The following is a 252,712-nucleotide window of genomic DNA, read 5'->3' on the forward strand; positions in this document are numbered from 1 at the left end:
TAAAAAGCTACTGCTGTCCCTCATGGGTAGCATGCAGTCCACTGACCAGCCAAGAGGCCCAGAGGAAGTGAGGTTGCTGTTTCCTTTAGCCATACTCCAAATAAGTCAGATTTACTGAAGCTGAAGGGTTTGCTTCTCCACAGTAGAAACAATTCCACCTTGTGCTCACAGCAGTCTTGACATGAGACCTTAAGGTGAGTATGATCATTGCTGTCTTGCAGAGACAAAAGCAGAGGCCAAAAGAAGTTGAGTAATTTTCCTGTAAGCCAAGTGGCCAAGATTTGAACCAAGTGTTCTGCTTTCAATTCTTCCAATGCCATCATCTACCATGGCATGAAGCCAACATATTAAGTACTGAAGAGAATATTCTGAAAAGCAATCCAGTTTGCCACAAATTGTTGCAAGAATTCTTACACAATCATGAGAACTATGTTACAGGGTGGCATTTGTAGACCCATGAAGACCCCCACGGAGAAATAATGCTCCCTGGAAGTCAGCTCACACAATGTACTTCCTGGGAGGCTCAGAACTTCTCGAGTGAACAATAAAAAATTCTCCTTTGTCTCCCACTTCCTTCCTTTCATTTAAACCAGACAGGCTCTTTGTCTCCTCTAAAGTCCCATGCACGTATTTATAATTCTTCTTCTTCTGAGAAAGTGAGTTCCCTCTCGGGAGAGTTAAGAACTGCTAAACAAGTGCAAGAAACAGGCACAACAGGGATAGTGTTGAGGGGGGTCTATGCCCCTGGAAAAACCACGGTGATATTCAGAGCTGGAAGGGGCTGCTGAGAGCAGCTGATAACTGTCCAAATTCTCTTTTGGCAGAAGACATTGAGACCCACCAGTCAAGTGACTTCCCAAGATCATGTGAAGTGAGTGGCAGAGCCGGTCAGAATCCCAGTCCCACTGACTCCTACCTGAAGGCACTTTTCAATTAATCGTCGTTTAGGAGACTATGTCTTGTTTCTAAATAAAATCCAGCTAGCAATCCAGCTCTCCAGCACTACCTCTAAAAAGACTCTTTGGGGAAACTGTTGACATTCCCCATCTTGAGCTGTCCTAGATAGGGAAAGGAAGGGAAGAGTAAAGAAATAAAGGGGAAAAAAGGAGCTTTCCATCTGAGTCCCCATAACAATAACTAACAGCAGCCAAAATTTACTGGGCACTGTGCTTAGTATTTTTTATGTATTAGCTCATCTAATCTTCTCAACAACCATTATCAAGTATGATTATTTCCACTTTACAGATAAGGAGAATGCAGCCCAAAGGACCTAAGGAAGCTGCTTAAGCTCCCACAACTGGTAAGAGTAAGGACTGGAGGGTCGTAGTCCAGCTCTGTTCTGTATTAAAGCCAGTGCTCTGAACCACTGACTTTTAAAACCATATGATAAGGCAGGGCCCAGGGAGACCCAAATTAAATTTTGGCTAACCACAGAGAATCCTGATGCATTGGCCAACTATATCCCTGCCAAAAACTGCAGCCCCCGCCTAGCTAAAAGGGGGGACTTCCACCCCAGTGGCAGATTTGGGACTTGAGTTTCTTCCTTTTTCTGCCCAGGCTCTTTAACTGGGAGGCGGGGGAAGAGTAAGATGGGCAGTGAGGAAGGACACATTCAAGACTGGAGGTTTTTTAGTAGCTCCGGAAAGAAAACAGACAGGTTTGTTTTCTAAACCAAAGGTATTCTAAAGGCCACACCCTGCCTTCAAGAGCTACAGAAGCAATTGGATGCCATTCTGAAAGTCTCCCACCTCCCTCAGCCACATTTCACTAACAAGTCTGTCTAGCATCCTCTAGAACTGAAGACACAAGGACTTCATGTCAAAAGAAACCAGTCACCTCTCAACTGGATTTCTCTTTTTTTTTTTTTTTTTTAAAGATTTTATTTATTTATTGGACAGACAGAGATCACAAGTAGGCAGAGAGGCAGGCAGAGAGAGAGAGAGAGGGGAAAAGGCTCCCCGCTAAGCAGAGAGCCAGATGTGGGGCTTGATCCCAGGACCCTGGAATCATGACCTGAGCAGAAGGCAGAGGCTTTAACCCACTGAGCCACCCAGGCGCCCCTAGAGTTCCTCTTTATAAAACACCTTTCCCTGAGTGAAGAAAGTAACGTTCCCCGCCAGCTCTCAGGGCTTCTCTAAATGGAGGCTGCCCAAAGAAAGGAGCACTGAGACTTTCCTCGGGGTAGATCAGGAGGTACTCTGCACACTTCTTACTTCACTGGGTATTAGTCTTTCGAGCTCAAGGGACCTTTAGGAAAAGTACACCTTTGGCAGGTGAGACAGGCAAGTAAGGTCTACAAAAGGTGTGAGAAAATGCCGGTGCTTGAGGTGGAGTGGGCCCAGGAGGTAAAACTCCCGCCAACGTGATGCATCATTTTTTCTCCAAATCTGCTATTTATTGCGATTTTTGTGCTTCTCCAAAATTCTCAGCACCACACACTTGAATCTTAACCTTAAAAGTTCCTTTTCAGTGAAAGCGTATCAGTGTGGTCCCCGAGCCACCCCTAGGTTACAGGTATAAAGAACAGGGCCCTGGAAGCAGTAGGAATTTACTGTTTGACAACAGTGTTTCTTCTCTGCATGGTTTCTGGCATAGAGCATATACTCATGCACTTGTCTCTGGAGCTCACCCAGAAGTATAAATAATTCAGGCTAGCCTCCATCACGGCCGACCTTAACCACATGCCTATTGTTTTTGAGACAGAGGAATTCGCATCGACTTTGATGGCGCGTTTAAAAGGTACACAAAATTAAACTACTTGATACAGCATATAACTCTGGTTTCTTCTTGGGAGAAAAGAATAAAATAGGAGCTTAAAGGCACTTACTTTTGAATGCTCCAAACAGCCTGCTTCTTTGTTCCCAGATGCACTCAACTTGAGGGTACGTTGTAAACATGAGCAGCTTCTGGCGCTCTGGCAAACATGGCTCAGAGCTGCTGTTGGTGAGGCTCACGACGTGCGTGCCGGGCGTGGGAACTACAGTCTTGCCGGTCAGGGTTCGTCAGTTTCATCTCCAGTTTCTCTACAGGGCTTTTCAGGCTAGAAAGCACCAACTGGGGCGGAAGACAACGTGGCTCAGTATACAGAACACGGGCTTTGGAGTACGTGGCTGCAAGCAAATCACATAGCCTGTGTTCTAAGAAAATTCTGCCAACCTGGCTTGGTTACTGGAAGTCTGTGTTCGTCTGTTCGGGCTGTCATAACACAATACCACAGATGGGGTGGCTTACACAACAGCTCTTTGCACAGTTCTAGAGGCTTGAAGTCCACGATCAATATACCAGCAGGCTTGATTACTTCAGAACTCTCCCCTGTTGGCCGGCAGAGGACTGCCTTCTTGCTGTGTCCTCACATGGGCTTTCCTTTGTGAACATGCGTGTCTGCTGATTAAATTTCATCTTATAAGGACACCAGTCATATTGGATTAGGGCCCACCCTGGAGATCTCATTTTAACATCATTACCTCCCTAAGACATTATCCAGTCACATTCTGAGGTACTGGAGATTAGGGCTGCAACTTCTGAATTCAGGGGACACCCAATTCAGGCTGTAACAAAGACTAAGGGACAAAGGTGATAAAAGTTCACATTCTTCCTGTCTTTGGCCTAAGGAAAAAACTTGTGCTTGGAAATCATAAAGCATTACTTTTGGGCATCTTGGTGGCTTAGTCAGTTAAGAGTCTGCCTTCTGCTCAGGTCATGACCTTGGGGTCCTGGGATCTAGTCCCCCATTGGGCTCCTGGCTTAATGGGGAGCTTGCTTCTCCCTCTACCCTTCCCCCTGCTCATGCTCTGTCTCTCAAATAAATAAATATGTTTTAAAAAAATAATAAAGCATTACTTCCAGCTCCTGGTTCTATTGCTTGCTAATTATACAAATTTGGGCAAGCTGGTTTCAGCATCTGTACAATGGGTATAAGAGTATTTTCCTCAAAGGGATTGTTGTGAAGATCAAATGCTGAAGTGCTTAACATACTGGAAGGAGTAGGCAGAATATATCTGTTCTTACTGCATTACTTCATCCTAGCAATAATTGTGTACTAATGCTTCCTATTTGCCTCTTTTTGTCAAAGTGCTTTCGCAGCTAGCCTTGGTAATGACCGGTGAACCAAATAAACAAAGTGAGAAATTTCTTCCCTAGGGATTTCAAGAACCGTGTCTTGGTTGGCTGAATAAAGACAACAGCGGTGGTGGCAGCTGACATTTCCCCAAGGGAGCCTTACTACAGCGATTACACAAGTCCACATCAGCCCCCAGCATCAGACTGTGTCCCTCCCAGTATGCTGACCCATGCCCTTCCTCTTCCCTTCCCCTTGTGATGACACATGCGCTTTCTCTCCCCCTCAACCTAGCTCGTGACAATTTCCCTCGTAACAAATGTCATAGAGCTCTGGCCAGAAAGACAGCAGGACTAGAAAACAAGCCACATGCTACCAAAAACTCCATCGTGCAAGCAAGGAGCTTCAGGGCAGAGGTGGGTGGCTAAGCTAAAACGGTGCTTTAAATCATTGCTTCCAGTCAGGATGGCCTCAAGGGACAGAAGCCCGGTTCTCCAAACCAGCAAGAGTAAAAGGAACCTCCAGAAATGAGTAAGTCGATTCCCATCATGACACACAACCAGGTCATACATGGTTACCACTCTTGCAGTATGCATATCTGTGCCTATCCATAAACTGCTGCTGGCCCATGACAAAGCACAGAAATCAAGAGTAACATTTAGAAACTGTAAGAGCAGTTGGACAGTAATTTTGTGTCTGTCAAATCTAAAATAAAAATTTTATGGTTGTATTTTGCCTTTTTATTTCATTTTTCTGGAAATTTATTCTCACTGTCCTTTACAAAAGCATTGCCAGGGGTGGGGGTGGGCAGTCGGGGAAGCATTGGTCCACGGCCACTAGTCCGGCAGCAGACAGCTTCAGTGCTGGGTTACAAGCGTCTAAATAGTTGAGTGGGTGCAAATCTCTCTCCTCATTCAGCAGGATGTAGCTACTTGGGCTGTATCCCCCTCCAGATCAAAAACACAGTAAAACCATAGCATTTTTCTTCATTCCACCCATAAGAAAAGAAAATGATAGTCTGTTTTATCAGGACTATAATAAAAATCAGTTTCCAATATACAATCCAGTCCAAACTTCACCACAATGGAAGTCATCAATGTCCAGAGGGCTTTTTCTTCAAGCATTTCTGAAGACCACAGACACAATACTGTGTTCGGAACTAGAAGATATCAGTGGGGGAAATTCTGAATGTGAGACAGAAAATCTGGGTTCAAGTCCTGGCTTTACTGCCCAAAGGCTTTTTAACATTGTGTTAAGTGATCATCTCACTGAGCAGTTTCCTGAAGTACAAAAAAAAAAATGGAGATTAAAATCATCTACCCAATCTATATCTTAGGAGACTCAAATAGATAATGTCTGTGGAATGCGCCCCATAAAGTACATGATAGGAATGGGATCGCGGGCCGAGCCAGAATAAAACAGGAGCTTCTGACAGTCTCAAAAGAAATAGTTCCAGGGGAACTAGATGGCTCAGTCGGTTAAGGGTCTACCTTTGGCTCAGGCCATGATCCCGGGGTCCTAGGATCAAGCCCTGAGTCAGGCTCCCTGCTCAGTGGGCAGTCTGCTTCTCCCTCTCTCTCTGTTGCTCTCCCTGTTTGTGCTCTCATGCTCTGTCAAATAAAACCTTAAAAAAAACAAGTTGCTAATACAGTAGAGTGAGAAAGTTGATCAGAGTATTAACATTCTTCGAGTATTTTCTTAATTTTGAATTAGAAAATGATGCCTTCAAATCTTTCCCTATTTAGAAAGCACTCTTATTTTCTAATGAACTGTTAAGTGTATTTGTTTCCATCCACACTACCAGGCATCTAACATCACAGCAGACACGATGACAGGCAAAGGGCACACGGCGCAGGCCCTTGGGAAGCACAGGGCTGTAAGGTGTTCCGATGGCAGACTCCAGACACTATGTGACTCAAACACAGCAGGAACGAGAGGTGCCATAACTTGTACAACTCTTTGGTGACCCTCTCAAAGGACCACAAACTTAAAAATATACCACTTCACTCCTATATGTCAGGCGACAGAAAACCAGAAAATCATAATGTATTTTAGCTTTATTGGAGACATATTACAGTAGACAAACAAGTAGACAAACACATGCCTTATAAAATATACATTCTCATGTGTGAGAAAATATAAATAGATACTAGGAAAGGACCACACTGAAAAACAACTTGGCTTAGAACTCTCTTTCAATACATCTGGTATCAGGGCTACTCAGATTGACATCCTCTGTGGGAAGAAGAGGGAACAGGAGAGGGTAGAAATAGTCTCTCTATGGATCAAGAGGCCACTTTAAGTAGCCAAGAGATATACTCCAAGAGCACTTGACCACCTGATGATCGATTTCTTTTTCAAGACGGTTTAGTTGATAAAGGATCACTTTACTCTTTCTAATCTAAAAACAGGTTCAAATCAAGTTGTTTTTTCACCCTCACCCCACTCATTGGTGGAGATAATTGGGACCACTAAGAAACACTCAACACACAACCTGAAGGGAGCAGGTCCAAATATTACTCTTCACACACACACACACACACACACACACACACACACACACACCAACACATGCACACATGTGCATACAGACACACACACATGTCCCTACCTCTTATTACCCACAACATCTTCAGATGATTCATGGGCTTGCAGGTGTTGTTTTGTAAAGAGCAGCTTGTAATATATCTCTTAATTCAGAGCTTGTTATTTTCATCAACAAACCAGGCAGTTGTCCGGAAAAGGAAAAAAAAAAATTAAGGCTAACTGATGTTGGTTGAGACAGCACTCTAAACAAAAAAGTTCTAAGTTAGAAGCAGAAGGGAAAAACATCTGCCAGACTGAACTGGGAAAGAGGACACGTCAGAGAAGAATGAGACATTCCTTGCAGGTTGCCAAAAATCTCAGCTCAACCTTGGAAGGCCCAACTACTTCACATTACCTCTGCAATCGGCATTAAGAAGCAAACTCAAAAATGGAGCACACAGCATGAAATGGCAGTAAATTTACCTCTGTTGCTCCATTACCTCCTAGTATTCCGGTGAATATTAAAATGATTGGAAAGGCTCCAACACCCTTGGGTAAAATACTGGGTGCAAAGCTGAACACCACAATTCCAACCCCATTCCAACTGGAGTCCTACTGATAAGAAGAAACAGGCATAAAAATTAAAGAGTAAAAAGGAGGGTCATAATACATTATATAGGCTCTTAAAGTTTTTAGTATGCTAATGCCATTTCTGTTACTAACTAGTTATAGATTTCTTCAGAAGCGTAAGCCCAGACTTTGATGTTTTTAGCCATTAACAGGAAAGTCTCCTTTTGTCAACCAAAAACCAAAACTCTTGAACTGAAAAAAATTTAAGTGCTCTATACTTACTGTATATAAAGAATTTTGAAAGGAAATGTTTTAAGACTGTTAGATTGCTTCTGGAAATTTCCAGTGGTAAAACTGAAAGAGACCTGAAAGTCATCTTGCCCATATTCCATTCTAAGTGCAGAAATTTCTTCAACGCTATTAACAGCGTTAATATCAGCATTAATTATCTGGCTTCCACTGTGACTTTTCCCACAAAACACTGATTATTCCAATTATTGGGCAAACCTAATTGTGGAGAATTAGTTTATACAGAATTACTAGCAAGTGTTTACTGTACCTCCCTGTTACCTTGTGCCTCACAGAATGGGAGCAGACATGACCTCTGTCCTCAAGAATAAAAACAGTGAATTTAATCCTAATTCATGGCAACACTTCAAGGTATTAAAGACTTTTATTGTATCTCCCATCTCTTAGGAAAATGGATAAGAGTCTAAGTTGCTAGATAACTTAATGTTGCTTTTACAACCCCACAATGGGCAGTGTGAAGGCAACTATTTTTAAATAGGAAAGTTACCTTTCAGAAAAATACACATAAAACTCTCAGAGTGGCACATTAGAGGGTTCCTGATACTTCGTATCCCCCAGAGTAACTTGCACAACTAGGGAGAGCAATTTAGAAGCTGCTGAATGACAGAAAGCCAATGGCTTATATAGAGACCACGTGCCAGTGCAGACTTAAAGGAAGATGCTATTTCTTCTTCCAAGTAAGACTTGAAGATCAATGTAAAAGGGGCACAACTTAAGAGAACTTATATATCTCTACTGATACAAGGTGGTAACTGGATGAGGAGCAGAGAGTATTTCTCCTGGCATTTTAGTTTGCCTTGCTTAACAACAATCCTGATTAAAAGAGGCATTAGGGAGACATCACATTGCAGGGAAGGAACACTGATGAGCTTCTAACCCTGTGTACGGTAGATGGATAAATCACTGCTTGATCAAAAACATATGCAGTAACAAAAAATTCCAGGAAGCCCTTCTCCTAAGATTAGAATTTATTAAATTTATTATTTTTTTAAGACTAGTTTTGTTAAACTTCACGTTTAAACAAATTCTTGACTAGTTCCTTAGGTACTTTGGCAAGCTAGGAGCATGTGGGAAGGCATCTCACCATTGGTGCTAACGGAAGGGAGAACCTGGCCATTCAGGAGACCTGACTCTGACAGTCCTAAGAGGAAGAGGACCACCATATCCTAAGTTTTCTAGAACACTGGTTCGCACCCTGGTTTTCAGTCCTGTCACCCATAAGAGCTGATACTCACCTGCAGCCTCGCTCTAACTACCCCTTTTCACTCAAGAGAAGTCTGTCAGAATTTGAGTGAGAGTATCAGATAGTTACAGATCACCTGCATGAATGAAGACATCTGAAAGATAAGGGACTCACAGACTAGCTACAGATCAGCTGCAGCGCACCTCTCAACTGATTCCATGCTCTGGTGCGCGGCAGCACTGGCATTCAGACCCGCTGCCCCAGATGGCATCTGGTAGCTTCCATTGAGTCAACAGTCTTCCTTTACTGAGCCGGTTTCAAAGCAGAAGAGCTCTTCTCACAAATACATCTTACACTGTCCCTCCTGCTAAGGAGGAAGTGAATCTGGCTCAAGTCAGAGTAAGCAGCATCACTCTTGTTACACTAACAAATGTTTCATGAAAGCAGCTTTGTATTAGAGTAGCATAATCCTCCCTGGTCCTTGGAGGGATCACAAATTCACAGAACGTTACAGCTGGAAAGGGCTCTGGAGCATCTAGGAGAATGACCTTATTTCAGAAATGAGAAAATCTGGCTGCGAAGCAGACTCCTGCCCCTGACTACACAGCCAATATGGGGCAGAGCTAGGAATAAAATCAGGTCTCCTGATTCTACATCAGCCCTGTACAGATTAAAGTACAACCTAGTAAGGAAGAAGAGGAATCACAAATTGAAAGGATGGGAAAATAGTGATATTTAAGAAGTTTGAAGTAAAAATGAACAGAAGCTGACAGTTCAAAAAAGGAAAGAGAGAATAGCTTGGTGGTACAAAACCGTTAGAGACGGTTTGGGGAGAAAAAAACTAGGACTGACAACTACATGTAATTCAACTTTCTGGCAAAATATGAGTTTAGAACCCTTGAAATGCACAATAACTTAGAAATAGATATTTTCATTTAAGTGATGGAAGTTATCCAGCACGTAACTAGTACTCACTAGACTGAGTGGACAGAATCTGACAGCCTAGGGTAAGGAAATCTGAAAGCACAAAGCAAAAAAGAACTTTAGTTCATTACATTCCATTATAAAGTCCTTTGTTCACATAAAGCTTTTCGCAATCAAAAATTCAAGAGAACTTTTTGGCTTAAATAATCACTTGTATAGAACAAGGAAAACACTCTAAAGCTTTGTAAGAATTTGTGCACATTCAACTTATTCCCCAAAGCACTCTTCCCTTAAGATACACTGTGCATTGGCAGAAGAGATATTAAAAACAAAACAAAAAAAAACCCCAAAAAACAGAAAAGAAGCAATCTTTGGTTTCCTCATCACCTAAATACTTTGCTGAAAGAAGGTATTCCCAAAAGAAATTTTCCTTTGTCTCTGTGCACATGACTATGATAAGACAGACTGCTAGTCTTTTGAGTCTTTTTATGCTAGAAAGGTAATACTACCTGGCACTTGTAAACAGATGGCAAACGATTAGACATATGAACTTTTAGGTCTGAGTAAAGAAGCTAATTAGACCAAGACTGTGTTTGTGTGTATGCAATCACTAGGTTCCCTGCCTCTATACATATACTTCTTACCAAACATATTTTTAAAACTTCAAACAAAGTCTTTAGGTTCACTAAACCAAGTCATACAAAATCTGTGGTCTGAGACGCTGCTGTCAATATTATTAACTGGGTATTATATATAATTCTGGCATATCAAAAATATTTACAATGCAGCCAACACATATGGTCAATGAATACAAAAATTATTTATAAATGCACATATATTTACAATGAGATCCCTGGGTGATAAGGACCAAAAAAAAAAAAAGATTCACAAGAATACAAAACCCTTTGATGTGGTAACAATTGGTCAAGCCTGGGATTCTTGTCAAAGACCTTGAATATCAAAGCCCTGGTCTCAACTAGATGCTTAAAACCACTGAAGAATCCCAGACACACTTCCCAGAGGGCTCCAAAGTTATTCTGTTCCTGGAAGACACACCAGAACAGTGATGTTTTCTCAGAATCATTCTGCAGGTTGAGACAATCCAGCATGTTAAGCAGCAATGAGACTCCCTAACAGTGCACAGCTGGGCACATCCCCGTGGAACCATCAGCAAGAACGTTTTGTCCTGTATTTTCCTCTGCCCATGTTGCACAGGTTTTATTAGATGTACCCATTTCTGTCAGCCATTTTCCCTTCTTCATCAGGAATAAGCCCAAATAAATGCCTGGCGTACCTCAGTGGGGTCAGATGTAATTGCAGATGGGGTAAAGCAAATGCTGACTTTGGGGTTTCTTCTGAACTCTGAGGTAGTAAATACAAAATGAAGTAACTTGAGTCTCTGCCCACATCTCTTTCTGGAGTGAGTTTCATGTGCCCTCACTACCATCCTGAATGTTCCGAGTCCTACTAAAATCAAAAGCATGGTCGTGCAACCTGTGACAAGGCGTGGGGGAGGCGGAACAGTCTGGGCCACTCTCTGCCAGACCCTCATTTTGATGGACTTGTGGTGGCTCAAGGACTGGCTGCTGGGAAAAGGGAGGATGAGGCAAGCCTAGCTCTTTGCTTATGTTCCACAGAGGCCGCGGCAACGTTTCTGAAAATGAAAGATAACAATCAGTGGCGAATGGAAATTCAAAATTAATGGTTTAAAACTTCATTTTCTTTTATCCAAATTCTCCCAGAAATAAAGATACCCAGTATTCCTGAATAAGGACATTGAGAGTAAATGTACACTTCTCATCTTCTTAGCAACAGCTAATAAAAGAAAACAAAATAGAAACTAGAACCATGGTCTTTCAACAAGCTTAACCAATTATTTACTGAAACCATATAATATGTCCTCTGCTTTCATCTACGATTAGTGCTTCTGCTGCTGCAAAATTTAAAAATACAATCTTTAGACACATGGAAACAGATTAAAATAGTATCCCTACTGTAGTGAAAGTTGCATTATACAAAAATCACCGATTTAACACAGCCATTACATCTTTAAATAACAAATGAGCGTTTTAAAAATAAACTATTTCCCTCCAGCTTCTAGCATGCCAGTAATCCTAACAATAAAGTAATAATGAAAAGCAACAATTTTAAATCCAATTATTATACTTTGAGACTCTGGTCTCAAAGATAATACATCTCTCATTCACCTTACTTACTGCAGTGGTGAGCTCTTTCCCCAATGAATATTTGCTGAAAGCTATATTAACTTCATGGGGATACATTTTGGAAAAAGTCAGGCAAACATTCTGGAAACAAACACTCAGAAATAAAAACAAAACCCATGTGTTAAAGTAAGCTAAGGCAGGGTTTCTTAAGCTCTGACGTGCATACAAATAACCTAGGGATCTTGTTAAAAAAAAAGACTCTGGTTCACTGGGTCCAGGGTGGGAACCTTGGTCTGCATTTCTAGGTAATGCTGAAGCTGAGACCACTCTGTGAATAGCAAGGAGTGAGAGCGCCCCAGGTAGGAATGAGCAATGCACCAAAGCACTCATTTGCTGATCTCCTCACTTACACACCAAGGCAACAATTGAGACCTCTCCGAAATGAAGAAAAAGGTACACTGCATTTTTTGTTCTACTTAAAGCCTTTTTAGGTGTGTAACTCTTTTAGGACATGGGAACACGGAATTAGTGTTGGTGCCCTTCTTTCACGGACAATGAACTTTAAAGCCAAGAGACTAGCTTCAGTGAGTGACAGTACACTTTTCTCTGACTTGTACCGTCTTTGGAAATCTTTGGAGTTGGTCTCTGAATTAAGAACAACAGAACACATCTTAAAAGTCCCAAGTCAGATCATTCCCTCCTACCAAAAGCACCCCTGGAAGCACCTGCAGGCCTCAGCTCTACCCAATTTCCTGTGCTCTTCCATTTTAGGCTGACAAGAGGGTGACAGCTGATGAAAAACCTGGACGGCCAGAGGACATGCTCAGCAGAGCCCCTCATGGTCTAGAAAGAGTTCCGTTTTACTGACCAAGTTGTTACCAAATGCCTTCTCTGCACAATGTGACTTGTGTTTCTTCTCCTGGGTCATCCCACAACTGCTTCCCCGCTTTGGGACCTGATCATAAGGCCTCACAGACGAAATCAAACACTGGCTAAGTGATACTGTCATTCAGTATTTACCCTCTAGAACAGCAACCAAATCATTTTTAAATCTTCTCAGGAAAAATCTCCACCAAATTATATCCTCAGCATTTCCAATCACCATTATTTAAATAAAGATGGAAAAAAATTAAACCTATATGAAACTTTTTTAAAGCTTTTTCTATATGGCTTCTGAATTTTTAGAAGTGTGATCTTGATACTCCCACAGAAGCTGTTTCCATCCTACTGATGCAGATGTCTCTAATTCTAATCTCTGAAAATCTCTGGCCCTAGTTTATACCAGCTAGCTGTAGCTAATTACTCTATTATCCCAATTTGTTTGCTTCCTGTCAAATCAGAATGCTACTTAGATGACGGAAAAATCAAGTAGGTAAGAGTAAAAACAAAGTAAAAAGACTGTGTCCTTTACCACTATTCATCTGTGTGGACGTAAGTTTCTTCTCATTTATCCTCTCATGGTTGGTGGGAAAGGCAGCCATCTCTTTGTCTGCTGATGACACCAGGCTCTCCAGGGTAGGGGCATCTGGGGGAGGATGTGCCAAATATGTCTCTTTGGGCATCTGGACCATGAGGCTGGACAGTGTCTGATCTAGAACATCCTCCTCAGCAATATACGTGTACGGGCAGTATTCTCGGGTCCTGGAGTAGATGTTGGCATTGTCATAACAATCTGAGCAAATAACCCGGGTACCAGGACCACCTGATGACGACACAGGAAAGAATCCTTCAGTTAAGGAGTCAGCTTTGCCAATCACCAGTTTTCTGCACCAGCCATCCCCATTTTCACCGCAGCTGGCACTGACTGAGCACTTACTTGATAAATCAGGTAAAATCTCAAGGTCCTTCTGTGCATTAACTAATTTAATCCTCACGGCATCCCTATGAGGTGGGTACTATTATTACCCCCATTTTACAGACGGGGTAACTACAACACAGAGACATGAGAGAACTTGCTCCAAAACACTGCTATAACACACGGCTGAAAACTTGGGCTCTCTGGCTCCGGGGCCCATGCCCTTAAACGCTACGGTAAACCACTTCTGTCCAGCCTGGATAAGGTGATGCCCAATTCAAGGGAACGAAGATGCAGCTGCACTGTGCTGTAAGACACAGGTCTGGCTGAAGCGAACTAAAGCAGAGAACAAGGACTAAGGAGGACTTCACTTCATAAAGCCAGCATTACTTTCATGAGTCAAGGAATTAAGCAACACTCATGGCTTAAAGTACCCCTAGAGAAAGCCTCTGATGGTCAAGAGTCCTGTCTGACACATGTGTGTGTCTGGCAGAGGTAAAGTTTAATAACGAGCTCCCCAGACTGTTATGTGCTTTGAAAACTGTTCAAAGAGAAAAAAGTGAGTGAGAAATAAAGAGCAAGTAACTTCCTGATCAAGCAACAGTGTTACAACTGGAAGTTAGTTTGGCCCAGAAAGCAGTGTTATTTCCCACCAATTTCAAAGAGCAGAGGCATTTAAAGATTCTTTTAAATGCTAGAAGTAACCCCTCTTTCCATGGAAAGCCAAAATAAAATCCAATTTAGCGATGAAACCGATAAATTCTGTTAGCTCAGCCTAAAAAAAATCTCCATATGAATAGAAAAGGCCTTTCATTTGTACAGTGCTGGAAGGACTACACCTATTTGTTGAAAGGATCTATGAGAATCCTGAGGGAAGTGCTTTACTTTACCGCTTCTTTACTTTAAATGAGAAAGTTAAAGCTCAGATTTCAGTAACTTGTTCATGGTCCCAGAGCCGAAAAAAGGAACTAGGAATCAAACCCAATTCTTTTATCCCTTAATTCACCTCCCTGAGTTCTGTCACTCCCTGAAGGAAGGGGGGAGTGGGGAAGAGAAGTAGTACTGAGAAGCCAAGTTAATTAGGGAACATCTTGTATCTCTCTGATTTCTCCAACATATGCTGAGAATCATCACTGCCCTTTAAACTTCAGCGACTATCAACCAGTCAGCAGGAGACACAAACCACCCCTGGTTATGGTCTAAAGAATGCTCATGCCTTAAAAAGACAAGACCCCTCAAAAAAGTTTCAAGAGCACCTCCTTCTCATAATAATACTTTGGTTTGGGAGACTTTGCTGGGTACACCAATCCCTTGTTTTGGGATGTGTTTCTTCTGTCAGATGATTTTCTTCTCTGGTACGATTTCAGTCGATTTCCATCCATCCTATTTCTCAGGCAGTCCAATGTTTTCACGGAGTATCTTACTTTAAAATGTTGTATCAGGTTAATGGGAAAACTACACGCTGACAAATAAATTCAACAAAATAGGCCAAAATTATAAGCATATACAACAAAGAGTCAGTACCATCAGCGCCTTTGTGTAAATATCCATTGGCAGGAGGCATAAGTTGCTGATGACTGCCTGCCTCAGAGTTGCTGTAGCCTTCTTGTGGCTCTGACAGTGTTCCTTGGGAAGACAAGTAGCTGGGAATGTCTGCAGGCAGATTAAGCTCCTCTGTAAAAGAGACATCTGTAACTTTCAAATTACATTAGGCAACACTCAGAAGACTACAGTGCAAATGTGCTCCCCTTTGATATACCCACTGGCCAGGAAAATGTTATCTAACTAGGAACAGGTCTTAGGATCTTCCCCCCAAACTCTTTCTTGCTAAAATTCTTTTCAAAGATTCATTTAAAAAGTATTACTAAAAGAGGCAAATCCTAAAGTCTAAAATCTAGTCCACAGGCATACTTTCACTGTCTGACTGAGCCTCTTCTCTTTCAGGATTTCAGGGAAGAGGTGTGAAAGGCCAATCCCAGTCAGAAGGGCTCCACTCTTTGCCCACAGAGAAGCTTTGACGGAAATGAGCCTTAGGCATTAAAGAAAGAAGGTGCACCTGTACCATGTTTATAAGAGCAAAGTTTGGGGGAACTATCTAAAAATTCTTAAAATTATTCATCGGATGGGTGCCTGGGTGGCTCAGTGGGTTAAGCCTCTGCCTTCAGCTCAGGTCATGATCCCAGGACCCTGGGATTGAGCCCCACATTGGGCTCTCTGCTCAGCAGGGAGCCTCCTTCCCAAACACCCACCCCCCACCCCAGCCTGCCTCTCTGCCTACTTGTGATATGTCAAATAAATACATAAAATCTTAAAAAAAAAAAAAAAGATTCATTGGAGACATTCCATTATTTCAATGAAGTTGGACATTTTAACAAAAAAAACTCTTCCTTCTACCATATATAAAGGAACAAAGCTCCATAGCTTTTTCTATTTTATAATAAATTGTATACTACATTCCTGACTCAAGTACAAGCTGTAGGTATCAACTGAGTACAACTCACCTGTGTTTGTGATACTGTAGTCTTCATTCTTCCTTCTCATGTGGTAAATAACAATAACCCAGATCAAAGAGGTGCCCACAACACAGCAGACCACAACAATGATGACAATGCCAACTGTGGTCCAGCCATCATCTTCATGCCCAATGCTACTCTGGGAAGAGTCACAATTGGGAGATGAAATGACATTTAGGTAAATGTGACCACGTTCTGTCCCAAGGGTGTTAGACATAATGCAGGTGTATTTCCCAGCATCTTCCAGGCCAGCATCGACAATGATGAGAAGCTGGTTGGCTGCCGCAAAGAAGTGCCGTTCTGTCACCAGCAGTGGCCCGTCATCTTTGGTCCAGTTGAGACGAGGGGCAGGGCTCCCTCCAGCTATGCACTGTAATACTGCAGTCTCACCTCGGGTTACTGTCTTATCTTCCAGGGGTCTGATAAATGAGGGTGTCTCTAACAGAAAGAGTGTATAAAAAATCATGTTAAAACAATTTTATTTCTTAAATCCCACTGAATTAGATGAATGAGGTAATGATGCAATAAGTAGGCAATTTCAGGGGTGCCTGGGTGGCTCAGTGGGTTAATAAGCAGCCAACTCTTGATTTTAGCTCAGGTCATAATCTATAGATCCTGGGATCGATGCTCAGCATGCAGTCTGCTTGAGATTCTCTCTCTCCCTCTCCCTCCCCCTAGGATAAATAAATAAATCTTTAAAAATAATAATAATAATAATAAGTTGGGGCATCTGGGTGGCTCCATGGGTTAAAGCCTCTGCCTTCGGCTCAGGTCATGATCCCAGGGTCCTGGGACTGAGCCCCACTTCAAGCTCTCTGCTCAGCAGGGAGTCTGCTTCCCTTCCTCTCTCTCTCTGTGTGCCTCTCTGCCTATTGTGATCTCTATCAAATGAATAAATTAAAAAATCTTAAAAAAAAAAAAAAGTAAGCACTTTCATATACTCATGGAAAGATTAGAAGTTAGTGTTCAGAAAAGCAAAAGCCTCAAAAATCTTATCTTACTAATTCTACCTTAGGCAAGCTATCCTAAGCAAGGAAGTCAAAAAGATTTATACATGAACAGGTTTATTATGAAATTAGTTGTAATTTTTAAAAATAAAGGAAAAGATCTTTAAATCTAACAGGAAAGGTTGTTAAATAAACCATAGTACAAATACATGATATTTTTTGAAGACTTAATGATAGAGTAACCCTTATGATACAGTATTTAAGAGGGAAAAAGTAGGTACATAACTTCATGAAAATGTGTTTTTTAAAAAGTCCAGCATATGCCAAAATCTTTAACAGTGTTTTAGTGACTTTCCCTTTTTCTAATTTTCTATATATCCTACATTTTTAAAACGATATACTTATTTTTCTGATTACACAAGGAAATAACACAAACTAACAAACTTTTAAAAAACCTAACATAAGGGGCGCCTGGTGGCTCAGCAGGTTAAAGCCTCTGCCTTAGGCCCAGGTTATGATCCCAGGGTCTTGGGATAGAGTCCCGCATCAGGCTCTCTGCTCACCAGGGAGCCTGCTTCCTCCTCTCTCTCTGCCTGCCTCTCGGCCTACTTGTGATCTCTGTCTGTCAAATAAATAAATAAAGTCCATTAAAAAAAATAAATAAAAAATAAAAAACCTAACATCAAGGGAAAACAGAGAACTAGAAAGCAGAATCTGCCTTTGGGTTGAGTATGAAGAAAAGTATTCTCATAAGAAAAAAAAAATAGGCTTGTCAGAGGAACTTAGGGAAAAGACATTTTATTTTACCATAACACAGAATCAAGAGGCATACACTGGAAGAGAACAGGAAATCTAACCAAAGTTGGTAATTTTTATGCATTAATTTTTTTTTCAAAAATGAGTTAGAGGAGAAACAAATTGTCTTGAGTGGTCTGTGAAGCAGTATAAAACAACTGCAAACCCACTGGTGAATACTAGAAAAAAACATGTTTGAATTAGAAACCTCCAAGGGGGCAAGGTAACAGGATAAGGGGATTTGAATTTTCAAATTCATGTGATGAAGATCTCTAATTCTGCCCTCACTGCTTTTGCAGATTTCAGTTTTCTGATCCACTAACATGGTGACCAAGATATAAGGATCACTATTAAAATCTCAAAGTTGGATCTTCTCTGCCATTAAGACGAGAGTAGACCCTTAAATATAAAGGCTCCATCCAAACCAAGGACCCATGGGGCAGTACACATACCTAATACTGTGAGAGAGGCATTTGCTGAAAGGCCTCCGGCTATATTTTGTGCCATGCAGCTATAGACTCCCATGTCTTCTATTTTCACGTTGGCAATGAAGAAGACATCATCCTCAGGCATGACATGCATGCGTCTTTCTCGAGCTGCAGGAAAGTCGGTGCCACCATCTTTCTGCCAAGAAATCTGAGGTGCAGGGTGCCCCTCTGCAGCACACTCTAATCTGGCCATGGCACCAGTGCGGATAGTGAGATCCATTGGAGTTTTCAGGAAAGATGGCATCTCTGTTTCAAGAAAGATTACCGAAACAAAGTGGGTGGAGTGGTGGTGGTGGGAACATGAATACACACACACACACAAACACACACACACAAAGTACCAACTTGTAATATTCTATTTCTTTCAGAAGGCATGCTCTCTAGATTGACAGAAGCCATCTTTTCTCTTTGAACCTCAGAATACTTAGAGTACAGTGATGAATAAATTCTTCTAGAATGCAGACACACCTACTACCTGATCTCTCTGATGGGGACAGGAAAGGCAGAAGGCCACAAACCTTTCAGAACTCCGTACATTTATTATGACTCCCTTACTTAAGAGACTAAACAGTGCTCTCCAAGCTAACATCTACAAAGCTGACACGGCAAATGCATGTTAAAAAAAAATTTATACCAAAAAATAAAGAATACAAAAAATGTATGCCTTCAAAAATTTCATAAAACAACACTGAATTAAGACACAAGTATGTCCTTTGGTTGCACAAAACCTAACCTGTTTTAGTGATCCAATCCGATAGGTGACGATTAATCAAACTGTTCTGGAGAAGTTCTTTTTTTACAGCCACAGTGAAGAAGAGCATTAATTTAAAAAATGATTCTGTATGACTACATTTAGACAATGATAACAATCACTGCACCCAGAAATGTCCTAAATACTTCATTATTATAAAGCCCTGCGAACAGTGGCAGGAATACATTTCAGTTTTCAGAACAGAATTATGGTTCTAGAAAGAACAGAGAATTTCAAAAGAATTTTTTCAAAAGCAGAAACAACAAAAAAAGCAGCCTATCTCCTGGGGCCGTGAAACTTCCCCCCTCGCTTCCAACCAAGGACCAATTAGGGACATAACTGGACAAAACGGTAACCCAGTCTACATATTAGCACAACCTTAATTAATACAAAACACTAAAATCTCCCCTTCAAATGCCAGGCTTAGTCTCATTTTCTTATCCAAGTGGTTCAAAAATTGAACATGAAAAATCCTTCTAACCATCAGGGACCAGAACTCCTTACCATTCACAGTCAGTTTGGCTTTTTGAGAATAATTAGATCCAAAGTGATTAGTAACGATACACTGATATCTTCCTTCATCTGTGAAATTCACATTGAAAAGATGTAAGACACTCGTATATTCTAGAGCTTCTCCAGCTTGCTGCTGATAACGAACAAAATTCTCAACATCGATGTCATTCAGGATTTCACTGTCTTTGCGCCACACGGTAGACATGGGTGAGTCGCTGCTGCTCACTGCGGTGCACGTCAGAGTCACATTCATGCCTCTTAGAGCAACTGTATTTTCAGGATGCATTTTTATCTGTGGCTTGAGAAAATCATCTAAGAGAAAAAAATGGAGCAGGAGCCAAGTCACTCAATTTTAATTCTACACATTTTGAAACAAATAACGTAAAATTACTTGTTCTCTTTACAAAATGGCATATTAAGATTGACAAGCAACTACAGGGCTAGAATCCAATTCCTTTCTGTTCAAAAATGTGGGAAATGAGGCCCAGAGGGTCAAACAACGTGTTCAGAGACAAAGGGTGGATAGGGAACTCAGGTTTTCAAACTTCAGGGTTTAGCATATTTTCTTTTAAAAAAAAAAAAGATTTTATTTATTTATTTGACAGAGATCACAAGTAGGCAGAGAGGCAGGCAGAGAGGAGGGGGAATCAGGCTCCCTGCTGAGCAGAGAGCCCGATGCGGGGTCAATCACAGGACCCCAAGATCATGACCTGAGCCGAAGGCAGAGGCTTTAACCCACTGAGCCACCCAGGCGCCCCTAGCATACTTTCTACTATCACTCATGATCACTTACACTTAGAATGTATTTCTTAAGTACTACCAATTACTAGGAAAAAAGCAAAACCTAAATCCAAATCTCAAGACAAGTTCTAATCCTGTTAGCTCTCGTGAATATGTAGAGGCTACATATATAAACATATATATGATAAGACCCATTATCTTTTCCTTGCCAATAATGAAAATGGGGATTACATATTACATGTTACAATACTTACCTATTAATAAAACATTTGTGAGCACGTGGATGGTTCAGCTGGTTAAGTGTCGGACTCTTGATTTCAGCTCAGGTCATGATCCCGGGGTCCTGAGATCAGGCCCCACATTAAGGGCTACGCTCATAACAGAGTCTGCCTGTCTCTTTCCCTCTGCTCCTTCCCCTACACACACTCTCTCTCTGAATAAAATCTTTTTTAAAAAAAATTAAGCATTATTGGAACATACATCATATATGCATAACTCTCCCTTCAAACAGTGAGAAATTCCAAATAGGCTTAGGAATAGCTAATATACTACAGATTCATAAGTAATAGTATATTGTTAATATGTAAAAAACAATGTAAGTATTTTGTGGGCCTGAGCTTCCAAGTGTTCTAAGTATCTTTTAAGTAGATTATAAAAATAGATCTGGCAATATATGGGTATCTAAATAATCAGATACTAGTGACATGCAAGACAACTACGCTGATGTAAAAGTTCTAGTGACTAAAGCTAGTAATCAGTTACTCTACTTAAAAGGAAATTTAAGGGGCGCCTGGGTGGCTCAGTGGGTTAAAGCCTCTGCCTTCAGCTCAGGTCATGATCTCAGGGTCCTGGGATCAAGCCCTGCATCAGGCTCTCTGCTCAGCGGGGAGCCTGTTTCCTCCTCCCTCTCTCTCTCTCTCTCTGCCTGCCTCTCTGCCTACTTGTGATCCCTGTCTGTCAAATAAATAAATAAAATCTTAAAAAATAATAATAAAATAAAATAAAGGAAATTCAAGTGTAAAGGATAAATGCCCAAGTTGAGAAAGAATGATATAGATACATACTTCAAATTATGAGTACTGGAATTATGACAATGTTTTTTTTTTAAGATTTTATTTATTTATTTGACAGAGATCACAAGTAGTCAGAGAGGCAGGCAGAGAGAGTACAGGGAAGCAGGCTCTCTGCCAAGCAGAGAGCCTGATGCGGGGCTTGATCCCAGGACCCTGAGATCATGACTAGAGCTGAAGGCAGAGGCTTTAACCCACTGAACCACCCAGGCGCCCCTGGAATCAAGACAACTTTTACATGGTTGTCCTTCTACCCCCCAAAAAACTCTAAAACCCTGCCACCACTTTAGTCTTAAGAAACTGCATCAAAAATAGAAACTACATTCACACATTACTGGTGACAACATAAACAAGTGCTATCTTTCTGGAAAACAGCTGGTAGTACTTTTTAAGATCTACTTTAAAAAAAATCATTTTTGATTCAGGAATCTTACTACTGGATATTTATATTAAAGGTTAATAACCCGGGGCATCTGGGTGGCTCAGTGGGTTAAAGCCTCTGCCTTCGGCTCAGGTCATGATCCCGGGGTCCTGGGATCGAGCCCTGCATCAGGCTCTCTGTTCAGCAGGGAGCCTGCTTCCCCCCACCCATGCCTGCCTCTCTGCCTACTTGTGAACTCTGTCAAATAAATAAAATCTTAAAAAAATAAAAAATAAAGGTAACAACCCCCTAAAAGGGAAAGGCCTACATTCATAAAGATGCTGTTATACTATACTGACACTGAAAATGATCAATGAAGAACACACAGGAAAAAACTTGCTTATGATATATTAAGTCAAAGAGTACAAAATTAAATCTACGATTACAAAATATAAAAATTTCACAGAAGAACACAGAGAAATGGAAATAGATATGCTAGTTAGAAAGCATTCTGGTTGGGGTGCCTGGGTGACTCAGTTGTTTGGGTGTCTGCCTTCAGCTCAGGCATGACCCCAGGGTCCCAGAATTGAGCCCCGAATTGGGCTCCCGGCTCAGCGGAGAGCCCACTTCTCTCCCACTACTTGCCGCTCTGCCAACTTGTGCTCTGTCAAGTAAGTAAAAAAATAAACTAAAAAAATAAAAACTTTAAAAAAGTGAAAGCATCCTGGCTTAATTTTTTTCCATTCTGTTGTTAAGACAGTAAGTGTATGCCATGCATCTTTTCTGACAACAATGCTATGAAACTAGGAATCAACCACAAGGGGCATCCTGGGATCAAGCCCCACACTGGGCTCCCTGCTCTGTGGGATGCTGGCTTCTCCCTCTAGACCACTCCCCGGACTTGTGTTCCTTCTCTTCTTGTCTCTCTCTCTCTCTCTAATAAATAAATAAATAAATCTTTTTTTTAAAAAGAGAAAGAAAGAAAAAGAAAAAAAAAGAAATCAACCACAGTAAAAAATATAGAAAAGAGCACAATATATGGAGGTTAAATAACATGTTATTATACCACTGAATGGGATGGGCAGCCTGGCTGGCTTAGTTGATAGAGTGAGCATGTGGCTCTTGATCTCAGAGTTCTAAGTTCAAGCCCCATGTTATGTATAGAGATTACCTAAAAATAATTTTTTTTTGTTTTTAAGATTAGATTTATTTATTTATTTATTTGAGAGAAGAGAGTACATGGCAGGGCGGGGGTGTGGGACAGAGAAAGAGAGAGAATCTTTAAGCAGACTCTGCAGAGAGTAAAGCCCAATGTGGAACTTGATGCCATGACTCTGAGATCATGACCTGAGCTGAAACCAAGAGTCAGATACCTAACCAACTGTGACATCCAGATGTGCCCCCCAAATAATTTTTTTAATAAATAAACAAATAAAACAATGAGTTTGGGGCGGGGGGGGGGGGCCTGGGTGGCTCAGTGGGTTAAAACCTCTGCCTCAGGTCACGATCCCAGGTCATGATCCCAGGGTCCTGAGATCAAGCCCCGCATCGGGCTGTCTGCTCAGCAGGGAGGCTGCTTCCTCCTCTCTCTCTCTCTCTGTCCTGCTTCTCTGCCTACTTGTGATCTCTGTCAAATAAATAAATAAAATCTTTAAAAAAAAAAAAAAGAATGGGTCAACCAAGAAATCAAAGAAGAAATAAAGAATTACATGAAAACAAATGAAAATGAAAACAGAGTCCATAATCTGTGGGATACGACAAAAGTAGTTCTAAGAGGGAAGTTTACAACAATACAGACTTACCTCAAGAAGCAAGAAAAACCTTTAATAAACAACCTAACCTTACACCTAAAGAAACTAGAAAAAGAAAACCCAGTCCCAGCAAAAGATAGGAAATAATAAATTTAAGAGCAGAAATAAATGACATAGAAACTAAAAAAAAAAAATAACATCAATGAAACTAGGAGCTGGTTCTCTGAAAAGATAAAAAAAAAACTGATAAACCTCTAGGCAAGATTCACTTAAAAAGAGAGAGAGAGAGAAAGAGAGAAAGGACCCAGATAAATAAGATTACTAATGAAAGAAGAGAAACACCAATACAATATAAATATAAATAATTTTAACAAAGTATTATGAAAACCTAAGTATCAACAAATTCAACAACTTAGAAGAAATAGTTAAATTTCTAGAAAATATAACCCCCCAAAACTAAAGCAGGAAGAAATTTTTAAAAAGCTTTAACAGACCAATTACCAGCAATGAAACTGAATCAATAATCAAAAAATTCTCAAAAAACACCAGTCCAGGACCAGATGAATTCATAGTTGAATTCTACCAAACATTTAAAGAAGAATACCCATTCTTCTCAAACTATTCCAAAGAACACAAGAGGAAGGAAACTTCCAAATTCATTCTACGAAGCCATTATTACCCCAATACCAAAACCAGATAAAGACCTTACAAAAAGAGAACAGACCAATATCTCTTATGAATCTAGATGCAAAATCCTCAACAAAATATTACCAAATCAAATCCAATAAAATATTTTTAAAAATCATATACTGCAATCAAGAGGGATTTATTCCTGTAATGCAAGGATGATTTAATATGCACAAAACAATCAATGTGAGGCATCACATCAGTAAGAGAAAGGATAACAACCATATGATCATTTCAACAGATGCAGAAAAAGCATCTGACAAAAGTACAACATCCACTCATGATAAAAACCCTCTACTAAGTAGGTCTAAAGGGAACATATTTCAACATACTAAAGGTCTTAGATGAAAAACCCACAGCCAACATCATACTCAATGGTGAAAAACTGAGAGCTTTCCCCCTAAGGTCAAGAAAAAGACAAGATGTCCACTCTCAACATTGTTATCAACAGAGTACTATAAGTCCTAGCCACAGCAACCAGACAACATAAAGAAATAAAAAGTATCTGAATCAGTAAGGAGGAAGTAAAACTTCCACTATTTGCAGATGACATGATATTATATATAGAAAACCTTAAGACTCTACCAAAAAATACCCACTAGAACTGATAAATTCGGTAAGGTTGAAAAACACAAAATCAATGTACAGATATCTGTTGCATTCCTATACACTAATAATGAAGCAGCAGAAAGTGAAATGAAAAAAACAATCTCATTCACAATTAAACCAAAACCAATAAAATGTCTAGGAATAAATTTAACCAAAGAGGTGAAAGCCCTGTACTCTAAAACTATAGAACACCGATGAAAGAAGTTAAAGATGATGCAAAGAAATGGAAAGACATTCCACATTCGTGGATTAGAAGAGCAATACTGTTAAAACATTTGCCCTACCCTAAGCAAACTACACATTAAATGCAATCCGAATCAAAATATCACCAGCATTCTCAAAGAACTAGAACAATCCTAAAATTTGTATGGAACCACAAAAGACCTTGAGTAGGCAAAGCCATCTTGACACAGAAAAACATAAATGGAGATACCACAATTCCAGATTGCAAGTTATACTACAAAGTGACAGTAGTTAATATGGCATAAAAACAGACACACAGATCAACGGAATAGAACAGAAAACCCCAAAATAAGCCCACAACTATATGGTCAATTCATTGTTAACGAAGAGGAATGAATATACAATGGGAAAAAGTTGCTTCAACAAATGGTGCTGGGAATACTGGTCAGCTACATGTGAAAGAATGAAACTGGACCACTTTCTTTCACCATACACAAAGATCAACTCAGAATGGATTAAATACCTAAATGTTAGACCTGAAACCATAAAAGTCCTAGAAGAGAGCATAGGCAGCAACTTCTCTGACCTAAGCAATAGGCAACATTTTCCTAGATTTGTTTCTAGAGAAACAAAAGCAAAAATAAACTACTGGGACTACAACAATACACCAGGGGCACCTGGGTGACTCAGTCTGTTAAGCATTTGCCTTCAGCTCAGTCATGACCTCAGCGCCCTGGGATCAAGTCCTGCATCAGGCTCCTTGCTCCATGGGAAGCCTGCTTCTCCCTCTCCCTCTGCCTGCCACTCCCTCTGCTTGTGTGCGTGTTCTCGTTCTCAAATAAATAAATAAAATAAAATCTAAACAAAAAGAAATTCTGCACAGCAAAGGAAACAACCAACAAAACTAAAAGGCAACCTACTGAATAGGAGAAGATGTTTGCAAATGACATATCCAATAAAGGGTTAATATCCAAAGTATATAAGAACTGATACAACACAATACCCCAAACCAAATAATCCAATTTAAAAATGGGCAGGGGTACCTGAGTGGCACAGTCAGTTGAGCATCTGACTTGGTTTCGGCTCAAGCCATGATCTGAGGGTCATGAAATCGAGCCCCACATTGGGCTGCACACTCAGTGCAGAGACTACTTGAGATTCTCTCTCCCTCTGCCTCTCCCACTCATGCACTCTCTCTAAAGCAAATAAATAAATCCTTAAAAAAAAAAATAGGCAGAAGACACGAACAGACATTTCTCCAAAAAGACAGACAGATGGCCACAGACACATGAAAAGATGCTCAAGAGCACTCATCATCAGGGAAATGCAAATCATAACCACAATGAGATATCACCCCTACATGTGTCAGAATGGCTAAAATCAAAAACACAGTAAACAACAAGTGTTGGAAAGGATGTGGACAAAAGGGAACCCTCCTACATTGTTGGTGGGAATGCAAACTGATGTAGCCACTACAGAAAAAAACAGTATGGAGGTTCCTCAAAAAATTAAAAATAGAACTACCCTACAACCCAGGAGCCACACTACCCAAAGGATACAAAAACATGAACTGAAAGAGATACATGGACCCTTGTGTTTTTTATTTATAGATTTATAGGTGAATGGATAAAGATGTGGTATATACATACAATGGAATATTAGCCATAAAAAAGAAAAAGTTACTATCTGCAGTGACATGAATGGAACTAGAGAGTATAACACTAAGTGAAATAAGTCAGACAGCAAAAGACAAGTATCACAAGATTTCACTGATATGCAGAATTTCAGAAACAAAATAAGCAAAGGGAAAAATAAAGAGAGACAAACCAAGAAATGACTCTTAGACATATAGAACAAACTGATGGTTACCAGGGGTGGGGGTGGTCAGAAGAGATGGAGATTAAAGAGTACACTTATCATGATGAAAAAAAAACAGTAATAATAAATAATAACAAATTAATAATAAAATAAAAAGCATGTTTCAAAAAAAGACAGCATGTAGTATAAAATATTTTAAAACAAAATACAAACCACAGACAAAGTCTTTCAGATCCACGTTCAGGATGCTCTGCCCTGCTAGCCACTCGGGGTGTGCACAGCTTACGTTCACAGAATGCTGGAAGTTATTATCAACCAGCCACTGAAGCAACCACTTCAAATGGCAGTCACAGAGTAAACTGCTTGTGTTCAGAATCCTGCAAAGTCAAGAAGAAAAGAAAGACGCTTTACTTTTCATTCTGTTTTCTTCACCATTAAAAGCTTACTGCACACCCATGCATTCTTCTCTCCAAAAAGTGCTCAACCTGAATCAAACCACAAGAACACAAATTCAGACGTTCAGCCTCAATTCCTCAAATACGTCACTGTCATCCAAGACATTAAGAAAAGGGGCAAAACAACAGTCAGAGACCTATTTTAGATTAAAGGAGACTAAAGGCTCATCACCAAATGCAGTGCATGATTCTAGACTGGAAGAAATATCTACAAGAAACATTTTTTGGCACTGGGGAAATGAGTATGGACTCCGTATCAGTTACTATTATTTTATCAAAGTTAATTTAATTGAATGAGGTAATAGTGCTGTGGCTTTATGTAAGAAAACACCATTGTTCTTGGGATATACATGCTGAGATATTTAGGGGTAAAGTGTCATGATGCCTGCAACTTACTATCAAATGGCTAAGCAAAGTAGTCGTGTGTGTGGAGAGGAAAGAGGGACAGAAAGAGATGGGAGAAGGAAAGAGAGATGGGAGGAGGAAGGGAGAGAAACATCACAAATTTAGCAAAATGTTAACAAGCAATAAATCTAGGTAAAGGGAATATGGATGTTAACTGTACCTTCCTTTCAGTTTTTAAGGTTTAAGATTTTTCCCAGAAAAGTCTGGGGGAAAGCTTACCATATACATTGCAGCACAGAGACATGTTTGTTGTGGAGAAGATATTTTCCAAAAGAAGATTCCACAATAATTCCACAAGGTTTATTTTCAAATTATTTCATTAAGACTGAAAACATTGGGACGCCTGGGTAGCTCAGCGGGTTAAGCCTCTGCCTTCAGCTCAGGTCATGATCCCAGGGTGCTGGGATCAAGTCCCACATCGGGCTCCCTGCTCAGCGGGGTGTCTGCTTCTCCCTCTGTCTGCTGCTCCCCCTGCTTGTGTTCTCCCTCTCTTTCTCTGATAAATAAATAAAATCTTAAAAAAAAAAAGACCGAAAACATTTCATCCCTGTGGCAATGTGTACTGCAACTTAAACTAGGAAACAGTGAAATTTTATTTGTTGTCTATGATAGGGCTATAAAACATAATCAGAAAAAGAAGATAGGTTTTCTCTTAATGACCCCATGAATGTCCCATCCACCTGGAAGTAGTGAGAGCAAATGATCTGGAGAAGATTGTGACTTGCTTTGTGTGTATCACCCAAACCCTCATTTAGTCAAAGTATCTAAGATGTGATTCGAAGACGTTTCAATCAGTCTTCAATGGAATCTCAAAAGCCTTACTTGAGTAAGGGTTATTTTAATTAATCGGGCCAGAAGTTACCTTTTGCATTTCAGAATTCTTCATTATATTCATTCACTGACAGACAAACGTTTGAATCTCCTCTATGCAAGGGACTGCTCTAGGCCGTGTGGATGCAGGCCTCACGGAACTTACATATTCATCAGAGACAAGCAGTGAACACATAAAGGCAAAGCACAATGTCAGAAAGGTAGTGCTATCAAGAAAAACAAAGCCAGGCAAAAGTAAAGAGAGGGCAGCTACTGATTTAGATCAAGCAGTCAGGAAAAAATACTTTGAAGAGACAGCATTTAGGCAAAGACCTGAAAGAAGCAAGAGGGCAAATCCCACAAAGACCTGAGGTGAAAGTGTCGCATACATAGGAAACTGTATGCAAAGACCTTGAGGCAGACAGGCCCAGTGCTCCTGAGGAAAAGCAAGGCCACGGAGGCTAGAGCACAGTGAGGGAGGGGGCAGTGACAAGGACAAGGTCAGGGAGCTGGGTAGGGAAGAACAGGCCATGCAGGTGCTTTGCAAACTAAGAAAAGAATTTGAGGTATTTTCTCCCTATGTGTTGTACAGGAAGCCACTGGAAGGTTAAAAACAGAGGAGTGATGTGGTCTGATTTATGCTTTCTTGGGTATAAGCTGACTCATGAAACCTGGACTTACTCTTCTTCTGCTACTTACCTTGGGCAAAATACTTAATGTCTCTAAAATCTCAGTTTCTATTTCTGGAAAATGGGTTAGAGAATGTCTACCTCAAAAAAAATTTTAAATAAAGCATTTAGCACAATGTCTGTACACAGATGCTACTGAATTCACATTACTTCCCTTTAGTTATGTTTCTTTTACATCTTTCCACCCTCACTGCTAACCAACCTGCTCCCAAGGACCTCACAGAATAGTCCGCATTCCCCTAAAAAGTGTGAGGACAGATATACACCAATATATTAAGAGTGATTGTTTCAAGAATAGTAGGGATCTAGGGACTTACTCTCCTTGCTTTAACTATATGTTTTCTACTGTTTCTACCATGATTATGTAAGTTTAATGCAAAATATTTTTTAATTTACATACGACTTTCTCATCTCCCCCTAATATTTATGCAAAGCACTATGAAGGATACCAGAAAGCACAAGGTTACATTTTAATAAATCTTGATGTAACAGTATTGTAAATATGACTTAAAGTAAACCAAAAGCAACCAAAATTTCTCAGTAAAAAAGGTATGTTATAGTTTCCTCCATTAGCAGTTTGTTCAAACTAATTCTCCAATTACCAAATGACTAAGACTGAAACTACACTATCTGCTTTCAACAACTACCTAAATTACATTTTACACTTAGCTCTCATTAACAAGAGTTAAAACTTTATGGTGGCCCTCAGATTATCATGGACAAAAAATGGGTAATACTGAAATGCACTAAGGTGTGCCCTTAAAAGTTAAACTGAGGGTTGCTGGAGGGGAGGGGGATGGGGGATGAGCATTAAGGACAACACATAATATAATGAATAATAGGTATAAGACTGATGAATCACTGATCTCTACCTCTGAAACCAATAATACATTGTTATATGTTAATGAGTTGAATTTAAATTTTTTAAAAAAGAAAAAAAAAGTTAAGCCTAGGAAAAATAAATCAAAATATGCTGACCAGAAAAAAAAAAAAAAGCCACTTAAATGTCTGGCAGAAAATAACTAATAATGATTCCCATAACATTTTTATTTTATTAGTATTAGTTATTCAACTTTCAGTACGTGCCAGCCTCTGTACTTAGCACCTTCTCAAAACCTTCTAAAGTTTCCTAATGAACTTAGAGGGAAAAAAAATCCAAAGTCCTCATGACTCATTATGCCCTGGGTGGTCTGGTTCCTGATTAACTCTCTGACCTCACCTCCTACCCCCCTCTTCTTCCTTTTGCTCTCTTCCAGCTACACTGTTGTCTTTGCTGTTCTTCAAGCATAAAATGCAAGCTCCTACCTCAGGGCCTTTTCACTTGCTGTTTTCTGCCTGGAATGCTCTTCACCCAGTATTCAAGGCTTTGCCACTAAGGTACTGACTCAAATGTTATTATCTCCCCCCTTCGCCCCCCAAAAAGGCCTTCCTTTATTACTTTATCCAAAATCCTGGTCACTCTCCATACCTGTGACCCACCTTTACTTTCCTTCAGAACTCTTATTACCTGATGAGATACTATGTACCTACTGACCTATTCTTTGATTCCCTTACTAGAATTCATTGTAATATGCTATGAGGATAGAGATTTTGTCTTGTTCATTCTTGTGTTTTTAGCATCTAGGACAGTACCTTACATAGCAGATGACAATAAATATTTCTTGAATAAACAAATCATCTAATTTTATCCTCATATAAACTCTGAGGGAGATATGTACAACTTTCATTTTGAGAAGGGAAATTGAGTCTTAGGCTAAATTTTCCCAATGTCACACAGGTGTAAAGAATGAAGCAGAAATCTGAAATCAAGGGAGTTTGACTTCACACACTTCAGTGCATCTCAAACTACCTGTGATGAAGGACCAGTTTTATAAATTTCCAATCTGTTATAGATTAATACCATAATATTCAACAAAAGTGTCAGAGTAATGTCAAATTGTTTAAAAGTTTCTGAACACTATGAATTTCTATCCTTATCTCTTCATGAACCAGTTCTGGTCCACAGTCCTTCTTTTGAGTGGTTTTAAAGCAAGGCCACTGATTCTTAACACTGGCTCAACAGTCAAGTCACCAGAGTTTAAAATTAATAAAATTAATACCAGTGCCCAACTAACCACCCTCTCCACCCCCCAGGGGAAATCTCTAAATCAGTAAGAGCGATTTCTTAAAAATCATAAATGAAAAAGGGTATGAAGTAATATGTTTTTTTTTTTTTAAAGATTTTATTTATTCACCTGATAGAGATCACAAGCAGAAGGAGAGGCAGGCAGAGAGAGAGAGAGAGAGAGAGAGGGAAGCAGGCTCCCTGCTGAGCAGAGAGCCCGATGCGGGACTCGATCCCAGGACCCTGAGATCATGACCTGAGCCGAAGGCAGCGGCCCAATCCACTGAGCCATCCAGGCGCCCCATGTGTTTTTTTTATTACAACTATTTTGAATAGTGTTTGACCATTTTAGTAATTTGGCAAACAGATTAGAGACATTCCTTCTGACAATACTGAATGTGCTAAATTATCTCTAACAAATTACCTAATATCTTAACCGTAATCCACCCTAAGGTTCCCACCTAAGGATATTAGAACATAATCCAAAAATAAACAAGGGGAAGAAAAGGAACAGGAAGATATACCTAAAGCATAAGGAGCCATGCTAAGGTCTTTTTAACTAAAAGCACATGAAAACAGTTTGGTGCAATAAATTCTAGGTTTTTCGATCTTGGGTTATTTTAAAATTATATCCAGTCACTAAAATAACTGAATATTAACATCTTTTTTTCCTGCCTAAATTGTGTGTTTTTGGAAACACATGGGTCACATTCATCTCACTTTAAGAGCAAAAGTATGGATAATGATCTAATGATCGGTGACAAAAAAAACTTGTTACGTACAGTTCTTTCAAGCGAGTCTGAGAAAAAGCATTTTCTTGGATAGACATTATAGCATTGTTGTTCAAGTCTCTGAAATGAGAAATAAAACATTACCGGTCACCATTTCTACAATTAAATTATATAAACACTTTAAATGGTCATGAGAACCTCTGCTAATAGCAAAGATTATTTATATACTGAGGAAAATGGATGCAAAATACTTACAGATGCTCAAGGGATTCAAGACCAATGAATGCTTTCTTTGTAATTGACTTAATTTGATTTCCTTGTAAGATTCTGAAATACAAACAGACCTTTCTAGTAAAGTTCTCCACTAAGCAAAATTTAATTCATTAAATCAAACATTTACCTATAAAAAGTGAAAATAAGCTTAACATGCATTTTTAAGAAAGTTGTGAACCTTTATCACCAACTATTGCAAAGCACAGAACGAAGGCCTCTATTAAGAGGTTGGAGCTCAACGAGGTGCTGTGAAAAGCGGTGAGGACCAGTGATGCCCTACTAAATTTCATGTGAGAAACTGGATTAGAGTCCCAATCTCTCCCTTCTTGGCAAAAGATCAGGTCAAAGAAATTCAGACCAAGTGTGAAGCTTTGGAGAAATTCTCAGGAGAAAAGATCTAAAATCTTACTTGAGAGAATTCCTCTCTTTCTAGATAAATTACCCATAAATTTCATATGATTAAAAGAATACTGCTTCAACTCTGGTTTCTCAGTGCATTTCTTTTATGTGACTCGTTAAGTCTACTTCTATGAATAACCTCTTTAAGTGCCCACTGACAGCTTTTCTCAATAGAAATGTCCCAACACTAACTAAATAAATAAAACTTAAAGCCACCAATAAACAAAAAACTTAGTAAACAAAAAGGTTCTTCCTTTAGTGGGTGAATCAAAAGGCTGACTTTCCAGCCATAGCAAAAAGACATAACGCAATCACACATACAATTGGTTCTTGAAAATACACCTTTATAGGCATACATAAATATTATAAATACATACAATTTAGTGAGACTTGTGAGTCCAGCAAAAGCTTCACTAGCATCTTCTATGGCCCAAGAAATTTCATTGTTCCTTAAGTTTCTAAAAAAATATCAAAGACAGGTTATGTTAGTTCACATGGCCATGACAACGCTGGGCATCATCCTGGCACGGCAATAATAATTTTCATCCTTATTTTAACAGTTATTTATGAAGATGACTCGACTCTTTTTTTAGAGAATATCTGCAATAAGCATATAAGAACAGATTCTCATAAGCAAAGGGTTAAGCTGGCCTTGATAAATAAATAAAGCAACCTGCTAAGAGAATTAACCTTACTATCTAATAGCCCCTAATTTTGTTAGCATATTAAAATTATAGTCAGGGTCCTGCAAAAAGCAGGATTTCAAGACGCAGGGGATATGGCTTACAAATGTGATTTTAGACTAATGGGATTTCTGGGTGACCCAAGTCTTCCCGTGGGCTCTTAAACCTAAAATGGCTAACAAAGAACAATGTCAGTATAAAGCTTCACAGCTTGACAGCAATTAAACATGCCCCCCTGGGAAGCAAGACTGATACACCCTTGCACTAGAGTGATCACTCTATTACTTTTAAAAGGAAAAGTATGGATCTTTTAAAATCCACTGCTGCATTCTCAGAGGAAATGCAACTGCATCATGCGGTGTCCTGCTGGAAGAAGTATCAGTTAAAGATTTTTTTTTTTAAGATTTTATTTATTTATTTGACAGAAACGACAAGTAGGCAGAGAGACAGGCAGAGAAAGAGAGGAGGAAGCAGGCTCCCGGCGGAGCAGAGAGCCCGATGCATGGCTCGATCCCAGGACCCTGAGACCATGACCCAAGCCGAAAGCAGAGGCTTAACCCACTGAGCCACCCAGGCGCCCCTCAGTTAAAGATATTTAATCACTGTTGCTTCCTTAAGTCATCTCATAATAAAATACAAAGCTCTTTTCTTCATAATACACTTTTAGGTTATGTAACAGTACGGCGATATAAGATCACTCTTCCCCTTTAGCTCAATCTTTATTTGAAGTGAAAGCTAACAGGTTCATTTTATTTTACTAAGGAATAAACATTGAAACAACTCAACCTTCCAGGACTTTCCCCCACCTCCAGAGTACAGCATAAATAGAACTCACTGACCAAAGGGAGTAAGAAGTATACACTCTGGCAGGAATACTGGCCTCAAGCAAGATTTTCTGATCTTATCCTAATTATGCCTTAACCTTCTTTGTGGCATTAAACCATGACTTATTTCTGCAATTACTTTCTTAAACTTTAATACTAAAAGTAATAATCAGCTGAAAGAAACTGCTTGCCATTCTTTGAATTGCCAAAAGGCTGCAGTTACATCTGAGAGAAGCTCCTGGGTTTGAACTATTCTAGGCTCACCTCTAATAATGTAGATAAAAGAAAAAAAAAATCACTTTAAATATTTCAAGGCCAAATCTGAAGGAAGACTGCCTCATTAAGTTAAAAAAAAAAATCAAACAAACTTGTACAGGTAAACACACCTTCACAAAATTATCATGCTTTCTTTCTCACTGATGCCTAGGTCCCAAAGTTGAGAGATTGCCTCTTTTCAGACCAGAAAGTCCCCTATTCAGAAACTGTAAGAATCTACAAATTCTACTAATTAGCCTTTTTCTCTTATTCTCCTCTATGTTTAAAATCACTGTATTTCGTTTAAAATACCTCTTTGTTCAATTACATTTCATAACAAGGGTAAAACATCCAGCTTACAGAACCCCAGAATTTTAGAGTTGAAACTGCCTATAGCAATCATTTATTCCTGTCTCCATCCTCTGCTGAAGACATATGCAAAATGACACCTAGGGAAGGCTAAGTGATTCTGTTCATCTGACAGTATGGTAAGAAGTACCCGAACTTTAGTGTCAAACAGACCTGGGTTCTACTTCTGGTTCAAACGTTTATGAGATGTGTGACTTTATGCTGAATGTGCCCAGTTTTGTCTGATCTCTGAAACTAAGCTGGGTCTGGCCTGGTTAGTACTTGGATGAAAGACCAGCTGGGAATACAAATTGTGTTATTTTAAACCATCATTTTAATCTCTCTGAACCTCAGCCTCCTGATATGGAAAAGAACTGTAATATCCTAGTATTCTGAAAGCACCTAGCACATATCAGATCACTAATAAATGTTAAGTTTTTTCTGTTCAAAGTCATGCAGCAAATTAGCAACAATGAACAGCGCTCCTGCCAGAGCTCCTCCCACTACGCACCCTTATCCTGCTGAATGAATGTTTTCTGGTAGTAGTTCAAGGTCAGAGGAACAAAAAAATGTGCATTCTTGATTCTCTGTCTGTCTTGATTAGCAGACTGTGTTTTATTCCACAGTAACTGGCACAATAAGAGATGTCTTGTTGTTCAGTTGGTTAAATTCAGAATTAAAGCACAAACTCAACTGGCTAAAGATAAATAAGATTTATGTATGGGGACAGACACAATTAACAATGTCTTGTCCCAAGGTGTAAAATAGAAGAACTACAAAATATTAACATAAACATAAACATGTAGCTTGATTAGCTGTTTTATTTTGCTTTACTATTTTTTTTAAATTGTATTTATTTATTTGAGAGAGAGAAAGAGCACAAGCAAGGGGAGGGACACAGGGACAAGCAGATTCCCCAATGTTCAGGGAGCCCAATTCAGGGCCCAATCCCAGGACCATGAGATCATGACCAGCACCAAAGTTAGACACTTAACCAACTGAGCACCCAGGCATCCCTATTTACTATTTTTAAAAAATTAGCAAAAAAAAAAAAAAAAAAGGACAGATGTACTTACAGTGTCTGAAGATTGGAAAGAAATCGAAATACACCATCAGCAATGTGAGTGACTCTGTTGTCCCCTAAATTCAGTCTCTCCAGTAAGCTCAGACCCACAAAGGCAGATTCATCCAGGCGGGTCAACTGGTTATAGGACAAATCACTAAGAACAGGAAACATGAAAGATAAGGAATTAGTTGTATTTTAATTCAACTTTCCTATTCTCATTCTATTTATGTGATAAATTTAGAGTTTTCAACAAACTTCTAACAAAGAGGGATGTTAGATCTCATTACTGGCCATGAGAGTGATTTATTCCAACGTACTCTAGTCTCACAGCCTCCACTGAAATGCCATCCAACACTCACAGTTCAGATAGTCTTTGGCAGAACTCCCACGCGTCAGGGCTGATTCTTTCAACAGCATTCTGGCTGACATAGAGCTGTTGTAACATTCGCAAGCCATACAACCATCCCTTGTTCACTTCTGTAAGGTTATTATGCTCTAGCTCTCTGCAGAATTAGAGAAAAAAAGGAGAAAATACGTTTCAAAACAAGGCACTGCAATGAGAAGATTCCAAAACCCTCCATTAGGTCTTGCTCAAAGAGGCATATACTTTTTGCTCAATTCAAGTGAGCCAATAAATTCTATTCAAGAAATACTAATATTTTACTTACAATATACTGCTAAAAGGTAGTAAAACCATCTAAAACATCAGATCTAGGGGCGCCTGGGTGGCTCAGTGGGTTAAAGCCTCTGCCTTTCGCTCAGGTCATGATCTCAGGGTCCTGGGATCAAGGCCCACATTGGGCTCTCTGCTCAGCAGGGAGCCAGCTTCCCACTCTCTCTGCCTGCCTCTCTGCCTACTTGTGATCTCTGTCTGTCAAGTAAATAAATAAAATCTTAAAAAAAAATCAGATCTATAAAATCAACACACTAAGAACTTTGATACACCTGTTCGAGGTAAATCCTGATCATTTTCATTAGTTCCAAACATTAAGAAAAATATAAGCTTTCTAGACAAATTTTTTTTTTAAAGTAGGCTCCATGCCCAGCCTGAATCCCAACATGGGGCTTGAACTTACAACCCTGAGATCAAGACCTGCACTGAAATCAAGAGCAGGACACTTACCTGACTGAGCCACCCAGGTGCCCCTAGATGAAATGTTTTTAAGAATGATGAAAAAAACACTAAATAACAATATCAATAACAAAGCTTAAAGAGCTTTGTATACAATTATTTCGCATCAGAGTAGGGAGAAAGAACTAGTGAACTTGGGTATAATTAAATCAACTATCCTAGCCATTTTGTACTAATGGCACTGGCAGACCCCTTTCGAACAATATTCTATTCTAGTTCATAGTACTTACAATTCTTCCATGTTATCCAAGCCAAAAAATGCTCCATCCTTAAGTTTGCTAATACCATTCCGCTGCATCTTCAAAGATCTTAAGGAGTCAAGCCCTTGGAATGTCAGACCTTCCACCACTTTAATTCTGTTTCTTTTAAGTTCCCTTTAACAAAAATGGTTTTACAGTCTGAAATTTGCCGATTTGTTCTAACAATAATTAAAATAATTTAAAAGAAAAAACAATCTTTTTAAAATCCATCTATTTAGTTACTCACAAGAACTGGAGGTGAGGTAGCTTGAAAATCTTAGGTGGAATCATGCTGATTCTGTTCCTGTTTAACTTTACCACTAGTAGGGAACTGGATAAATTATCAAAGCAACCAGCCTCCAAGATGGTTATCCTATTATTACTCAAATTTCTAAAATGAACAAGGTAACAAAAAAATTTAGTGAAACATTCTACCACTTGACAGCTACCCAAAGTCTATGAGTGAGCCCCCTGCTCTACCACTTAGCAACTACACCCAACTTTACGGATCATTTAACTGCTTTGTTTCTTCAACTACAAAATAAGGATAATACCAACTTCATTTAGTACGTTCATCTAGCACATTCATACAGTAAATATGGATATGATTGGTAAACTGTAAAACACTAGCACACGTTGATTATCATTATATAGGATAAGCCACTGTTTAACAAACCAATCTTATTTACCTTTTACAAAACTGTTAGTAAAACACACCCAGAATTAAACCTCAAAAATAACCCTGGATACTTAATATTTTCTGACAACAGGAGAGAAAAAACAACCCAAAAAACTGACTCCAGATTTGTTTTTCATAAGCATATCAATATCACAATAATAACAGACATTTCTGAGAAGATAAGTATCAATAAATAACAAACATGAACTTTAAAATAAATCTAGATTAAACTACTTACAGGTATTTAAGCTGCATTCGAGGAAATGAAGAGGTCTTGATTTCTGATATTATATTTGAACTGAGATCTAAATTCTCAAGAGCAGGGTAAAACTGAAACACTTCTGCATTTATTTCTGGGATTATATTATGGACTCTATAAAAAAAAAAAAAGACTGTAATGAAGCTATTGCCAGAGACCTACCCCAGGCCATGAGGATGTTAGATAGTTAGGCTCAACAATAAGGGTACCGAAAACAAAAATTTTTTTTAAAACTGTACTATTCATAATTTAAAAGATCTGAAATCTGATTTACTTACAGTGAGAGCAGAGTAATATTAGAGGTTGGTTCTCCAAAATATGGGATTTCTGTTAGCTCATTATAATTCATTTTCCTAGGAAAAGGGGAAAAACAAGATTTCAAACTTTAGAGGGGGAAATGTTGCCTCTTGAGTTCTGGTTTCTGGACAATAATTATTTTTTAGGATCAGTGCCAAATTTGAAAAAGGCAGATGACTCAGAATGAATCAGACTAAATGCATTATACTGAGAAATTGAAGATTTTAATAAGAAATGTTTTTTCATGATGTAGATTTATGATTGACGTCACTATTTTGCACATCAAGTATTTTTAATCCCAGCAAGGTTCTTGAAGTTACTTTTCTGACAGCTAATACCAATCCTTCTTAAAGAATTAACCTACCCATATCTCTTTATACATTTATAGTAAATAAGATTAAGAAATTATAAATTAAGTAAATTTTTAAAACATACACACATTTTTTAAGTTACTCAAAGTTAGAGAGGGTTGCGTGAGTCCACAAATGAATCTGCCCGAGAGATGGAGCCTATGATTAATTTTACAGATGACATGACATGTCACCATCTGATCTTAGCAGCTCTTTAAACATAATGTCTCCAATGTTTTACTAGCAAATCCAACATAATCACATTTCATTAACCTGGTTTTCAATCACTGAACAACCTCAATTACCTAGACTACAGAAAAGAAACCAGAAGTAAAAGTCCTCCAAGAAACCAGCCGAAGTTACAAAGTCCATGTCCTAAAGCTCATGAATTTCCCACTGAAGCATTTTTCAGGACTTTCTTCAGTGCCTAGTCTTTAAGCCAAATAAGCTTGTCAATTGTTTATTCAGTGCAAAGCAGATCAAAACCAGTCAATTTGGAGCAGAGACAGAGGGAATTCAAGGACAATGAGAGCATGAAGAAGTTAACTCCATCAGCAAGAAATCAAAAAAGAAAAATAAGTCCAAAGGTTTTGCATTTTAGCATAGAGGCAAAAGGGCTCAATACTTGTGCCTCTGGAAACATCACAATGCAATAACTGATATTAATAGTATTTTAGAAAATTTCCTCCAAAAAATACATAATAATACATCTCAGTATTAAAGGAAAAACTTTAGTGAAGTGGAAAATTGAATTATATTAACTACCACACTACAGACAATACAAAACACTCAAAAATATTTCAGGTAACTCATTTTTTTTAAGCAGGTTCCATGCTGGGGCTAGATAATGATAATTACCTGAGATCAAAAGTCAAGACGCTTAACTAACTTGAGCCACCCAGGCACCCCCACGTAACTCTACTTTAGATATGATGCTTGTATCTCAAGACAAGTCAAGACATGAAAAAGTTTAAACAACAGAGAATTTCACTGACTGAAACCAGCAAGAAACATGCAAAATATATTTATTCTGAAAAGGGGGGAGGGGGATCTTACATTTTGGCCCCAAGAAAGTAGATAGAATAATATTTCTACACAGTTTGCAACTAATCACCAACCTAATAGTGCAACAACACCCAGAGAGCCTGTAATGGTAACAAAGCCAAAGACAAGTTTAGATTTAAAAATGTCTTTTAAATTTTTTCCGTCAATTTCGGACAGCATTTCTGATTGAACATCCTCAAATTCATAATGCATCAAATCCACCTCTAAGAGTTTAATTTAAATTCAAACAAATAAAAGTAACTTACACTTCTTGTAAGGTTTGAGATTCCAAACTGATGTTCCAGTCAGACAAGCGATTATGACTCAGATCCCTAATGGAGGACAAAAGATCATTCTTAGTTCAGTGTTGGAAAAGAGACTTAACGGAAAAAAAAAAAACTAAACTAAACTAAAACGTAATCTAAAAGCCCCATTGAATGTAAATTTGTGTAACACACACAAAAAGATGTTTATAAAGAATAAATATCTAGATTTCAAAACAGCTATTTTACTTTTTCTTCACTTTTATGAGGTCTTTTTAAAAAACTAACTGGGGAATACAGTCACATGTTTCAATAATCAAAAAGTGTAAAAGAAAATACAGTTAAGTCTCCCACCCTGTCACCAGCCATTATGATTTCCATCCCCAACAGCAACAAATGAAAATATACCATTTCTTGAGCAGCCTGCCAGATATTTTATGCACATACCAGCAAATTTTTACAAAAATGGTAGATTAATTTATGCATTAATTTGCCTTAGTCTTTTCACTTAACAATACATCTGATAGACCATTCCACAGCAATATTATAAGGTTCTTTCATCTTTTTTGTGATTATCTTCTACTTTTATTGTAATGAACTACACTTTACATATTTTTGAAAGAAAATACACTTTTTAAAGTAACATGTTATATAATTTTTCAAGTATTGTATGTACTTTAAAGTATTTACACATTATAAAATAATATTGTAATATACTGCATTATACTTTAGCAGTAGATAAAAGAAGATTGATTTTGCAAGTCAAGATAATGAGCTTCTATATCAGAACTAAAGTTGACCATATCCTTAATAGAGATACAGTCTTCCTAAAAAAAGCAATCCAGCTTCGGGGAAGAAAAATCCATCTCCAAAATTATGTTAATGATGATGACTGGTGGTAGTGGTGGTGGCTAACATTCATTAAGCATCAGGCACTCCTCTATGTACTTTATACACACACGTTAACTACCTAAATCCACCCAACAACCTTGCAAGGCAAATACTTTCACAATCCCTGCTTGCCTAAGACAGAAACCGGCAGAGAGCAGTAATTTGTCATTCCAAGGTCATACAGCTAATAAGTGAGGAAGCCATACACTTGAAAATCCATCTCACTTTTGGCAAGTAAGTTTGTTAGATATAGCAGAGATTTCACTGAAATTAGTCAGAAGTCTAAATATTTAAATAGGCTTTAAAAATTCACCTTGATGCTTCCTGGCATCTTTACAAGGCTGAAGTGGAATCCAGCCCACACAAGCTGTCTGCCCAAGAGATGTATTATACATGACAATATGGCTAGCAATAGGGATACACCAGAGAAACATTACAGATCACTTTATCTCACTGTGCCATCACAGGCAGTTGACAGATGCACGCAGGTCTGAATGATGTCTCTATCACAGCAGAACAATTTGTTCTCAGCTAGATTCATGTCCGTCCATCTGTAAAATTTAGCCACTTTCATTTAGAAGCTTAATTTACACCGTAAGATAATTAGATGAAACCATCCCTCTTCCGCAACAGTTCTAACACCTTTATTCTAAGATACCTGGCACCAGATATCAGCTCAAGGACACTCATGACTAGGGGTATGTGCTGGGAAATGCTAGAGATAAAAATAGGAATTTACTCCACACAAAAATCTTATATTCAGATACTTTCATCCAACTCACAGTTGCTACTAAACAACACTGGATTTTATGCAAGTGGCATGTCAACTAAAGAAGAAATTCAGCTCTTCTAATTTAAGTTAGATAGTCCACATTCTGCTCCAAGGTGGCCGGTCTGGCAACTATGACCTATGTAGCAGGCTAGCACAGTATGATTTAATTCCGAATCTGATGCTTGCTAAAATTTATTTTTCCCCCTTTTACAGATTAAGAGCTTTCATTTTAATCGTAACAGTGCTTCTAATGCCTTCCCAAACCCTAATCTCTCTGGCAATGTAACTCTTGACTATACTCATTTCCTACAGTTCTCTCATGGATGTCAATGACCAGATAATCACTTTTTTTTTTCTTAAGATTTTATTTATTTATTTTACACACAGAAAGAGAGATCACAAGCAGGCAGAGAGATAGGCAGAGAGAGAGGGGAAAGCAGGCTCCCGCTAAGCAAAGAGCCCAATACAGGGCTCGATCCCAGGACCCCAAGACCATGACCTAAGCCAAAAGCAGAGGCTTAACCCTCGGAGCCACCGAGGCACGCCCCCCCCCCATTTTTTTTAAAGCAATAATCACTTTTAAAGAAAACTATTATCAAAGAAATCTAAAACAAGTTAACCCAACTGACACATGGTATAAGCTACTTTGTATTAAGTATCAGTGAAAACTGTCCAGTGTCTCTACTGGGGGGGAAGGAGTCATTTTCTCTCTTTCTTTGAAGAACTTCTAAAGGCTTTTTGATGGAACTCAAAGGATACCGGAAATACTTTGGAGCCTCTCTATAGGATAATGCTGTCTTAAGAATATATGCCTCAGATGCTGCAAGCCCAATCTCGTGCTGCTCACAAGGGGTGTCAACGTTAGAGATCAGACTGTCTGGGCTCACGAAAGATCAACAGGCTTTTGGCTAGAGATTTACTATACCCGTCCTCGGAAAAGGAAAAGAAAAAAAAAAAAAACATAAAAAGAAACAGCTAGTTCAAAGCCCACATTCCTATTTTATGGATGTACAAGGCCCAGGCTGCTACAAGATTACCAAGATTACCACGGTTTTCAACCATGCTCAGATGGTCTTTATTTGTGGGGGCTGTTCAACAGTGTTGCTGTGCAAGCCAACAGAAAGAAAGGCCAGACTCACAGGGTGTTCTTCACTTAGAAGAAAGCAACACTAACGATCCACACAACCTCCTGAACTTGTGTTACATGGCAGAAAGCCTAATCAATTCAGTAATTCCAGTTATGTACCAAAATAATGTAATTATGTTTAATTTTGTAAGGTACACAATGGTTCTATTTTGGTCTCAGTTTGTTTTTTGTTTTTTGTTTTTTAAAGATTTTATTTATTTGACAGTGAGAGAGGGGACACAAATAGAGGGTGTAGGAGAGAGAGAAGCAGGCTCCCTACAGAGCAAGGAGTCAAATGTGGGGCTCGATCCCAGGACCCTGGGATCATGACCTAAGCAGAAGGCAGACACTTAACAACTAAGCCACCCAGGCACCCATTGTCTATTTTTCAATAAAGTTTTGATTATGGATGGATTAAATAAAAAAAAAAGACTATATGCCTCAGAGGTCAGAACCCCATAATGAGGCTCTCTGGACCTTTCTGTGACAAATCTGCATTAGGTGGGATTTTAAAACACTAACAATAAACTAAAATACACTCCCAAAGAAGTACTACCATAGAAAGCAACCACAGTAGTTCCCCCACTCCCCATTATCCGCAGTTTGGCTTTCCATGGTTTCAGCTGCTCACAACTGTGCTCTGGAGCAGATAACTCTAACGGTAGCTCACAATGCCTACATCATTCATTTTACTTCATCTCATCACATGGGCATTTTATCATTCCACGTCATCACAAGAAGGGTGAGTTCAATAAGGTGTTTTGAGAGATCACTTTCATATAACTATTATAGTGTATAGTTAGAATTGTTATTATTGCTGTTAATGTTTTATACGGTGCCTAATTTATATATTAAACTTTATCATAGGAATATATAAGAAAAAACAGTATATAGGGTTCAGTGCTATCTACAGCTTCAGGTATCCGCTGAGAGTCTCAGAATGCATCTCCCGTGAATATGGGGGAAGGGAGACTACTACAGTATAAATCCGTATAGCTGTTTGAGTTATCAAAATTCCAGGTGTTGGGGCGCCTGGGTGGATCAGTCAGTTGTTTCTCCCTCTCCAACTTTCCCTGCTTGTGTTACCTTTCTCGCTGTTTCTCTGTCAAATAAATAAATAAAATCTTAAAAAAAAAAAAAAACAGGTGTCTAAAATTATATGGATTGATCTGATCATCAGGTATTCATGCAATTAAACACTTACTGAACCATGTGCCAGGCCCTGTGCTAAGTACTAGGGTTACAAACTATCAACTATAGTAAGCTTTTTGTCTTTTCTGAAAGCAGCATTTACAATACTTAGGTGGCATCACTGGAAAACTAAAGATAGACTGAACATCAACTCAACCATTCCCCTTCTTCCCTAGTAATGTATGCATTCTTTCATACCTAAATCTCCCTCTGGAATTTAATCACAACATGTGCATATGAGAGTGCACAGACACATCCTTGCTTTCCATAACCATGCTCTTCCTATTTCTTTTTTTTTTTTTTTAAGTACTTCAAGGGGCTCCTGGGTGGCTCAACTGATTAAGCATTTGCCTTCAGCTCAGGTTGTGATCTCGGGGTCCTAGGACTGAGCCCCGCATCAGGCTTCCTGCTCAGCAGGGAGCCTGCTTCTCCCTCTCCCATTGCTGCTGGGATCCCCTTCTTGTGCTCTCACATGCGCTAACAAACAAAATCTTTAAAAAATAAATAATAAAAAATAAAGTACTTCAAAAAGGCTCAAGTAGACTAAAATTGGAAGATTTCGATTATAAGATGTAAAACTCTTAAAGATTAAGAATTTGGAGGGGTGTCTGGATGGCTCAGTCGGTTCAATGGCTGCCCTCAGCTCAGGTCATGATCCCGGAGTTCTGGGATGGAGCTCCGCATCAGGCTCCTTGCTCAATGGGAAGCCTGCTTCTCCCTCTGCCTCTGTGGCTCTCCTGTTTGTGTTTTCGCTCTCTCTCTTTGTGTCTTCGCTCTTCCCTGCTTGCTGTCAAATAAATAAAATCTTTAAAAAAAAAGAAGTATTTGGATACTTAGTCTCTCGCCGTTCTTCCCAGGTGCAAATCATTAATTCCATTTAGTTTGCATAAGTTAATACAGGCTTGTCAGGGTTGGTTTTTGTTTTTAAGCAAAAGTCCTGAAATAGAGAACTGTCCTTCAAATATTTTCACCCTGAACATCCCTAAAATGTACTTAAAAACTTTAAGTAGGGGCACTTGGGTGGCTCAGTCGCTAGGCGTCTGCCTTCTGCTGCGGTCACAGTCCCAGGGTTCTGGTCTCAAGCCCCACATCGGGCTCCCTGCTCAGCAGGAAGCCTGTTTCTCCCTCTTCCACTCCCCCTGCTTGTATTCCCTCTCTCTGTGTGTGTCTGTCAGAAAAAAGAAAAGAAAAAAAAATCTAAAAAATAAATAAATAAATAAAATAACCTTAAAGCAATCTAATGCTTGATAAACAAAACCTAAAGAGTCTAGCTTTGTAATAGTCAATAATATTTGTTTTTTTCTTTCCTTTATTTCTAAACATCACTAATATCTGAATATTTATGGATATAATGCTTAGAAAGTAAAAATCTCAGAGAATGCCTTATCTCAATGTTGTAAACTCAGCTCCCACTCATGCTAATTTACAGGGATGTAGCTGTAATAAGTCATGAATTATTAAAGTTCCTGATATCATGTGGAGCCAGAGGTGCCATTAATGTAGTCGTTTAGTACCATCAGGGTGTAAATAATTCATAGAATGTACAGGGCAATCACAACACTCAGAGGAAGGGAATCAAAATCTGCAAGCTAATTGCAGAAAAGTCCTACAGCAACACAGATGCAGAGGTTTTCTTCTGCCCAGTCACAAGTGTGCACTTCTTGAGTCATCATCAATCTTTTTTGAGAATCTGCAGCACTAATAGACTCAACAATACTGAGAAGGGGGTCCCTTCTCAATAAAGTATTGTTGAAAAAGTTAAGAATACATCATATCCAACAGTTTAGGTATGTCGATGCTGTACGTATTTATCCAGCATAATTTGCCCTTTTGTTTTGCTTTTAGAGGAAGAGAGAGCACACATGCATGCAAGGTGGGGGGCCACAGAAGGTGAGAGAAATAATCTCCAGCACTGAGCATGGAGCCTGACGTGAGGCTTGATCCCACAATCAAGATCATGACCTGAGCCGAAATCAAGAGTTGGCCAGTTAACAGACTGAGCAACCCAGGCACCCAAGACAGAGATTTCTGTTCACAAAAGAAAGGTCAGGGGCCCCTGGGTGGCTCAGACAGCTAAGTGGCCAATTCTTGATTTCGATTCAGGTCATGATCTCAGCGTGGTGCGACAGAACCCCATACCAGTCTCCAGGCTCAGAGCAGGGTCTGCAGGAGAGTCTCTCTCTCTCTCTCCCTTTGCCCCTCCCCCTGCCCAAATGCCGGCAAGGCAGTCAGGCGCGCGCGCGCACACACACACACACACAGTTCTCTAATAAATAAATTTAAATAAATTTTAAAAATTTTTAAAAAGAAATAAATCCCTGTCTTATTAAAGTGTATCTAGCATAATTTACTTTTAAAAATAATACTCGGGATTATCATTACAATGAGTTGTAATACTGTAATTTTAAACAAGTTGATGACCTTGAGTACTCCTGAAATATACTAAAGACAAGGATCCCAAAACAACTCTTTTCTTCTTTTTTTAAAGATTTTATTTATTTATTTGTCAGAGAGAGAGAGAGAACAAGTGCACAAGCAGGCAGAGAAGCAGAGGTGGAGAGAGAAGCAGGCTCCCTGCCAAGCAAGGAGCCCAAACGGGCCTCCATCCCAGGACCCTGGGACCATGACCTAAGCCGAAGGCAACAGCTTAACTGACTGAGCCACCCAGACGTCCCCCAAAAGAACTCTTAAAATCCTGTCTTTTAGGTTTGATTTTCTTGTAGCACTACCAGCTTTACACCAAAAGCTATTCCTTCTTAGAACTGTCAGCAAAAATTTCACTACCTGAAATTTTTCTAATTTGTTGCTTTTTTTTTAAACATTTTATTTATTTGACAGAGATTACAAGTAGGTGGAGAGGCAGGCGGGGGGCGGGAGGAGCAGGCTCCCCGCTGAGCAGAGAGACTGATTCGAGGCTCGGTCTCAGGACCCTGGGATCATGACCTGAGCCGAAGGCAGAGGCTTTAACCCACTAAGCCACCCAGGCACCCCCTAATTTGTTGCTTCTAATCAACTGCCATAAGCTAGGAAACCCCAGTGCTTGAACTGTCTGAAGTAGGAGTAAATGAGATCTGAATAAGAGTCTGAGCAGCTACTTTATGAAGAAATGCTTTGACTAGAGATACTAGGTAAATTATCTTTAGGATAAATGAGATTTTATTATAGCATGAAGCATAGTGTGATTCCAAACTAAATCTTCTATCCTTCATTTACTCTATTTATTTGTAATACACCATACAACATTTTTTATACTCCAAAATGTTGGAGGTGGTAGGAAGATGGCAGCATTCATTTCAAGAATCAGAGGGAGGTTCTCTTTTCTTCCATTTTATTTCACTGGGTTCTTAAGGACTTAAACTACTGCTTCACTAGAAGGAATACAATGACAAAACAGGAAATACAAATTCTATAGTTATATATATTTTTTTAATTTAAATTCAATTAGCCAACATATAGTACATCATCAGTTTTTGAGGTAGTGCTCAATGTACAGTTACATTTAAGAATAGTTTCCACATGACCAGTTTTGGGGCCTTGGGCAAAGCATCCAATGTCTCTAATCTTCAGTCTCTTCTAACGTTAAATAAGAACACTATACTGATCTCCCTCAACTGCTCAGGAGATTAAAGAATATATACCAAATGCTTAGCATACAAATGAGTAGGTATATAATAAGTTATTACTGGACTGAAAGAGAATGATTGTCAAGCACTGTCACTTTTTCTGAGTATTTATCTATTATATATGCAGACACACAATCCACTTTCCAAGATAAAACCTTAATTAATTGGAACTACTCCCCTACATTAACTTAAAAGTAGTAAACTAAATATTGCTTGTGAGTTCCAATTTTTTAAGATTCCAAAACCAAGGCAATCCACCAAACATTTAGTCAAGTTATTGAAGTACATAACTATACCACAAGATCCGATAAACAACCTATACCAGTTGTACCTCTACACATAATTATGAAGAGATATCTACCAGGAATTTACTGGAATTGCAAAATCATAAAATAAAAAGAAATCTGTTTATTAAAATGGGATCACTTAAATAACTTAGGAAAGTTCCATACAATAGATATCTCTGCAGTCAGTAAAAAAGAATAACAAATTTAAGATTTTATTTATTTGAGAGAGAGAGAGAGCGAGCACAAGCAGTGGGCAGAACAGAGGGAAAGAGAAGCAGACTACCCACTGAGCAGGGAGCCCAAGGTGGGACTTGATCTGGGAATCCAGGATCATGACCCGAGCTGAAAGCAGTCGTTCAACTGACTGAGCTACTACCCAAGCACCCCAAAAATAACACATTTATTTACGTATGGTACATAGCTTCATGTGTGTGCAGGCACATGTGCATTTCAAAGAAAAGAAAAAAGATATATGTGTGTGTGTGTGTAGAACTTCAAGAAGTATACCCAAGAAACAGTTAATGGTGGGTTTTCCTTAGACGGAACAAAAGAACTGTTATTTTTGCACTTTATATGCTCCTGTACTGTTTTAATAGTTTACCATGGGAAAATATTATCTAAAAATAATAAACTCACATATAAGATCTATCTTCAACTAAGAATGTAACTAAAAAAGTTTTTTAAGATTTTATTTATTGGACAGAGAAAGAGATCACAAGTAGGCAGAGAGGAAGGCAGAGAGGGGGGGGAAGCAGGCTCCCCGCTGAGCAGAGAGCCCCATTTGGGGCTCAATCCCAGGACCCTGAGATCCAGACCTGAGCCGAAGGCAGAGGCTTAACCCACTGAGCCACCCTGGTGCCCTTAGAAAAGATTTTAATTCAATTAATTTTCTAAGAGATTAGAATCTGGGGCGCCTGGGTGGCTCAGTCCTTAAGCGTCTGCCTTCAGCTCAGGTCATGACCTCAGGGTCCTGAGATGGAGCCCTGTATCGGGCTCCTTGCTCAGGGGGAAGCCTGCTTCTCCCTCTCCCATTCCCCCTGCTTGTATTCCCTCTCTTACTGTGTCTCTATCAAATAAATAAACCCTTTAAAAAAGGGGGGGGGGCTAGAATTCTTCCCATAGACTGTTTGCAGAATAATTCCCTAAACTGACCAAATCAGATTAATTATGAACTGGACAAAAGGGGGAAAAAAGGTAACTAGATGGTTCTTGTATATTCCTAATCAGTAATATGCCTCAGAAAGTGGAAAATGTAAACATACTAGACTCTTTAGACTGATGGATGAAACAGTAAACTCCATTTTAGAACCTAGTGTCTGGCCTTCAAATTTCAAGCCAGTGAAGAGAGTTGGAATTTTAGCAAGCAGTACAAAACCATAGCATACTAATAAAATAATTCAGCAATAGCAAAACAAATGCTGCTGCTTATACATGAAAATATACAAAAAACTATGCATTTTCCATCATTATTAGTAAGCATTTTCTGCATATCAATTGAATTCACATCCTTGTATCAGACCATATTTTTAGATTATAAAAATTTTTAGGAGTAGATATTAAAATAAGTTATCTTATCATCTACATTACTGGTAGAAAAGGAAGGTCTAATCAAAGCCAACCATCAGTTGGGTTTCTCATTATTAATGTAATCCATCATTCCTTAATATCCACATAGTTTAACTTGGCACAAATAAGCATACTTATGCTCATGGTCGGTTATGCTTTTCCTGCAGCAACCTGCCAAGATTCTGATTATACAAGCAAGATAAAATAGTGATCCTGAAAACAGATTGGTAAAAAATAAAAATACGTACAAGGAACCCAAAGTTAAGAAGTATTGTTACAAACTTACTTATACCACACTTCACTGATACTGCATTATTTATGATTTAACTTTAAAACTGCTAATCACCACTAGTTATTCTGACAATTATTCCTGCAGTTAATTTTGTTACAAATAACATAATTTCTTCTTTGGGGAAAAGTTGGGGAAGGACAAGGAAAAGAGAAAGGTAAAGAATATACACACTTTTTTTTTTAAAGGCTGATAGCAAAGTAAAGGTTGCATTAACTATTCTATTCCATTGGTTTTTGTCCCAAACATGAAATTAATTAGATAGGATGCAGTTACTTAAATTGCTTTTATTTTTTATTTGCATCAGCTGAACATCTTAATACTTTTGATGACTGGAATATCACAGAATAAACAAGTTAAAAAAGTACTGGATAAAAATTTCAGATATTTTTCAAATATATTTTTGCTAAACTGTTAATATGATATGTTTTTCTCTACTGCTAAATGCCCATCTTCCATTAGGATTGAAGAACCTTTAAAAAATAAAATATACCATATGAACTGTCATGGACCAAAGAGGAGGGAAATGTATTTTCTAGCATCGGGAAGAAATGATTATCTTAATATACAAGTAAGTCCTGAATATCTGTGTGCTGACTATATATGTTGTAGATCAAGAAATGCAAAATATTTTTAATATAATGAAACATAAGGACAATATTCCCTATAAAAATAAGTGTCCTTCAAAGCATAAAGGACTTTCAAAGAATTAAGCAAAACACAGATCTCAATTAACATTCAATAAGCAACAACTGTCTGTGGTTCAGTGGTTCTCCATCACTGTTGCAGCACCACCAGGGAAGACTTGAACATACTGATGCTGGGGTCTCACCCCAAACCAATCAAATCAGAATCACTGGAGTGTGGAGCCCAAGCATTGGTATTCTGTAAAAGTTCTCCAGGTGACAGTTTATTGTGCAGTGAGCACTCATCCAGAAATCGAATAAACCAAAGCCTGTGGGCCAGAGGATGTTCTGTTAAGATTCTCTCAATTCTTTTCCTTTGCTTGCCCTACAATAAACCTATCAATGAAGACTTGACACCCATCATTTGCCAGGCAACACACTAAGCAGGCATGAACAAAACAGACATTTTGGAGTTTACATGCTCCCTCTCGTAGTTTACAGAATTACCCTAAACTAAAGTCTCACCAGCACCGAGATGCCACTAAATTCTATTCACTATCAAGATGAAATTCCTATAAAGTAAATTCCTGGGGCACCTGGGTGGCTCAGTTGGTTGAGCACTGGATTCTTGATTTTGGCTCAGGTCATCATCTCAGAGTCATGGGATTGATTGAGCTCCATATGGGCTCCACATTGAACACACGGAGTCTGCTTGGGATTCTCTCCTCTCCTTGCCATTCCCCTGGCACAGACTCTTCTCTCTTAAAAAAAAAAAAAAAAAAAAAAATCCAGGGGCACTTGGATGGCAGCGATGTCAACTGAGCATCTAACTCTTGGTTTCAGATGGGGTCTGATCTCAGCATCATGAGACCAAGCACCACATCCAGCTCTGCACTCAATGGGGAGTCGGCTTGGGTTTCTATCTCCCTCTTCCTCTGCCCCCCATAACGCTGCATGCCTGTATGTGCTCTCTCTCACTGAAATATTTTTTTTTTAATTCCTATTTGTACCACAGGAGGGTGGGATAAAAGAGTAAAGGAAGAAATTGATGCTTTTATTTCTATTTAATACATTTCTGTTTTGCTTTTTCAAAATGAGAATATATGCCCTCTCATAATTTATATATGATTTTTGAAATAAGATTTTTTTTTTAAGATTTTATTTTTAAGTAATCTCTACACCCAACATGGCACTCACCCTTACAACTCTCAGATCCAGAGCTGCATATTCTCCTGACCAAGCCAGCCAGGCGCCCCAAAATGAGATTTTTTTTTTAAAGATTTTATTTATTTATTTGACAGACAGAGATCACAAGGAGGCAGAAAGGCAGGCAGAGAGAGAAGAGGGGAAGCAGGCTCCCCCCTGAGCAGTTAGCCTGATGCAGGGCTTGAACCCAGGACGGTGGGATCATGACCTGAGCTGAAAGCAGAGGCTTTAACCCACTGAGCCACCCAGGCGCCCCCAAAATGAGATTTTTAAAATGCACTTGTAGATAAATGCAGCAAGACATATTAGTTGATTCTTTGATAATCCTTGGATACATACTTCACTGGGGACAAGTGGGATTTGGGTTTGGGTAAAAGAGTCCATAGCAAAGTTAATGACCCTAGGCTTCTTTAATTTACAGTTACAGGCTTGTTTTTTCTAATCCCTTAACTATTGTTTCCACACCTGGCAAGATCTTATCAGAAAGGGCAAAGGTTGAAGGTAAAACTCCGTCCGGATCTGAAGAGCACACTACTGCTCTTCTTTCCCAGTGGTTCTAACACCTAAAATTAAGAGCCAATGGGGCAAGGCAATCCCTAGAGGTAAAATTAATTAAGAGAACCAAACAGACTGCTCAAACAAAAGCAATTAAAACACTTTCCTTCTACCAAATTATCAAAGACAAAATTTTTAACAATAATCAGTGCTAGGTGAAGTATGGTAAGACAGGCACTCTCAAGGGTGCCTAAAGTTTAACTTGTTAACTTATGCTGAGTTCCACGTAAAATACCAAGGTAATTCAGGGTAGACCTGTGTTAACAACCAGCCCTGTATGATCTGTAGCAAATAAGGTATTAGTTCAGATTCCTTAAGGCTCCCTCATTGTAGGCTTTCTTCTTAGGTATCTTCTGAACTAATGTTTGAAGACTGCATAAGACTTCAAGGACGGGATCGCATCTTCTGTATACCACTTCCCTAGATAGACCAGGATAAAAATGAAGTGTGTTAAATCTTGAATGCGATGAAGAAAAAAAGCACATTGTGTATGTTTGAAATGATTTTGGAAGTGAAAAGTTTCATTGTAACAGTTGTATGCAAGCCAAGGACAATATATATTGGATTCTGGAAACACTGTGGTAGCATTATTCCCTTTCCCCTCAATGTACTTTAGGGAGTTTACCAGTAGGTCTGTGTCTTTTGAAGAATAAAACTGGTGTTTCTCCTAGCGCCTAGAAAGATAAAGTATGTGAAAGACAAAACACCTTTTGAAGTACCCCTACTCTAGAAACAGATGGCTGCTGTACAAGTTGAAATGAAGTTGTGCAGGCTATTAAAAACTCCTCAAACCACAGCTGTAAGCCATGATGACACTGTGGGTGCAACTGATTATTCACTAATATTTAGTAACTATCTAACAGATGCTGCAAAGCCCTATAAGAACAAAGATGATCAGAATAGATGAAAGATTATTTGAGCATGGAAAAGTTTCTGGGTGTACTCAGACAAAATATCCCAGACAGTGTAAGATGAGAACCAGAGTTAGCTTAATTTAATGTGCCTATATTTAGAATTTTTGTTTGTAAAAAAATTTTTTTTGACCTTAAAATACAAATAATTAGCTAATACCCTAATTCATTCACAGTGTTTACTATGGAAAATGAGGTGCCCTGAAAAGAAACCATCTAATATATAAAAGACTAGAGAGGCAAATGAGAAAAGACCGCTTTGAACTTGTCTTGATCTCTCTCTCCTCAGAAGACACAACCATACACTTTATTTACTACATTCACTAGTAAATTCAAAACTAATTTTTGAGTACTTACTGTTGATCACTGTTTGTCTACAGCAATGGACAAAAATCCATGCCCTCATGGTAGTTACAAATCTACTGAAAAGAAGACAAAGTAGAATATGCAGCACATCAGAAAACAATGCCTGCTAAAGACAAAAAGGGAGCCAAGGAGTTCCGATTGTTTCTGGGAGGGGAGAGATAATCTGAAAACCCGAGATTCTTGTGGAGACTGGTATAAATAAGAATCAAGGGCACTGGGGCACCTGGGTGGCTCAGTGGGTTAAACCTCTCTGCCTTTGGCTCAGGTCGTGATCTCAAGGTCCTGGGATGGAGCCCTGCATCATCAGGCTCTCTGCTCAGAAGGGAGCCTGCTTCCCCTGCCTCTCTGCCTGCCTCTCTGACTACTAGTGATCTCTCTGTCAAATAAATAAAATGAAAATCTTAAAAAAAAAAAAGAATCAAGGGTATAAGGACACTGGTGCTGATGGTCTCATGGCAGGTGCTGATTGGTAGAGAGACTGTGAGAGGTGAGAGGAATGAAGATGTAGAGCATCTTTCCAGTGTTTTACTCTGAAAAGTCAACTTGGAACAGGGTAGTATTATCCAGAGCAAAAAGAGTTTACTCTGATTTCTACCATATGGAAGCCTAGAGACCAAGAGAAGGAAGTCCTATTAGGTTTGATTAGAGAGAACCGGCTTTCTAAACACACTGTATGCTCAGTTTCATATAGTCAATCTTACTTCTCTGTAGTAAGTATGGTGAAAATAACACGAACACAACAAATGGATGGAGGAAGTAGAAAATAAAGGTTGACAGTAATAAATGATAGTAATAAATAAATGAAGTAAATGAGGGACCTTAGTAGAAAGGAAATCACATCAATATTATTTTTAAAAGGACTCATTTACAGTTCACCACCTTGTCAAAGTTCTTTTCACTTTCCAGCTCGATTATTAACTAAAGAGTATCAAATTATGTCAATGTTATGTTTCTGCCTCTCACAGTTTTCTTCACAATATACAACGAAAGGTTGAGAGTTCATTTTCAGAAAAACATACATACATCTGCAGTGAACTTAAGGCCCTCAAATCAACTTCCCTAACACATGCATCACTTTCTAAAACCTAAGAATGTTTTCCAAAGCATATTTTAATCCTTGCCAGTATCACTATAAGTGTAGAAAGGAAGGACACTACAAATTAACTGTCCCTCCCCCCTTTTTTTAAGAGATTTTATTTATTTGAAAGAGAGAGTGCACACAAGCAGGGGGAGTAGAAGGAGAGGGAGAAGCAGACTTCCCACTGAGCAGGAAGCCTGACCCAGGGCTTGATCCCAAGACTCCAGGATCATGACCTGAGCTAAAGGCAGACACTTGACCAACTGAGCCACCCAGGAACCCCTATATGCCCCTTTAGAAAGGAAATACAAAGTATCGACAAAGCTATATAATTTTTACTTGCTATTACACTGGTAGTAAGCTCTGGACCTTTGAAAGGATAAAGGGTGACTCCACCTGTTAACTAACAGTGAAAACATTCTGCCAATGTTACTGACCAAGGGCAGCAGCTAAAAAGGTTGAAGCTCATGTCACCCACAAATTTGGACTTTCTTAAGAGTTATCCAGTGTAAATCAATGTCCTCTCGGTAAGCTAAAGAACTCATCTGTTCACAACTATTCTAAAAGAACAAATGCAAATAACTCTTAAAGTTATCATCATGAGAAGAGAAGTGATAAGAAACTAGAAATAAATACATATGAAATTTAATTAATCAAATATAGCAGTGATTCCCACTGATCCATGATGAAGTTTTTACCAGTCCACAGTGAAACAAAGATAGGAAGGACAAGATTACAAGTTTTCCATAAAGCTAAATATATTTAATCTACAGAATGCCTTTATTTCTATAATTATACACTTCCTAATTTTTGGTCCTGTCATGAAATGACCATGAAAACAAATAACTGGAGGATAGGGATTCTAATGGTGTCATTTGATAAATCAAGAAGTTGACTGATACATGTGGGCCTCCAATTCCTGCATGCAGTGTGTGTGTGTGTGTGTGTGTGTGTGTAATATCAGAATAATGTGATACAGAGCTTAGCACCCATGGATAATCCAGTCAAATTTTGAATAACCAAATAAAATATGAGTTTCTGATACACAGAAGCACAAAGACAGAATCCAAACAGGTTTCTGTCTCGCAAAAATTCCGTTTCTTCCTACCTTTATTCCTATACACAACACTCCTGACACCAGATGTATGATTTCCCCCACACACAACCAATTCACCACCACCAACTGGATGTCCCACAATTCAGTTCAGGCATTAATGGGAGTTACAGCACACCCTACAAGTTAAGAGCTCAGTCCCAGAAGACTACCCCCAATTCAGCCCCACAGCCCATCTCACTTCTCTATAAGTATGGTAAGGAGCACCTGGGTGGCTCAGTCACATAGGCATCTGCCTTCAACTCAGGTTGTGATCTCAGGGTCCTGGGATCAAACCTGGCACTGAGCTCCCTGCTCAGCAGGAAATCTTCTCCCTCTCCCTTTGTCCTTCCACCACCACCTCTCCCCCCTAACCCCACCTTCCTCATGCTCATTCACTCTATTTTTTTTTTTTAAAGATTTTATTTACTCATTTGAAAGTACAAAGAGTGAGAAGCAGACCTCCTGCCGCGAAGAAAGCCTGAAACGGGGCTCAGTCCCAGGACCCCAAGATCAAAACCTGAGCCAAAGACAGACATCCAACCAACTGAGCCACTCAAGCACCCCTCTCTCTAATAAATAAATAAAAATCTGGGGCACCTGGGTGGCTCAGTTGTTCAGCATCTGCCTTCCACTCAGGTCATGATCCTGGGATCCGGCCAGTACCCAGCTCCCTGCTCAGGGGGAAGCCTGCTTCTCCCTCTCCTACTCCCTCTGCTTGTGTTCCCTCTCTCACTGTGTCTCACTCTCTCAAATAAGTAAAATCTTAAAAAAAAAAAAATCTAAAAAATAAACAAAAAAAGAAGTATGGTGAAAATATCACAGGCACAAAAGGTAACTCTAAGTAGCAGGCGCTATGTCAGGAGTCAAAGACCAAGTATTAGAGCACAAGATATTTCCAATGCTCTCATCACTTGGAAGTTTCAAGGATTTCAGCTCTGCCACTAACCAGGGTCAGAGACCAGTATATACTTTTTCTATTATTTCACAGCCCACCTTGGTCTCTGGCCACAGACCCCCTTAAAGCAAAAAGATACACAACTCAAAAGATACACATTAGAATCCCATTCAGTCATTAATAATTGTACTCGTCCATCATCATCTCATATGAAATTGCTTTCCAGCCAAGGCCACTCAGGTTCACAGGCTTCTAATCTTGTAAGGTCACAAAAGCAAGAGTGGTATAAGCAAACAAAGTTTCAGCAAGGCATCTGAGATAACGAAGAGATGATTATCATCTCTTACTCTGACCCCTTTTGAGGTGCTAACATTGGATTTCCCTCACTATACAACCCATTTATTCATCCCTCTACCCTCAGCTACTATTGCTCCTTCTCTCCACTTAACACGCAAACTCTTTCCCCTTTGGAAGAGACATCAGGTCTGGCTACTGTGATCTAGATTGCAAACAGCAGTAACAGACTAGCAGGAACCACCTCCCCCTCAGTCCACTCCATTCAGTTGGGGAAAGGTTATATAGATGTAGAACCACTAGGCTCTTCTTACCACCAAGCAACAGGAGTGGCATTCACTCTTAATCTCAATTTTGCCAGATGAGGCAAAGGCACAACCCACCCCATCAGGCCCTTAGGATTCCAACCCAAGCTTAAAAATACAGTTTCTTGCTAAGGAATCACCTGTTTTCAGCACTTTGTATCTGCAGCCCTGGTCATATGACTGGTGTACCAAACACAAAGGAAAAAAGTTGAGGTGATGTGAAGAAGGAAAAGTACAGTCATGACATGAGGATACTCCTCTCTTGAAAAGAACTACAGTCATCCCAGCACCCTTTGCCATCCCCTCTTCCCCAGATCCACTGGGAAAAAAGAGGACTCTGCCTGGTGGGGCCACTCCTTTAGCCCCACCTCACAATGAATGAGCATACACTCTCATGAACATGAGTAAGCCACACGCTCAGGTCTTTACCTCCCATTTTACACAACCAATGTTTTCATTACCTGTTCAATTCTCTATTAAACTAGTACTCTGAGGACATCTCTCTGCCCGTTACAAGACACTATGAACTGTATATTCCTCGGTCTAAAGAAATTGTGGTTGGCCACCCAAATTGTTATAATTATCTTCTGTTCCAGTTCTTCTGTAGTAATTTGAGTATTTGCATCTACTGTCATATAGCCAAAGCCCAGTCCAGACTCTTGTCAGGACCCATCTGTAACCTACCAGAATTACAGCATCAGTCTTATCTGCCACCAATATGTAGGGCTTTCCTAACAGGAATCTGCCACCTAGCCATCTACAATCTCTATTTTGCCTGCCGATAAAACAATTCTTACTGGCATTTTGTGCCTCAGAAGGTAAGGAGGATTACGTCTATATTCAGTCATCTTTACATTGCCCCATTATCCACTCCTATCCACTCAGGTGGCCACCTCAAGCAAGCACACAGGAGTATGTGCTTGATTCCAATTGCCTTACGAACCTGAAAACGGGTTCTTCTGATGAGCACTGAGATGCCCTACTTTAACGCACACTTCAAATTCCCGCAGCGATTTCCACAGGGCTGTGCTCTCTGTGGGCATCCCTCTAATAGGCCAGGTAGGTTTCCACTGTTCTTCTGCCTAGCCATATGGCCAAGCCACTGGCCACTGCCTGTGAATCAGTAAAAACCCAAACACAGGGGCTTTTACCACTGTTCAATTCATCCGTGCTTCTAGGAAAATAGCATGCAATTCAATCCACCAAGCTAATTTGTCTTCACCTTCTCCAATCAGAGTGGTGGCCTTCTAAACAGGAAGTTCACCTTGGAACTGCCATCCACAAACCAAGGAGCTCCTCACTGGTCAGTTATGAACTGTTTCTAGGACTCTGCCCAAAACAACAGAATCCAGCAGCTCCGCATAGTTCCCTAGTCGTTCTGGGGGGAAAGAGCCTTCCTGCTCTTGAGTATCTCCTCTGCTCATTTCCATTTTGGTACAGAACTCTCCGGGCACTGCCCTACCTACTGAAGTGTTATCCGACATTGTGCAAAACGTCATGAGTATTTCAGTTTGCAAGATTATTTTTATGATTTTTAGTCACAGTGGCTGTTTCAATTACTGGTCAATAGCAAGGCAGTAATTGCCCTTCAAGCGGGAATTCTCTAGTCCAAAGTCCAGAAAGTCATTGCTGGGAGGCACTCAGAGGCTTTTGCCATAAGCCACAAAGTCTGTATGGTACACTACTACCGTAGACTAACGCAGAAACTTTGTCCATACAAGCACCTGGACTTCTATTCTACATTGTCTGGGCTTGGGCAATCTTACAGGTTCCCCTTTAGTGTATCCAATTAATGTTGAAAGATGGCTTTACCTGACTTCGGTTTTACAATAATAGGTAAAGGAAATATTCCCCAGTCAGATATAAGGTCCGTCTCCCTAAATACAATCAGGTAAAAACTTGTTCGAATATACCCATTCTCTCAAAAACTTTCACCTTATATTCCTAACTATAGCCTCCAGCTGAAACTTATGAACACATCTTGGTTCTACAATACTAGGAAATCTGATTCCCAAGCTAGACACAATTCATTCCCATAAAACATTCAGGTAAAGGAGACACTTCTTTACATACAGCCTTGTTTAAACATTCCAACTTTCAAAATCCTATCAACCCTTCTATGTTTGTGTTCCTTCAACTGCAATAGGGCTTTATCAATGGGTTCTGGTACTGCAAATACCACAGCTGCAAGAGACTCCCATATCAAGGAATCCTGGGAACTTTCCTTCTCCACCTCCTGATTATTTTACCCACTCTTGTGCAAAAGGCTTGGAGTCTTCCCAGGGATGAAGCCAAGGGACCCATGCCCTTCATCAATTTTTAGCTCACTGGGGCATTAGCTCACTGGGGCGCCTGGGTGGTTCAGTGGGTTAAGCCGCTGCCTTTGGCTCAGGTCATGATCTCAGCATCCTGGGATCGAGTCAGTCCCGCATCGGGCTCTCTGCTCAGTGGGGAGCCTGCTTCCATCTCTCTCTGCCTGCTTCTCTGCCTACTTGTGATCTCTGTCAAATAAATAAATAAAATTTTAAAAAAAGAAAAATTTTTTTTAGCTCACTTAATTTATCTACCCAATGCCCCAAGCAATTACTAGTCACATTACTCACTGTAATCTCTGCCTTTAGATTTTTTAAATTTCTCCAAACTGGGATAAATACTTATTTGAGGCCCTTTATGGGGGAGGGGCACAGATAAAGGTCTCTGTGGACTGCCCAACCTTAAGTAGTGTTGTACTAAAATCTTTGTCTTAACCCCATCAATATATATCTTATTCATCCAATTTTTTTTTAGAGATTTTATTTATTTATCAGAGACAGAGCACACATAAGCAGGGAAAACAGCTGCCAGAGGGAGAAACAGGCTCCCCACTGAGCAAGAAGCCCAATGCGGGACTGGATCCCAGGACCCCAGGACCATGACCTGACCCATAGGAAAATGTGTAACCAACTGGGCCACCCAGGCATCCCTAATTCATCCCACTTCTTAATAACCATCTAAAGCTTTCCATTCTCCTCACTTGAATCCTGCGGTTCTTCCCTTTCTTTTTCCTTTGTCTTGCTCCAAATGATATATGCTTTATTCACCTGATTTCTTAAAATTATTTAGTATTTTCCACATTGGGGTGCCTGGGTGGCTCAGTCGGTTAAACATTTGCCTTCCAATCAGGTCATGATCCCAGTGTCCTGGGATGGAGCCCACATCAGGTTCCCTGCTCAGCGGGAAGCCTGCTTCTCCCTCTCCCATTGCTTCTGCTCTGTGAGTCTCTCTCTGTCAAATAATAAAATCTTTAAAAATAAATAAATGAGTAAAATAAAAATTTCCATCTTGCTAAAACTAGTCCCTTGATTCTTTCCTTTGCCTTTCCTTGTTCTCTTGCTAATTAACCTGATACTTTTATTAAGGGCTATAAAACCTGGGAGGGGAAGCTGAGACAGCAAATATGTAAGGCTTCCCCTATTGTCCCTAGGTTTTGCAGCACTTAAGGTTATATGGGGTGTTCACGCAAAAGAGCTCCCCTTAACCACAGCATTTACTATCAATAGAGTAACACACATACTCAGCAGATGAATATCCCAATTATCATAAACATAATCCCACTGAGCTTATATATGAAGCATACCATCTGCTCCATTGAGGGTGGTGTTCCACTTGGCATTACAGGGCCAGGTGGGCAGTCCCCATTATCAAGGTAAAGTGACCTTAGAGTGGCTTTTATCCAGACCACGAGGCTGGCTGTTCCCTCGGGAATAACCTGCTTTGGGTCTGGACCACAGACAGCTATCTGTGATTGCTCTATAGTGAGCCATGCATCCTGCACCAAACCAAACATAGTCTCCCACACTACAGCATTTAAAACTAGATACTTCTCCTAAGTTACTCTCCAAACCCATTTTAATAAAGGTTCTTCAGAAAACTGCTACTACTGATCCACAAAATGAAAACAACTCCTTCACACAATATTCCCTGGTTTCAGTAGTTTCTCGCTTTTGCCCTCCCCCTTACACCAATGGTCTTCTTGGTGACCAGAGGTTCTAGAGGTAACTTTTTGTTGTCTTTGCATAATTTTCCCCTTGAGGGAAGCAACTTTGGGGCTAGTAGTCAAAACTGACTGAGAGAAGTTTGATCTCAGTCTAGCATCAAAGTCAGACCCAGAAGTCTCTTTTATTTTAACTATCACACATAACAATAGCCAAAGGACTTAACATTTCACCTTTTCCTTATTAGTTTCCATTTCCTTACATATATCTAGTGAACCAAAGTGCTGGAAACTGGACCCATCTCTAAATTCCATTTGTAACTTTTATCTTCAGTAACCGAGAGCAGCACAGCTACTGCTCTATACCAGAGGTAAACACATGTCTCCCAGGATCAATGGCTCCACATTCTCCATCCTCTACCTTCTCTTCCCAAACCATGTTTCTATAAGCCAGGGCCACTCTAGTAAATCTCACTTCTGTGACACCTGTGTTAAAAGGAAAAAATATTCAATGACACCTGTTAAAACCTCATGAGAAAACTTTATTCAAGGTGGTACAGGTTTTCTCTTCAGGTATAGGAACCACTGTGGTGACATTTTGTAATGAAGGGGAGAGTGGGCTCAACTCCAAATACTGCATGGGCAGGTGGGAATTTATAGCCAAGGAGCAGGGTGGTCAACCAAAATCAGTGCATGGAAAATCACTAAAAGGAAAAAACAGGGATAAGGTGGGTTCTGGCTAAACAAATATAAGCAGATTCTTGCTGAAGACAGGCCTGGGTAACCAGACAGCACCTGAAGAATGCTGGAAGGTAAGAAAAACAATCAGACATCAAAAGGTGTGATCAGATACCAAGGGTATGATCCTACTGTGAAGGCTTCTTGCTTAACTGACTTAGCAGGGTTCTTGCTAAAACTGCTTTTACAAGGACCTAGAAGGAGGAGCCCAGAAGATGATTCAGGAGCCTAAAATTTGGTCAACCAAAGAATCTGTCTGTCCTTATTCTAGTCCAAGGAAAGAGGCATTCATCCCTCCTCTGAACAATTAAGTCTATTCTCTTTTTCAGTCACCTTTTGTCCATTAAGGACCAGGGAAAGCTTCTGTTGGGACTTAGTATTAAAGGGTATCAGCTTGATGATGCTAGGAGACAGGCATTTAATGAGGGGAGCTTCTACGAAAATACAAGAAAAACAAAAATAGTTAGATTAGAAACCTAGTTTCTGAGTCCAGAGGAGTGCCAGCTGAAATTCCAGAGTAGAGCTCGAAGCATCTTTAAATGGTGGAATGAGGGTGGCAGTAGCCATCTGAAGAATTTTCCTGGTTTGTAATCTGAATGCCCCTGGTGATGGCACTGGGTGTTCTGGTGAACCTCTCGTCCATAAAGCAGGAGGCAGAAGGGTTGCCCATATATATGATATGTGGTGATTTGGGGTTTTTTGGTTTTTTTTTTTTTTTTTTTTTTTTTAAGTTTGTACCAAGTCATCCAGCTTTAGCTTGCAGGGTTTCAGGAAAAGAGCAGTTTTAGTTTTCGGTGATGTCAAGCAGGAGGGTGGGAGAAAAAACCACAAACATTAGTTTGAAAACTTAGAGCCATTAGTTTGAAAAACTATAAACATTAGTTTGAAAACTGAAAATTAAATTTTCAAATTAACTGAAAAATTAAAACCATAAACATTAGTTTGAAAAATTAGAACCAACTCTGGAGGAAACCAGAGTTGAGTATCTGGTAAGGACTGGCAAAACATGCAAGACAGACCCCACAAGGGTGCACTATAGATCTGCACTGAAACAAAAAAGTTTCTCTCTATAGTGAACCTTTCAATGAAAGAATTCTGATCTCACTTAAAGCCTGGGATATATAAGTCTGTCAAGTTGTCTAAGTTGTTTCTGTGACATTTCAGTTAAAATAAAGTTTTTAGTTTTTGTCTTAAAAAAACAAAACAAAACAAAACAACCAAAGAATTCTGATCTCATTAGATTTGTCCCGATTATTTACATAGGAGCAGCAAGAATAGTGACTGCCCATCCAGCCATTTTTTAAGTTTGCTTTTACTGGACCTTTTCATACAGAAATCTCAGATTAAACTTTAAAAGCCTCGGGGCACCTGGGTGGCTCAGCGGGTTAAGCCTCTGCCTTCCACTCAGGTCATGATCTCAGGGTCCTGGAATCAGGCCCTGTATCAGGTTCTCTGCTCAGCAGGGAGCCGGCTTCCTTCTCTCTCTCTCTCTCTCTACTTATGATTTCTGTCAAATAATAAATAAATAAAATATTTTTATAAATAAACTTTTAAAAGCTTCTGCGATTATGTAGCCAATCCAAGAATTAGCTACCAGACTTTATCTTCTCATATCTATAAGCCTGAGAGGATTCCTCTTTCCTTGGGATCCCCAAGATAGCCTGAGATTTCTGGGCCTGCCAGGAAGTAACACTCCTTACTCACCTATAACGCTGGGAACCCTGTAGGACAGATAGCAGGCCAGTTTTTCCAAGAGCACTAGCTTCATAAGGGCAATCTTAGTCCCTTTAAACCAGATTTTATGCATGTCACTCTCAAATATAACATTACAGTTGAAGGCCTGATAATAAAACCAATGTTTCCAATTGTATCCTGTTACAAGAAGAGACTCTTCTTCAACTTACACAAATAACCACAGTATCATGAAAACAAGAATATGCACTAAGAGTTTCCAAATTCTGGAGGGATCAGATAGGGAGAAAAAGTTAACTGTTTCATCTTTGTTCACAAAGGTATAATCAGATTGTTGTAAGCTACAGTTTAAGAGAAAAAGGGGGCGGGCTTTCTTTAAATCTGGAAAACATTAAAGAAGGAACACTGTTTCAAACAAAGAGTCATTAAAAAAATATAACCATCTTCATCACTTCATTTGGTCCCATGTAATTAATTCTTATTCTCCTCAATCTTGGGTTAGCAGTTTTATGAATCCATCAGCTTCTTCATTAGTTCTGGAAATTCTTACTCAGCCCAATGCATTGCCTTAAAATTATTCAACTGAGGGATGCCTGGGTGGATCAGTCAGTTAAACATCTGCCATCAACTCAGGTCATGATCCTGGAGTCCTAGGATCAAGCCCTGTTTTGGGCTCCTTGCCCAGTGAGGAGTCTGCTCCTTCCTCTCCCTCTGCCCTCCCACCTGCTCATGCTCTCAAATAAATAAATAAATCTTTTTTTTAAAAATTACTCAACTGACACCATTATGGAGTATTCTTGCCTGTAGCTGATTGTAACTGGTCTCAGAGAAGAATGAAAGTAAAACAACTTGTCTATGAATGAAAGAGACTTGTTAACAGCCATGGTTAAAATTCTGATGAGAGTTCATTTGATAAGCAAAAAAGTTATTCTTATCATATAATACTTTAACATACTAGACAACAACTATAAACTTCAAACATTTCTGGGAATACCAAAATTAGTAACATATATCCATACACAAATAACCTAAGAAGGTTTGTCATCATTTCTTACTTGACAATGCGTACCATGTGATCTAACATAGCAAATAAACCTAATTAGTTTAAATGTCTCTTTTACAGGGTGAGCGACAAATCCTTTGACATTATTCAGAGGCCCTCTGAAAAAATTATAATATTAAAATATCTCAAAGTTAGTGTGAGGTCAAAAAATTCCATGTAGGGGTCCCTGGGTGGCTCAGTCAGTTAAGCACCCAACTCTTGATCTCAGCTCAGGTCTTGATCTTAAGGTCATGAGTTCAAGCCCTGCACTGGTCTCCATACTGGGAGTAAAGCCTACTTAAAAAAAAAAAATCCATTTAGAATTTTATTTGGGGAAGTTGTCAAAAATGTCAAGTGGTTTAAATGCCTGACTAAGTAAGGGGCACTTGGGTGGCTCAGTCTGTTAAGTGTTTGATTTCAGCTCAGGTCATGATCTCCATGTCCTAGGATTGAGCCCTGTGAAGGGTTCTGCACTCAGCAGGGAATCTCCTTCTCCATCTCTCTCTGCCACTCTCCCTGCTCATGCTCATTATCTCTCAAATAAATAAAATCTTTTAAAAAAAATAAACAATTGACTTAACAGATCACTGTGAAACAATACCTACTCATTTAAAAAAGGTGGCAAAAGATTTCAAAGGCAAATACAGAAAATTACATGGTTGAAAAAAAATCTTAGCTTTTATAATATTGAAAAGACTCAATTCTTTAAAGTAATGAAAGACTTGGGGTACCTGTATGGCTCCGTCGGATAAATGCCCAACTCAAGATTTTTGCTGGACTCATGATTTCAGGGTCATGAAATTGAGCCCAGTAGTCAGGCTCCTCACTCAGCAGAGAATCTACTTCAATCCTTTTCCCTCTCCCTCTCCTCTGCAACCCCCAACCCCACACACTGCACAAGCGCTCTCTCTAAAATAAATGAATCTTGGGGCACCGGGGTGGCTCAGTGGGTTAAGCCTCTGCCTTCAGCTCAGGTCATGATCTCAGGGTCCTGGGATGGAGCCCTGCATCAGGCTCTCTGCTCAGCAGGGAGCCTCCCTCCCCCTCTCTCTCTGCCTGCCTCTCTGCCTACTTGTGATTTCTGTCTGTCAAATAAATAAATAAAATTAAAAATAAATAAATAAATAAAATTACTCTTTTTTAAAAAGAAATTTATCAGAGAACTGATGAACACAAAAATCACAGGAAATTATTTTAATCACACACAAAATCTTTGTTTCCTAGGCAAATTACATAAAAGGTAAAGGAAAATCTTTTTACAGTTTCTTAATAAAAGCAGAGAAATAATCCAAGAAAACTGTGACATTCTAGTTCTGCATCAGGTACATTTTGATATTAAAGTTAAATTTTTTTTAACTTATAAGTAAATCACTAAATCTTAGCAACTTGACCACACATATATTTACTGTTCTGCACATCTATAACCATTTTTCTAATATCCATTCAGTTTTCGTCTTTTATTTTTTATTATTTCCCATTTGGAACAACCTGTCAGTCTGCCTTAGAAAATTATTTTTTTCCCTGCAAAAAAACACATCCTTCATGCCTTACACACTCTGCATATAAAATGGTTTCATATTATTTCTTTTTAATTTATTTATTTGATAGAGAGAGAGAGATCACAAGTAGGCAGAGAGAGAGGGGGAAGCAGGCTCTCCGCTGAGCAGAGAGCCCTATGTGGGGCTCAATCGTAGGACCCTGAGATCATGACCTGAGCTGAAGGCAGAGGCTTAACCATTGCCACCCAGGTGCCCCAAATTGTTTCATATTATTTTTACGGTTTCTAATAGTTCTACCTACATATACTTATTACAATTTTTTTTAAAGATTTTATCTATTTGACAGAGAGAGAAAGGGTCAGAGAGGAAACACAAGCAGGGGGAGTGGGAGAGGGAGGAGCAGGCTTCCTGCAAAGCAGGGAGCCCGAGAGGGGACTCAAGCCCAGGACCTTGGGATCATGACCTGAGCCGAAGGCAGACGCTTAACGACTGAGCCACCCAGGTGCCCCTACAATTTTTAAAAGCATTAATAAACTTTCTTTTACAGAGAATACTATGACATAGACAATTGCCTTCTGTCATATATCAGCATTCTGTAGATTAGTACACTTATGGATATGCAATTTCACAATTTCTAGAGACATATAATTCCTCACAAAATTATTTTTCAATGTGGTAAATGACATGTTTACTAAGAGATTCAAGTATCTTTAGATTTTCTATACCACATAAAAACAAGACACCAAAAATACAGAAACCCAAACTGAGATTCAGTAGCGAATGTTTCAGCAGTTTACCCTGCTTAGAAATGACCTACATTTGGGGTGCCTGGGTGGCTCACTTGGTTAGGCATCTGACTTGTGATTTCAGCTCAGGTCACGATCTCAAGGCCATGAGATCAAGCCTCAAAACAGGCTTTGCACTGGCGTGGAGTCTACATAAGAGTCTTTCTCTCCCTTTCTCTTTGCCCCTGCCCACACACATACAGGCACATACACTTGTGCTTGCTCTCTCTTAAAAAAAAAAAAAAAAGATAGAAAAACTTTTTAAAAATGGGTCTACTTTTTTATTTTAGGCAGATATTAACACCAAACTAAGCCACCCATCATCTCAAGTTATTTCCCCATTAACTATTTATTTACTTATTTCTATTTTATTTATTTATTTGACAGAGAGAGACAGCACAAGCAGGGGGGGAGTGGGAGAGGGAGAAGCAGGGTGATGTGGGACTCCATCCCAGGATGCTGGGATCATGACCTGAGCCAAAGGCTTAACCAACTGAGCCTCCCAGACACCCACCCTATTAACTATTTTTAAATTTTATTTATTTGAGAGAGAGAGAGAGAGAGGGAGAGAGAGCAAGAGCAGGGGGAGAGGCAGAGGGAGAAGCAGACTCCCCACCAAGCCGGGAGCCTGACGTGGGGCCTAAATCCAGGACTCCAAGATCATAACCTGAGCTGAAGGCAGATACCCAACTGACTGAGCCACCCAGATGCCCCACTCCCATTAACTATTTTTAGTTATATATTTTTATGTATATAACTAATATATAAATATAAATATAATATATATTATGATAATTATATAATTATAATATAATTATTATATATTATGTTGTATATTAATATATAAATATATATGACATATATATTTATATATATCATATATATTTTATATATGATAAGCAAGCATCACAAAAGTAAAAACCCAGGAAGATTAAATACATGGTCTCCCCACTGTCTTTTTTTTTTTTTTAAAGATTTTATTTATTTATTTGATAGATCACAAATAGGCAGAGAGACAGACAGAGAGAGAGATGAGGAGAAGCAGGCTCCCTGCTGAGCAGAGAGCCCCACGCGGGACTCGATCCCAGGCCCCTGGGATCATGACCTGAGCCGAAGGTAGAGGCTTAACCCACCGAGCCCCCCAGGCGCCCCCCCCCTTTTTTTTTTTTAAAGATTTTATTTATTTATTTGACAGAGAGAAATCACAAGTAGGCAGAGAGGCAGGCAGAGAGAGAGAGAGGCAGAAGCAGGCTCCCTGCTGAGCAGAGAGCCCGATGCGGGACTCAATCCCAGGACCCTGAGATCATGACCTGAGCTGAAGGCAGCGGCTTAACCACTGAGCCACCCAGACACCCCCCCCCTTTTTTTTTTAACTATAGTGCTTGACATATATCAAGCAATTCATTTTTATTTTATGTTTTAGTCTTAATTTGGATTTATAGTTTTATAATCTTAAAGTCTAGTAGAAATTATATAAGCTTGACTAGTAAGCTTAGGTAGAAGAAAAATTAGATGTTCGCATTATATTTAATGCTGACTTTAAAGACTTGTTTTTATTTTACCATCAATTTTCAAAATAGCTTTATTTACAAATGTAAACTTAAAATACTGGATTAGTTTTGGAGTGCCTGGGTGGCTCAGTCAGTTATCTTCCTTCAGCTCAGATGATCTTGGGGTCCTGAGACAGAGCCCTACAATGGGCTCCCTGATCAGCAGGGAGTCTGCTTCTCCCTCTCCCTCCCCCTCCTACCAGCTCATGTACAAGCCGAACTCCCTCTCAAACAAATGAAATCTTTAAAAAAAAAGGGGGTAGGGGGCAAGACAAAACACTGGGTTAGTTTCTCTATTTCTGGGAGTTTCAGGAATATTTAATTTATGTAAGTGCTCACTTACCTCTAAGGCAGCTTGAATTAAATTCCTTTAAGGGTTTTTATAAATTAATTTGATAATATTATCCAGAGGTAGAAAAATATCATACCTTTACAACATACATACACACACACACACACACACACACACACACAGAGCTATTGTTTTCATTCTAAAATTTCAGTCTTAAGTTAGTAAAATATAGTAATACAAGTTCACTGGTTTATACAAAATAATTCGTTCTTGTCTTTTCTCCACTTTTCTATTTTTATACAAACTGTTTCTAGGGGTGCCTGGGTGGCTCAGTATGTTAAGCATCTGCCTTCACCTCAGGTCATGATCTCGGGGTCCTGGGATCCAATCCTGAGTCAGGCTCCCCGCTCAGCAGGGAGTCTGCTTCTCCCTCTTCCTCTGACTCTTCTTTCCCTGCCTGTAGGCACATGCACACTCATGTGCATGCTCTCTCTCAAATAAATAAATAAAGATTCTTTTTTTTTTAAAATTGTGTTTCTAGGAAATGTTGGGCCAAGTTAATGTATTTGTTTACCAATTACATAAAGACCATCTTCAAGACTTCCCCTTGCCCTGATAATGTCATTTTATGGAGGTTGTGGACCAAATTTTAAGTGAGTGACCAAGGAGACACCTAGCCAACTACCTGCGTATCTCCAAAGCCCATCTGACTGGCCAAAACATCCAGTCTGTTTCCAACTAGCCTTCTCTTTTTCAGGTCAAGTAGTTGCTTATGGGGGTCCCTAAGTCCCCTAACAGCCCCTAATGGAGGGCGGGAGGCCCAAAATTCAAGGGACTACAAAGACTGTCGTGGAAAAAGGCCTGGCGGAGGTAGAGAGAAGAAAAGAATTTGGAAAGGGACATAAGAAAAGATTCAATGGAACTGGAAGTTTTAAGGCAGTGAGAGGAAGGAGAAGGAAAAGCAGCAATGGGAAGGAAGAGCTCTTCAAGGAGCCAGATTGGGGAGATCTCAAGTTTCTCAAAGAAGGCAATGAAAGTCTCCATTATTCTCAGCAAAAGCATGCCAACACGAATGGACACAGACACAGCTGGCAGCAAACATAGTTAGCAGGGGTTCAAGATGGGTATTTTGAGTCAACTGAAAACTTCCTATGGAAAAAGCAGGATCCAACACAGAAAACTAAGAGGTATTATAGAGAGCCAGGAAGCTAAACTTCAAGTACAAGAAGACAGGGGGAAAAATACAAACAGATTTACAATCCAGAGAGTCAGAAAATAATCCCCACTCAAAAAAAAAAGAGTCAAGAAGAAGAGATTTCCAGTCTGGTAAGTAGCTTTCAAAGAAAGAAGCCTAGGACTCTAACCCAGCTTCTTACAAACAGCTGTTTGCCTGGCATTCTGACTGAATGGGACAGAAAAACATGGGACTCCAACCCAACCTGTGTTTATCTGAGACTCTATCTCATCTTCTGGAGTATACTCAGACTCTTAAGAATCAAAATCTGTCCTTACCAGCTTCCACGGACATTTGTCCGGAGCAATGGTTCAGGAGTCAGACTCACCAATGGATCCCTGATCAATCAGTCAGGAATGAAGATAAAGTCTTCAAAGGTATGCACTTAGGGTCCTGGGTGAGAGGTCTGGGAGTCCAATGATGAATCTGATCCTATCCAAGTTGAGAGATCATAACTGGTAAAAGGAAAAAAATTATACTTGTTAAAGCATGGTAAGGAAGACTTTGGGAGGTGGTGAAGCTATGAAATTCTGTAGTGGAGGAAAGAGATGGGGCTCAATTCCGAATAATGCATGGGCAAGACGGACTTTATAGCAAAGCAGAAGTGAGTCAATGAATGGAAAATTATTGAGAGGAAACTCGGGGGGCAGGGGGTAAGCACTGACTAAACAGCCTAAAGGATTCTTGCTAAAAGCAAGCAAGAGCAATAAGACATCACTTTCTGGATGTTCTAGGAGGAGGAACCCAATCAGATACTGAGCGGGGGCACTTCTTGCTAAACTGACTTAGCAAGCTTCTTGCTATAACTAAATTTTACAAAGATATATACATATGGCCCAGAAAAGTTCAGAAGTCTAACTAAAGTCTGCCCAAGCAAAGAGTCTTTGTCACCTGTTACTTCCTTTTACTCCACGCATAATACTGCTGATATCAGACACGTGAGGGTTTTCCTCCCACACCAACCAATTCTCCAACACCAGCTACAATTCCATTCAATTCTAACACTACTGGAGTTACAGCAGACCTCATAACAGAAGATCTCGGCCTCACAAGTCTGCCCCCGACTTCAGACACTAATCACAAGTGGTGGGTCCCCATATTACCTACAACTTCTGACTTGGCTAAAAACTGGAGGTCCCCAGGAACCCCTCACTGGATTCAATCACTTCCTAGAACAGCTCACAGAACTCAGCAAAACACTTACTTATGTTTACTGGCTTATTACATAAGGATATGGTAGAGAACAGAGATAAAGAACCAGGCAAAGAGATACACAGGGTGAGATCTGGAAAAGTCTGGTGCTAGAGTTTCTGTCCCAGGTGTGCCACTCTCAGGGTGAAGGTATGTTCATCCTAGAAACTCTTCAAGTCCATACTCTTGGGATTTTTTGGAAGGTAATCATATAGGCATGATCAATTATTAACTCAATCTCTAGTCCCTCCCCTTCTAGGAGAATAGGGATAGGGCTGAAAGTTCCAAGCTTCTAACAATGGCTTGGTCTTTCTGGTGAGGGACTCCCATCCTGAAGCTCTTCAAGAGCCTATCTAGAGTCTCCTCTTTAGATCAAAACACACTCCCATCACCCAGGAAATACCAAGGGATTTAGGAGCTTCTGTGTCAAGAATCTGTCAAGGACTGAATGTTAGAACACAAAATGCTCCTAGTGCTCTTATCACTTAGGAAATTACAAAGGTTTCAGGAGCTCTGTACCAGGAATTCAGTACAGATAATACATACATACATATTTCAAAAACCAAGATTAACGGATTCATCTATAATCTTTTTGATGGTGGCCACAAGGTTCAGCATTTGAGTTTGAATCACTAATGTATTCAGAGCATGACATCTACTTTAAACATTCAAATTTACATTTAAAAACCCATGTGTACTTGGTGGTTTTATAGTTGAAGGCAATGACTGAAGAATGTTACATTTCTCAGTTTATAAAAATGCAATGTTTTATTATTATAAAACTTCTGCTAATGTAAGACTTCCATCCAATTACATTTCTACAACAGAATTACTCTCCAAGGCATTTTACTTCAACTGAAAATGTCAATTTCATTATAAGACATTTAGAATTTGGGGATGTCATTTGGCTTTAGGAAATCTGTCTAGATTACATCAAATGCAGACACAAAATAATTTTATCTTACATAAAACTATTCCTAATTACTGTTAACCTACCAATAGAGGATCTTTAAAAAGCAAGCCACATTTACCTCGAACACAGCTAAACAGTGTTGGTTTTAAACCTGCATCAGATTCATTCCATCATAATCAGGAAGCTGTTCCAAAAATTTCTTAGAAAAAGGCACTTGCTGCATTACAAAGATTTTGTGCTAAGTTCAATACAGACCACGTTGATCACTGATACCAATTTTTATATTTAATCTGGGTCAGCAGAACCAGAGTTAGCCACAGGTGTCACTACCATAAAACAACAGAAAACATTTTTAGTGCCGATCTATGCTATGACATTTGGTTATTTAAGTTACCTTAATTTTCTCAAAGAATTTCTGAAGTTGCTTTCTTTCCCATCTATCTTAACCTACTTGTAAACGTTTAAATACCTTAACCTCTGCGGCAGAGAGAATTTCTACTTGTAATTTCCTCGCAAGGAAAATCCAAGCAGCCTCTCATACTTGAATGGCACCTCAAACTATTCTTTTTTGTGACACTCTTCTTAGAGAAGACTCTATTAGAAGTCTGTCAATTAATAAATGCGATGTTCAGTTAGCAACAGAGGAATAACTGTTAGTGGTTAAGAAACCCCCTAATTGCAGCATTTAACGCCTACTGTTGCTCCTACTGCCACCAGGCTGACTCAGACTAAGGAGCTCTCCAGGTGACACTAACACAGGCCTGTCAAGATGAGCATTCAGCAGTACAGTCTCCAAAAGAATTCCTCCAATCACTGTACTTGCTTCTGACACATAAACAAAGAGAACTGAATTTTAGGTTCTTCGCACAAGGAAATGCACCGAAAACAATTAAAGCAACACATGATCTGGGAAAGAATACTCCCTCCTTTCTTTACAGTGAATCCTGAGTTAGATTTTTTTTTTTTTAAGAATGCCACTTATAAAGGTAGTTCCTCGGATTAGTACTAGATCTACTACTAACACATGCTGTCTCAACCCTGTCGTTCAAGTATCGAAAACTACAGCACCCAACGTGCCAAAACGCGAACCAGAGACAAAAGGACCGTTCTTGTGTCACTGGCGACTGTGGTTGTAACATCACGTACCTGCGGAGCATTCAGGTTGAGTTACATCTGGATGAGGCAGCCCAAAGTGGGCGAGGATCTCCAGCCATCCAGAGTCAAGGACGGTGCCCAGGTCCAGTGAGGCGTTAACAAGATCCCCGTCCCAACTCCTCCCTTGCCCCGGAATCACAAACTCCCCAGCCTGAAGAACCTTAACCCTGCTTGTCACACGAGCCTCCAGAACCTTACTTACCTCCAGGTTGTTCAGGCTCCCACCCCACCCCCCAAAAAAGTTCGCAACATTGTAACGGCATATCCCTTCAGAACTTGGGCTCCCGACCGCGACCTCCGACCAAGCGAGCCCTGGGAGCGGGAGCTCCCTTTCTTCTGGACCCCCTCCCGGCAACTCGACTCACAAGCTGGCAGCGTCGGGGGGCAGCGGGCTCGACAGCGCCCTCCAGCTCGGCGCGGGTAGTTTCCTGCGACTGCAGTCCAGCAGAGGGATGCGGCAGGAGCAGGGCGCGGGGCACAGGCCCGCCCGAGCAGCCGGCAGCAAGAGGAGAGCAGCCTGGGCGAGGAAAAGAAGCCGGGAAAGTGCTCTGGACCGACGATCCAGCCGCGGCTCCTCCCGGACGCCTTGGGGCGCCGGCGCCATTTTCCAATCCCCGATCCGGACCCAGCCGAAAAGAGCCGCCAACTAGCAAAGACAACTCGGCGGAGACGTTTGGTGGCTGCGCTGCCACCCCAGGGCCCGGCTGTCGCCAGTACCCTCGAAAGGGAGGAGAGGGGCGGATATACACAGCAGCGGGGGTGGCGGCCGAGGACACACGGCTGAGGCCTTACGGACAACGCTCCTCTGCCCCGCCCCGCGACGCAACGTCTTCACGCACAAGAGCCAACCAATCGGTGCCACAGGAGGAGGTCGCGCCGGGGGCGGGACTCCGTGAGGAGGCGGGGCCAGTGATTGGGAGTTTCTTAAGGAGGATTTTAAGGTGTCCGGCACGTTGCGGCGCCCGTTTGCGGTTCCGCCGCCAATTCTCCGCTGGAGGGCGCAGCAGCTTCTTAAGAGTCTTAATAGTGGCTAAATCTCCTAGTCCGAAGTCTGGATTTGGGGGCTATTTCCTATAATAGTAGAGAATGATCTTTCTCCTGGGCTCTCTGGAAGGGGAATGATAGAAGGGCTACCTTCCCAGTCGAGGACTCTGAAGGTATATTACCTGGCGTGGGGCCCCAGGGCCCAGCTGGGGCCGCCTCTGCCCCCTCCTGCCTGTCTGCGGCTGGTGCAGTCCTGCAGGTGGGTGGTAACTCCCGCTGTCTTAACAGGAAGCCTGTTACCACTATCAGTTGATGGACTGCTGTCAGTGGATCCGCTCCACTCCGCTGTGTACCTCCTGCTTCTGTGCGAGCTTGGAGCTGAATAAATGTGGATGGGACTCCACCTGCAAGGCACGTCTCTAAAGAAAATACCCTGCTTTCCTCTGGTTCAGGGAAACTGTCCTTTTGCTCACACTCAGAAAAGCAAGTGGGACCTGTAATGAAGCCCGGGGGGGTGACAAAATTTTTTATTTATCCTGAAGCAGAGGCTATGAAAAATCTACTAGGAAGAAGAAAGTCTGGCCTCCTTATGCTCACTCAGCCATTTCTTATATCCAAGTTAATTAATAAGACTTTGAGAATAAGAGTGGTAGCTCACTTACACGTACTGCTTTTATGCTTTTCAAAGAGCATTTGCATCTGTTACCTCGTTTGGTCTCTCAGTGACTGTGAAGCTGACAGGACAATTGTTGGTGACGAGAAAACAAGCCCAGAGAGGTTAAAGTGTTAGAAACCAATTCAGCTGAGTAAATTTGAAGATCTAGTTGGCTTTACACGACATTCATGAACCAAGCCACATCCTATCCAGCAAGTAAAAAGGAGCTCTGAGGAGCTGTACAAAATGGAAGGCTTTGGTAGGCAGAAGTGGGCCAGAAAACGAAGTTTCTAGGAAAAAAGTCACCTCCTTTGGTGGAAAGTGGGGCGTATATCAGGCACATTACCTTACCAGTGCAGACCAGGTAATTCCAGGCTGAACTGATTAAAGGTCACAGTCCTGGGAGTGTCGTAAACTGCATTTAGGTTAGGTATTTAATCTTGGTTTGCTATTGTGGGGCTTAGAACAGGTGACTGCATTTTGGACCTGCTGTTTCTGTTTCAACAAATTACCTGGAGCAGAGGCAGACTTGCATCACTATTTTTCTGACTCTGGCGAATTGAAAGACTGAGCAGGTTTAAAAAAAATGATAATGCCTAGGTCATATGGTTATCCTAGAAAGTAACTGAAAGCAATCATTCCTTGACAGACTGGGAGTCACAACTATGCTTTTAAAACCCTCTTTCCATTTTTAAGATTGAAATATTGCTTGGATATCCAAAGACCTATCCAATGCACCAATCTTAACCAAACTTTAAAAGCCAAGACAGCAGGGTGAAACTTACTCTTAACCTCCCTTCCCTGACTATTAAGCATGCTTAATAACCTCCACTAAGAAACTGGGCATTGGCAGGAATATCTTAGTACCTCTCTGAATTATGGTTTCAGAGCTTCCCTATGGGCACAATAGAAATTCATGATGTCTATCCTTTGTCCTCCCCAATAAGTCGTACACGTCACACCAGTTAGGAGCCCCTCCCAGTTCTTAATTCCTTCTGCACATTATTTTTTTACCGTTTTGATAGCACTTACATGCATCTTATCTATCTCTGTATTCCCCATATAGGCTAGCACAGTACCTGGCATATAACAGATAATAAATGTTTGATGAATGAAAAGATGATGATATTTTACTCTCTATTGGATAAAACTACCTAAAGTGTTTTCTTTTAAACTTTCAGTATGAAACTTATTAAATAGCAATAAAAAGAATAATAAAATAACCTCATATGTCCAACTAGCTAATACATGTTATTAACAAATTTACTGATCAATTTCTCATTAAAAATGGAATAGAGAGTTGTTACATTCATTGTCCTAAACTTGTCTTATTAAGCCTTGAGTGCCAAGTACATGGGTTCAATGTAGCCCATAAGCTGAGACTACCCCAACTACAGACTCCTAAAGAAAACTGCTCACTTTCAATTCCTTGCTGCAGATCCTTCTATAAACACCAGACCTTTATATTAACACCATATCCTTAAAATTTAGCTGCCCCAACTTCCATTATCTCAGGACTTTGCTCTTTGCTAAGGCATAGCTAACTGATACGGCCAATTCTGGCGTCCTAAACTAGATATCCGAAGGTCACTCACACTGCCCCCTTTTCTTTCCTCCCAAATCCAATCAGTCACTGGGCTCTAGTGATTTCCCCTAAGGAATGCCTGAAATCTTTCCCCGCTCCTCATCCCCAGTGCTACTGTCTTTGTTCAGACTTTCTTCTCTCATGGTTATTAATACAATAACCTCTCAGCCCATCTCCTGTCCTCCATCTCTCCTCTCTGCCAGAATATTTTTCCAAAGCATACTGATATAAATATGTTGTTAGCTTCTCCCTGCATGAAAATATTTGAGAGGTGCCTGGCTGGTTCAGTCAGTAGAGCGTGTGATTCTTGAACTTGAGGCTTTGAGTTCAATTTCCACATTGTATGGTGTTTCCAGTGGTTTTTTATTCTGGTTTTGGTGTATTCCCCCAACATTTCATAATGAATATGGATTATTTTGGAAAACAGTAAAAAGAAGATTTTTTTATTAATGACTTCCCTGTTGCCTGTAATATCAAATTCCAAATTCCCTGTTCTACCTTTGAAGATTCCACAGTTAGGGCTCAGCCCAGCTACCTCCCACATTTCCCATTATCTTCTCACCATTTTCTTCATATTCCAGCCACAGGAAATTATTTGCCTTTCATAAATTGGTCCATGCATGTCTATACTTATTTGGTATGTTATTCCTTCTATAGGTTGCCCCTCCCTACCTTCTCTGGCCAGACATTTCTTACTCTTCTTCTAGGTTCTTTCTCTTTAAAGGTTTCTCTGACTCTTCCAGGCATTTTGTGGTTTCCACTTCCATTTTTCTACCATAGTTGTCAACTCCATCCCATTGTGTTGAAATAACTTTTTCCAGCTGTCCTCCCATTAAGTAAGATATCTGCATTCTCAGTGCTAAGTGCAGTGTCTGGGAGATAGTAGATTAATAGACAGATAGTAAATATAATAGTAATAGATAGTAAATAGATAGTAAATCTAAGAGATAGTAAATTAATGTTTGTGACCGAAGAAGTGATTGTTAATTTCACTATTTCTTGCTATTTACAATAACCAGATTATGGAAGCAGCCCAAGAGATGAATGGATAAGGAAGATACCAGGGTGTGTGTGTGTGTGTGTGTGTGTGTGTTTACTTAATGGAATTAAAAAAAGAATAAAATCTTGCCATTTGCAACAACATGGATGGAGCTAAAGAGTATAATGATAAGTAAGTTAGTCAGAGAAAGGCAAATACCATATGAGTTCACATATATGTGGAATTTTAAAAACAAGACAAATGAGCAAAGGAAAAAAAAGAGAGACAAACCAAGAAACAGACTCTTAACTACAGAGAACAAACTGATGATTACCAGCGGGGAGATGGGTAGAGGATTAGGCAACTAGGTGATGGGGATTAAGGAGTACAGTCACGATGAGCACCAGGTGTTTCATGGAAGTGTTGAATCATCATATCGTACAACTGAAATTAATATTACACTAATACTACACTAATAGTAACATATGTTAACTATACTGAATTAAAATGAAAAGCTTAATGGGGAGCCTGGGTGGCACAGTCAGTTAAAAATCCAACTCTTGGTTCCAGCTCAGGTCATGATGTCCAGGTGGTAAGATCAAGTCCCACATCAGGCTCCAAGTTCAGTGCAGAGTCTGCTTGAGATTCTTTCCATCTCCCACTCATGCTCTTTCTGTCTCTCTAAAATAAATAAATGAATCTTCAATAAAATAAAATAAAAAGCTTAATTTTAAAAAAAAGAAACAAAAAACTTCACTGCGTCTTACTGAATAAACACAGATGTATTTAGAAAGCATTTCATCTCCTTCCCTCTCTTCCTTCCTCTATCTCCTTTTCGCACTAAGGTGAAGAAATAGTAATAATAATTACTACTCAGTGAAGCAAAATCTAAAGCCAGAAAAAAAAAACCAACAAACTAGACTTCATCAAAATTTAAAATTTCAGTGCGGTTGGGGCACCTCGATGTTAAAGCTTCTGCATTCTGCTCTAGTCATGATCTCAAGGTCCTGGGATGGAGCCCCACATAGAGTTCTCTGCTCAGCAGGGAGCCTGATTCCTCCTCTCTCTCTCTTTCTCTGCCTGCCTGCCTACCTATGATCTCTGTCAAATAAATAAATAAAATCTTTGAAAAAAAAAATGAGTGCAGGGGCGCCTGGGTGGCTCAGTGGGTTAAAGCCTCTGACTTCGGCTCCGGTTATGATCTCAGGGTCCTGGGATCGAGCCCCGCATCGGGCTCTCTGCTCAGCGGGGAGCCTGCTTCCTTCTCTCTCTCTCTGCCTGCCTCTCTGCCTGCTTGTGATCTCTCTCTGTCAAATAAATAAATTTAAAAAAAATGAGTGCAGCAAAGGATCCTATCAAGAGAGTGAAAAGACAACCCATAAAATGGGAGAAAATATTTGTAAATCATCTGTCCCATAAAGATATAAAGAAGTCCTACAACATGGGTCACTTAAGTGACTCAGTTGATTGGGCATCAGACTCTTGGTTTTGGCTCAGGTCATGATCTCAGGGTTGTGGGATTGAGCCCCAATTTGGGCTCTTCACTTGGTTCAGAGTTGGCTTGAGAATCTTCTCCCCCTCCTCTCTCCCCCCTCTCTTTTCCCCAAGCATATGCAATCTCTCTCTCTCTCTCTCTCTCAAATAAGTAAATAAATGATCTTTAAAAAAAAAAAAAAGAGAGAGAGAGAGAGAGCGGGGCGCCTGGGTGGCTCAGTGCGTTAAGCCTCTACCTTTGGCTCATGTCATGATCTCAGAGTCCTGGCATCGAGTTCCACATCAGGCTCTCTGCTCAGCAGGGAGCCTGCTTCCCCCTCTCTCTGCCTGCCTCTCTGCCTACTTGTGATCTCTCTCTGTCAAATAAATAAAATCTTTAATTTAAAAAAAAAAAAGAGCTCCTACAACTAAATAATAAAAAAAAAAGTGAAGAATGGCAAAGGACTTAGACATTTTTCTAAAGATATATGATGGTCAATAAGCACATGAAAAATGCTCAATATCTTTCATCATTAAGGAAATGCAAATCAAAACCACAGTAATATAGCACTTTACACCCATCAGGATGAATATTATTGAAAAAAAACCCCACAAAACAAAAAAATAAGGGGTGTTGTAAGGATGTGAAGTTGGAACTCTTGTGCATTGTTGGTGGGAATGTAAAATGGAGCAACTACTGTGGAAAATGGTATGGCATTTCCTCAAAAATGTAAACATAGAATTCTCCTGTGACTCAGCAATTCCACATATGGGTATATACCCAAAAGAATTAAAAGCAAGGACTTGAAGAGATATTTGCTTACCCATGTTTGGAGCAGCATTACTCACAGTCAGCCAAAAGGTGGAAGCAAACCAAGTGTCCATCAACAGATGAATGGATAAGGAAATTGTGGAATATATACTCAGTGGAGTATTATTCACCCTTGAAAAGGAAGGGAATTCTGTCACATGCTACAACATGGATGAAACTCGAGGACATTATACTAAGTGAAATAAACTAGTCACAAAAAGACAATATTGTTAATTCCATTTACATGAGGTACCTAAAGTAGTCAAATTCATAGGGACAGAAAATAGAATGGTGGTTGCCAGGGGCAGGGGGAGGAGGAGATAGGGAGTTATCATTTAACGGATACTAAGTTTCAGTTGGGATGATGAAAAAAGTTCTGGAGATGGATAGTGTGGATAATTGCAAAACAATCTAAGTGTACTTAATGACGCTGAACTGTAACTTAAAAATGGTTGAAAGTCCATAGGAGACTCTCAATGTCACAAAAAAAAACTGAGGGTTGCCAGGGGGGAGTGGGGGTAGGGAGAGGGTGGTGGGTTATGTACATTGGGGAGGGTATGTGCTATGGTTGAGTGCTGTGAAGTGTGTAAACCTGGCGATTCACAGACCTGTACCTCTGGGGTTAATAATACATTATATGTTAATACACTTTTAAAAAATGAAAAAAAAATGGTTGAAAGGGTAAACTTTATGTTATGTATATTTTACTACAATTTTTTTTACAAAAAAACTTAAAACCAGAAATCTAGGACTCTTTCTCAAGTCTTTCCTTTCCCTTTATTCTCCATCTGCTCCCAACTGTTTCCCCACATCCAGTCCATCAACATATCCAAAATACACCTTAAAACTGACTGCTTCTTTCCACCTCTGTTACCACCACACCAGCTCAAGACATAATCATCTCTCACATACACCACTTCAGTAGCCTCCTAACCGAACTCGTTTTTCTAATCTTGTTTCCCTCAAAACCATCCACACAGCACACAGCATGAAGGTACTCCTTGACAGGAAAATCAGAGCGTGCCAGCCATTCACTACGTTATCAGCAATTGACTACATTATGAGATAATACCAACAATTTATGACATTACCATATATAATACTTGTGTATATTCATGTTATATATATTACATATATTATATAAATATACTGTATATCATATATTTTTTCATATACTAAAATAGTAAGTTTTTTTAACACATATGTATATGTATACACCATATGATATATAATATAGGTCTCATATACTGTAAGAAATATGAAAATATCATATATATAATATATCTTATATGTGTGTTTAACAAAATGTTCCAGATATATTCATTACAAAAACTTTTTGCCAACTTGGAACACAATAAGCTTGCTTAAGCTGATAAAGGATATTTACCAAAACCTGTAGCAATTTTCATACTTAATATTAACACTAAAATTACAATATAATGGAGACACCTCGCTGGCTTAGTCAGTAGACCAAGTGACTCTTGATCTCAGGGTCATGAGTTCAAGCTCCATGTTGGGAGTAGAGATAACTTAAAAAAAAAAAAAAACTTGGAAAAAGACAATACAATACAAACATTAAAAATAGTCATCTTGGGCTCAGTAAGTTAAGGGTCTGCTTTCAGCTCAGGTCATGATCCTGGGCTCTGGGCTTGCCAACCCCCCAACCATACGGCTCTCTGCTCAGTGGGGAGCCTGATTCTCCCTCTCCCTCTGCTACCTCCCTGCCCCGACTCATGGCTCATGCTCTTTCTCTGGCTTGCTCTCTCTCTCTCAAATAAATAAATAAATAAAATCTTTTAAAAATTTATATATTCATCTTATATTGGGATCAAAACAAAGATGGCTATTACTGCTTCCATACAATAAGTACTAGAGGCTGTAAGCAGTGCAAGCAAAGATATAAAAGGTATACGGATTTTTTTTTAAGATTTTATGTATTTATTTGACGGGGTGGGGGGTAGCACAAGCAGATGGAGTGGTAGGCAGAGGGAGAGGGAGAAGCAGGCTCCCCACTAAGCAGGGAGCCCAATGCAGGGCTCCATCCGAAGGCAGACCCCTAACTAACTTAGCCACCCAGGAGCCCCAAAGGAATATGGATTTTAAGACATAAAAGTGCCCTTACTCATACAGGATATGATTGTCTGGAAGAAAAACCCAAAAGAATCTTCAAGTAAACTACTGGAGTTAGTAAAAAGGTTCAATAAGTTTCTGACTATAGGATTGACAAACTAAAATCAATGATTAATAAATTAGCAATTATAAAATACAATTCTTAAAAGACAGCTCATGCAATAGCAATAAAAACCAAAAGGCACCTAGGATAGAACTAAAAGATGCCTTGATCAAACAAAGAAGTGCAAAAGAAAAAGTATATGGAGAACATTATAAAATAAGTATTTCTTAAAAGGTCTAAGTAAATGGAGAGTTCTACTCTGCTTTTAGATTGGAAAAATCATCATCAGAAAGATGTCAATTCTCCCAGGTTGATTTGTAGACTTAATGCAAAAGTAAAAATCTCAAATGTACATGGTATTGCAAGGGGAAAATAACAGCAAAAAATGTAGATGGAGCACCTGGGTGGCTCAGATGGTTAAGCGTCTGCCTTCGGCTCCGGTGATGATTTCCAGGTTCTGGGATCCTGCCCCATGTCAGGCTGCTTCTCCTTCTCCTCTGCCTCTCTCCCCTGCTTGTGCTCTCTCTGTCTCTCTCTCTCTCAAATGAATAAATAAAATCTTTTTTTAAAAACTATAGATGAATTTGCCTTATCAAATATCAGGATAGATGTTGAGCAAGTGCCTGACTGGCTCAGTTGGAAGAGCATGGGACTCTCGATCTCAGGGTTCTGAGTGCAAGCCCCATGTTGGGTGCAGAGATTACTAAGCAAATATGAATAAATAAACTTAAAAAAAAAGAGAGATAGGTGCTAAAGTAATAGTGACTAAAAAGTGTAGTATTGCCACAGGAAAAGCTAAATAGACTTTTGGTACATATCAGTGTCTTAGTTGGACATTTGATTTATGACCCAGGTAGAACTTCAGATTGTTGGACAAAGGACAGACTTTTCAATAAATGGAGCTGAGATCATTAAATAATCACACAGGGGAAAAAATGAAACTATATCCTTTTTTTAAAAAGATTTTATTTATTTATTTAACAGAGAGAGACACAGCGGAAGAGGGAATACAAGCAGGGGGGGTGGGAGAGGGAGAGGAAGGCATCCTGCTGAATAGGAGCCCGATATGGGGCTCGATCCCAGGACCCTGGTATAATGACCTGAGCAGAAGGCAGATGCTTAACAACTGAGCCACCCAGGCCCTCCAAAACTAGATCCTTTTTCACACCACATGCAAAAAATCAGTTCCAAGACCTAAAAATGAAAAGTGAAACTATAAAGCTTTTAGAAGAGAATAGTGAACACTATCTTTCTCATTTTCGAATAGAAAAGGATATCTTAAAACAGAAAAAGATGATTCATCATAAAAAAAGAAAAGAATGATAATATGTAGATATCAAAATAAACTTTCATTCAGAAAAGACACCAGTAAAAGATATTTACAACATAGATAATCAACTAAGTATCCCAAATTTACAAAGATTTCCTGCAAATCAATGGGATAAAGGCAAACAACCTAAAAGAAAAATGGGCATAAAATTATAAGGTATACTTCAGAAGGAAAAAAAAATACAAATAGCCAAATAGCACATGAGACATTGTTTAATCTCATTATGTATTGGGGATGTGGAATATTAAAGCCACAATGAAATACCACTACACATATCAGATGGATAAAAATTACAAAACCTGAAAATCCTGAGTGTTGATAAGAAAATGTAATGAGGGGCACCTGGATGCCTCAGTGGATTAAAGCCTCTGCCTTCAGCTCAGGTCATGATCTCGGGGTCCTGGGATTGAGCCCCGCATTGGCCTCTCTGCTCAGCAGGGAGCCTGCTTCCCCCCTCTCTCTCTGCCTGCCTCTCTGCCTATTTGTGGTCTCTGTCTGTCAAATAAATAAATAAAATCTTAAAAAAAAAAAAAAAACTAATGGGGATGGGAATTAGTGTAACCACTTTGGAAAACAACATGGGATTAATCTCCTAAAGCTGAAAATGTATCACAATGCAACAATCTCTGTTTTAGGTATACTCCTTAGAGACAGACATGCTTCTGCATTGGACACGTGTACCAAAATGTAGACAGCAGTCTTAGTATAATTGCAAAAAACTGGAAACAACCTAAACATAATTTTGAGCCAAAAATCCAAATTACAAGAGTGCATCCTATATTATTTCTTCATATAAAGCTTCAAATATGAAGAAATATTTATGTAGAGATACAGACACAAAACTATAAAGAAAAGCAAGGCAATTATTCCTATAAAAGCCAAGAGTGGTGACCTCTACCTAGGAAGAGGACAACTGTGACTAACACGGAACACACAGGGAACTTCTGGAGTTACCACAGTATTCTGCTTCTTAGACCTGGAGAATGGTTACATAGGTTTTGCTTTACAACCAAAATGTAGATTTCTATTTTTTTTTTACACTTTTCTATATGTTATATTTTACAAGAGAAAGATTAAAACTGACAGCTCTGCCAAGATGAATCCAGAGGTGCAGCACGACTCCAAAAAAGAATCTTATGAAACATGACAAGTTGATTCTAAAATCATAAAGAGCAGAGGGCCAAGGAAAAACAAGATGATTTTTATAAAAAAATAATTAAGTCAAGGGGTTCATATTTACAGATCATAAGACTTATAATAATACTCTAATTATTAAGAGACTGGGAAGAGACATAGGGATAAACAACAAGGACAGAATACAAAGGGGCACCTGGGTGGCTCCATTGGTTGAACGCCCAAGTCTTGATTTTGGCTCTGGTCATGATCTCAGGGTCATGAGATGGAACCCCACATTGGGCTCCACACTCAGCCAGAGTCTGCTTGAGATACTCTCTCTCCCTCTCCCTCTTGCCCTTCCCCCTGCTCACACATTCACTCTCTCTCTAAATAAATAAGTAAAATATTTTAAATAAATAAAGTGAATAAAATTTAAAATTTTTAAGGAAAAGAACAGCATAGACAGTCCAGAAATCAAGTCATGCCCACAGAGAATCAAGTCATGCCCACAGGGGAACTTGACAGAGGTCCCATCACAAGTCAACAAATATACTGTAATGTAAGAAATAAAGTAAAAGGGACCCCCAACTCACATTATAATGAAAATAAAACCCTAATAGAATAAAGACCTCGGGATAGAGAAGGTAGACAGAAACTACTCTTTGCCCACCAAATCTACTCTCCCATTCTTCCAGAATAATTCTTCCAGAATAATCACATTGTATCTGGGCATGTTCTCCAGCCTCACCTGGAGATGGACCTGGTAATGGATTGTAAGCAGAAATGCTGACTGCCCCTTGCAAGCTCTGGAACTTGACATTAGGTAGGCCTCCTCCATGCTTTCCTTTTCTTTCCTGTGGGTTGGAATTTGAATATGGCAGCAATCCAGCTGTGGGTGTACAACATGGCAATATGCCCAAGGGGATGGCAAACTCATGGGATGGCATGACCTTGGCTCCCAAATGCGTAGGTACAGCAAAGCCACCTCAGCAATCGGGACTACTCATCTTGGGACTGTTTTGTGAGAGAATAAATGTCCCTAATCTTTTTTTTTAAAGATTTTATTTATTCATTTATTTTTCAGTGAGAGAGAGAGTACACACAAGCAGGCAGAGTGGGAAGCAGAGGAAACGAGAGAAGCAGGCGCCTCGCCGAGCAAAGAGCCCGATGAGGGACTCCATCTGAGGACCCTGGGATCATGACCTGAGCCGAAGGCAGCAGCTTAAACAACTGAGCCCCCCAGGCGTCCCTAAATGTCCCTATTCTTTAACACACACCATTCTGGAGTCTCTTTGTCATAGCATCTCTGTCTTCACGGACACAGAAATATTTTGTAACCATGACTCAAAGAGCACCAATTAGACGGAAAAATGTCAATAAATCTGCCTACATTATAAAATGAAAAATATCTATACCATAAAACACCATAAATAATGTAAAAATAGAAGCTATAAATGAGGGTGCCTGGGTAGTTCGGTGGGTTAAGCCTCTGTCTTCAGCTCAGGTCATGATCTCAGGGTCCTGGGATCGAGTCCTGCATTGATTGGGCTCTCTGCTCAGCAGGGAGCCTGCTTCCTCCTTTCTCTCTCTCTGCCTGCCTCTCTGCCTACTTGTAATCTCTCTCTGTCAAATAAATAAATAAAATCTTTATTAAAAAAAAAAAGGAAGCAAAACTCCACGAAGGACACTTTGTATATTCCTAGAGGCTTTGAAACTGTCCTATTTACAATTCTGTTTGCATTTAGTCCCCTTCCCTCTGTCGTAGTTTTTTTTTTTTTCAAGTTGTCCTCAAACATAGAGCAACAGTCTTTAAATTTCAGCAAGTGTCAGCGTCGCTCAGAGGGCTGGTTAATACACAGACTGTTGGGCTGGCTCCCCGAGTTTCGGATTCTCTAAGTCTAGGGTAAAACTGGAGAATCCGCACTTCTAACGAGTTCCCAGGTGACGCTGGCATGGCAGGCCCAGGACCACCCTTTGAGAACCACACTCTTGAGACCTACAGGGAAGTCTATTACAGGAAGCCCATGTGTTTCTGTGGTTATGGGGAATTAGACTAAGCAGTGAGAGAAAACGGGGCACTCTCTACCTTCACCTTGGGCTGCAGCCAGCGTGGAAGCTCATAATTCCAGGGGCAAAGAGAAGGGCCAACATTGCAGCAGGTGGGGGCCAGGTGTCGGGGAAGCGAGTTTGATAGGAACTCCCTTTTCCCTAAACACGTGCCTGAACAGGTCTCTACGGTGTAACTGTCTAGGGAAATAACTTCCCATCACAGCACGCCCCCTCCCTTTCCCCTCCCCTGTTCTCAGCAGAAACGCCAGGTTTACACCCCATGGTTGCTGGAGGAGGAGGCTGAAAATGCTGACTCCATTGTGTACCCAACCAACCAACCTTCCCTGGGCTTCGGGAACCTCTGAGCTAGCCTGTTAGTCCCAGTGTCTTGTTTTCAGTGGGCTGGGCCGCTCCCCAGGCTTGCTCCTTTATCCTCTCCAGGCGGGGCAGTGGGGGGGAGCCTGCTGTCACTGTGGATGAGACACTTGCAATGGCTGAATGGGCCCTTGGGAACCTCAGGGTTTGATTATTCTCAGTCATCAGCAGGAGCAGTCATGCGTTTCTGGGCCCCGGAGCTTCACCCTGCTCACCAGCTTTCCAGGCCTGGAACAGACCCCACTCTTTCTGACTAAAAGCCCAGAAAACTTGGAACTTGTGTACGTGCCTGCATGGGTGTGTGTGTGTGTGTGTGTGTGTGTACGTTCAACGGGGAGGTGAAAGCTAGAGCACAGAGGAAAGTCAGAGGCTTGGGCTGATCATTATCTCCAGGCCCTAAATGGGACCCTGATATTCTGCCAAAAACCAGACTCTCACTCTGTATAATGAAGTTCCCATTGATTATCCTGTTGATGTCCCAAGAGTTGGGGGCCCAGGAAGGTCCATCTGCTGCCAAGCCTTCCTTGTTCCACTCCCCTATAGAAACGAGGGTGCCCCCTCTTCATGAAGGTGCCCCCCATCGCCTCACTTCCCCAGCATAACGGCACATCCACAAGGGACCCTGGTCCTGGGGTTGAAGTGAAGTGACAGCAACCGTTTATTAATTGGACTAATGAGAGGCCTCGGCAGGGAGACAAAGAGAAGAGCGAGAAAGAAGGGGATGCGGACAGGAACATCACGCAGCCCAGGAGTTCAGACCGGAACAGGCAGCTCATTCCCTGAGCTTTCAGGGGGCGGACAGGAAGGGATTTGGAATTGGTGTTGCAAAGCTCCTGTGTTTTACAGGAAATGTGCTAATTTTTCATCAGCTGATCGTAATGGCTCCCATTTCCTGAATACCTGTGTTCGGGGACTTTGCTGTTCTGTGTGCATGATCCAAGTTCATCTTTACTAGAGCCATTGGAGAAGGGACTCCTTCTATTCGTTTTGCCCATGACAAACTAAACCCCAAAGAGGTTTGCCCAAAGTCATCCATGTAATAAATAACAGAGCCCAAACTCTGAACCACTGTCATTGTGGGAAGTGAAAGCTAATGCAGACACACACACACATACACACACACACACAGAGCACTTACTGATCATTTCTCTTTTCAGGCAAACAGCATTAAGCCCTCTGTGGGCCACAGCACCTCCAACCCTATTGGTATAAGGCAGGTATGTTTATTTTTGCGGATAAGGAAACTTAGTCTCAGAGAGGTGAAGTAATTTGCCTTCGGCCACACAGCCAGGAAGAATCAGAGCAGGGATTTGCTGTCCATCTACCAGAAATTCCGACCTTATTTCCCTGCCTCCCTTCATCTCTCTTTGCCCGGAGCATGGCAGCCTGCATAAGAGGAGGTGAGCTGCAAGGAGGGTGGGAAGGTTTATTTGGCTATACAGGAGGTTCTAGATGCATGGAGGAGATCAGGATCGCCATGAGATTTAGTCCGTGGAACCGAAGCCCTTAGCAAGTGCGAGTGGTCAGGACTGGGGTCTGGAGGCTTGTAATGCGTGACGGGCAAGTTTTCCTCGGGGCAACCTAACACCGCCTTGCTCCTCTCTCCAGGCAGAGGCTTGAGGGAGTTATTAATAGCATGATGCTGTCCTCAACATTTTAGGACTTACATATTTTTTTCTGTCAATGAGGCCAACAGGGTAGGCCGCACCGGCAGCTGCATCCTTCCTGTTTGTTCTCGTGAAGCAGTTCCAGCTGACCAGCCACTGGGAACCTGCTGCTTAAGCAGCTGGTAATGAACTACAAACAGCACGGGATGAGGAGGGCCTGCCAGGCAGGGGTCAGCGCCCTCCTGGGACTGCGGGCCTGCCTTGCCAAGAGAAGCCAAGGGCTAAGAACACAGGAGCACAGCTGATGTGTGCACATCTAGCCAGCTTCTGCTCTGGACTTCTCCTGGGGTTTATTTTTTTTTGCTAAATAAATAAATAAATACTTGTAGGCAAGTTCAAATCACACAGAAGAATATAAAGTAAAAACTGAAACCTCCCCAACCAGACACTCCCAGTTAGCCGTGGCTATCCCTGCTGGGTCTATCTTTTCATGCCTTTTTCTGCTAAATCTCGGTATAAAGATGAGCTTACATTTAAAAAAAAAATTTGTTATTACAAAGTGGGATGGCTATACTGATCTTCAATGTAATAACTAGCTCTCCAAAATATTGTAGCAATTGACATGCTTTCAACAATGTACGAAAAAGCCCATTTCCTCGAATCCGAGCCAACAGAGACTTGTTGTGGAGTAAAACAAGATGCCACTGTGTGAATTGCAAAACTTGTAAAAATGCCTCTCCTACACTTTCCCTTTCCCTGTGCTTTCCCCTGCTTTCTATTAACTTTGTGACCTCTGACCCATGTATATTACAGAGAATCCAGAGGTTTGTCAGTAGATGAGAAACCAAGGGGAGGGGCACCTGGGAGTCTCAGTCGGTTCTGCCTTCAGCTCAGGTCATGATCCCGGGGTCCTGGGATGGAGCTCGGCATGGCATCAGGCTCCCTGCTCAGCTGGGAAGCCTGCTCCTTCTTCTGCCCCTCCCTTGCTCCTCTCTCTCTCTCTCTCAAATAAATAAATAAAATCTTAAAAAAAAGCAAGAGGAGGGAGTACTTATGGGTCACCAACTGGGATACACAGAGGTATAACATTACTCTGTAAAAGGTGATGTGAACACATCATATGTATGTATAAGCTCATTAGCCAACAAAACATAATGCTCAAGACTCCCTGCTAGGTTTGGGCTCTCATTGGACCCTCAGATAATCATGTGGTTAGAAAAAGCAAGTCATACTTTCCCATTTTAGGGATGATGAAAAGAAATTGACAGCGGTGCCTGGGTGGCTCAGTGGGTTGCGTCTCTGCCTTCCGCTCAGGTCGTGATCTCTGGGTCCTGGGATGAAGTCTGTATTGGGGTCTCTGCTTGACGGGAAGCCTGCTTCCCCCTCCCTCTCTGCCTGCCTTTCTGCCTGCTTGTGATCTCTCTCTCTGTGTCAAATAAATAAAATCTTAAAAAAAAAAAAAAAGAAGAAGAAAAAGAAAAGGAATTAACAAATTTGGGTGATTGCCTAATGTCACAGTGCTAGTCTATGTTCTCTCCCTTATACAACACCCACAACTTTTATGTATGTGTGAATAAAGGCACGCGTGTGTGTGTGTGTATAACTATAAATGCTAAATGCACGATGCATAATTTCTGAACACATATTTAGGTCACACCCCATTTTATACCTACAGATATATACTAGGTGTAATCCCTCTATGTATAATACAGTGTACATAAAATGTCATAGATGGTGCAAGAGACACTAAGAACCCCACCTAAATGTCACCGGCAGGCCCTGATAAAAGTGTACTAGGGATTAAAAAGGGTTGGGCCATGAACAGTAAATGAGGTCTCTCTTTTTTTTAAGACTTTATTTATTTGGCAGAAAGAGGTCACAAGTAGGCAGAGAGGCAGGCAGAGAGGGTAGGGGAAGCAGGCTCCCCGCTGAGCAGAGAGCCTGATGCGGGGCTCGATCCTAGGACCCCGAGATTATGACCTGAGCCGAAGGCAGAGGCTTAACCTACTGAGCCACCCAGGCGCCCCATAAATGGGGTCTCTTAAAGTCATTGTTCTGGAACCACGTATAGCGGGTTAAGTGCACGGGAATTTGGAGTCAAATATACCTGGGTTTAAGTCGTATTTGAACCACATTCTAGATGCATGACTTTGGACAACTGAGCTAAGTTCTCTGGGCCTCATTTTTTTCACCTGTCAAAAAGAGATACTATTCTCTATCTGGTAAGATGTTTGAGTGGGTGAAATGAGATAATGGGTGCAAAACACCCATGAAACATGTAGGTCTCAATTAGTGTTAGTTACTACTAATTTGTATTATATGTTTGCCTATATTCCTTTTTTTTTTTTTTTTTTTTTAAGATTCATTTAATTGAGAGTCAGAGACAGAGGGAGAGAGTTTATGGGGGAAGGAGAGAATCTCCAAGCCGATGCCCTGGTGGGCATGGAACCCGATGTGGGGCTTGATCCTGAGTCAGAATCAAGAGTCCACTGTTTAACTGACCAAGCCACCCAGGCACCCCTATTCTTACTTGTTTAGATTCAACATAGTTGAGCTGTACATAAAATTGCACCTGTGACCCAAGAAGTGGCATTAAGGCAAGACAAAAGCAACGGTTCTCGGCCCCGGCTGCCTACTAGAAACCTCTGGTGAGCTGAAAACACAATGCTGATGTCCAGGCCTAGGAAATCAGAGTCTCTGAAGGTGTTAAGAATCACTGATTAAATGGAGGCTGCCAGGGGCATGAAGTTTGCATGGGCTGCTAACAACAGTGAGTGAGGTTATGTGCAAATCAAGTCTTTAACTAATGGGGTCCTCCAGAGCTCTGACATCTGAAAGCAGAACATGGCGGTTTGGTGACTCCTTTTCACTTTCTCAGTAGCCCTGTTTTATTTACATCTGGACGTCTATGTAGCCCTCGGGAATGAGACTCCTTTCCTGACCCCCCAAGGACAAGCAGCAGACCCTGAGAGTTAAGGTAATCATTGCATTTTATCCACTGCCATGGGGGGTGGTTTAAAGGGTGCCGTGACCAAAGCTGTTGCAGTCAGGGTGACCCTCAGACAAAGACAAAGACACTGTCTTTCCTGGCGAGCATGAATGAGAAAGAAGGTAGCCCCTGGGGGAGCTGGGTTTAGCCCTCTTGGGATCCCCAAAGGGAGTCAGCTTTAGTAAGAAGAGAGCAGAGGAAGGAAAGGCATTGTTTTTGCTGCTAGATCCAGCCTCACCTAAAACGAGCGCCCCCTGGACTTCCTACCCTCATGACCCAATAAATTCCTTACGCAACTCAATTTTTTAATTTTTCTACCAACAGGGTACTCTTGATGTGAGTAGCAATAACCACGGGCAAGTTTCCTTCTATTTCACAGGATAACAGCAAGTCTTTTGCTAGGGCCTCTTCCTTTCTTCCTTCCTTCCCTTCTAGAACCAACAGCCAGAGCAGAAGCAAATCAACAACAAGCAGAGCAATAACTCCTCAGCTTGTGGCAAAAGTCTTGGGTTCTCCTTGTTAACTTGTTGAGGTGAATTAAAGCAGCATCTCTGTCCCAGCTCTCCCCGTTACTCTGCTCACCCACTTCCTGTGGCACCCCCGCTCACACAGAGGCTGCCTCCGTGCTCACCACCCACTGCACCCCCATCTCATTTTAAACTACTTGCTCTTCTCCAAATCTCATCTGCTGTCATGTTTCTTCTTCTTCTTTTTTTTTTTTTTTTAAGCTTTTATTGATTTATTTGGCAGAGAACATAAGCAGGGGGAGCAGCAGACGGAGAGGGAGAAGCCGGCTCCCCGCTGAGCAGAGAGCTTAATGCTGGCCTAGATCCCAGGATCCCCGGATCAGGACCTGAGCCCAAGGCAGACCCCCACCCGACTGAGCCACCCGGGTGCCCCTCATGTTTCATTTTCCGTTGCCTTTTGTACCTGCAGCTCCCTTTGCCAACCATACTCCTTCCCCCTTCTCACCTCCAAGGTCCAGCTTCAGTGTGACTTTCCCCATTTTCCACCCAGACAGGGCAGGGGCCCTTCCTCAGGCCTTTCATGGCCTTTGTACACAGTACACACCCTCCGTATAGCGCTTATCACATGCTGGGCTCACTGTGTCCCTGTGCTGTCCCTGTGCCTGTCTCTTGCACCAGATCACAGGTGCTTCTAGAACAGAAACTCTTTCTTTTTCTTTTCTTTTTTTCCCTTTTAAAGATTTTTATTTATTTATTTGACAGAGAATGACAGTGAGAGAGGGAACACAAGCAGGGGGAGTGGCAGAGGGAGAAGCAGGCTTCCCGCTGACCTGGGAGACCAATGTGGGCTCGATCCCAGAACCCTGGAATTGTGACCTGAGCATAAGGCAGCCGCTTAAAGGCTGAGCCATCCAGGTGCCCCAGTTCTTATCTTTTTCATTTCAGGATCCCGAGTGAGGCGATAGAAGATGATGGTTAAGTATACTAGTTCAGGAGGAAGGCTGCCTAGATTAAAATCCTCGCTCTCCCCTTATTACCTCTGTTACCTCGGTGAAGATATCTAAAGTCTCCCGACCTCAGTTTCCTTCACTGTAAAATGAGGATTAAACATAACTTCCACATCATAGAGGGCTGTCAGGATTAAAGAAGATACTGCCTCTAAAGTCCGCCAGCAGAGTGCTTTGCTCAGGTTAGCTGAACAGAGATGATCATAACTGACAGCAAAGACAATTAGCACACATCCCAGTGCCTTGCACGTTCCAAGGACTAAGTACATGTTGTTAAAACTGAACAATAACCAGATTTCTTAACCCAGAGACCTCTAACTTGATCCCAGAGTGGCAGAAGGCTATTTTCTGGTTACTGCTGAGTCCTGAAAACTTTGACCCCAAGGGAAGAGGACCGTGAGGAAAGCTTCGAGAGAGCTTACAACTTAGCCTTGAGGTTCTCAGTAACTAGGCTAACCTCGAGGCAACTCCTTAAAGCAACGTTTTTTTTTTGTTCTCTATGCAAGCATTTTGAGCATTTTTTCCGAATCCATTATTTTCTGGGCTCAAACAGCCCGGATTTTTTTGTCCGTATGAATAATTAAATAGTCAAGAGCACAACAGGAGCTCTTTGTCTATGTACCTTTTTCCACACAATAGAATTATTTTGAGGGGCGCCTGGGTGGCTCAGTGGTTTAAAGCCTCTGCCTTCAGCTCAGGTCGTGATCTTGGGGTCTTGGGGTCCTGGGATCAAGCCCCGCATTGGGCTCTCTGCTCAGCAGGGAGCCTGCTTCCTCCTCTCTCTCTGCCTGCCTTTCTGCCTACTTGTGATTTCTGTGTCAAATAAATAAATACAATCTTAAAAAAAAAAAAAAGAATTATTTTGAGAACCATCCTATTGTTGTGTATATGCACATTTCATTCCTTTTCATTGCTGAGCAATATTCCATGATAGGGAGATATCTCCTGTTTATCCATTCATCACTGTTAGACATTTGAACCATTGCCAGTGTTGATCAAGCTCTGAATGTTTGTTCCCAAGTCCGTGAAGACATCTAACCCAGTCTGATTTGAATAACAGTTAAAACATCAAGAGCAGGCGCCTGGGTGGCTCAGTGGGTTAAAGCCTCGCCTTCAGCTCAGGTCATGATCCCAGGGTCCTGGGATCGAGCCCCACATCCAGCTCTCTGCTCAGCGGGGAGTCTGCTTCCAACTCTCTCTCTCTGCCTACTTGTAATTTCTGGCTGTCAAATATATAAATAAAATCTTAAAAAAAAAAAAAAAAAAAAACCACCACCAAGAGCAACAGCTATGAGTGACCAAGGAGGGGAGGTGGATAGAATGACAGCAGTAACACGTGAGCTCTTTCTTTTTAGTATGTGTTGCTAACGTGGGTCTAAAATCTTAAATATCAAATTATCCAAATATTTACAAATAGGAATCACTGGGTTAACTGCAAACTTAGATTTCCCAGCACAAATCCCCACCTGGTATAGACCTAACTCAAATATCCCTCCGGGCAAGAATCCAGCGAGAATAACTAGCTATCTTGAACACATTTTGCAAGAAACTGAAACACTGACAAGAACTCCTGGGCGCCTGGGTGGCTCAGTCATTAAACGTGTACCTTGGGCTCAGGTCTTGATCCCAGGGTCCTGGGACAGAGCCCTGCATCAGGCCCTCTGTTCAGCGAGGAGTCTGCTTCTCCCTCTCCCTCTCCCCCTGCTTGTGTTGCCTCTCTTGCAGTGTGTCTTTCTATCAAATAATAAATAAAATCTTTTTTAAAAAATTAATTAAAAAAAGAACTCCCTGAGCACAGAAACTTGTCTCTGCCATGTTCTAGCACCCAGAATCTGGACACACACACACATACATACACACACACTTTTTGTTTTTTTTAAACAGCTTTTTCCATTTTTGGAAAGTTCTAATGATTACAAAGTCTTTCTTTACGTGTAGCAGATACTGATCACCCTTCTAGAGCCATATTTTTCACACGAAATTAATATGTGAAAATACAGACCCATGCTCCTTAACCATTTCCGCTAAGGCACAGTTTAACTTGGGACCATACTGACGTGGTCATTCTTCTGAAAGGTAGCATGCGCAGAAGCTAGGCATAAGGTTGGGGAAGTCTGCCAGACTGTGGTCAAATCCTAATTACAGCTGTATGATTTGGGGCAAATGCTTAATCTTATAAGGCCCTTGTCTCTCCATTTGTGAAATGAGGATAGTAATTGCTATCACACGGGACTGTGGAAAGAACGAACAAGAAAGTGTTTACCAAAGGCTCTTGCTCAGTGTTACTGTCAATGAATATCTGCCAGTATTTTAAGGATCATGCTAAAGAATGGTACACCAAACCATAGACTGAGCTCCAGGTGTGGCCACCCAGGGAAGAGTTCTTTAATTTTTTGTTTTTGTTGGTTTGTTTGTTTTTAGCAGGTATACTTAAAATAAAAAAGACCACTCTGCCACCCCACCTGTTTTCATAGGATTTTCCATCGACCCATTATCCAAAAGCTCATACCTATTCAATCTAGTCCTAGGCCTAATTGGAGGATTCAATAATGTTCTTGGTTTGAGGCTGGTTTGGGGTAATTATTCCAAAATAACAAGATCATTTTGAATCCTAACTCTGTTCTCTAATTCATTAAATACTGCTCCCAGATTTCTAGATGTAGAAATTTACTAAAAATGCTTTCTTAAGGGGGCACCTGGGTGACTCAGTCAGTTAAGCATCTGCCTTTGGCTCAGGTTGTGATCTTGAGGGTCGTGGGATCAAGCTTCTGCATTGGGCTCCCAGCTCAGCAGGAACTCTGTTTGTCCCTCTGCTCCTCCCCCACCCCACCACCCCCACCCACCACCCCCACTCCCCCCCCACTCACCACTAGTGCATGCTCTTTCTCTCGCTGTCTCTCTCTATCAAATAAATAAATAAGATCTTTTCAAAAAATGCATTCTTTAGTCCCTAATAAAAACACCATGCAGGACAAGATCAAAGGCCCTGAATCAGTTCTTGCTGACATGAGCGATTTAACCCATGTAACCCAGCAAACTGTATTAGAATCCTGTCACATTTTTCATGATTTCCATAATGACATCAATAGACTCTGTAAATGTCTTGCTAAAATCCAGATGGGGAGTGTAACTATTACATCTCCCTAATTTACATATCTGATAATGTTATCATAAAATAAAATATAGGTAATTTGACATGAAATATACTTAGAAAATGCAAACTCATTCCAGGTGTCAACAAAACAACTATTTAATACACTATTCTGGGATTTTTCTTTTCCTGTGAACAAAATCCTACTTCCTGGTATGATGTTCTGGAATCTGCCCTTCTCCTATTTATGAAATTTATGGTGTTTTCCAGCCTCTTGACACCCTTTTTCACCACAACTTCTCAAGAATATCTAAAATTAAAATCTGTATAACTTAATGCTCAAAGATAGAAAATTGCTGGTGGATCCATGATCCCATCTGCAAATCATTTCTCTACTATGGAACGTAACTTTCTGGGCCCAGAGATTTGGCAGGGAGGTGGGGGGATTTATTTGTTTGTTTGTTTGTTTGTTTAAAGTAGGCTTTATGCCCAACCTGGGGCTTAAAGCACTACCCCAAGATAAAGAGTGGCATGCTCTACCAACTGAGCCAGCCCAGGACCCCTCGGGAGGCATTTTTAAAAAGCTTATTTATCATCTTATTCTAATTCCAATTTCTTCTTAGCATTGTTCTTTGCCTTTAATCTTGCTATGCTTTTCACTTGCTATGCTAATCCCTTTTAACTTTGAAGTGGCCAGAGTTTTGACCTCCCTGATTTGTTAGCTTGCAAAAGAAAAATGGAAAACAAACAAATAAAAATCAGTCCTGGCCCATGTTCCTTCTTGTCATATCTCTCCATTAATTTTAAACTTAAGAACTTGGGACGCCTGGGTGGCTCAGTGGGTTAAGCCACTGTCTTCGGCTCAGGTCATGATCCCAGGGTCCTGGGATGGAGCCCTGCATTGGGCTCTCTGCTCAGCAGGGAGCCTGCTTCCTCCTCTCTCTCTGCCTGCCTCTCTGTCTGCTTGTCATCTCTCTCTGTCAAATAAATAAATAAAATCTTTAAAAATAAATAAATAAAATAAACTTAAGAACTTAAAATTGGGGGCGCTGGTGGCTCAGTGGGTTAAAGCCTCTGCCTTCAGCTCAGTGGGATGGAGCCCCACATAGGGCTCTCTGCTCAGCAGGGAGCCTGCTTCCTCCTCTCTCTCTGTCTGCCTCCCTGCTACTTGTGATCTCTGTCAAATAAATAAATAAAATCTTAAAAAAAAAAAAAAAAGAACTTAAAATTTGGGGCGCCTGGGTGGCTCAGTGGGTTAAAGCCTCTGCCTTCTGCTCAGGTCATGGTCCCAGGTCTTGGGATCAAGCCCCGCATTGGGCTCTCTGCTCAGCCAGAAGCCATCTTCCTCCTCTCTCTCTGCCTGCCTCTCTGCCTACTTGTGATCTCTGTCAAATAAATAAATAAAATCTTTAAAAAAAAAAAAAAAGAACTTAAAATTTATTCATCAGGTATTTGATGTATAACTTTTTGAAACTTTTGAATTATAGGAATTTATTTTATTTATTTATTTTTTAAAAGATTTTATTTATTTGACAGAGAGAGAGAGAGATCACAAGTAGGCAGAGAGGCAGGCAGAGAGAGAGGAGGAAGCAGGCTCCCTGCCGAGCAGAGAGCCCGATGCGGTGCCGATCCCAGGACGCTGGGATCATGACCTGAGCCAAAGGCAGAGGCCTCAACCCACTGAGCCACCCCAGGCGCCCCTGAATTATAGGAATTTAAATAAATAATAGCACGTTAATATCTAGTGATATTTCAAAATATATTAACCATGAATTACTATAGGCAACTTAATTACTCTCTCTGCTTCTTGTTTCTGCATCCAGAAAAATGGAATAAAAACCTTCATGCACTGTTGGTAGAAATGTTAATTAGTTCATCCATTATGGAAAACAGTATAAATGTTCTTCAAAAAATTAAGAGTAAGAATACCATACAGTCCAGGAATCCCACTTCTGGGTACTTAGCTGAAGAAAACAAAAACACTAATGCAAAAAGATAGATGTACCCCTGTGCTTATTGCAGAATTACTTACAATAGCCAAGATGTGGAAGCAATCCAAGTGTTCATCAATAGATGAATAAATAAAGAAGATGTGATATACAAAAGTAGAACCTAGATCAATATCACAGAATAAAAAGCCCAGAAATAAACCTGATTGTATGGTCAATTAATTTACAACAAAGGAGGCAAGAGTACCCAATGGGAAAAAGTCTCTTCAACAAATGGTGTTGGGAAAACTGATCAGCTACATGCAGAAGAATGAAACTGGACTACTTGCTTACACTATATCCAAAAATAAACTCAGAATGTATTGGAGACTTAAATGTGAGACCTGAAACCATAAAATTCCTCGAAGAATAAATAAATAAATAAAATATATAAAAATAAAATTCCTAGAAGAAAACACAGGCAGTAATTTCTTTGACATCAATCACAGAAACATTTTTCTAGATATGCCTCCTTTGGCAAGAGAAACAAAAGCAAAAACAAACTATTGGGACTACATCAAAATAAAAAGTTTTTGCACAGCAAAGGAAACCAACAACAAAACAAAAAGGCAACCTACCAAATGGGAGAATATATTTGCAAATGATATATCAGATAAGGAGTGAATATCCAAAATAATAAAGAAGATATACAACTCAACACCAAAAAATCATCATCATCATCATCATCATCTAACTAAAAATGGGCAGAAGACCTGAACAGACATTTTTCCAAAGAAGACATCCAGATGGCCAACAGACACATGAAAAGATGCTCCACATCACTCATCATCAGAGAAATTCAAATCAAAACCACAGTGAGAGAGGTGCCTGGGTGGCTCAGTGGTTTGAGCCTCTGCCTTTGGCTTCAGTCACGATCTCAGGGTCCTGGGATTGAGCCCCACATCGGGCTCTCTGCTCAGCAGGGAGGCTGCTTCCCCCTTTCTCTATGCCTGCCTCTCTGCCTACTTGTGATCTCTGTCTGTCAAATAAATGAATAAAACCTTAAAAAAAAAAACCACAGTGAGATATCACCTCCCACCTGTCAGAATGAAACACAAGAAATAAGAATTGTTGGCAAAGATGCAGAGAGAAAGGAACCCTCATGCACTGTTGGTGGGAATGCAAGCTGGTACAACCACTGTGGAAAACAGTATGGAGATTCCCCCCACAATTAAAAATAGAATTACCATATGATGCAATAATTCCACTACTGAGTATTTACCCAAAGAAAATGAAAATACTAATTAGAAAAGATATATGCACCCCTATGTTTACTGCAGCATTATTTGCAATAGCCATTATTTACAATGGAAGCAGGCCAAGTATCCATCCAAAGATGAATGAATAAAGAAGACGTATGGGGGTCGGGGTTAGAGATATACAGATATAGACTGATATATAGACAGCCATAAAAAAGAACAAAATCTTGCCATTTGCCTCAAAATGGATGGATCTAGAGGGTATTACACTAAGTGAAATCAGTCAGTCAGAGAAAAACAAATACCATATAATTTCACTTATATGTAGAATCTAAAAAACAAAACAAATGAAAAAACAAAACAGAAACAGTCATAAATACAGAGAAGAAATTAATGATTGTGAAAGGCCTGTGGGGGCTGCCCCTCGGGGGTTGGTTAAGCATCTGCCTTCAGCTCAGTTGTGATCTCACAGTCCTGCGACCAAGCCCCACATCGGGCTCCTTGCTCGGAGGGAGAGGGCTTCTCCCTCTCCCTCTACCTGTTACTCTGCCTGCTTGTGCTCTCTCTTTCTCTGTCAAATATAAATAACATTTCTTTAAAAAAAAAAAAAAGAAAAGAAAAGAAAGAAAGGGGAGTGGGGTGGGGTGGCAGACTAAATAGGTGAAGGGTATTAAAGGGTATGAACTTTCAATTATATAATAAATCAGAGAGATGAAAAGTACAGCATAGGGAATACAGTCAATAATACTGTCATAGCGTTGTATGGTGACAGATGTTGACACTTATCATGGAGAGCATTTTGTAATGTGCACAAACATCAAGTCACCATGTTGTAACCTGAAACTAATACATTGTATATCAACTACACTCTTTTAAAAATTAAAAGGAATCACAGTACCAACTTCATAAGGTTACTAGGAGGATTAAAGAAATTTGTGAATATGAAGTTCTCACAATAGTATATGATACCCAGCATATATTATATGTTGTTTTATTAATTGCAGGCCCAAGGTACCTGTGTATTCAGACTTTACTGAAGATGTGAGGACAAAAAGGGATTTACATCACAGATACACAACACAAACTGAATTTGATCATCATTTCTTCCCCAAAGCCTCCTTGCTTATTTAATTTTCAGGCTCCCCTTTTCTTTGACCGCTGTAAAACTGAGTTCACCCTCACCTTATTAAACAAAACAATGGACCTCTTCACCCCCTTCTCAATCCCAGCTTTTCTCTTCAGACTGTACTCAGCTAACCTGCAAGCATTTTCCCCAGAGTCAACCCCTCAGAGCCACTTAGAAATCTTTTTCTTTCTCCTTCTTCCATAGTCCCTGGGAGGATCAGGGACCAAGAGAGAGATTTCTTTCTGTATCAAAGTGCATTTCATCACCTCCCTTAGCAGGAAGAAGCAGCAACGATCAATTCTTATCTTAAATAGCAATTTTAATTACTGAAACTTAGAAATAAACATTTCAAACACATATTTTAAACACATTTAAAAATACACAGTTTATGGGGCGCCTGGGTGGCTCAGTGGGTTAAAGCCTCTGCCTTCAGCTCAGGTCATGATCCCAGGGTCCTGGGATTGAGTACTGAATCGGGCTCTCTGCTCCACTCTCTGCCTGCCTCTCTGCCTACTTGTGATCTCTGTCTGTCAAATAAATAAATAAAAATCTTTAAAAAAAAAATACACAGTTTTAACATATTTAAATATGCTTTTATTATCTTCCTTAATATTTAATTTCATCAGGGTATTGCCCCGGTCTTGATGTTTCAGGACTGAGGTCTATGAAAAGTGAGATTTGAATGCTAAGCAGGGCTTCATCATTCTAAGAAAGAAATCAGGAAGGATGTAGTTGGGTTATTCAGGCACAAATATAGCACTGATTCTGCCCAGCAGGGGAAGGAAGTAAAGTAAAACTTGAGGGGAGCTGATTTCTCAACCTCGGGGAACATCCGACAACGTCATTTCCTCCTCTGCTCTCTGAGTTACTGACTGCTACTGTTTCTCCTCCCAAGCAAGGATCCGGCCAGATCTGCAGAAGCTTCAGGGGTGAGGGGGGTGGAAGGGGGTGCACCTGGCTGGCTCAGTCAAATAGAGCACGTGACCTTGATCTCAGGGTTGTGAGCTCAAGCCCCACACTGGGTGTAGAGATTACCTTAAAACATAATTTAAAAAATAAAGACAGACAGTTGGGGGCTCAAGTGCTTAAGGAAAAATTAAAAGAGAAGACTATATTCATACCCCAAGCCACAAAGCATGTCATACCAGTTATGCCTGATTATGCAACCAAGTGTCCCAAGACTTCATTAGTCCAAGACTACAGAATCAGGTCACTTTTCTTCCATCAACACATTTCAGTGACCTCAAATTGGCTTCTCTGGAATATGAGAAGCTGATTCTCAGTGTAAGCCTCATTGGATTCCCCCTTTCCTTTGTTGTTGTTGTTGTTGTTGGCGGCGGCAGGGGGAAGAAAGTCAACATGATGCTGGCATTTATAGGATTTCTCCCCAAGTACATTTGCCACGCCTGGTACTTCTCCACAGCTCTGAGGCCACCTATGCCATCTGGGGACTGGCTCCTCCCCAGTACCACTGCTGCTCTCCCCCAGCTGTGTCTCCCCAACTTGGACATAGGCTCCATCCTTCCCATCCCAAAGCACAGCTAGGACCAGCAAGTGGGTGTTGAAAAAAGCCTGCCAGATGCCTTGAGGAAGGCAAAAGGAAGGACACTGAAATGGGGGGAACTTAAACTGGAGGAGATATATCACTGCTCCTTGAATTTGTTGGTCCATACCCTCCCTATGGGACCCTCTAATGGAGCTCAATGGGCCACATGTAATCACACAGTTCCCTGTGCTCACAAGGGCCCCATACTTAATGTTCTGATGCCGCCATCTTGAAATTCTTTAAAAAAAATTTTTTAAAGATTTTATTTATTTACCCAACAGACAGAGATCACAAGTAGGCAGAGAGGGAGAGAGAGGAGGAAGCAAGCTCCCCACTGAGCAGAGAGCCTGATGAGGGGCTTGATCCCAGGACACTGGGATCATGACCCGAACCCAAAGCAGAGGCTTTAACCCACTGAGCCACCCAGGCACCCCGAAATTCTTAATTTTTGAACAAGAAGCTCTCCATTTTCACTTTGCATTGTGCCCAGAAAATTATGTAGCCAATCACACCCTCTTTTTGTTTTTTAAGATTTTATTTATTTATTCGACAGACAGAGAGATCACAAGTAGGCAGAGAGACAGGCAGAGAGAGAGAGAGACAGAGGGAAGCAGGCTCCCCGCTGAGCAGAGATCCCGATGTGGGACTCGATCCCAGGACCCTGAGATCATGACCCGAGCCGAAGGCAGCGGCTTAACCCACTGAGCCACCTAGGTGCCCCACACCCTCTTTTTTTATTGAGATACAATCAACATATAATATTATATTAGTTTCAGATGTACAACATAATTATTTTATATTTGTATGTATTGCAAAATGATCATTACAGTAAGTCCAATTAACATCTGTCACCATACTTTGTCACAAACACACCCTCCATTAAATACCATTCTTCTCTGGGACACCTGGGTAGCTCAGTCATTAAGCATTTGCTTTTGGCTCAGGCTGTAATCCCAGGGTCCTGGGATGGAGTCCCGCATCGGTCTCCCTGCTGGGCAGGAAGCCTCTTCTCCCTCTCCCACTCCCCCTGCTTGTGTTCCCTCTCTTGCTATCTCTCTCTCTCTGTCAAATAAATAAACAAAATATTTAAAAATAAACAATAAATAAATAAATAAATAAATATCTTCTTAAACTCTGGCCTGCCTGTGTCTGCATCCAAAGTACCTATGATTATGCCCCTTCTTCTTGGAGTTCTGATTCAATACCAGGCACAAAATTGCTTCAGAGATGCAACTCTCCTCACAATGAACACAATCAGGTAGGTTAGTTATGACAGTTGAAACTGTCTTCCAAGTATCATAATCACAAGGCAGTGTAAAGGTGCTCTAATTATTTTTTTAAATTTTTAAAAGAGATTTTACTTATTTATTTGACAGAAACACAGCGAGAGAGGGAACACAAACAGGGGGAGTGGGAGACAGAGAAGCAGGCTCCCCCCTGAGCAGGGAGACCAGTGCAGGACTCAATCCCAGGGGACCCTGACCTGAGCTGAAGGCAGACGCTTAACGACTGAGTCCCCCAGGTGCTCCGGTACTTTGATTAAAAAAAAAAAAAAATTGAAGTGTAGTTGACATATAATATTATATCAATTTCATGTGTGCGACATAGTAATTCATCATTTACATACATTAGGAACTGATCATCACACTAAATCTAGCTACCATCTGTCATCATACAAAGTTATTACGTATTATTAACTGTATTCACTGTGCTGTATATCGTGTCTCCAGGTCTTATTTATTTTATAACTGTAAGTAAGGGTGCTTTGATTTGATTTTATTTTTTCAAAGATTTAATTTATTTGTTTTGGAGACAGAGAGCATAGGCAGGGGGAGGGACAGAGGGAGAGAATCCCAAGCCCCGATGTGGGGCTCAATCTCGTGACCCAGAGATCATGACCTGAGCAAAACCCATGACTCAGACACTTAACCACCTGAGCTACCCAGGTACCCCAAAGGTGCTTTGATCTGATTTTTTTTTTAAGATTTTATTCATTTATTTATTTATTTGACAGAGAGAGAAAGAGACAGCGAGAGGGACTGGAGAGGGAGAAGCAGACTCCCTGCAGAGCAGAGAGCTTGATGCAGGACTCAATCCCAGGACCCTGGGATCAGCAGTCGCTTAACGACTGAGCCACCCCAACTTCGATTTGAATACAAATATACAACAGGCATATATCTGTGGCTATATACATAAAATTATCTAAATGTGGTTATCTAAAGATCCAGATATTTGGTCCCATGTGGGCCAAAGGGCAAGCAAACAACCAAATTTTTATCTAAAAATATCTGTTTTGGTTAAGGGGCTTGGCATCACATAGATAGCCTTCTTAGGTACATGAAGATGTTTTGGGGAGAGGCTAGAGTCTTTCATCATGACACGAGAACATTCTGAAAAACTGAACCACTGCTCTAATCTCCTCCCCACCTGCCCTTCCTTCTCCATCCCCTACTCGTCCTCTCCCCGGTCTCCCATCCACTCTTCCCTTCCCTTCCTCGACTCCATCTGAGTCTTTTTAGGGCAGTTTAAGTAATTTTCCAGACCTGACTCTCCCCAGCAGGAGTCCTACACTCTACAGAAGTCCCCGGGGGGGGGGTGGTGGTGGACGGGGGGACACCTGGCCAGAGGCCGGCCTCCGACAGCCAGCCGAGAAGGGGCAAAAGCAAGGACCGGGAGGAAATGGGTCACTGCCCCGCGGTTGGCAGGAGCAACTGCTGTGCCCGAGCTTTGATTCTGGGAACCAATCTTTGCTCTCTCCATCAGTGACCCACATGAACCATAATTCCCAACAGCAATAAAGTGAGGCAATAAAGAAGGGCTGACTCCACGACTGTGGGGTAAGAGTTCCCGGGCAAGGGAATAAAGGCGGAAAGACAAAGTGCTTTTCTGGAAACAAAGGAAACCAAGGGATTCAGAAAAAGAGATTTTAAAAAAGGTCTGAGCCTTGACTAACAGCCTCTACATGCCTCTACAGCAAAAAATTCCATCTTGTTTCATATTCTTCTGATTCTAAACACCCCTTCTTTTCAAGGTGAGGTAGGGGTGAGGAAGAGGGGGGGAAAGCAGCTGCAGAGCCAAATCAAGCTGGGAGCTTGGAATCATGGGAGCCACTGGAGAGCTTGGCAGAACCCCACTGTTTGTTGGATGGATCCTGGAAACATCCGCTGAATTGGCTACTTCTTCCTTCCCCGCAAACAAGATCGTAACAAGATTCTTCTAGCCTGAAGTGGTGACTTTGTGACCTCTTGGCCTTAGTCACGTCCTCTCTCCCACCCTAGCCCCAGAGACTGTTCCCTATTGCTTGGCACTTCCAGAGTACCGGAGTGTCATTTACCGGTGGGCAGCAGAGGGCGATCTGGCCCCAAAGAATGACCGGGTCAACGCTTGCCATGTGCCTGGACTGCTAATGACTCGCAGCTCCATCAACATAAAGCTAACTCTTGACAAAGGAACATTGTCACCAACCGTTTTCCTTTTCATTCTTGAAAGCTCCACTGCCTTCGCTAACCCCTTGCCCCTCCCTCCTGCCTTCTTTCTCGCTCTCTTTCCTCTCCCAACCTCTTGGAAGCAGCAGGAAATGAACAAGGTCCACCGTGGAGAAAAACAAATCCCAGGGCCTTGCCGAGGGCAGCCACAGGGAAACCACAGAGTGTCATCAGCAGCCTCAGGAGCTGTAGGCTGCCCTGTGTGTGTGTGTGCGTGTGTGTGTGTGTGTGTGTGTGTGTGTACTTATACATAAAAATAACCTTGAGCGATTATTAAAACACAGTTTCCTGGGCCTCACCCAGGAGTTCTGATTTAGTATGTCTGGAGAAGGGCCCAAGAATTTGCATTCTTAACACTCCCAAGATAGTTTAAAGCTGTCAGGGGTGGCTACGTTTTCAGTAGCACTGTTGTACACTGAATGCAGTGAATACTGGTTGGTTTGCTTGGATAAAATCCTGTTAAAATAAATTCCCCCTAGGTTTAAGCGGCTGCCTTCAGCTTGGGTCATGATCCGGGGTCCTGCATTGGGCTCCCTGCTCAGCAAAGACCCTGCTTTTCCCTCTTCCTCTGCCAGCTGCTCTCCCCTGCTTGTACTCTCTCTCTCTCTGTCAAATAAATAAAATCTTAAAAAAAAAAAAAAAAAAAGATGAATTCTGCTTAGAAGTCCAGATCCTTCTAAGTCTGGGCCAGAAGATCTCATAGATCAGCCTACTGTTGTTCCCTCCCCTTGGACAAGAGCAGAGAATGTATCAACCAGTGCATTGTTTGGAGGGGGCTGAGTTCCGATAATAAGCTGGTTCTCCATTGACTGTTTCTTTCATCCCAGCTGGCAGGAGAAACGCAGAAGGCCCCTCCTTCCCCCCTGGTCAGAAGATGGAGAACCCGGCTGGGTCTAACAGCTCCCCTCGTCAGCATCCTCCAGACTCCAGAGCTTCTAGATCACAGGGCCCCATGGGATGAGCTGTTGTCCTCAAGAGAGGTGGGCACCCAAAGGCATGTCCCGTCATTGAAAGAGAGCCACTTAACTTCTGTGTGTGCACCAGAACATAACAAGACAGAGAAAAGTATCAATGAACACTTCCTGTCCTCTACTCATCCCCATTTATGACATAGGCCCAAATCAATGAGGTGCGTTTACCGTCCTTTTCCCCCTCTTAGTTTGTCCAAATGGGGGATGGGTGAACCTGGTGGCAGGGATTAAGGCATATTGCGTGGAGCACTGGGTATGGTGCATAAACAATGAATCTTGGAACACTGAAAAACTAAAAAAAAAAAAATTTTTTTTAAGGTTTTATTTATTTATTTGACAGAGATCACAAGTAGGCAGAGAGGCAGGCAGAGAGAGAGGGAGAGGGAAGCAGGCTCCCTGCTGAACAGAGAGCCCGATGCAGGACTCGATCCCAGGACCCTGAGGTCATGATCTGAGCCGAAGGCAGCAGCTCAACCCACTGAGCCACCCAGGCGCCCCTAAAATTTTTTTAAATGGGCAGAGGATCTGAATTTTTCCAAGGAAAACACACAAATGGTGATCAGGTCGAGGAAAATATGCTCAACATCATTGATCATAATAGAATTGCAAATGAAAACCACAATGAGGGGTGCCTCGGTGGCTCAGGGGGTTAAGCCTCTGCCTTTGGCTCAGGTCATGATCCCAGGGTCCTGGGATTGAGTCCTGAATCAGGCTCTCTGCTCAGTGGGGAGCCTGCTTCCCCCTCTCTCTCTGCCTGCCTCTCTGCCTACTTGTGATCTCTGTCTGTCAAATAAGTAAATAAAATCTTAAAAAAAAAAAAAAAACCACAATGAGATCTTTGCTCCTGCTAGAATAGCTATTACCAAAAAGACAAGACACAAGTGTTGGTAAAAGTGTAGAAAAAAAGGAACACTTGTGCACTGTTGGTGGAAATGTAAGTTGGTGTAGTCACTATGCAAAACAGTATAAGGGTTCTCAAAACACTAAAAATAAAACTACCATGTGAGCCAGCAATTCCACCTCTGGGTATTTACACAAAGAAAATGAAAATAAGGGTGCCTGCGTGGTTCAGTCAAACACCTGCCTTCAGGGGGCACCCGGATGGCTCAGTGGGTTAGGTTGCTGCTGCCTTTGGCTGGGGTCATGATCTCAGGGTCCTGGGATCGAGTCCCGCATGGGGCTCTCTGCTCAGCGGGGAGCCTGCTTCCCTCTCACTCTCTCTGCCTGCCTCTCTGCCTACTTGTGATCTCTGTCTGTCAAATAAGTAAATAAAATCTTTTAAAAACAACAACAACAAAAAACAACAACAAAAAAACACCTGCCTTCAGGTCCAGTCATGATCCCAGAGTACTTGGATCCAGCCCCACATCGGGCTCTCTGCTCAGTGGGGAGCCTGCTTCTCCCTCTCCCTCCATCTATTTATGATCTCTCTCTCTGTCAAATAAAATCTTTTTTAAAAAAGAAATAAAATGAAATAAACTCAGAAAGGTCATTGTTTATAATAGCCAAGACACGTAAACAACCTAAGGGTTGATTGAATGGATAAAGAAGATGTGATATATATATACACAATGGATATAATTCAGTCATAAAAATAAATCTCACCAAAAAACAAACAAACAAACAAAAAACTCACCATTTGCAACAATATGGATGGACCTCAAGAACATTATGCAAAGTAAAATAAGTCAAACTAAGAAAGACAAATACCATATAATATCTCTTATGTGTGGAATTAAAAAAAAAAAGTTCCTACTTACAGAGAACTGACTGATGGTTGCCAGGGGTGGTAGATGGGAGAAATGGGGCTCAAAATGTAAAAAGAAAAAATAATCAATATCTCGTTAGTTTTTTATATTGATTACATGCTGAAATAACATTTTGGATACACTAGGTTAGATAAAGTATATTAACATTTTTTAAAAAATAAACCTGTGTATACTAATCAAAAAATGTGTAATAAATCTGTTTTTTTGTAAGTTTTTTTTAAAATATTATTTGAGTGAGAAAGCAAACAAGAGAGCACAAGCAGGGAGAGGGGGAAGAGGGAGCCTGCTGCAGAATTTGATCCCAAGGCCCTGAGATCATGACCTGTCTAAAGACTGATGTTTCACCAACTGAGCCCCTCAGGCACCCCACAAATCTATTGCTTTGATAAATATTACTAATCATGATATTTTTAAACAATTAGAACCTCTGTCACTGGAAAGATTTTTTCAATGAGTTTCAATGTGTGCATTTTTATTGCAGAAAATAAAATGCTTTCAGTCACTAAATTATTTTAAGATTACATAGAAGAGGAATTGAAATATTATTTCAAAGAAAAAAAGAAACAATATGACCCTTCCAATTTAGGGAATTCCATCCTGAATTAGCTAAATCCATAAGGATAATATCAATTAACTGATACCAATATGAATCCTTTAGATGCATTTTAAAGAGTGATTTACAAAAGGCCAATCATTGTGTTTTACAACTTTTATAACTCTTGAAGCTGATGAGCAAAAAATGTTGGGTCCCCGCTTTCAATGTACTCTTAAGAGGGCACGTGGCTTTTCAAAACTCTTCTAAAAGACACGGAGCCAACAATGTTTGAGGACTACAGCCGCAGCCAATGTCATTTCCGCAGGGGGCCCTCACAGGACTGTGACTCAGCATCACTTCGAGGCTCCTTTAGGCAGGGTTGGGCCAGTCTTCCCCTCCAGCAACTTCCACCGCAGTTCCTAGCAACCAACACCAGTTACTCACCTCCCAGTCATAGCGCCTCTGGCTGTTGCAGACTCAGTCACGTACACCAATACCTGGGGAGCCTAAGGCAAGGTACTTAACCCCTCTGTGCCTTCATTCTCTTAGTTACAGAAAGGCAGTAAGAGTTACTGCTTCTTCTATTTCTTTTTTTTCTTTCTTTTTTTTTTTTTTTTAAAGATTTTATTTATTTATTTGACAGAGATCACAGGTAGGCAGAGAGGCAGGCAGAGAGAGAGAGGAGGAAGCAGGCTCCCCACGGAGCAGAGAGCCCGATGCAGGACTCAATCCCAGGACCCTGGGATCATGACCTGAGCTGAAGGCAGAGGCTTAACCCACTGAGCCACCCAGGCGCCCCGCTTCTTCTATTTCTACTTCTTTATCTACTACCACCATGTACCTTACCTTAAGAAATGTTTGGCAATGGAAGCCATTGTTATTTATCTGAATACTCCACAGAAAAGGAAGAATGAGAAACTGACAGGTCAAGCCAGATGTCAAAGGTCATTTGATAGATCATTTGCCAAGGTCCTGGACCCTGGAATGCTAGCATTTAGCCTCCTGAACTCTGCTTTCTGGCAGTGACTCAGAGCTTGTCGAAGACTCTAGAGGCATGGTGCGTAACATCTTTCCCAACACGGGCCTCGAGAACAGTCCGTTCTTTGACAGGTTTGTGTTAACCACCATCCAAGAGCATGTGCGGCCAGAGTAGGGGGCCTACGCTTGTCCCTGAAGGTCTTTTGTCTCCTGATCCTCAGGCCGGATACCCCCAATAACAGAAGTGTACATACCCGCTAATATCTCCTACCACTTCTCATTTGTTCATTAAATCATAAAAATCTTAGATTTTAAGAATCTGATAACTGGAAGGGACTGAAGAAATCGGACTGTTCCGGCTCTGAGGCCCAAACCCTTCCCCATCAGTCACTCTGCAGCAGAGTTTCAGAGAAGTATTTCCATCTCTCTCCCCCATTCCGCTGACCTTGTCGCCTTGAAGCACAGACAGGTGATTGGAGTCAGTGGGTAATGGGGCCCTGATGACTCTAGGGAGCAGTGAGTCTCCAATGTTTAAAGCTCAGGATCCGGGACGCCTGGGTGGCTCAGTTGGTTGAGCAGCTGCCTGGGATCGAGTCCCACATCGGGCTCCTTGCTGGGCTGGGAGCCTGCTTCTCCCTCTGCCTCTGCCTGCCATTCTGTCTGCCTGTGCTCTCTCTCCCTCTCTCTCTCTGATAAATAAATAAAATCTTTAAAGCTCAGGATCCCAGTGCCTGGGTGGTTCAGTCAGTTAAGTGTCTCCCTTCAGCTCAGGTCATGACCCCAGGTTCCTGGGATCGAGACCCGAATTGGGCTCCCCATCTGTCGGAACCCTGCTTCTCCCTCTCCCACTCCCTCTGCTTGTGCTCCTTCTCTGGCTCTCTGTCAAACAACAACAAAAAAAATCATTAAAAAAAAAAAAAAAAAAAAGCTCAGGATTCCCTTTGGCTTAAACTAATAATAATAAAGTCTTACAGCTTCTTCTTATGTAAATTGAAACAATGTTTGAGATGAAAATATATGTTCTTAATTCTTTTTTTTTTTTTTAAGATTTTTATTATTTATTTGACAGACAGAGATCACAGGTAGGCAGAGAGGGAGGCAGAGAGAGAGAAAGGGAAAAAGGCTCCCTGTTGAGCAGAGAGCCTGATGCAGGTCTCGATCCCAGGACCCTGGGATCATGACCCGAGCTGAAGGCAGAGGCCTCAACCCACTGAGCTACCCAGGCACCCCTATGTTCTTAATTCTTTTTTTTTTTTTTAAAGATTTTATTTATTTATTTGACAGAGAGAGTAGGCAGAGAGAGGTGGGGGGGAAGCAGGCTCCCTGCAGAGCAGAGAGCCCGATGTGGGGCTCGATCCCAGGACCCTGAGATCATGACCTGAGCCAAAGGCAGAGGCTTAATCCACTGAGCCACCCAGGTGCCCCCTATGTTCTTAATTCTTAATTAAAATATATGTTCTTAATTTATACTGATCTGCCTCCTTGGGAAGATTTGGGCTCCTGCAAAGAAACATTCCACCCCTTTATTCACATCCCCCAGACCCCACATTCCAACACACGCTTCTTGGCTCCCAGAGTGTGGAGGGTACATGCAGAAGACCACCAAAGATGAGCAGAAAGAGGTGTGAGCCAGACACCCAGCAGTGATTAGGCCCAGCGCCTGTGGGCGCAGGGGCATGGGGTCAGAAGGAGGTGCACAGGGGAGTTCTACATTACCAGGGGAGAAGGGCAGGGGTGGGGCTGGAGGGAATGACTGGAGAAAATGCCAATGTTCTTCCCAACTAACAAAAGTAAAGGCAACAGGTCAGAAGGAGACTTAAGCCCCCAAAGGAAGGTGGGGAAGAGCCAAGCTACACGACTCCCTGAAGGATTTCTATTTGGCACCTTCCCGGTGCTCTGTGTCTGACTGCAGTTTGCCTACTGCTTAGTGCTCCAATTGATCTCTCTAATTCTTGCCAGTCCTTCTTTTTCCTCTATTTTAGGTGGTTCCGCTGCAGTCCTGCCAAATCCACACACACTAAGATTAGAAGGGCCTCATTTACCATCCAACACAATTCTTTCAAAATGTTTGACCGTGACAACACAGTAAGAAGTACATTTTACACCCTCACCGAGTACCCGAGTGCACAAAGTTTAACCAGACCAAGCTTCATGAAACCATCCCGACCTTACCCCAACAGGTCAGTGGTTTCAATTTGAAAATGCCAGGTACAGCCCAATAAACTGATAACACGACCTACTAATGACTCACGCCTCATTTGTATTTATTTATTTTTACGAAGATTTTATTTATTTATTCAACAGAGAGAGAGAGCAAAAGCAGGGAGAATGGCAGGCAGAGGAAGAGGGAGAAGCAGGCTCCTCACCGAGCAGGGAGCCCAGTGTGGGGCTCCATCCCAGGACCCTGGGATCATGACCCCAGCTGAAGGCAGATCCTCAACCTACTGAGCCACTCAAGCACCCCACACAACTCATTTTAAACACAGACTCATTTTACAGATGAACAAATTAAAATGTAAGGCAAGGCCCCAGGTCACCACCAGCGGCAAAATCAGGGTTAGAATTCTCAACTTCTCCTTCATGGAGCAAGATTCCACTCGGAGCAAAACCTTGGATTAGAACAGGATAATTTTTAAAATATGCTATTTTGGCACATCAACACGTTGCTTGTTTTTGGTGGACTCTTTGCCAATCTCAATTATTTGATGCCAGAGCAATGACACCTAGCAAATGGAGAAACTTGGGTGAATTAGGAACCCAAAATGCATTTTTTTTAAAGATTTTATTTATTTATTTGACAGACAGAGATCACAAGTAGGCAGAGAGGCAGGCAGAGAGAGAGGAGGAAGCAGGCTCCCTGCTAAGCAGAGAGCCCGATGTGGGGCTCAATCCCAGGACCCCGGGATCATGACCCGAGCCAAAGGCAGAGGCTTTAACCCACTGAGCCACCCAGGCGCCCCACATTTTTTTTTTTTTTTTAATGCTCAAGGACCTCTACTGCTATTCCCTGCTGGTAACTGAAGTACACTGGTCCTCTTATCAGGCAGAGCTGGGTGGAGAAGTGGGGTAGGGGGAGTGAGGAGATGTATGGATGGGATTTCCTTGACCTTCCTTCCTCCATTCCTCCAACCCTCCCTCCCTCTCCCCTTTCCTCCTGTGCACAAACTGATATTATTAAATACCTATCATATACCAGATGTGTGCTTTCCTTTTTTTTTTTTAAGATTTTTTTTTTAAAGGTTTTATTTATTTGACAGACAGAGATCACAAGTAGGCAGAAAGGCAGGCAGAGAGAGAGTCGGGGGAGGGAAACCCCGATGCAGGGCTCGATCCCAGGACCCTGGGATCATGACCTGAGCCGAAGGCAGAGGCTTTAACCCACTGAGCCACCCAGGCACTCCATTATGCTACTTTTTATAGATGGGGTAAAAAAAAATAATAAAATCTCCTAAGAAACACTGGCAAAGCAATCAGCTTGTAAGCAGTCCATTACAACGCTACACCGAAGTTAAAGCTTTATGAGAAGAAAGTTGAAGCCTGTATTTAACCCAGACCGATGATGAAAGAAGTGATAAGAAAGGCTTCCCTGAGGAGGGGATGGCTGAGCTGACTCCCACCAGGTCAAGAAGAGGGGAAGGATCTCAGGCAGGGTCTCAGAGTCAAGGGTCTCAGGGTCAAGAAGAGGGGAAGGGTCTCAGGCAGAGACCCTGCTGGAAACAGGGGATGGCCTTGCTGTTTCATAACATTCATGTGTAGAGCCCCTGATTTTAGGGAAAGCTGCTAAGTAAGTATACACTGATTTTCAACTCCTGTCTCTGAAGACACTGAACTGGTGAGAGACAGGTATCCATCAACCCCTACCTGCCCAAACCAGTTTCCAAAGGGACAGACCTCATGGGGAGCAGGGAAGAGAGCCGGCCCACACCTACCTTGCTCATTCTTTGCATTTTGAAAATGGGGTTATAATGGTGGTACATTGTTTTATTTTAAGTTATACTTTCTAAGATTATTTGAATTCAGAAATCCACCAAGAATATCCACTGACTGTGTGAATGTTGTCAGTATTTCAGGATGCTTATTAATAAAAAGGGAGGGGGGGCCTGGGTGGCTCAGTGGGTTAAGCCTCTGCCTTGGGCTCAGGTCATGATCTCAGGGTCCTGGGATCGAGCCCCCCCTTCATCCCCCCTTTGCCCCCCAATCAGGCTCTCTGCTCAGCAGGGAGCCTGCTTCCCCCTCTCCCTCTGCCTGCCTCTCTGCCTACTAGTGATCACTCTCTGTCAAATAAATAAATAAAATCTTTTAAAAAAACCAAAAAACCCAAACCCACCCCCACCCCCACTCCATGGGCCTGGCTTAAGAGGCACACAGAGTAGTACTAGAGAGATAACCTCCCCCCCATCCCCCCACCCCCACCTTCCTCCCTGCATTCCCTGGGGAGATTGGAGAGATAGGGCCATTTGTTTGGATAGGACCCTACCACAAGAGCTCAGCATCTGGTCTCAGGCAACAAAAACAAAACAGGAAAGTCAGGAAGAAGCTAGGGAGCTAAAACTAGACCCTCGAAATATCAAGCCTCCAACCCTGCAGATCTTGGAAGGACTCGACATACAGGAATAAACAAAAATTATGTCTCAAGATCTAACTTGAAACAATGCCACTTAGTACGTCCTCAGTGATCTTCATGTGGAAAGTAATTATTTCTCAGGCTACAACCGATCCAGATGGTGTTAGAGAGCTACATGAAAACTTTTGACAATTTGGCGGCTTCCTCAGCATTCCGTCTTCCTGAGGATCAGCAAATTCATGAAGGTCTTGCTCTTCTGTTTGGCTGGCCGTTCATCTACTAAAAATATCTGAGGTTTTCCTAGTTTATTTCAACCACAACTTCTTAGTGATAATAGATTTGAAATTCAGAAGAAAGTCTGAATTATGTTGTCTGATTTTGAAACCTCAAATCAGTACAAAATGTTAGTTCTCAAGATTTTTACTAAATGGCCTTTATTCAATGTCTGTTAACACCAGGATTTCTTTTATCTTATTTATTTAAAGATTTTATTTATTTGAGAGACAGAGTAAGTGAGAGAGCAGAAGTGGGGAAGGAGAAGCAGACTCCCGATGAGCAGGGGCTCGATCCCAGGACTCCAGGATCATGACCTGAGCTGAAGGCAGCCACTTATCCAGCTGAGCCACCCAGGCACCCCTACCAGGATTTTTTAAAAAGATTTTTTTTATTCATTTGACAGAGACAGAGCACATGAGCACAAGCAGGGGGAGGGGCAGAGGGAGAGGGGGAGGCAGACTCCCCACTGAGCAGGGAGCCCCAATACCAGGATTTTTTGAAAACATATCCTGTCTCACATATAACAATCCTAAAAAGTAATTATTTTATTCCATGAGTTTCAGAAATTAGGCAAAGTAGTGAGAAAAAGCAATAATTAAAGTCCAAATGTAGGGTGCCTGGGTGGCTCAGTGGGCTAAATGTCTGCCTTTGCCTCAGGTCATGATCCCAGGGTCCTGGAATCGAGTTCTACAGCGGGCTCCCTGCTCAGTGGGAAACCTATTTCTCCGTCTCCCTCTACCTGCCTCTCCCCCTGCCTGTACTCTCTCTCTGCCAAATAAAAAAATAAAAATCTTACCAACAATAATAATAATAAAGTCCAAATGTACCTCTCTTCAGAATCCATGATCTTTCCATGGATGCCTTCCCAACTGAACCAAAGCTGGCTCTAATTTAGTTAATTAGCTAAAAGCTACAAGTGTCCTCAAGGCAGAATAACCAGAAGGACTCTCTGACCCTCTCTCACCATCACTTCTTCTCTCCCCTCATTTCTCAGGTGCTCCGCTCTGCTCTCTTCCCTTACCATCAAACAGAGCTCTCTAAAATGCATTCTACCATAGAAGGTCAGAACAGGGTTTTCCAACAGGGGTCCAAGCGTTTTACTCCCCCACCTCCATTACCCTGAAGGCTCCAAAGGGGTCTGAGAGCTGTTCTCTCCATTTCAAAGGAGTCTACTAGAAATTGTCAAGTATTTTTAAGTTACTCAGATTCCTTTGTTTTAATCTGGTTCCCATCAACTCAATGTAATAGGCTTGATTGGTTTTTTGGGAAATTGAATTAATCAATAAATGATATTTATCTGGCAGGCTGAAATCTTGCAACCCACTGAAACCTACCTGGAGAGCTATGTAGCAGTGAAAGATTAGGTCTTTGCAATGTAATCTCCACTAACAAAGTCGTAATCCAAAGGGATCAACTCCTCAGTAGACATTCAAGTAACAGGGCCATTGTGTTGGAGGAGAAGGGTATAGACAGCAGAACTGAAGAAATGTTGACCCGGATAGCTCCATCCCTAATGCCAAAGAACTAATAGACCACAGTGGTTAAAGTAATGGATTTTTAAAAAATTATTATTTTCTTTTATTAAGTAGGCTCCACATCCCAGCACCCCCATGTGGGTCTTGAATTTACAACCCTGAGATCAAGACTTGAGGTGAGATAAGAGTCAAATGCTTAACCAACTGAGCCACCCAGGAGTCCCTAAGTTAATGGACTTTGACAGCGGAAAGACACCATTCAAATCCTGACTCTGTCCCTGGTTAGGAGTTAATGACCAAACTGTTGAACTCTGCATCAGTTTTCTTGTCTGTGAAATAACAATAACTATCTCATAGGCTTGCCAACTGGATGTTGGCATCCAACTGGATGTAATATGATGATGCTTTTGAAGTGTAGGATGTCTGATACTGTAATTACTGATCAACAAATGCTGTCTTAAAATTTTTTCAAGGGACCATAACCCTTGGCCTTTCGCTGTTGATGACGGACACAGAAGGCTGGCTGAAGACAAGCAGAAACAGACACTCAGCAACTTCCCCCACTCCGCCCCGGGAAGGACACGGGTGACATTCTTCCAAGAATCTCCCAATGATCTTAATGTTAATGCCTTGCTAGAGGGGGGAAACAACCTTAACTTGACAATGGCAAGGTCCTCTTTAGCACGTGAAAGTTCTTTTAAAACCTCCCTTTTTCCTTACCTCCCCCAAACCCATGGTATATAACTAGCCACCCCTCACAACCCCAGGGGCATCAGCTCCTTATGCCCATGGGTCCTGTCCCCATGCTTTAAGTAAACCACCATTTTGCATGAAAGATGTCTCAAGAATTCTGTCTTGGTCGCCAGCTCCAGACCTCACCTATATTCCAAAAACCCATCAGCTGTGACGCAGGACATCTCCTCCTCCCCCATCTGCCTACCATTTCCTTTTTCACCCCCTGAACTAAATGGATGTTTTGGCTAATGTTGGAAAACACCCCAGAACAAAATCAGAACTTAAGTGTAGTCTAGGTCCGAAGACCAAGCAGCCATCTTTTCTCTGAGTGAGGGCTCTGGCGGGCTACAGTGTAGAGGGCTTCAGTGTTGCAGGCACAGACAGGGAGAGTGAAGAATGGAACAAAGGCCCCTTTTGCAGGAAGCTCATGCTCTCATGGGGAGCCAGGAGTCACCTTGGGGAAAAAAAAAAAAAAAAGAGAGAGAGACCTGATGTGGTTTTGGAATATAGGTGAAGTTTGGTGGGGTAAGCTCTGGAGGCGATGACCAAGAAAGAATTCTTGAGAAGTCTTTGGTGCAAAATGGCGGTTTATTACAGCACGGGGACAGGATCTGTGGGCAGGAAGAGCTGATGCCCCAGGGTTGTGAAGGGTGGCTGATTATATACTATAGGGTTGGGGGAAGTAAGGAAAAGGGGAGGTTTCAAAAGGATTTTCTTCTGTTAAAGAAGACTCAAGAATACTGGAAGCCTTGCCATAGTCAAGTGAAGGTGGTTTTTCACTCTAGCAAGGCATTAACATGAAGGTAGTTGGGAACCTCCTGGAGAAACAGTCCACTCTGCCCTCTTCAAAAGTATCTGCCAGTGTGCTGCAGGGTAAAAGGACATTTAACTGTATCTACATTTCCTTCTGGAAGTCAAACCATTGATAGAAATGCTTTGTTCTTGTAAATTGCTAAGTCATTTGTAAACTGAGGGAGACTCAGGTCTTCTTGGATTGTGATCTCTGTAGGTTAAACATTTGTTTTTCCTTTCCTTAGCTTTAGGGCGGCCAGGAGTGCCTGAGGAATGTCACATATTATCCCAGGATAAGGAGGGGGCAGGGGTGTGTGTGGAGTGTCTGCTTCTGCTTTGTCCTCAGCTCTCCTTCTGCTCTCTCATCAGACCCACCAAAACTGGATTTGGCGAAGTCTAATTGTTGAATGTGTAAGTGCTTAGGAGGGAAGTCCTTCCTTTGGCAGCGCTGGACTAAGATTCAGGGCAGGTGATGGGTCCAGGAACAAGGAGCCTTGGCAGGGCTGTGCCCTCACTTCCCCCAAGCATCTATTCTTTTATCCTGCCGAGCTGCCCTCCCCCCCCCCACCAGCTGCTGAGATAATCGCCCTAAAGTGCTACTTCCATCAGGTCACTCTTCCCCTAAATGTCTGTGACACCTAGGGGATTAAGCACAGACTTTGTAGCCTCTCCAGCGTGAACCCAACTTATCCGTGCTCCCTTTCATGTGCCAGATTGCGTACTCACCGTCCCCTGAGCTCAACCTGAGCTCTGGCTCGTCTGTGCCTTCCTTCCTTCTCCTTCTCACTTTAAGTGGGGGCGTCTGGGTGGCTCAGTTGGTTAAGCGTCTCCCTTTGGCTCAGGTCATGATCCCAGGGTCCCGGGAACAAGCTCAGGGAGTTGGGCTCCCTGCTCAGTGAGGAGCCTGCTTCTCCCTCTGCCTGCTGCTCTCTCTGCTTGTGGTCTCTCTCTCTCTCTCTGTTAAGTAAATTAAATCTTAAAAAGAAAAGAAAAGAAAAAGACTTTACATAATCTCTATACCCAACATCGGCCTTGAACTTAATAACCCCCAAGATCAAGAGCAGCGTGCTCCACTGACTAACCCAGCCAGGAGGCCCCTTCCTTTATTCTTTATTCTCTTTCAGGAATGTCCTCTTGTTCCCTCCCATCTCAAGTGCCACTCCCCCTTGAGCAGCTTCCCCTAACCTTCTCCCAGTTCCCCAGCATTCCCTCCTCTGAAACTGGGGCACGGAAGGTTCTTTGTAAATTCGATTTTCTAGCAGCTATCTGATTGTTAACTCCTTAAGGGTAGGTACAGCGTCTGACTGGGTGGTTCCCTCTACCAGGTCTTAGTAAGTACTCAAGAAGCAACTGCTGAACTGAATCAGAACTGAATAACCCTTTCTTCCCACTGCACCCTCTGCCTAACAACCCTCCTCCAAGTGACACAGAATTGATTCTTCCTATTTTACTGAGCAGGAAACTGAGGCCTGCAGAATAAAAATAATTAGCGCAAAGGGGGTTGGGGGCAAGAGTGCGACAGAGGCCAATACGGAAACTTCCATAGCAAAGCAAATCCAGTGGTGATTCTGCTTCTCATTCCATTTAGTCTCTCTTGTCTCAAGGCTATGGTGACAGCCTCGAATGGATTAAACCCTGAATAGCAACTGTTGGTCTCTAGGCCTGGGGGGAAGTAATAAGTTTCTTTAACTCTGTCCTCGGAGAGAATTTTCAAAAAGTGAAAAGAAAGAGAGAAAGAAATTTTGCCCTGAGAGAAAGGCACTGCAACAAAAGATCATACGCAGCATTCATAGTCAATGTTTTTCTTCTCTGAAGATACCCCAGGACAGCCTGTCTCTGCTGTTTTTCATCGTATAAATTGCTTTGCTTAAAAGGCGAGTGGGGGTAAATATAGCAGCAGTATCTCTGATGTAACATTCTCTGACCTGGCCCGGACATGTCCTTGACATTGCCCTTTAGAAAGGAAAGAGGAAAAGAAAGCATGCCCTTGCTACTGTGTGTAAGAGGATCTCCTATTCCCAGCCATTATCAGGGGACAGGAGACTGATGGGTATAAGGAATAAAAATAAAGAAGCGAAAGATGCTAGTGATTTGTCAGGTTTCCTGTGCCTGGCTGCCTGGCAGACAGGCTAGAGCCAGAGTCAGTCAGAGTATTTACCAAGGTGGAGGGGGCCCGATGCCCTGCACTGGAAACCACACACAGTCCTGTTGCATTTTGAAGTGTCCTGCCTAAAATATTTTGTAGGTTACCGAATCCCACTTTCTCCTCACTCTTTCCCAGCCTTTTTTCCCTTAAGGCAACAACTTCAGGATAGCAGCAATGAAACTTTAATTTGAAAGTGGGCAGAATACACATCAAAATGATGGTTGTGGTTCCCTCTGGTGAGAGGTCAGGGCGGCTAGGGGCTGGCTGGAGGGCTCCTGGCTCTGTATTGTGGGACTCTTTCACAATGAGAATGATTTAGTGAATTGCATGTGTAATTTTTTTTTTAATTAGGGAAGAAAGGAAACATGGATTGAGAAAGAGCTCACCGGTGATTTCTACATGATTTCTTTTTTTTTTTTTTTTAACAATTTTATTTATTTGACAGACAGAAATCACAAGTAGGCAGAGAGGCAGGCAGAGAGAGAGAGAGAGAGGGAAGCAGGCTCCCTGCTGAGCAGAGATACCGATGGGGCTCCATCCTAGGACCCTGACATCATGACCTGAGCCAAAGACAGAGGCCTTAACCCACTGAGCCACCCAGGTGCCCCTCTACATAATTTCTAAGTGAAACTTGATTTAAGCATATTATGAGCTCTCAATTCCCTCCAAGTAAAAGCATCTGTTGAGTAGGGCAACTGTGATTTTCTTACTTCCAGTGTCTCGGATAATGTCTCAACTCTTTCTTTTTTTAAATGTTGCATCCCTCATATAAATTCAAATTATGTGTCACGCATCGTATGTAATTTATGTATGTATGAATTATTTATAGTGATTTTATATGTGTGGATATATATATATCCATCTATTCATTTCTGTCTATGGAATACCTACTTCCTTGTTTTCTAAATAAGATAGAAATCAGAGAACCAGGGGTGTCTGGGTGGCTCAGTAGTTAAGCGTCTGCCTTCGGCTCGGGTCATGATCCCAGGGTCCTGGGATGGAGCCCTGTATTAGGCTCCCAGCTCTGCGGGAAGCCTGTTCTTCCACTCCCACTCCCCCTGCTTATGTTCCCTCTCTCACTGTGTCTCTCTATGTCAAAAAAATAAAATCTTAAAAAAAAAAAAAAGGAAAAAACAGGGGTGTCTGGGTGGCTCAGTCGTTAAGCCTCTGCCTTTAGCTCAGGTCATGATCTCAGGGTCCTGGGATTGAGACCCACAGGGCTCTCTGCTCAACGGGGAGCCTGCTTCCCCTGCCACTCTCTGCCAGCCTCTCTGCCTACTTGTGATTTCTGTCTGTCAAATAAATAAATAAAATCTTAAAAAAAAAAAAAACAGCACTGCTGTCCCACGAGTTAATGTATATAATTAATGTATGCTAATGTATGCAAGCTTTCTCCCACAGAGCCCTGCCAGTGCTAGCTGCTTTATCAGAACGGGAAAGCCTGCTCTCCTCCCTTTGTGCACTCAAGAGGACCCCGTTGACACACAAGAATTTGAGTGTGTAAGCATCTGGTCTAGGAAGGTTAGAGCTAGGAAGAGTCAGACATGATTTCACCAATTTTCCTTACCTCAAGACAGAGAAACTGAGGCCCAGGGAGAATTGCTTGTTTAACAAAAATCACAAATCTGCTGGGTGGTAGGGCCAACTGTCTTAATGACTTTTCTAAATTTCCATCTGTACCTCTGGCTCAGGTCCAAACTAGTTAAAATGACAAGATTACCCATTTTTAGCTTCAACTGTCTTCTCTCTTCCCTTCTCTTAGTATGTCTGGTTTAGAACTTCTTTTTTAAAAAAAATATTTATTTATTTGAGAGAGAGAGTGAATGAGAGAGAGCATGTGCGCATGCACATGTTGGGGGAGGGGCGAAGAGGGGGGAGGAGCAGACTCCGCACTGAGCAGAGTCTGATGCAATGCCAGGACCTGATTCTGGACTCCATCCCAGGACCCTGGGATCATGACCCAAGCTAAAGGCAGACGCTTAACTCGCTGAGCCACCCAGGCGCCCCAATGGGTAGGTTTTTTATAAGTGTACTTTAAGGGGGCTCCTGGGTGGCTCAGTGGGTTAAAGCCTCTGCCTTCGGCTCAGGTCATGGTCTCAGGGTCCTGGGATTGAGCCCCGCATCGGGTCTCTGTTCAGCAGGGAGCCTGTGTCCTCCTCTCTGCCTATCTCTCTGACCACTTGTGATCTCTGTTTATCAAATAAATAAATAAAATCTTTTTTTAAAAAAAAGTGTACTTTAAGGGTACCTGGGTGGCTCAGTGGGTTAAGCGACTGCCTTCAGCTCAGGTCATGATCCTGGAGTCCCCGGATCAACTCCCACATTGGGCTCCCTGCTTAGCAGCGAGTCTGCTTCTCCCCCGACCCTCTCTCCTCTCATGCTCTCTCTCTCAAGGAAATAAATAAAATCTTAAAAAAAAAAAAATAGCGTACTTGGGGCGCCTGGGTGGCTCAGTGGGTTAAGCCTCTGCCTTCGGCTCAGGTCATGATCTCAGGGTCCTGGGATGGAGTCCTGTATCAGGCTCTCTGCTCAGCAGGGAGCCTGCTTCCCCCTCTCTCTCTGCCTGCCTCTCTGCCTACTTGTGATCTCTGTCTGTCAAATGAATAAATAAAATCTTAAAAAAAAAAAAAAAGTGTACTTTAAGGGGCTCCTGGCTGGCTCAGTCAGTGACTCTCGATCTCGGGGTCATGAGCTGGAGCCCTACATTGGGTGTAGAGATGACTTTTATTAAAACAAACAAACAAACAAACAAACCCCACCACTTCAAGTTTCTCATCCAGAGGCAGCGAAAGCAGCACCCAGGTGGCTCCCGGATGCTGAGAGTCTTCTGCAAGTGATGGAAAGGACTTCCAGAGGATGGTCCCCAGCCCCCAGCCTGTTGCCTGGGGCATGCTCCTGAAAAAGTTTACCTAACTTCCACCTAGAAAAACAGAGCTCTCCTCTGGAATTCAAGCTCCGTTTAGAGAGGTCAGAGAAATTCACAGCCTGGGGCCCTGGGTCTGTCTGCCTGGTGCAAAAACAACCAAATATTCTTTCTGCTTTGCAGTTTATAAAGCCCCGTGAGAGGCAAGGGCTATTATTCAGATAACACGGGGGGAATCTGAATTAAAAAATAATAATACATTTTTTAAAAAGCAGAGAGGGACACCTGGATGGCTCAGTTGGTTAAGCATCTGCCTTAGGCTCAGAACATGACCCCAGGGTCCTGGGATCAAGCCCCACATAGGGCTCCCTGTTCAGCGGGGAGCCTGCTTCTCCCGCTCTCCCTGTGTCTCCCTCTTGCTCCTGTCCTCTCTCCCTCCCTCCCCCTCTCTCTCTTTCAAATAAACAAAATATTTAAAAATAATAATGATAATAATTTTAAAAATCAGAAGGAAATGAAGAGGAAGAAAAAAAAGCTAATGGGGGAAGGGAACCCTGTATCCTGGATGCCAGCCTCCTTGCATCTCTTACCTCGGTTTTATAACCTCCCTTACTCCCCAAAGTAAGATTTGTCCCCATTTCAGAGACACTAAGGCTCACAGGCCGGGCAGCATGTATAGGGGCACACAGCAACAATGTGGCAGAACCAGAAGTTGAACCCACCCACTTTGACCCCTGATCTAGCACGTACACCGTCCACAGCCCCACCTGAAGAAACCAAATCCCAGAACATTTTATGTGCTGCAGAAGGTCACATAGCTTGTAAATAGCAGGGCAGGCATCTGACTGTTAACTCTGATCTCAAACTTGAGGTAGACAGTCTGTGTTTAACAAGATATTTTGTTTGCTGATGGGAAACAAAAAGTAGAGTGGAAGAAAATGAGATGTTACATATGAACGGACCTGTTTAGATTAGATAACTGGGCTGGGGTTGCGGTTCGCAGGGAAAGGTTCTTTAGCTAAAAGGTCACACTATGAAGTCACAAATCAGAGGAATAAGTAGGTCATGAAACAGCAAATCCAGGAGTCTTATTCTGACCAGAAGGAACAAAGCCTTCAATTTTCCTTCCCAGCCTTAATCAAGCCTTTAAAACAACAACTTAAAATTTTTTAAATAAAATGGTACATGTTCACAATACAAAATTCAAAAGATATAAAATTCAAAATTCAGAAGACAAAATTCAAAAGACATAATGTGAAAAGTCACTTCCTCTCCCTCCTTTGCCCTCTCAGCCAGCCTGACCAACATAAGGTATCCAGAGACCGTGATTCAGCCTCCACACAGAGAGTTCTGGGTATTAGAGAGAGAGCGGTTCGCATGGTGTGATGACAAGTGTGGAAAGATCCAATGCCTTGTCCAAAATACATCTCCACTAGCCCAGTACCACCTTCCCCTTCAAACAAGCAGGAAATTTCCCCCAGTGAGCGTTAATCCTCCCACTAAAGCAAAGATGGGGATATTACTTCCAGAGCTACACAGGAAAAGGGAAATGGTCAAACTCAGTACTTTTGCCTAATAGTCTTTCTGTTCACCAACCTAATAATTATTTCCTCTGGTTATTTTTTTCTCCCCACTCTCATCCTCAAAACATACGCCCATCTGGGGAAGCCCCAGAGGGGCCCTCGCTAAGGTGAATCTAATTTTAGGATTTTAAACGTGACACATTTTCCCGACAGCCCCATGTTTTCTGGAAGAGACAGCTAGACACAAACTAGATTTTGCTTGTGGGCGAAATGTGAGGAATACATAAATCAAGCGCCTTCCTCCCATTCCTAACTCCCTGCCACGGATCTCTCAAGAGCATAATTTATGAAGACCCTGAACCCCTGCTCTCTTTTCTTCTTCTTTTTTTATTTTGTTTCGAATTTTATTTAAATTCTGGTTAGTTGACATATAGTGTAACAGTTTAAGAAGTGGAATTTAGTGATTCATCAGTTATGCATAATACCCACTGCTCATTACAAGTGTCTCTTGAATACCCACCACCTAGTTAGCCTATCCCCACCTACCTCCCTCCGTCAACCCTTCAACCCTCGGTTTGTTCTTGATCGTAAAATAACAAGAGAGGTGAAAGAGCCCTCTATCACCTTTCCACTGTTAATCAGGTCTTCGTCAGGCTTGCAGTTGAAATAGCTAAGGACACAGGGCTTACACCTATTTTGTCTGTGTCTTTCCAACTCGGAACAAAGCCTTTGCCCAGCTTTGCCGCTAAATGTTCTGTCCTGTTTCTGTCCTTCTTTGTCAAACTCCTTTAACAAATTATCTGCACTCCCGTCTCTTAACTCCCAATAATTTGGTTTTGGTCTCTACTGAAAATGTAATTAGGGGGCATTATCTACTCCTGAATAGATGGTTTCAAATGCCCCTTCCCAGTCTTTACTGACATCCAGAGTCTCCTATTCAATTTGTTACGGCAAATCACACTCTAAGGGATGGTTCTTCTTCTATTTTTTTTTTTTTTAAGATTTTATTTATTTATTTATTTGACACAGAAAGAGAGATCACAATTAGGCAGAGAGGCAGGCAGGGAAGGGGGCGGGGAGCAGGCTCCCTGCTGAGCAGAGAGTCCACCGTTGGCTTGATCCCAGGATCCTGAGATCATGACCTGAGCTGAAGGCAGAGGCTTAATCCACTGAGACACCCAGGCACCCCTTTATTTTTTTTGCTTAATAAATTTTTTTTAAAAGATTTTATTTACTGGGCACCTGGGTGGCTCAGTGGGTTAAGTCACTGCCTTCGGCTCAGGTCATGATCTCAGGGTCCTGGGATCGAGTCCCGCATCGGGCTCTCTGCTCAGCAGGGGGCCTGCTTCCCTTCCTCTCTCTCTGCCTGCCTCTCTGCCTACTTGTGATCTCTCTCTGTCAACTAAATAAATAAAATCTTATTTTTTTAAGATTTTAAAAAAATCTTAAAAAAATAAGATTTTATTTACTTATTTGACATAGAGGGAGAGAGAAAGCACAAGCAAGGGGAGCAGCAGAGGGAGAGGGAGAAGCAGGCTCCCTGCACCAATGTAGGACTCGATTCTAGGACCCTGGGATGATGACCTAAGCCAAAGGCAGATGCTCAACTGACTGAGGCACCCAGGTGCCCCATGTTTAATAATTTTTAAAAAAATCTGGGGCACCTGAGTGGCTCAGTGGGTTAGGCCGCTGCCTTCGGCTCAGGTCATGATCTCAGGGTTCTGGGATCGAGTCCCGCATCGGGCTCTCTGCTCAGCAGGGAGCCTGCTTCCTCCTCTCTCTCTGCCTGCCTCTCTGCCTACTTGTGATCTCTCTCTGTCAAATAAATAAATAAAATTTTTGAAAAAAAAAAAAACTTAAAAAAAATTTAGTTATTCAACCAGTAGAACATTAATACAGTTCTACGTAAAAGCAGAAAAAGTCACCCACAATGCTACTACTTTATTTATTTAAGATTTTATTTATTTATTTGACAGAGAGAGACACAATGAGAGAGTGAACACAAGCAGGGGGAGTGGGGAGAGGCTAGAAGCAGGCTTCCTGCGGAGCAGAGAGCCCAATGCGGGACTCGATCCCAAGATCTTGAAATCATGACCTGAGTCGAAGGCAGAAGCTTAATGACTGAGCCACCCAGACGCCCCCCACAAGGCCACTACTTTAAAAAAAGATGAACATTTTTTTTTTTTTTTTAGATTTTATTTATTTATTTGAGAGAGAGAGAATGAGAGAGAGCATGAGTGGAGAAAGGTCAGCGGGAGAAGCAGACTCCCTGCCGAGCAGAGAGCCGGACTCCAGGATCAACCTGAGCTGAAGGCAGTTGCTTAACCAACTGAGCCACCCAGGTGCCCCAAGATGAGCATTTCTTAAAAGTTATGTTTAGGGGCACCTGGGTGGCTCTTTGGGTTAAAGCCTCCTCCTTCAGCTTAGGTCATGATCCCAGGGTCCTGGGATCCAGTCCCACATCGGGCTCTCTGCTCGGCGGAGAGCCTGCTTCCCCCTCTCTCTCTCTGCCTACTTGTGATCTCTCTCTCTGTCAAATAAATAAATTAAAAAAAAAAAGTTATGTTTATAGGGCACCTAGCTCAATACATTATAGTTCATCTTGTGGAATGTTATGCAACATTTGAAAATGATGAGATATATCTATACATATGAAAAAACACTCCCACAGTATCTATAAAGTGAAAATAGCATGATGTATAACAACATATATAATGCAATACTATTTGTGTATTTTTATAAATATATTTCATGCTGGGATATGTATGCAAATTTTCTGGAAGGACATAAAAAACACACTCAACAGTGGTTGCCTGTAGACTCTAGAAAAAGGGAATGACTGATATGAAAGAGGACCTTACTTTTCTATTTATACTTTTCTGGATTGATTGATTTGTTTACCAAATAATTTTAAAAATACTACCATCTAAAACAAAAGTTATGTTTGTGTACCATCAATTTTCTGGAAATAAATAAAACAATTATATGTCTACACATGTAACATGTGAAGTTCACTAATTATGTAATTAGCATTCAAAAGGAGTTTATTACATTTGGAAAGTATCTGAGGGTTAACGAGAAAGAGACAAAACAAAAAACAGACTCTTTGGGAGCCTGGCTGGCTCACTCAGTGGAGCATGTGACTCTTAAAGTTTGAGCCCCACGTTGGGTGTGAAGATTACTCAAAAAAAAAATCTTAAAAAAAAAAGAAACAGACTTTTTTTTTTTTAAAGATTTTATTTATTTGACAGAGAGAGAGATCACAAGTAGTCAGAGAGAGAGGGGGAAGCAGGCTCAATTCTAGGACCCCGAGATCATGACCTGAGCCAAAGGCAGAGGCTTAACCCACTGAGCCACCCAGGCGCCCCATGAAACGGATTTTTAACTACAGAGAACAAACCAATGGTTTGTTCTGGAGTGGAGGTGGGTGGGGGGGGGGTGGGTAAAACAGATGATGGGAATTAAGGGGAGCACTTGTAATGAGTACAGGTGATGTGTGGAAGTGTTGAGTCACTATACTGTACACCTGAAACTAAGATAGCACTGCATGTTAACAAAAGAAAAAAAAAAAGAACAATATTTGAAGGTTAAATTTTATTTCATTCTATACAAATTCACAAGGTACGATAATTCTTTTTTAATAGTTTTTTTTTAAAGATCTTATTTATTTATTTGACAGACAGAGGTCACAAGTAGGCAAGAGAGGCAGGCAGGGAGAGAGAGGAGGAAACAGGCTCTCCTCGGAGCAGAGAGCCCGATGTGGGGCTCGATCCCAGGACCCTGGGATCATGACCTGAGCCGAAAGCAGAGGCTTTAATCCACTGAGCCACCCAGGCGCCCCATAAGATACGATAATTCTTGAGAAATGATAACCAAACACATATTAAACATTATTTGTTCATAACTTAATAATTTCAAAAGATAAATTATATAAAATTCTGCTAACATTTTTACAGTGAATTTTGATACCTGATTTGGAATGCGATTGGATATTTTAATACATATTTGGATACTACAAAGATCTCAGAAGGGAGCCTAGAGCACGAGAGGCTCTTAAATTGGACCTGGGTAGCAGAACAGTCCAAATTGTGTCAAGAATCAGTCTGCATCGAATTCTACCTTCATACTGCCCTCCTTCCTTACCTTGGCTTTGGAACCCACAGCCATCCTTTGAGGAGGGCAGGGGACATTGCTTCTAGAGAGCAGTAGCATGTCTGCTGATAAACCAGGGAAGGTCTGCTTTTCTTTCCATCTTCTTTAAGAAAGATACCTTTTATAAAAGGTGAATTTTATGGTATGTGAATTACAGCTCATTGAAAAAAAGAAAGATAGGGACACCTGGGTGACTCCGTTGGTTAAGCATCTGCCTTGTGCTCAGGTCATGATCCCGAGGTTCTGGGATGTCCGGCATCAGGCTCCTTGCTCAGAGGGGAGTCTGCTTCTCCTTCTTCCTGCTGCTCCCCCTGCTTGTGCTTTCTCTCTGTCTCTGTTGAATAACTAAATAAAATCTTAAAGAAAAGAAAAAAGAAAGAAAGATAATTTTCATGCTGGAAAGGGAAGAACAAACAGGTGAGAAATTTGAAGTTCCACTGAGGTGAGAGAAGAGATACTCTGCCACTTTTAACAAAGCCAAGATTTCTAGTCCCAAATACTGAAAGATGGTGAAAGAAATCGCCAGTATGATGACAAATCACCAATGAAAACCTAAAAATTATTTTGACAGTGGGAGAAGTGTCAGAAGGTAAGATGTATTGATTTTTAAGTGTGAATAAGGACTTCTTCTAAACATAGAGGATTGGTCAAAACTGTTGAGTTTAAACTAGTTGCCTATCTGGACAGTAAGACTAGGGAATAGAGCAGGGTTATTATTATTTTTTTCATTATAAGTATTTGGTACTATTTTTAAATTACCTCCATATAATACAATAATTAAATTTTACTCCAAAAAAAATGTTTGTGTGTACATGTGTGTAGAAAAAATGAGATCCTAAAAACCATAGTCTGAAAATCATCAGTAATCCCTGGGAGATTTTGAATGGATTACTATAAGATGTAATTAAAGGAATTGGGGCGCCTAGATGGTGCAGTTGGTCAAGCTCCCAGCTCTTGGTTTCAGCTCAGGTCATGATCTCAGGGTCATGAGATGGAGCCCTCATTGGGCTCTGCGCTCAGCATGGAGTCTGCTTGAGATTCTCTCTCTCTCTCTCTCTCTCTGTCCCCTGTCCTGATCCCCGGCTCATTTTCTCTCTCTCTCTCTCAAATTAAGAAATCTTAAAGAAAAAAAAAAAAGAGAGCACTTAAAGCAATTGACTAGACACCTACATGGATCCACTAAGGGCAGGTTCATTCATTAAACAAATATTTATTGTGCACCTCCTTGGTCCTAGTTACTGGGCAAGGCACTCAGGATGAAGCAGAAAACAAAACAGGTATGTTCCTGCACCTTGTGGGACTCTACTAAGCAAGACAAATAACAACAAAAATTATAGCATAATTGCAACTTGTGATAAGTGCTACGAAAGAAAACATAGGGATTTGTGGGAGTGCATAATTAGAGGAACTAGCCTCACTGCAGGAGGGGGCAATGCTAGAGAAATCCTCTGTGTAGAAGTAGCATGTAATCAGAGCCCTGAAGGATGAATAGGATGTAGATGGGCAGAGTTTAGGGAGTGCTGCAGAGACAACCCAAAAACCACATGTGAAAAATGCATGAGGCAGCAATAAACTTGGCATGCTAGAGGGACGGAGAAAAAGCTGACATGGCTGAAACATTCAACAGGTGAGTACAAGAGTGAGACTACCCAACTAAGGGCCATACCACACAGGCTAGTTCTTTTTTTATTTTTATTTTTTTAAGATTTTATTTATTTATTTGACAGAGAGAGAGCATAAGTAGGAGCAGCAGCAAGGGAGAGGGAGAAGCAGGCTCCCTGCTGAGCAGGGAGCAGGACACAGGACTTGATCCCAGGACCCTGAGATCATGACCTGAGCAGACAGCAGATGCTTAATCTACTGAGCCACTCAGGTGCCAATGCCCCCCCCCCAAGTTTTTATTTATTGAAGTAATATCTACATCCAACATGGGGCTTGAACGCATAACCCTGACATCAAAAGTCACACACTCTTCCAACTAAGCCAGCCAGGTGCCCCATGGCTATTTCCTTTCTTGAAATGATGACTGGACAGGTAGTTTAAAGAAATACAAAGACACACTGAATCTATTTCTAGAAAGACATTTGATCAAAGTGCTTGGGAAGAACCACGGTTATCAGCTTTATAACCAAATTCGGTCCCAAATCTACCCACTTCTTCCCTACCTTCTGCTCCCCCCTAGATGAGGCCACCGCCATCTCTTTTCCAAGGCCACTGTTTTCACTTTTACCTTCCACAATCCATTCTCTGTACAGCAGCTGGAGTGATCTAAAAACGAAATCAGATTTTTTAAGATTTTATTTATTTATTTGACAGAGATCACAAGTAGGCAGAGAGGCAGGCAGAGAGAGAGAGAGGAGGAAGCAGTCTCCCTGCTGAACAGAGAGCCCAATGGGGCCTCAATCCCAGGACCCCGGGATCATGACCTGAGCAGAAAACAGAGGCCTTAACCCACTGAGACACCCAGGTGCCCCAGACCATTTGAATTCTTTGCGTAAAATCCTTCAGTGTCTTCCCATTTGTAACAGACCGAGTTTTCCACAGATATGGAGACCAAGTCTGCGATCTGAGATGTTTATCAGGGTTTAACACCTCTGAAAGGAAAGGTAAGGAAGCGGGACTGAGTAGAGGAAGAAATCAGTGATACATAGCCCAGTAGAGCTTGGGCCAACCCATCAGGGAGCTCTGCACTGAGTACTGTTGGTCACAACTGCCCGGTGCCAGATCAAAAGGAGTGAGCATTTAAACCCCCGCCCAGCTCCAGGCTGTTTACTGACCACTCTTCATTTCTAGGCACCAAGTACTTCCTTAAAAGGATATCTAGGTGTTGTATCTTCTTATCCGTCTCATCATTATAATTAGACATTTAGGACTTTAAAGGTTTTTATTTATTTATTTGACAGACAGAGATCACAAGCAGGCAGACAGGCAGAGAGAGGGAGAGGAGGAAGCAGGCTCCCTGCAGAGCAGAGAGCCCGATGTGGGACTCAATCCCAGGCCCCTGAGATCATGACCCGAGCCGAAGGCAGCGGCTTAACCCACTGAGCCACCCAGGCGCCCCGACATTTAGGTCTTTAAAACTGGAAATGATCTGGTTCCTGTCTACCTCTCCTCAACTTGCTTCCATTCACAATTGGCTCTAGGTACACTAGCCTTCCTGCTTCTTGAAGCTCATCTCCTCCTCAGGGCTTTTGTGCTTGCTTATGTCCTTGCCTGGTTGTTACTAGTCCCAGTCTTCATGCAACTAGCTCCACAAGTTGTCTGCCTCCCTTCTCAGCACTCCTTATTGTGTTGCCCTGTTTCAGTTTCCTCATGCACTTGGCTAAAATTATCTAAATTATTTGCTTTTTGTGTACATTTGTCTCATCGGCTAGAATGTAAATTCCATGGTCTCTCTGGTTCACGGCTTCATCCCCAGTCAGTACGTAGAACATAGTACACCTTCAGAAAATTTTGTTTCCGCTAAACGACACTACAGACAGCTACCATGTTAGCGAATTGAAGAACTTGCCCAAATACTACTTATTAGTGTATGAAGGCTAATCTGAAGGGAGATCTCTAATTGTCCGACACAAATCTGCCTGGTCCTGTCAAATGGGTAAATGTCCATGATTTGCATGTAGACAAAAATGGTGTGATCACTGGGGTGCCTGGGTGACTCAGTTGGCTAAGCACCTGCCCTCAGCTCAGGCCATGATCTCAGGGTCCTGGGATTAAGACCCCCACATCGGGCTCCCTGTTCAGGGGAGTGGTCATGCTCTCTTTCTCTTTCTCTCTCACTCTGCTGGTTCATGTTCTCCTCTCACTCATTCTCTCTCTCAAATAAATAAATAAAATCTTTAAAAATAAGTGAATGAATGAATGAATGAATGGTGTGATCTTCCAAATTTCTGATGATACAAAGCTGGGAGAGGATTGGTGGCTAATACACTGGATGACAGGTTTCAGATTCAAAAGGACCTGAACGCCCATCCAAAACAGAATGGGTGGGGATGCCTTCATGGCTCAGTCGGTTAGGTATCTGCCTTTGGCTCAGGTCGTGATCCTGGGGTCCCAGGATGGAGTCCCACATTGGGCTCCCTGCTCAGTGGGGAGCCTGCTTCTCCCTCTCCCTCTGCCTGCTGCTTCCCCCTGCTTGTGCGTGTGCTCTCTTTTCTCTCTGACAAATGAATAAATAAAATATTTTAAAAAAACAGAATGGGCAATTAATTGTAGTATATTATTCATACAATGAACTATCGTGCAGCAATGAAAATGAGTGAACCACTGATATCTGCTACATGGAGAAACCTCACTAAGGTAGTGCTGAGGGAAAGAAATCAGACACACACCAAAGAGTGTATAGTGCATGATTCTCTTTCTACATATTTCACAACCAAACAAAACTATTCTGTAGCCTCTTGAGGAAGGAGGAAGAGGGCAATGATTAGGAGGGGGCATGAGGAAGGCTTTTGAGGTGTTGCTAATGTCAATTTCTTGACCTAAATGGTGGTTATACAGATGTGTTTATTTTGTAAGGATTCATTGATCTGTGCCCTTATAATTTGTCCTCATTTTTCTATATACATTGTACATAAATTTTAAAGATTTATTTATTTATTTGACAGACAGAAATCACAAGGAGGCAGAAAGGCAGGCAGAGAGAGAGGAGGAAGCAGGCTCCCCGCTGAGCAGACAGCCTGATGCGGGGCTCCATCCCAGGACCCTGGGATCACTACCCGAGCTGAAGGCAGAGGCCCAAACACACTGAGCCACCCAGGCGCCCTAATTGTACATCAGTTTTAAAGTTAAGAGTCAAAAAGACCTGGTTAGGTATATTTATTTATTTATTTAAAGATATTATTTATTTATTTATTTGACAGAGAGAGAGAGGGAGATCACATGTAGGCAGAGAGGCAGGCAGAGAGGGAGGAGGAAGCAGGCCCCCAACTGAGCAGAGAGCCTGATGCAGGGCTTGATCTCAGGCCACTGAGATCCTAACCCGAGCCAAAGGCAGAAGCTTAACCCACTGAGCCACCCAGGCACCCCAGTTAGGTATATTTAATTAAAAGCTCAAGGTGCAGTATCTGACTTTAAATGAAAAAGGTTGTGTTTTGTTTTTTTTAAAGATTTTATTTGCTTGAGAGAGAGCAAGAGTGGGGGAGAGGGACAAAGAGAGAGAGAGAAGTAGACTCACTGCTGAGCAGGGAGCCTGATTCAGGGCTCAACCCCAGGACCCCAGGGCCATGATCTGAGCAGAAGGCAGACACTTAACTGACTGAGCCACCCGGGCACCCCTAAAGGAAAGAGTTTTAATATTTTGCCAGTTAGGGTTATAACTGCTGTTGATTTGGAGTACATAATTTTTATTAGATTTAAGTAGTTTCCTTTGATCTCTTGTTTCACAGGGTTTTATTAGAATGACTTCTGTAATACCTGCTGCTGCAGGGATGTAGGATAAAGAGCATTTTCATGTGCCGCTATGGAAATACAAAGTATTAAAGGCTTTTTGAAAAGCAATCTGGCAATAGCTATTATTTAAAAATATATATACCCCTTGGGGTGCCTGGCTGGCTCAGCTGGTAGAGCCTGCAACTCTTGATCTCGGGGTTATGAGTTCAAGCCCCTCAGAGGGTATACGGATTACTTAAAAAATAAAATCTTTAAAAATATATATACCCCTTGACCCACCAACCTCAGTTCTGGGAGTCTATCCTACTAAAGTAAACCACTAGTTGCAAGAAAACTATTTAAGTAAGAACATGGTACATATATACATACATACATACATAGTACATACGTACCAGGTTATTTATTAAAGCAATATTTTCTTTTTTTTTTTTTAAAGATTTATTTATTTATTTGACAGAGAGAGATTACAAGTAGGCAGAGAGGCAGGCAGAGAGAGAGGAGGAAGCAGGCTCCCTGCTGAGCAGAGAGCCCGATGCGGGACTCGATCCCAGGACCCTGAGATCATGACCTGAGCCGAAGGCAGTGGCTTAACCCACTTAGCCACCCAGGCACCCTAAAGCAATATTTTCTATGTCAACTTACATATACACACATGCACACACATCCACATTATAAATACCATGCATGCCCATCAATAGGGAAATGGTTGCAAAAATTATAGTACACCCACATTTTAGGACATCCATTAAAAGGAATGAATTTGATTTAGAGAGATTTTATATAAGAAATTGTTTTTTGTGGTTTTTTTTTAAAGATTTTATTTATTTATTAGACAGATAGAGATCACAAGTAGGCAGAGAGGCAGGCAGAGAGGAGGAAGCAGGCTCCCTGCTGAGCAGAGAGCCCGATGCGGGGCTCCATCCCAGGACCCTGAGATCATGACCTCAGCCGAAGACAGAGGCTTTAAGCCACCCAGGCGCCCCAAGAAATTGTTTTAAGTAAAAGTGAGAGGCAAAAATGTAGTCACTTCTTAAATTACAAAGAAAATCTATACTGAATATGTGTACATTTGTATGTGTCTATGCGATCATAGGAGCATGAATAGAAGTGTTAACTAGGTTGATAAAATCATGATGGGGGGGTAAGAGCTGTTAGGGTGACAAAGGAGGAGGGGCAAAGAGGGAGTTGAGGTGAAAAAAGGAAATAAGAGCCAAAGGATATTCTGAAAGCTCCTATAAGAGTCATGTAACAGGAGGTAAAAAATCAAATGAAGTCTTAGGAACATTAATAGATTGTGCTGTGTCCAAGTCAAAGGATGTAATAATTACAGTGTTCAGATCAAACCTAGCATATTGTATCAATTTCTGGACACCATGTTAAAAACAAATATGTCTCTCACCCCTCACAAAAATTGTTTTTCTTGTTATAGGGAAATGGTCAAGAATTAGGCAAACCTGGGTTCCAATCTCTTTTTAGTCACTTACTTTGTGATTGTGGCAAATTATTTAATCCCTCTGTGCCTTACTTTCTTCATCCATATAATGGGGACAATTATAGGTCCTATCTCTCAGGGTCACTGCAGGATAATTATATATGCATTCCAGGGCTGGCATCTGGAACAAACCTAATAAAAATAATTAATGTTGTCAGTTATTAAAGTAAATATTTATTGTGAAAATTAGAATTTACATACAAGCAAGAGATTTTTAATACAACCACAGTCTTACCTTCCCAAGTTAACTACTATTAGCTTGTGGATGTTTATCCACTACTCAGCGTGATTTGAAAAAACATTATGAGTGATGATACTTAGCTAGGATAAATTAGCAGCCAACTGATGTGTGAAGGGTTGTCATATGGAGGAGGGGTGGACAAATTCTGTTGAAGTCGCAAAGAACCACAGCAAGCAGCAAGAATTAAGATGAGAGATGTCCAGCAATGAAATGGAATTCCCAACACCATGGGGAGCTCATCTTTACAATTAATAATCAAGTCTTGGCTGGTGACCATTTGCCAGAAAAGTTATGGAAGAAATGCTGGTGTTGGAAGATAGGTCGAGCTAAAAGACTTCTAAAACTCTTTCTAACTCCAACATATGATCAAGAAATACTTGCTGAAGGAATACACATATAGATTCACAGCCCTCATAAAACAGTTTGTGTGGTTCTTACCATAATACTGGGTGGTAAGGATAGTTCTAAGTTTCCATGAAAGTGAGAAGAGAGTTCCCCTGCTAGGCTAGCCTCGGTCAGGCAGGGGAACTCTCCCTTATATCACACTGAGGACGCGCAATTCCACCAATTAATCACATTCAAATGTAGAAAGAAATCAAAGGAGGGGCAGGCCTGGAAAGAGTCACAGCTTATCTTCAGGTACTATTTGTCTGCTTTCTTAATACTCTGGGTCTCTTCCTGGGAACAGTTTCTGACCTGGCAAAATTTCATAGTAATTACTCAGGGGAAAAGAAACAACAAACAAAAAATACATTAACGTGGGTGGGTAAAAAAAAAAAATTTAAGAACGTGGTGTTGGTGGGAGGGAAGACTAAAGGTCTATGTAAGACCCACCCAAATGCTTTTGATGTTTGAGCAATTATTATCTTATTATTTTTCCTGCTATAGATGCAGCTGTGATTTATGTAACAGGATGTTTAAAAAGATTAAAGAGAAGCTGTAGTAGGGTTTTGAGGTGATAAGAGTTTCTGGAATATGTATTTGTAGACGTTTAGAATATAAGTTCCTGTACATTCTTAGAATAAACCATCTATTTGTTTTTCTTTTTTTTTTTTTTAAAGAAACAAGTAAAATTTGTATTTCAAGATAGCTGCTTCCTGCCCACAAGTGATATAGAAATAATAGAGCAAAGAGAGCAAACAAACAATAAAGCAAAGAGAGGCTGGTGGTGGTTCAGTCTGTTATCTTTGCTGTTTCTTAATCAGCTTTGACTTTTAGGTCCAAAATATTTTATCCCTATATTAAGGTAAGTGTTTGGAATTTGTTTGGATTAATCCTGTTCATCTCCTGCTCAAGCAGGAGAGTTGCATGGAATTTGCGACTGCAATAACTCAATCTGACTATGAAAGTTAAAGAAAGAAATGATCTGGGTGGCTCGGTTGTTTAAGTGTTTGCCTTCAGGTCTAGTCGTGATCTCAGGGTCCTGGGATCGAGCTCCCTGCTCCACAGCTCCCTCACCTTGCTTGTGCTCTCTCTCTCTCAAATATATAAATAAAATCTTAAAAAAAAAAAAAAGAATTTTTGGTAGAGGGGCTTGTTGTATTGAAGTTGAGGTGAGTTAAATTGATTGGGTTAGGAGAGTGTTCTAGAGGTGTCTCAAACACAGAGGATGACTCACTGATACTCAAGATTTTCTGCCATGTGGGCTGCTACCATATCTTACATCATAAATTGGCACCAGGCACCAAATAAAGAGGGCTTTGAGGCATATTCTCAGAATTTCTGACTAGTCATGTAAAAAATGCTTGTTAGTTTCAATTCTTTCTCCTAGCAACCTAGGCCAATCTTGGGCATGCTTGTGTATTCTCTGCATTTATGTATAAATTTTTCTAAACATTTTTTCTGTTTAAAATTTTAACTATTTAAATTTTTCCTGTTTTTTTTGTTTTTTTTTCTGTTTTTCTAAACTATTTTTTGTAAGTTGTAGACATGATGCCCTTTCCCTCTAAGTACTTCAGTATGTATTTCCAAAAAAAAAAAAAAAGGGCATTCTCTTGCACAATCCCAGTATAATTATGCAAATTAAGAAGTCGGTATTGGGGCGCCTGGGTGGCTCAGTGGGTTAAAGCCTCTGCTTTCGGCTCAGGTCATGATCCCAGGGTCCTGGGATCGAGCCCCGCATCGGGCTCCCTGCTCCACAGAGGAGCCTGCTTTCCTTCCTCTCTCTGCCTGCCTCTCTGCCTACTTGTGATCTTTGTCTGTCAAATAAATTAAAAAAAAAAAAAAGAAGAAGTCGGTATTGATTTGATAAAACTATCTAATCTATAGACCTATTCAAATTTTGCTCAGTTGTCTCAGTAATGCCCATTAGGGTAAAAGAAAATTCCAGATCATACACTGTTATCAAGATCAACATTCAGTTGTCAAGTATCTTTAGTCTCTTTTAATCTAGACTAGATTTCCCATACTTTGTTTTTCATGACCTTGACATATATGAAGAGTTATAGGCAAGTTGTTTGTATAGAGTGTTTCTCAGCTTGGCTTGTCTGATGTTTCCTTATGATTAGATTCAGGTGAGGCATTCTTAGCAGAAATACCACAGAAGTGACGTTGTGATCTTCTCAGTATATAATAGTAGTTGATTTGTTCGTTACTATTGAAGTTACCTTTAATGACTTGGTTACATTTTTCCACTTTAAAATTACTGCATTTTCCTTCATCATTAACAAGTGCCTTGTGGGGAGATACTTTGACACTATGTACGTGTCCTGTCCCTCATCAAACTTCACCCACTAGTTTTAGCATGCATTGATGATTCTTGCCTGACTCAATTATTACTATGATGATTGCCAAATGGTGATTTCATAAGTCTTTCTTCCTTTTATATTTTTTAGTTGGTATTCCACTGCAAGGAAAATGTGCCTTTCTCTATGATTTGTTTGGCTGTTTATACCAGTGGGAGTCTCAGAGACCTATTTTATTCAATGGGTTATAAACTGTTATTGACACTACTCATTATGATACTTACATTGTCCTTGACACAGCTAGTGGGAATCTCTTCAAACTCTCCTTTTGACATGTCCCTAAAATTCTTTGAGCTTTCTAACTTTATTACACAATAAGATGGTCCAGGTTTTCCTAGTCTCCTAGCACCAATCTTGAAATCAGCCACTTTTCTAAGCTCTGGTTCTGTGAATGGAGAATAGTATTTAGGAGGAGTTGGGTTCTGGGTGTGCTAATTTGCACTAGTGTGTCATTACTGGTAGGTCCTCTCTGAAGACAACCTTCCCAACCCCCAACACACACCCACACACACACTCAGAGATTTTTCTAATTCCTGTCCAACACTGCAGATTCATCCCAGCCTTCCCCCTTTCTAAACATTTATAACTCCCTGCTCTGACAGTGAGAAATCTGTGGAACCACAGTCCCAGCTACTACATTTAACCACTCCTACAGGCACTCTTTCTTTTCTACTTCACTTGAGTGCAATCTCCTGTCATCCTTAAGCCAAAATGTTTACACACACTGATACTAGGGCCAAAGCACCAGAAGCGTGAATGTCTTTGCTACGTCACCAGTGCTCCCTGAAGTGTGACGTCACCCCTGCTTCTTTGGGGGCCCTAAGGTTGACCATTTCAGCCTCTGAATGCTTGCAATAGAACTTCCACTTGGAAAAAGCACTCTTCACCCCAAATTTCCTCCACACAGTGACATACTCAACCTGGAAGGGCTGTTTTAAGGTCCCGACGACTCAGAGATTTTATGGAAATGACTCTTTTGGGTTTTATAGGCCCTTTATTTTAGCTCCCTTTCCCTAGGATTCAAGCATGAGTATGGTCTCTGCCCAGAATCACTCCTCTCTTGTGGTTTACCCTGTCCTGTGGTCCTCTCCTCCATTAGAATGAGCTCTTTCTTTCTTTCTTTCTTTCTTTTTTTAAAGATTTTATCCATTTATTTGACAGACAGAGATCACAAGTAGGCAGAGAGGCAGGCAGAGAGACGGGGGGGGGGGGGGGGGGTGCGGAACAGGCTCCCTGCTGAGCAGAAAGCCCAAGGTGGAGCTGGATCCCAGGACCCTGGGATCATGACCTGAACTGAAGTCAGAGGCTTAAACCATTGAGCCACACAGGTGCCCCAGAATGAGCTCTTTCTTAATCCTTCACGTATATGGAACCTTGGCAGCCAGGTCCTCCAGACGCGTCTGAATATAAGAATGTGTCAGCTTAAATTCTCAAAACACCCCCATGCTCTTAAAATGACCAGCATTAGTAGTCTAATTCAGAAACTCTCTTGAAGACTGAGGACTATACCACGGAAGCAGTGCAGAAATCCAAGGATTGCAGTCCCATCACCAGGATCTTATCCAAGGAAAAGAACTCCCTCATGATTCTCCTGGCTGGTAGAGACAGAAGGAAGCCTGAGAGCTTTCAGTTTGAAGACTGCCCTGGGCCACGTTTGATCACAGTGACCCTATTGTCCTGCAGGCCTCTTAAAACACCATCATCAGGATGTGGATGGTTAAATTGTTTTTCTAACAGTGCTAACAGACACCTAATCTATCATCCCCTGATTTCTCTTGTTTTCAACTGCATGCCTCTGGAGGAGGACCGCCCAGGTTAGCAAAGTAGTCTGTGGCAATGAGACTGAAAGATATTAACTAGTTTGTGCCAAGAATAAGCCCAAGAGTTAATGACCTTAATGTCATCATACCTTTCTGTATCTACTGAGCTGACTAGTCATAGTCACAGACTGGTTACATTTGACCATTTTATTACTAAGTAGGTATTTAACAACATGCAATTACTTCACTCAAGTTGAGATAAAATCTCCTGATTACATGAATGAGATAATTCCAAATTAAAGCCAGAGTCTATTAAATCTTGAGTATTACAAACATTAACAATAGGGATTCTACTGTGGTTACTGAAATTGTTTCTTTTACTAGATGTGGCTTCCTTTCTAGGATTAATTGTGAAGTCTGTTCTGCTAGTCTTCTGCTTGTTTTATGGGTCTCTGATGTAGTTGTTTTCTACAGGTGTCCATGGGACAGGTGGGCTTAGGATCCTCCTACTCTTCCATCTTTCCAGAAGTTTTATGTCCTTTGCTAGACTCTAAGCTTCCTGAGGGCAGGAAGTTTTGTTTTGCTCATTGCTCTACTCCCAGCTCTGACTGTGCCCAAATCATAGCAGGAGCTCAGTATGTTTGCTGAACACATGAAAATGTATGGTGGCACACAAGAGGAAATGAAAAAGTATTAAACTAAATCCTGAAGGAATTGGTGCCCAGTTATCAGTGTTCTGAACAACATCAGTGAGAAGGCTAAGGAAGAACTTGGAAAGCAGCTATTATTAATGTGTCCCAACGAATAAAACCTCCCCTCCATCTCCAGTAGTTCAAAGGTTGGGGTAGAGGTGAAATCTTGCTGAGGACTTACCTAGATCCTTTAAGGAGTATTCAAAGCCTCTGCCTTCAGCTCAGGTCATGATCTCAGGGTCCTCGGCTCGAGCCTGACATCGGGCTCTCTGCTTGACAGGAGCCTGCTTCCCCCTTTCTTGCTCTCTGACTGCCTCTCTGCCCACTTGTGATCTCTGTCAAATAAATAAATAAAATCTTAAAAAAAAAAAGGCAAAAACAAAACAAAACAAACTTCACAAGTTTGCGAATGACCTATTATCACTTGGAGGTCTTAAAAGGTTAAAAGCAGGACAGAGGAAAGATATTTACTTTTTTTTTTTTTAAGATTTTATTTATTTGACAGACAGAGATCACAAGCAGGCAGAGAGGCAGGTAGAGAGGAGGAAGCAGGCTCCCTGCTAAGCAGGCAGCCCGATGCGGGGCTCTATCCCAGGACCCTGAGCCGAAAGCAGAGGCTTTAACCCACTGAGCCACCCAGGTGCCCCAGATATTTACATATTATAGGGAATTAAGAAAAATGTGTATCTCCTTGTGGGTTTAGATGCAGGGAACTCAAACACAAACATTTTCAAAGGCCAGGCCAGTATATAAATGGGTGATGCAGTTGGATGTAAATAATAGTGAAGAGTAGAGACTGGGGGAAAATGGGAATTGCCTCCCCCTTAAAAATTGTTTAAAGGGGTGCCTGAGCCCAAGGCAGACACTAATTAAGTGTCTGCCTTGGGCTCAGGTCATGATCCCAGGGTCCTGTGTTGTTTGAGCCCCCACATCAGGCTCTCTCCTTGGCGGGAAGCCTGCTTCTTCCTCTCCCACTCCCCCTGCTTGTGTTCCCTTTCTCACTGTCTCTCTCTCTGTGTCAAATAAATCAATATTTTTTAAAAAATCATTTAAAAACCATAAAAACAACATTAGGCAGATCAGATATGTCTTTAGCAAGAACTCGCTTTGGCAGTTGGAAGGTTTTGGGTTTTATATTGTCTCTGTGATTTAACATTTGCCCTTGAAAGGTGTGCATGTGTTTGTGTTCCAACAGTTACTGGCTAGGCAATTTTATTTTATTTTTATTTTTTTAAAAGATTTTATTTATTTATTTGTCAGAGAGAGAGAGCATGCATAAGCAGGCAGAGTGGCAGGCGGAGGCAGAGAGAGAAGCAGACCCCCCGCTGAGCAAGGAGCCCGATGTGGGACTCGATCCCAGGAGCCTAGGATCATGACCTGAGCCCAAGGCAGCGGCTCAACCCACTGAGCCACTCAGGCGTCCCTGGCTAGGCAATTTTAATAAAGAGGCATATTTGATAGTCACAGCAGTGAAGTGACAAATAGGGATCACACTGGGAGGTTTCATGTACCCATCTGGATTCTTCTGTAGGGCTGTAGCACCTAACAACAACAACAGACTGGTTGATCTGTAGAGTTGTCTAAAGTATTTGGGTTGTTTCAACTGAATGACACACTTGAAGAATGAAATACGTAGACAGTTCCTGGGATTAGACCAACTACACAGGAAATGACTAGAGCTTGCCAAAGATATGCAGGCAGCCAAATAGCAGAGCTTAGGAAATGGCGGGGCTCTTAGACTTGAAGGTAGGGTACAAAGATTATAGACTGAGTTATCTACAACACAATCTCCTGGCAAAGGTGTAGTGTTTTGTTCACTTTCCTGGAATGATTATAAAAGTTAGTTAGGGGTACCTGGGTGGCTCAGTTGGTTACGCGTCCAACTCTTGATTTTGGCCTGGGTCATGATCTTGGGGTTGTAGGATCAAGCCCTATGTTAAGCCCCAAGTCAGGCTTTGTAGTCAGTGGGGAGTCTGCTTGAGATTCTCTTTCCCTTTCCTTCTGCCCCTCCCCCACTCTTTCTCTCTCTCTCTCTCTCAAATGCATAAATAAATCTTTGAAAAAATAAAGGTTATTTAGCTGTTAACTCCCATTGATACACTAAAACTAGGAATGTACAAAAAATGTATAACTTGATCAATTAGTATCACTGATCTCATTTTGTTTTCCAACCTCTGACTTTCTCTTATGGTGGGGGGTTGGTCAGAGCACTTAATTTTGCTACTTTCCCTAGGGTTCACTAGGTTGAAACCAGAGTGACATGAGAAATTCAAGGGTAGAATATGGACTTCCGTCTTGAAGCACCCATCTATGTGGCCAGGAGTCTTAGTTTCTAATTAATGATATTAAGTGGAAGTCTTGATGGGATTACCAGGAGGGCAGTTTAAATAGAGCTCCTACAGATCAAATGCACTGTGAGTTGGGTGATTATAGCAGATTTTGCATTCAGTTTAAATTATTTTTTTCTCTTTCTCACTGATTTCCTTAACTTATTCCAACCATTTCCAAGTCTAATAGGCCTATACTACTTTGTGTGATGGAGGTGTGGCGGATAAAGGGATGAAACAGTAAACAGAAATGTGCCCTGCCTCATATTTACTCTTATGCTGCACCCATCACAGGGAACAACATCCTACAAGAGGACTGTATGCAGGGGTTGGGGGCACTGATCTCCGGTTACAGGAGTGGTGGCCCATAATGGAACAAATAGCTGGTGAGGAGCAGATGATGCAGTGGGCACCTGGGAAGAGCATGTGATTCCCAAATTAGGAGGAGGACACAGACAAGAACCAATACTCCTCTCCTTCCTCCACTTACACTAGAGTATGGAGGTCAGGATAATTCAAGCAGTAATTTGTGTTTTACCCTGTGCTTTTGGTGTGCCTTAAAATCATACAGGGGATATGACTTGTTATTGCCTTGGTAAGATGTCATAGAGGGTAGAAGATAACCATTTGTATTTCAACAGTTTTCCTTTGGTCTAGAACATGTCAAAATTAATAAAAAGAAACCTCACTAAGTTGGACTTGGGAGTCTAGATTGGGAGGCTGGAAGGGGGAGCCCTACATTAATTACAGGAAGAATTGTTGATTATAGACCCCAAAAGAAGAATCAACAGGAAAGAATCATCAGTTACAGGTTCCAACAAGGAAGGGCATGCACTGCATCTCATTCAAAAAATCAAGTATCCCTCGGGGCGCCTGGGTGGCTCAGTGGGTTAAGCCACTGCCTTCGGCTCAGGTCATGATCTCAGGGTCCTGGGATCGAGTCCCGCATCGGGCTCTCTGCTCGGCAGGGAGCCTGCTTCCCTCTCTCTCTCTCTCTCTCTCTCTCTGCCTACTTGTAATCTCTCTCTGTCAAATAAATAAATAAGATCTTAAAAAAAAAAAATCAAGTATCCCAGCAACCTAATTAATGAGAAAGTATCATCACCCTGAACTCTTGCTTTCCTTCAATGGACTTTCATTCAAACCAACCCCTCCCAACCTTTTTCTCCATAAAATAAGGCTCCTCTCTTTTGTTTGCTGGACTTTCCTATGGTTTTGCCATAGCTTGTGTGACTCAAATTGCAATTCTCCCTTATTCCCAAATAAACCCATTTTGCTGGTAAAAAAACTAAGTTTAGTCTTAAGGTTAACAAACAGCTTTCCATACCATTATTTTTAACAGAGACTATGAGGCTACAGCTAAAATGATCATATTTCACAAACTGAAAATTTTCTTAACTTTATAATCTAAGGAGGAAAGGACTTCTGTGAGAAGATACATAAAATCTGGACTTGCCCTGAAAATTTAGGACATATGGTTGCTACAACTAAAACACATGGGCAAATGCATGGACATGTAATTACCTTAATACTCTTGAAAGAGTAATTATTTTCGGCCTTTCCTCTCTTAAATGTTAAAAGGTAAGGTTTAAATCAGGGGAAGGGCCAGGCTGGCTACTTTTTCAGTTCTGGGTGGTTTTTAGAAGCAGTTTGAGAATCTACAGTGGGATCAATACGGAGCCATGGAAGTGAGAGAATTTCTGTTACTTTTTCCTCTTGCCTTTTTTTTTTTTTTAAGATTTTATTTATTTATTTGACAGACAGAGATCACATGTAGGCAGAGAGGCAGGCAGCGAGAAAGGAGGAAGCAGGCTCCCCAATGAGCAGAGAGCCCGATGCGGGACTCGATCCCAGGACCCTGAGATCATGACCTGAGCCGAAGGCAGAGGCTTTAACCCACTGAGCCACCCAGGCACCCCTCCTCTTGCTTTTTAATCATTAAAAATTCTTCAAGAGGTTATTTGCCGAGTAAAGACCAACCCTGCTGAAAGTTGTTGCCAGCTTTTCCTAGACCTAAATGACCAACTGTTGAACATAGTATCTTCTGACTCTCTAAATATCAAAGACGGATATGCAAAATATTCTGAGAGGTGAAGTCACATCCATGCTCTTGAAGGAGGCCAGCAAAGGTGGACAAAGACGTCTGCTTTAAGGGTGAAGGCCATATTCCACTCTCAAATGTTTCTATTGTTTCAGCCTAGTGAACTTTTACCCACAAAAGTCTTTCTTTGAACAGTCTGATCAAAAACAAGGTCTTTAATTTTTCTTGTTGTTTGTTTACTTACAGCCAAACCTTTAGACAGAAGGCCAACTCTCAGTGGTCAGTTTCAAACAGGTTAACTTTGGCCTCCCTCAAGAGATTTTTTAAAATTCCACAATTTTCTGACAGATATGTGAATGATGCCAGTATGCTTAACTTTATCTGCTCTTCCCAAGTGTTTCCTCCTTCCCAGGGCACACCTGAGGGGAGTGGTATGGATTTAAGAGAACAACTTTAATGGGCAATCTCTGTCCAGTCCTGTAAGGAGGAGTACAGTTGGTTAAGAGATGACCTATAGATCTGGGTTGGCATGGTTAGGTCTGCAGGTAGAAGGAGAGAGAGGATAAGGAACGTTAGTGCAGCCATATTAAGGGTTCTTGTTTTCAACCCTCCTCCTTGTGTATCTCCCATGCATGTTTATCTACTGACTTTTCACATACGACGAAGAGTAAAGTTACAAGGGAAAAGCAATTGTGGACTGTTACCCTCTGGGACTCCTGGGTCATGACTTTGGCTCAGGTCATGATCCCCGTGTCCTGGGATGAGCCCCACATCAGGCTCCTTGCTCAGCAGGGAGCCTGCTTCTCCCTCTGCCTGCCCCCACCCTGCTCATGCTCTCTCTCTCTGACAAATAAATAAAAATCTAAAGAGAAAAAAAGAAAAGAAGAAGAATGTTACCCTCTTCGACTTCCCTGAGCAAATGAGTAACATTCAGATGTATATTTTGTCCAACTACTTCAGTACTTGAAGAACTGTAAGAAAATAATAAGCATTTTTTTTTTTAAACAAAATGGATAATAGAACAAAGAGAAGAGTCTTTGTAAAACTGTGTTTGAAAACAGTCATTTAAACTTCCAATTCCTGGGCAACCTCCTCCGGTCCCCTCCCTCCTTGGGAGTTTTGTTCTATCATGTTGCTATCCCTCAATAAACCTTGCTTTTCTGCCCTCCAACCCCCCCCAAAAAACCCCAACTTCAAACTGCTAGTTAAGTATGCAGATTAATTGACTGATTCTTGCAATGCCACACTTACAGGTAGGTAATGTTTCCAAAACTCTCAAGTATTTGGAATATAGTCCAGGGACTAGATCTCACTGAGTAAACAACCATCAAAAAGTACATGCATTTTGTTTCTTCAGGAGTTTAAGTGCCCTCACACAGGCATTCAATTGTGTATAAAATAAAGAGATCAAGTACACTGACCAGAGATTCTGAGAGCAGACAGCAGAGTCCATTCAGATGATGTAGAAGACAGAGCAACTTACTAGAGCTGTTTAGCCCAGAAAATAACTCTGGGGGTTATTAACAATGATGATAAAATAGCTAACATTTACTGAGTGTTTATCATAGTCTATTGGGCACTATTCTATGTAGTAGGTACTTATTATCCCCAATTTACAGGTGAGAAAACTGAGACATGGATTAAATAACTTGATGTGCTACAATGGAGAGAGGTAAGTTCAAAGCTACCCATGTCAAACTTCAAAACAAGTCCTACTTATTTTATTTTACTGGTCTATATTCCAATCCCAACTCTTTCTTAATATATTTTCAAAGGAAGACATCTGTATTCCATATCATCTGATAAAAAGCACAGGGAACTATGTATTTTAAGACATTTAAAATCTTTTTTCAAAGATTTTATTTATTTATTTGACAAAGAGAGAGAGCAGAAACAGGGAGAGCAGCAGAGGGAGAGGGAGAAGCAGGCTCCCTAACGAGCGGGGAGCCCAATGTGGGACTCTATCCCAGGACCCTGGGATTATGACCTGAGCAGAAGGCAGAGGCTTAACCATCTGAGCCACCCAGGCGCCCAAGACATTTAAAATCTAATACATATAAATTTGTTGGTATTTAAAGAGTAAACCTTTAAGTATCTGCAAAACTCAGGGCACCTGGGTGGCTCAGTCAGTTACACATCTGCCTTGGGCTTAGATCATGATCCCAGGGTCCCTGCTCCTCAGGGAGTCAGCTTCTCCCTCTGCCCTTCCCCCTGCTCATTATCTCAATTTCTCTCTTAAATAAATAAAATCTTTAAAAAAATAAGTAAATAAATATTTGAAAAATTCATTTATATGGAAAATAAATGACAATGCCCTCGTTAATTCATGTGTTGATTCGATGAAGGCATGTTTGTGTATCTTCTATATGTGTTTCAACACGACTTAAACGATTTTCTTTAACCAAAATTCCTTCAGCTCTGTGATGAATTTGCCGTGGTTTGCATGGGACTTTTTATACTTTTAGCAACCTAACTCCCACACTCCAAGAAACCCCTCAGTCCTGGGAAAATCAGGACAGTTGGTGGCTCTAGCTTTACAACACATAAGGGTGCTTTAAAGTTGCTTTTGGATGATGGTGCTGAGTATTAATAGGATCTTTATCCTTTATCCTGTTAGAGAGGCTTACATCCTCTCTTAGGGAGAGAGAAGTAGTTCAGTTTCTGTTTCTGTAGGAGCACCTCAAGTGATGGGGAAACTTTCCTGAAACCTCATTTCATTTTTAACTTTTGTGTCAAAATTTTATACACTTCTCTTGCATTCTGAACTAAAAGCTATCTCAATGAAGCTTCTACCCACTTTTCTTATCCCATTCGTTGCTACCATATGAAATGAACTGAATCTTTTCCCTGTGTGATTGCACTTTAAATATTTATTTATTTATTATTTTTAGACTTTATTTATTTATTTATTTATTTATTTATTTGACAGGGAGAGAGAGAAAGCATAAGCAGAGCAAACAGGAGAGAGAAAAATAGTCTCCCCCACAGAGCAGGGAGCCTGATGTGGGGCTGGATTCCAGGACCCTGGGATCATGACCTGAGCCAAAAGTAGAGGCTTAACCAACTGAGCCACCAGGTACCCCCTGACCCAAGCATTTTTTTAAAGTTTTTATTTATTTATTTTAATAGTCTCTATACCAACTATGGGGCTTGAACCCACAACTCAAGAGTCACATGCTGTTCTGACTGGGTCAGCCCAGATGCCTGCCCCCCAAGCATTTTTCTTCTAACATCTGTTAAGCTATATTGTTTATATTCTGTACATGCAGTTATTTTTTTCTAGTTTGAAGTACAGGATCTTACATTTAACTCTGTTAAACTTAATTTTTAATTGTCCTCCTTTAAAAAAAAAAAAACCCACTCATTCTCAGCTTTGTTTGATGAGCATATTTTCATGTAAATGACAGAACTGTTAAAAAGAAAAGGCCTTCATTGGCCAACTTTCTTTATGTTTGTATTAGTCTGCTAACTAGTTACAATAATTCAATCCATTTGTAGCTAATCCAGTTTACAGATAATAATACATAATTCTTACTTCATCCTGTACAAAACCAATGTGATAGGATAGAGAAGTCAGCCATGATAGAAAATGCCTTTTGTGGCAAAGAGATATTTGCTACTTCTGTGGAATTGCTCTCTTAGCCACATGCTTTAGGCCAAAGATAGCTGTGTCCCACTGTAATTCTCCGTCTCACTTACTGGGCTTGGCACTGAATAAGTTTTGGTTATTAAGGAAGATCAAATCTTCTCTTAAAGAACAAAGATTTGGGGTGCCTGGATGGCTCTGTCAGTCAAGCATCTGACTCTTGATTTCGGCTTGGATCATGATCTCAGGGTCGTAAGACTGACCAAAATGCTGGGTTCTGTGCTGGGCGTGGAGCCTGCTTAAGATTCTCTCTCTCAGGGCACCTGAGTGGCTCAGTGGGTTAAAGCCTCTGCCTTTGGGTTAAAGCCTCTGCCTTTGGCTCAGGTCATGATCCCAGGGTCTTGGGATCGAGCCCCACATCGGGCTCTCTGCTCAGCAAGGAAATCTGCTTCCCTTTCTCTCTCTCTCTGCCTGCCTGTGATCTCTCTGTCAAATAAATAAACAAAATCTTAAAAAAAAAATTCTCTCTCTCCCTTTCCCTCAGCTTACCCCTACCTCATTGAAAAAAAAAAAAAAAAAAAAGAAAATAACAGAGTTCAGAAGAGGAGTCCTGAATGGGCTTAAGAATAAATATACAGTCTTCCAAATTTATTCCTTTGAAGGAGACAATACTTCTTGGAAGTTCAAGGTTTGCTGTATTTATTAAATCAACAGAGACGGTTTAAGCTAATAGTTAAAGGCATTAGCTTTGGCCTGGTTCAACTCCTAATTGTAGCACTTGCCAACTGTTTTGCTTTGGGTAAATATATTAATATTCAGCTGTGTGCCTAGCATTGAGTGAGAGCTCTAAAGATAAGAGTAACTGCTATTTATTAAGCAACATTTTATGTTAGGTATTACGTAGGAGCCTAGTATTCATACAGCGCATAACATGCTGCCTCATTGTCTCCTAAAAATTCCATGAAGTAGACACTTCTGTTATGCCCAAATCACAGATGAGAAAATTGAGGCACAGAAAGATTTTGCTATTTGTTTAAGTTAAAAGTGAAAGAAAGGATATACACCAAGTCTATCTGACTTCAGACCAGAATCCGAAACAATTCTATCATGCTAGTCACTGAATGTAGACAAAACCCGGATAACTTGGCAATCTGAATAGTAAGGATACTGACCACTGGTCAGTCAGGGAGTTTCCAGGAACCTCAAAAGGTCCTCCATGGTATGGTCTTATCTTTCATCAGAGTGAGGTTCTGGTCCTCAGCCCTATAGGCTTAGAAATCCAATCTGTTAATACACAGATTGTGAATTCTTCTCCCAAAGCATTCATGTTCCCAGACCCTGGTATTCTAATCCAGAACACCAGTGTACTCATAATGAAAATTATGAATATAAATAGAAAGAAATATAATAGCTAAGGCCCAAAACATTCATGTCCTGGGGCGCCTGGCTGGCTCCATCCCTAGAGCATGTAACTCTTGATCTTAGGGTAGTGAGTTGAAGCCCCATGTTGGGATAACTTAAAAAAAAAAAAAAATTCATATCCTGTGACCAACACTTGGGAATCAGATTGTAAGAGCAGGCTGCTTATGGAGCATAGAACTAGAAATAAGGATGTCTGTTTTATGTGTGAATGATTGACAGAAAAAATCCACCCAACTCCAAAGCAGCAATTTACCTGCTTCCAAAACTGAACAGATCATTGTAACCTTTTACCTAAAAACACTTGGATAAACATCACCAGGATTTGCCTCCTAGATCCTCTTTCTTTCTAAGTTTTCAGGGCCAACCCGTGCTGACTCTATGTTTTTTCTTGAATTTAGGTTAATTTTTTTCAGGTTACAGCATAATTTTTTTTTTTGCTAAGATTCTGAACAGCTATGCTTTGATGCATGATGCATTGATTTGAAGGTTTAAATCTAAAAGGGCAGCTTCAGGGGCACCTGGGTGGCTCAGTGAGTTAAAGCCTTTGCCTTCGACTCAGGTCATGGTCCCGGGGTCCTGGGATCGAGCCCCGCGTCGGGCTCTCTGCTCAGTGGGGAGCCTGCTTCTCCCTCTCTCTCTGCCTACATGTGATCTCTGTCTGTCAAATAAATGAATAAGATTTTTAAAATAAATAAATAAATAAATAAAAGGGCAGCTTCATTTGGTGGGGAGTCCTCTCACTGAGGCCACAAAGTACTCATAGCAGCAATAAAAGACAGACCCCTTCGATGGAAGCTGCATTCTCCTCTATGGAACTTTTGCTGGCTGGCAGACTGTTGTCAGCAATTTTCACCCACCTACTACAATCTCAAAGGTAACAAACACTGTTTCTGTAACTACTGAAAGAAATGGGCTGGTTGAAGATTTACATGGCTCTGTCGATGGCCTGGCTATGCCAACTTTGAGGGAATTCAGTGTACAGGGTGTGAAATGATTTTCTTCTTGGCTCTTTGCTGCAGGTCCAGGCAGCTAAGGCAACAGCAGCCGTTGTTTCTCTCAAGCAGAGCTTCCAGAATGCCTAGGAGTCTCCTGCTGATAACAGTATGGAATGCCTGGAACCAAACAGGTTGGAAGCCCTACCAGCTACAACAGCCAAGACTTAAAAGAAGGGCAGTTACCCCAGAACCTTCGGGCTAAGGGTAACTTCAGAACCGCAAGGCAAGGAATGGATGCCTCACTGTGTATGCGTGCCACACAGCAGTCACGCACAGCCCATCATTAGGAAAGAATAGTGTGGACAACTCCTCTCCTCTCCTTCGGCAGGTGAGGTGTATGTATCTTTGGACGCAAAGCAAAGACAGAGCACCGGGGCAGGAAGCAGGGAGCAGGGTGCAGTAGTTGGGTGGGGTTGGGATTTTCCCAGCATTACTGGGAAGGTACAAGAACTGAAGCCCTTGGGTTTCAGGGCCTACCATTCCTGGTTCCCTTCTATAGCATGTTAAGAATCCCAGGGAGCCCCAGAGTTTCCAGGGCCTGGACACAAAACACTGGATGGAGTTGATGACTCCACAGCCTCTTCCTGAAAAGGTTTCTAGATGATGCTGGGAGAGAGGAGTAGGGCTGATCAGGGAAGTCAAGATAGTTACTAAGTCTCTTCTCTGAAAGCCAACCAGGAGACTAGACTATCAAGTCTACTCACTCAAGATACCATGATTTCTTACCATAGCCCACCTCTCCCCAGTATTCATACATTAAAATGAAGTTCCCATCCATGTTTAGGGGTTAACTGAGTAGAAAGACTTGGCCCCTTTATGACTCCAGATTCTTGCAAGAAGTTTGTTTTCTGAACATTCTTCTCTGTGCACTCCCTTCTTGTCTTAATTGGCCCTACCCATTGAGGTAGATTTCACATTTTTCTCCTGTATCTTTGGATTGGCTCAAGCCTCTGACCCCTCCACTGCAGAGACTAAAAGCAGGGAGATGGCCAAAATAGGCAGTCAGGGAAGAACACAGACATTCCTATCGCATCTGCTCAGTCTCTCAGCAATCTTTGTGTCAGGGAGTCTCTCCAGTTTACAGGCTGGGGCCACAGAGAGTCTCCACTTCCTCACTCACTGTGTAACACATAAAGCAAGGTCTTTCAGAAGGCTGCCTGCTGAGTACCGAAAGTCAGAGATGCTGTTGTTGAATGTGGGTGTTTCCCAGCAGCTCTGTTCTGGATGTAATTCCTCGGAGCTGCTCCCTAGCTCTGCGTGAGCTGGGTTCCGGACGACTCCCAGCATGACTCCTTCCCTTTCTCTTATTGTCACTGGCTGTCAGGAGAATTGCTGTTCGTGGCTGCCACAGGTAACTCCTACGATAGTTGGTGTTGGTGTTGTGATTTTTAATACTTAGAGAGCTGGCGCACACAGCTGAAAGACTTCCACAAAGCCAGGCAACAGGCTGCCACTTTAGCAAGGCTTGCTTGAGGGATCGATTCAAAGGCATCTGTTGAACACTGGCAAGTGCAGTGCACCACCTGATGATGTGAAGGGGAGCAGAGATGAATGAGGAAGGGCTTTTCTCCTCAAAGAAGACCACACTATAACAGAGACAGGTGCACCCAGAAATCACTGTAATAAAAGGCGAGCATGTAAGGACAAGTCACTGTTGTACTCTCCACACCTGGAAAAGTTAAAGGTGAGAACTCTCACCTACCAGGCCACTAGCCTTATGCCTATTGATCGGCTGGGGGAGTCTGAATTTCTTATGGCCTCAGAAGCCAACGCCAAGATGAACTGTAACATGTTAGACAGCATAAGCAAATATTTTGTAATGACCTATGTGCATGTAACAGGAGCTCAGTGTGTTAACACTTTCCTTTAAAGGGATCTCTTTTAATTTAATGAAGTGGGTTGACTGCCATTCACTTCTCCTTCATAGCAAGAGAAACAGAAGTTGAACTTCTCTTCCCTGTTCCTCAGGGCAACTAACAAGAGAACAAACAGGGTTCAGTACCAGGAATAAAGTTGACTCATACTCTTAGGCTTTTTCTCCTTTTAGAACACATTGATTGAAGACTTGGAATGGGATAACATTCATTCGCATAGAGAAACAGATGAGGTCGCCAAGAGAGGGTAGGGAGGGAACAGGGAAAATGAGGTGAAGGAATAGGGACAGTGGCTGTTGCACTACCTTTGACAAAGTCTCTTCACCTCAGAAGAAAAGACTGTTTCAGGAAGACTGTATTCTAGGCAGAATGATGAGGATAAGTAGAAATCATATATATATATCCTGGCCCACCATCCTAAGAGAAGAGAGTAACTCTTGTGGCAATATGAATAAATATATTTTTGTGGTATAATACCAGTCTAAGGTCCCCAGATCTATAAACTTAAAAACAGACCAAAAGAGTAGGCATACTTGACTGGTTCAGTCAGTACAGCATATGACTCTTGACCTGAGAGTAATGAGCTCAAGTCCCATGCTGGACATAGAGTTTATGCAGAAAAAAACAAAAAGAGTCCATGCTCTAACATATAGGATTAGTAGCAGAGAGGAGGTGAAGCTTTCCCAAGGCAAAAATCTCAAAGGTGTCACTGAGCAACCTCAGGTCAAGAGGTAAGAATCTAAAATCCAGGAGGCATCCCCCAGTACACATAAGATTTGTAGGGGACAGAGTGCGTGAGTGGCTCAGTTGGTTAAATGTCCAACTCTTGATTTTGGCTCAAGTTATGATCTCAGAGTTGTGAGGTGGAGCCTGCTTAAGATTCTCTCTCTCCCTCCGCCTCCCCTCTGCACATGCTCTCTGTCATGCTCTAAAAGAAAGAAAGAAAGAAAGAAAGAAAGAAAGAAAGAAAGAAAGAAAGAAAGAAAGAAAAAGAGAAAGAAAGATTTGTAGGGGACAAGGACACCAGATCTTTTCCATAAATGTACTTCAAAACAGTGACACAAAAAAGAAAAGGACATGAGGAGTTCCTACACTGGGTTCTTAGCTTTCTAGATAGAAGGGGCAGAAATCGTGCCTCATCATGCAGTGAATTCTTTGCCATTTTTTTCCCTGCATTTCCCGGCAAAGGATTGCCTTTGCTCTCCCTCCTACTGCTCATAACCGTCACATAGCCTTTACCGGTGTTTAAATGTTCATGATTGTTTTATATATACTGTAAACTACCTGAGGGCAGTGATCATATCTTTATACCTTCGATGACAACTAGCTCAGGGCCTGTTCTCAGTAGGTCATTAAGAACTGTTGTTTGATTTGATGTTATAGGAGAATTGGGGTCAACAGCTGCAAGGGCTGGCAATCCATAGGTTTCTGGCCAAGAATTTCCATGAGGCAAGGCAACTTTTGGCAATTACAAGGGCATTCCAGTGAAGTGAAGAGGAGTGTCAGATTTTGCAATAGTTCTGCAAATAAGATAGATTTTCTGGAGTGGTTGGGTTCGTGGAAAAACATGTGCTGAATGGCAAAAAGTTATCTGGGTTCTCACCTTTATAGCAATCATAGCAAGATATAATCTCCGCTAGATTCAAATAGGAAAGGGTGACATTAATAAGTTTTCTTAGCAATACATAGCATTATGTCAAGTAGTGTACATAGAGTTTTAAATTTTTTTTTAAGATTTTATTTATTCATTTGACAGAGATCACAAGTAGGCAGAGAGGCAGGCAGATAGAGAGGAAGGTAAGCAGGCTCCTCGCTGAGCAGAGAGCCCAATGCGGGGCTCGATCCCAGGATCCTGAGATCATGACCTGAGCTGAAGGCAGAGGCTTAACCCACTGAGCCACCCAGGTGCCCCTAGAGAGTATTTTTTTTAATACTATTACTGACCTCAAGATTAAAATCCTGGGGTGTCTGGGTGGCTCAGTCATTAGGCCTCTGCCTTTGGCTTGGGTCATGATCTCAAAGTCCTGGGATCGAGCCCTCCATCGGGCTCCCTGCTTTGTGGAAAGCCTGCTTCTCCCTTTCCCACTCCCCCTGCTTGTGTTTCCTCTCTTGCTGTCTCTGTCAAATAAATAAATAAAATCTTTTCTTAAAAAAAGAAATTATTAAAATCCTAATGGGAATTCAGCATATGCATTTCCAAACTAGTCAGAGAATAATATGAGTATTACAGTGAATTACAAATTAAACATTATAGCATTGCTGTTGGAGGTGTCCTAGAGAAGATAGTCTTGAGATGGGTCCTGGAAGTTCCCTAATTTTTGTAGGTCTTTGCTCCTTTGTGTCTTCACAAAGTTCTCTATCTTGTGGATATTTGAAACATACAAAAGTTTATTGCTAAAGCACCCTCCTCCGTCTCATCTCCCCCCATTAGGATTCCAAGATATCATTTCACATAGATGGTGTAGCAATGTGTTTTGTTCATATCCTCTAGCCTGTTAGCTTGAATCTATCATCCTAACCTGTAGATTAAGCTTTGCTCCGGCTCAAGTATCCCAATTCTTCCTGCTAGAAGAACATGAAGAGAATGGATCATTAGTTCAAAGAGTCAGTCTCAAAGGTAATCGGGTTTGGGGGAGATTCCTACCTTCTATCTCTATTCCTCAGTACTAAATTTCTTGCTAGTAACTTTCCTTCCCCCAAAATAGAGTTACAGCCCCACAAACTATCTCCTTGTCACTGGGGCCTCTGGTTTCTATGGCCATGTTTTCTGGATGTCACCCTTCCATGCACCTGAATCTGAAAATTGCCTAATGCCTGTTTAGATCCACACCCTGGATCTGATTCATTTTGGAATTTTTACCATCAATTAAAAACTTTCTGTATGGCCCTCTGGGGCTAGTTTTGGCACCAGAGTCACAAAGATGGTACGCTGGTAGTCCAAGGGTCTCTTTTTTTTTTTTTTTTTTAAAGATTTTATTTATTTATTTGACAGACAGAGATCACAAGTAGGCAGAGAGGCAGGCAGAGAGAGAGAGAGAGAGAGAGAAGCAGGCTTCCTGCAGAGCAGGGGGCCCGATGCGGGGCTCGATCCCAGGACCCTGAGATCATGACCCGAGCCGAAGGCAGCAGCCCAAACCACTGAGCCACCCAGGCGCCCCCCAAGGGTCTCTTATTTCAAATGTTTCTGGGTTACAAGGCAGAAACAAGTGAGAGGCAACAGCTGTGCAAAGGGCTCTTGGTCGCCTACTAGTTTTTGATCCAAAGATTTCAGCTTTAAAGTATGAGGCAATGAAAGGGGTATTTTATTAATATAGCAAGCATTACATGGATTAGACAGCAAGGCGACTGTCAAGACACTACATGCCTTAACATTCACGCCAGATCAAATGAAATAAGGATGCAAAGTACCCAGCACAGTCCCTCGCACTCCCTCCCTTGGCATGTGGATTTCACAGTTTACAACCTGCTTTTGTTTACATTAAATCCCCACTAAAACCTCGTGAACTAGTTATTGTTCCCAGAGCAGTACCTTGACCCCAAAAGTGGCACATTTGAAAAACTGCAGGGCTGAGAGTCAGACTCAGGTCTTCAGACCCCAAAGCCAGTTTTGTTTTTCCTGCACCCCAGCCTCTTCTTACTGCACTGTGCTAGACTAAAGGTTGTGAAGGCCTGGATCGGAGTGCTAATAATGAGGTGGAGATCAAAGAATGATCTATGAGCTCCTGCATAGCTGATACTAGGAATATAGATATGATATAAAGATATTCTATATCTTTATTTGTAAAGAAAAAAACCTCAAATTCAGTATTTTAGTTATTCCAAGATACATGTATTTTCACTTTTTAACATCTCAGAAAAAAAAATTTTTTTAAAGATTTATTTATTTATTTATATGACAGACAGAGATCACAAGTAGGCAGAGAGGCAGGCAGAGAGAAAGGAGGAAGCAGGCTCTCCGCTGAGCAGAGAGCCCCATGTGGGGCTTGATCCCAGGACACTGAGTTCATGACCTGAGCAGAGGGCAGAGGCTTTAACCCACTGAGCCACCCAGGCGCCCCAGAAAAAAAATTTTTTTAAGATTTTATTTGAGGGGTGCCTGGGTGGCTCAGTGGGTTAAAGCCTCTGCCTTCAGCTCAGGTCACGATCCCAGGGTTCTGGGATTGAGCCCCGCATGGGGCTCTCTGTTCAGGAGCCTGCTTCCCCCTCTCTCTGTCTCTGCCTGCCTCTCTGCCCACTTGTGATCTGTCTGTCAAATAAATAAATTTAAAAAAAAAAAAGATTTTATTTGAGAGCGAGCGAAAGGGAGAGAGATTATTGGCGGGGAAGAAGCAGACCCACTACTGAATGGAGACCCCAATGAGGAGCTAGATCCTAGGACCCTGAAATCCTGACCTGAGCTACACGCAGAAGTTTAACTGACTGAGCCACCCAGACACCCCTAACATCTCTGTAATTGAGGCAACTGATGGTTTTCAGCTGTTTCCGCTACTTAGCACTTTTGAAGTCGTTTTTGTCTGCTTACCTACAAACTTGGTTGTTACTCCTGGTGGAATGACTGGACAACTGAAACCCAAGGACACTTCAGTCAATCACTGAAGCAACATTTGCACAAGAAAGACGAATCCTTGTTGGCTGAAAACCTTACACTGACACCTTCCTGTAAGTACAACAAAGTGTCAACATCAAAATTTGCAGAATCGATGTCAGAAGGCTAGAAGAAAATCTCAGAAGAAAAGGGAGCCCTGCCTCAGCACTGCTGCACTGCCACTGCTAGCCAGCTATCAATCTATCTATTTATAGGCAGTGCAAGTAGGGCAAGGGCAGAGGGAGAGAAAGAGAGAGACAGAATCTCAAGCAGACTCTGAACTGAGCCAGAACCAAGAGTCAGACATTTACCGGACTGAGCCACCAGGCACCCCTGCGAACTCCTTTTTGATGGCACGAGGTTAATACTGTACTGAAAAACACAGTACATCAACTTTTCAGAATTGAAAAGTGATTCAGAAGACAGACTCTGAATATGAAGACATTTTGGGCTACCTTAGCTGAATTGTTTCCCTTCAATGCAAAGCTTTTATATATGATAAAAAAAATGTTTAAATAAATCTAAAAAAGCCCTTTAATGAGGGCTGAGTGATAAGAAAGTATTGTGCCACAGGTTAATTTGTTTCATTAGTTTTTTTTCTCAGTGGAATAAAAAATAATGGTGAACCCTACAATCTGTGGTGTCTTAGATTCAATGAGAATGGTCATATTATATTTGTATAAGTGCTTCATGGCTTACCTATTAACTCATTTTGGTCATCATAATAACCCTGTAGTATCAGGAGCAGAGTATTAGCCCCAGTTTTATCTATGGGAAAAATAAGACAGATGAAATAACCTACTCAAACAGCCACAGAATCAGCATAAGGGTTCACCCTAATTCAGCCCTCTAGAATAAGCCAAAAATCCTTTTTTTCCCTCTAAAATTACAAGGTTGATATCAATCTTAAAAAATAAAAAAGCAGCTTTGATGAGAATGAATACCGTAGTTCAGGATAAATATTGAATATATCTCCCTTTTGGCAAGGAATGTGAATTGTTTGTTTTAACAATAATAAATCACTATTACAAACAGCCTAGTAATGCGCCTAGCACATAAAATGTGTTAAATAAGTAATACGGGTTGTGTTACTCAGGATAGTTAAATGCTGGCTGTCCCAGAGGTCAAACCCTGAATCCTTAGTGGCTTAACCAATGAAAGTTTCTATCTCATGCATGTCCTATCTCTAGCACAGGGTGGCAGGCGGTGAAGGCCGTGTGCGGTTCCACTCCACTCAGTAGCCAACGGGACTCAGATTCTCCCGTTATATAGCTATACCATGTGCAGTATGTAACCTCCAAACTTGCTGTGACAGGGTAAAAAGGGTTAGGGGAGGCATATCAGCTTATAACTTGTTCAGTCTGAAAGTGATACAAATCACTTCGTTCACAGGTCATCAGCCAGAAGTAATCACAGGATCCCAACCTAACTGAAGGGAGGCTAGGAAAAGCAGAGCAGCAACGGAATATTTGCTAAGTACTGTCCATACCACAGTAGTCCTATAATTATTTCTTGAGAGCAATAATCTGTTTTATTTACTGATATTCCCAAATATCTAGAATCGTGTCTGGCTTGCAGTGTTCACTAACAATTATTAAATGAGTAAGTCAGTGAATAAATGGAATCTGAAGCTGTTTTTCCTCATTTCAACTATGAATCTGAAAAGCTTTCAGAAAAAACGAAGATATTCAAGTTCAGGTTAACATTTCAGAAACACCTAGTGTTGATAAGAAGACATTTTGATAAGAATTTATTTGAAGTTGGCAAACTCATTCTCAAATGTAATTACAAATATTATAAGAAATCTTTTCTCTGGGAGCTTAATGATTCTTTAAATTGACTAAAATATGAGGAAATACAACACTCGACTCTAAAAGCCAGTTTGGATGGTTAGTTTCATTTAAAAAATGAACACAGACTGCAATCTTCCTAGAAGTGATCGCTTAGGGAGTTGGGAACAATTTGCCATCATGATAAGAATTCAGATTGTGGTGATATGAGAAGGCAAACAGCAGTCAGGCATGGGGAAAGCACAATAAGTAGCTGCCTTTTGGCTCTAATTCAACACCCGTTCTTAACATTACCTGCAGCCCTTTTGGCTCTAATTCAACACACCCGTTCCTAACGTTATCTGCATGATAGGATAGCACAAAAAGTTCAATATTTGGTTTTCCCAAAGGAGGCTCAAAGTTATTATAAGATATAATTCATAATTTATTTAACAAATGTTTATTAAGCACCAAATATGTGCATGCACAATGCTTGGTGCGGGAGATTCAGGTGCAAAAGACTGATACTGAGTCCTACCCCAATGGGACTTTGAGTCTAATAGGGAAAACAGCCACTGAACTATTGTAATAAGCATGACATAGGTTGCAAAAGGGTAAGTCACAGATGCTATGGAGTGAACTGGAAAATTTCTTCGTTTTCAGCAGTACCAACAGGAAGAAAGTAGGGTCTAAGGCAAGATCTCAAGAAACCGATGTTTCAATTTCAATCCAGGGCAGAGGGAGAATTTGGCATGGAAAAGCGAAGGAAAGAATTCCAGATGGAGGGAATAGCTTCTCTTCACAAACCCACTAGGAAATCTCAATAGGATTACATGCTTAATCACATAGCCAGAGAAGTGGTAGAAGAAAGTGACTTGTTCAAAGGATGCTGTTTAACAAGCAGCTTAATTAGGACCCTAAGTCATATCCTTTACTGTACAGAGCATGGCACACAATTGTCTCTCTAAGGCAGATTCTTTCCTGACCCAAACATAGCTGACTGAGCCAGTCACTCCCATGGTTCGTCAGGTACATCAATCAGCAATGAACCTGACTGATGTAACAGATATAAATTTTCAGCCTGTTTCACAGCACACAGGATAAGAACTAAAGAGCCCTAAATGGCTTTTATGCAGGAAGAGGGTGGGGTATAGCGGCAGAGGGGGAAGCTTCCTCAGTGAGAGCCAAGCACTAAAAGCAGCTGCGTGTGACATTTCCATCAACAGCCCTCCCTCCCTCATTGTGTATGAGACACACATCAGATGTTCTGGTTTATGATTTCAGCTTCAGAGTACATACCCTTTGAGGTCCAAGCTCATGTATCTCTTCCTGGCATGGTGCCTGCTCATTAACTGGACTCGAAAGTTCACCTGTGACGGACAACCAAATGCTCAGACTATGGGGATACCTTCCTCCTATCCTCAAGGAGGCCTGGAATCTCATGGTGCCCAGCCTCTGTACTTGCTAGAAAGTGACAGAGCACAGGCTACCAAAAAGAGTCTGTCCAGATGCCAGGACCATATCAGAACACAAGGTCACTTATAGCTGCTGTCTTCCCCTGTTTCTGTAAGCCCAGAGGACATCCATTCTCTTTCCTTTGGAGAACACAGTAGAGGCTAACTCTTGGAAGTCCCAGGTAAGTGCCACTTTATCCATTAGGTAGACCAGACCTTAGGAGAGCAAATGTCTTTGCCTTTCATTTTGTGTTTCCGTCCCCAGAGAAATTAAGGTAGAAAAATCTGTTATTTACAGGGGAGATAACAGGAAAGCCCTTATTAGCTTTGATTCTTTGATTCAAGAGCAGTTTCTAAAATGACGGAGATGTCAAGAAATGGTAAGTTTGCATACCAATTAATCTCCCAAAATGTAAAAGTTTCTGATATTCTGATCACTTAAAAATGTATTACTATCAAGAGATTACTATCTGAGATTTCTACTAAGTGTTGGTGTTGAAATCTGTTACTTGTTCTAAAAATGCTGGGTCATATAATCTCCGATTACTTTCCCAAATATCTCTGTAAACCACTGTAAAACAAATTTCAGAGGGTTTTCTTTTTAAAGAACAAAATCACAATAATAACAGTAATCTGTTCTAATCTAAATGACAGCAGTCTCTGAGCATCAAGGCTGCTTGTTTTATCACAGGGTGGCCACATTGGCAAGACTTTTTGTCAGAAATCTTTTTATAACCAGACATTAGGCCCAATTTGGAGTGATTTGAAAGACAAATTGGCTTGGGAAGAAGCATGCTAAACTTAGTAGTGAGTGAGTCCACATTATTCTTCTACTGCCACAAGTAATAATGCCTGAAGTAGTAATAAACTTCTTACTTTAGGGCAAAGTAACTTGTGGGAAATTAATTCATTTAGTCTATATTCAAAGAAAATCTATATTCATTGTACTGAATAAGACATGATTGCTGACTTTTAATATATAATTTAGTAGAGACTATTATATACTAGACTGTATGCTCCAAGTCAGGTTTGGGGTCTGTTTCAAGTACCACTTTATATTCAAGTATAGCAGTGTCTGTCTCATGACAGGTACTCAATAAATATTGGTTGGATGTACAAATGTATGACAAGATATGTACATGATGTTCCTTTTCGAATATAAGTGTATACTATATTCTTTGACAAACACATTGTATGTGTTGTATGGGCTATTCTGAAGAAAAGTACAAAGTGTGTATTTTTTTTTTCTTGGCAAATGTTAATTTGAAAATAGGAAGAAAAGCTGTGCTACCATGTTATTTGACATATCCTTTCTCCTAATGTTTTTTCTCTTTATCCTAAAGTTTTTCCTTTTCTTTTTTCAGACTTAAAAGACCATAGTTGACAAATACTGCTTTATAATACATAAGTAGAAAGGAAGAAAGATGAGATAAAGATTTTAGGAATAAGAAAATCCAAGTATTGTTTGGATTCTAAACACTATCTTTGTGGTCTTGGTTAAGTTTGGACTTAACTTTTTTATCTGTAAAATAGAGGGAGTTGAGTTAAATTATTTCTAAAACATCCTCCAGTTTGAATTTTCTGTGATTTCATCTGACAAGCAAACTCTCCCTTTTGTCATCCTTGTTGTATGCGGAATGCTCAAGTTTTTCAAGTTTGGTTTCTTTTTTTTAAATCACTTACCACAGATGCTTAAAATAAAAAGCTCTCTATATAGAATGTCTGCCTTTTTCTTTTCCCGAAGTAGTCATGGCACCACTTGAAGACTATAAAATATATCCAAATAAAGATAAAAAGAAAATAAATACTTCTCTATAACCCACTACTGAGTTGTAATCTTTTATTACTTCAGTGCCCATATTTTAATGCATATTTATTTATTTAAAAAATAAAATTGTGATCACTTTGTAGTTAGTTTTTTTAAAATTAATATATAATTCAATATTTGTTTCAGGGGTACAGGTCTGTGAATCATCAGTCTTACACAATTCACAGCACTCACCATAGCAAATACTCTCCCCAGTGTCCATCACCCAGCCACCCTAATCCTCCCACCCTCCCTTAGTGTTTGGAAACCTGCTTTACCTAATAATATCATAAAGATTTCCTCACATTTTCTAAAGCATAATTTTTCTTCATGCTGCATTTGTAATCAACTATTAAATACTACAATTTAACTCATCTATTATCGTTAGACATCTAGGTTATTTCTAATCTGTGCTATGAATAACATTGTAGTGAACAAATTTGTTTAAGAATAAGTGGTTATTTCCTAAGAACAATTTTTCATAACTAGAGATATTCCTACTAGAAATTTATGAGTGCTGATTTTTCCAGACATCCTGGAGGTTGTATAACAGGTTTTATAATTTAAAGAAATCTTTGTGGGGCACCTGGATGACTCAGTAGTTTGGGTGTGTGCCTTCAGCTTGGGTCATGATCCCTAGGTTCTGGGATCAAGCTCCCTGTCATCAGGCTCCCTGCGAGCAGGGAGCCTGCTTTTCCCTCTCCCCTATCTGCTGCTCCCCCTGCTTGTGCTCTCACTCTCTCCGTCAGGTAAATAAATAAAATCTTTAAATACTACTAATAATAGTAATAATAAAGAAATCTTTGACACTATACCATGTGAAAAACCCTTGAGGTCGCAGGCTTTATAATTCAGTATCCATTATTTGAACATCAATATCCATATCTAATTATTACTGAACATTTTTGTTCTGTTTTGGTCATTTGCATTTCTTTCTGTTGTTCTTGTTGTCTACTTCCATTACTTAATTCATTTTTCGACTTGTTCACTTTTTTTGGAGACACTTCAAGTTCCTCATTATTTTCGATGTTGCCCTGCAGATTCAGGGAGATTCAAAGTTGTTTTTGGAGATCATAATCTCACTATAATTAAGGTCCCAGACCAAAATTTCAATTAATGTCCTTTCTTTTTCTTTCTTTTTTTTTCTTTTAAAGATTTTTATTTTATTTATTTGAGAGACAGTGAGAGAGAGCATGAGAGGAGAAGGTCAGAGGGAGAAGCAGACTCCCCATGGAGCTGGGAGCCTGATGTGGGACTTGAATCCTCGACTCCAGGATCACGACCTGAGCCGAAGGCAGCTGTTTAACCAGCTGTGCCACCCAGTTGCCCTCTTCTTTTTTTTTTTTCTTTTTACAGTTTTCCTCCTGCCTACCCACAAATCATTTTATGATTTCGTTTTGCTTTTTATTTTTTTAAGATTTTATTTATTTATTTGACAGAGATCACAAGTAGGCAGAGAGGCAGGCAGAGAGAGAGGAGGAAGCAGGCTCCCCTCAGAGCAGACAGCCCAATGTGAGGCTCGATCCCACAACCCTGGGATAATGACCTGAGCCGAAGGCAGAGGCTTTAACCCATGGAGCCACCAGGCGCCCCTTGTTTTGCTTTTTAAATCCCACAGCACTTAGTCATTTTAGGGTGCTATTCTGGAGCACCTTCTCCAACAACATTTTAATAATGAAGTATTTTGAATAAAATACTAAGACTCATTACTTTTATGCTCTGAAACATTATCAAATCTTAAAACACTGGCAGGGCAATACTGAATAAACTGACAGAAAGTTAGCATTCTGCAGGTGTTCAATTTTAAATGTGCAACTTATTACAAAATATGTATCAAAATTATGGCAGCAAAGCAAAAGATTTACATTCATCACATTGGGTTGGGGGACTAGCTAGATAAATAAACAGGCAAACACCTTGGAAGTGGCTACCTTCACAACATTAAGAAAAACACAGAACAATGGCCTTCAGTGGCTATAACAATTGTGGTACTCTTTAAAGAGGCTTTAGAAGAAATACTAAGCTAGAGACACAGGAAAGACACAGAACCCCCTTGCTGGGCTGACATACTGGCTGAGCAGGTTACTGTAGATAGCTGATCATTCAAAAGAACAACATGTAACTCATTGGCCATGCTCAGAATAACAAAGCACATCTTCATCCAACTTGTCCCTTTACCATTTTCTGAGCCTGCATCTATACTTTTCTCAATATACGTTATTCTTTTTAAATTTCTCATGTTTTGGGTTATTTCATGTGTATAACTATTTTTAGAATTTGGGTTTTTTTTAGAAAAGACAAATCTTTGTGATAAATTTGATTTGTTACAAACACCGTTTTTAATGATTTTAAGGATATCACTTTAAGGTTTTTTGGGGGACATCCTGTTTTTTAACAATTTAATATTGAAATGTGTTGGTTGTGATACTGAAATTAATCTAATGTACCAAAAGACAATAAATCTCAGAATCTGTTAAGCGAAAAAAGAGGGACAAAACAGTATATGCCATATACCATTATATATATATATATTTTAAAAGTGTTTATTTTTATATACATAGAATATATGCAGGCTACAAAGTAACAAAATGCTACTATTAATACTGGCTTACTCTGAGGTGTGGTGAATGGCTAGGTAACAGGGGTACAAGATTTCTTTTTCATTATATATTCCTTGTACCTTAAAAATTTTATTCCATATACAGGAATTAACAATTTAAAAATAGAATTTAATTAGTGGTGCCTGGGTGGCTTAGTGGGTTGGGTGTCTGCCTTCAGCTCAGGTCATGGTCCCAGGGAGCCGGGATCAAGCCCTGCATCTGGCTCCAGCCCCGCATTGGACTCCCTGCTCGGGGGGAAGCCTGCTTCTTCCTCTCCCACTCCCCCTGCTTGTGTTCTCTCTTTCGCTGTTTCTCTGTCAAATAAAATCTTTAAAAATAAAATAATAAAAATAGAATGATAAAAATCCTATTACACATAATAGGTATTCAATAAACATGGAATAAAAAATAAATGAATAAATGAATTAAGTAAAATGAATCTTAATGAATCTGAAACTTGCACTAAACTTAAACTTGCATTAAAACCTTGCGATGGTATGTGCCCAAACAGTAGCAAACTTTAAGGTTGTAAATGGTCAATATCTTTAAATCTTCAGAAATGACAGAATTGTGACATAGCCAAGAAAAGAGCTTTGGTTGATAGAAGAACAGCATTTTTATAAGTGGTTCTAGGTTAGTCCTTTAGAAATTCCTAAGTAAGTAAAACCAGATTATCCTCCATCCCCCAAATCTGTGAAAGAATTACCAGTCATGGGCAAAAACACCTCTTATGGTCTAGAAGAAAAGCACCAATTCTACTGCTAATGTCAGGTCCCAAACTAGTCTAGTGGCAGTTTTATCAACCTTCCTCTCACTGCTAAACAGTGAAATTTCATAATTGCATGAGATTAAATGGTATTTATCTATATTTTGGGGTGGGGAGAAGGGGATTATGGAGAGGGAGAATCTTTTTTTTTTTTAAAGATTTTATTTATTTATTTGAGAGAGAGAGAGAGATCACAAGTAGGCAGAGGCAGACAGAGAGACAGGAGGAGCAGGCTCCCTGCTGAGCAGAGCTCAATCCCAGGACCCCGAGACCATGACCTGAGTTGAAGACTGAGGCCTAACCTACTGAGCCACCCAGGTGCCCCTTGGAGAGGGAAAAATCTTAAGCAGGCTCCATGCCCAGCACAGAGGCTGACACGGGGGCCAATCCCATGACCCTAAGACCAAGGCCTGAGCCAAAATTAAGTCGGAGACTTAACCGACTGAGCCACCCAGGTACCCTTACTAAATGACTTTTTTTTTTTTCTTTATTTATTCGAGAAGAAGCAGACTTCCAACTGAGTAGGGAGCCCAACATGGAGCCTAGATCCCAGGACGCTGGATCATGACCCAAGCCAAAGGCAGATGCTCAGCCAACTAAGCCACCCAGGCACCCCTAAATGGCTTTGTAAAACAGAAATGAAGACTGAATTGGGGAAAAAGTTATTGTCATTTTGTTATATCTCTAAATGGAACCAATTCGTTACTTTTTTTTTTTTTAAAGATTTTATTTATTTATTTGACAGACAGAGATCACAAGTAGGCAGAGAGGCAGGTAGAGAGAGAGGGGGAAGCAGGCTCCCTGCGGAGCGGAGAGCCTGATGCGGGACTCGAGCCCAGGACTCTGGGATCATGACCTGAGCGGAAGGCAGAGGCTTTAACCCACTGAGCCACCCAGGCGCCCCTTCCGTTACTCTTTATTACAAGGAAGTTTCCTATACAGATAGTCCCCAACTTAGGATGATTTGACTTAGAATTTTTTGATTTCACCATGGTATAAAAGTGATACGTTCAGTACAAACTGTACTTTGAGTTTTGATTTTTCCCATGGCCAGTGATATGCATGCAGTATGTGTCTCTTTTGTGATGCTGGGCAGGCGGAGTGAGCTGTAGCTCCATGTGATCACATGGTAGCCATGTGATCACAAAGGTAAACAACCCGACACTTACAATCATTCTGTACCTGCAGAGCCATTCTGTTTCTCACTTTCAGTACAGTATTCAATAAACTGCCTGAGATATGCAAAACTTTATTACAAAACAGACTTGTGCTAGATGATTTTGTTCAACTATAGGCTAATATAAGTGTTCTGAGCACTTTTAAGGTAAGTTAGGAGTATTAAATGCATTTTTAATCCACTGAGCCACCAAGGCACTCCTTAAATGTATTTTTAAAAAAAGATTTTATTTATTTATTTGACGGAGAGAGGTATCACAAGTAGGCGGAGAGGCAGACACAGAGAGGGGGAAGCAGGCTCCCTGCCCAGCAGAGAGCCCAATGCGGGACTCGATTCCAGGACCCTGAGATCATGACCTGAGCTGAAGGCAGAGGCTTAACCCACTGAGCCACCCAGGTGTCCCGATTTATAATATTTTCAACTTACAATAGGTTTATTGGGATGTAACCTCATCATAAGTCCAGCAGAACTGTGTCTCCCTACATTTGCAGAGGAAGCTGGTTCTGGTATTTTTCTGAAAAATAGTAAAAGGGAGGGCAAACAGACTTCAAATGAATAGATTTACTGTATCATTTATATCAGTGAAAATAACCAAGAGTTTATACTAAGTGAAAAGTTACTTGAGGCTTTGTTTACTATCTTATGTCCTAAGAGAAGCAAACCAGCAACCTATCGTACTGCACAGTTAGGTCAAGCCTTAGGAACAAGCATGGATCTAAAAAATGACAGTTTATTGGAATCAAAATAATAAGGGGATGACACTGGAATTCTAGTTATTCTTTTTGAGGAGATGAAAGCTGAATTGTGGAATTCACTATAGTACACAGATTCTTAAAGAGTTTTGCCAAAAACTGAAGACAACTGGATAAAAGTAGTTTTATTTGTTGAGCAGCTCTATGTAAAATGCTTACAACAGTGTCTGGCACAGGAGATTTGCTATATAAATGTTAAATGCTATTTATTACCATCCTTATTATGACCCTCACCACTTCAAAATAGCTGAAAGTTTTTATCAGCCATATTGTACCTTTATATAAAGTAATCTGTTGGATACCAAGAGGAGAAACAGTCCCTGTTTGTAAGAAGTTTATAGTGATACATTTTGAAGGAGAATAGAAAGTTAAATTGTTAATGAAAAATATATTTAGTTTCTTTGAGGCAGCATCTTTTGATAGTTTAGCTAGAGTCATGCATCAAAGGCTGAGAAAAGTTCACAGCTCCTTCATCCCAAACAAGTTAAAAACAGAGACCACTAATATTTAAAATAAAGTGAAACAAGTGTATTGCTTTTCAACAATTCTGGTGTCATAAAATCTATCTAAACCAAACTCCCCCTACATCTTGAATACAAGAATCAAAATTCTCAGGGAAGTAAGGCACTTGAGTGGGAGTCTATATAAATTTTTTTTTTTTTTTTTTTTTTTTTCCCCTCCTGACAAGGGTAGAATGCCAAGAGGAAAAGGCCAGGAGGAAGACTGCCTAGAGACCTGGGTATGTGGAACTGTCCTTAACCTTCATGTATGTATACCTCCACTTCTGAACACCTTTATTTTTGGATACCTTCCAGTCTATGAAAAGGGGAAGAAAAGACAAGAAAATTAAAAAAAAAATAAAGGGGTGGGGAAGAGGAATAAAAGGAACTGTTCTACAGCTGTACTGGATAATCGAAAGGTGGGAAATGTTCTTCAGTGAATTAAAACTGTCTTACAATCTCTCTGAAAAGGAGAGGGCAAAAATCTTTTTGAAAAGAAAGCCTAATTCCTGGTAGAGATTGTCCTGGAAAGGTTAACTTTCCAAAGGGACAGGAAGGCGCACCAAACTCCAACATATAATTTAAACTTCCCTCCGTCATACAATAGAAAATCTGCCCTTGAGACATTAGGCCTTTCTAATCTACCTTAAAATATACCCTGTCTCTCACTTCCCCCCAGCTTTCTCTTCTCAGGTGGAAATTAAGGAGAAATTTAACTTGCTTTGCTAACCTGAGGAAGTTTTCTACATGGAGAATGTATAAATTAGATCACAACATGTTTATATGGCTCTCTGATACTGTTGAGATTATTTCTGAATTCTGCAACTTTTGCATTCTTAAGAGTGGACAATACATGGACTTTGGAATACCTGAATTTTAAAATACAAAGACTACATATATGTTTGCCTGAGGTCCTTAATACTTCAAAGGATCCACTAAGGGCTCCTCCCATGGATTGGTAACTTAGGAATATGTTTAAAAAAAGAGAGATCTAGGTCTTCCAGAGGGGAGACAGCAAGACATGGAGTTTAATTCTCAAACCAATGCTTTTCCCAAAATAATCACATACCCCTATAGAGGAAATAGGAAATGAAACATTACATTCAATTTGGATTTGGAGATGGCCTTCCTAAGCAATTTATTCAAGTACAAACAATAATTATGTAGAAAGAATCTGGTTATAAATAAAATTATGAAACCTTATTAATTCACATTTATCAGTGGGGATCCTAAATTGCATTACGAAGAGTCTGAATTATACAACAGAATTATTAAAACTGCTCCTTTGTTAGTCGATCTGCCTCTCTTTCATCCCCAGGTTGTCAGGTACACGGTTTACTACGTAGAAGGATGAAGTGTTTCTAGGAAGAATAGCATATACACACACTGAATGGTCAGGGTTAGGACTTTGAAACAACCCTGCATTTTCCACCTCTTATAATCCTCCTCATCACTGTCTTCCCTATGACCTGAGGATTCTGAACAAAATAAAATGAAAACAGCCTCGCTTTAGCATAGGCTGAGTTAAGCAGACCTAGGTTTAAATCTCAGCTCTAAAGTACTTATAAGCCAAAAATAGTTCGGTGACATATCTATAAGTTTCGGGAGATGGGATTTCCCTAGGTTCTTGGTAGAAAAACCTTGGTTTAGGAGCATGGTTTGCAATGAATGAAGAGTTCTCCCCAATAATTCTTGGAATTCATCTCTATCTCATTCCACTGGATTCTGTAAGTGGGCTTGGTTGCCAACATAACCTGAATCATGTACTCCCATGCTATGGTTGAAGCACATCTCAGCTGTTTCATGCATAATGTGTTCTCATACCTAGGTTGGTCAAAGGAATGACTACTGGACGACAGCGGTTATACAAAATGGAGTTAGAAGGCTTCCAGATTAACTTCACTTTGCACTGGAAACAGGAGCAAAAAACTGTTTTCTAGCCTGTTTGGATTTGATAGAACATGAGACAAAGGGCAGGGTTTGTATGTAGCTCTCTACTTGGATGGCTACCCCAATGAGTGTTACCTGTTTGCAATCTATGTCTTTGTGCCTCTTGTTAACTTCCTTTGGTATTTAACTTTTCCAGATTCTGGTTCCCACTGATGTGGCTATGGCAAGTATACATAAGACAAAATAATGAGGTTTGTGTGCATCATGGCGATGAGGGAGTGGTAAAAACAATGACTGTCTCAAAATTGTGTATTCTGAGCTTGGTGAGATTTACTCCACTTCTGGCCCTGAAGTACGGAGTAGACTAGCAGTCCTGGAGGCTGATAGCATAGTACTAAGGGTATTCCCCTACTATAAGATTTTCCAGTTTCTTTCTTGCTACCAGATTGGTGGTGGTAAACAGGGAAGGTATATTTGTATACCTAGAAGACTTAAAGAGGGCTCTGCCAAAGCAGGATAGAGTTAAAGAGTCTCAGTCTAAGACCATGAGTTTGAAGACACTAGAAAGAAAAGAACTTGTCTATAAGCAGTTGCTTGGAATCTGAAGGCTGTCCATTGCAGAGGATGTAGCTGTTTCAGTCACTGTGGCCAGGGTGACCAAAATGGAACCATGGGCCTGAAATAAAAAAATTGTAAATTGTGGAAGAAGTGGTCAGGAAGTCTACCGGGTCTCTAAACTGTAAATCCTGATCTGCCAAAGGTAACATTAAAAGAAGAATGTCTTAAAAAAAAAAAAACAAACAAACAAAAAAGAGAATCTCCACAGAGGGAGGAGAATGCCAAATGTTACCAAGACTCCTGTTGTGACATTAAACTCTTCCTTGGGGATGTTACATAAATTATCACTGACACTATGAGAAGACTAGGGGGTGGGTAGCACTTCACTCAACAACAACAACAACAACAACAACAAACCACCAAAAAACTTTATTTATTTATTTTAGAGAGTAGGTGGCCCAGGGGGGTGGGGCAAAGGGAGAGACTCTTCAAACTTCCCGTCAGTGCAGATGCCAAGGTGGGCTGGATCTCACAACCCTGAAATCACGACCTGAGCCAAAACCCAGAGTCAGATGCTTAACCAACTGAGCCACGCAGGTATCCTCCCTTTTTACCTGCTTCTTAAATAGCTTCACAGAATCCAAGCTGGAACAACCAGCTGCTACAATATGTACTTGGCACCCCTGCCCTAACTGCGTGTCCATTCCTCATTTTCTAACCCCCACACAATTTTCTGTCCTTGTTTATCCACTTTATGCTGATTAGAAAACAAAGTATTAGAAGTTTAAAGAATTCTGCTTTCTTTTGTATTACTGAATAATGTATGATGTAGAAATGTCAAGCAAACATGTCCTGTAGTTAGTGCTATAAAGGGAACGGCTTGATGAAGCACATCTGAAACATCTGAACTACTGAGGTCTAGAAGGGTACGGACTCACTTTTACTATACTGCTCTACTCCTTTTATCTTATACTGGGCTGCTTACCTTTTCCTAGTCCTTGAAGATTCTCTGGTTCAAATCTGTGATTCAGATTAAACTTGACTAAAATTCAGGGAAAAGCAGAATGCTGCACCAAAACCAGACTTACAAAACAGAGTATTTACCTTCCCTTTTGGGTCTCCAGGAAAACCTCTTGGTCTGGCTCCTACTAGGCAGCTCTGTGGCAAAGGCCATTTCCTTCATATCAGTAAGGAGGGCCCTCAACATTTTTTAACTCCTCTAAGTTCAAACCCTGAAAAGCTAAACCCACAAGTGCCACTTTCTACCTATTCTATGTTCCAAGTTTTTTGGTGTGAGTACCTTCTTCCTCTATGAATGATTGATAATGAGAATCTCTTATTTAAGGAAAACTCTCCACCCTACCCAACAGAGTATAACCTTATTCTATGGCCATAAAAATAATCCTATCAGAGTACAAGAGGCATAACATCTGAACTCATGGTTTATAGGAAAGGTAAGCTGGAGGGAGGGAGGAGGCTTCACTCTTTTAACACACAGCTCAGAAGGGGGATTGGTAGCCCCTGGATCTCACTTGGGTACAGGTGTCACCGATATTGTACGGCATGAGGCACTGTGGCAGATTACAGCTCTCAGAGGTCACCACAGACTGAGTTCATGCTTTATTTAAGGCCTATCTTGTTCACCAGTGCAGCAGCATCAAGGTCCAGTTAGAACACCCAGGTCTGGCTACCCAGGCAGGTGGATACATAAAGCCAGTCATTATGATCTAAGAGGCCTCCTTCACTGCATGCACCACTCTTCTGAGTCACATCAGGCCTGAGGTACAGCTGTTCAGGAGTTCCAACTGCCAGCTGCTGCTGTTGAGTAGGGGCCATAAGGTCCAAGTTCTCACAACGAAAGATCTCACAGCATGGAATATGGGCGCCAGGACATCCAGAACTTCCTGGAATACAGGTGATCTTAACATTAAGCTTTAAAAAACATGTCCCAATATCTCCATCCCCAACTTAGTGCCTAGAAGTGCCTTATGAACACAAGAAGTGAGCACAACTCTCCCAAATTCAGATAAGCAGGAGTGGTTCTTCCCTACAGTGCATTTTCTGGTTTTGAAGGCAGATTTTGCGGCCAACAGCTTTTGTCAGGATTGTTTAGCCCTACAAGGGATATAAAGAAACTAGAACAGGATTTTCTTAAGTCAAGATGGCCTTCAAACTCCAGGGATTAACTCCTATGGTATTAATAGTTATAAATGACAATTTCTGCTCATGTATTTTTGGTGGGAATGAAATGAAGAATACTTCCTGATGATTCCAGAAAATATTGATTATGTGACCCTAAGTTACTTAACCTTTGTATCTGTATCTGTCTGTAAAATGGGATTATAACAGTACTTAGTTTATAGCATTTTTACGTGGCGAACACGAGTTAATATGCGTAAAGTGCTTAGATCAATGCCTGGCATATAGTAAGCACTTCGTAAGTCCTAGCTATCATCAATTTATCATTATTATTATTTCCAATCCCCCCCCCCCATCTGCCTAGAATACCAAAGATGGGCAAGTAAGGAGGAAGAAAGGAGGGAGAAAAAGTAAAAGGAAGGAGCTTAGGGTTAGCCAGGGTCAAGGAGGTAGGTCTGGAAAATATGTAGGACCATGCCTAGAAGGAATGCTTGCCAGTAAAGATCCTAAATAATGATATAGGTTACATAGGGCAGAGGCCAAAACTGTCTCTGTGCTGGCAGAAATAAGCAGGACATAAGCTTTTTCAGACCAGGAATGGAGTGATGATATGGGAACTGTACTGCCATATACAAATAGAGCGTTAGGCAATTTGCTTGAAACAAACTGAATTAGAGGATAAACAGGTCAAAAGGAATACTCTTGGTACTTTTTACTCACATGGATTGTTTTTGCAACCTTTAAAGTCTTTAAGTCTCTTAAGACTTTAAAGTCTTTAAGTATTAGCATGAGTTTATCATAATTTTTTAGGTCTTCCCCCAAATTTGCAGGCTTTTTAATCTCAACTTCAGACAATTATTAGAAGAAATGTAAATGTTCTTTACTATTAAAGCCATTGCAAATATTAAAAAATGCAGTAAACAATTAGTACACATAATTAGTACATGTGTAATTACAATTAGTACACATGTAATTACAATTAGCATATATGTACTAGTAAACGTAGGACAGTATGATTCCTGGAAAAACACACATTTTTTCACAAAAAAATTCTCGAAGACTTAAATAAGTAGAAAAGAAAATCTCTGGCCACCAAAACTACCAAACACACAAAAAGTCAGCAGATGGATATAATCATTTTTGACTAATTTGGCATATTGAGGAAATTATTATTGGGAGTATTTTTCTTTTCTACTAAATTGCTGAGGCTCTCTTCATCTGCAGCAGTTTGCTTTGACTGTTTTAACCAAATCATCTCTTGCCAGCAAAGAGCCAAAGAAGCTAACTGATTAGGATGCCAAACTGCAGGCTGTTGAGATACGTGAAGGGTCAAAACAGGGCAAGAAGGGCCAAGGGAAGATGGGGAGAGCTCAGGACAAGGCCTGAAATACATCTCACCAACACTGAGTTAGTCTTTCTTCAAAGGGTATCAAATTCATCTTAGATCTAGACTTGGCCCTTAGGATGCAGCAAGACTACACTGATAAAGGACATAAAATATGAGATATTCTGAATGAAATTATTATTATTATTATTTTTAAAGATTATATTTTTTTAAAGATTATTTCTTTGAGAAAGAGAGCGCACGATTGCACAAGTGAGAGAGGGAGAGAGAATCTCAAACAGATGCCGTGCTGAGCATAGAGCCTAATGCAGGGCTTGATTTCATGACCCGAGCCAAAATCAAGAGTCAGACATTTAACTGACTGCACCGCCCAGGCACCCGGGATTTTATTTTTAAGTAATCTCTACGTCCTACATGGGGCCCAAACTCACAACCGGGAGATCCAGAGTCACATGCCCCACGGACTGACTGAGCCAGCTGGGTGGCCCAAGAGTTCCCTACTTTAATTTTAGCATTGACATTATCTTCTTTATGCTAGGTATCTGCTTAGCAAACTCTTTTTTTCATACATGGTACAAAAGCAAATTTCATTTTCCATATTCCCCTTTGAGATATTACAAATTATAAATGGGGAAGTATTCTTAATCAATTAAGTATTACTGTGTTTTTAAAAAACCCCTTCTTGCTTTGTTTGGTGTTAATGAAATGAGGATAACAGCATCTTCCACCACAGAAATGGTGGAATAATTAAGAGAATGTAAGTGAAATATTTGAATTCCAGAGAAAATACACTCTTATTATTTTTCTTTTCTAGATAAAGCAACTGGGTAACTCACTCAGCTTAAATAATAACTAATCATTACAAATTTTCAAACTTTTTGCATTTGCATTTCTCATCCCATTACTAATTTCTGAGGTTAAAACTCTTACACTTTAGAATCTTTAGAAGTTTTGCTCACTTTACAAGCTTGCCAAGAGCAGATTACCCGTGGATCATTCAGTCTATCAGCCTTTAAAACAGGAAAGTGAATTTGGGGAATTTCATGCTAAAGCCGAAAGCCACTAAAGAGCATCATGCCTTCTCTGGTTTTGAGATAATGATTTTGAAAGACTCCGTGGTGAAACGCTTTTATCTTAAAAAAAAACCGCACTTAGGGAGTGCCTGGGTGGCTCAGTTCGCTGAGTGACCAACTCTTGATTTCGCCTCAGGTCATGATCTCAGGGTCCTGGGATCCAGCCTGTGCCCTCATTGCAGAATTGCTTGTCCCTCTTCCTCTGCTCCTCCTACTCCTTTAATCTTGCCGGTGCTCTTTCTTAAATAAATAAATAAAATCTTAAGGGCAAAAAAGGGACAACCTTTCAAAAAAAAAAAAAAAACACCCAAAAGACAAACAAACAAACAAACAAATAACAACATACTTGGTACAGTAGAAAACCTAGGGCCTGGAGAGCTGGTTCTTCTGATCATACCATTTATTAGACAAGTGGCCTCAGAATAATTAGCTCCTCTGGGCCTTAATTTCCATTCTGTTAAACTTCCTCTCAGCTCTAAATTTCGGATCCTGTGCTTACTAGTTTATTTCTTCAGTGTTTCATGAATTAATCAGGAAAAAATCTGGAGAAAACCAAGACTTCTACCTGTATCATTTCATCAGTTTTGCCAGCTCACCCATCCTATTTCTTTTTTTTTTTTTAAAAGATTTTATTTATTTTTATTTATTTATTTGACAGACAGAGATCACAAGTAGGCAGAGAGGCAGGCAGAGAGAGAAAGAGGAGGAAGCAGGCTCCCTGCTGAGCAGAGAGCCCATGGGGGGGGGGGTAGACCCCAGGACCCTGGGATCATGACCTGAACCTAATGCAGAGGCTTTAACCCACTGAGCCATCCAGGCACCCCACCCACCCTATTTCTACTTTTAGGCTGAAAACCTTTCTCTTGCTTTTGATCTTTACCTCTTATGCACTTTATGAACAAATTATATTATTAATCACAAACACCTGTAGAGTGCTTTCCAAGATTTACCAACCCCTTCTGCAAATACTCTTACTTGATTATCTTAACAGCTCAGGCTGGTAGCTATTATATTCAGTTTACCTGGCCTGCCCAGAAGAGTTCAATGAATAAATTGTCCAAAGTGACACAGATAGTAAGTTATGGAAACAAACCTTCTGATTCCAAAGTCTATACTCTTTCCACAACACTACCGTTCCTAGTAGGAGCAGATCCAGATTTTGTGGAGCCTGAAGTTTATACAATTTTGGTGGGCATTTTCAAGAAAAGGAATACAAAATTACAATAAAGCACTAACATAATCCTGGGAACACACTGTAAGGGTTCCTCTTAGGGCCCTGGAAGGGGGTCTATTCAAGTGAAGTGCTTTTAGGATTAATCTTAAGGATTGAGTTTCATGGTTTTCCATGACTATACAATTATTTAATGCTCACTATATGCCAGACACTTAAGTAAAATACTATTTTTGTTATCATAAAAATCCTATGAGGTAGGTATTATCCTTGTTTTACAGAGCACAGAATGAGGCTTGGAGAGCAAAATAATTTGCCTAAGGATAAAGAGCTTGTAAGTGCAAAGTATCAAAACTGGAACTGAGACATGGGTTGATATTATAAATCTACGGTACTTTGTTCCTATATAAGCCTTTTTTTTTCGGGTTTCCTGGGAATCAACTTATTCTACCACTTCCTACTACATTTTACAGTTCTGGGCCTCATAGGCCCATGTCTGAACTAGTGCCATTTTGCCTCCCCAAATCCGTTCTCCTATCATCGACCATGAATGCTGCTACCACCCGAGCAATCCTAAAGCCCTGCTGGAATCCTCTGCATTTATTAAAGGTGAAAAGCAGTTACTACTCCTATGCACTGCCTGGCGACAGATTCTGGACAGCCTTCTGAGGTGTTGAACTATTACGGAAAACTTTCTTTTGTGTGAACCAGGCACAGTGGGTGAAGGGAAAGCACACTTACATCTCAGAACTTGATCCCTCAATCCCCACTCCTCAATCACAGTTCTTCATTTGCAACACAAAACCTTAAGGCCAACCTCACAGGGCAGGGAGAATTAAGGGCAGAGGGGGCAGGGTTGGGGCCAACAGCAAGTGGTCCTCAAATGTTGGTTGATTTCTTCAGCCTCACTCAATCCCTCCAAAGAACTTGTAAACTTCTTGAAGGCAGGAGCCTTCATACATTTTTGGTTATTTCCCAAAAGCCAACATAAGAGACACCTCATGATTATTCAACCTGATCACCTAAACTGTGTCTGGTCTTGCTCAAGAACCTACAATGGCTGTGAGAACAAAATCAGGCTCTGGAGTCTGACTTTGGATGTTGCTCACTTTCTGTGACCTCTGCAAAGTTACTTAACCTCTCTGAATCTCCAGCCCCTTATTTGTGAAATGTTAAGAATAGTTACCTACCTCATAAGGCTATGATGGTAATTCGGGTGAACTGCTAAGTACATAATCAGTTCCACAAAACTGCTGGCTGTATTAATATCCTGTCCCCAACATTCTGTGTCCACAAAAACTTGGCCTCTGCATTCTCATTTCTCCGTGTTTCCAACATACGCCCCACCCCGGGGACCCGTCTCACCACACTCTGACCTGCTCTGCTCTCCCGACTTCGGCGTTTAACGCCCAGCCTTCATCAAATGCCGCAGGGGACGCTCTGTATTAAGAAAGTTGCATCAGTTCTCTCCCCAAAACCACCAAAAGTGCCCAGGAGGTCGGTTCTACTACGGTTGCCTTTTTAGAGAACAGGAAACAGGCCCTGAGGGTTTGAGTGACTTCCCTGAGTTCCCCGAACTCTGCTGAGGACGCAGCCCGCGCTCTCTCCGCCCGCCCCTTCGGCCTCTTCCCGGGCCCGAGGTGGCCACGCGTCCATTCACACTCTGCCCAGTCCCTCCACTTCCAGTCGCTTCCCCGCTCCTCCCCGCGCCGGTCGCCCCCCACACCTGAGTCAGGCCCCCGGGGGTACGCCCCATCCGTCCTTGGCGGCTTTTCCCTTTTCTCTGCCAGAGACTGAGGGGGAGGCCGACACCGAAGTCCCGCACGCGTGTAGGTCACCGCGAACTCCTTGGACTGAAGACCCGAGGGCCAAGGTCCGCAGAGGAGAGCCCCAGCCCTATCGGACGCCGCAGAGGTGGGGGCGCGAGGCGCGGGTCCTGCCGGGCCGCCGGTCACGTGGCGGGGAGGGGGCGCCGGCGCGCGCCAGAGGACGGGCGGGCGCGCGCGCCTGAGAGCGTGTGGAGGCGCGAGTAGCTGTTCGGGCGTATGTATGGGGGGGGAGGGGGCGGCGGCCGGGAGGGCCGACTCCGCCCCCTGTGCGCATGCTCGGGCCCCGGCGGATTATAAGGCAGCCCCGCGGGCCCGGCCCGACAAAGTGCTGGCGAGCTGCGACGTGACCTGCCGGCCGCGTGGGTGCCCGAGCGAGCGAACGAGGTAGCTGGCGAAGGACGCGACCTGAACCCTGGGCCCTGCGGGACTCCAGCCGTGTCACGTACACGCTTGGCGGCGCGAACCGCGCATAACGGTTAGTTGGGTAACGGCCCGCGGCGGCGCTGGGCGCGGACCCCGCGGTGCCTCTGCCGCCCTGGCGGGTGGGAGGGGGCCTCGGGACTGGGTCGCAGACCTGGGTCTCGGCGGAGGGATGCGGCCCGGCAGGGGCATCGTGGCCGCGGGCAGCCGCGTAGCACCGGAACGCGGCGTTGGGGAAGGAGACCTTGAGGCGATGGGGACAGCGCCTTCCCTCGCCCGGAGGGGCTGCGGCCCCGTAGTCAGGTGCGGGCCACCGGCCTGGCCGGGGAGTTGGGTTTGGATGCCGGTGACCTTGGGGAAGTAGCTTTTCCCCTAGCGTTCAGGAGTCTCCTCAAGAGATGCTTTTGATTTGGAAAAGGGACGACGTGGGGCTGGCTCACGTGGTGCCTCCCCGCTCTCCTGGCCGCGTTCTGCTCGGAGGAAAGGGACGCGGGGCGGGAGTTATTTTGGACTCGTGGCATGCCCGCCCCAACCTCGGCCAGCCAATCCTTGCCCCACCTGGTGACTTGCGAGGGTGGTTTGGGGAGCCGCAGTCCCCGCAGCCAAGACGTGACTGCAGGGTTCGCGTGGACTTTGCGGAGGGAATAGTGCAGCTGGCCGACGCGGGGACTGGTGCTGACGGGGACTCTTTGTCATTCAACCTGTGGCTGCAGAATCTCGACTGGAGCGCCCTCGCGCTCCTGGTCTTGAAGGCGGCCCTGTTGGGAGGGATCTGAAGGATAGCGTTACACTTGGTCAGATGCACGCGTTTTGTTCCAAGTACATCCTTTTCTTCCACGTGCATTTTAGCATTTCATTTCTTTGTCACGACTTACTTGGTGTGACGAGCACTGGCCAAAACCACTTTGTAATTATTTTCAACCAAGAAACAAACGGATTTCTGCTTGAGCCGGTTTGCACCATTTGCTTACGAGCTAGACGCCTCCTGATAACAGTAGAATGTTTACAGAGCTACTCTTTACCATAGCTAGTTTTGAAATGTTTTTTATTATTTCCTAAAAGTTATTCCGGTTTCGAAATAAAATGCGCACATATCAGTGCCTGATAAAACAAATGTGGGCTTAGTAACTAGTGGAATGTCGTGAACTCAGTATTGTGTGCAAGTTTGGAAGAGTATGACTAGGAATTAGGCATCAATAAACAATGTCAGTGTCGTTTACCAGAACTGTGAGTGAATTAGAGACTGCGTATCGTCAGCTTTTTAGTATGGCGTTAAGTAGAGCCCATATGAGTCCAAGTCTTATGCTGTGAAGTACAACTTTGCCTTAAAATTGCCATAGGAAAAAATCAGGAATTCAAGATATCTAGGCTTTAATACAGGTAATGGGTAAGTTTTATTTCAGAATTTAACATACTTGAGTAATTTAGGGTTTAGATAAATGCTGTTTTTTAATCGTATTGCAGTTTCTCTTATTAAATATGTAAGTCAATGGTCTGGAGAGATTTTGTGAGATTTTTATAGCTGAATAGATTTAAAGCATTGGTTGTAAGCTTAACCTAATAGGCTATAACATCCCTAAACAGATTTTTTAAAAAGGTCATAGGATGAAACCATTTGATAGTGTTTGAATAGTTTTACATGTCTTTTTGTCTTCTAAATATTAATGCATATAAATAACATTAATCCTGGAAAAGATCTTAATGACTCGCTAGTCAGATTCCCTTGTTTTACAGATTAGGAAATTGAAATTGGAGAAGTTAAGTGACTTAACATTTTAGATGAAAACTTGTTGTTTGTGTGGGAATTAATGTCTTTTGACTCCTGTTAATCAGATCGGCACTCTTGAGCTTTCTGTAAAATTGTTAACATGGATGTAAATTATTTTATACTAAAAATAGATATTGGAGTAGCTTTTGCCCAATTTATGTCCTTCATTCCCATTGTGTTTTCAGTCCACTTTATAATGCATCCCTATGTAGGATTTAGGTCCTTGTAAATGCCTATATGGTCAGTCTGTTTTTGAGCAGATGAAGATGGAACTTGGATGTGAGAAAAACAGACTAGAGAGTTGTGGGTATTTATGTATTCAGCAATTTGTTATTAGCTGCTAGGCACTAAGAGACTTAGGTTTCAGCAATAAACAGGTTCTGGCCCTGTTCCTCCTGGAGTTTGTAGTTTAACTGAAGAGCAGATAAACTGGTAACAGTGGTTACTACAACTACTCTTTATAAAGAAATACTGAGTGTTATGATAGAGAAAGTACAGATTCCTGGGGAACGAAATGGTGTATTCTATACTTATGCGAAGACACCCAACCTAGTATAGAAGCAATCTGGGTAGGCTTCTGTGAGGAAATGCTACTTAACTTTTTAGACTTGACGGTTAGGAGCTAACTGAGCCAGGAAGTGATGGTGGAAAAAGCATTCCAGCAATGAATGCTGAAGCTCCAGAGTACAGGGTACGTTGGAAAAACTGCATGAATTTACCAAAGCTAAAGCATAAGAGGGAGAAGGGAGATTTGGGAGAGATGGAAGTTGGAGAGATAGATAATATCAGATAATGGAAAGCCTTATAAGTCATTTTAAAGAATTAAGGAAGGGACTATCTTAAAAATTTAAGGAAGCACTCTTGCCTTGTAGCTAATCAAAAGCAGTTTAAGGGTTTGAAGTGGAGTTGAGGATCGTATTTTGCTTTTTAGGAACTTCATTCTGTATACAATGTGGGAAACAGGCTGAGGGAGGCTTTTGGGAGTGTGTGAGACCACAGTGATGGACAGTAGTGGGAGGACATGAGAGGGGGGAACCCACAGATGTGGGAAACTAGGGCAGCCAGAGTTAAAAGTATCTCCAAGCTTTCTAACTTGACCAAATACGATTTTGTGGGTTTACTGGATAGTATTTATTTCCATTTAACCAGTGGGGGCAATTAAGACATTGTATGATTAACCCAGGGCTGCTCGGGTTGTCAGTCTTGGAAATAAAACAAATCCATTCCTGTCCTCTTTGTAGTTCTGTTGGTGTTATTGATAGTGATTTTTTTTTTCTTATTTATTCCCCTCTAAACAAACTTCTATCAAAAAATTTCAAACGCAGTTGAGAGCCAGTGTTTTATCTATCCCTTTTCTACTCCCCTACACCTGCTGGGTTATTCGGAAGCAAATCATATGTGGATAATTAATTTGTCTATGAATATTTAAGTATATCTTTAAAAGATAGGATTCCAGGAAATCATAACCACATACTGTTGTCTCATATGTAAAAATGAACATAACCAAATAACCAGGCAGTATTCAAATTTTCCTCAGTTGGCTTTGTTTTTTGTTTCTGTGTTTGTGTTTTTTTAAGTAAGCTCTATACCCAACACAGGGCTTGAGCTCAAGACCCCAAGATCAAGAGTCACATGCTCTATTGACTGAGCCAGCCAGGCATTGTACCCCTAGGGTTTTTTGTTTGTTTGTTTGTTTGTTTGTTTTTTAATTTTTTAAGATCTAAATGTTTATTTGAGAGAGAGAAAGAAACCATGTAGAGAGGGAGCAAAGAGATAAGTCAGGCAGACTTCATGCTGAGTGTGGACAATGGAGCCTGATTCGGACTCCATCTTACTACCCTGATATGGTGACCTGAGCCCAAACCAAGAAAGAGTTGGGTGTTCAAGCACCTGTGCCACCCAGGCACCACTCCACTCCAGGTTGCTTTTAAGTAATTGGTTTGTTTGATTTGGAATCCAAACACAGTCACACATTACGTTTGGTTGCTATATCTTTTAATCTGCAGTTTCCCCCTTTGTCATTTCTCTTCATTGATTTGCTGAAGGAACCAGCTTATTTTTCCTGGTTTCCCTTATTTTGGATTTTGTTGAATATGTCCCTCTGGAATAATTTTAACATGTTTTAGTTCAGCGTATCCCTGGCTTCCCCGTATTTCCTATAAATTAGTAGCTAGTTTGAAGACTTCAGGCATGCTTAGATCAGTTCAGGTTTGATTTCTGAGAGTAGGAACAGTGTGGAGGAGAGAACAAATACAATTCACAGGTGATGATGTATATTTCCATCAGGAGGGCTTTGGTTATCACTGACTCTGCTAAATTAATGGTGTGTCTCCATTTCTTCACTAGTGGCTTGCAAATGGCCTTTCTCTCCTATTCCTCTTTTTTTTTTTTTTTTTTAGGTTTTATTTATTTAGGGATGCCTAGGTGGCTCAGTCGGTTAAACATCTGCCTTTGACTCAGGTTGTGATCCCAGGGTCATGGGATTAAGTTTTACATGTGGCTCCCTGCTCAGTGGAGAGCCTGTTTCTCATTCTGCCTGCTGCTCCTCCTGCTTGTTTTCTCTCTCTCAGATAAATAAAATCTTTTTATTTATTTATTTTTTTAAAGATTTTATTTATTTGACACAGAGAGAGGGAACACAAGCAGGGGGAGAAGGAGAGGCAGGCTTCCCGCAGAGCAGGGAGCCTGATGCGGGGCTGATCCCAGGACTCTGGTATCAGAATCAGAGCCTAAGGCAGGGAAGGCAGGCAAGCGACTGAGCCAAGCAAGCACCCCTCTCTAACATTCCTTCCTAATTGATTAACTAGAATACCTCTATAGAAAATAGGGTTTTTTCCCCCAGTTTTATTTTGAGATATAACTGACATTACTGTGTAAGTTTAAGATACATAGCATGATGGCTTGACTAACATATATTATGAAATGATTGCCACAAATAAGTTTAGTTATCATCCATCAGCTCATCAGATAAAAAGAGCAAAAAAATTTTTTTCCTTTCAAAGAGAACTCAGAATTTATTCTCTTAACCTTCCTATATATAATATAATAGTGTTAATTATAGTCATCATGTTTTACCTTAACATATCTAGTACTTATGATTGGAAGTTTGTTACCTTTTAACTACCTTCCTCTAAGTGGTTTTTGAATAGTAAGGGCAAGTTAAAGTTTGTGTGTGTTTTGTTTTTGTTTTTGTTTTTTTGACAGAGAGAGAGAGAGACTGAGAGAGAAGGGAACACAAGCAGGGGGAGGGGAAGGGCGAGAAGGAGGCTCCTTGCCTACCAGGGAACCCAGGGAACCCAGTGGGGCACTCCATCCCAGGACCCTGGGATCATGACCTGAGCCGAAGGCAGATGGTTAATGACTGAGCCACCCAGGTGCCCCAAAGTTTGTGTGTTTTAATAGAATATCATATGTATTGAGACACTATCTTTTTTGGAGGCTTGTATGTATGTATTTTTTAAGATTTTATTTACTTATTTGACAGAGCACACAAGTTGAGTGAGTGACAGGCAGAGGGAGGGGGGAAGCAGGCTTCCCGCGGAGCCAGGAGCCATGAGCCTGACGTGGGGATGTGGTACTCCATCCCAGGGATCCTGACCTGAGCCTAAGGCAGATGCTTAACCCCGCTGAGCCACCCAAGTGCCCCTGGAGAAATGTATTTAAATGTATCAAGATATAGCCTCTTTAAAAGCCGGTATTTTGTTAAAATGTTTTTAGCACTCGATATGAGCATTTCAAATGGTTTTTAGTATTTGGAATATTTAGAATTTCTATTCTTACATTGATAGGGTCTCTTTTGGTCTTCTCTGCTCTTTCAGTTTATTTGTTCCCATAGCTTTTGTGGAATTTCTGGTAGAATCACTACCAAATCTAAATCTCAAGCTGTAACTGGAATATAGAATTAAAATTCCTTAAATACAGAGATTGATTACTCTTATCTGTGATCTGCTTTTGTAGTTATCTCTTGGGCATTTCATACTTAAAATGTTACCTGAGGTTCATTATTTCTGCCTGTTCTCAACTTCCCTTCATCCCCCAAACCTAGTCTTTTCTTCTGATTACATTATTTCAGGTAGTTAGGCTTAAAACCTCTGAGTCATCTTAATACTTCCCTAGTGGGTCCCCTGCTCTCCCAAATGCAACTATGTGCCAGAGTTCCTCTTCTTATCTCTTGTGTCCATTCTCTCCCTCCACCAACCCCGCTTTTCATTTTATCATTACTCCCTAGTTTTGGCTGCTGCTATGATTTTTGCTGTGGCCTTGTACCTCCGATCATTGCCGTTCCCCTTCTCCAGTCTGTTCTATGGTGTTCTACCAGTTCCTTTTTTAAAATTTAATTTAATTTTATTTGTGTGTGTGTGTTCCAAAATTCATTGTTTATGCACCACACCCAGTACTCTATGCAGTACATGCTCTCCTTAATACCCACCACCAGCCTCACCCATGCCCACCCTTCTCCCCTCCAAAACCCTTAATTTGTTTCTCAGAGTCCACAGTCTCTCATGGTTTGTCTCCCCCTCCAGTTTCCCCCAGCTCACTTCTCTCTTTTTTTAATATTTTTTAAGATTTTATTTATTTATTTGACAGACAGAGTTGACAAGTAGGCAGAAAGGCAGGCAGAGATAGAGGAAGGGAAGCAGGGAGCCTGTTCTCTGCTCAGGAGGGCCTGATATGGGGCTTGATCCCAGGGCCCTGAGATCATGACCTGAGCTGAAGGCAGAGGCTTTAATCCACTGAGCCACCCAGGCGCCCCGAGTATTCATCCTTTTTGATGGAGGCATAATACTCCATAGTATATATGGACCACATCTTTATCCATTCGTCTGTTGAAGGGCATCTTGGTTTTGTCCACGGTTTGGCAACTATGGCCATTGCTGCTATGAACATTGGGGTACAGATAGCCCTTCACTACATCTGTATCTTTGGGGTAAATACCCAGTATTGCAATTGCAGGGTCATAGGGTAGCTCTATTTTTAGTTTCTTAAGGAATCTCCACACTGTTTTTTCCGAAGTGGCTGCACCAACTTGCATTCCCACCAACAGTGTAAGAGGGGTCCCCTTTCTCCACATCCTCTCCAACACTCGTTTTTACTGTCTTGTTAATTTCGGCCATTCTAAGTGGTGTAAGGTGGTATCTCAATGTGGTTTTGATTTGAATCTCCCTAATGGCTAATGATGATGAACATTTTTTCATGTGTCTGTTAGCCATTTGTATGTCTTCCTTGAAGAAGTATCTGCTCATGTCTTCTGCCCATTTTTTGATGTGATTATCTGTTTTTTGAGGGTTGAATTTGAGGAGTTCTTTATATATTCTGGATATCAGCCCATTTGTCTGTGGTGTCATTTGCATATATCTTCTCCCATTCTCTGGGTTGCCTCTTTGTTTTGTTGGCTGTTTCCTTTGCTGTGCAGAAACTTTTGATCTTGATGAAGTCCCAAAAGTTCATTTTCGCTTTTGTTTCCTTTGCCTTTGGAGACGTGTCTTGAAAAAAGTTGCTGTGGCCGATGTTGAAGAGGTTACTGCCTATGATTTCTAGGATTTTGATAGATTGCTGCCTCATGTTGAGGTCTTTTATCCATTTTGAGTGTATCTTTGTGTATGGTGTAAGAGAATGGTCGAGTTTCATTCTTCCATACATAGCTGTCCAATTTTCCCAGCACCATTTATTAAAGAGTGTGTCTTTTTTCCACTGTATATTTTTTCCTGCTTTTTTGAAGATTATTCAACCATAACTGATTTCCTACCAGTCTGATCATGTCATTTCTATAATCAACATTTTCTCATGGTTTTCTAATGCCTACCAAATTTAATACTTGTCTGGATAAAGTTTTCAGTATATGACTGCCAGGTTACCCTTCTGAGTTGTATGTTATTCTTCCTTTAACTTGCACTGACAAACTGAACTTTTTCTCCATGCTTTTTTCCCTGTAATTTTTTTTTTTCTCTTTGCCCGGTTATAGGATCCATTTTATAATGATCTATATGCCAAGTTTAGTATAGTTGAGATGTTTGAGCCCTTGTGTTTCCTATAAGGAAGTAATGAAACAGCAATGATGATTTTTTTTTTTTAAGATTTTACTTATTTATTTGACTGGGGGTGTGGGGAGGCGGGAGCAGGCTCCCTGTTGAGCAGAGAGCCCGATGCTATGTGGGGCTTGCGGGGCTTGAGGGGCTCCATCCCAGGACCCTGAGATCATGACCTGAGCTGAAGGCAGAGGTTTTAACCCCCTGAGCCACCCAGGTGCCCCCCAGCAATGCTGATCTTAAGGAAATGATGCTTTCTCTTCTGGGGTCACAGTGCACACAGTGACAGCAGGAGTTCACATCTACCAAAAGGGAGACTGGCTCAGGGGCTAAGCTGTTGAGGAGTATAACTGACGACTTAGGCAGAAGAAGCAGGGTCCAGCACTGTTGGTTTTCCTTACTACTACTATGGTACTAATCACAGCTGATAGTATTGTTAAATCTAATCTGATGTGATTACAGTGACTTAGCCTTCATATAAAGGAGAAGTTTCTCAAAATGTACAAGCATTGTAAGCTACATATTTGATCATTTGTTGAAAAATATTTCTCCCCTTTGATTTTGCTCTTACTGTGTAAATCACCAAAATTATTGAGTGAATGAAAGCTTGAAAATACTGCTCTAGTGTGTTAAACTGTGTTGGATAGCAACAGGGCTTTTTTTTTTTTAAGTTTTTATTTTAAATCTAATACATTTAACAGTGTTATGAGTTTCAGATATACAATATAGTGATTGAACAATTCTGTACATTACTCAGTGTTCATCATGATAACTGTACTTCTAACAGGGCTTTTCAGAGTTGCCTTATATAGTTTTGAGACTCGGGTTTTACTTTGTTAACTCTCTCTTCTCTTCCCCTATCAGCGGTTTTTAATCTGGATCTGCAGATTGGTCTTCCATGGTCAATGGAATGCAGGGGGTCTCTGAATTTGCTGAAGAAAAAAAGTTACATCTTCTCATTAACTTCTACATAAAATCTAGTTATTCCGACTATGAATGTAGGCAACAAGCAATGAGTAGTTTTGCAGCACCTGTGACTTTGTCATCATTTTCATATGATACAGTGGTTGCAGCCAACTTGAAATTGTTTAAACTCATCATTACTTTAAAGTTACTGTAATTATTAGACCAACTACTAGATCTTATCTAACTTGTTATTTTTAAAAGCACATGTCAATTAAAAATATATTTTGACAATTGTATGTTTGTATTTTATGCATTTAAAAACATTATTCTGACAAGAATAATGACAGGTTTTACCGAATTGTCAAAGGAATCTGTGGCACCAAAGAGACTAAGAACCTCTGCTCCTAACTCCTCCTAACTCTTTTATATGTCTTTTCTGATACAGGAATGGTTAGTCAGAAGCTGTGATGGAATATAGCATATAAATCATGATATCACAGGTTTATGTAAATTGTTTGGCCATTGACTGTTGTGTACTAAATCGTAAATTTTGACCACACAAATGATAGGGAACAAAATGTTTGTGTATTTTAAGGGTAGTAAGATGATTTCTATAAAATTTGGCAGAATAGTTTTCCTTTGTATTCAGGAAGTATATGTTTATATAACTTAAAATTATGGTTTCCAAAATTCTGTGTTTTTTTTTTTTTAATTTTTAAAAACTTTCAAAAGTAAGCTCTAGACTTGAACTCACAAGTTCAAGATCGAGAGTTGTACACTCCCCTGATTGAGCTAACCATGTGCCCCCCAAATTCTCTTAAATGCCACAAGTTAAATGAAATAGATGGTGTCTTTATTTTTTTTATTTTTTATTTTTTTTAAAGATTTTATTTATTTTTGACAGAGAGAGATCACCAGCAGGCAGAGGCAGGCAGGCAGAGAGGAGGAAGCAGGTTCCCTGCTGAGCAGAGAGCCCAATGCGGGGCTCAATCCCAGGACCCTGAGATCATGACCTGAGCCGAAGGCAGTGGTTTAACCTACTGAGCCACCCACGTGCCCCAGATTGTGTCTTTATTGACTTGGAGGACTTTCTTACCCTCTTTGGATATAATCAGCAAAATACTTCACATTGCTTCCAATGTTATCTTTATCAGTTCACTCTATTAGATGCAGGCTTTTATTTTGCTCAGCTGAACGAATCCTTAATGGGGTTAGTGGAATTCAGGTTTGAAGTACCTGCTCTGGAGATTAGAAATACATATCCTTGGGGTGCCTGACTGGCTCATTGAGAAGAGTATGTGAGTCATGGGTGAATTTGAGCCCCATGTTGGGTGTAGAGATTACTTAAATAAAAATGAAAGAAAGACAAATCTTCTCTTTTTCTTTCTTTCTTTCTTTCTTTTTTTTTCTTTTAAGATTTTATTTATTTATTTTGAGAGAGAGGGAGTGTGTGAGAGAGCGCAAGCTGAATGGAGGGGAGGGACAGAGGGAGAGGGAGGAGCAGGCTCCCTGCAGGGAGCCTGATATGGGACTTGATCCCAGCATCTGGTATCATAACCTGAGCTGAAGGCAGACACTTAATCAGCTGAGCCACTAAGGTGCCCAAGACCCGTCCTTTCTATTGTGACTGTGTAATGATGTTTGTATTTGCTGCCATCTAGAATACTACTTGAGAAGTTAGTAGAGGGAAAACAGATGGTTTAACGATAACTACAGTTCCCAGGAAAATAAAAACACTCCTTTGAAAATTGAATATTTCTGGGACGCCTGGATGGCTCAGTTGGTTAAGCAGCTGCCTTCAGCTCAGGTCATGATCCCAGCGTCCTGGGATCGAGTCCCACATCAGGCTCCTTGCTCCGCAGGGAGTCTGACTCTGCCTTCCACTCTGTCTGCCTGTGCTCGCTCTCGCTCGCTCTCTCTCTGACAAATAAATAAAATCTTTAAAAAAAAAAGAAAATTGAATATTTCTAATAAAGGAACTGATAATTATTTTAAAAGACAATATAGTCTTGTCAGCAATTAAGGCAGCTATTTAAGTTTTTTTTTTTTTTAAGATTTTATTTATTTATTTGAGAGAGAGCGTGCATGAGGGGGAAGGTTGGAGGGAGAAGCAGACTTCCTGCTGAGCAGGGAGTGCAGTGTGGGACTCGATCCTGGAACTCCAGGATCATGACCTGAATGGAAAGGCAGTTGCCCAACCAGCTGAGCCACCTAGGCGCCCTGGTTGTTTTTGTTTTTTAAAGATTTTTTATATTTGTCTGAGAGAAAGACAGGCAGGGGAGTGGCAGGCAGAGGGAGAGCAAGGAGCCCAATGTGGGACTCAATTCCAGGACTGGGATCGCCGCCTGAGCTGAAGACAGATGCTTAACCGACTGAGCCAGCCAGGCATCCCATATTTAAGTTTAACCTAGTATATTTTGAGGTAATAATGCGGACTTATTTTTGCTACATCTTTAGCAGCTATGAATATCTTCTAAAAGTTTTCCATGTTCGCAATAGCCAAACTATGGAAAGAGCCCAGATGTCCATGGACAGATGAGCGGTTAAAGAAAATATGATATGTATACACAAAGGGAATATTAATTATTCAGCCATCAAAATAAAAGATATCTTGCAGTGACATGGATGGAACTAGAGGGTGTTATGCTAAGGGAAATAAGTCAGTCTGAGAAAAACAAATACCATATAATTTCATTCATGTGGAATTTAAGAAAACAGAAGAGCATAGAGGAAGGGAGGGAAAAATAACAGCAAGAGAGGGAATGTAAGCAAGGGGAGTGTGAGAGGGAGAAGCAGGCTCCCTGCTGAGCAGGGAGCCCTATGCAGGCCTTGATCCCTGGACCCTGGGATCATGACCTGAGCTGAAGGGAGATTAAGAACTGAGCCACCCACCCAGGCACCCAGAAGACTCTTAACCATAGGAAAGAAACTGAGGGTTGTTGGAGGGGAAGGTAGGATGGGGTAACAAGGTGATGGGCATTAAGGAGGACATGTGATGTAATGAGCGCTGGGTGTTACATAAAACTAATGAATTATTGAACTCTACCTATGAAATTGATAATATCCTATATGTTAATTAATTGACTTTAAATAAAATTAAATTTTAAAAACTTCTCAGATAGGGACACCTGGGTGGCTCAGTTGGTTAAGCGGCTGCCTTTGGCTTGGGTCATGATCCCAGTGTCCTGGGATCGAGTCCTACATCAGGCTCCTTGCTTGGCAGGAAGCCTGCTTCTCCCTCTGCCTCTGCTGCCTCTCTGCCTGCCTGTGCTGCCTGCCTGCCTGCCTGTGCTCACTCTCTCTCTCTGGGAATAAATAAATAAAATCTTAAAACAAAAAACTTCTCAGATATACATTGAAGAATGGTGGGTAATGATTTGACTCTAGACAGTATTCAACTTTAATACTCTACTGTGGTTTGTCTGTTACTGATAAAACAAGAAAACAAAACAACTTAGTTTTTTGAGATAGGGTCAAAAAGGTAGCATAATAATGAAGTTCAGATTCATTGAAGGGATGTTTATTAAAGAATTAACCATGTGTGGGGCGCCCGGGTGGCTCAGTGGGTTAAGGCCTCTGCCTTCGGCTCAGGTCGTGATCCTAGGAGCCCCGAGTCGGGCTCTCTTTTCGGCAGGGAGCCTGCTTCCTTCTCTCTCTCTGCCTGTCTGCCTCCTTGTGATCTCTGTCTATCAAATAAATAAAATCTTTAAAAAAAAAAAAAGAAAGAAAAAAAGAATTACCATGTGTGGGGCACCTGGGTGGCTCAGTGGGTTAAGCCTCTGCCTTGGCTCAGGTCATGATCTCAGGGTCCTGGGATCAAGTTCCAGCATGAGGCTCTCTGCTCAGCAGGGAGGTTGCTTCCCCCTCTCTCTCTGCCTGCCTGTCTGCCTAGTTGTGATTTCTCTCTGTGTCAAATAAATAAATAAAATCTTAAAAAAAAAAAAAAAAAAGAATTACCATGTGTACAAGAAGTTACTAGAAAGGGATGAAGGAAAATATGGTTTGAGAACATTTAAAACGAGAATAAAGCTTGGAAATGAAATGTTAGCGTATTACTACGTTGTCTCTGGTCCTCAAAACTTAAGCTATGTTTATGTGAAAGTAAGTATAATGTTAATTATCTGTCAGTGAACTCAGCCTTTTGCAAGAAAAAGAAAAGATTTCTTTATCTTTTTAATGAATTGTAATCCACTTATGCTCCCCATTTGGGTTCAGAATCCTGGAAATGAAGTAAGATTCTAGTAGAAATACCACCTACTATATTCAAATACACATGTATATTCAAAGTAATAAATGACACAACCCTAACAGTACATATGTTTGTAATAATAATCTAACCAGTACAGGGGTGCCTGGGTGGGCTCGGTGGGTTAAGCCTCTGCCTTGGGCTCAGGTCATGATCTCAGGGTCCTGGGATAGAGCCAGGCATCCCATTAGGCTCTCTGCTCACCGGGGAGCCTGCTCCCGCTCCCCTCTGCTTGCCTCTGGGCCTACTCGTGATCTATGCCTGTCAAATAAAATAAATAAATAAATAAATAAATTTTTTTAAAAATCTAACCAGTACGTTTTTTTAGATTCTTGAACAAGACAGGTCTTTTATTAATAAATTGAAATGACCCATTTAGATCTTGATTTGATGAACATATTTTTGGGTTGCTGAAGAAAACCAGAACATACACAGGTATTCCAGAATATAACTTGAAATTGTGCCAAGCAGAACCTGCCATTGAAGGATAAAGCTTCCCAACTTCCCATGCTCTACTACTACTCAAATTCTTTATTTTATAAAATGTGAAATGGGTTTATATTTAGAAACTCTTGTCCAAGCAATAAATAAATTAGCATGTGAAAGGGAACAGGACTTGGCCAAAACATGGACATTAGCCAGTTTTTCAGTCTGTGAGAAACAGGCAAAAATGAAGCATTACAGAAGGCATGATCTGCTGGTGTAGTAATAACTTTGCAAGCGAGGCTGATTAAATTAAATTTTAGATGCCAGAAGTTGTCTTCAGTAATTTTTTTTTCGTTATTTAAAAACAAACAAGGGGATCCTGGGTGGCTCAGTCAGTCAAATGTCCAACTCCTGATTTTGGCTTAGGTCATGATCTCAGAGTCGTGAGATCAAGCCTTTAAGATTTCTCTTTCCCTCTCTCCCCTACTCTCATGCCCATACTCTTCTTAAAAAAAATAAAATAAAAAATAAAAACAAAAAAGCTTTTCTGCCTCTTTGACTATATAGGGCACTAACTAGGTCCAGAAAGCATAACTTCGTATTCCTGGAAGGTTTTTGCCTGGTTGCATGTTTTTCTCTGCTTCTCAAAAACTGGGGAGATCAAATTCCTTGAAGTTTATCTAATGCTGACTTTTGGAGGTGGAAGTTAAATTTTTAAAAGTAGTAATAGCCTCTGTCCTTAATTCATGATCTAAAAGTACACACCTAAACTAATTAGGGAAATAGTTACTCAAAAAGAAAGAAATAGACATACAGTTTAGTATGTTAGAGTTTTCAGAATGCTACCTAAGATGTCATGGAGGAAGTTAACTCCATGTGACGTGATGTATTCAGAAAAACAGTAAAGATATTGGTGGGCTAGAGTAGATTTTTAGTATTAGATAAAATTAGAATTCTGGAAATTGTCAGTAAGTGAGGATTTCATTTTTTTTTTTTTTTTTGAGGATTTCATTTTTATAAATTACTAAATGTTTTTATCACATCAACATGTGAATTTGGCATAAAACTGTACTCTTTTTGTCTTTGTTTCTGTTACGGTCTTTAAAGCAGTGCTGCCTCTTGAATTGTCTTTTTCTTCCTGGAGAATCATGGAGTAGACTTTCTCTTCCCTTTGCTCATTCACAACTGAGATTAGCTGAAGTGTGAATGCATCATGAATTCTAAATACATACTTCAAAAGTCCCTTACCAGGTGCTTGGGTGGCTCAGTCCTTAAGTGTCTGCTTTCTGCTCAGGTCATGATCCCAGGGTCTTCCACTCTCTGTGTTTGTGTTCCCTCTCTCGGCATGTGTCTCTTCTGTCTCTCTCTCTCTCTGTCAAATAAATAAATAAAATCTTAAAAAAAAAAAAAAAGTCCCTTACCTTTCCCTCCTCTACTTCCAACTCTTACATAGTAGCATTACCAGAATATCTCTTCTTTTTCCCTTTTCTTCTTTCCTCTCTAGTTTATGAGATTAAAAAAGCCTCAGTCTTTGCTAATAAGTGTGACAAGTGCTAATAATACAACAGTATGAAGGGAAAGGAAACTTTTAAGTATAAATTTAAATCGTGACTGATGTAATAGAGAGTTTGTTTTACTAACTTCACTTAAAGCTTTGAAATAGCCATAGAAGTTACTTTCTCATTTCTGGACATCCTCATCTACCTCCTTATCCCCCCCAAGTAAGCCTCGCGATTAAAGAGAACTAAACTAATTTGATTTCATGGGTTTTGTCTTAGTTTATTATACTGTTCTTTCTTTCTTTCTTTTAAGATTTTATTTATTTATTTGACAGAGAACGAGGGAGGGAATACAAGCAGGGAGGGTGGGAGAGGGAGCCCGAGACTGAGCAGGGAGCCCGAGGCAGGGCAGGATCCTGGCATCAGGACTAGAGTTCAAGGCAGACCCTTAACAACTGAGCCATCCAGGCACACCATTATACTGTTATTTTCTAATATTACAAATACACAATAATTTCTTTTTGGTGTAACTTTTAGGGGTAGCCTAGGTGGCTAACCATAGTGAAGTGGGAAAGTTCTCTTAAGTTAGGGGTTTGCAGTAAAAAGTAAAAATGAGTTGGCTACTTGATTTGACTAGGTGTCCAACTTTGGCCCAGAAATCTTAATTAATGCTGAGCCCTAAGTAATGCACAGATCTGTGATATTGAAGAGTTACCTGTTTTTTAATTCAGCTAATGTTATATAATCCATGAACTTTAAATGTAGAAAAAAATGAAGATGTCTATTATTGTCTCTTAAACCTTAAACTTCCCAAAGTAGAAAGCCACATTGTTGAGAAATAATACTGTAGATCTGGACACATCCCGAAAAATATTTCTAATACTAAATGGAAAAAGCAGGCTATAAAAAAAGCAGCATGAAATATAAGCCCATGTTTATATTACATATATGCTTGTGCATCACTATCCTAAAAAGAAGTTTAAGAGAATTTTCATCAGAATGTGAATAAGTGATATGAGGATGATAGAATGACAGGCAAGAATCTTCATTTAAAGATCGATTTATTTATTTGAGAAAGAGAGCATGCAATTGGGTGAGAGGGGAGAAGGAGGGAGGGAGAGCGGGCACTCACATCCTCAAAGGACTCCCCACTGAACACAGAGTTTGGTCCCTGAGATCATGACCTGAGCTGAAACCAAGAGTCAGCTGCTTAACAGACTAAGCCACCCAGGTGTCCCCAGGCCGACTTCATTTTCTATTTATATAGGTATATCTTTTAATTTCTCTGTAATGAGTATGTATAACTTGTATCTTTTATTACTTTGCTACTTTGTGGTTTTTTTTTTTTTATCATGAATAAGGTGTGTTGGAACAAATCAAACAACACAGGTATATGGAAACCAGAAGATGATTATCTACCCTTCACAACCTGCAACCAATATAAAGTTGCAAATGCTTTACCTTTTTTTTCTTTCTTTCTTCCCTGAATCTAGACCCTTTGAGGGCAGGGACCATGTCTGTTTATTTACTGCTTTTGCTCCAAGCACTCAAATTTTATTAAATGAATGGCAGCAAAGTTTGGTGTATAACCTGATATAATTTTTTTAAATGATTATATAGTCCTATTGTGTTTAAGCTTAAAAATCTGAATTGCAAAAACATTTATGAAATTTAGGACATAGGTAATTGATCCTCTTTGGATCTCATAATGCTAAAATCCTGCTTTTGTAATAATCTTTATTATTAACAAGGTATGCCCCTTTATTGGCATGAATAGAACTAACCCTTGTTCTTTGGGATTGCAGTGTTTGTTTATTTATTTATTTATTTGTTAAAAGATTTTATTTATTTATTTAACAGAGATACACTGCGAGAGAAGGAGCACAAGCAGGGGGAGTGGGAGAGAAAGAAGCAGGCTTCCCGCCAGAGCAGGGAGCCCAATGCTGGGCTTGATCCCAGGATCCTGAGATCATGACTTGAGCCGAAGGCAGATGCTTAATGACTGAGCCACTCAGGCATCCCATAAAGAAAGTTACACCACAGTTTGTGCTTGGGTAGTAGAAAGGAAGGATGAATTGCCCAAGGAATTCAGTATGGCACTTAGGAAATTGTTATATACAAGAATAAAGAATTAATCTGCTACTCTGAGGCTAGTCCTTCTGGAAGCACCTGGGTGGCTCAGTCAGTTAAGCAAGCAGCTAACTTTTGCTTTCAGCTCGGGTAATGGTCTCAGGGTCCTGAGATCAAGCTCCTCAGAAGTCTGCTTGAGATACTCTGCCTCTCCCTTTCCCTTTGCCCCTCCCTTGGCTCCCAGGCCTTCTCTCTCTCTCTCTGAAATAAATAAGTAAAATCTTTTTAAAAAAAAGATTTCAAGTTTTTATTTTAATGTAGTTAACATAACAGTGTTTTATTAGTTACAAGTGTACAGTATAATAATTCAGCACTTCCATACATCACTCTACTTACCACAAGTACACTCCTCGTTCCCCATAACCTGTTTCACCTATTCTCCTCCAACCCCCCCCCCCCCCAGTAACCAACAGTTTATTCTAATTGTTTCTTGATTTGTCTCTCTGTCTCTCAGTTTTTTTTTTTTTTTTAATATTTTATTTATTTATTTGACAGAGAGAGATCACAAGTAGGCAGAGAGGCAGGCAGAGAGAAAGAGGAGGAAGCAGGCTCCCTGCTGAGCAGAGAGCCTGATGCAGGACTCAATCCCAGGACCCTGAGATCATGACCTGAGCCGAAGGCAGCGGCTTAACCCACTGAGCCATCCAGGCGCCCCATCTGTCTCTCAGTTTTTAACCTTTGCTTGTTTCCTTAATTTTACAGACAAGTGAAATCATATGCTGTTTATTTTTCTCTGACTTACTTTATTAAGCATTATACTCTAGCTCCATCCATATCCTTTTAAATGGCAAGATTTCATTCTTTTTATGACTATGCCATTGTAGGTATATACATCACCTCTTTATCCATTCATCAATTGATGGACACTTGGACTGCTTCCATATCTTGGCTATTGTAAATAATGCTGCAGTTAGCATAGGGGTACATGTATCCCTTTGAATTAGTGTTCTTATCTTTTTTTGAGTAAATATCCAGAAATATGATTGCTGGCTCATGAGGTAGTTCTGTTTTTAACTTTCTGAGGAACCTCCTTACTGTTTTCCACAGTGACTGCACCAGTTTGCATTCCCACCAACAGTGCATGAGGGCCCTTTTTTTTTTTTGCCATATCCTCACCATACCTGTTGTTTCTTGTGTTGTTAATTTTAGCCATTCTGAGAAGTGTGAGATGATACCTCATTGTAGTTTTAATTTGCATTTCCCTGATGAGTGTTGTTGAGCATCTTTTCATGTATCTGTTGGCCATCTATAGTTCTTCCTTGAGAAAATGTCTGTTCATGTCTTCTGCTTTTTTTTTGTTTTTTTAAAAGATTTTATTTATTTGACAGAGAGAGATCACAAGTAGGCAGAGAGCGAGGAGGAAGCAGGCTCCCTGCCAAGCAGAGAGCCCAATGCGGGACTCGATCCGAGGACCCTGAGATCATGACCTGAGCCGAAGGCAGAGGCTTAACCCAGTGAGCCACCCAGGCGCCCTCTTCTGCTTATTTTTAATTGGATTATTTGGTTTTGCAGTTTTAAGTTTTTTAAGTTCTTTATAGATTTTGGATACTATCCCTTAATTGGATATGTCTTTTGCAGATATCTTTACCCATTCTGTAGGTTGCCTTTCAGTTTTGTTGATTGTTTCTTTTCACTACGCAGAAGCTTTTTATTTTGATGTTGTCCCAATAGTTTATTTTTGCTTTTGTTTCCCTTACGTCAGGAGACATATCTGGAAAGAAGTTGTTATGACCGATGTCAAAGAAGTTACTGCCTGTTTTGTCTCCTAAGATTTTTATGGTTTCAGGTCTCACATTTAGATTTTTAGATTTAGATCAGAGCCCTACATTGGGCTTTTTGCTTGGCAGGAAGCCTACTTCTCCCTCTCCACTGCCCCTCCCCCTGCTCATGCTCTCTGTCTCTCAAATGAATAAATAAAATCTTTAAAAAAAAAGTTTTCCATATTAAAAAAAATTCTTTTTATAATAAAAATTTTAACAATTTCACAATTTTTTGTGTAATCTTGAGTTTTATAATAAATTATTAATGGGAGAAACTTTTTTTTTTAAGATTATTTATTTGAGAGAGGGAAAGAGAGCACACGTTCAGAGCAAGTGAGAAAGAACCTGAATAGGGGGGAGGCAAAGGGAGGAAGAAGCAATGCTCCCCAATGAGCAGGGAGCCCGGTGTGGTGCTCTATCCTAGGACCCTGGGATCATGACCGGAGTTGAAGGCAGACGTTTAATCAACTGAGCCACCCAGGTGCCCCAAAGGTTGAGATCTTTTTATTGGAATTAGTTTGATTATGCTTATAGTTTGCAAATCAGACTTTAAAAGTAAGTAGAAGTTTCTCTTTTCCTTATTTTAAAAATTCTTATTCTCAATTTAAAATGCATATTAATATATATCAGTATTATCTATTCTGTAAGTCTACAAGTAGATTACTTACCTTTGAAAGAAATTGCACTGGTACAGGGAGAAGAGAGAAATAAAATACTAACATTAACCCTCAACAGAGAAACCAGAACCTGAATTGAAAATTTCTACACATATCGGGAACCATATTTCTTTCCCCTATCCACTTGCTTATAATTACGCTTATTCGGTTGAATAGATGCCAGAAATCATTGTCTTACAAGAATTAAAGAGCATTACAGATTCAGATTATTGAGTATGACATTGGCCGAGATTGACAAAAGAGGATTTAATAAGTAAATATGTGTATATTTACACACACATATATACACAATGTGCATATATGTATAGTCACTACCTTTAAGCTTGCATATTAGTTTGTTCATTTGCAGATAGGATCAATTTCATCAGTTCTCTGTAGTACTTATAAAACTTTAAATCCTCTAATTTTTCAATTTTTTTTCAAGATTTTATTTATTTATTTGATAGAGAGATCACAAGAAGGCAGAGAGGCAGACAAAGTGAGGGGGAAAGCAGGCTCCCTGCTGAGCAGAGAGCCCGACTCGGGGCTTGATCCCAGGACCCTGAGACCATGACCTGAGCTGAAGGCAGGGGCTTAAACCACTTTAAAATATTTTATTTATTTTTATTTTGAGAGAGAAGGAAAGCGAACAGGAGGAAGGGCAGAGGGAGAGGGAGAGAATCTCCTGCAAACTCCACACTGAGTGTAGAACCTGATGCGGAGCTTGATCTCTCGACTCCGAGATCATGACCTGAGCCAAAATCACGAGTACAACACCCGACTGACTGAGCCACCTAGGCACCCCAGTCCTCTTTTTTTTTTTTTTTTTTTTTAAGATTTTATTTATTTATTCAACAGACAGAGATCACAGGTAGGCAGAGAGGCAAGCAGAGAGAGAGAGACGGGAGGAAGCAGGCTCCCCACGGAGCAGAGAGCCCGATGCAGGGCTCAATCCCAGGACCCTGGGATCATGACCTGAGCTGAAGGCAGAGGCTTTAACCCACTGAGCCACCCAAGCACCCCCCCCCCCCCAGTCCTCTTTCTTAATACAACTACAAGAAATTAGGATTGACATTTTAAAAATCTGGGTTGTTAGAGCAGCATCATAGAGTGTTGTAGAGCATTAAAGAACGTCAAGATAAATTTGTTGGAAGTCTGCGTTATGTAGGCCCAGTCAAGCAGAAATAAGCAAAAGTTGGTTTTCATTTACTGTTAGTCTTGGGCATTCTGTAGTTTCTCGTGGAATTTATTTTTTTAGTTTTCATTTTTTTAAGTAGGCTCCATGCCCAGTATGGAGCCAACATGGAACTTGAGCTCACGATTCTCAGATCAAGACCTGAGTTGAGAATGAAGAGTTGATATTTAGGGACCCCCAGTCAGTTAAGTGTTGCCTCTTGATTTTTGACTTAGATCATGATGTCAGGGTCGTTAGATTGAGCCCATGTATTGTCAGAGAGGAATCTGCTGGAGATTCTCTGTTCCTCTGCCCCTACCGCTCACTACGCACCTCTCTCCTACTCTTCTCCCTCTTTAAAATAAATAAATCTTTTAAAAAAAAAAAATGAGCCATGTGTTTAACCATCTGAGCCACCCAGGTGCCCCTGTTAGGCAGTTTGTAGTTGAAGTTGCAAATAGCCAAAATTTCCCCATGTTTGTCATTCATTGAATAGCTTGCCTGGCCTTATTGATGGTACAGCAAAAGTAGCTCTGTTACCATAATAGTGATATATTGGTATAAAAAGTGATATATATTGATTGTCAGGAAGCCTTGTAGGAAAACAAACCCATTTCATGAAATAAGCCAGGAATATTTATGATGCATGTCATTTGATGGTGGCACTAAATTCCATTCTCTGGAAGCCTTTCTCAGTACTGGGTCTTTATGTTCACATGTCTCTCTGTTATTGATAAATCTGTATTTCTGCCTTTCCAAAAAATTTTAGTCTTGAGGTTTCGCTCAACTGAGCAATAGGTAGTTGACTAGTATTTAAGGAAGATCATTCATAACACAGAAAAGTGTTATGCTTGAACAATCTGTACATAAGGCAGTGGGCAAGAGAGGTGGCTGAAGGGCTGGAAATTAAGGGTATTGGTTGTTTATGTTTGAGAAGACGTTTATGTTTGAGAAGACCTTGTCCCTGACTTCTGACACACCCTTCAGTCTTACATTAGGTGGTGAAAGGCCCTTAGTTCAAACACCCTTAATTTCATCACATACCCTTTGACACATGATACATTACTTGAAATAGCAGCCCTTTTCTAGATGACAGAAGTAATAGAGTCAGTTACAGATGCTAGGTTTCATGTGTTTCATGGTGCTCTGGGTCCTGACAGGTATATATTGTGAGCTTTCTGTTGGGAAAAGCTTTGAACAGATTGGTGGTTTGGGTAGAAAATACTCTCCAAGGATACATATAGTATTTGGGACAACCAGAAAAATGTGAGGAGGGGGTGCCTGGGTGGTACATTCAGTTGACTCTTGGTTTCTTGGTACATTCAGTCTGACTCTTGGTTGAGTGGTGAACTCAGGGTCATGAGATCAAACCCACCTCTACCATCTCAACACAAAATGTGCTTAAGACTCTGTCTTTGCCTCTCCTGCTAGCCTCCCCGCCCCCGCCACCAAACACACGTGCACACGTGTTCTCTCTCTCCCTCTCTCAAATAAATCATAAAAAAAAAAAAATGTGAGGATGACAGGGAATATCTAATAAGTCAAAGAACTCTTAAAGGAAAGGAAATTATTATTTTGTTTTATAATAGAATTACTACAATTGTTTTCTTTTCAACTGGCTAAATAAAAAGAAGAAAGATTTGACATCCTTATTCAAAGTTATTTTAATAAGTGAGAGGACTTAAAATGAAAGATAATCCATTATGCATCATCTCCTACCCTCCTTTCCTATGTACATATGCATCAGCTTTTTTGTGTAATTAAATATGTTCAGGTTATACATCATTATTTACTAAAGCACTTATAATACGGCCTAGCAGAGAGATTCTGATTTAGTTGAATGCACCAAGATGAGATACAATCTGAATAAACCAAAAACGAATAGATATCAATTTAGTTACTTTTGCAATCAAGTAGAGTTAGTTATTTGAAACAACAGCCATTCTCAGAGTGTTTATGGGCTCCTCAAGGACAGCAAGATTCAAGGTTGGAATCCTTAGATTACACATTGTAACTAATCACTAAGAGATGATAGTTTATTGAGTTTTGGTGTAGTATCAAGGTAAAATATCCACGGTTATCTGAAAAGACTATTAAAATACTCCCTTGTACAACTATGTATCTGCTTAAGGTTGCTTTAGACCAAAAACTTTGAGATCTGTTATATTTAAAAAAGGAATCTATTTTATATCTATGGGTAGGATAGGCTAACCATGTAAATAATAAAAAATCTGGAAAGTAATTAAAACATTGCTATTTTTAGAGATTATAAATATGAGCTAAGTGAAAGTAAGATCTACAGTTACTTTTCCTGTATTATGAAGGACAAACCCAAAGTCTTTCTTTAAGATAAACAATTAGCAAAATGTTAATTTTTCTTCAAGAGTAGTGTATTTAACTCTTTGTAATGCTGGTCAGATTGGCCTTCAGTGGTAAGGGAGATACAAACAGTTGGAAGTTTGCAGAGCCAGGTTTGTATTTTTCTAGGTTTTTTATATTGAGTTTGGTCAAAACCATTCATTTCAAACTGTTGAGTATTTGGCTACCTAACAATAGTATTCTTATATTTCTCCTTTTACCAGCACTTGCTTTATTTATTTATTTGCTTACTGTTCTGTTCACAGTCTTTTTTCTTTCTTTCTCTTCTGTTTCAAGTAGGAAAGAAGGTAAAAAAAAGATGAGATTTCCTAAACCTTGAATCTTGGGATTTACCTTGAGGCAGGTAGTTCTATAAACCATGAAACTGGACTAGAGCTGGTTGTAAAGAGTAGTAGCTTAACCACATTAACAGCAACAGCTTCAGTAAATCAGCCTTCTGGATTTTCTATGTGAATGTTTCCATGTGAATTTGAAACCTAAAACTAGTCTACACTTAGTAACAAATTCTTTTAAGATTATTGATTTTAGATACTTTCTGCCTCTTTTAAGTTCACAAACTGGCCATTGTCATTTTAGGAAATCACAATGGCTTTGTTTTAAATGTCGATGGAGAAAGTGTAGGGAACATAATGAGTAGTACTATTTCCAAGGGCTTTTGTAACTCTTCTCTTCTGGAGTGGGGTCAGAACATGGTGGGTATGGGGCACAATTTCAGCTTTCCAGATTAGTTTACTTGCACAATTCCTGAGAGTCATGGGACTCTCAGAAGTGATAAAAAAAAAAAAAAAAAATCAGAAGGTGATAGAGGAGAAATTGGGTGATTCTTGCACCGTCGTCATTGCCAGGATGTTTCCCATTGTCCTTTACAAGGAAAACTGACAATGAACTTTCTCATCACCAAATCACTTTTTTTTTAATCTCTCCATCATTGTCAGGGAACTGCAAGAGAGTCATCAAATAATAGCTAAGCTAACAGGAAGGCTACTGTGCACACTGGAAGGATTAAAATCTTAAACTTTAATCCCTTTTAGCCTCTGGACTTGAGTACTTCTCAACAGGGCTCTGAATACTAATGTGGGGGAGCTTGCTTTCATAATTTTCTTGTATGAACCCTTTTGTTAGTAGCTGAGATGTGGTCTGTTAAAGGAAATAATATATTTAGATAATGATATTACACAGTTTTTTAAACCATGTGCCATCAGAATTTTTTAAGTTAATGAGAGCCACATTGTGTTGAATCCGTATCTGTTTTTTTGAAGTGTTGTTTTCAAAATTTTGTATTCTCTTATACTTCTGGCTTCCTTCTGAATCTTTTTAAAGCTTTTCAAGTTTTAAATCTAATTTTGACACTATGGAGTAAGATATTACTAACTTGATGAGGCAAGTCTTAGTGACTAAAAATTGTAACTGCTTTAACCAATCGGGACAAATCATAGCTGGCAGCTAAGCTCAAAGTTTCATCACGTCCAGCACGTATTAGCTGTTCGAGTTAGAGCTTGATGCATTAAATAGTTCCGCCGTCTGTGTGGGTATCTCTCTATGTGTGTAAACAATCTGGGGCAGTGTTCTTTGAAAAATCTCAAGTGCTTTTCTCTTTTTTCATACTAAGATGAAGGAAAAACTCATAAAATTAATGCCTGGAGCAGTTCTGTTTAACATAATTTTAGAATCGAGACTGTTTCTTTTAGAACGAAGTAGTTACATAGCTTCCTGTATTCATTCCAATAGGAATTTTAGGAAGCTTCAACTTGTAAATAATTTAATCCCTCCTGAACCATAGGTAGGTGAAATACCCTAGGACAGATACCTTAAGTCTTTAAACTGGGTTATATTTTTAAGGGAATTATTCTTCAGATTTTCAGATTCAAAGTACTCTGAACTAAAAATCATCTCTCCTGAAAATGGATGTCTGCGGTCTTTTCCTTCCTTTTTCAGTTTGTTTTCTTCAAAAGCCCTTAACCCCATTATGAAAGAAAGGTGTATCTCTCGCTTATCCTAATTCTGATTATGGTTCATTGCCCCTATACTATCAAAATCTCTTGGGCTCCCCAAACAAGAGAAACTTGCAGAATGCATTGTCCCACAGAGTGTCCCATGACAGAAATCCAAAGAGGGGTTAGGTCAGAAATATTGGGGGAGGCAGGACTTTATTCCTTCAGGACAACAAACTCCTTTTTTTTCTGTATTCTAATTTAGAGTTAGATGTTAAAAGTGAGATGGTTACCACAGGGATGGTGTAAATACATTTATTTCAGACTTTGACAGAAATCTGGCCAATTAGACTAGATGGTATTTTCTATAAATTGGGCTAAAATTTTAGCACCAAAGTTGTGACAAATATGTTTAAAGCACATAGAATACAACATATAATATGCCAGACGTTCTATTCTATGTAACTATTAAGCTTAATAACAAATTTTAGATGTAAAGTTAATATATAAGACAGATTTTTTTCCCTTTTTTTTGTCTATACAAAATCCTGCACATGGAAGTTACAGCAGCTTTATTCATAATTGCCACAACTCGGCAGCAACCAAGATTCCTTCAGAGAGTGAAAAGATAAACTGTGCTACATGTAGACAATGGAATATTATTATATAGCACCAAATAGAAATATGCTATGAAGCCATGAAAAGACCTAAAGGGAACTTAAATGCATATTACTAAGTGAAAGAAGCCAGTTTGAAAAGGTTGCATACTGTATGATTCCAACTCTGTGGCATTCTGGGAAAGGCAAAGCTATAGAGATGGTAAAAAGATCAGTGGTTGCCAGGGATTAAAGGGGAGGAAGGGATGAATATTGGGAGCACAAAGGATTTTTAGAGCCATGAAACTACTTATTAAATACTGTAATGGTGGATACATATCATTATAAACTGTCCAGATGTAGATTGTATAACCTTAAGAGTAAACCTTAAGGCAAACTATGGAGTCTCGGGTAATGATATGTCATAATTAATGTACATACTGAGTAAAACAAGACTAGAGTTCCAAGGAAAAGAATATTATTTTAGGATGGTGACACTGTTTTCACATAGAGAACAAGTTTGAGATCCTCAGATAGGCCAAGTGCCTGAAATCAGGATAAGCCTGCAGTTCTGGCTGTGCAAAGAGTGTTCTTTGACAATGGAGAATTATGCTTCAGGAGCTTAAGACCTATCTGCAACTCAGTGAGGTTGCGACTATCTCAGAAATGTCTCCACACACTGTTTGGACTTCTATAAAGGAAATGGATGGTATGTTCTGTTTCTCCAGGCACTTCACCTTTTCATCAGCCATGTTTGTCTGTTCCACCAATGAGCAAGAATAGGTTGAAAATTATGTTATGACACAATTTCATCCATCCTGACAAGTTAATGAAGGGGAACTTCTGATAGGAACAAATTTATAATTGTTGTGGTGGCTTCCAGTCTATATCTGATCACATCAGTCTTGGCTAGTACTTCCTCTTGGGAAGTTCCAGTACCAGGAGGATATGGAGGAGATGCCCTTGCCTAACATTCTTGAGCATCTTTTCTCAAAGATGTGGACAGTTCTGAAGGAGCACTACCAAGTATGGTCCAAGGGATCAGTGCTGGTCTATTGTATATTTCCAGTCCATGATGAGATAAGTACAAACATTAATGTTAGTGCTAAGCATTTAGAAACTTCTATAGCAATTTTTTTTTCAATTTTGTATATGTTTGTATGTGATAGTATCAATATGTACTCTTTAAAAAGACTCTGATGTAGAGGTACAGATATATACACATAAATAGTTTTGCATGAATAACACTGTGTATGTCTAAGGTGTATTTTGAAAATGGTGTTCAGCATCCATTAAACATCCTCTTCTAGTGTACATTATTGTGTTGCAGAGGCTTTAAAGCTAAGCTTCATTTCTCAGGCTTCCTTGTAACTATATTCCTGAATTTGATTTAAATTCTGCCAGTCACATGTATTCATGTGACATTTGTAAGGCAGAATGAGAACAAAGGTCTTGCTGTCTACTCACTAGCTTTGAGGTTTTGAGAAGCAGGGCATATGGGATCCATCTTGAAGATGTTACCAGAGGAGGCACATATGGTTCTGGAGCTAACTGCAGAAATTAACAGCCTTTGATTTCAACTTCCTGATTTTGATGATTACTTGATTTTAGCAGCTTTTTTATATTGCTGGCTTCCTAGTTGTGCCAGTAGTGATACGATTATGGAGTCCCATGGCTTTTTGGTTATAGGAGGAGGAGCCTCCTCCTGGGCCTGGATAGTGCCTTGGAAAGCTTCATGGATCCAAGGGAACAAATGTTGAGAGTCTAGGGCCTGTCAAGTATAAGAGCTCTGGTAAATCCTATTCTTTTTTGAGTTGGGATCCTAAAGAGCTGTGCCATAGGAATAAGGGTACATTGGAGGTAAAACAGTCCTCAAATGACTGCAGCCTGCAGCCTGCACGTCATCTGTATGAACAAAACATATTGGTCCTTGAAATATTCTTGAAGAGATTCTAGGTTTATATAGCCCTAGGTAAATGAAAATCACTCTGGAGGAAGATACTATCCTAAACTTCAAATTTTCAGTACAGATGGAACTATACTAAGGATGGAAAACGCAGAAGAGAAAGAGAATAGATACCATGGGAAGGTTCAACCCACATCTAATTGGGGTCTCAGGGGAGAGGTAAAAGGGAAGGAGGAAGAAGGAATATTTGAAGACATAATGGCTGAGAGTTTTTCAAAATTGATGAGAATCCTGTTTTGTCAAGTTTGATTATCTTGTAATCTGTATTTCCTGATAATCTGTATTTTCTCAAAAAAATTTTAAGGTTTTCCTCTTTATCTTATTGGGTTTCCTCAAACTGTAGGTTCATATTATTAATCAAATCTGGAGTAGCCATAGCCATTAACCCCTGAAAATTGCCTCTGTCCCATTCTTTCCATTCTCTTCCCAAGTCCGTTTAGATGTATGCCAGATGCTCCCATTCTCAACTCCTGTGTTTGTAAATCTTTCTCTCTCAGCTCCAGAATAAAGCTCTCCCCTGAATTCTGTTTTCTTCAAACCTATCCTTTAGATTTATGTTTTCTCTTCTCTAGCTATATTCAGTCTGCTGGTTAACCTATTATTTCGTTGAGTATACTTTTTATTTCTGGAAGTTCTGTTTCAGGTCAGCTGGTCTTTAAACATGTTGTTTTTTATTTAGTGGTCTTAATTTTTTATCTCATGCTTTTAATAATTTTAAATATTCACATGCAATGTTTGTAGTGCTTGTGTCTAATCCAGCAATATTGAATTGGCTTTACTTCACTCATGGTTAATTGATTCTAGATGTGTTTTGAAATTTTAGATTGTCGGGGCACCTGAGTGACTCAGTCAGTTGAGCATCTGACTCTTGATCCTGAGCTCTGGTCTTGATCTCTGGATTGAGTTCAGGCCCTGGGCTGGGCTCCATGCTGGGCATGGAGCCTACTTTAAATGAATGAATGAATGAATGAATGAATGAGAATTTATAGTTTGTCAGCTTATGTTTGACAGGGAACTCTTGGCTAGCAAAGTCAAGCGTAGTATATATCTAAATGAACAACAGAGGTTTCCCACAGACATTGCCCTGCCAAGCATAAGCTCACCAAGACCTGTAATTGTGAATTCTCAGAAGAGTATCTCCTCTTCCTAGTTTCCTTTTCTTTCTTTTAATCACCAGATAGCCAAGAGAATTTGCCTGCCATCACCTTTTGCTTCTGTATTATCTCCATATGCTACTGAACAGATTTTATTCTCCTTGTCACTGTCTTTGAACTATTTTTTTTTTAATCTTATTTATTTATTTGACAGACAGAGATCACAAGTAAGCAGAGAGACAGGCAGAGAGAGAGGAGGAAGCAGGCTCCCTGCTGAGCAGAGAGCCCGATGCGGGACTGGATCCCAGGACCCTGGGATCATGACCCGAGCCGAAGGCAGAGGCTTTAAACCACTGAGCCACCCAGGTGCCCTGAACTATTTTTTTGATCACTTTTGTTGAGGTATTATTTTTTTAAGATTTTTATTTATTTATTTGAGAGAGTGAGAGTGAGAGAGCACATGCAGGGGGAGTGGCAGAGGGACAGGGAGAAACAGGCTTCTGCTGAGCAAGAAGCCTGAAGAATGGGGCTTGATCCCAGGACCCTGGGATCATGACCTGAGCTGAAGCAGACTCTTAACCCTCTGAGCCATCCAGATGCCCCTGAGGTATTATTTACATACACTAAATACAATTTAATGTGTAACTTCTGCCACAATCATAACAGAACATTTCCATGGGCCAGAGAAATTCTCTCAGGCCCCTTTGCAGTCAGCCTCATCTCTCCAATCCCTCATCTGTTTTCTATTACTGGAGTTTGGCCTTTTCTCTTTCTTTCTTTCTTTCTTTCTTTCTTTCTTTCTTTCTTTCTTTCTTTCTTTCTTTCAAGATTATTTATTTATTTATTTGACAGAGAGATCACAAGAAGCAGAGAGCCCGATGCAGGGCTCAATCCCAGAACCCTGAGATCATGACCTGAGCCGAAGGCAGAGGCTTAACCCACTGAGCCACGCAGGCGCCCTGGAGTTTGACCTTTTCTAGAGCATGATATAAATGTAACCATACAGAATATAGTCTTAGGTCTAGTCTTTTTTCACTTAACTTAATGCTTTAATGATTCATCCATATTCTTACATGCATCAGTAGTTTGTTTAAGTCTGTTGTTCCAATATATGGATATACCATGATTTGTTTTTCCATTTACTGTTGAAGGACACTTGGGTTGTTTCCAGTTTGGGGCTGTTACAAATAAAGCTATTAGGGAATTCTCACATAAGTCTTTGTGAAGATGTATGTTTTCATTTACCAAGTGATATAATGGCTAAATCATATGTTTATATCTTTAACTTCTTAAGACACTTCCAAAATGTTTTTCAACCTGGCTCTACTGTTTTGCTTTACCACCAACAACAGCATTCTGTTTGCTCCATATCCTCACCAACTCTTGGTATTATCGGTCTAAATTTTAGTCATTCTAATAGATAGGTATTAGTATCTCTTGATTACAATTTGCGTTTTACAAATGGCTAACAATTTTGAGCATTTTTTCATGTACTTCTTTGTCATCTGTGTATCTTCTTTGATAAATTATCTCTCCATTTCTGTTGTCCATTTTTAATTGAGTTGTCTTTACTACTGAGTCATTAAAGATCTTTTTATGTTTTGGACCTGTCTTTTGTTGGTTGCTTTTTGTATTTATTTTCTCCCAACCTGTAGCTTAAAAGCAGTTTATATACTTTTTAGTAAGTGTGCTGTTGCGTGCCTTTAGAAATATTTGCTCAATTTAAATATTGAGTCTCTCAAACCATGAGAATGGATTACCTTTTGTTTTTTAATTAGTGATATCTTGTAGTTTTCATTGTATATATCTTACACATTATGTATCCCTGTTCAATAGTTTTTTGATGTTTTTCTAAATGGTATTACTTAAAATTGCAAATTCTGATACTGGTTTATATATAAAGACAGATAATACCTGTTTATTACTGTTATATCCTGAAACCTAGTTAAATTCATTTTTAGTTCAGGAACGTTTTTAAAATATTCTTTAGCATTGCCTACATAGATGATTATATTATCTGTGACTAAAGACAACTTTTTCCTTCCTAGTCTTTTTACCTTTTATTTCTTTTTCTTATCTGCATACACTAGAGGCTAGAACCTCTAGTATAATGTCGCATAGAAGTGTTGAAACCTATACTGTTGCTTTTAGGGAAACTTCCCTTATGAGCTATTTTTTTTTCCTACCCCTGCAACATTCATTATCTTAAATCATATTTGAAGTGTTCAAATGGGTTGGAAGAAACAATGTTTAGCAGTTGACTACTATACTACTACTATATTTTAAGCTAGGATATTTATTGCTGTAATAAATCTGAGTGGTGATCATTTGAAATGGACATGCTAACATAGTATTGCAGGATGAGTTGTAAGGCAGAAGTTAGCTTCAAATAAATAAAAGGAGAGCTTCATGAGAAAACAGGCAAGACTACCATCACACACTCACTCTATCATCTTGTTCACACTTTTAACAGGAAGTTATATTTTCTAGCCATGCTGTACATTAGTACTAGACGACTTCAAGAAAAAGGGAGTTTTTGATTTGAAGTACCATCTTTATTTTTTTTTTAAGATTTTTTATTTGTTTATTTGACAGACAAAGATCACAAGCTGGCAGAGAGGCAGGCAGAGAGAGAGAGAGAGAGAGAGAGAGGAGGAAGCAGGCTCCCTGCAGAACAGAGAGCCCGATGCGGGGCTCAATCCCAGGACCCTGGGATCGTTACTTGAGCCGAAGGCAGAGGCTTTAACCCACTGAGCCACCCAGGCGCCCCTGAAGTACCATCTTTTGACAGCATAGTTCATTTTGTGAGTTTATATTGACTAGCTGGTGTTTAGGGTCTTTTCTTATATAATGGGGAAAAAAATACCTTGAATCAAAACAATTAGATAAAAGGAAACTTTTCTGAGAGAATTTTCTAGCCCACGGAATGATCTGTTTTGTAAATTGCTACATATCTAGTGACTCGGGTACCTACTTCCTAATATTTTGTCAGCAAATAAATAAGAGAAAGTAAAGGTAGGATTGAAGAATAAATTTTGGGAAAGGGGGAAAACTTACAAAGACTTTTTTCAAGGCTGAAACTTGCATATGGCATGTGTTACGTGAATTTTGCAAGCGGATAAGTCAAATGACACAGTTAGTTATGGTAATTTGAGGAGTTCTACTAACTGCTGAAGCAAGTAGGTTTATTTGAAATACAAAGACTGTATTGAACAGGATATATTTCAGTTATGGCTCCTTAAATGGTATGGAGCTATTTTCCTTTATGCTATTCTTGGCAATACCATATCTCTGAGACTCTTTTCCTTTCTTTATTTTTTCTTTTCTAAAGATTTTACTTATTTATTGGAGAGAGTGAGTGAGAGAGAGCACAAGAGGGGGGAGGTCAGAGAGAGAAGCAGCCTCCCAGCTGAGCAGGGAGGCTGATGCAGGATTCTGTCCTGGGACTCCGGGATCATGACCTGAGCCTAAGGCAATTACCCAACCAACTGAGCCACCCAGGTGCCCCATCTAAGACTCTTTTTCTTTCTTTTCTTTTTTTTTTTTTAAATTAAGATTTTATGTATTTATGTATTTTGGCAGAGAGGGAACACAAGCAGGAGTCTGTGTGAGAGGGAGAAGCAGGCTTCCTGCTGAGCAGGGAGCCCGATGCAGGGTTCCATCCCAGGACCCTGGGATCATGACCTTAATTAAAGGCAGATGCTTAACAACTAAGCCACCCAGGGACCCCTAAGACTTTTTTTCTGATAATGTCCTTAGAAGATCATCTCTATTGCTAAAGTAATATTGGGAAACAATTCCAGTTACTTGAGAGCTGGTTATAAAGGGTAGAAGTGCTTTTACTGGTGGAAGTGTTTTATTACTGACATGGTATTTTAATTTTATGTCCTTCAGATACTTGGATTTGAACTGCATTTTGGAATTCATCTACACTTAAAATGCCACCAGCAGTTGGAGGTCCAGTTGGATACACTCCCCCAGATGGAGGCTGGGGGTGGGCAGTAGTAGTTGGAGCTTTCATTTCCATCGGCTTCTCTTATGCATTTCCTAAATCCATTACTGTGTTCTTCAAAGAAATTGAAGGCATATTCAATGCCACCACAAGTGAAGTATCATGGATATCCTCAATCATGTTGGCTGTCATGTATGGTGGAGGTAAGTACCTGTGAGGACCTGTGATTTGGTTCAAATCAGTATCATTTAAAAGCTCTCAGAAAAATAATGTGCAGAGCTGATTTTTCTTAATGCTCTCTGCCAGATTCTTAAGATGTAAACACAAATATTTTTCTTTTTCTTTTTTTAAAGATTTTATTCAATTTTTTGTCAGAGAGCTCACAAGCAAGGGGAATGGCAGGCAGAGGGAGAAGAAGGCTCCCCACTGAGCAAGGAGTCCGATGCAGGACTTGATCCCAGGATCGTGGGATCATGACCTGAGCTGAATGCAGATGCTTAACTGAGCTACCTGAGCATCCCACAGATAAAGATTTTTCTTAAATTGATGTTGGGAGAATTAAAGTAAATCAGGCTCACCTTAATAGCATAGTTCAAAGTCTCAGGTAAAATCTTTTCATGGTGTTAGATTTAAAGAACTGAATAAAATCTTCCCATTCTTCCTTGTGATGTTATTCATCCTAAAAGCATTTCAGCTGAACCTTAAACTTCAGTTTCATCATTTTTTTCCCTTCTGTTTTCCTTGACATGTTATAAAAGAAATGTGAAGAGTAAGTTGCATAACTAACATCACTTAAAATACTCTGTTTTCCCTTGGAACATCAAATTACAATGTAAAATGTAAAACTCAAAACCTTCCATAGTGCTTAAAATATAGTTGCTTAGTGAGATTCTAAAGCCAAGTATATTTACTGAGATTGACAGTGTCTCGTGTTGCTTAGTTAGCCATACTTTCACCTCTGTTAATACTACTTTTTGGTGGCAGTTTAGTATCTCAGATTATTTTCACATGTAGCTCCTTAATAGCCAATACGAAGATTCTGTATGTTGAGTGTAAAACTTTAGAATTGGAATTCTTGGAATTCCAATAACCTGGTGGCAGAGTCAACCAGTGTTTAGCAGTATGCACGTATTTCATACTAGGCTAGATATTGTGAGTGATAGAGAACACTTGGTCCTGATCCCTGCCTTTGGTGAGTTTATATCCTATTGAGACAATACCATAAACTCATGAAACAAGAATAGTTAAAGTCATAATTTAACTAAATATATAATTTCATCGCATACAAAAAACAGGTAATCTGGTTGCCTTAGAGGTGAATTCAGTGCTGGGAACAGAAGTGGGAAGACTTAAGTTTTTCACTGTATATCTTTTTATTTTATGCCTTTTGAATTTTGAAGGTATGCCTATTCTGTCAAGTACTTTTAAGAGAATATAAGTGCTGGGGCGCCTGGGTGTCTCAGTGGGTTAAGCTGCTGCCTTCTGCTTGGGTCATGATCTTAGGGTCCTGGGATTGAGCCCCGCATCGGGCTCTCTGCACAGCAGGGAGCCTGCTTCCTGCCCTCTCTGCCTGTCTCTCTGCCTACTTGTGATCCCTGTCCAATAAATAAATTTTTTAAAAAATCCTTAGAAAAAAAGGAGAATATAAGTGCTAAATTATAGTACTTACTTTCTTTTTATAAGTTCAGAGAAGTCAATAGGGACTTTGGATATTATCTAGCTTCTGAGAGCCAGTAGTTTTGGAGGCTTTGAACTCTCATCTGCCAAGATTTTCTAATCAGGTTTTAACTATGATGACTGGAAGAAAGTGGTACAAATATTATCCAGACATAATCCAGGTGCTCGGTATATCTTTAAGCTGACTGTAAATCAGAGGTTCACATGTACAATTTGGAGCTGCCAAAGAGCTTGAGAGCCACTTGCATTTTGCATCAGAAGTAAGTGATGTCAGTTGTACTAATGGCACATGACAGTTTCTTCTGGGAAAACAGGTCCTTCTTTGTCCTCACCCAGAGATAACTAGCACATTTTTCTGAATTTGTGTCATAAGAGGCCTACAAACTGTATTCCTCTCTATTTTTAATGATAGCTAATTGGGGTCATCCTTCCTGAAATAACTCCTAAAGACAAATTGCGTATCGAGAGCCTGGTGGCAGAATTTTTACTAAATGGGTTATTTTGTTTTGATTGGCTCCTAGGTGGCGAATCCCCTAAGAGTTATCATCAGTTTTACAACTGCCACAGTTCTTTAACTTAAAGTATTTGGCCCACACCCTCAATGCTGATGTTTTGAACTATGAGTGGTTTAGCATTTTTTTATTTTTTAGTACTTTGGTTCAGAGATATGTGCTGATCCTTGTTAGAGTGTAAGTATTTTTAGGGAGGAGATTTTAGTTCCCTACTTTTTAATTTATTTGAGTTTTTCTTAATTTTTTTTTTAAGGGAAGTGTAAATTTGCCTGTTTTCGGTTTCACACTAATGTCCTTAACATTTCCTAGTTTAATATTGCAGATGTTACAGGGGCGCCTGGGTGGCTCAGTAGGTTAAAGCCAATGCCTTCAACTCAGGTCATGGGCCCAGGACCTAGGATTGAGCCCCCCGCATCAGGCTCTCTGCTCAGCAGGGAGCCTGCTTCCTCCTCTCTCTCTGCCTGCCTCTCTGCCTACTTGTGATCTCTGTCTGTCAAATAAATAAATAAAATCTTAAAAAAAAATATTGCAGATGTTGCAGAATTTTTTTTTTAAGATTTTATTTATTTATTTGACAGAGTTACACAGCTAGAGAGGGAACACAAGCAGGGAGAGTGGGAGAGGAAGAACAGGCCTCCCGCTGAGCAGGGAGCCCAATGTGGGGCTCTATCCTAGGATCCTGAGATCATGACCTGAGCGGAAGGCAGACCAGACCCTTAACCATCTGAACCACCCAAGCACCCCTACAGATGTTACAGTATTAACTTCTTGTGTGTGGCAGGATTTTGATCTTTGTAATTCTGACTGTACCAAAATCTATTTCATGACCAAATTATATGGAAATATTTCATGAATATTCTTTCAGTATTTAATTCTTTTCATCTTAATACAAGCTGCAAATTCAGGCTATTTCCAAACCAGCCATGGTCTGATATTTTCATGAAGAAATTCAATGAAAACTTCTTTATACATATCCTTGGTTGGGCCGGAAGTCTTTCCTGGCAGCCAGTTCTTGATCTGACCCTTAAAGAGACTTAGTCTTCTGAAACACTAGGATATCAAAAAGTTTGGGGGGCGCCTGGGTGGCTCAGTGGGTTAAAGCCTCTGCCTTCAGCTCAGGTCATGATCCCAGGGTCCTGGGATTGAGCCCCGTTTCGGGCTCTCTGCTTGGCGGGGAGCCTGCTTCCCTTCCTCTTTCTCTGCCTGCCTCTTTGCCTACTTGTGATCTTTGTCTATGAATAAATAAATAAAATCTTTAAAAAAAAAAAAAAGTTTGATTCTGCGGCACCTGTGTAGCTCAGACTGTAAGGTACCTGCCTTCAGCTGGGTCATGATCCTGGTGTCCTGGGGTCAAGCCCTGAGTCAGGCTCCCTGCTCAATGGGGAGCCTACTTTTTCCTCTTCCTCTGCCACTCCCCCTGCTTGTGCTCTCACTCGTGCTCTCTCTCTCTCTCTCTGACAAGTAAATAAATAAAATCTTTAAAAAGAAAAAAAATGGGGCACCTGCATGGCTCCGTTGATTAAGCAGCTGCCTTTGGCTCAAGTGATGATTCCAGGGTTCTGGGATCCAGCCCTGCATCAGGCTCCCTGCTCAGTGGAGAGCCTGCTTCTCCCCCTCCTTCTTGCATGCTTATATACACCATAATTTGAATCTGGGTTCCCTAAAAGGTCAGAGCTGACCTTTTAATTGCATCATACTGCAACTTGGAGTTACTAGAATATAAGTAACTGTAGAATTTCCCATAGTGTTTATGGAAATAGAATATGTCAACATATAACCAGTAATAAATTCTGAATACATACATTCTATATTTGTTTTAAAAAATGAACTTACTGTCGTCTAAGGAATTAATTATAGAATAAACAGAATAAAGTCCAAATTTACTCTGCTAATAGAAGAAAAATAAAATTTTTATGTCTTCTGCTTTATAGCTTAGTTCCAAATATATGGAGTATACATAATGGAGAGGAAAGGGGCTGGATTTGAAACTTGGTCCTTGGTAGCTTTGTGACTTTGCAAAGTTCAAACATCAGTTCATTTCCTTGTGTGCCCTTCCCCACTGATACATTGCACTGATCCTGTCTGTTTGCAGTCATCTACCTTAAACACGCAGATGAGGTATGGTGTCATGTAAAGAAAGTTGCCATTCCCGCAAGTCCATATCCATGCAGTACAGACATAGGTATATTCTTCTATAAAGAAATAAAATGCAGTGAATGTCATTCAGGGTAATCAGAAAATATTGTTAGTCTACTTAAGAGTTGTGTTACAGCTCTTACTTTTTTTTTTTTAACGATTTATTTGAGAGAGCGAGCAAGTGCATGCGGTGGTGGGGAAGGGGCAGAGGGAGAGAATCTGCCAACTGACTCCCTGAGGAGTGTGGAGTCCCATGCAGGGCTCAATTTCACCACCCCAGATCATGACCCCAGCCAAAACCAAGAGCTGGAGGCTCAGCTGACTGAGCCACCCCCAGGCACCCCATGTTATAATAAACACTTGAAAATTTGGGAAGGGGAATAAGGGAATTACAGATTATATGTTTGTAGCAAGTAAGGAGAGCCCATTTGATACTCATATTTGAAAACTGATACATTAAATGCATCAAGTCTTTTACTTCCTGATCCTTATGATACTTCACGTTTTATTTGGGTCCCTCTCTCACACTGAAGGAAAACTGGTATTTTGGTATGGATCTATTTGATTATCAGAGGAAATTTAATTTGATTATTTTAGATAATACTCCATTTCCCATCTTCTTGAGTTGTTAGACCCAAGACATTTTGACCATTATTTGACTTAATCTCCTGCAAGCTTTTTTTTTTTTTTTTTTTACAGTATTGCTACCATGAAACCGTAATTTAGGCATGTAAGCAAGTTAACTCGAAAAGAAATATTCAGTTTGGTACCTAATACATCTAGGTGTAACTGGGAACAGTTTTTGTTTTCAATTTAGATTTCCTAATTACAAAGCTACTTAAACTTGAAAAAAATAATTACATATTTTTCAGGGAATTTTTTTTCTTTTTTAAAAATATGACACAAACTACATTTATGGTAATGTGTAAATAATGCTCTGATATGATATCATATCATAGTGCCTGTCCAGAAATTAAAAGAGAGCAAACTTAACTAAATATGTTTGTCGTATCTTAGATCAACAAGCCAATGAACATCCATTAACAAGTGTTTTCAGCCAGTAATGCCTTATAACAGAAGATAAGGAGAGAACCAGAGTCTGATATTTTAGTAAAATTCCATCCAATATTCATAAAGAAGATACACAATGATGGTCTTTAGCATCTTTATTTTCTAATACACATTCTGTATTCTTACTGTTGTCTTTGTTTTTAATCTGTTTATCTTAAAGGACTTGTAATTTAGCATCAATGCCTTGTGTAGATATGAGGGAGTTTGTTCCTTTCCTCTCTGCTACTAAATTTCTGGTTCTCTTCTAGGTCCGATCAGCAGTATTCTGGTGAATAAATATGGCAGCCGTCCAATCATGATTGTTGGTGGCTGCTTGTCAGGCTGTGGCTTGATTGCAGCTTCGTTCTGTAATACTGTTAAGGAACTTTACTTGAGTGTTGGAGTCATTGGAGGTGAGTTACTGTTCATTCATTTTCAAGCATTAATTTATTGCTGGCTATTTGGTATTTATTTAATGTTCATCTTTCAGATCTTTTGAGTGAAAGTTTTACCTTAAAGAAATTACTTTTGATTATCATTATGAAGAGCTGTAAATACATTAATGGGTATAAGAAAAACTTCTAAAGAAATTCTTGTTATATAGTGGGTGTTCATTGTTGAATGAATGAATAATGAAAAAGATGTGGCACCTGGGTGGCTCAGTCATTAAGCAGCTGCCTTTGGCTCAGGTCATGGTCCCAGGGTTCTGGGATCAAGCTCTGCATCCATCCATCTGGCTCCCTGTTCAGCCAGAAGTCTGTTTCTCCTTCTCCCACCCCACCTGCTTGTGTTCCCTCTTTTGCTATGTGTCTCTCAGTTAATTTTTTTTCTGTTGAATTTTGTTTGAAAGCAAATTTTTTAGTTTAGTCTTATTCCACCTTTTCCCCTTTTCATCTACAATTTCAGGTATTCAAAACTCGCAATATTTTATGATTTTTGTCTAGTATATCATTATTACAAAGTTGTTCTCCATACCAAGATTATGAATGTATTTGCCTACTTTTTAAAAATTGTGTTTAATTCCAGTGTACCTGGCATACTGTTATATTAGTTTCAGGTGTACAATCTGGTGATCCAACGATTCCATATATTACTCCGTGCTCATCCAGATCAGTGTACTCTTCATCTCCTTCACCTATTTTACCCATCCCCCTAACCCTTCTCCCCTTGTTCTCTATAGTTAGGAGTCTGGGGTTTGGGCTTTGTTTTGGTTTGGTTTGGTATGTTTCCTCCCTGCCCCTTGGTTCATTTGTTTCATTTCTTAAATTCTACACATGAGTGAAATCATATGCTCTTTGTATTCTTTTGCTGAATTACTTAATATAACATTATACTCTCTACATCCATCCATGTTGTTGCAAATGGCAGGATTTCATTCTTTTTATGGCTAAATAATATTCCATTATATAGGGGTGCCTGGGTGGCTCAGTGCATTGAGTGGTTGAGCATCTGACTCTTGGTTTCAGCTCAGGTCATGATCTCAGAATCCTGGGATTGAGCCCTGTCTCGGGCTTTGTTTTCAGTGGGGAGTTGGAGAGTCTTTCTGAGATCCTTTTCCTCTCCCTCTGCCCCTCCCCACTCTTGCATGCATGCATGCATACTCTCTTTCTCAAATAAATAAATCCTTAACAAAAATAATATTCGTGTGTGTGTGTGTGTGTGTGTGTATGACATCTTCTTTATCCATTCACCAATCAGTGGACACTTGTGTTGCTTCCATAACTGGCTATTGTAAATAACGCTACAGTAAACATCAAGGTGCATATATCCCTTCAAATTGGTGTTTTCATCTTCTTTGGGTAAATATACAGTAGTGGAATTACTGGATCATACATTAATTTTACTTTTAATTTTTTGAGGAACATTCCTACTGTCTTCCACAGAGGCTCTACCAACTTGCATTCCCAACAGTAGTGCACAGGGGTTCCTTTTCCTCCACATCGTCCACAACATTTGCCATTTCTTGAGCTTTTGATTTTGGCCATTCTGACACATATGAGGTGTTATCTCATCGTAGTGTTAATAGGCATTTCCCTGGTGATGAGTGATGTTGAGCGTCTTTTCATGTGTCTGTTGGCCATCTGTATGTCTTCTTTGGGGAAATGTCTGATATCTTCTGCTCATTATTTAATTGAATTATTGGTTGGTGTGGAGGTGTGTGTGTGTGTGTTATATAAGTTATTTATATATTTTGGCTACTAGCCCTTTATCAGATACGTCATTTGCAAATATCTGTTCCCATTCACTAGGTTGTCTTTTTGTTTTGTTGACTGTTTCTTTTGTGGTGCTGAAGATTTTGTGGGGTTTTTTTTTTTTAAGATTTTATTTATTTATTTGACAGAGATCACAAGTAGGCAGAGAGGCAGGCAGAAAGAGAGAGAGGAGGAAGCAGGCTCCCCGTGGAGGAGAGAGCCTGATGTGGGTCTCCATCCCAGGACCCTGGGATCATGACCTGAGCCAAAGGCAGAGGCTTTAACCCACTGAGCCACCCATGCGCCCCTGGAGATTTTGTTTTGATGCAGTCCCAGTAGTTTATTTTTACTTTTGTTTCCCCTGGCTCAGGAGACATATGAGAAAGATATTATGCTGATGTTAGAGAAATCACTGCCTCTGCTCTATTCTAGGATTTTTATGTTTTCAGGTCTCACATTTAGGTCCTTACTCCATTTTAAGTTTATGATTGTAGATGGTGTAAGAAAGTGGTCCAGTGTCATTCTTTTGCATACAGCTGTCCAGTTTTCCCACCACCATTTGTTAAAGATACTCTTTTCTTCCCATTGCATATTCTTGCCTCCTTTGTCAATGATTAATTTAATTGACCATATAATCGTGGGTTTATTTCTGGGCTTTCTATTCTGTTCCATTGATCTATGCGTCTGTTTTTGTGCTTGTACCATACTGTTTTGATTACTACAGTTTTATAATATACTTGAAATCTGGACTTGTGATACCTGTAGCTTTGTTCTTCTTTTTCAAGATTGCTTTGGCTATTTGGGAGTCTTTTGTAATTCCATACAAATTTTAGGGTTATTTGTTCTAGTTCTGTGAAAAATGCTGTTGGTAGTTTGATAAGGATTGCATTTAATCTTTCCCCCCTCCTTTTTTTACATTTAAAATTTCTGATTGGAAGAAAACATTTTACATAAAATGAGAAGAAATATGAAACTCTCTTTGTTCCCACATGGTTAGTCAGTTTGTTCGTTTGCTCTTTTATTTCCTCAAATATTTATTGAGTAACAACCATGTGTGTGTCAAGCAATATTCTAGATTTTGTTGGGAATAGAGCAACAACAAGGGCTAAATCATACCCTTTTATGAGGGGACAGACTGTATTACTTACAAATGTATGTATAAGTAGGAAGAATATCAGGTAGTGATAATGCTATACAAAGCCTCAAAACAAAATGTTCTGACAGGGAAGGACTGGTGGTAGATTGGTAGTCTACAAAGGTAGGTCATTCTGAAGAGATGACCTTAACCAGGAGATATGAGTAGCAACAGGAAAAAAGCTTTGTGAAAATTTGGGGCAACCTAAGCCCCAGGTCAACAGTATGCTTATTGGCACAGGTGAGAATGGGCTGGTATGAGATGAGGAAGGGAGGTAAAGGCCAAGGTAAAGGTTATGGATGGGAAGCCATTAGCAAGCCTGAACTAAGAGAGTGGTCTGCCCTGGTGTATTGGTTTAAGTCTCTGTGAATACCTTAAACATAATTGGTAGGGAGCTGGAGCAAGTTGGGGCCAGGGAGAGCATCTAAAAGTTATTTGAGGGGCGCCTGGGTGGCTCAGTGGATTAAGCCGCTGCCTTCGGCTCAGGTCATGATCTCAGGGTCATGGGATCGAGTCCCGCATCAGGCTCTCTGCTCAGCGGGGAGCCTGCTTCCTCCTCTCTCTCTCTCTGCCTGCCTCTCTGCCTACTTGTGGTCTCTCTCTGTCAAATAAATAAATAAATATTTAAAAAAAATAAAAATAAAAATAAAAGTTATTTGAATATTTACTTTTACTAGAACTGTTTATTGAATAATTCTATAGTAATTTAAAATTTCATTTTTACATTATATCACATATATATGTTTATTTTTTACATTTTACATTTTATATATATTATATATATATATAATTTTACATTTTATATTATATATATTAAATCATTTACATTTATGGGGTGCCTGGGTGGCTCAGTGGGTTAAAGCCTTAGCCTTCCGCTCAGGTCATGACCCCAGGGTCCTGAGATTGAGCCCCACATCAGGCTCTCTGCTCAGCAGGGTGCTTGCTCCCCCTCCCCCCTGCTTGCCTCTCTGCCTACTTGTGATCTTTGTCAAATAAATAAATAAAATCTTTTTTAAAAAACCATTTACATTTATATATGGATATCTATCTATCTATCTACAAAATCAGGTATGTTCCTGGACTTTCTGACCACTTTAACGGATAAGTGTTTACCTGAGTCAGAGCCACACTCTTGTAATAATTGTAGCTTTTAGAAGAGCACTTAACTATCTGTTAAAGTTTGTCCCACTCCTCCTGTACCACCAGAAATTTCCTGGTTGACTCCCGTGCATTCTTCTAAGTATGTTTTAGAGTCATTTTATCTATTCCAAATGAAATGCACTGACATTTCATTTGGAATAACATTAAATTAATGCATTCATTTGGGAAGTACTGACACCTTGATAATGTTGTGTTTTATTATCCGAAAACTGTGTATGTGTGTGTGTTGTTTTTAAATTCATTGACTCTTTAGGAATAATTTTGTATTGCATTTTCTGTTGTAAAACTTTTGTCTCTAGTTGTAACTATCTACTTAATGATTGTCTATTGTTACAGTGACTCCTCAGATGATTCTGTAAGACTAGACAAATAGTTATTCACCTTCAAGTAATATAAGCAACAATAATAAAAATAACATTTATTGAGTGCTTTCTATATGCCAGGCCCTCTACTAAATGTTTTACTCACAGTAGTATTGTATGCCTTTTTTACGTATCAGGAAACACTCATGTGTCTGATCTTACTAGCCAGTAAATAGTGATGCTGAGGTTTGAACCCACTTAGATCTCTCACTTTAAACCATTATGCAGTATGTCCTGAACTGGTGAGGATTTTTGTCTCTTTTGTATTAATTATACTTCTCTTCTTAATTTCTTTGTCTGGCTAAGTAATTCCTAATATGTTTGTGACATTTATGTTGTTCTTTTCCCTCCTTTTTCCAGGTCTTGGGCTTGCCTTCAACTTGAATCCCGCTCTGACCATGATTGGCAAGTATTTCTATAAGAGGCGACCGTTGGCAAATGGACTGGCCATGGCTGGCAGCCCTGTGTTCCTCTCCACCCTGGCCCCACTCAATCAGGCTTTCTTTGGTATCTTTGGCTGGAGAGGGAGCTTCCTAATTCTCGGGGGCCTCCTCCTAAACTGCTGTGTGGCTGGAGCCCTGATGCGACCAATAGGGCCCCCAGCAACAAGTGCGGGGAAAAGGTCCAAAGAATCCCTTCAGGAACCTGGGAAATCTGAAGAGAAAAAGGGGTCAAGTGATGCAAATACAGATCTTATTGGAGGAAACCACAAGGAAGAGAAACGGTCAGTTTTCCAAACAGTTAATAAATTCCTGGATTTATCTCTGTTCACACACAGAGGCTTTTTGCTATACCTATCCGGAAATGTGCTCATGTTTTTTGGACTGTTTACCCCTTTGGTCTTTCTTAGTAATTATGGCAAGAGTCAACATTACTCTAGTGAGAAGTCTGCCTTCCTTCTTTCCATTCTGGCTTTTGTTGACATGGTAGCTAGACCTTCTATGGGACTTGTAGCCAACACCAAGTGGATAAGACCTCGAGTTCAGTATTTTTTTGCGGCTTCTGTTGTTGCAAACGGAGTGTGTCATCTGCTAGCACCTTTATCCTCCAGCTACATTGGGTTCTGTGTTTATGCTGGATTCTTTGGATTTGCATTTGGGTGGCTTAGCTCCGTGTTATTTGAAACCCTGATGGACCTCGTCGGACCCCAGAGGTTCTCCAGCGCCGTGGGATTGGTGACCATTGTGGAATGCTGTCCTGTCCTCCTGGGGCCACCACTTTTAGGTATAGTATGCCCTATTCCCTCTTTGGTTCTATTAACATGAAGCAGGCATAGGAGATGGAAGGGTGCTAGAAAGCCAAGATTAGTAAGCTGCCTGGTGGCAGAAGGTACTTCCGTTTCCTCTAGCCTCAGTGCTGGCACAGTGCTTGGCACAGGAGAACTGCTCTGATTCTTACGGAAGTGAATTACACTCAACCATCCACCTGAAAGGGGAGTCCAATATTTTTATAAATGGCATTCTTTTTTGAAGTATGTTTTCTCTTCAAAAAACTTACGTCCTTGTTGTAGAAAACATGTAAAATACAACTCCATCTCTGATAATAGCTACTGTGTAAGCTCATGGTTTACCAAGGACTGTTCTAACCATCTCCTATATTCTCTTCTATCTCTCAAGCCTATGAAATAGAACTGTTGTAGTTCCTACTTCATAAGAAATAGAAACTTTGAAAGGTTAAATAATTTGCCTGTATCACATGGCTAGTAAGTGAAGATATGATTTGGGAACTGTTTCCTAAGGATATTAAATACTTCATCTTTTGGGGCGCCTGGGTGGCTCAGTGGGTTAAGCCGCTGCCTTCGGCTCAGGTCATGATCTCAGGGTCCTGGGATCGAGTCCCGCATCAGGCTCCCTGCTCTTCTCTCTCTCTCTCTCTCTCTCTCTGCCTCTCTGCCTGCCTCTCTGCCTACTTGTGATCTCTCTCTGTCAAATAAATAAATAAAATCTTTTAAAAAAATACTTCATCTTTTAAATTAATAGCTCATTAGATAATATTAGTGAAAATACAATTTGGCCCTCCTTTTAGGTGTATACTTCTTGAAAGTATTTGGCTAGTGAGTGAGAATACATCAAAGAAGTCCTACACCTATCTTTTCACATTGTTCTTTTCCACTACATATCCAGTGATTGCCAAGACTTGTCAATTTTCACCTCCTAAGTCTCTTTCTAATCAGCCCATTTTTCCCTCACACCACCCTATTCACAGCTCCTGTCTCCCATCTGGGCTGCTGCTTCCCATAGCCTCCTGGCTGGTCTACCCAGATCCACTCTATCCCACCTTCAATCTGTTTTCTACTCTGCAGACAAAATTTATCTGTGCAAATACAAACCTGATAGCCCAGCTGATTAGATCTCTCCAGTTGCTTCCCATTGTTCTCAGGGTGGAGATCAGATTCCCTCCCGTGGCCTGCAAGGCATCCCCCAGCCTGGCCACCAATCTCTGCAGCCTCATTTCCTGTCACTCACCTTTTGTTCTCTCTGTTCCAGCAACCCCGCCCTTCCTCCTTCCCCCTCACCTCGCAGCTTCCTCCCACCTGCCTTTGCACTTGCTGTTCCCTGGCCCCAGCCTTCTCCCATGCTCTCCTCTTGGATAACTCCCATCCCCCTCTAGGTCTCTGCTTCATTTACACTTGAAGAGAAGCCTTCCAGACCCGCTTGCTGCTGCCAACCCCCTATTTTCTGCTTGCAAACCCCCCTTGTCATGGTTTGTGTAATTATTTGATTAACATTTCTCTTGTCCACTGAACTGTGGAGGTTTTCTCCTCTGTTCTCCCTTATCCTGAGGGCCAGCAGCCCAGTGCCTGGGACAAGTATAGGCACAGTAAATATTGCTGGATGGCCAGTGCCCTGAGTTAGAAAAACACATGGAATGGTGTTTGAATGGGTTCTATTCGGTCCTTCTCTGAAGGATAGAGTAGGGTTTTCCAGAGTTTATTCCTTAACATACCAATTGGATGAGATGCTAATAAATTCTATTATCATAAGGATTTCATGGCCAAAAGAAAATGTTGGGAACACTAAGTTTGATAGATGTCTCTAGTAGAGGACCTTGCAAAATCTTTAATATGCTAATGCACATGGTGACGCTTCACTGGAGAAGCATATGCTGAGCCATTTCCTAGGTCTGACTCTGGAAACACTTGGAAGGTTGTAAGTCAGGCTTCAGAGTCAGACCTCCTGGGTTTCAAGCCAGGCCACTTCACTTACTAGCTCTGTGACCTTGGAAAAGTTACCCAAGGTTTCTAACTTCAGTCAGCAGATTATACAGCAAGTGTGATGACAGACGCTGCCTGTTGTGAGGGTTAAGCACTTAGGATGTTGGAAAGGTGATGCTGTTAGTTAATTCTGTAGCACAGGACAAGTATCCCTTGGACTGCTCTTCAGGAATGCTGATGTCAGCAAAAGAGCATTGGGTGGGATGCTGCAGTTAGGTCTGGAGCCTGGGGGCAAGACTCCCACATCTCTTCTGAGCCACACATTTTTCCATTGTGAAGGGGAGACTTGATTGTACGTATCTCTAGGCCTTCCCCATTCCAGTTAGCCAAGATTTCATTACTTTCAAGTTGCTAAAAGTAACGGGATAAGCAAGGCCATCTAAAACCAAGTGTGATGTCATAAAAGATAAGATCATTGTTAGCAGTCACTTTTTAGAAGCATTTGTTATTTGTGGGCTCCTTTGAGGATTGGCTGACATCTTTCTGAGTGGATCCTTCAGCTCTCTTTGGGGGAAGGTTATGTGTTTACATCTGTCCACATAACTTTGTTTTGGGTATCTTCAGGTCGTCTGAATGACATCTACGGAGACTACAAATACACCTATTGGTCATGTGGTGTGATCCTTATTGTAGCAGGCATCTATCTCTTCATTGGCATGGGCATCAATTACCGACTTGTGGCGAAAGAGCAGAAAGCAGAGGAGCAGCAGAAAAAGGAAAGCAAAGAGGAGGAGACAAGTGTTGATGCTGCTGAGAAGACAAAAGAATATGCAGCAGAATCTGCAGAGCAGAAGGACACAGAAGGAAGTCCCAAAGAGGAGGAGAGTCCAGTCTAAACCTGTGCAGCCCAAGGGTCAATGAAGTAGCTGTGACCCAAGATATCTGAAAATATCTACTGGCCTGTATTCCAGCAGTGGTGCTCAATGACGATAGTGGGCATGTGTGTGCGAATCATACCAGCTGTTCATGGATGGAATTTTTGTTTCACTCCTTACCAGTAGCCTGAATTAAAAATGCCATACCTTTGGGGAAGGAGTGGTTGGCAAAGAATGAGAGAAGGCAGTAGTGTGGTGGTTTTTTGTTTGTTTGTTTGTTTAAATCCTAGCTTTTAACAGTGTCCAGAAGATTATAATATGTGCCTTAAGTTTTAGTCTTTAGAACTCTTTAGGGAGCCTTAACTTTTTAAACCATTCTGCTGAATTCATCTATTTTAAGTGTTACATTAGAAGGAAGAATAACAACTAACTTGTTTGAGACAAATCTAAAATTTAAAATTAATCTTGCTTCATTGTTATTTGTAATATACTGTCAGACATCATCACTGGAAGATTTATGAATAGAAATATTGGTTGGAAGTTGGGATATTATAAAATCCTGACTAAAATATTTTCCCCGTATCAGTAGTTGCCTGGTATAGTGCCTGCTAGCTATATATTTAGGAAATTTAAGGCATACAACTTTGGAAACAAGTTGGCAGTTCTAGGTACATTGTACTCAACAGCATCCCTCTGGAATCTTTTCTTAGGATGCTAATATTATTAGTGCTTGAGAATTTATTTCATTAAATTACTGTTTTCCCTTTTCAAAGACACATTTTGAGTGGTTATAGACCATTGCCCCGTTTGAAATTACTTAGTACTTTTCACTCTAAAAGTTAATTTTAAAATATGCAAAACTATGTATTTGTGCCTCCTTAGTAAACACAACACATCTAATTAAATGTAGACAGATATTTCAAACAGCAGCAGAATTCAGCTTCAGTTTTACCAAAACCTTAGTTAAACTATGAGGCTTGGAATTTTTGTTGGTGGTGGTGTTCCTGGAATTTCCCCCCATTGATTCGTAGTGGTTCCGTTTATATCTGCGTCTAGCTCAGAGCTGTGTGTGAGATACTCAGTCTTTGTGTGTTTAGGTTTTTGTTTTTTTTTTATATATTTGCTAATTAAAGCCAGAGTGATTTGGCCCCAGGCAAACCAGTAAGAGTAAGATTGGGAGAGAAGTTGCTCCGTTTCTTTTACTGAGAAGGCCTGAAAAAAAAATTATGTTTTGATTATAATTATTAGACATAGTCTTACTACTTCACAGAAACCTAAAGATATTGTGACCCTTTTTAGTTACTTGAAAAGTAGAGAAATGAGTTTAGCATAAGGATTGGGAGGATGGACCAGAATGAAATCTGTAAATATTTTTTTAACCTAATATCTTCTAAAATGCACAAGAAGATAATGATAGACACTCAATAAACCCTATCTAGTGCATTTTAAAGTATCATTGTAATTGACACAGTGAAAGTGTAGGTACAAAACTTTTTGTGTAAGAGGCTGGCTTTTCCAAATAAACTTTTTTTCTCTTTTTTTAAGAAATCTTTCTCCCTGTAAATGTTTATTTTCTTGAGAAAGTATTACTGTGTCTTCATTTTCATTATCAAGATCCAGTTTGGCCCTTACTAATATTAAATCATCAGCTTATGTGCTGTGGAGCAGTGTATATGGCTTATTTTTGTTTTTCTTCTTTCCTCCTTTTCTTTAAGGCAGGGAAGAGGGGAATTTTGAAATCACCTCTCTGTAAGCATCCAAAGCAGTTAACCTTAAGGACACAATGAAAATTCCCTTTCTATGCCTGAGTGTCATGGCAGATGGAGAAGGAATTTTAGGGGAGAAGCCTGCTGTGATTGTTGGCAGGCTTGGCTCCAGTTGGGACTCTGCTGTTTTCCATAGACCTGAATCCATAATCTCTATGTGCCTCTTTCCCCTTCCATAAAAATGAGGATCATTGTCCATGAGAAGGAAGTGGGAAGGGGTGGGGTGGAAGAGGAGGAGTATAGAATTATTTTCTCCTCTAAGGAAGAAAACTGCCCTTCTTTCTAAGTTCTTTGAATGGCCTAATAATTGACATAAGACAGATAAGATAGAAAATTTTAATTTCATACATAACAGGAACTTCACATAGACATGAGAGGGTCAAAAACAGGGGCACCTGGGTGGCCCAGTGGGTTAAGCCTCTGCCTTCGGCTCAGGTCATGATCTCAGGGTCCTGGGATTGAGCCCCGCATTGGGCTCTCTGCTCAGCAGGGAGCCTGCTTCCTCCTCTCTCTCTGCCTCCCTCTCTGCCTACTTGTGATCTCTGCCTGTTAAATAAATAAATAAAATCTTTTAAAAAACAAAACAATCAGACAGCTGAGACTTACAAGCCGTCCAAAGCCAAGGAGGGGTGGGTAGGGGTCTGTAGCTTCAAAAGGAATGAAGACTATTTACACGAAGATGGGAAGAGCAAATGTTTGGTAGACCATGCCAATATAGAGAAGTCTTGCATTTAAAAAAAAAAAAAAATGGTAATACTTCTCTTCTTGGTACAGGCTCCCTATCTAAATTTTTTTAGGCAGTTACAGGGGAGGTAAAAAGCTCCTCTTGAGTCTGCTAGGCATTGACTGCCTTCAGCTCAAATACTCCACATTCCAAAGTGGCACATTTTGGGGCAACCTTGTCCTGAACCCCATCACTCCCATCCTAATGGTTGAGCTATGTCCATACTTAAGACCCTGCTTAGTCTTTGTTCAGTAGTTGAATCTTGTTAGTAAAGGGTTAAAAACTGGCTCAAAGTTGGAATTAAACCTTCTATTGCCCAGTCCAACCCAGACTTTTTTCCCCAGAAACTAAGGTATTTATTCAAGATAGTTGTGGTATCAGCCCACACTAAAACCCCGTACAGGCCCACTCTGTGCCATCTATTCCTTGTTGTCAGTCAGCAGATCCTGTCTGTGTTGCAGGTTGTGTTCCAACGCTGAGAAGCAGCTGGGGTTTCTGAGCCAAGCTATTTGTCCTTTACTCCACGTGAGGACAGTTTTCTTCCAATTCACACAGTTTCTGTGGCTGCTTTTTGGAAACATAAATGTATGCAAAGACCACCCGCCCATCTTCGTTTCCTCTCTGTCCCACACCTTCCGTAAGTCTCAGAACATGTACAGCGCTTCGGTAGTCGTAGGCCCTAAAAACGCTTGGCACTGTTTTAAGAGCTTACTCTGTAACAAGCTGCTAAGCCAAAGCTGGAGTATTACTTAAACTGATAGTTAGCAATTATAGATGATCATGGTGACAAGACTGTATTAGTCTGCACACTCCCATCTGTTGAGAATTTAAATTATCTTAACTAGTTAGGATAAATAAATAATTTCTATAAAATACTCAGGAGAGCATGATGGTAAAAGCAAACTATGGAAACTTCAGAGGTGTTATATCCCTGATAATCACATTGAAGACTAATCGTCTGAATTCTTGAGTTGTCTAAATTTTGTTTGTACGATAGATACATATGTCAATATTAATCCTGTATTTTAAGAAAAAAAAATGTGTTAAGAGCCATTTAATATTTTTGTATGAGCCAGTGTTTGACTGTATTGAATTTCAAAATGAAATGGGTATCAGTTATTTTCAAAAACCTAAATGTCTGGGTTTTACCTAGCAAATGGTTCACAGTATAACAAACCTAATAATCAGGTATGTATCCCTCCCCTCCCTGTTTTGCTCGGAAAGATGAGGGAAGGTGAACAGTAAATTTCCACTTTTGCAACATGGCCTGTCTTAATAATCAGGTCAGGCATTTGCCTCGAAGACATGAAGAAAGAGGTTAATGACAGACTTGTGTCAATATGAAAATTCTTTCGGTTCTTGACAGGAAGCGACAGCCCAAGCTTGCTTGGCTTGCCCAGATGTGGGCAATTAAGCCAAGTTACTTCAAAGTTTAGAAGCATTTAGAGAGTTTCAAGTACATCACTTCTGAACTGTTTGCTAGCTCTAGCATTTTAGATTCAGTCTCCCCTTTTCCCCCCAGTTCAGTCTGGGCCATAGTGACAAAATCATTCAAATGACAGCGATTGGGAAAAGTACCATGTGTAATGTGTAGATTATCTTTTCCTTGAGCAGAATAGCATCGTTAGCATGTTGCTAACTTTTACCCTCAGCAGAGGAGACTGGGATAGCTAGTAGTGGAATTACCTAACAGTATAAGCTACCTGGGTTCAAATTGAGGCTGGGTGACCTCAACCTAATTACCTAGCCTCCATAAGCATAAGGTTTTTTTTCTTCTGTAAGTTGTTAATAATTGTACCAACCCCCTCCCATGGTTATCAGAAAGGTTAGTTGATATGTAACAGCTTATGTTAAATAAGGGCTTCTTGAGCATAAATATCTGACTATTAAAAAAATTAATTCTTGGGGAAAAATTGCTCTTCTAATTCCCGAGATGGATCATTACTTAGGACAGTTTGGAAGTGACTTTTAAAGATAATATTAGCTGGGGCACCTGGATGGCCCAGTCAGTTAAGCAGCTGCCTTCAGCTCAGGTCATGATCCCAACATCCTGGGATCGAGCCCCACATTGGGCTCCCTGCTCAGCAGAGAGCCTGCTTCTTCCTCTCCCTCTGCCTACTTGTGCTCTATCTCTCTGTCGAATAAAATCTTTTTTTAAAAAATGATATTATTAGCTAAATTGGGGGTGCCTGGCTGATTCAGTCAATAGAACATGCAACTTTCCATCTCAGGGTTGTGAGTTCAAGCCCCATGCTGGGTGAAGAGCATACTTCAAAAATAAAGAATATTAGCTAAATTATCAAATTCTCCTTTTGATCAGATCCTCCTTTTATTCTCTTTTCCCCCTCCTTTTATTCTTACAAATGTAATGGTCTTTCTTTGGTAAATGAATGGATGAAATGACCAGTTCATGAGGCTGATGCATACATGCCCAGCTCTTTGAGCAAGAGGGGTGTGAGTCCTAAAACCCTTGCTCCTGATGCTCTAACGGTACATCGTTTCCAAGAAAGAGAGGCCCACCTAGCAGCAGATAAACATTTCCTCTCAATGTCTGTGATGATTCTAAAAGAATAAGTAACTAGTAACCACTCATGGTTAAAGTTGTCTGTCCCAGCAATGTTCTTAAATGCAAATTGAAGACTTGAGGTTTTAATTTTTCCATACTATACTGATAACCTGATTTAAATTATAAATTAACACTTTGTAACCAATTAAATTGGTATTTAACATATTGGCAACAATTTCATGATAGGTGTCAAGTGCCATGAGTTCACATCTAAGAATTCCAGATTTGGAATTTATATAAGAAAAAGGTCTGTCTTTGAAATTTGTCAGTTTCTTTGAGAAATCCTGAAGGTGTATATCAGTAACTATTTAAATGGATGGTTATGATGTCCTTGTAGTGTAAACATGACACGATGTTAAACAAAAAGGCCAAAACACAGGGTATGCCTGGGTGGCTCCGCTGGTTAAGTGTCTGCCTTTGGCTTAGGTCGCGAGGTCCTGGGACGGAGCCCCGCATGGGGCTTCCTGCTTGGCGGGGAGCCTGCTGCTCCCTCTGCTTGTGCTCTCGCTATCTCTCTCTGACAAATAAATAAAATTTTTATTTTAAAAAAAACCAATCATGATACATGTCACACACACACAATGCATATATACACATGCATGGCAGGAGAACGAATATACACAAGTAGGCTAATCATTTTGTGACTGGTGAAATTAGAGGTGACTTTCTGAATTTTTTTCATACTCTGAATTTTCTTAATGTGATGGTAACTTTTACGCTAAAAAAATATTTAATGTAGCACATAATGCTGGTTTGCAGAGAGGGGAAAGAATAGTATAACTGATCTAGAAGGGTTCTGGCAAGGAACAGGATTCCTAAGAACATGAAGCTGATTATTAGAAGCAGGTTATTTTTTTCCTGCTGCTTCAAGAGCTGCATCTGGTGAAAGGGTGGTGTATGAGACCCAGGACTCAAGAGCCCAGTGGTCTCAAGTCATGGTCTTGCTGGTGCTAGACCAGGGCCATGGAGCAAGAGTCCATGGCCCACACCTGCACCAGCCTGCAGTGCTGTCTTCCCTGAGACCATGCTCTCAGGGACAGCATTCCTGTGGTTCCGTCTCTGATCATCATCTTGCTGCAAGTGAATGTTTAACTCAGAAAGCCAGAGCATTCAGCACTTACCCACATCAGAGTGTTGCAGTCTCAAAGCGTTATCTTACTGGAATCAGCGTCAGAAAAAAAGTGCACTGATGTCACAAAAAGGAGAATTTGCTTGTCCACATAGCTGTCCTTTATTTACCAGCAAGTATTTATTGGACTGTTACTGTGTCCCAAGCATCGTTCTAGGCTTTGAGAATCCAGCCAGGCACAGTAGGTCTTCCATACAGCTTACATTCTAGGAGCAGAAGACAGACAGTGAACCTATGTTGTAAAGGAAAAAGTATTAGGCAGGTTGGCTTTGTTTTGTTTCTCTAGCATCTTCTATGTACTCATTTGCTGAATAGAGATAACTGTGACCAAAATTTTGTTCCTGGCACCCACAGCTTCCAGTATAATGGGGAGAACTCTGTAGTAAGTGTTGTGGTGGGAGGACATGGAGAATTCTTTAACCCAATCTCAAGAGGGCCCTAAAAAGGACAAAAAGTATATTCTTGAGCAAGTTAGTTTCTCTGAGCCTCTGGTAAAATAAACAATGAAATTGTGAGGATTAAGTGTGAAAGTACCCAGTCTTCTGTTGAGTATATACTAGCATTACATTGAGCTCATAGTGTTAAAAATTAAACAGCAGAGCACCTGGGTGGCTCAATCAGTTGAATATCTGACTCTTGATTTTGGCTCAGGTCATGATCTCAGGGTCATGAGATGGAGCCCCACCAAGGGCTCTGCACTCAGCCAGCAGTCCAGTAAGGAGTCTCCCTCTCTCTCTGCCCCTCCCCCGTGGTCTCTCTCTCCCTTTCTCAAATAAATAAATCTTAAAATATATAAATTAAATAGCAAGTGTCAAGTCATCAGTCAGAACAACAAGGAATACAGAACAGCTGATAACATTTGTATAGCTGATCGGTTTTCAAAGACCTTTTGAGTATATTCTGTCCTCAGATTCACACAAAATCCTGGCTGGTGTCATGAAAAATATTGACCCTTTATTTGGGTCTTCATCTGAGCAGGGCATCTCCCCTGCTGCAGAACAGTGCAAAGCAGGACTGCAGACAGCTCAGTGCCTAGAGCTAAAGGCACCAGATGGACGTCTGAAGACCTACAAGAATGGGAGAGGCTGAATCCTGGGTAATCTTGGAACAAGGACCAAACCAATGACTTGGGCCCTGCACCAAAATGAGTAAAATGGTCCTGGCCCCAATGAACTCACAGTCTTTTCCCTTGGCGTCAGAATTCATAATGTGATCTCTTCATTTGTGGATTTCCTTTCCTAATATGCTTTACTAATTCCAGAATTAAAAGTTTGCATTTCCTGAGCTTACTCTGGCTGGGTCCCAAGAGGAAGTGGCCCGCAGCCATTAAGAAGCCGGGAGGAGAACTGGGCTTGGATTAGAAATCACCTGGTGTGCTGACAATCTGTACATCGATAATTATCAAGAGAAGGTTTCTAATGATTCTTGTCATTGTGATTTGTCTCTTTTCCTTTCTCATCGCCCCCCACCCCTACCCTTGAAACCAAAAGAGAGGGGCCTGGGGGATTTTCCTCAGGCCCTGTTTATTTATATATGCTTCTCAATAGGAGAGCTTTACTTTCGATGAACAACCCTTCGCCTTTTAAATTCCAAGTACCATCTTCTCCAATGCTAAGAGTGAGCAGGAACCAGCCTGCACTAGGGGTCAGTGAGCCAGGCACTTGGCAGGGCGCCTAAAATTCCAGCCCTGCCCCAGCGTCTCCCTCTGTCTCTCCGATCCTTCCCCCATGTGCCCAAAAGCGTTTCTGTTTCTCCTTTCAACCCCTCCTTTTGTTCCCGGCTTGGCTTTTCAACAGCCTCCCCACCTAGGTTCCTGCCACTTCCAATCCAACCTCAACACTGCTTCAAAATGATTTCTCTAAAAAGACCAAGTGTCTCAGTGGCTTTTATAACTTCAAATAAAAGCAATAAAGATAAAACCCATCGAATCGTGTCACTCCTCTGCTGAAAATTCTATAGTTTGAGGATAAAGTCCAATCTCTGCTTGACCCCCAGGAGCCCTTCTCAATCAGCAATCGGCACCTTCGTACTGCTCCAGTCTTATCTCCGACCAGTTTCCATGGCCGCACCCTGCTCTCCCGCCCAGCAGAATATCTGAGTACAGCAGGCCCTGATTTCCGACCGCCCTGCCTTCCTACGCGCTCGCCTGTGCCTGGTAACCCCTCTGTACTAACTCCTCGTTATCTTTTGAAACTCGGTTTGTCTCCTCTTCCAGGAGGCCCTTACTGATTCTTCCCCAGTTTTTGTGTGTGTGTATTTTGTTGTGTTGTGTTTTCTTTTAAGATTTTATTTATTTGAGAGAGACCGCGCATAGGAGCAGGGAGGAGAGGGAGAAGCAAGCTCCCTGCCAAGCAGGGAACCTGAGGCGGGCTTGATCCCAGCACCCTGGGATCACGACCTGAACCAAAAGCAGACACCCAACAGACTGAGCCAACCAGGCACATCCCCCCATTCATTTTTAATGGTCTTTAGGTGTACAGCACAGAGTATGAATCTGTGTCAAATCCCAGGTGTTGGGTACAAGTTCCAAACAGGCTGCTTACTGATTCTGAGTCCTTAAGTTATTTAACTTCTAGGCCACAGTTTGTACAACCATAAAATGGGACTGAACAGAACTTATAGTGTACCCAAGATGGTTAAATATGGCAATGTCTATAAGACCCTTAGCATAATGCCTGAATAAATGCTCAGCAGGAATTATCACTACCTCTGTCCTAGATCTTCCCACTGACAAAGAATATTTTTCAAAATGGTAAAATCACAGGGCACCTGGGTGGCTCAGTTTTAAGTATCGGACTCTTGATTTTGGCAAGGGTCATGATCTCAGGGTCGTGGTATTGAGCCCCAGGTCAGGTTCTGCGCTCAGCAGGGAATCTACTTGAGATTCTCCCCCTCTCTCTCTCTGCCCTCCCCCCCTCACATTTCCCCCCACTTCAAATAAATAAATCTTTCTTTAAAATGGTAAAATCAGGGCACCTGGGTGGCTCAGTTAAGCATCTGCCTCTGGCTCAGGTCATGAACCCAGGGTCGTGGGATCAAGCCCCACATTGGGCTTCCTGCTCATCAGTGAGCCTGCTTCTCCCTCTCCCTCTGCTGCTCCCCCTGCTTGTGCTCTCTCACTCACCTCTATCTCTCAATTAGAGAAAATCTTTAACAAAATTATTTTATAAAATGGTAAAGTTAGGGACACCTGGGTGGCTCAGTCAGTTAAAACGTTCTGCTCTTGCTCTTCGCCCAGGTCATGATATCAGGGCTGTGAGACTGAACCCCACGTTGGGCCCTGTGCTCAGCATAGAATCTGCTCCTCCTTTTCCCACTGCTCCTCTCCCAGCTTGTTCTCCCTCTCTCTGTCTATATCTCTCTTTCTCTCTGTTGGGCTGGCAGGAAGGGCTACTAAAGATGGCGAAAGTTCCCGCCACAAGACCTGAGCTGGGACAGGAGAACAAAGGCCCAAGCAGGAATCTGAGACCCCCCGCCCTGGGCTCCTGTGGACCAATGGGATCCCAATGAGCGGCGGGATATCCAAATAAGGGAAACTTGCCAAAAGACCCCTGAGCTTTCCCCAAGACCCCTTAAAAGCCCCCTCCTCCCTGCCTTGGGCGCGACTTCCGCCACTCTGCTTTCCAGAGTGGTGGAACCTCGCCCGAGGGTGCCCACCTCCTCCCGGTGCAACTTTCCTGGCTCCTGGCTCCCCTTCTCCTGAGCCCTGAAACTTCGCCGGAGAGCGTTTTTAATAAATCTTGCCTTGCACCCACTTTGCCTGGTGTTGTGTTTATCTCGCCGGAAAAAACTTTACATTTGGTGCCGAAACCCGGGAAGGAGATTGAGCCCCCACACAGTGGGGAGACTCTCTCCTTTCCCTGGCCAAACCGGACCTGCCTTTCCGAACCACTTCCAAAGCTGTGGTGAGTTTCCCCGATTCCGCGCCTCCTTCCGGGAAGCCCTGCCTTAATCGCGGCCGCATCAGGGCGGACCCCGCCGGTCACCAGGTGACCTCCGTGACTCTGAGGGGCTGGGAGACGTCCTAACCTCTACGGCAAATAGATAAATAGATAAATCTTTAAAAAATGGTAAAATCATAGCTTTCATACAGATATAAAATGTACATGTTTATATAACTCATTAAGGAGGGAACCAGTAAGATTTTGCAACTGTGGATTTATGGTGATTTCTCTACTGGACAAAACACATTTGCACTGCCAGGAACAGGAGTAATTCGCATCGCCCATCAGAGGGAAAGCATCTGCACCACTGTCAGCCCTCCACAGGTTAGCTCCCATCTCCACCAAGCTGTAATGCAGCCTGGCAGAAGACAGATGCAGAGCTCCCTACAGAACCAGATAGCCCAGAACCCCAGACAACTCACAGCCTTCCACAGACAGAACACCCAGGAATCCTCTGCCCATTTGTAAAGTCTCACAATTTTGCCTTGCACCATAGTGCACAGCACTCATCAGTTTGCCTTTCTAGACACTACCAGCTAGGAGCTGCTTGAGATGAGAGGGAACCACACGCAAACTCATTGTTCCCTTTTGGTTTTAGGGGCTGGAGACGTTCCTGCAGGAGGTGACATTTCAGCCAGGTAGAAAAAGGGAAGGCCACATTTCTCCTGGAGAAGAACATCCAAAGAGCTGTGTGGGGCCAGGGTAGAAGCAACTGGCAAGCTGGTGTTAAACACAGACTGTGTGCCAGGCCCTGGGCCAGGCTAGAAAGATAGAGGAATGAGGACTAACCTCAGCTTTCAAGAAGCACTAAGTCTGTTGTGGGAAATATGAGGAAATCAAGGCTTACTTACAACATAGTGTGATGAGGGCCCTAAAAGTCCAGAAGCCAAACTTCAGAAAGTCAAGTGAACTACTGGCAGTGTTTCCCAAGCCCAGGTTTGATGAAAGGCCAAACACAGGAGAGCCCTGTGAGGCTCTGGGTTGTCTCAAAGAAATAAATGAAGAAGTACCTGTTCAACATCCATAGTCAGAGCCCCTCCTCTTCCAACACTGTGGCTGGACATTTGTTGCCAGAGAATTAGTGTCTGAATTCCCTCAGATCTCTGGGAATGGAAGTCCTTATTATGGGCAGGGACAACCCTGAAGCATTCTCAAAGTCTGACATAGGGAACCAGCTCACTTAAAGCCATCACTGGGGCGACTGGGTGGCTCAGTGGAGTGTCTCTTGGTTTCAGCTTAGGTCATGATCTAAGGGTCCTGGGATCGAGCCCCGCATTGGGCTCCATACTCTGTGGGGAGTCTGCTTGAGATTCCTTCCCTCTGCCGCTCCCAACACCGCTCACACATGCATGAACTCTCTCTCCTTCACTTTAAAATAAGTCTTTAGAAAAGAAAGATTTTATTGATTTATTTGAAAGAGAGAGAGACACAGATCACAAGTAGGCAGAGAGGCAGGCAGAGGGAGAAGGAGAAGCAGGCTCCCTGCTGAGCAGAGAGCCCTATGTGGGGCTCAATCCCAGGACCCCGAGACCATGACCTGAGCCAAAAGCAGAGGCTTAACCCACTGAGCCACCCAGGTGCCCCTCAATAAAACCTTAAAAAAAAAAAAAAAGTCATTGAAAGGAAAATGGCACTCACCTGTTGAAAGGAGGATAATCAACAAGGAAACAGGAAAATGTGTTCTCCCCTGGGATTTAAGCTCTGTGAGGCAGGGAGGCCCTGAATATGCTTATTATCTGATAGGCCTCATTTGTTGAATACATACAAAGAAAGGATGAATGAATGAGGGCTCCAGAGAAGGATCTGTCCAGGGAGACAGATCTAGCTCCCCTGTGCAGTGCCCTCAGATGGAATCAAGACTGGCCTCATTTAAATACTTGAAGCACCAACCAACCCCTTGGGTTTACTTTTCTCCTCACTAGAGGCTTTGGCTGCCTCTCTACTGCTAGCGGCCTAATAGGAGATGACAGACATAGCATATTGGCGGGAATGTTCCTGAGAGTGCTGGCCATACTCTTCCTCTGAATTCTGGTATACCCCTGAGCCTCCGATGTCTGTCAGGCTCCCAGGCTCCCTTCAACCCTGGGCCACCAACAAGGCCAAACCACTCTAGGTTCAGCAAGGCGCTGCCACCCAAGCAAGCCTCCTGCCCCATGGGCCTGGCGACACCCCCGCCACACAGACCCCCTCTATTGACTTTGCACCCATCACTGAAGTGTGTCTCCAAACACTACTGGTCTGGGGCACCTGGGTGGCTCAGTGGGTTAAAGCCTCTGCCTTCTGCTTGGGTCATAATCCCAGGGTCCTGAGATCAAGCCCTGCATCGAGCAGGGCCTTGGTGGCTGCCTCCAGTGGTGTGGAACTGTGCCCAGGACACCAGTGCAGGAAAAGACGCAGGTGTGCGTGACCCTGCCTGTCTGTCGGAAGGGAGCAGCCAAGCCCAGGAAGGCGGCCTCTGGCTCCCTTCCACCTGCGGAGTCCCAGGTGGGGGGCCGAGCGCTGGCTCACAGTGGGCACCCATGCTCTGGAAGGCTGTAGCCTTCTGCCTGCAAAGCACAGAAAATACGGGGGAGGGTGTCCTGGGTGCTCTTTAGCCACAAGAGGGTTACCTGCACCCCTGTTTGTGCCTGGAGAGTGCTCACCCCCCCCCACCCCTCCACCCTTTCACCCCGCCCCCGGGGGGGGGGGGGCGCACAGCCCGTGCTGAATGAAGGTGTTTCTGGTAGAGGGTGGTGGGTGACTGCCAGCCAGGGCCAGGCCCCAGGAGATTCAGCAGCGGATAAGACAGAGCCCGACCCTAAAGAAGGGCTGACCCTCCAGGGCCCGCAGAGACTGGAATCATCAAGGAATGTGGTTGGTGTAACAGGGCGTCTGTCCTCAAAGCCTGGGCAGCACAGGGAGCTGAGAGCAGAGGGGGCGCACCTGGGCCAGTGTGGGGGGTTGGGACACAGAATGGTAAGAGCCAGCTTTCCAGTAGTAGTAGAGTCTAATACAAGGCTGGAAGGGAAAATTACAAATTAACCACATTAAGCAGGAAGAAACAAAGGGTGCCTGAGTGCCTGTGCACGACAATGCTAATTTCCACTTGAAGGGAGCATATGCATATACAAACCCCCAGAGGCTGTTTGGCAGTGACCACAAGTAGACAGCTGAGTCCACCAGTGCACAGAGTGGTGAGTCAGGGTGGTGGACAAGAAATGAAGCAGGAGAGGAAAGCAGGGGCATGGGGATTCCAAGGGGCTTCCACAGCTCAAAGAATCTGAGCTTTATCCTGTGGGCAGTGGGGAGCCATAGTAGGTATTTAAGCAGGGACAGGAGTCCCTGTGCTGCAGTTTGTGGAATAGGCTGGAGAGGGCTGGACTGCGAGTGAGGATGTCAGTGACGACGCTGAGGCAGCGTAGGCTGGAACTACTGCTTGCCTAGAAGAGGTCAGGGAAAAGACAGAGCAGACTGCTGGGAGTTTAGGAGGAGGCAGAGTGCACAGGAGGGGGTGGGCGTGGGAGCAGGGAGAAACCTGGGGTGGCTGCCAGGTTTCACGTACACCTGGAAGGGTGGGGCCCCCACTAGCTCCTGGCACTGGATCCTGGGGTGGTACCCACCCACAGGCTTCCTGCCTCTGGACTGAGTTCACAAAAAGCTTCTTCCCTCCCGTGAACCTTATGGCCTACATGCAATTCAATTCCACCAACATTTGTTGAGCAGCTCTTATGGGCCAGGAACCAGGGAAGCTTCTCCCTTTCTCACCTAAGGGAGTTTGAGCTGGATGACTGAGAGGCTCTGGAGCACGGATGGGGGGCTGAGGGTGGGCAGGGAGAGGCTGTGGACACAGAGCCTACATTCAGGCCTTCTCTCCTCCCCCTGTGGAGGAGGGTCTTGACCCATGACCTCTCACCCTCATGACTGAAAGGTACAAAGAACATCCAGCACAGCCTTAGACAAAGGCCCCAGGCCTCAGCCTCTGCTGGATCAGGCAGCCACCCCTGGTCCTTTCTACTTTGAGTTCTGCATTCCTTCTGCCCTGAGATACCAGATGAAAGGAGAGACCCACGTGCCTGTTCATCGCATTCACCCTGAGGACTGGTGGTCTGCCATCCCACAGATGCTCTGCTTGGAACCCAGGCATTTCCCCTCCGGGGCTGTCCACAGAAGACAGGAGCCCATTACTTACTCCTGGGCTGACGTCGGAACTTCTTACCAATTCATTCTCACAGTAGTGCAGGCCAATTAGAGGAGCCTAGAAGGGAGGCCTGATTTTTGAAAAGGTGAGCGGCCAGGAGTCATCTCCTGGGGGGCTGGGCCCTGGAAAAGAATGCTGGTAAATAGCATTCACTGTTCCTGGAAACACTCTACATTCCTACTTTCTGAGTCTCCCTAACTCTGTAAGATCATTATTGTTGCCACTTCGCAGATGATGAAACTAAGGTTCAGTTAGGCCAAGAAGTTTGCTCATTTAGGGTCACACAGCTACTGGGGGTGGGGGTAGGGGGCTGAAATAGACTTTTAACCAGCCCAGATCCCACATTAATGCCTTCTTCCAAGTAACTCTTAGTGACTACAGGGTAATTAAGCTTTGCTCCCAGGACCCCTGCTCTGGGCCAGGGCCTGCCAGTAGTCCTAGGAAGATGTTCTCTCACATCTTTCTCGTGGTTGTTGGCCTAAACCTGTTCTTCTTCACCCCTCCCTGGCAGGGAGTCTCCCAGGCACTGTGAAGTCCTGCTTTTGTCCCAGCCTGTTTCCGGACCCTAAGGATTCCTGAGACTTGCTATTCCTTCTCTGGTTCCGGCTCCAAGAAGCCTCAGGACTTCCTCATCCTCTGGCTCTGGGACACTGTCCAGGGCGTCAGCCTACTGGCCTGAGCCTCCCACCCTGGGTTTAATTTCCACTAACCCTAATGCTCTCCAAATCCCCGGCTGAGACGCCAGACCCAAGTACAGCCTGTAGAGCTTATTCATGTGCAGTAGAAGCCCAGTGCCCCGTGGTGGGAGAGGGGAGAAACCTCTAGGCTCCTGGCAGCTGTGACCTGTGGAGGGGAAGAAAAATAATTTCTCCTATACCCTTCTGAATTCTTGACTGAGGCCCCTGTAATAAAAAACAGATTAACATGAGAAAAACAAACAGAAGTTTATTTGTAGGTGTACCTCCTGTATATATTTGAGATAAGAGAAAAAGTCATTCGTCCCAGGGGGCCTAAGCCAGTAGCTTCAGCGACTTCAGCTAAAGACAAAAGAACAAAAGGTGAAGATGGTGGGGGGAGGTCTGTATGGGTGGTTACCTGGAAAAGCAGGGTAAACTAGGGGAAAGCTTCTTAGGCAGATTTAAATCACTGCTGTCCCCATTGGGTAAGCGTCTCTGGTGATGAGAGTCACCTTCTCTTCCTACTACGGAGAGTGAGACACCCTTACAAAAGACTATTTTCCTTTGCAAATATAAGTTTCCCTTTCAAAAGGGTAACTTCTACTGTTTTCCTTATTTGATAAAATAATCAGCTCAAAATAAGCCTTATGACCAACAGGCAAATTTGGGGGTGACATATTCCGCCATCCTTCTCACTCCTCCTTCCAAACGCGGGCTCCCTGCCATGGCCCGAGGCAGCTTTCAGGAGGAAAAAAGAATGTTCTGGTCCAAGTGGGACCAGTGGTGTTTCTTAGGTCACAAGACCTCTGCTGGACTATGCCCCTGGACACATCTTAGTGGCACCAGGTTCCTGAGCGGCAGGAGCCGGCAGCCGCGGGAGATCAAAGCCTTTGCGGGGTGATGAGAAGACCAGGGCGGGGGGGGGGGGCGGTTTGCAGGCCCCTAGGGAAGCGCTCCCTCTCCATCCCGCCGCGCCGAGCAAAGGGGGCGCCGAGCACCTTCCGCCAGCCGCGGGGCTGAGAGCAGAGGCTGCGCTCTCGGCGGTCAGACCCTCCGCGGACTCGGACGGGAAGAGTCGCCCAGGCCACTTGGGCGGCTCCTCGCTTCAGATTCCGCTCCTCGAGGCCGCCCCCGGCAGACCGGAACTGCCCCGCCCCACGCCACCGCCCACCCTCCACGCCATCCCAGGGGAAACCTCCACACCCACACCCCTACCTACAGCTCACACCCCGAGAAACAAACATTCCCCTCCCCCACGCAGGCAGCCCCGACACATGCGCACCAACTCCTCAGGCCTGGAAGCTGGTGCCCAGAGTCCAGTTGCCAGGGGGACCTTACACTGACCTTCTTCAAGGGTGACCCCACGAGGGACCCGGAGAGGGGACCGGTCTGGGGTCAGACAGGACTCTCTCCCTCCCCGACTCCCCGCTGCCCCTCATCCCGCAGAAGACCCCGGGCACCCCTCGAGTCCGGCGCCGCAGGCTGAACACAGCGGCGCGGGGCGCCCTCGTGTGGCCGGAGGCGGCGCTGCACTCCCCGCCGTCGTCCTCCCTCGCCCCGGAGCTGCTGGCTGAGGAGCTGCCCACTCAGGGTCCCCGCTGCGTCCCGCTGCGCCCCCGCCCGCGGTCACTGCTCCCCCGGGCTGGCGCCCAAGCTACAGGCCCTCCTCCTTTCACCTCCGAAGATTTTTCTCCCTGTATCTTCCAAGTCAATATTCCTGCATATCAAAAGACAATGTAACAAAATGGTAGTTATAAAACAATATAGTGATTATCCGGGTGCCTGCCACCTGGGAAGAGAGCTGAATCATCACTTAGTAAGTTGCAGCTTCCTTTGTGTTCCTCTTACTGACCCTAATTTCATGGTTTCTCTTGCTTTTTGTTTCCATTTTTTTTTTATTGTGACCAAAATACATATAAAATGTGATGTACGGCTCTGAAGTATTAAATATGTTTAGAAGGCTGTACAGGCATCACCACCATCCATCTCCAGAGCTTCTTTCCCTCTTGGGAGACTGAAACCCTTTACCAATTACATAACACTCCCCATTCTCACCTTCCCCCCTCCGTGGGCAGCCACCATTGTATTTTCTGTCTCTGTGCAACTGACAAAGTATTTTAGGTCAGTTTGTGTCTGTTGGTGACTGTCCTGTATCACTTAGCATAATATCTTTAAGGTTCATTCATGCTGGAGCCTGTGTCAGAACATCCTTCCTTTTTAAGGCTGAATAATATTCCATTGTGTGTGTACTGCATTATACATTTTGCTTATCCATTTGTCCACCCATGGACACTTGGGTTGCTTCTGCATTTTAGCTATTACGAATAATGTTTCTATGAACATGCAGATACAAATATTTCTTTGAAACTATGCTTTCGATTTTTCTGGGTATATACCCAGAAGCAGAATAGTTGGGTCTTACTGAAATTCTCTCTCTCTCTCTCTCTCTCTCTCTCTCTTTCCATATATATATATTTAAAATTTTATTTATTTGACAAAGAGACACAGTGAGAGGGAGCACAAGCAGGGGGACTGGGAGAGGAAGAAGCAGGCTCCCCACTGAGCAGGGAGGCATGCTGGGCTGGATCCCAGGACCCCGAGACCATGACCTGAGTGGAAAGCAGACACTTAATCCTCTGAGCCACCCAGGTGCCCCTCATTTTTTAAAGTAACCTCTATGCCCTGCGTGAGACTTGAACTCACTACCCCAAGATCAAGAGTGCCAGCCAGGTGCGCCAACGGTTCTAACTTCACATCCTCTCCAACTCCGGTTGTTTTGGTTTTTGTGTCTGTTTTTTGTCTTTATAATAATCATCCTAATGGGTGTGAGTGGTCTCTCATTGCCGTTTTGGTTTACATTTCCCTCATGATGAGTGATGTTGAGCATCTCTTAATGTGTTTATTGATCATCGGTATGTCTTCTTTAGAGAAATGCCAATTCAAGTCCTTTGCCCATTTTTGAATCAGCTTATTTATCATAGAGTTTTAGGAGTTCTCTGTATATTCTGGGTAGCATTCCTTTTTCTACTATATAATTTGTAAATATTTTCTCCCATTCTGTGGGCTGCCTTTTTACTCCGTGGAGAGTATCTTTATTTTTTTTCCTAAGATTTTATTTATTTGAGAGAGAGTGAAATTGAGAGAGATTACAGAGGGAGAAGAAGAAGCAGACTCCCCACTGGGCAGAGACACCCCCCCCCCCCGCACACACACACCCCAGCCCCATGCAGGGCTCCATCCTAGGACCCTGAGATCATAACCTGAGCCGAAGACAGATGCTTATCAGACTGAGCCACCCAGGAGCCCTGAAAGTATCTTTTTTAAAAAAAAAAATTTATTTATTTATTTGAAAGACAAAGATCACAAGTAGTCAGAGAGGCAAGCAGAGAGAGAGGAGGAAGCAGGCTCCCTGCTGAGCAGAGAGCCTGACTTGGGGCTCAATCCCAGGACCCTGACATCATGATCCGAGCTGAAGGAATAGGCTTTAACCCACTGAGCCACCCAGGCACCCCGGAAAGTATCTTTTTATGCACAAAATTAAAAATCTTCCATGAAGTCAAATTTGTCTTTTTTTTCTTACTTGTGCCTTCAATGTTGTGAAATTTTGTCCTGTGTCTTCTTCTAAGAGTTTTATTGTTTCAGTTCTTACATTTAGGTCTTTTATGCATTTTGAGTTAATTTTTGTATGTGGTGTTAGGCAGAGGTCCGACTACATTACATTCTTTCACATGTGGACATCCAGTTTTCCCAGCACCATTCCTTGAAAAGACTGTCCTTTCCCCCACTAAATGGTTCTGGCAGCCTTTTACAAATTGTTTCACCATCTTTGTGAGTGTTTTTATTTGGGGTGTCTATTCTACTCCATTTGTCTATATGTCTGTCTTTTTGTCAGTACTACTGTTCTGACTGTTGTAGCTTTGTAGTAAGTTTTAAAGTCAGGAAGTACAATTCTTCTGGTTTTGTTCTTTTCCAAGATTGTTTTGGCTGTTGAGGGTCCCTTGGATTCCATGTGAATTTGGAGATGGATTTTTCTGTTACAGCAAAAAAAACAAAAAACAAAAAACATTGGGATTGCATTGCATCTACTTATTGCTTTGAGTAGTATTGACATTACATTTTATGTAGTTATGTATTTTAGAGGGACAGAGAATCTCATGCAGACTCGGCTCTGAGCACAGAGCCTGATGCCAGGCTCGATCTCACGACCCTGAGATCACAACCTGAGCTGAAACCAAGAGTCAGATGTTTAACGGCCATGCAGATGCTCCATGTGAACCTTTTAATAGTATTGTCTACTAATCCATAAATATGGGGCATGTTTCTATTTATTTATGCCTTTAATTTCTTTTAGAAATGTGTTATAGTTTTCATTGTATAAATCCTTCATCTCTTGGTTCTTAAGGATTTTATTCTTTTTGATGCAATTGTAAATGAAATTGTTTTCATAATTTCTTCTTTAGATTGGTTATTGTTAGTGTAGAGAAATACAGCTAATTTTTGTGTGTTGACTTGGTAATCTGCCACTTTGCTGAATTCATTACTTCTAATCAGTGTCTGTGCGTGTGTGTGTGTCTAGAATCTTAAGGGCTTTCTATATATAAGATGATATCATGTGCAAACAGAGATAATTTTACTTCTTCCTTTCCAACTTGGACGTCTTTTATTTATTTATTTTCCTTGACTAATTGCTCTGGCTGGAAATCTCCAGTGCTATGTTGAATAGAAGTGACGAAAGCAGACATCCTTGCGTTGTTCCTGTCTTAAAGGAAAAGCGTTTAGTCTTCTATCATTATGATGTTCATTGTGGATTTTTTATATGTGGCTTTTTAATGTTGATTTGGTTTCTTTCTATTTCTGGTTTTTTAGTGTGTGTGTATGTTTAAACGTGAAAGCATTTCAAATTTTGTCAAGTGTATCAATTGAGATTATTGTGTGTTTTTTTCCTTACATTCTGTTAATCTGATATATTCCTCTGATTGATTTTTCTTATGTTTAACTATTCTTTCATTCCAGGAATAAAATCCACTTGGTCATGAGCATGCTCTTGAATTTGGTTTGCTTGTATTTTGTTGAGGATTTTTACATCAATGTTCAAAAGGAATATCAGTCTATAGTTTTCTTTTCTTTTCTTTTTAAAGATTTTATTTATTTATTCGACAGACAGAGATCAGAAGTAGGCAGAGAGACAGGCAGAGAGAGAGGAGGAAGCAGGCTCCCTGCTGAGCAGAGAGCCTGATGCGGGGCTTGATCCCATGACCCTGAGATCATGACCTGAGCCGAAGGCAAGACTTTAACCCACTGAGCCACCCAGGCACCCCATATAGTTTTTATTTTCTTGTAGTGTTTTTTTTCTGGCATTGGTACAGGGTAATACTGGTCTCACAGAGAGAGTTAGGAAGTGTTCCTTCCACTTAAAGTTTTTGGAAAAGTTTGAGAAGTGTTACTGTGTGTGTGTGTGTGTGTGTGTGTGTGTGTATACATACATAAAGACAAATCTTAATGTTGATAGAATTCACCAGTGAAACCATCTTGTCCAGGGATTTTGTCAGATTTTTTTTTTTTTTTAAGATTTTATTTATTTGGCAGAGAGAGACACGGCGTAAGAGGGAACACAGGTAAGGGGAGTGGAAGAGGGAGAAGCAGGCTCCCCGACAAGCAGGGAGCCCAATGTGGGGCTCGATCCCAGGACCATGGAATCACAACCTGAGCTGAAGGCAGAGGCTTTAACCCAATGAGCCACCCAAACACCCCTAGTTATGTGAAGGTTTTAATTGTTACATCTTCTTGCTATATTGAAACTTTCATAAATGTATAATGTTCTTTTTTGTCTCTTAAAAACTTCTTTGATTTAAAGTCTATTTTGTATGACATTCTATAGCCATTCCTGATCTCTTTGAATACTGCTTTCATGGACTTTTTCCACTCTTTCAATTTCAATCTACTCGTGTCTTTAGCTCTTGAGTCTCTTGGTAGGTAGCATATGGACATGTGCTTTTCTCCATTCTGCAGATCTAGGTCATTGATTGCCAAATTTAATATATTTATTTATTTTTTTAAAAAAATTTTATTTTTTTATTTTTTATAAACATATAATCTATTTTTATCCCCAGGGGTACAGGTCTGTGAATCGCCAGGTTTACACACTTCACAGCACTCACCAAAGCACATACCCTCCCCAGTGTGCATAACCCCACCCCCCTAATATATTTATATTTAATGTAATTACTGATGAGGGACTTCTGTCATTGTGTTATTTGTTTTCTATATGCCTTATATCTTTGTTTGTCCCTCATTTCCTGCATTACTGTGTTTAATTGATTTTTTTTAAAGAAGTATTTATTTATTTTGAGAGAGAGAGGGAGTGCATCAATCAGCTGGGGGAGGGGTAGAGGGAGAGAATCTCCATCAGACTCCCCACTAAATGTGGAGTCTGCCTCAGGGGTCAATCTTATGACCCTGAGATCATGACCTGAGCCAAAATCAAGAGTTAGACATTCAACCAACTGAGCCACCCAGGTACCCCAAGTTGATCTTTTTCTAGTGAATGTTTAAATTTCCTTCTCATTTCCTTCCATGTATATTCTACAGCTGTTTTCTTTGTGGTTGCCATGGGGATTACACCCTAAAGTTAATGACACTCTAATTTGAATTATTGCCAGCTTAACTTTAATAACATAAAAACTCTGCCTCTTTATAATAGCTACATCCCTACTCCTTTTGGTTCTTGGTGTCCCCAGACTACATTTTTATGCATTGTGTGACCCAAAACCTAAACTAATGTTTTTTTAATGCATTACTCTTTCAAATTATATAGAAAACAAGATTTGGAGTTACAAACCAAAAAACAATACCAACTTTTATGCTAGTGATTGTTTTTTTTTCTTCTTTATATAGTCTCTTAAATCATGTAGAAACAAAAAGTGTAGTTGTAAACCATTGTTACAATAAAACTAGCTTTCATAAGTGCCTATGGGCAATTTACCTTCATTGAAATCTTTATTTCTCCATATGGCTTCAAGTTACTGTTTATTGTCCTTTCATTTTACCTTACAGCATTTCTTTAGCATTTCTTGCAGGCAGCATTAGTGGTAATGAACTCTTCCAGCTTTTATCTGGGAATTTTTTTTTTTTTAATATTTTGTTTATTTATTTATTTATTTATTTATTTTAAAGATTTTTTATTTATTTGACAGAGAGATCACAAGTAGGCAGAGAGGCAGGCAGAGAGAGAGAGGAGGAAGCAGGCTCCCTGCTGAGCAGAGAGCCCGATGCGGGACTCGATCCCAGGACCCCGAGATCATGACCTGAGCCGAAGGCAGTGGCTTAACCCACTGAGCCACCCAGGCGCCCCAACATTTTGTTTATTTAGAGAGCGGAGGAGGGACAACCAACTGAGCCACCCAGGCACCCCTATCTGGGAATGTCTTAATTTCTCCCTCACTTTTTTTTTTTTTAAGATTTTATTTATTTATTTGACAGAGAGAGATCACAAGTAGGCAGAGAGGCAGGCAGAGAGAGAGAGAGGAGGAAGCAGGCTCCCTGCTGAGCAGAGAGCCCGATGCGGGACTCGATCCCAGGACCCTGAGATCATGACCTGAGCCGAAGGCAGCGGCTTAACCCACTGAGCCACCCAGGCACCCATCTCCCTCACTTTTGAAGGACAGTTTTGCGAGGTGTAGGATTCCTGGTTGACAGTTTTTGTTTCATTTTGGCACTTCTTATACATTGGCCCACTGCCTTCTGGCCTCCAAAGTTTTTGACTAGAAAGCCGCTCTATTAAGGATCTCCTGTACACAGTAATTTGCTCCTCACTGCTTTCAAGATTCTTCTTGTCTTTGTCCTTGAAAGTTTGATTATAATATGTCTCAGTGTGGTTCTCTTTGAGGTTATCTTGCTTGGAGTTTCCTGAACCTCTTGGATATATTAATGTCTTTCATTAAATTTGGGAATTCTTCTGACATTATTTCCTCAAATAATGTCTCACCACTTTCTATTCTCCTTCTGGGACTCCCATGATACAAATGTGATCTACTTGATGTCTCCCACGTCTCTTAAGCTCTGTTCACTTTTCTTCCATCTTATTTCTTTCTGCTCCTCGGACTCCATACTCTCCATTATCCTAGCTTCAAGTTTATAATTCTTCAATCCTTTCTTCTGCCTGCTAAAGCCAGCCTTTGAATCTCTCTAGTGAATTTTTGATTTCAGGTTTTTTTTAAGATTTTATTTTATTTATTTGACAGAGAAATCACAAGTAGGTAGAGAGGCAGGCAGAGAAGAAGATGCAGGCTCCCTGCTGAGCAGAGAGCCCGATGTGGGGCTTGATCCCAGGACCCTGAGATCATGACCTGAGCCAAAGGCAGAGGCTTAATCCACTGAGCCACCCAGGCACCCCTATGTTTTTTTTTTTTTAAGATTTTATTTTTAAGTAATCTCCACACCCAACATGGGGCTCAAATTCACAACCCCAAGATCAAGAGTTGCACATTCCACCAACTGAGCCAGCCAGGTGCCCCATTTCAGTTATACTTTTAAGCCCCAGGATTTCTTTTTGGTTTCTTTTTAAGGTCTTTATCACATTTCTCTATCTATTTCTATTTAAGGTCTCTTTCACATTTCTCAGCATATTTATTTATCTCTGAGGCAAAATTTTTTTAAAGATTTATTTGAGAGAGAGAAAGAGAGAAAGCATGAGCTGAGGGAGGGGCAAAGGGAGAGGGAGAAGAGAATCTCAAGCAGACTCCCTGCTGAGCGTGGAACCCAACATTGGGCTCCATCTCACAAAGATGAGATGAAATCAAGAGGAAGACGTTTAACTGATTTAGCCACCCAGGTGCCCCAAGACATATGTTTTGAAGTCTTTGCCTAGCATAAATGTATCTGTCATCAGGTCTTTCTCAGGAACAGTTTCTGTCATTTTTTCCTTTGAGTGGGTCATACTTTCCTGTTTCTTTGTATGCCTTTTGATTTTTTTGTTGTTGTTGTTGAAAACTGGACATTTTAATCTAGTAATGTGGTAACTCTGGAAATCAGATTCTTCTCTTTCATTGCGATTGTTATTTATTGTTATCATTATTATTTGAATTGGTGTAGGATGTCTCGTGCCAAGGAGTTACCTGAGGTATAAATTTAAAGTCTTCTCAGAGGTCTTTTCTGAGACTTCCCTGGGTGTGCATAGTCACTTTCTGATACCCCCCATATATGCAGTTGTTTCTGAACGTCCCAGTTTTATTTTTTTAAAGGCTTATTTATTTATTTGAGAGAGAGAGAGAGGGATTGAGCGAGCATGGTGTTGGGGAGGGGCAGAGAGAGGGTGGGGAGAGAGGAATTTAAGCAGACTCTGCACTGAGTAGAGCCTGACAGGGAGCTCAGTCTCACGACCCTGAAATGATGACCTGAGCAGAAACCAAGAGTCAGACACTTAACCATCCGAGCCACCCAGGCATCCCCGAGCTTTTTAGAAATATGTTTGATTCAGTCTTCTGATTTGTTCAATAATGCCAGAAGTATTTACTGTTTGTCCTGCTTGAAACCTGTCAAGATGTTTGAAAGGATTTAATAACTCCATGATTAGAAATTTGGCCAATTAGAGGCTGGTATTCAGAGCCTGGTAGGAATTTTTTTTTAGATCTCCTCCTCTTAGCTAAATGCACTCAGAGGGAAAAGCCCTTGTAAAAGGATGTATGGGAAATCAAACTATGATGTTGTTTAAATTACAACCCAAATCCTAGAGGAATTGAAAGCAGTTCTCCTTATAGGAAGCCAGTCTGGTTTTCTGGAGGGTGAGAGGTGGGGCGGGGGGGGACCCAGTGGGATTTCCCAGAGTTAAGAAATGAAGAACTTGAGCTACAGAAGATATGGAAAGAAATCTAACCTGAATTTCCCTTATCTGACTTATCTTGGCTTCCTGGAAGCACCATTAACTCATCCTCCAAGGAGATTTCCTGTGAGTTCAGCTGCCATGGAGACAAACTGACCATTTCCATTAGCATCAAACAGCCTAATAGAAACTTCCATATTTCTCACTGAAGCCCTAATAACCCCGCTTTTGTTAAAAAAAAAAAAAAAAAAAAAAAAAAAAAATATATATATATATATATATATATATATATATATATAAAACTTTATTTCTGGGAGCTCCTGTGCATATATAAAAAACCTTATCTTTTCTCCTATTAATCTGGATATTGTCAGGTAATTTACAAGTCCTGAACCACTGGACCCAAGCTGGAGGAGGAAGAATTTTCCTCACCTCAGAAAGAGTTTCCTTTCCTATGTGAAAGAAAATAGAGCAGCTTCAAAATACAGCCAGTCCCAGGGCTCCAGAACTGTGGGTGAAACTGTCTTGGATCTTCCAACCCAGCTAACAGCTAAGTGTAGTCACATTAAAGTCCAGTCAATGCACAGAATTTTAAGAAAAAATAAATATCTGTTGCTTCAGACCTCTAAGTTTTGGGGTGGCCTATTACACAGCATTAAATAGCTAATAAATTCATAGTCCCACTTCCTATACACACACTGTACTTACCCCTTTCTGTTTCCTGTTTGAAATGCCCCATCATTGCTCTGTTTTCTAAGATTTTTTTGCTTGACCAAACTTTAGTCAGGCTACTGAGCCTTCTCCTAGGCCCATCTGTACATGTGCTTATAAAATCCAGTTTTAGCAAGAGCCCTACAAAGCCAAGTTCCTCATCCTCCTCCCTCCCCTGGGTGATGTCTGAGCACTGTAGCCTGTCTTCAGCAAGGATCCTGTTAGATCTGTTTATCCAGAAGGCCCCTCACCTTTAATGTTTCCAATTAGTAATTTTGTTTCCTTCCTCCTATGTTTACATCTTCCCCATCCAGGGATCTCCACCTTGTTCTTCGGCTATAAATTTAGTCTTTTCAGAGGTCTTGCCTATCCTGTTTTCAGAGTGGAGTCCTATGTTTTTCCCCCATGCAAATACCCATTACAGTGGTCCCCATTTCTCTGATAATGGTCTGGAATGAAATCTGCCCCACCATGCTTTAAACAATTGTCATTGCAGAATTTTTTCTTTGACAATTCACACCTATACCTCAAAGCCCAGATCGAAGAACCCCACCTCTGGTCAGCAATCCCTGACTCCTCCCATCAGAAGAGCTACCTTCTGTCCCCTGATTTCATCTTTACCCCCCTTATCATGTCAGTACCCTTCTGCAGGTGTTCATGGGTTGTCTGATTTCATTGCTGGATGGTGGACTCCTTCAGGGTGGAGTCTCTGTTCATTCCTGAGCTCCTTCTATGGGCCTGGCACAGTTCTAGTCATTGCCTATACAGTAACAAACAATGGATAAGTCCCTGACCCTCATGGAATGACATTTTCCTTTGGGAAGACAGGTAGTAGATACATAAATGAATAAGAAATAATCAGATGGGACCAAGTGCTTTGCTAAGCCTTAAAACAGAGTGATGTTATTTCAAATGACTAAGTAGATTCTTAAATTGGATGCTTAGAGGAAGCATCTCTGGGGAGGTGACATTTAAGCTGAAATCCAAAAGTCAGAGAAATGGCTGGGTGCACATTTGGAGTAAGAGCATTCCAAGCAAAGTGAACAGCTAGAGCCAAGGGATGGAAAGAAGTAAGGGGAATTGAATACCTTAAACTTATACAATGTTATATTTCAAATATATTTCAATTAAAAAAAAAAAGCAGTTAAGGGGAATGTGGAAGACAAGGGAATTGGCCCTAAAGCTAATGAAGTGTAAGCCTCCAGGGACCCTCATAGATGTCCCCAAAGCTCTGTATTGACTTTTCATTTTATCTTATTTTTTCCAATCTTTCTCCCCCATTGTCCACAGCTTATATAAGCTTCAGGTTTTCCCACCCTCCCTGCCCCAAACCTGGGTCTTCTCCTGGGCTGGATCATAGAGGAAGCTAGAAGTAGAGGATGTGTTCAGAGATGAATGATGGGACTGGGCCTGAGTACTTTGTGAGCAAGGAAGCCTAAAGAGTTTGGATTTTATTCTAAGTATAATTGGGATGCATTAAAGAACTTATAACTGAAGTGAGATACAACTGAATGAAATTTTCCTAATTTGATTCTGGCTGTTCTGCAGAAATGGATTATAGCGAAGCAAGAGGGCAAGCAAGGAGAACTGTAGAGGCTACTGGGAAGGATGATGGGGGATTGGAAGCATTGAAAATAAGGGAGGGGCGCCTGGGTGGCTCAGTGGGTTAAGCCTCTGCATTTGGCTCAGGTCATGATCTTAGGGTCCTGGGATGGAGTCCCACATGGGGCTCTCTGCTCAGCAGGGAGCCTGCTTCCCGCCCCCACCTCCCGCCTGCCTCTCTGCCTACTTGTGATCCCTTCTGTCAAATAAATAAATAAATAAATAATAAAAGAAAATAATGGAAAGTGGTCAGAAGCAAAAGGAAAACCTATGTCCATACAAAACCTTTTACATGAATGCTTTTCTAAAGACTATATTTGTAATTTCACAACTGGAAACAACCCACATCTCCCTCAACTGGGAAATGGATAAACAAGTTGTGATATACCCATTCAATGCTTTACTGCTTGCTTAGCACTG

General features: G+C 41.2%; 2 protein-coding genes and 5 long non-coding RNA genes across 13 annotated transcripts; 3 read left to right on the forward strand and 4 right to left on the reverse strand.

Annotated features, from left to right (window-relative positions):
• Nucleotides 1-6,099: 6,099 nt before the first annotated feature.
• LRIG2 (leucine rich repeats and immunoglobulin like domains 2) lies at nt 6,100-74,047 on the reverse strand. 2 transcript variants are annotated; one of them, XM_082685042.1, is made up of 18 exons: nt 73,568-74,047; nt 40,065-40,130; nt 38,386-38,460; nt 38,087-38,221; nt 37,417-37,560; nt 37,161-37,304; nt 36,158-36,301; nt 35,809-35,952; nt 33,000-33,080; nt 32,206-32,277; nt 32,002-32,070; nt 26,970-27,133; nt 19,528-19,848; nt 18,237-18,518; nt 16,031-16,480; nt 15,054-15,203; nt 13,146-13,436; nt 6,100-11,223 (listed from the first exon to the last, which is right to left on the reverse strand). In XM_082685042.1, the coding sequence occupies exons 1-18, from the start codon at nt 73,804-73,806 to the stop codon at nt 10,997-10,999; spliced, it is 3,198 nt and encodes a 1,065-aa protein (XP_082541168.1). In that variant the 5' UTR covers nt 73,807-74,047; the 3' UTR covers nt 6,100-10,996. The 2 variants fall into 2 exon arrangements, with proteins under 2 accessions (XP_082541168.1, XP_082541169.1); XM_082685043.1 differs by having other exon boundaries at nt 73,194-74,036.
• A 40,660-nt stretch (nt 74,048-114,707) lies between these two features.
• On the reverse strand, nt 114,708-177,607 carry LOC309841723. Its single transcript, XR_014299269.1, has 6 exons — nt 177,544-177,607; nt 167,166-167,253; nt 140,518-140,671; nt 130,182-130,284; nt 118,059-118,307; nt 114,708-115,854 (listed from the first exon to the last, which is right to left on the reverse strand). It is a non-coding gene; the product is annotated as an uncharacterized lncRNA (long non-coding RNA).
• LOC309841722 lies at nt 150,720-162,185 on the forward strand. 2 transcript variants are annotated; one of them, XR_014299267.1, is made up of 3 exons: nt 150,720-151,035; nt 160,220-160,571; nt 161,754-162,185. It is a non-coding gene; the product is annotated as an uncharacterized lncRNA (long non-coding RNA). The 2 variants fall into 2 exon arrangements; XR_014299268.1 differs by lacking the exon at nt 150,720-151,035 and adding an exon at nt 157,061-157,240.
• LOC309841721 lies at nt 167,929-171,504 on the forward strand. The gene is made up of 2 exons (XR_014299266.1): nt 167,929-168,230; nt 169,820-171,504. It is a non-coding gene; the product is annotated as an uncharacterized lncRNA (long non-coding RNA).
• LOC309841729 lies at nt 172,048-177,537 on the reverse strand. The gene is made up of 2 exons (XR_014299278.1): nt 177,358-177,537; nt 172,048-172,343 (listed from the first exon to the last, which is right to left on the reverse strand). It is a non-coding gene; the product is annotated as an uncharacterized lncRNA (long non-coding RNA).
• On the forward strand, nt 172,268-226,727 carry SLC16A1 (solute carrier family 16 member 1). 3 transcript variants are annotated; one of them, XM_082685085.1, is made up of 6 exons: nt 178,007-178,081; nt 178,295-178,471; nt 210,868-211,128; nt 216,570-216,713; nt 221,511-222,374; nt 224,929-226,727. In XM_082685085.1, the coding sequence occupies exons 3-6, from the start codon at nt 210,912-210,914 to the stop codon at nt 225,198-225,200; spliced, it is 1,497 nt and encodes a 498-aa protein (XP_082541211.1). In that variant the 5' UTR covers nt 178,007-178,081; nt 178,295-178,471; nt 210,868-210,911; the 3' UTR covers nt 225,201-226,727. The 3 variants fall into 3 exon arrangements, with proteins under 3 accessions (XP_082541213.1, XP_082541212.1, XP_082541211.1); XM_082685087.1 differs by lacking the exons at nt 178,007-178,081; nt 178,295-178,471 and adding an exon at nt 172,268-172,354; XM_082685086.1 differs by lacking the exon at nt 178,295-178,471 and having other exon boundaries at nt 177,741-178,081.
• A 4,715-nt stretch (nt 226,728-231,442) lies between these two features.
• On the reverse strand, nt 231,443-241,355 carry LOC309841724. Of its 3 annotated transcripts, none has more exons than XR_014299271.1 (4): nt 240,581-241,355; nt 240,196-240,328; nt 239,504-239,607; nt 231,443-231,596 (listed from the first exon to the last, which is right to left on the reverse strand). It is a non-coding gene; the product is annotated as an uncharacterized lncRNA (long non-coding RNA). The 3 variants fall into 3 exon arrangements; XR_014299272.1 differs by having other exon boundaries at nt 239,477-239,607; XR_014299270.1 differs by lacking the exon at nt 240,196-240,328.
• Between the last annotated feature and the right edge of the window lie 11,357 nt (nt 241,356-252,712).

The sequence above is a fragment of the Mustela nivalis genome (genome assembly GCF_964662115.1).
Source record: "Mustela nivalis genome assembly, chromosome: 10".
Lineage (NCBI taxonomy): Eukaryota > Metazoa > Chordata > Mammalia > Carnivora > Mustelidae > Mustela > Mustela nivalis.

What these genes read in the sequence shown, in the direction of transcription:
- LRIG2 (XM_082685042.1), bottom strand. Translation starts at nt 73,806, where the DNA reads ATGGCGCCGGCGCCCCAAGGCGTCCGGGAGGAGCCGCGGCTGGATCGT. An exon ending in TGCCTCTCTCACAGTATTAG is followed by an intron (nt 16,481 to 18,236) that starts GTATGTGTACTG and finishes TCTTTCTGTTAG; the next exon opens with AGACACCCTCATTTATCAGA. An exon ending in GTCCACACAGATGAATAGTG is followed by an intron (nt 11,224 to 13,145) that starts GTAAAGGACACA and finishes TTTCATTTTCAG; the next exon opens with AAACGTTGCCGCGGCCTCTG.
- SLC16A1 (XM_082685087.1), top strand. Translation starts at nt 210,912, where the DNA reads ATGCCACCAGCAGTTGGAGGTCCAGTTGGATACACTCCCCCAGATGGA. An exon ending in GAGTGTTGGAGTCATTGGAG is followed by an intron (nt 216,714 to 221,510) that starts GTGAGTTACTGT and finishes TCCTTTTTCCAG; the next exon opens with GTCTTGGGCTTGCCTTCAAC. An exon ending in CCTGGGGCCACCACTTTTAG is followed by an intron (nt 222,375 to 224,928) that starts GTATAGTATGCC and finishes GGGTATCTTCAG; the next exon opens with GTCGTCTGAATGACATCTAC.